This window comes from Gigantopelta aegis, chromosome 11 (genome assembly GCF_016097555.1).
Source record: "Gigantopelta aegis isolate Gae_Host chromosome 11, Gae_host_genome, whole genome shotgun sequence".
Classification (NCBI taxonomy): domain Eukaryota; kingdom Metazoa; phylum Mollusca; class Gastropoda; order Neomphalida; family Peltospiridae; genus Gigantopelta; species Gigantopelta aegis.
Genome location: NC_054709.1, coordinates 15728376 through 16016733, shown reverse-complemented (window position 1 = coordinate 16016733; position 288358 = coordinate 15728376). Strand labels below are relative to the sequence as shown.

The window sequence follows — 288358 nt, the reverse complement described above, 5'->3', positions numbered from 1 at the left end:
ATGTATGTATGTATGTATGTATATATGTATATATGTATATATGTATATATGTATATATGTATATATATATATATGTATATATGTATATATATATATATATATATATATATATATATATATATATATATATATATATATATATATATATATATATATATATCAATGGTCATGGTATGTGCTGCCTTGCCTAAAAAAGCGCAAATAAAAGATCCCTTGCTGCTATATGTTAGAATTATCAAATGTTTGACATTCAAAAGCCGATAATTAATAAATGAAGTCGACAAATGAACAGGTGAGGTACATGATATGCCTGTCAAAAGTAGATTGCGATGACCTCATTATGGTAAGCAACACAACACCATCCCAAGTTGTACATAAAGCAAGGTTTGAATTAATGATAAAGAAGATATTGCCCCGAATAAGGATTTCCTTTGATGTGCAGTAATGTGTGAAAAGTAGGTTGCAGTGACCTAGTTATGGTACGTGAATCACCACCATCCCAAGTTATACTAACATGCAAGGTTTGATGATCCTATATGAATTAATAAGGAAAATATGGTCGGGGAATGGATTTCCTTTAATGTGCAGTAATGTGTGAAAAGTAGGTCGCAGTGACCTAGTTATGGTAAACATCACACAGCCTTCCCAAGTTGAAATTAATACAAAATTTGAAGATCCTATATGAATTGACCAAAAAATATATGCTTCAGAAACATAAAAAATTATGTAAGGACGGACGCATGGATGTCATACCATAATATGACCATAATATGACCGGTCAAAAACCGGTGTATAAAAAGCCTAGCTAAAGCTGTTACTTGTTCAAAGGATGGGGTGGGACGTAGCCCACTGGTAAAGCGGTCGCCTGATGTGCAGCCGGTTTGGGATCGATCCCCGTCGGTGGGCCCAATGGTTTATTTCTGGTCCTAGCCAGTGCACCATGACAAAGGCCATGGTATGTGCTATCCTGTCTGTGGGATGGTGAATATATATAAAAGATCCATTGCTACTAATGAAAAAAATGTAGCGGGTTTCCTCTCTAACACTTTATGTCAAAATTACCAAATGTTTCACATCCAATCGCCGATGATTAATAAATCAATGTGCTCTAGTAGTTTCTTTAAACAAAACAAACTTTACTGTTTTTGAAAGGTGGTGATCGACGACATTAATTTTGTGTTTAGTTTAATTTCTCACAAAGCTAGACCAACGAAAGTTGGGTTATAGTTGCATCTATGGATGTCTCGTTCCAGCCAGTGCACCACAACTGGTATATCAAAGGCTGTGGTATGTGTTATCCTGTCTGTGGGATGGTGCATATAAAATAACCCTTGCTACTAATTAATGTACCTACCAGCATGTAGACCGATGGCCTAACCACGACGCCGGTACATGCTAATGGTGACAGATGTCATTAGTTTGTTCAACTAAAGAATCCTGGAGATGCGATTTAACACAGTAGTAGAGCATTTGTATGAAGCAAGCTAGCGAGTTGCACTCATGTTTTTTCCCCATCCCAACCAGTGCCGCATGACTGGCACATCAACGGTCATGGTAGCGTATTATTTCTAAGATTATGGCATGTGTTGTCCTGTGTGTAGTATATGATCGATTAAAGGGACGGTCCTGAGTTTGCGGCATTGTAAGATATTTTAAACTAGCACAGCCATTTTGGCTATTAAAATTACATATTAAATTTATTTTCTTCTTTAGAATACCAGTGTCTGTATATCCAATGTGTGTAGTCATATGCCAATGTTTGTAGCAGTTATTATTAATTTGATCAGGGACTGACGAGTAGGGGGACTGGGGGGACCTCTAGTCCCCAAATAATTCTGAATCAAAAATATGATTGGTAGTAAATCTTAAAGCAGAGATGAATTTTACTTGTAGAATGCAGGAAATTGCATTTCAGGACATCTAGTTTTCAAAGGTTTACAGGGGAGTATACACCCGAATCCCCCTAGAAACTTTGTTTTACGCCCTCGATCTGTCAGCCCTCCCCCAATGTCTACTTGGTTCCACTGTGCCCGTTTCTTCATAATGAATATTTGTTCGTATGTATGAAATTACTGGAAGGAAAAATCTGGTTTGGGCTACTAAAAACAATTGGATAACAAACCGTAAAATATGGCCCATGTTATTGTCATTTTAAAATACATGTTTTGGGTTTTTGTTTTTGTGTATTGTTGGTCCTTTCTTTGATGTTAATGTCCATTTGTGCTAGGTTTGATAAAATGTTCATTCATGCATTGTAAGTAAAACAAGCAGACAATTTTTATTGATAACATTTAAATAATAAAAACAAAAAATACATTTTAAACATTATAAATACCAGACCAATGATTTACTGAAGAAACAGACAAAACAGTAATTAAATACAACTTAATAAGTTTATTTTAAATCTAAAAGATAAATAAGTAAAAGTTAAACTGATATATCTTAGATACAGACATGACACAATTGTATTATTTAACAAAATATGTGACAATTTGTTATTTACCTTCCTATTTTCAGTCTCGGAGAGGCAGACCTGGGCCCGTGCTTATATAACTTTTAGAATCCGGATCTCTAATGACGTCACACACGTACAATTTGTATGGCGTTGTCATGATATTAGTGTCACAGACTCTTAGAGTCTCAAGTCTACACTCTAGACTCTAATCTAAAAGTTTTATAAACACCAGGTCAGGTGTCTTGAGTCTAGACTTTAAAAGTTTTATAAACACCAGGCCAGGTGTCTTGAGTCTAGACTTTAAAAAGTTTTATAAACACCAGGCCAGGTGTCTTGAGTCTAGACTTTAAAAAGTTTTATAAACACCAGGCCAGGTGTCTTGAGTCTAGACTTTAAAAAGTTTTATAAACACCAGGCCAGGTGTCTTGAGTCTAGACTTTAAAAGTTTTATAAACACCAGGCCAGGTGTCTTGAGTCTAGACTTTAAAAAGTTTTATAAACACCAGGCCAGGTGTCTTGAGTCTAGACTTTAAAAGTTTTATAAACGCCAGGCCAAGTTTCTGGACTGCATTCCTAGGATAGCGTGCTTGAACCATCAGTGAATTTACATACTACATACTGTAAATCCTGGAACAGAAGCCTAGGCTTTTATTTGTGAGACCCGGCCTCTATTCAAGGCAGGAATGAGAAATAACCCACAGGACATAAAAAGTGGAGAGATAGTTGTCCTATAGTACCAGTAGTTATGGTATAGTAATGGACACTTTCGCCTATGAGAAATAACCCACAGGAAAGTGCAAAGTATAAGACTCCATCATATGTGATCATGTGGGATAGAAAAAGTACACCCGAGGTGGTGAAAATTTTGACCCGAGACGAGGCTTGCCTCATGTGATGGAGTCTTTTTCTCTCATTCATTTGGTAAATAAACCATTAATTTACACGGAACAGACAAAGATGGCTGAACAAGTAACTGCTTCATTTTACCATTTTATCATAAATAAACTACACTATCGTATTTGCCTTGTTTGTTTCATGTGTTAAATAAAATCTAACATTACAAATTAACTAGATATCTTTTAAAATGAAGGTTTTAATAACAAAATATTAATTTAAAACTGTGTCTAATGACCTCATATCATCACCTCGCACTAATATGACGTCATATATGACCAACGACGTCATGTTAAACAAGTGTGCGTTGTATCCCATGTAAGATAGAAATTTCCTACATAGCTTTCTTTCATGGGATAGCTCTGTCCCATATACCTGAAGATGAGAGAAAAAGTTTTCCTATAGTACTAGTAGTCATGGTATTTTAACGGAAACTTTCACCTACATCTCAGTTTACAGTTACGTTTCTTCAGAACCAATTTAATATAGCAGGCATGGTCAAGATCACATCAGTACATTTCTCATCAATATTATCACACATTTTGTTGAAATAAATTTATAGTTATATACATATTTAACTTACTTCATGACTACTTGCATCAGCCAGCATAAAGATGTCTTTTGTACTGTAAATCTGTTATTATTCAGAATGAACAATATTTATTTTTTAACAAAATATCAATTAGTACAGCTTTTTTTTCTTCATCAAATTAAAATAAAATTCACCAAGTGTTTCCAATACATGTACAGTCACACTTCGATAGCTCGATCTTGAAGGGAATGAGAAAATAGTTCGAGTTTCAGGGAGTTCGAGTTTTCGAAATTAATATATAACAGTTCAAATTTGAAACTGCATTGCAACTGGTTGCAGCATTGCAGTTGGTTAATTTCGCTTAATATTGTAAGAAGCGTGCGCTTCGCTGCCTATCTCTGAACTCTTAAAAACTATGCATCTCCAGTTTTCCATCAAATTAAAATAAAATTCACCAAGTGTTTCCAATACATGTATTTGCAAATAGTGAATCTGACAATAGCTATAGCTAGCCCTGTAATGTATTTGAATGGTATTTGCTTTGAAATGTATATCCATGCATATTTAGGCCTACAATGTACAAAATACTCCAAGTTTCTGGCACATGTCAACCATCACAGTATTGATAATCACAATATTGTAATGTTTTATATCACAGACAAAAATATCTGGCTCGAACATAAACATTTTTGTTACCTACAGCAATTGTGAAATCTTTTTGCCGTAGACAAAATATTCACCAACAGCAATTTTGAGCCTGTCTATGGTAATTATAAGCTAGTAACTTTGGAAACAAATATAAAAACAAAAAATAGTCTCTTGAACTGACGGCAATAATTTTTATCCATCGGCAAAAATGTTTTTAAAATGTCATCGGTCAACTGCTACTGATGGTATTTCATATCACAACTACGGCAATAGCTGTCAGTGCCATCGTTAAGTTCGAGCCCTGAGAATTTGACAGCATGTTCAGCTTCTTCACACACGCAGACTTAATCGGGCCTTTTCCAGAATGTCTTTTCTTATTTTAGGATAGTTTGGGTGGCTTGATAAAACCTGGAGAAAAAAAAAAGACAGAAAAACTCTTTATATCCAAACTACTGAAAACAGATATATTTAAACAAAACATATGGCTATAAAATATATAAGTTTGGTTTGTTTAACAACATCACTAGAGCACATTGATTTATTAATCATCGGCTATTGGATGCCAAACATATGGTCATTTTGACACAGTGATAAAGAGGAAACCTGCAACATTTTTCAATTAGTAGCAAAGGATCTTTTATATGCACCATCCCACAGACAGGACTGCACATACCATGGCCTTTCATATACCAGTTGTGGTGCACTGGCTGGAACAAGGACTATAAAATATGTGCCCACATGTAAATATTTTAAAACTGACACATAGAATTCAGTTGTTAGACAAGCTGGTACAATACATATCATTACCGTAAATTACATCACCTGGTTCCTATAACGCACGTATGGGTTTGATTTCTTGATATTTGTAAGATATTTCTTTTAAACCATGTTGGACATTATTGTTTTATGAAGGATATATATTACCTGAAAATAACTGATGACACAAACTTTAAAAAAAAGTATTACGGTAAATAAATTAAGTTTTTCTTTAAATTTTATTTGGGTAATTAGACTCAATAAGATGTCCCCTAAAATATTACACACATCAAGAAAGTGTTACGTTGGGTGTTTTCTTACAATCTGAGGTTGAAAAATGTAGGTTCAAAATGACACATTTCACATTGGAAACTTGGATCAAAGAAAGAAATGTTTTATTTAACGACCCATTCAACACATTATATTTACAGTTATATGGCGTCAGACATATGGTCAAAGACCACACAGATATTGAGAGAGGAAACCCACTGTCGCCACTTCATGTGCTACTCTTTTCGATTAGCAGAAGGGATCTTTTATATGCACCCTCCTACAGAGTAGTACATACCACAGCCTTTGATATACCAGTCGTGGTGCACTGGCTGGAACGAGAAATAGCCCAATGGGCCCACCGACGGGGATTGATCGCGCATCAGGCAAGTGCTGTACCACTGAGCTATGTCCTGCCCCCAAACTTGGATCAGTGACAACTTATTCTGATTTTAAAGCTGGATGCACAAGAGTTAAGGACACATAAGCATATTTGGTGTTTATCATACAGTTGGCACCATATAGTCAATATCAATGTTTCCCTATAGCCGTATCTGTGTAGATTATTTAGTTGATGTCTGAGTATATGAATGACATTAGTTACCTACATGGTGACATATATCAACTGCATCCACAAATCTCTTTGCCTTCACGTAGTTAAAAGCCAGCTTATATCCTATTAAAAATGCATTAATATATAAATAATATTGGAAAGCTTAAAGTGGCAAGGGGAAAAACACAAATGGAGAAAACTTGAGGTGTTTTCTCTTTTATAGATACATCACCTGTCCTCATAACTAGTGCATATTCCCTATGGTTAGTAGACTGTCCGAACATCCCAACAGCCAATGGGATGGCCTAAATTCTTCTACTGCGCACCACTTCCTGTTCCTGCCACGTGACTGTAACTTCCTTCTTTTCCCTGAGCGAATCGCATGGAGAACTGGAAGCGGGGAGGTCAGGTGGGAATCATCCCATGAGGACAGGTGATGTAGATATAAAAGAGAAAACACCTCAAGTTTTCTCCATTTCTTTTCAACATCACCTGTCCTCATAACTAGTGCAGCATTCAACAGATGGTGGTGGGTTTTGTACTCCTAAGATGCACAAGTCTTCTCCACGCGGACCGGTAGGAATCTGACAGTGGAAGAATAAGGCCAGCCAGAGTTAGCCCATCCCCCAAGAGATGCATGGAACAAACCAATACCCGTGCTGTTAGTATTGACAGTGGGAAAGGTGGCATCCGTCAGTGATGTGGATGAACGAAGTCGTGAATTACGTAAAGGGTCACAAATTCGTCCTCGAACAAATGGGTTCTGAATGGTGGGTAAGCATCGCCACCGCGGATGCAGGTGTTACATAATCATCCAACCCATGATTGTATACTGAACGCAAACAATATGGTGGAAGCATCCATCAGAACATTAAACCAACAAAACCCCGATTTTTTCTTACTAGTAAAACAGTAGAGAAATTAGTTCAATTAGTAGGAAACAGGTTGTTAGTGTGCAGTGCATTAACTAACTAGTGTTATCCAGACAAAAAGTCCTGGCACCAACCAGTGCAAAACTTCGGAAAGGTGTCCAAAAAAACAATTTGTCAAGTCCATTCCTCACCTGTCAATTCATTGGACATCTCCAGGTGCAGTCCTGAATCTTGACAGACATCAGTGGTGACGAGGACGACCAGAATTCACCAGAGTTTGAGCTGCAACCACCGGACCCAGATGATGGAATTCCTCAACATCTTTGGTAGACACATCCCTCAGGTAGTAGTTTGCGAAGATACAATCGGTGGCCCAATAACACCCTGTTAACATGCTGGTAATCGGTGTATTACAATGCAGCGACATGGCGGCGGCTAAGGCATGCAGTTATGTGGATTAAGACGCCAGCGGTGGAGGTAAACCCTCTGCCTGGTAAGCATACAGAATCATGGACCTTATCCAAGTGGACACTGTGTTCTTAGTGATGTCTTTCAAATGTCTCTGGTTGCAAGAGAGGAACAACCGCTTTTGATCTTTGCGAAAAGTTTTAGTTCTCTCCAGGTACAGCTTAAGGGCTCGAACAGGACACAATGGAAGAAAGTGCTTTAACATCATAGGTGCGAGGAGATTGATCCGACAGCTGATTCTTAGCAACAAAGTTCATCAAAAGGCCAGTGAAACTGAAGAGTTGTCTTGATGAAAACGCACCATGTCGACATCCAAAGCATGTATCTCTGACACTCTTGCCACCATAGCAAACCCCAGCAGGAATGCCGTCTTCCTTGTCAAAACCTCTAAAGATGCCTCAGCAGCAGGCTCATAACGTGCTTTAGATAAGGCCCTCAGAACCAGAGATACAGCAGGAAGTCTGCTAGCCTCTCAACACGAATAGTCTGAGGTTTCAGTTTCTTACTGAGACACCATCGATGAAAACATAACCACCGGACATGCAGCAGCTGTGGATGCCCAATGAGCTTTCAAAATCGTCGATGTGGTCTGTGAAGAGAACCCCTTCTTCCTTAAACCCTCGGAGATAATGTCCATGCGTGTAGTTGGTAAAAGCTTGGATTTGGATAGTGCTATCTCGATGTGGGACGAAGCAAGAGGTGATCACAATCTGGTAGCGGTAGAGGGTTTGGTGCCGCCAGACGAAGGAGGTCTGGATATCAGAATCAGCTTGGCCAGTTTGGAGCGATGAGAAGTATCCGACAATGGAACTCCTGAAACTGCTGGAGGACTCTTGGTTGGCAGTAATACTGGTGGCGGGAACGCATACGCGTCCAGACTGTCCCAGCTAATGGCCAATGTGTCTCAATCCAGAACAGGTGACACGTACAATCTCAGCTGACAATTGAAGCGTGTCGCAAAAAGATCGACATTTGGTGTCCACAGTCTGTGACACACAACATGTTTGCCTTCACATTTGACACACCTGGTATGTGACGTGCTCTGAGTTGCAACGGGATTGCATCTGTCAGCTTGAACAGGCGATATGTGAGATCCAGTGGGCTGCTGGAATGAGTTCCGCCCTGACGATTGCTGTAGGCCGCTGCTGTCACATTGTCGGTAGCTACCATTAGAGTTGCATGGATCAAGTGCCGACGCCAACGACGTATCGCATTGAACACTGCCAGAAGCTCTAACACGTTGATGTGGTAACTTGCTTCGATGGAAGACCACAGCCCAAATGTTGTCTGACTGTTCAGATGTGCTCCCAAACCTTCTTGAGAGGCGTCCATGAACAAATGGTCGGTCGCTTGGAATGGCCTCAAAGAGACTAAGACATTTGATGGAATCAGCCACCATTGAAAACTGGGCCAAAGGTTGTCAGGAAGGCTGATCATCAGTCCAACGTGATGAACGGATTTGGGAAGACTTGTAAGCGATGTAACTGCAGGCGACCCCGTAGAGTCAAGTCTTGGGCTGAGTTCAAAAGACCCAGTAGGCTCTGCCATGCATGGGAAGTCACAGGTTCGGCCAGAACTTTGGATACCGCAGATTGAATCTTGGTCCATCGGTTGGCAGGAACCTGAAGGAGTCCCAGATCGGTCTGCAGCTGAATCCCAATGAACTGGAGATGCTGTGTTGGTAGCAATAGCGACTTGTCCTGGTTGACAATCCATCCGTGGCGGTTCAAGAACTGAAGTAAGTAGCTGACTTGTCCTGCTAACTTCGTCTTGCTCTGGCACTTTAAAAGACAGTCGTCCAGATATGGGTAAAATGATATACCCTGCTGATGGAGAACCCGGGACATCCGGACTGTTATTCTTGTGAACAGGCAAGGAGCTACCGAAATGCCAAATGGCAGAACCATCCACTCGTAGTGCACTCCCTGTAGCACGAACCTGAGATACTTGTGGTAGGCTGGATGGACAGGCATGTGGAGGTAGGCATCCTTGATGTCAAGTGATGCTAGCCAGTCGTTTGGTTGAATGACAGTTATCACATCGCGGACTGTGAACATCTTGAACTGCGGTGGAGGTTCGAGAAGATGTAAGTTGAAGTACGCCAGGATGTGGATCATTCTGAGGTTTGTAGAATCTTTCTTGGGAACCAGAAAGATTTCTAAGTAAAACCCCGGAGTGATGTGCTGCATAGGTATCTTCTGTACTGCTCCCTTGTCTAACAGTTTGTTGACTGTGTCTTGCAAGACCAGCAAGTGAGAATCCGAGTGGCAGGCTTCCCTTGGAGATCTGGTCAAAGGTGGTGGGGAAGATAATTATTGCAGCCGATAACCATGTCGTAATATCCCTGTTACAAACACGTCATCGCAGAGGTGTTCCCAATTTCTCCTAATACCTCTGCAGTCAACCTCCGACAGTGGATGTTTCAACCAGTGTTGGACACATCGGAAGTTTGAGTTGAAAGTCGTTGTTCAAGGTAAAGTCGAGGGGTGCGCAAAGGTTGTGATAATCTAAGGAGTCCTGGGTGTGATGGCTGGCATCAAAGTCGGAGAGGCTTCCCTTGGGATCGATTCCCCGATCTGGCAGACTTTCTAGGTGGAGGTTGTCCCTGAAAGGCTGCCGTTTAAAAGGCGTGTTCTTCCATTTTTTCAACGAAGCTGACAGTGTTTTCACGGTTGCAGTTGATTGCTGTGCCGTTTCATTATCTGTCACCACATCAGCAAACAGTTTAGGCGACGACCACGGTTGAGACAACAGTTTCTTTTTATATTATGAGCATCATCTAATGTGGACTGCTTTAAACAAGATGTCTGCCGCTGGTGTGTTAAGATGGTGGAAGTAGATGTGATCATCGACATCATAACTGCAACCATCTTAGCTGACTGTTGAAGGAGAGCATAACCCTTACCATCCTTCACTTGCAAAGCTATGGCAGCTAAAAACACATCTAGATACGACAAGACGTAAAGCAACTGCCGCTGAGTAGTATCGATAGCTGTCACAGTCCGTTCCGGAATTTCCACCATCGAGGGAGGCTTGCTAAGTCGAGATGCGTCAAAATCCAAGTCAGGAACCCGATCCTTGAAAGGCATGTTAAAGACAGGATAGGAATAACTATGCCACGGAGGTAATGCCAACGGTGAAGCCGTCTCCACAAAAAATGCATCTAACTCTGAGTTGACCCTGGCGATCATCATGCCCACAGCGAGTGATTTAATAACGACATCCTCTGGGGCTACATCGGTCGCAATCATGGGTATTGGTCCCTTCCGGGCAGGCGGTAGTAGTTCATAGACGATGGATAAGCAATCTTTCATAGTCATACTATCAGCAGCATCCGTATCGTCCACCACCAAGACATGTGACTCATCGTCCGGAAAGTCCCGTAAGAGCCGAGCACACGCATGTCGATCACCCATACTGGAAGGCCGTGGAGACCGCGAACGGCCAGAACAGGAACCGGAACCGGAAGCTGTCCGTGAAGCATGATTCTCGATATTCCTAGACCGATCCCGGCGACTGGAACGACCCGTCACTGTAGCACGGACCATCGCTGATACTGGCGTAGCGACTGGTACTATCACATCAGCCGAACCCGAAGACACTGGTCCCAGTGAGGAAACCGTAGCCGCTGGACCTGGAACCGATGAACTAGTAGCTAGATGCAATAGTTTCCTGGACCATGCTCGGTAACAGCGATTTCAACACCTCAGCGACAGACTCCAGGATGGATACAGCCGGAGGAGTAGCAGCCGAGACAGTCTCCACCTTCTTTGCCTGCTGGGCAATCACCTTCAAGTAGTTGTCAAACTCCACAGAACCTAGAGGCAGACATAGAAGGCAACGCAATTCCACATCGCAAGGCGGGCGACATCCAGGGCAAACATCATGCAGGTCTCCACCCACCAAAAACTTCCTGCACTTAGAGCAGAAACGTATAACCCTTGTAGAACTCGTATCAGACATTCTCAATCAAACTGTAATGAGAAAGCAAACACATAAAATTGTACAATTCCAGTAAACAAGAAGCCGCCATTTTAAAAATGGCAACTGACAACTTGAACCGGCACATGTGAAAAAAATAAAATTTCACATAACACTTTAAATAAAGTGATTACAACCAAAATAATGGTATAGTAAAAAGGTAACAACATTATAGAATGTGTCACAACAATAAATCGAAACATAAACCATAGTAATTAAAACAGATGGCTCAGATTACGACAGAGCGAAAATAAGAACATCCGAACCATAGAAGCAAAGGAAAAAGAAGGAAGTTACAGTCATGTGACCGGAACAGGAAGGGGTACACAGTAGAAGAATTTAGGCCATCCCATTGGCTGTTGGGATGTTCGGACCAGTCTACTAACCGTAAGGAATATGCACTAGTTATGAGGACAGGTGATGTTGAAAAGAAATAATATGGATAATGTGGATAATAAATATCTATCTTTTTCTCTCTCTATACATACATACATACATACATACATATATATATATATATATATATATATACACACACACACACACACACACACACACACACACACACACACACACAATGTGAATAATTTCATTATAATCATAATATAAGGTCAAGATGGAATTATAAATTAAATGTCCGACACCATATAACTGTAATAAAAATGTGTCGAGTGAGTTGTTAACTAAAACATTTCTTCTTCTTCTTTCTTTTTAATTTCATAATCATATGCAACGTCACTAATATGGATAATGTGGATAATAAAGATCTCTCTTTTTCTCTCTCTATACATACATACATATATACATATGCGACGTGTTTTCACTTTTTCATAAAATTCAATCACGTCATTAAGCAATTGTTTAGAATATTTTTATAATAACGACATAATAATATAAAATTCAACTACTTCATCAAGCAATTATTTGTAATTATTTTTTCCATAATGACCACACGATAATGTTCTTGCTTGACCTTGACATAGCTGCTCTTGCCAAAGCACGACAGAATGATAACGAAAAAGCTAAACAAAATTGGTTCTAGTGTGATCCAAGTTCACTTTTCCATAAAATTGAATCCACTTCATCAAACAATTGTTTATAATTAAGTTTTCCATAATGACCACCCGATGATGTTCTTGCTTGACCTGAAATTAGCTGCTCTTGCCAAAGCAGGACAGGATGATGAGGAAAAGTAAGACAACGTCCATGTACAGCTGGAGAGCTCCGGAGATGTACTCCTCGGGAGACAGTTCAATCTTCCGGCCTCCCACAATCATCTGGGTGTCGTACACCAGAAACTGTCAACAGAGAAAAACAACCATTCTGAGAGTAATGCTAATGCTAGTCTCAGACTACCAACTGTCAACAGAGAAAAACAACCATTCTGAGAGTAATGCTAATGTTAGTGTCAGACTACCAACTGTCAACAGAGAAAAAAAATATATTCTGTGAGTAATGCTAATGCTAGTGTCAGACTACCTACTGTCAACAGAGAAAACTCCTTGCAATGAGACCAACAACGGCTAAGACTCAATAAGAATCAACACAAAAAAACCCAACATGTTTATGTAACATTATCTAAATTTGATGGAAAAAATGTGGACCTTTGCGTACATGCTTGAATAAGGCCACCACACCCATCAAACTTTGTCGCTTGAAGTTTGGGTTACATCTAGTATGGGTAATAATGTCAGTAGTAGGGGTGTATAGTAGGTGGTTACAAGTGCCTCTTAACAATGCCAGAAGTAACTACTGAACACTCCCCGAAGTAGTCAAAACTAAGCGCACAGCTAAAAGCTGATGGGGAATGGCAGGTGTGTGGCATGAATAGCCACAAAAGACAAGCACATGTCACGGTTAGAGAGACAAGGACTGAGATGTGGAGTTGGAGAGTAAAAGAAGTTAAAAGATAGGAGGAGTTGCCAGATCAGGAAGAAATGAGATGGAATTCAAAGGAGAGAAAGGATAGGGGGCAGTGGGATAAAATTTTTTTAATAATAATCAAATAGTAAGGGTATTAATAACCAGGAACTCACCAGACCGAAAAGAAGGGCTGCTAGTCCACCATACACTGCATCAAGAATCTTAAAAAACAAAAGAAATCAATAATGATACAAAAAGTTAAAAGTTTTGTTTTGTTTAACAACACCACTAGAGCACATTGATTTATTTATCATCAGCTGTTGGATGTCAAACATTTGGTAATTTTGACATCTAGTCTTAAGAGAGGAAACCCGCTAAAATGTTTCCATTAGTAGCAAGGGATCTTTTATAGGCACCATCCCACAGACAGGATAGCACATACCACAGCCTTTTATATACTAATCATGGTGCGCTGGCTGCAACGAGAAATAGACCCCATCGACAGGGATCGATCCTAGACTGACCGTGCATCAAGCGTGCACTTTACAACTGGGCTATGTCCTGCCTATAATAATATAAATGAAATACAGTGAAACTCCTAAAAACCAGACCCTCTGTAAACTGGACATGATTCACATTCCCTTTTTAAAGACGCACGCCCTAGTTCCATCCAGCGAAAATTAATTATAATTTGGTTAATCTACAAACATGTAACACACTTGGATCACGTTTTAATCAAATGGAGTGAAAAAGCAGGTTTTATATCGATAAATACCATGGGAATCCCCATGTCCCAATTGCTTGAAATAATTTTGAAAGTTAGTATTCTGATGTCACCGGTAGACGTCGCTTGAAGCACAACAATGCCTATGTCACGACAAATTTCACAGAGTGCGCACAGACTTGGGGTGCGTTCCTTTCACCTCTCCTGGACATGTTCCAACTGTTCTGTCCTGGTTGTATCCCCTCTCCAGATATCATAAGACTTAGCAAAATTATTGGTTTTAAGGGTTTGTAACGTTTTGTACTGAGACACTTACTTGTCTGAACTTTATTGATACTGAAAATGTTCACGAACTGTTAAGAAAAATCTCACAAATGAACAACAAGCAAACGACAACAAATCGGATGTTGATTGCGCGAACCGTACACGAGAAAACAAACCGAACCAAAATGATAACGGTCACGTGGTATACCAACGTCTGTGATGTTTACACAGGAAGATTCCCTCTAAAAATAGATTGGACCTCGCTTGCTTAACGTTTTTTTCTCGAGTGCACGCGGCTTTTTAAGAAATACAAAAAATGCATTTCGTGGTTTTACAAACATCAGGATTACCAGGATTACCAAAAAGCATTTCAGGTGAATGGAAATGTGTATTCTAAATAATAAAATGTAAGTAAAGTGCAATTTTATTTGTGAAAAAAATGGGTTTAATAGCGAAAAACAACGCCGTAATGGTTAACAACTAGCCGTAACTAGGGCGTGTCCCTTTAAAGATCAGGGCAGAACAGAACCCCTCTAAACCAGATACCCTCTTTAAAGCAGATTTTTTTTTACTGAGTTCTGTGGGCGCTACTTATTTCTCTTTCTTTATATATTTATAAAATAATTTAAAATGTCTTTGTCTTTGTAATATAAATATGTCTTACCTATAAAAAACATAGCACAAACATAACAAAATAAAGATATATTAGTTTTAAAATAATCCAGAACATTTTAAACTATGGTTATTTGTAACTTCAACATTTGGCCAATAGAAAGAGAGGAAACCCATTGCCGCCATATATATATATATATATATTTATCTAATAATATCTTAATTTTTCAGTGCAATCAAAGTATGTGATATTTTTCAGATCACATACTTTAAGAATTTGATAACTTTGCAAATTAGATGTAAATTAGTCGAGGTCTCGGCACTAGGTTTATTGACATTTAAGCAAACGTAATTGGGTGACACTCCATGACTGACGTCTGCATTCATAGTCATCAAATAAAAACATTTCAATGGCAATTTGACACTGAAAGCTGTCCAGCGTTCAGAAAACAAAAAACGTTAGGCATAACTTTATTTTGATGTAAGGACATCCAAAATGACGTCATTCGAGTTTGACGTCATTTCCAGTCAAAAATACACCGCGCCACATATTCTTACATCATTTGAATATCTAGTAATAGCGGACTGGAATTAAAGTTGCGTGTACAGTTTACAAAAACATGTTGTATTAAGCTTGAGCTTATATGATAAAGAGATTATTACCCTCGTGTATTTCGGTATCGTCAATATCATATATTAGGAATAAAAATAATGTATTATACTCGCCAGAGGCTCGCATAATACAATTTTTATTCCTAATATATGATATTGACGATACCGAAAAACACTCTGGTAATAACCTATATATATATATATATATATATATATATATATGTGTAAGTATTCCGAGTTCTAGTCTGTGACCATATGGTACCCCATATGCATTTTTGGGTACAATCTTAGTAATATTCATGAAATACTGTCAAAATCACTTGTTACCAATTTTTCTGGGACCCCTAGCTAAGAGCAGCTATTTTGGATTTTAAAATGGCCGGCACATATAACATACTGAACCACTATTTTGATATGATAGTCTTTTTATTTATCTTTTTTATTACAATTCGCACGTGTCTCGCATATTTAAATATAATGATGATGATGATTATATATTGTCGCCATACTGAATTACAAAATGGCTGCCATTTACAAGAAAAATGGCCGCTTTAGTCATATGAAAATAGTTTATACAAGTACAAGGATTAAATTACACAGCTGTGTTTAATGTGTTTGTGTTTTTAAGAACTTTGTGTGTGTGTGTGTGTGTATGTGTGTGTGTGTGGACAAGAAGGACAAGAGCCTGCTCCCACACAGCCGATTGACAATGAGCTCTCATGATATGTTGCATCCATGCTCCAGATGTTGGTGGTAGCAATTTGACTCCTTTGTCAATGGACTGTTGCTTGAATAAGGTCCATCTAAGCTTGTGCGGTTCTGTGATGTTGACACGCTTCTTACAGAGAATGATGCACAGATGTGACATGCATCCCTTTATGGTATCATTACAAGGCTCAATTCCAATTCCGAGGCCAGATATCGCAGTTACAATACTCATATGTCTGCTTTCAAGAATGCTTCCAGGCAGGATTGCTTTGATTTACCTCTAATGTGAGTACGTGCCATTTACACAAAGCTCTTGCTCTATTTTCTTGCATTATATATTGGTTGCAGCATAACAAGTTGACGTTGATCACCAGTGCCCATCAACATTGCTACTTTTTTGCCAAGAATAGGAACACGCCTTAAGGCAGCAAGCAACACACCTGTGTCTTGACTGTATTTTTTATATGAATGGTATACCCAGCCCTTGCTGCTTCTACAGCATGCAAAATCATCAATTATCAATCATCTTCTTGTGAACTTTCACCAGGAATGATGTCACCAGGTCTATTTGACATTACACTCTTACGGGTTGCAGTAATGACGAATCCTTGGATTTCATCTACAAGCTTCTGTGCTAGGTAAAGGGTGAGAGAATCCTGTTGTAGTGCTTGCAAGAAATGATTTTGCATCTTTAATTTTGATAGTGTCGTATACTTGGTATCCAATCACTGGTACCGTACTGCCTCTACACCGTTCTTGTGTTGTTCCCTTCTATGATTCCTCAATGGAATAATTATCAAAGACCACACAGGTAACATGGTAGGTACGAGCTTTAACATTTATAAGTTGAACATAGTCATTGCTGAGGGCATTGCAGTTCTCAAAAGATACAGCCATCAACTCTTACACAACAGCCATACAATCAACTATAAGACACTTATTAGAAGTTGTACCATGATCACATTCGTATGTCGGATAATAGGGTGAGTCCAGTATTGAAGTTTTGTTTGGAAGGTTCTCGAGAACTGTGATCACTTTAATCTTATCTAATGTTGGATGAACACAGCCAGCCAAATGGTGTCATTAGTGTACGGTTGGTAGTTGAAAACTCATACTTCCCATTTACCTCTTCCATGTTCACTTCACGAGATGAGCGTGCAACAATAAGCAATATGGACATGAAACCCGTGGTTTCTCGAAGAGTTAGAACTTCAGACTTTGCTTGCAGTTTAATTTATTTTGTTGAGAAGTTCCATAACAGGGGCTTACACTTTGTCTCAGAGGTTGCCATCTCCACATACCCGTTCTTCGACAAATATCTTCATCGCTGAGGATCCTCGTGTTTCTGTGGCAAGGATGCTTTCATCTATATGTTTGGGAAGTATCTCCTTAGTCATATGCTTGAACAGTTGGTTTTCTTGTGATGTGAAGATTTTCCATGGTTTTAGTACATGACAAAGGTTTTTAATAGCCCGTTCTTGTCTCAGTAACACAGAAGAATTAAGGCACTGGTGTGCAGATCTATTCATGCTTGGCATCCCAACCATAGTTTCAGTCTCACTGGCAATTCATGCCAATTCAGCAGCACACATGCGGAATTTAAGAAGCGTAGCAGGAGATTGTGTGATGTCATTGATGGCACCATGACCCTTCAGGGTTTTATTACCCTGCTCCTGGGCTTGGTCGATCCCAAGACGTGTGAATGGAAGTATGTTAGAACTATTCACTGTGAACTCTTGCGAAAGAGACCGTTGCTATATTTCAGGATCCACTGTCTGGAGTTGGAACATTCGTGCAATATATTCGGGGATATTTTTTGTATAGTCAAGTCTATCACATGAAAAGAAATATATAAACAATTTCTCAAGAGATGACAGAAGTAGATACCAGTCGCCCTGGCGTGTGGCACATTGGAATTGCAGTAGGGTCATCGCTTGCCGCATGTACATGTGTGCCCATTGAAACATGGGTTCTGCAGAGTGTCTGGCATCAAAGTCAGCCAGCTGTTGGTTAAGATTGAGAGACTTCCTATGTAACAAGCAATGCTTTGTGTGCTTCATTAATACCTTGTTTGGATCCACATGAAGTTGACAATAACTCAACACTATCCTCTAGCTGTGTGCGTACTGCAGGTTTTTCTGACAAGAATGCTTCTAACAAAAGATCGAACAGTGCTTGGAGTGTTACCTCGTGGGCTTTTATAGCTCTGCTGTAGTGATTCATCATTGCCATTGATAATTTGGTTTACAATAACAGAACTATACAAATCTGCTTCGACCCAAGCACCGTCTAAGCCACTGCATTCTATGGTCCTTCCTAAGCATCTCAGAGCACAGTGATGTGTGATAAGCTCCTGGGCATAAAACTAACTTATCTTTGTAATGGGAGTCTAGATGCGTCAACTTTAAAACTCGCTTGTACAGATCCATATCAAATGTTACCACAAGTTTTTTGTCACCACCTGAAACTAATATAGTAGACTTGTACCTTTTTTTAAAATTATAAACATGATCTATTTTACTTTTAAAAGTAAGTTTATAGAGGGTCTAGAAGTCGAGATATATCAGAAAATATATCTAAATGGTGGCCATTTTGAAATACAAAATGGCGGCCATTAGGATGATGGGGAAAATTGGTAACAAGTGGTTTTTAATTCAGTGGTGTTATAATAGTTCCTCCTGAAAGTTACTAAGATTGTACCCGAAATTGCATATGAGCCTCAATTTTGCTACACAAGGCAACAGACTTCAGTGAAAAACAGCGAAGTGTGATTCTTATTTGTTGGTTTATATCTTTGAAGATGATAGCCGTAGCCGTATTCCAATGTAAATGAACAATGAATGATAATGTGTAAGTAACAAAACATGTATTTGTAATTATCGTTAACTGGTTATTTTCATTGGACTTTTAACACGTTTTGTTTAGAAGTTAGAACCAAGTACAAGTATAACCGACCTATCACTTTGTATGCCAACAAGTAAGCCAACTACGCTTGATGTTATATTTCCTGTCATCACCAATTAATAAAATGATGTGGTTTTTGTTTGTTTGTTTGTTTGCCTATTTCAAGTCAAATCAGATATAAGGAAAAAAAATAGCGTGTAAAAATCGCGATATGCAAAACTGTACTGCGGTTCGTATCGAGCTGATCAATTATCGCGGTATACCTGTTTATCGTTGCAGCACTAGTGCCTTGCGATGGGGCACCGATTGGGATGGGACAATAATTGGGATGAAACACTGATTGATGTGGGGAAAAAACACAAGTCCATAGAGGTAGATTGATCCTGCAACCTACACATGTATCACACCTCAAGCAAAGATTTTACAATCATACGTACCGCGTTGTACCCAGCCGTGTGGTAGACAATCAGAGACGACCAGCCGAAAAAGAAGAGGACCATCACTAGAACGAAGAGAAGTCCACTGCACATCGTGAAATCAATCTGAAATAACCAGGTGTACACAGTTACAGGATATTATGTTGTGAAGTCAATCTGAAATAACCAGGTGCACACAGTTACAGGATATTATGTCGGTAAGTCAATCTGAAATAACTAGGTGTACACAGTTACAGTTATTTTGTTGTGAAGTCAATCTGAAATAACCAGGTGCACACAGTTACAGGATATTATGTCGTGAAGTCAATCTGAAATAACCAGGTGCACACAGTTACAGGATATTATGTCGTGAAGTCAATCTGAAATAACCAGGTGCACACAGTTACAGGATATTATGTCGTGAAGTCAATCTGAAATAACTAGGTGTACACAGTTACAGGATATTATGTCGTGAAGTCAATCTGAAATAACCAGGTGTACACAGTTACAGGATATTATGTCGGTAAGTCAATCTGAAATAACTAGGTGTACACAGTTACAGTTATTTTGTTGTGAAGTCAATCTGAAATAACCAGGTGCACACAGTTACAGGATATTATGTCGTGAAGTCAATCTGAAATAACCAGGTGCACACAGTTACAGGATATTATGTCGTGAAGTCAATCTGAAATAACTAGGTGTACACAGTTACAGGATATTATGTCGTGAAGTCAATCTGAAATAACCAGGTGTACAGTTAGTTATTTTGTTGTGAAGTCAATCTGAAATAACAGGTGTACAGTTACAATTATTTTGTTGTGAAGACAATCTGAAATAACCAGGTGTAGTTAGTTATTTTGTTGTGAAACTCAATCTGAAATAACCAGGTATACAGTTACAATTATTTTGTTGTGAAGACAATCTGAAATAACCACGTGTACACAGTTACAGTTATTCTGTTGTGAAATCAATATGAAATAACCAGGTGTACACAGTTACAGTTATTTTGTTGTGAAGTCAATCTGAAATAACCACGTGTATACAGTTACAGTTATTTTGTCGTGAAGTCAATCTGAAATAACAGGTGTATAGTTACAGTTATTTTGTCGTGAAGACAATCTGAAATAAACAGGTGTACAGTTACAGTTATTTTGTGGTGAAGTCAATCTGAAATTACCAGGTGTACAGTTACAGTTATTTTGTCGTGAAGTCAATCTGAAATAACCAGGTGTACAGTTACAGTTATTTTGTCGTGAAGTCAATCTGAAATAACAGGTGTATAGTTACAGTTATTTTGTCGTGAAGACAATCTGAAATAAACAGGTGTACAGTTACAGTTATTTTGTCGTGAAGACAATCTGAAATAACCAGGTGTACAGTTACAGTTATTTTGTCATGAAGACAATCTGAAATAACCAGGTGTACAGTTACAGTTATTTTGTCGTGAAGTCAATCTGAAATAACCAGGTGTACAGTTACAGTTATTTTGTTGTGAAGACAATCTGAAATAACCAGGTGTACAGTTACAGGATATTATGTTGTGAAGACAATCTGAAATAACCAGGTGTACACAGTTACAGTTATTTTGTTGTGAAGACAATCTGAAATAACCAGGTGTACAGTTACAGGATATTATGTCGTGAAGACAATCTGAAATAAACACGTGTACACAGTTACAGTTATTTTGTTGTGAAGTCAATCTGAAATAACCAGGTGTACACAGTTAGTTATTTTGTTATAAATTGTAAACTGATGGCGAGTGTTAATTATATTCTTTTTCCGGGATCAAATGAAAATAACACCCGGAAAGCTTATGATGTCATTAGAAAGTGACGTCATTAGCAACTGGAACAGGCCAATTTGATGGTTCAAGGGTCTATAGTTAGATTGTAGCCACGTATTTTTTCAAGAAATACCAAATATACAGTTAGTTCTTTAGAAAAACAATTCAGTTTACAATGGACATAACCATATGGAGTTTTTAGATTTGTGGGTGTTATTGTCTATTTGATGCCCACAGATCTTTCATTTTTAACCTCAAGCTAATGCCTTCAGTCAAAAATGAGATTTGCGGGATCAAATAGACAATAACACTTGCAAATCTAAAACCTCCATATGGTTATCTCCTAAGTCAATCTGAAATAACCTGGTGTACACAAGTACAGTTATTTTTTGTTTCGTTAAAATTTTAGTTTCACACACTGTGAAGTCAACGAAATAACCAGGTAGTAACTGTTATTTTGTTTTGTTACGAAGCAGGGGTGGGAATTGGCGAACTGTAAAAAAGAGTAAATCTAGAGGGGTGCCGAAAATTCTTGAAATCCTAGGTTAAAATCTGTGTCCTCTGACACATTTTGGAGGAAAGGACGATTAAAATGCGACGAAAGGAAATGTTCCATGAGAGGAAAACAGTTGATCCGATGAGAATTCTCACCCCTGATGAAGTCAATCTGAAATAACCAGCCCCAAGTTAAGCCAGCAAACATTTCGCTAACGTTCGCAAACTATTTGATTGGTTCTCGATGTAATTTGGTTTCGTGTGTAAAAATCAGCCTAGCGAATGTTAGCGACAAGCGGTTGGTGGCTGAACTCACATCAGAGCTGGTGCTTATAAAACTTTTAGACTCCAGACTCGATCTCTAATGACGTCACACGCATACAATTTGTATGGCGTTGTCATGACATTACTGTCTCAGACTCTATTAAAGTCTCGAGTCTCAGACCAGCGCCAGGGTCCCGTTCCACAAAGTGATCTTAGCCCTAAGATCACCATAAGTGTATAGCTACCTATGCACTAAGGTGATTTTAGTGCTAAGATCGCTTCGTGGAACGGGGCCCTGGTCTACATACATGTAGTAGCAGTTATTTTCTGTTTTGTTCAAATCTCAGCTAAGAGTCCAGTACACATTGTGAAGTCAATCTGAAGTAACAATGTTTACATGGTAACAGGTTATTTTTTTTCAACCAGGACTCGAAATTAAAGGGTCTGTCCTGAGTTTGCTGCAATTGTAAAATAATTACAACAGCCTTATTAACAACTTAAATAACATGTTAAATACATTTTATTGTTTAGAATATCAGTGTTATCCAGGTCATCCAGAGGTTCTAGAATCCAGTGGACTGAGGCCACTGGTTTTTAGAGTCGGGCCACTAAAACACTACTTTGTGTGAGCCCGATGGCAAGTGAAAAACAAAAACCCTAACCCTACAATTGTATGAAAAGAAATATCTACAAGTCATGTCTTTTGAATTGCTTTCACATTCAACATTTCACTAACAAAGAGTAATGTTTCAAGAAAGTGTTGTTGGTTTTTTTTTTTTTTCTTCTTCTTTCACTTTGTTTCTATTTCTAGTACTCTTCTTCCTAGTCTCCTGAATATTTCCCCTTCAATTATGTAAGGCTTTTGCATTGCATATATCCCGTTTTACAGTATCATGTTAAGCCTATCTGTTTCATCTTAATATTGAATACTATGTATGTGTACATACGGCTCGCGCCGTTTGTGTTCCCTTTCGTCTATCTTCGGCTTCATCCCTGTTACTCCACACGTCCGTGTCTGTCTTTCTGTCTGTCTCCCCCTCCTCTCTCTCTCTCTCTCTCTCTCATACACGCACATGCATATGTATACACATATTGTTTAATAAGTGCTTTATATACGAGTGTATAGCTTTAATTATGTATCGTTTATGTATATACAATAATACCATATACAGCAATGATTCAAGGCCCCAACCTTGACCTTGCTTATGTTTCTGGGGACAATAAAAAAAAGAAGAAAAAAAAGAAAAAAAGAAGAGTAATGTTTTACACATCCTTGACATCAATATACCTACCCATGTAATTTTCTTCAAGTAAGTGTAAACACAAAACGTACCTTGTATTTTGCTGCCAGTTAAAATTGGGCATGTTTATTTTTAATCATGTCCAGTAAATTTTCAAATTCACTGGTCCCATGGCATGTGATTTTTTTGTTTTTTAATCTAGAACCCCTGGATCATCAGACATTTAAAAGTCCAGAATTCCAAATAATCCTGAAATGTTCATCTCTATAGACAAAATAGTTAATGCTGTAAAACTTACTTTGGTCTGAATGGCAAACAAGGAGATGGAGAGACAAACAAGGGCCGTAACTCCAGCTGCAACCAGCACACTATTCGTCGTGTAGAAACTGGAACAACAACATTTACACGCTATTTTACGTTATATAAATATCAGAATCAAGGTTACGGTTTAATTTGTTTAACGACACTACTATCTTTATTCATATAGAATAAAAAGAAAGGAAGAAATGTTTTATTTAATGTTGCACTCAAAACATTTTAAATATGGTTATTTGGCATCCATTATATAGTTAAAAGTTTGTTTTGTTTTTTGTTTTTTTCTCCCACTACCCCATTTCCTTTTTCTCCTTTTGAATTCCATCTCATTTCTTCCCGATCTGGCAACTCCTCCTATCTTTCAACTTCTTTCGCTGTCCACCTCCACATCCCAGTCCTTGTCTCTCCAACCGCGACAGGTGCTTGTCTCTTGTGGCTATCTGTGCCACACACCTGCCATTCCCCATCAGCTTTTAGCTGTGGGCTTAGTCTGACCACTTCGGTGAGTGTTCAGTAGTTACTTCTGGCACTGTTAAGAGGTGCTTGTAACCACCTACTATGCACCCCTACTACCGGCGGTCGTTAGTGCCGTGGGTCAGACCAGCTTTATTAGCGGCAGAGGACGAGGATGCACCCGTGGAGGAAGTTGAGACATGTAGGCGATGGTGTGGACAGCTCAGAAGACAGAGTCGGAGGAAACTGATAGAAAGGGTCGAAACAGATTGAAATCGTGGGAGAAATTGGAAAGTTTTTTATATTAAGATAATGAGAATGATAGGCAGAGGGTGATAGATGAGAAAGATGAATGAATGTGTGAGCCAGCTTTGACGGGATTTGAACCACTGTCGTCAGCTTGATTGTCCAGCAGCTTATCCACTAGACCACGGAGCTCACTGTATATAGTTAAAAGTTTGTTTTGTTTAACAACACCACTAGAGCACATTGATTTATTAATCATCTGCTATTGAATGTCAACTATTCAGTAATTTTTGACATGTAGTCTTAGAGAGAAAATCCACTACAATTTTCAATTAGTAGCAAGGAATCGTTTATATGCACCATCCCACAGACACAGGGCTTCTAGATTGTGGTAGCCACACTCCCATGGCTAGTAATATTCAGTGTTGGGCTAGTAAATAACTACTATTGCCATGCCCGACGGCTAGTGAATTTTTTGGGTCAACTGTTGGAGTTAAGTGTATTTTGTAAATATGAATATCCTGCCCACACCCAACCATCCCCCCATTGTTAGTCTTTCTAAGCTCTATCTATCTCCCTCTTCAGGTAACATATTTGATTATTCCTAGTATTTAGTAAAATTGTATTAACCTTAAGTAAAGTAGGGCTAGTGAATTTTTAATCGTGGCTAGTAAATTTCTAAAATCATTGATCCCATGGCTAGTGGATTTTATAAAAATTCTAGAAGCCCTGAGACAGGATAGTATATAGCACAGCCTTTGATACACCAGTCATGGAGCACTGGCTGGAAGGAAGGAAGGAAATGTTTTATTTAACAATGCACTCAACACATTTTATTTATGATGTCAGACCACACAGATAATGAGAGAGGAAACCCACTGTCGCCACTTCATGGGCTACTCTGTTTTCGATTAGCAACAGAGGATCCTTTATATGCACCATCCCATAGACAGGATAACACATACCATGGCCTTTGATGTGCACTGGCTGGAAAGAGAAATAAAACAATGGGTCCACTCTTGGCGATCGATCCTAGACGGACCGCGCATCAAGCAAACGCTTTACCACTGGGCTACGTCCTCCCCAATCTAACTAAAATTAGCTCCCACAATTTACATGTGGATCTAACAGCAGCCCGTTGGAGCTCATGTCCAGTTGACCAATCAAAACCTTACTTGCAAAATCATGCCTGTGATTTGAAAAGAATTTCAAAACATTCAGGATTATGCCGATGGTATACGACATGATTCAGGTGAATTACGAAGTATGCCGGAAACTAATTGCAATATAAAATTTTATAGTTTAGTTTCAAGATGAAAAAAAACCGTGATGGTATAGCCATAAAATATGTTTATACTAGTACACAATCCAGAGTTTAATACTGCACCTTTCCCCCTGACCAACAAGTTCGCTTATTGCATAAATAGTCTCGCCCGATATAGTCCACACAATGCTGTTAGATCTACTAGTAGACCAGTAGAGCTAATTTTAATCAGATTGCGTCCCGCCCTACCATTATATGGAGTAGGACAAAAAAAGCCCATGCACTTTCATCCTCAGGCTCCTGGCCTGATACCAGTTCCTAGGCGCCTGTTTAATTCCTTTTAATTTTAATATAGGGGAAAGGGTTAAGAAATAAATTACAATAGGTTAGTTATGATTACTTACCTGGCAATGTTCCCAGTCACGAAGGAGAAGGCAAGAGTCTAGAATTAAAATTAAACAAAACTGTAGTCATGTTACTAAATGAGTTCCCATTAAAAACCAAGTTTAACCGTCTACTGAACAAACAAAACTGTAGTCATGTTACTAAACGAGTTCCCATTAAAAACCAAGTTTAACCGTCTAATGAACAAACAAAACTGTAGTCATGTTACTAAAGGAGTTCCCATTAAAAACCAAGTTTAACAGTCTAATGAACAAACAAAACTGTAGTCATGTTACTAAACGAGTTCCCATTAAAATCCAAGTTTAACCGTCTAATGAACAAACAAAACTGTAGTCATGTTACTAAATGAGTTCCCATTAAAATCCAAGTTTAACCATCTAATGAACTAACAAACCGTAATATATGATGTTCACTGTGCTTGAACTAACAAAACGTAATATGATGTTCACTGTGCTTGAACGAACAAGACGTAATATGATGTTCACTGTGCTTGAACGAACAAAACGTAATATGATGTTCACTGTGCTTGAACTAACAAAACGTAATATGATGTTCACTGTGCTTGAACTAACAAAACGTAATATGTTCACTGTGCTTGAACGAACAAAACGTAATATGATGTTCACTGTGCTTGAACGAACAAAACGTAATATGATGTTCACTGTGCTTGAACGAACAAAACGTAATATCATGTTCACCGTGCTTGAACGAACAAAACGTAATATATGATGTTCACTGTGCTTGAACTAAGAAAACGTAATATATGATGTTCACCGTGCTTGAACTAAGAAAACGTAATATATGATGTTCACCGTGCTTGAACTAAGAAAACGTAATATATGATGTTCACCGTGCTTGAACAAACAAGACGTAATATGATGTTCACTGTGCTTGAACGAACAAGACGTAATATGGTGTTCACTGTGTTTGAACGAACAAGACGTAATATGATGTTCACTGTGCTTGAACGAACAAGACGTAATATGATGTTCACTGTGCTTGAACGAACAAAACGTAATATGATGTTCACTGTGCTTGAACGAACAAAACGTAATATGATGTTCACTGTGCTTGAACGAACAAAACGTAATATGATGTTCACCGTGCTTGAACGAACAAAACGTAATATGATGTTCACTGCTTGAACTAACAAAACTAATAGTAAACTATAAGGTCAATATTTATGATATAACTTAAAAACAAATCCAGTGCGTAAAATAAACTGTCACTTTTACTTACAAAAACTGCAAGGCAGATGTAATTTCCAGGCGTCTTTCGGCTTTAAAACAAAAAACAAATATTTAAATAAATTAATTCTCTTTGGCAGACTCTAAAACCATCTACAACAATCTTAAACATTGCTCTATTTGCTAAAATGTTTACTCTGAATATCGAGTCCATGTTAAAACATTAAGCTGTTTCACCTATCTTAAGAAAAACATATATCACTTGTTCTCTGATTTTGTCCATCTAGTTATTTCTTACCAACTGAGACTTGACTTAAATGCTATTTATGTGTCTACATGTAGATCTTTTGAAGGTTCAGATACATCCATCCTAAACTAAATCTCTTGCAAGGCTAGCAGGTGGTTAGGTTTGGGACAGAAGACTTAGGCTTAAACTTAAGCTGTAGTTACATGTCTATATCATTTCAAGGTTCAGGCAAGTCCATCATCGCAAACCAAATCTCTGGCAAGGCCAGTGGCTGGACTTGGGACCAACTAAGAAAGGTAGATGATAAAGTACATGTATACTTAGAGCCCAAAGGTCATCCTAGATTGACAACGCATCAAGCGAGTGCTTTACCACTGGGCTACATCCCGTCCTGCACCGTCAACAAACTGGCGGGCAAGAAGATATCGTATTTTCAACGAACTGACACTAAAATGTGTACATGTACATATCCTCCAAAAACACCAACAATACATGTAGCTCCCTGGTGGAGAAAATTTAACACAGAAACTCCACTGTAAAATTTTCATCTGAACAAAATTAATTACGAAATATGAACATTATGGTCTCCTACAAAATCTAACCCTAAAATTAAACCAGAATTTACTGTGTGTGTGTGTATGTGTGTGTGTGTATATATATATAGTAGAGATCTGACTGTGTATGTGTGTGTATATATATATATAGTAGAGATCTGACTGTGTATGTGTGTGTATATATATATAGTAGAGATCTGACTGTGTATGTGTGTGTATATATATATAGTAGAGATCTGACTGTGTATGTGTGTGTATATATATATAGTAGAGATCTGACTGTGTATGTGTGTGTATATATATATAGTAGAGATCTGACTGTGTATGTGTGTGTATATATATATAGTAGAGATCTGACTGTGTATGTATGTGTATATATATATAGTAGAGATCTGACTGTGTATGTATGTGTATATATATATAGTAGAGATCTGACTGTGTATGTATGTGTATATATATATATATAGTAGAGATCTGACTGTGTATGTATGTGTATATATATATAGTAGAGATCTGACTGTGTATGTATGTGTATATATATATAGTAGAGATCTGACTGTGTATGTATGTGTATATATATATAGTAGAGATCTGACTGTGTATGTATGTGTATATATATATATAGTAGAGATCTGACTGTGTATGTATGTGTGTATATATATATATATATACACACATACATACACAGTCAGATCTCGTTGCAACGACCATGTTTATCCCTCGGTCACTTTGTCGTTATATCGAAATTGCCGGTGTATCAAATTGTTATGAATTATCTCTATTGCCAAAATAACGCAACAAAAAATACTAATTAATATTAACCGATGACTGAATAGCATTTAAATAATTAATGCATTGCAATTATTATTTAAAAACAACAAATACACATACATACAATAAATATGTTTTTAAAAAACATCATTAAATATATTAAACAAGGTGCATTCACCATCAGTCTAAGCATTGCTTGGTTAAAGACATTTGCGATTGGTACCTGTTTCGTTAATTGGTTAACAAAAGGCTTATTTGCAAAAGCAATACATGTCTACAGATTTCGCAGACACCGGTAGCTCAGACAGCATGTGACACAGTCGGCTCACTACAAGATCAAGGAATCTAAGTGGTTGTGTGTGTACTGCCAACGTGCTATGGTATCTGTGATTAAGTAATGTCGTCGTAAAGAGGTGGTTTTTGAAGTCGGATGCACATTTGTTCCTATTTTGCTCGGTCAGTGTCGGAAGGTGTGAATTCTGGTGTAATGAACAGAATAACACTGATGTACGTTTGTTCCCGACAATTTGTGTTGGATGGTGTAAATGTCATAGTAACGACGGTCGTTGTAATGAGGTCTGACTGTATATATATACATGTAGATTATTACCTGAGTGTTTTTCAGTATCGTCAATATCGTATATTAGGAATAAAAATTGTATTATGCGAGCCTCTGGCGAGCATAATACATTATTTTTATTCCTAATATATGATATTGACGATACTGAAAAACGTGAGTGTAATAATCTCTTTATCATATAATCTCAAGCTTAATATAATGTGTTTTTGTAAACTGTACACTCAACTTTAATTCCAGTCAGCCATTACGTGATATTCAAATGACGTAAGAATATGTGGCGCGGTGTATTTTTGAATGGAAATGACGTCATTTTGGATGTCCTTACATCAAAATAAACTAGGGCCTAACGGGTTTTTTTTTTTCTGAACGCTGGACAGCTTTCAGTGTAAAATTGCTATTGAAATCAGGGGTTCAAAAATCCCATCGCCCGACGCCCGTGCCAAGTGGAATTTCTATGCTGGGCAAGTAATTATGTTAACTGCATATGCCCGATGCCAAGTGACTAATGTAACACCTAAAACATTTTTAAAATTTTGTTACAAATCTTGGTAAAACCTTTGGAAAGAGTTCCGATCGTACAAGTATTTATATAGCTCTGAAGAGAACTAACCCTAACCCTAAATGCTGGAACGATTGGAACTCTTGCCAATGTGTTGACACACCAAAACGGAAAACAATGTGTTGAAAAGTTCGATAACAACTTTAGAGTTATTCCCGTTCTACTATCGACTAAGATCGGTAATTTCAGCAACTGAACGTTCGACTGAATTCATACAAATAATCGGTTTGATGATCTTCAGAGAAATAGCGTTCAATACGCTTTACAGCTTATATAAAAATAAAGTATACATGCCTTGTGTGTACAATCATAATGTTTAATCCTTGCAAACATGGTAAATGAGGTGGGATACAGTTTAAAATTGTCATATTCAAATTAAATTAGACATTAACGTGGTTCCAGAATCTGCTCTTTGCAAAAGAACGGGGACGTAAAGCAAGTTTATAATTTCCGAGTTCGCTTGAACAGAGCTGTGACGGAACATGCTCTTATCTTTTCACCTGTGGCGATGTTAATTGTTTTAGAGGGCCGTGTGCACTTGGTTACGTAATACATCCGCGCGACCGTACCCTCTAATACACACTTAGACCAGATGTGGAGGCCATGTGGCCAGTAGTTACGTAATAACTCAGGTAGTGCAGTTTTACGACCGTGGTTTCTGGCGAACTAGGCGACAGTAAGTCTGACCATCTAAGAAAAAATACCGTCTCTGGGAGTTGTGGGAATATGACATGATAGGTGAGGTACCGCGTTGTGCCCCCAGGCGATATTCGCTGTCGCTGAGATTTTTGAATAAATAGATAGGATTTTAGATATATCGGGGAGAAACACTGGAAGTATCCAGGGGAAACGGACGTCGTCCACTGAACGATCTATATAAGTTCAGTCCGGACGTGGTAAATATATTTTTCTGCTCTGTTGTATAACCTTGATGTGATTGATGTGACTTTAAATATTTTAATACTGTATTATACCAATATTATTTAGACAGTGTCTCCGGTAATCTGACGAAGTAAATTGTAGGCTTCACTGTTCTAAAATTATTAAAGCTTAGCCAGTCATCCTAGAGGACCTACATGTAGGTAAACTGTAGGTTATTGTCTTTATTGTGATAGGTACCAGTATTAATTCTGTATTACAAGGTTACTGAATGAGTAGTTAAAGGTTAATTAAAAATTAACCAGTTAGGAATAGAGTTGTAATTCCTTTATTAATTAAGTTTCCCTGGCAGCGTTTCTCAATTATAATACGTGTGGGTGTTTGTGTCACAGTGAAGTGATTATAATATTGTGTAAACTAGACACCTAGTGATTAACTAATTAAGTGATTAGTTCTGGGTTGTTATTATATTGTTGTTGTTAATTAACTACTGCGGCAAGTACATTTGTCAGTGTAGTGTTAATACAGATTCCAAAGTGTATTGTGTTTTGTTGTGTTTTCTAGTGAACTAAACGTGCTATATACATATATATTTATATAAGATCTTATCTCTGATTATACCTAGAGCCGAGCCACTCGGGTATTGGACTGCCCGATACAGAGAGATCTAATAGATATACAGTTAGAAGAGATATTTGGATAATCGTGTTTTATTCAGTTACGGGTATTATAGGATCCCTGTGACAAGAGCATACATATTATGAACTGTATTCTTATAAAAGTTGCAAGACATTTTAGTTTAGATATAATAAACCTTGTAGCAGAACATACTTAATGTTTTTTTCAGTAGTTTATAAATTTAAATCTACATTCGTGTAGGTGAAGTTATTTTTCATTAGCCCTACGTAATAATCGTGACAAGTTAGATTTCATTACTCCTACGTCATAATCGTGATGGTGCGATGCCCTCTAAGCATACATGAATATATTCATTGTTTCTGCTTTATTAATAGTTAAGTTAAAAATACAAGGCTGCAATCGATGTACATCCCCTCTCCGGCTGTTGTTTACCAAGCCTGCACTATTTAAAAACATTTCCAAAGTAAGAGCTCATGTTTACTTTGAGCCCAGCTACGACTGTTTGTGAGAGACTTTTCTCAGCTATGAACAGGGTAAAAACACCTCAGAGAAGTGTTTTGGAGCAAAAAATAAATAAATAATATATACACAATAATGACACATGGGCCAAAATCCCTGAACATTTTTGAACTAATGCCAGCCATAAAAGAATGGCTCACGAGTGGAAAGGGATTTCATAACATCTACGCCCATACAAGTGGTCACTAAGGCATACATCAACACAATAATTATATTTAGATGAACAAGTGGACACTACCAAACAAATAACAAACTTTAAATCAACAAATGGACACTATTTAAAAAAATAAAGTTTAAATCAACAAATAAAGAAGACAGTTGATATTACTGGACAGACATATACATTTAGTACTTCCTGGGTAAGTGTTGTAACCTAATGGCAAAATTCTTTATTTGTGCAAATGAACCAATTACTTTCAAATTACACTATTAAGCACTGTATTAAATTAAATTGGAGTAACACAATTGGTTACCTTAAGAAGTATGGGCAAGTGGAAAAATATATAGGGCAAGTGAATAGCTGACTGGCACTTGCCCTATGGCAAGTAATTTTTTTGAAATTTTTTGAACCCCTGTGAAATGTTTTTATTTGATGACTGAATGCATGCAACAATTATTGAGTGTCGCCCATGTGCGTTTGCTTAAATGTCAATAAACCTAGTGCTGTGAACTCCATTAATTTACATCTAATTTGCAAAGTTATCAAATTGTTAAAGTATGTGATCTGAAAAATATCACATACTTTGATTGCACTGAAAATGTAAGATATTATATGATAAATATATATATATATATATATATATATATATATATATATATATATATATATATACACACACACACACACACACGGGTATATATATACGAAAAATACTGCTCAATACCAGTACAGATATAGGTATTGTGTCAATACCGAATACCATACCAATACCAAGCTAAATTATCCCAAATGCTGATACCAAAACCCGAAAATTTCAATAGCACCCAGCTCAATTAAATAACACTTGTACTATTTACAAAAGTGTGTGCACACATTTTAAACCCCACTTCTCATGGAGCTAAACTTCCTTACAGTACCGGCCTCAGTGGCGCAGTGGTTAAGCCATAGGACTACAGGCTGGTAGGTACAGGGTTCACAGCTCAGTACCGGCTCCAACCCAGAGCGAGTTCTTGAGGGCTCAATGGGTACGTGTAAGACCACTACACTCTCTTCTCTCTCACTAACCACTAACCAACTAACAACTAACCGACTGTCCTGGGCAGACAGCCCAGATAGCTGAAATGTGTGCCCAGGACAGCGTGCTTGAACCTTAATCGGATACAAACACGAACATAAGTTAAAATGAAAATCTTTATAGTGTTATGCGGCCTCAGTTAGGAGTGTGGTCAGTCCAGACTATTTAATGTCAATCAAATCATCAAAAGTGTGCAAATATCCATGCATATCACACTTATGTTTATGCGGCAACTTTAACTTAAATATTCCCACATAAAAAAAAAACCCCAGAGAAATAAACCTTCAACTTACCGAACACTTGGAATGCAGACAAGGACAAAGTAGGTCACAAAAAATGTGCCACTGAAATAAAACAACACTGGTAATAATAACACAGACTGAAGCATTAACATTACAATATAATTAAATTTCCATTACATTCATTACAATAAAAACAATTCGCCAAATTAAAATACAATTTGCTCAATTGTTGAGTGCCACTGGCTGGGACAGACTCCCTCCCCCTCCCAACCCCCCGATTAAGTTGTTTCATTAATTACTGTAAATCATAAAATATTAGCCATTTTAAAATTTAGTGAAATCCAAATACGTGACATATCAGAAACTAAAAAAAGAATAAGCTTAAATTGTAGGATCAGCTGAAATAAAGTTTTCGACGAATCGTGATGTTACGCAGCTTACAGACATCTTGAATTTAGTAGAAAACTGCAGTAATGCTAACTAACTATTGTTGTTTGCTATCCTTTGGTTTAATCAATAGCAGGTATCCATTGTTGTGCCTTCAGTTAATCACAGACAAAATAATCGCACAAACGTTTTTCAGAACAGTCTGTTGTATGTCTCATTTAAATTTAGCATCATGAAATATTAGCTTCTTGTATGACATCGCTAAATTCACTTACATTTTAGTCTAAAAAAACCCAAAAGAAACAAAACACATTTTAGTCTAGTCCAAATTTCTCAAAATGTTAATACTGTAGGCATTTTGTGTTAAAAGTAATCAAACAAACTTTTTAGCACAATTCAAGGGCGCTGATTACAATACCGTTTTAAAGCACATTTTGAGAAATTTGGACTCAACTATTTTCTGATTTACAGTATTACATGTTATGAAATTGAATCAGTTGTAATCAACACGATACATACAGCGACACATAGTAGAGCCAGGAGCCATCTCGCTGTATCCAGTGTTTCAGCGGTTTTCTACAAAACAAAACACAAATCTTAATTCTTAAATAATAACATAATACAATGAATAAAATTATATAGTTAAAGTTTATTTTGGCCTTCTACAAAACAAAAGCAGAAATCTTAATTCTTAAAATTATATAACATAATACACTGAATAAAACTATATAGTTAAAGTTTGCTTTGGCCTTCTACAAACCGGCCCCGGTGACACAGTGGTGCAGTGGTTAAGCCATCATACTACAGGCTGGTAGGTATTGGGTTCGCAGATCGGTACCGGCTCCAACCCAGAGCAAGATCTTACGGGCTCAATGGGTAGGTGTAAGGCCACTACACCCTCTTCTCTCTCACTAATCACTAACCAACTAACGACTAACCCACTGTCCTGGACAGACAGCCAAGATAGCTGAGGTATATGCCCAAGACAACATGCTTGAACCGTAATTGGATATAAGCACGAATATAAGTTGAAATGAAATAATAATATAATACAATGAACATAAAGTTAAAGTTTGCTTTGGCCTTCTACAAAACAAAGCACAAATCTTAATTCTTAAACAATAACATAATACATTGAACATAAAGGTAAAGTTTGTTTTATGACACCATTAGAACACATTCATTCATTTATTAATTAATCTTAAAGAGGAAACCAGCTATATTTTCCCCATTAGTAACATTCATTCATTTATTAATAATTAAAGCCGCACACCCTAGTTCCATCCAGCGAAAATAAATTATAATTTGGTTAATCTACAAACCTGTAACACACTTAGATCACGTTTTTATCAAATGGAGTGAAAAAGCAGGTTTTATATCGATAAATACCATGGGAATCCCCATGTCCCAATTGCTTGAAATAATTTTGAAAGTTAGTATTCTGATGTCACCGGTAGATGTCGCTCGAAGCACAACAATGCACAACAATGCCTACGTCACAACAAATTTCACAGACTTGGGGTGCATTTCTTTCACCTCTCCTGGACATGTTCCAACTGTTCTGTCCTGGTTGTATCCCCTATCCAGATATCGTAAAGGTTTGTAACGTTTTGTATTGAGACACTTACTTGTCTGAACTTTATTGTTACTGAAAATGTTCACGAACTGTGAAGAAAAATCTCACAAATGACCAACAACAAATCGGATGTTGATTGCGCGAACCGTGCACGAGAAAACAAACTGAACCAAAATGATAACGGTCACGTGATATACCAACGTCTGTGACACTGAAATGGAAATATCCCCTCTAAAAATAGATTAGACCTTGTCTGCTCAACGGTTTTTTCTCAGACGTGCATGCGATTTATGAAATACGAAAAATGCATTTTGTGGTATTACAAAAACAAGGATTACCAAAACACACTTCAGGTGAATGGAAATGTATATTCTAAATAATAAACGGTAAGTAAAGTGCAATTTTATTTGTGAAAAAATGGGTTTAATAGCGAAAAACAACGCCGTAATGGTTAACAACTAGCCGTAACTAGGGTGTGTTCCTTTAATCGGATGTCAAATATATGGTAATTTTTACATATCTTAAAGAGGAAACCAGCTATATTTTCCCCATTAGTAACAAGGGATCTTTTTCAAGCACCATCCCACGGATAGGATAGCACATACCATGGCTTTTAATATACAAATCATGCAGAAGGCAGAGAAGAAATGTACAGTAAAACCCTTTTAAACCAGACACTCATGGGATCAAAAAAACGTTTGTTTTGTTTAATGACACCACTAGAGCATAGTGATGTATTAATCATCGGCTATTAGTAACATAATCTAAGAGAGGAAAGCCGCTACATTTTTCCATTAGTAACAAGGGATCTTTTTGATATAAGCACCATCCCACACCCAGGATAGCACATACCACGACCTTTAATATACCAATTATGCTGAAGGCAGAGAAAAAATGTACAGTGAAACCTTTCTAAACCGGACACCCTTGGAATCAAGTAAAACGTCCAGTTTTAAGGGGTATCAGGTATAAAGAGGTTCAGTTCTTTGCTATGTTTAAAACAGCACAGTGAAAAATGTCCAGTTTTGAGGGAATTCCATTTGACTGAGGGTCCAGTTTCTGGAGGTTTCACTGTATTCTATTTACTGCTCTGTTCATTCATTAAAACAATAAGACAAACATTTGGCTTCAGATTCTATGCTTTCATATACCTATACTACAGGGCTCGAAATTCAGAATTTATCACCGACTGTGAAAGAAAGAAAGAAGTGTTTTATTTAACAACGCACTCAACACATTTTATTTACGGTTATATGGCGTCAGACATATGGTTAAGGACCACACAGATTTTGAGAGGAAACCCGCTGTCGCCACTACATGGGCTACTCTTCCAATTAGCAGCAAGGGATCTTTTATTTGCGCAGGATAGCACAAACCATGGCCTTTGTTGAACCAGTTATGGATCCCGACTGTGAAATGACCCACCAACATCAATTTTTAGCCCCCCAATGGCAATGTTTGTTTTCCTAAACGACTCCTGCTGCAAATAAACATGACTAAAAATTTATTTTACTGTTTGAAAAAGTTTTGTTTTGGTTAACAAGTTCATTTGAACACATTGATTTATTGGATGGGGGGTGGGGGGGGGGGGAGCTTAACCCCTGAAATGGCTGGAATGAAAAATAGCCCACTGGGCCCACCAATGGGAATCGATCCTAGCCCAACTGCGCATCAAGCAAGTGCTTTACCACTGGGCCCAACAAATGTTTAAGAAAGACAAAATGCTCACATTTCCATTCATACTTATTTTCCATGCTTATATCCAATTAAGGTTCAAGCACGCTGTCCTGGGCACACACCTCAGCTACTTGGGCTGTCTGTTCAGGACAGAGGGTTAGTTGTTAGTTGTTAATGAGAGAGAAGTCATGACACCACCGAGACTGGTTTATACATTGATGGACTGTCTGGGCTGTGTGTCCAGGACAGTGAGTTAGTGGTTAGTGGTTAGTTGTGATTGAGAGAGAAATCATGACACCACCGAGACCGGTTTATACATTGATGGACTGTCTGGGCTGTGTGTCCAGGACAGTGAGTTAGTGGTCAGTGGTTAGTTCTTAGTTGTGATTGAGAGAGAAATCATGACACCACCGAGACTGGTTTATACATTGATGGACTGTCTGGGCTGTCTGTCCAGGACAGTGAGTTAGTGGTCAGTGGTTAGTTCTTAGTTGTGATTGAGAGAGAAATCGGTGTAGTGAACCGGGCTGCGAACCCAGTACCTATTAGCCTTATGTCGATGGCTCAACCATGACACCACCGAGACTGGTTTATACATTGATGGACTGTCTGGGCTGTCTGTCCAGGACAGTGAGTTAGTGGTCAGTGGTTAGTTCTTAGTTGTGATTGAGAGAGAAATCGGTGTAGTGAACCGGGCTGCGAACCCAGTACCTATTAGCCTTATGTCGATGGCTCAACCATGACACCACCGAGACTGGTTTATACATTGATGGACCGTCTAGGCTGTCTGCCCAGAACAGTGAGTTAGCGGTTAGTTGTGATTGAGAGAGAAATCGGTTTAGTGGTCTTACACCAACTCATTGAGTCATTAAAACCACGACACCACCGAGGCCAATGAAAATACTTACATGAACATGAAGAGACAAATGAAGCCGACCGTGACAAGAAGCTGCAGCATAAGGATCAAGTAGACCTGGAAGGCAAAGACAGAACTTGAAAGTTGGTTTTGTTTAACGACACCACTAGAGCACATACTAATGGAGAAAACCTTTGCTGTTGGGATGTTTGGACCAGAGTAATATCCCTATGGGATAATTCCACTCTTTGAAGTCAGGTTAAGTAGAAAAGAAATTGATTATAATCATTATAATAATAATAATAATAATAATAATAAATTCTTTATTTAGTTGGAGTAACTCAGTTAGCAAAAGCTATCTTCTCAGAGGCCCTCATTGGCTACGGGGGAGGGGAGGGGTGTAGACGTAGCCCAGTGGCAAAGCGCTCGCTCGATGTGCGGTCGGTCTGGGATCAATACCCATCAATGGGCCCATTGGGCTATTTCTCGTTCCAGCCAGTGCACCACGACTGGTATATCAAAGGCTGTGGTATGTACTACCCTGTCTGTGGATGGTGCATATAAGAGAACCCTTGCTGCTAATTGAAAAGAGTAGCCCTTGAAGTGACGACAGCGAGTTTCCTCTCAATATGTGTGTGGTCCTTAACCATATGTCTGACACCATATAACTGTAAATAAAATGTGCTGAGTGCATCATTAAATAAAACATCTTTCTTTCATTGAGTACTGGATGTCAAACATTTGGTAATTCCATTCCCATCTTTCTGAATAAAGACTGCCTATAACACTTTATTGGAAAATGAAAATATTAACTTTGTGAATAAAGACTGCCTATAACACTTTATTGGAAAATGAAAATATTAACATTGTGAATAAAGACTGCCTATAACGCTTTATTGGAAAATGAAAATATTAACATTGTGAATAAAGACTGCCTATAACACTTTACTGGAAAATGAAAATATTAAGTTTGTGAATAAAGACTGCCTATAACACTTTATTGGAAAATGAAAATATTAACTTTGTGAATAAAGACAGCCTATAACACTTCATTGGAAAATGAAAATATTAACTTTGTGAATAATTTAAAGACTGCCTATAACACTTTATTGGAAAATGAAAATATTAACTTTGTGAATAAAGACAGCCTAACACTTTATTGGAAAATGAAAATATTAACTTTGTGAAAAAAAACTGCCTAACACTTTATTGGAAAATGAAAAAATTACCTTTTTGATAAAATTTGACCCCTCAGCTTAATCGGAAAATGAAAAAATACTTTTTTGATAAACGATCATCTCTCAGCTTTAACGGAATGTTAATAAAAAAATTTGTTATAAAAGATAGCCTCCCAGCTTTAACAGATAAGTTAAATATTTTTTTTTAGAAAAGTAGACAATCTAACAGCTTTAGTGGAAAACAAAAAAAAATCTTTTTAATAAATGATCACCTGACAGCTTTAGCGGAAAACAAAAAAATACCTTTTTAATAAATGATCGCCTGACAGCTTTAGCGGAAAACAAAAAAATACCTTTTTAATAAATGATCGCCTGACAGCTTTAGCGGAAAACAAAAAAATACCTTTTTAATAAATGATCGCCTGACAGCTTTAGCGGAAAACAAAAAAATACCTTTTTAATAAATGATCGCCTGACAGCTTTAGCGGAAAACAAAAAAATACCTTTTTAATAAATGATCGCCTGACAGCTTTAGCGGAAAACAAAAAAATACCTTTTTAATAAATGATCACCTGACAGCTTTAGCGGAAAACAAAAAAATACCTTTTTAATAAATGATCACCTGACAGCTTTAACACAAAATTAAAAAATAAATGTTTGATAAAAGTAGACAACCTAACAGCTATATCGGAAAATGAAAAAATACCTTTTTGATAAATGATCGCCTGAAAGCTTTAACGGAATATTAAAAAAAAAAACTTGATATAAGTAGACAACCTACCAGCTTTATCGGAAAACAAAAAATACCTTTTTGATAAATGATCGCCTGACAGCTTTATCGGAAAATGAATTGCTTTTGAAGGCCGGCTCTTGCACTCCTGGCTCTTCCATTGGCACTTGAGCAGGAGGGGCAGCGCCCGCTACAAAAGGTGGGGCGTAACCTTGGGTGTATGGTTGTGGCATTGCTGGCTGTGGGGGTGGATAAGCTGAAATGACACGTGTAAAATTCAAATCATAAATCCACATCATGAAAACCATGTTGTTGTTTGTGTTTTGCTGATGTTTTTGCAGAATATACATACATATTGACAAATACTAAATTAAATGAAAATTGTTATTACAAACTTGTATTAAAATGCATGACTATCTGAAGTGGCGAATAACGGACCTTTCAACAATTACATACAGCAAAATTTGGTATTAATATCCCCCACCCCTTCCCATGAAATGGTGGATCAAGGATAAAAGTTTAGTACCTGTAACTTGTAAAGTGGTATATATATATATATTTTGTATCTACACTGGTAGTAGTGACATATAAAGTATATACTTATAGGCCTTCATAGATATATATATATATTAAATAAATAATGTATAAAAATATTGGTAGGCTACAACTGAGCATTTTGCCGGCAGCAAACACATTTAAAAATTGCTGTAGATAACAAAATGCTTAATTTCAAGCCCTGAAATATTATATATTCATTAAACGGATCTGCATCCTGCTTGTAGCCATGTTTGCCAAACTGTCGAGTTATCTATTACGTGTATAGTATGTGTTATATACAGTGAAACCCCTCTAAACCATACACCCTCAGGACCAAGAAAAATGTCCGGTTTTAAGAGGTATGATCTGGTTTAGAGGTTAAATTATGTACCGATTATTAAAAAGGGACCGTAAAATGTTTTTGAGAGGTTATCTATTACGTGTATAGTATGTGTTATATACAGTGAAACCCCTCTAAACCATACACCCTCAGGACCAAGAAAAATGTCCGGTTTTAAGAGGTATGATCTGGTTTAGAGGTTAAATTATGTACCGATTATTAAAAAGGGACCGTAAAATGTTTTTGAGAGGTTATCTATTACGTGTATAGTATGTGTTATATACAGTGAAACCCCTCTAAACCATACACCCTCAGGACCAAGAAAAATGTCCGGTTTTAAGAGGTATGATCTGGTTTAGAGGTTAAATTATGTACCGATTTTTAAAAAGGGACCGTCAAAAAAAAAGAGAGTGGTTTTGAGAGGTTTCACACTGTATATACATTCATTAAACTGACCTGGATCTTGCTTGTAGCCCTGTTCGGCAAACGGTTGGTTTGCGTAAGCTGCTGCCTGTGGGTTTTTGTAACCGGCTTCCTGTGGGTTTGTGTAACCGACTGCTGCCTGGTCGTAGGACGGAGGAGGGGCACTTGGATAAGCTGCCATCTTAGCTGCACTCTACTCAAAGCACAAATCAGCTGAAAAAAAAGTTTTCCCATTAACAGAGAACACTGTGTTTAGCACTGCGTCGCAATTCACTACACAAGTTTCTGAGACAGCACTAGCTCTGGCACTCGCCAAATTCGCCAATTTTGAAAGCAGTTGGTGAATTTTATTTTAGTTTGGCAAAATAATTTCATTTAGCCTAATAATTGACATTTTTTTAGAAAATAACTGACAATTTCTGCAATTTTTTAAAAGTTTAATAGACAATTTGTAGTGATTTCCCTAAAAATTTGACAAAGCATGGTACTGGTAGACCAAACACTTTTGGGGCATTTTCACAATTTTCGGGGCACTTGTTTTTCATTAAAAATACACAAAAATTAATTGAAATAAACATTAATTTAATTTATGTGCTTGCTTTAATAAATGAATGGCAAAAGACATAAAAGGCATATTTTATTAATTAATAATACCTTTTTGGGTGTTTTATAAAGGCAATTTTAGAATTAATTAGTGAAAAAGGCTTGTTTAATCTCAGGGCTGCAGCATGGTGCTGATTAAGCCAAGATGGTGCTAGACTACTGAGGCATGGTGCTGCACCGTGCTAAAACAAGCTAGGGAAAACACTATTGGTATCTTGACACATGGTGCTGAACAGTCAAGATGGTGCTAGACTACTGAGGCATGGTGCTGCACCGTGCTAAAACAAGCTAGGGAAAACACTATTGGGCTGTCTTGACACATGTCCGGGGCGAGATTAGCCAAGATGGCGCTAGACTATTGAGGCATGGTGCTGCACCGTGCTAAAACAAGCTAGAAAAACACTCTATTGGTGTCTTGACACATGGTGCTGATTAAGCCAAGATGGCGCTAGACTATTGAGGCATGGTGCTGCACCATGCTAAAACAAGCTAGGGAAAACACTATTGGTGTCGGTTAGACATACAAATTTGCTAAAACTGATAATTTAAATTTTTGTTTTAAAAGAGCTACATATAGTGATACATCCAGTGACACATGACTACACACACACACACGTGCACACATATACACCAGGCACGGCAAAGTGTAAAAAATAATGGTATGGCTCGAGGTTTCCAGATTCTCCTTTCAAATTCACCTGTGAAGGACATTTTCAGAGATACAACAAATATAACCCACACCCACAAAAAAGTGGTACGGCCATGCCATACCTCTTTGAAAAGTGGTACGACCATTGCCATACCGGTTGTACCATCATGATCGTAACAGTAGCGACCGCAGCCGCCGCTAGGGGCGCAGCTGCGCCCATATTCCGAAATGCTACGAGTTTGGTTCACAACTGGTGGTGATGTTCGAGGCCAGAATACACTTGTTTTGATGACGATTTTGCACGTTTCTTTGGTTGTTATGACAAGTACACATCTTCCAATTGATGTATATCCTCTTTCCGAACTTGGACGACTACAAAAATACTTTTTTTGAGGCAAGTGAAACTGTGAATACTTTTTATTTTGTCCCAAAAAGGGCGATTTCACTGAGATATTGATAAATATCTATAGTATTATAATAAAACAGCATAAAAAAAAAAAAAAAAATTGTAATTTTAAAACCCCAACAAGTTAGTTTAATTTGACATCGAAAATATTTCAAGGGACGTAACTCTGACCCACTGACCTGCAAAAGCGAAAATACAGAACTTTACAGCAGGGACACATTTTGATAAAATTAAACGTATTTGATGCTTTGTCATTATTTATCCACCCATTATTAACTTTTTGGGTAGAATATATATCATACTGAAGCGTTATTTTTAGAAGAAATGCATACTGAATTCAAAATAACTTAAAATAATGTTTTGCTTATCATGACTCAGCAGTTTCTGATAACTGATGTTGATGTTAAAAAACATTTTGATAATATATAACTATTCAAATATAGATATGTAAATCTATTTTTATGTAAATCATTTGAATGAGTTTAGCATATGACTGGTTCAGTTTTATACAAAAGAATAGTATTAATGCAATGGAAATAAATTATTAAGTATAATACAGAGAAATTGTACTTTTTAAGTTTGTTATATTTGTAAATACATTTTTTAAAGAAAATGTTTCAGGTACCATAACTTCTCACATCGTGACACAACCTTAAATTTTTTGGTAACCAAGTAACATTAAATTCTAAGTATAATTATACTTTTTCATCACTTCATCAGTGAATATTACTGTTAAAAATGGTAAAGAATTAATTATTTGTAAAAGATACTAAACTGTAAAGTAGATGAGATTAGTATATTTAATACAGAGAACATTTGTATAGCATCAAATATATATACATTTGTATAGTTTCAAATATAGCTATACAATGCTAAAACATTAAATAGTAGTTGCTAATCAATTCTTAAATTGATAGCACTGCCACTAATCAAAATTTTAAAAACAAAATGTTCTCTGTAATAATATATATATTTTTTTCTTCTAATTAATATTACAGTTGAGAATACTTCCACATCAGCTAAGGACTAACAGATGATCCCACAATGACACGTTCTGATCTAAGAGATACACTTAATATTAAATTATGACAGTGTATGTTACTCTCACAGTTACCGTATCTAAGATATGCACCTCTACATTTATGTGCAAAATAGTTGTACACATTCCAATAAAATCCTCAATTGAAGTCTCAGTCTATTTATAAATAAGAAAAAAGATAATGTCTCACGATTTAATTCTATTAATGCTGGTAATCATATTTTTTTTATTGAAGAACTCTGCTGGACATTAAGTTTCTGCTTAAAATTGGCATATGTGAGGTGGCACTATTGGTAGCCTTTTGAACAGGTGAAAATAATTACATACAGAAAAAACATTTGAAGATGAAACATCTGATGTAATGAATATTTCTATTTACAAATATTATGTCAAACTAATTACAATATTTGAAACAAAAAGATAAATAGTCATGGTCATAATGGGTATTTTGTCTTTATTCCAGGAAATTCGTAGTCTCTGTGCGTCTATGGAGAAACCTGAAATGGAAACGAAGTGGGAGAGTACACTATGGTTATGAGACAACTTTCAATAGATTCAATTATACTTCAAGCTTGATGCTGTTATGTTTTCTGTTTCCAACTGTGATAGAACCTGGAACAGAAATGAAGTGTGTGACAATAATTCATCGTCAAATTTAGACTAATACTCTTTCATGGATGCTAAATTTGGTAGATCTAGCCATAATTTTTTTATTATAATTCAAAGTGGTATATACATGTAGTTATATTTATAATAATTCATTGTTTGAATTTGTCTTTATACAGCACTTTATTGAACCAAAATAATCATAGCTGCATTTAGTCAATTATTTAGCACACGTGTGACTGCTGTCTCATCCCTTCAGTGTTTCAGCTGCTAAAATATGTTTTAGGGATATTTTTCCTAAATAGAAATTTACCTTTCTGATATTTTGTGAGTGATAGGACATTCCTTTCAAAGGTGGAATATGGCTACTTACATTGCATTGTTTCTAATAATGACATTGAAGGTGTAAAGTATGTAAATATTTAAGTAAGAAATTGATTAAACATATTGGCCAAGCATTGGCATTCATTGTGCGATACATTTTTACTGGTTTGAGTTAAAAGACCGGTACAGATGATAAGTTCTATTGCATCTTTTATTGAAATCTTCAAGTATTCAATATTATTATGAGTCTAGGTAAATATATATATATTTTTTTTTTAAATATTTTGAAACGAAGCTTATTTTTTATGTAACATTTGCATCCACTTTCCATCTGCGATCTAAACCTTTACATTTTCCTTTTTATTATTGGTCTGGATGTACATTATTGTATAAGCATGAATAAATGTGAACTGAAATTGTTATTCTGATGTAACATCTGCATAAATTATTATGTCATTAAATTACGTATTCCAAGATTTTGTGTGTGTTTTGTCATTTTGGACGGTTTCGAACCTACCCCAAGGATGCTATGTTATCAGAAATAATAGTAACCCTTTATATTTTCACTTGAAATTTTCAGAGATGTAACATTAATAACTGCTTGTAACATCTATAAGCTTACAACGGAAATTTCTCTGTTATGTTTTGGTTTACAAAAGTGGACGTAAACGACAATTAAGATCGTCATGTCGGCCATATTTGGTCATAGAAGTACAAGGCTACTATGACCTTAATTTGCTTCATTTGGATAATATAGTGATGTTTTTTCAATAAGAGCAACAGTTTTAATGAAACTATGACCATGAAGAAAAAAAATGTTTTAAATTTTGTTTTGGTCTGCGGTACCTAGTAACGGTTGCTAGTCACTTCGTACCATGGTCATTTCGTACCATTGCAAAAAGTCATTTCGTACCCTAGTCATGTCGTAACTTGGTTATTTCGTACCATAACTGAAAGTCATATCGTACCATGGTATAACAATTTATAACAATCACCCCAGTAATGTCTTTTACAAAATAACATTAAATTACAAATTTGTGGTTAATTTAAGGGATATTTTATCAGCAAAAGACTAAAAATTATTGCCACTTTGTATAAACATTAGCAATTGGCTAATTTGGCAATCAGTAAGGTAGTTAATGTTTTAATGGTTGTTATTGTTTATTTCTTAAACAAATAAGATGCAAATAAGCAAGTTTGAAAAGAAGACCTTATAAATAAATAATATTTTGTTGGTCCATTATATTGTTTTGTTGTTTTTGACTAATTATCTGGAGCCATTTCACACAAAATCGAAGTTGGCAGTTAGTAGTAAATATCATATACGGCTCTTGTCAGGTAAAATGGAAATAACAGTTGACAGGTATTATGGGTATCAATAACGATATGCTGCACAATAACGTGTTCTGATTTTCAAACTGTGAAAGTAAAGTTTTAAAACAAAACCCACTGCTTTTATGCTATAGTCAATTCGTTTTCTATATACTGGAATGAAATGACTAGGGTACGAAATGACTAGGGTACGAAATAACTAGGGTACGAAATGACTTTTCAGAATGGTACGAAATGACTAGGGTACGAAATGACTTGGGTACGAAATGGACTTTTTGCAATGGTACGAAATGACCATGGTACGAAATGACTAGGGTACGAAATGACCAGGCAGCATAGTACGAAATGGATGGTACGATATGACTTGGGTACGAAGTGACTATGTTTCCTAGTAACAGTAACCATCTGCACCACACCTGCACACACACGGACATACAAAACACTCACAAACATAAACACACACATACATTTTCAATGTTATTTAAAACCTTGGCATGAGTTCCTTATTTTCCCCATAACGATTTTAAAGAAATATTTGTTAGAATTAGTTTAAGGTTAGGGTTAGCGATAGTTATATAATAATGTACAATATCTTTTAAAACAACTTGTTTTATAAAACGTCGTTTGTAGTGTTTAATGCAATACCCAGTTGATATGGCTAATTCAATACCCCAATAGTGGGGAAAATAAGGACTATCCTGTTTGACTTGGCTGAAGTAAAGTAATGTTATAACTGCGATGAAACAGACCTGTCACCTCGTCACATAGGATTGCGCAATTTGGGCCATTACGAAATTTCTTTTGAAATGAAATGAAAAATGAACCCGGAAATGAGGATTTTCCATCTCAAATAATGTACTTTTGATTTTGTGACCAGCTATACCAAACACAACCGTTTGTTAATGTATCACGAGTAGGCCTATGTACATACAACACATTGTCACATTGTAATAATAAAATTATAAACAAAATTGTGTCAAATCAAATCAATCATCGATTGTTTATAATGCGTATATTTACGTAGTCACGATTGTTATTCAGTTTGATCACTACACTTATACAAATAAGAAACATCGAGATTACAGATTTTTCAAAAATGAAGAACAAATCATCTAATTACCTTCTGTGAAAAGCGAAATAATATCTTCTAATACTAAAAACAACAAACTAGTTTCCTTTGACTAGCTAGCGAACTGCGTCACGAACAAGGTCACTGGTCAATTGGGTGCAGTGTACCAAATCATCGACTTCCGGGTCAACGTAGAGTTATAGTCCGTCCCATCATTCTATAAAAATTTATTTTGTAAATAATTTCAGTTTGGTTTGACATAAGAATAACAGGGTAAGTATTTTGGAAATAACAAACAAATACTATTTTTGTGTCCAATGTACAAATCAATCGGATCCGAAATAAGTTACTTGTAGTAAATTTCATAGTACGGATTATATAGTGTTAGTTTGTGTGTTTAATGTCATTACTAGAGCACATTTCTTTATTAATCATCGACTATTGGATGTCAAACATTTGATAATTTTGACAAATTGTTTTAGAGAGGAAACCCGCTTCATTTTTATGCACTATTCCCCAAACAGGACAACACATACCATGCACGTCCTTTGATCACGACCCTGATCACTTTGATTAATTAAACTTCGGCTACTCAATATTAAACGTGGTGTTTTTATTCTGACATTAGCAACAAAAATTCAAGGACTCTTATATATGCATGGGCGGGACGAAGTTCAGTGGTACATCGCTCGGCTGATGCGCGATCGATCCTAGAGGATCGATTCCCGTAGGTGGGCCCATTGGGCTATTTCTCGTCCCAGTCAGTGCTCCATAATTGATGTAACAAAGGCCGTGGTATATACTATCCTGTCTGTGTGATGGTGCATTGTTATGCATATAAAAGATCCCTTGCTGCTAATCGAAAAGAATAGCTCATTAAGTGGCGACAGCGGGTTTCCTCCATCAATATCTGTGTGGTCCTTAACCATAAGTTCGACGTCATATAACCGTAAATAAAATGTGTTGAGTGCATTTGACTACAGGTAGGCCAGCACATATCACGGCCTTTGATAGACCAGTTGTGGTGCACTAGCTGGAACGAGAAAAAGCTCACAGGACCTATGGACATGGACACTGGTTGGGATGGGGGTGGGGTGGGGTGGGGGGAGTGGAAACCCAGTGGTTCCGTATTTTGTTTACTCTGTCGAGTTGCTCAGTGATAAAGCGCTCGCCTGATGCGCGGTCGGTCTAGGATCGATCCCCGACGGTGGGCCCCAGGGGCTATTTCTCGCTCCAACCAGACCCAGATTTTCGAAGCTATCTTAGCGCTACGATATCGTAAGACCGTCGTAGGCTATGGCATGCGTCGTTGTGACGTCACAACGTACGACGGTTTTACGATATCGTAACGATTGATATATCAAAGGACGTGTTATGATCCCTTGCAACTAATGGAAAAATGTAATTGCCGGGTTTCTTCCCTAAGACTATATGTCAAAATTACCAAATGTTTAACATCCAATAACCGATGATTAATAAATCAATGTGTTCTAGTGGTGTTGTTAAACAAAACAAACTTTTCCATCATGCCTCAGTCACAAATGCACCGGTCGCCGTGCGGTGGGAGGGTAACCGTACGGCGTCCTGGCGTCTGCGACATCGTGAAAGAATCGTAGGGTTCTCCCAAAAATCTTTGCCATGGTCACATTAGATACGGTGTGTTTACGGGAACCCTACGGGCTGACACATTTTTTCGGACCATCAAATCGTAAGGACACCGTAAGGGCATCGTAAGTTGACCGTACGGCCACCGTACGATGCCCGTACGTTGTCACGACACCGTAGGGGCATCGTGTGGCCTCCCTGTGATGTCTCCAGATACCACAAGGTCACCTCAAGGCCACAAGGTGCCCCTGCGATATGTCTGCGGTGGGTTTCTGATTTTTAAAATTGTACGGTCTTCAAAAAATTATAATTGCGCATTAAGTTTCCGACGACCGTACGATGCCCCAAAATCGGCCAAAAACTCAACGATGTCCGTAGGATATTCGAAGGATATCGTCAAAAACACACATCGTACTGGCATCTTACCCACTTAAGATGCATTTGTGACAGGCATCAGCTAACCAAGCACAGTGAACATTATATTACGTTTTCGTAGTTCAATAGATCTTAAACTGGTTTTCAATGGGAACTCATTTAGTAACGTGCAACCGTATTCGTACGTAAATTTCCGCTTTTCGTGGAAATCCATCCCTTTTTATTTTTAGTAACCTACCTCAGAAAATGTTTCGCAAGGAATAACGTTATGAAAGTAAAATAAGTTAATATTAAAAACGTTGTATTCTACTGTTCGAATTTTTTTTTCCTTCGGATTTTACATCTAAAATTCCTTGTCCCCTAATAACCGGGATAACGTAACAAGAACGTCTGTCTGAGGTTCCATTTGCTTAAGGTTCGATCCTCCTCAGTGGACCTGTTTGATTATTTCCCGTCCCAACCAATGATCCATGACTGGTCCATCAAAGGACGTTGTGTGTGCTATTCTGTTTGTGGGATGTGGGAAGTGCACATAAAGATTCCTCGCTGTTACTTGGAAAGAGTAGCCATGTGGCGACAGCGGATTTCATCTGTGACCAAGTGTCGATATAACTGTGCGTTTGCCATCCAATAACCGCTGATTAGTAGTCAATGTGTTACAGTATAGGCTTAAATTTGTTACAATTTTTGCCATGTATAATTTATTATGAATGCATTGGTACGACTGAAAACATACGGTTTCTTGTCCTGGCTCTGTGACCAGGCTATTTTACATGCATACCACAACTTAATGCAACTTGTTAACGTATATTTCGCAACAAAAGTTAAGGCCGTTGCATACCAGACGCGATTTTCGCAACTATTTTCGCCAGGATATAAAAAAGAGTCACTCACATAGAGGCGTGCACACCAAACGCGATTGTCGCCACGATTTTTGGAAATAGGAACCGATCCTATTTTTGCAAAATCGCGTGCTATATATAATATATATATATATATATATATATATATATATATATATATTATATATATATAAATTCGACTTCACACCCATTCAATCGTGAGGTGATTGCTCTCGACCAGGTTGCAAGATGGTTAGGAAAGAAGACATTATTAGGCCTATTCATGTACAAAAACAAAGTATCGGAAAAACCATTCACAAACCAACCAAAGTTCACGAAATAAACTATATGGCATAATATGCCCTATTCACCATAGCGTTGGCGTTTAGTTAGTATTGGGTGAACTCAAAACCGGCGAGGATTATATTTCCTACGTGCATGCAGCACTGTCATTGACAACATGGTCTCTTCCTCGCAGTCGGAAGACCGGTCGTGTTGAAGAACCGGCAAAATACCACTTCCCTCCATGCTGGACTAGAGTGAACTGGCGCGAACCTGTACATGCATTCCCCGAATACACTACGTCAGATTCGAGTATGTATTCGTCAAATCGCAGCGAAAAACGCGATGAAAATCGCGTTCGGTGTGCAAGCAATGATGCACGGACAACGCAGCGAAAATCACCGCTATGAAACGTTTGCCTCTGGTATGCAACGGCCTTTAGTGTATTATTATCGAGTGTACCCAGCGTCATCACATTGTTTAATTGGCAAGGGGTTCTATATATATATATATACTACTCAAAAGAATTTAAGGGTCAAAAATGTATAACCAAATAAGTTTCAGAGTGTATTAGATTGATGATGTAAACTACACCAAAAATTTAATTTATTGTTCCATATTTACAAAAAAACACAAATAAACGTCACTGTATACAAGAAAGTCACATGACATGTTGTCAAAGTTGAAGGTTGTCAAACATGGATTTTACACATTAGAACATTCATTTAATAGTGTGTGAATCCACGCCTGGCGCGAATACACTCGACACATCGTTGCCTCATACGTTGATCAGACGTCTGAAGAACTCTTGGGGAATGGCCTGCCACTCTGCCATAAGAAGTTGACCCAGATCATGAAGGTTGGCCGGAGGGGCATGGTTATCCCGAACTCTCCTGCCTAATTCGTCCCAGGCGTTCTCTATTGGGGCCAAGTCAGGCGAATATGCTGGCCAATCCATCCTGGCGATACCTTGTTGTCTGAGAAAGTCCGTTACCACCCTGGCGCGGTGGGGTCTGGCATTGTCATCCTGCAGAACTGCCCCGCCGCCAATCTGCTGAAGGCCTGGGAGAACCAACGGCCGGATAATCTCATTCAGATAGCGGATTCCATTCAGATAGCGGATTCCATTCAGATTGCCATCCACCACATAGAGGGGGGTCCTGTGGTGAATAGAGATGCCGCCCCACACCATGACGCTGCCACCACCGAACCGGTGACGTTGTCTAACGTTAACGTCAGCGAAGCGCTCCCCAGGACGTCTGTAGACACGAACCCGACCGTCGTTGAACTGGAGACTAAACCTGGACTCATCAGTGAACATCACTCGACCCCACTGAACACGTTGCCACCGCAGATGAAGTGTGCACCAGTGACGTCTGGCCGTTCTGTGACGTGGTAGGAGTGGTAGTCGAACAGCCTGGCGACGGCAGCGTAGATTATTGGCTCTCAGACGATTGCGTATGGTTTGATCAGACACTCGAGTTCCAGTCGCAGTCAGCAGATTGTCACGTAATCGGCGTGCAGTGGTTGTGCGTTGACGTAGAGCAACATGTCAGCAGATTGTCACGTAATCGGCGTGCAGTGGTTGTGCGTTGACGTAGAGCAACATTTCTTTGCGTATTGCCATCCTGAAGCCAAGCAATAGCCCTTCCTCGATCTTCGATAGTCAGTTGACATCGTACCATTGTCGAATTTGGAGTGTGCACCGTACACGAACGCAAGCTCCAATTATACGGAAATTCAGCATTGGGAACATGGAATACACATGCAAAGCGTGCAAATGAAGCGCTTTGTGAAAAAGCAAGTTATGGGCACTTAGCAGACCTTTCGCTTTCGCCCTAATTTACGTGCAAATGTAAGCATGTTTTCGCCATTAGAACTAGTCGACAGTGTCAATGACAGTGGATTTTAATTCATTTATGGGTTGCTTAGACCCACTTTCGTCAAAATGGAACAATACCATGCGTGACATTATGGTCTAGCTAATATAATTGACATTCAGAAAATAATGTCGAAAATATCGTCTGACCCTTAAATTCTTTTGAGTAGTAATATATATAAATCTGGGGAACTCCATATGTGTATGCATGTATGCATGCATGTATGCATGTATATATATATATATATATATATATATATATATATATATATATACTGATGGAAAGAAATAAGGGAACACATCAAATTGTAGACCATATTTAATTCACTACTAGCGTAGTTATGTCTATATTTCATACCAAGTTGTAGTGTGGGACTGAATGTCTGTACTGTTGAATGTGCTGCCTATATGTTCCCAGTCAACTTCTGACAATATGAATTGATTTTTGATGCAGCCATTATTTCTTGTTGCTATCTGTGTGATCCTTTATTTCTTTCCATCAGTATATATATAAATCTCTGTCTATATATATATATACCCCCCCCCCCCCCGCCCCCAGTCTAGGGCTCCGCGCCTTTAGCGCTCACGTTTGATGAGTTCCATCTACATGAAATTTCGACACACACACCCCCCCCCCCCCCCCCCAATCATGCTGGTCTGCTGTTGTGTACCTTTGTGATGTTATATTTTATCTTGGCTTTATTATTCCAAAACAACAATGTGTTCAACACTGTAAAACACAGTATAAAATAGGCTAGTTACCTGTATTTAATTTAATATGTATACTCAAAGGTTGTTTGGAGTAATAAATTTGTGAATGTGCATGAAACAGCTCAAAGAAATGCAACCAAGCAGTTGGTGCAGCGATTGCATGCTTTGTGCAAGAAACATGGAATATTCGAGAGAAATGCTGTCTGGTTCACCATAAAAGGCCAGCCATTCCGTTGCAAATCATTGCCACTCTATGCAGCCTTCTGAAGTCAGAAAAACACCATTAGTGAACTGTTTGATGTAATTTCATCATGCCACGCCTCATTGAAAATGACAGATGGCGAGTCATAGGGATGCTTGAATCTGGGACCTCGCACATCAATTCATTGTCCACAGAAACACCATATGGCACTTATGGTAACAATATCAACAAAACAACCAGGTCACGGAATGTCCCCGTAGCGGCCGACCACCAGTGACAACCCCTCGCCAAGACACATGGATCCGAACCACGCATCTGCGAAACAGGTTCCAGCCAGCAACCCTCACAGCCCGTACCATCCATTTCTCCAGCGTTTAGTGGCCTCAATGAGACGACGGTGCTCAAGGTGGATACACTCGCTACTGACTGTGTGAACCTCGCTAAGGACCCCCTCAAGTGATGCGACTCATTTGCATATGGCAGGTGCGCCCTTTTCATGGACTATTGCTAGTTTCCATACCTTCGGACATTTCTCTTTCCATGTTATACCGTTTCATACACGGCAGTTAAAACTTGTCAAATATCTTTGTCTTTTGTGTGTCACATTAACTTTTGCTTTTAGTATATTACAGTACTGTAACTTGGTACAAAAGTAGCTCGAGAATAACAATGTTATATAATATTATTTTGTAATTTTACCAAAATGATTTTAACATGACAATAGTCTCCATGGCTAGTTCTTTAGGTAGAGCGCTCGGCTGAGGTACTTGGATCGAACCACCTCAGTTGACCCATTATCTGATTAGGTTTTCCCGTTCCAACCAAGGTCCCACGACTGATTTATCTATCTTCATATATATATATATATATATATATATATATATATATATATATATATACACACACACACACACACACACACACACACACACACATATATATATATATATATATACATGTATGTATATATGTATGTACCGTATATCTTCGCCTATAAGTCGAATTTTTTTCACCCAAAAATTATTTTATAACTTGGGGGGTCGACTTATAAGAGGGTAAAAAAAATTCACCAAAAAATATTAGTTTTGGGGATTATTTTACAAGTTTTATTGTTGAAGTATGCCATGTATTTATACTCAAATATGTTAATTTGACACATTTATTTTTTATAACCTATTTTTTGGGGCATTAGAACGGTTTTGGTTATGCGAAAAGGCGTAGATCTCACTCACATGCCAAGACAACAGTCCACTTAGTTAAATTAACAGTCATCACTAATAGTAAAAATGTAAACAATACTAACTACCTGTTGCCTGAGTTTATTTTGAAATCTGGTCACTGGCATTAATGGTTGTTCAAACAATGTTTTGGCGGTGATTAACTTCATGAATATTACTGAGCTTTCCCTTAAAATAGACTGATCTCTGCAGTTCACTATCTAGAGCAATAGGTTGGACTATATCAATTCAAATCCCATAGGCGACCATGTTAACGTTTGTGTTTAAAAACACTATATGCAATATATCAACCAAACTGTGACCCATAAATATCAGTACTACAACCCCTACCTCAAAGTATTAACTGCAGAAAATGGTACCTTTCATGGCTCATTTTCGGTATAACCAGATGTTTCTGCAACACCCCTAGTTTCGCACAAAATTTTAGTACTTTTTTTTTAGGTACCCCATACATGTTCCAAGCACAAGGCTACTTGACACGGTGGTACTACATCAAATAAAATTGCATACATTTTTAGCCCAGATGAAACTAATTTTTTTTTACAACCAACACACTCACATTTATAACCAATCACAGGACTTGTGGTGTTAACTTCTCTATCAAAAGTTCGGTGCACCTCGAACTTCGACCCAGCCGGAAATTAATTGGTATAGTGCAACCAATAGGGACACACATCATTTGGTACAAAAACCAGTGTACTTTCCAGAGTTATCCTCCTTACATGTATTAATATGGCGGCAAAACAAGATACTTTCAGTTTTATCGTAGTGATCTGTTGTCAGTGTTTATAAATAAAGTTGTTGTCTGTGCACAAAACCATCTGTACAATACTATACAGTAACAGTCAAACAGCTTTCACTCTCTACTAAGGGAATATTTCGTTTTGATGCTATGTAATAATGATAGTTTGATTGGAATAGTCTGATTATATTGCGATGTACAAAACGTGAAAACCGAAGTTTGTAAAATAATTTTCTTTTGTTCAAATATTATTGTTCTCATGTGCTGAAAATAAGAAATATTTTAATATTTATAAGTAGTTTTTCATGGGTCGACTTATAAACGGGTCAATAAAAAAATACGTTTTCAGGGCTTGAAATTAGGGACTCGACTTATAGCCGAGATCGACTTACAGGCGAAGATATATGGTATATGTATATGTATATGTATATGTATATATATATATATATATACATATATATATATAATCTATATCTATCTATCTATATATATATCAATGGTCATGGTATGTGCTGCCATGCCTAAAAAAAGCGCAAATAAAAGATCCCTTCCTACTATATGTTAGAATTATCAAATGTTTGACATTCAAAAGCCAATGATTTATAAATCAAGTTGACAAATGTACAGGTGAGGTACATGATACGCCTGTCAAAAATAGGTTGCAATGACCAAATTATGGTAAGCAGCAGACCGCCATCCCAAGTTGTACATAAAGCAAGGTTTGAATTAATAATAAGGAAAATATGGCCCAAATAAGGATTTCCTTTGATGTGCAGTAATGTGTGAAAAGTAGGTCGCAGTGACCTAGTTATGGTACGTGAATCACCACCATCCCAAGTTATACTAACATGCAAGGTTTGATGATCCTATATGAATTAATAAGGAAGATATGGCTGGGGAATGGATTTCCTTTAATATGCAGTAATGTGTGAAAAGTAGGTCGCAGTGACCTAGTTATGGTAAACATCAAACAGCTTTCTCAAGCTGAAATTAATAAAAAAAAATTAAGATCCTATATGAAATGACAAAAAAAATATACATGTATGCTTCAGAAACATAAAAATTTATGCAAGGATGGACGGATGAATGTCATACCATAATATGACCTGTCAAAGACCGGTGTATAAAACACCAGGTATAGCGTTCGCTTGATGTGCAGTCGGTTTGGGATCAATCCCCGTCGGTGGGTCCATTGGTTTATTTCTCATCCCACCACAAAGGCCATGGTATGTGTTATCCTGTCTGTGGGATGGTGAATATATATAAAAGATCCACTGCTACTAATGAAAAAAATGTAGTGGGTTTCCTCTCTAACACTATGTAAAAATTACCAAATGTTTCACATCAAATAGCCGATGATTAATAAATCAATGTGCTCTAGTGGTTTCTTTAAACAAAACAAACTTTACTGTTTTTGAAAGGTGGTGTTCGACGACATTAATTTTGTGTTTAGTTTGATTTCTCACAAACCTAGACCAACGAAAGTTGGGTTATAGTTGCATCTATGGATGTCTCGTTCCAGCCAGTACACCACTACTGGTATATCAAAGGCTGTGGTATGTGTTATCCTGTCTGTGGGATGGTGCATATAAAAGAACCCTTGCTACTAATTAATGTATCTGGTTTCCTTTCTAAAACTATAATCAGAATGACCAAATGTTTGACATCCAATAGCCAATGATCAATAAATCAATGTGCTCTAGTGGTGTCGTTAAACAAAACAAACTTACTCTACTGTGGAATTTCACAGTCTAATTCATGTTAAAACAAATATAAAATGTATTGAATTGAAACGTTTGAATAAAATACTTAGTGTTTAGTTCAGTGCAGACCCATAGGAATATCTGGAGATAGGGAGGGGCACAATCTCTACACGCCACAATTTTTATTTTCATATAAAGTACAGCAAAAAACCTCCACAACAACAACAAAACACAGTACATTATCATCCTAAAGTGTGGGCCTGCAATGTTAAATTTTACATTACAATTCATTTCTTTTATAAAATTAATTAAAAAACAATACCCCCAGCCCCCTCAAAAATATATATGTTATCCCCAACCCCAAGAAAAACAAAACTTAACTAACATTATTTTTAATAAACTAGATGAACTGTGAACACTATTACCAAGTTATGGCAGACGAGATGTTTAATTCTGTGGAATTCGTATGCCTATGCTTTACCTGTAACTGAGGGTGGGACGTAGCCCAATGGTAAAGCGCTCGCTTGATGCAAGGTCGGTTTAGGATCAATCCCCGTTGGTGGGGCCATTGGGCTATTTCTCGTTCCAGCCAGTGCACCACGACTGATATATCGAAGCCCGTAGTATGTGCAATCTTGTTTATGGAATGGTGCATAAAAAAATCTCTTGCTACCAATGGAAAAAATGTAACAGATTTCCTCTTTAAGACTATTAACGTAAAAATTACCAGATGCCTGACATCCAATAGCCGATGATCAATAAATTAATGAGCTCTAGTGGTGTTGTTAAACAAAAACAAACTTGTTAACTTTACATGTACAGCAACTGTTATGTTACATGCTAATGGTGACAGATGTCATTAGTTTCTTCAACTGAAGAATCCTGGAGATGCAATTTAACACAGTAGTAGAGCATTTGTATGAAACAAGCTAGCGAGTTGCACTAGTGTTTTTTCCCCATCCCAACCAGTGCCACATGACTGGCACATCAAAGGTCATGGTAGCGTATTATTTCTAAGATTATGGCATGTGTTGTCCTGTGTGTAGTATATGATTGATTAAAGGGATGGTCCTGAGTTTGCGGCATTGTAAGATATTTTTGACTAGCACAGCCATTTTGGCTATTAAAATTACATATTAAATTTATTTTCTTCTATAGAATACCGTGTCTGTATATCCAGTGTGTGTAGTCATATGTCAATGTTTGTAGCAGTTATTATTAATTTGATCAGGGACTGAAGAGTAGGGGGACTGGGGGGACCTCTAGTCCCCAAATAATTCTGAATCAAACATGTGATTGGTAGTAAATCTTAAAGCAGAGATGAATTTTACTTGTAGAATGCAGGAAATTGCATATCAGCACATCTAGTTTTCCAACGTTTACCCAAACCCCCTTAGAAACTTTGTTTTATGCCCTCGATCTGTCAGCCCTCCCCCCAATGTCTACTTGGTTCCGCCGTGCCCGTTTCTTCGTAATGAATAATTGTTCGGATGTATGAAATTATTGGAAGGAAAAATCTAGTTTGGGCTACTATAAACATTTGGATAACAAACCGTAAAATATGGCCCATGTTACTGTCATTTTAAAATACATGTTTGGGGTTTTTGTCTTTTTAATTGGTCCATTTTGTGTATTGTTGGTCCTTTCTTTGATGTTAATGTCCATTTGTGCTGGGTTTTATAAAACGTTCATTCATGCATTGTAAGTAAAACAAGCCGACTATTTTTATTGACGTTTAAATAAAAAAATAATAAAATACATTTTAAACGTTATAAATACCAGACCAATGATTTACTGAAGAAACAGACAAAAGAGTAATTAAATACAACTTAATAAGTTTATTTTAAATCTAAAAGATAAATAAGTAAAAGTTAAACTGATATATCTTAGATACAGACATGACACAATTGTATCATTTAACAAAATATGCGACAATTTGTTATTTACCTTCCTATTTTCAGTCTCGGAGAGGCAGACCTGGGTCCTTGCTTATAAAACTTTTAGAGTCTAGACTCAATCTCTAATGATGTGACACGCGTACAATTTGTATGGCATTGTCATGATATGACTGTCTCAGACTCTATTGAAGTCTTGAGTCTAGACTCAATCTCTAATGACGTCACACGCATACAATTTGTATGGCGTTGTCATGACATTAGTGTCTCAGACTCTATTAGAGTCTCGAGTCTAGACTTTAAAAGTTTTATAAACGCCAGGCCAGGTTTCTGGACTGCATTCCCAGGATAGCATGCTTGAACCATCAGTGAATTTATATACTACATACCGTAAATCCTGGAACAGAAGCCTAGCCTTTTATTTGTGAGACCCAGCCTCTATTGAAGGCAGGAATGAGAAATAACCCACAGGACATAAAAAGTGGAGAGATAGTTGTCCTATAGTACCAGTAGTTATGGTATAGTAATGGACACTTTCGCCTATGTCTGTTTACTGTTACAGGTTTTCAGAACCAAATTGAATTTAATATATAGCAGACACCTTCAAGATCACAATCGGCACGTTTCTCGTCAATATTATCACACATATTTTGTTGAAATATATTTATAATTATATACATAATATATAACTTACTTCATGACTACAATGCATCAGCCTCCAAAAAGATGTACGGTGAAACCTCTCAAAACGGGACTCTCTCTAAACCGGAATTCTCTCAAAACCAGATGTTTTCAAGGTCCCCTTTTAAATATTAGTACAAAGGAGAACCTCTCTAAACCGGATAGCCCTTAAAACCAGACATTTTACTTAGTCCCAAACGTGTCTGGTTTGGGGTGGGGGGTGTTCACTGTATTATGTGTTGTAAATCTCTTATTATTCAAAATGAACAGTATTTATTTTGACACAAAATATCAATTATTACTGTTACACATCCCCCCCCCCCCCCCCCCCCCCCCCCCCCCCAAATTAAAATAAAATTTATCAATTGTTTTCAATATTCACAAATGGCAAATCTGACGAAGGACGGAAATGTTTTATTTAATGATGCACTCAACACATTTTATTTACGGTTATATGGCGTCGGACATATGGTTAAGGACCACACATATATTGAGAGATGAAACTCGCTGCCGCCACGCAATAGGCTACTCTTTCTGATTAGCAGCAAGGGATCTTTTATATGCAGTATCCCACAGACAGGATAACACATACCACGGCCTTTGATGACCGCTTCAGCTAGCCCTGTAATGTATTTGAATGGTATTTGCTCTAAACTGTATATCTGTGCATATTTAGACCTAAAATTTAAAGATATTCCCAGTTTCTGGCACATGTCAACCGTCACAGTATTGATAATCACAATATTGTAATGTTTTATATCACAGACAAAAATATCGGGCTCGAACGTCAGAATCTGTTACCTATGGCAATTGTGAAATGTTTTTACCACCAGCAAAATGTTCACCGAAAGCTATTTTGAGCTTGCCTACGGTAATTATAAGCCAGAAACTTTGGCAACAAATATAAAAACTAAAAATAGTCTCTTGAACTGACGGCAATAATTTTTATCCATCGGCAAAAATGTTTTTAAAATGTCATCGGTCAACTGCTACTGATGGTATTTCATATCACAACTACAGCAATAGCTGTCGGTGCCATCGTTAAGTTCGAGCCCTGAGAATTTGACAGCATGTTCAGCTTCTTCACACACGCAGACTTGATCGGGCCTTTTCCAGAATGTCTTTTCTTATTTTAGGATAGTTCGGGTGGCTTGATAAAACCTGGAAAAATAAAGAGACAGAAAAACTCTTTTATGCAAAGTATTGAAACAAGATATATTTAAACAAAATATATGGCTATAAAATATATAAGTTTGTTTTGTTTAACAACATCACTAGAGCACATTGATTTATTAATCATCGGCTATTGGATGTCAAACATTTGGTAATTTTGACACAGTGATAAAGAGGTAACCTGCAACATTTTTCAATTAGTAGCAATGGATCTGTTATATGCACCATCCCACAGACAGGATAGCACATACCATGGCCTTTGATATACCAGTTGTGGTGCACTGGCTGGAACGAGGACTATAAAGTATGTGCCCACATTTAAATATTTTAAAACTGACACAGAATCCAGCAAAAAATATTATTAAATTATATCACTTGGTTCCTGTAACACACATATCTGTTTGATTTCATGATATTTGTAAAATATTTCTTTCAAACCATGTTGGACATTATTGTTTAATGAAGGATGAAGATTTTTAAAGGATATATTCACTGAAAATAACTGATGATACAAACTTTAAAAAAAAGTATTAAATAAATTAAGTTTTTCTTTAAATTTTATTTGAGTAATTAGACTGAATAAGATGTCCCCTAAAATATTACAAACATCAAGAAAGTGTTACGTTGGTTGTTTTCTTACAATTTGAGGTTGAAAAATGTAGGTTCAAAATGACACACTGGAAACTTGGATCAAAGAAAGAAATGTTTTATTTAACGACACACTCAACACATTTTATTTACAGTTATATGGCATCAGATATATAGTTGAGGCCCACACAGATATTGAGAGAGGAAACCCACTGGTGCCACTTCATGGGCTTCTCTTTTTGATTAGCAGCAAGGAATCTTTTATATGCACCATCCCACAGACAGGATAATACATACCACAGCCTTTGTTACACCAGTTGTGGAGCACTGGCTGGAATGAGAAATAGCCCAATGGGCCCACCGATGGGGACTGATCTTAGATCGATCGCGTATCAGGCGAGTGCTGTACCACTGAGCTACGTCCCACCCCCAAACTTGGATCAGTGACATATTCTGATTGTAAAGCTGGATGAATAAGAGGTGGCCGTTATATAGAGGTGCCCGTTAGACCAAGTTCGACTGTATATATATATAAATCTCTGTCTATATATATATATATATATATAACCCCCCCCCACCCCCCCAAATGTAAAAGTTTAAAGGGACATTCCTGAGTTTGCTGCATTTTAAGATGTTTCCGACTAATAAAATATTTCTACGATTGAACTTGCATGTTAAATATATTTTCTTGTTTAGAATATCAGTGTCTGTATATTCAATGTGTTTCTGGTCGTCTTAATATTTGTAAGAAGCCCAAACTGGATTTTGTCTTCAAATAATTTCGTATATATGAGAAAAAAGCTTATTTTAGGAAATAAAATGAAATATAACCTAGTACAAATATTAGAACGATCAGAAACACGTTTAATATACAGACACTAATATTTTATGCAGAAAATATATTTGATATGTAATTACAATCCTTAAAAAGTCTCTGTTAGTCGATAACATCTTAAAAATTGCAGCAAACTCAGGAATGTCCCTTTAAGGACACATAAGCATATTTGGTGTCTATCATACGGTTGCCACCACAAAGCCAATAACAATGATTCCCCTATAGCCATATTTGTGTAGACTATTTAGTTGATTTCTGAGGATATGAATGACATTAGTTACTTACATGGTGACATATATCAACTGCATCCACAAATCTCTTTGCCTTCATGTAATTAAAAGCCAGCTTATATCCTACAAAGACAAAAATTTAAAAATACATTAATATATAAATAATATTGGAAAGCTTAAAGTGGCAAGGGAAAACAAAAATATATTTTTTGAAAAGTGATAAAAGAAAAACACACTTGTTTAGGAATGTTTTTTCTCTCAAGAGTTTTCCATTCAGCCTGAATGGGATAATGGGATCCTATGGCATAAACTAGTTACTATTTTTATCTTACAATCCATCATAAATCATGGGGGATAAACTATAACTTCTGTTATTTCACCAGGTGAGGATCCAGGGGGAAGTGTCTAGGGGTGTGTACCCCCCTTTTTTGCTCATATCAAAAAACAAATAATAAAAAAAAGCCTGTTCAAACACCTCTTACTAGGGGCCCACCCCACCCTGACACCCCCACCCCACCCTGACACCCCCAGCCACTCTAACCCCTGGATCGACACATGTTCACCTATATTGTCAAATAAATGATTCTGTAATGTATCTATTCAAGTGACGTCACATGCTTGACATTAAAAGTCATAACCTGCTAGTATTCATTTATGACTTTGCTTTTATCAGTCATCATAATTGGCCAATAGAAATGGCGGTTGCAGTATAAATAACAATTTCATCCCATTGGCAATGTCACAAACTGCACCCGAGAAAGATGTGCCTGAACATTAATTCGATAAGACTCGTAAATGGAATGTCTATGTTGGTCTATAAATTACAACAATATATGACAGAGTTGCCAGAGCTGTAACATACAGTGAAACCTCTTAAAACCAGACCCTCTGTAAACTAAAATTCTCAAAAAAAATTGACATTTTTCAGTCCTTTAAAAAAAAATCGGTACAGAAATTAACTTCTCTAAACCAGACACCTCTTAAAACCAGACATTTTACTTGGTCCCGACGGTGTCTGGTTTAGAGGGGTTTCACTGTATATGTGAATTATAATTCAAATATATGTTACAGCTCTCAACAGTAAACAAAAAGTTAAATTACAGATACCTATAACTGGATTGTTCTTATTTCCGTATTTCCAAGCATTCTCATAGTTGTGGGCTGCATCTTTATATGACTGCTCCTTCTCCATGATAAACCCCATGTACTCATAAGCCTTGCAACATGACTACAAGAAAAACAAAATACTGTGAGACCAATTCTTCTTTATAATAAATATGTATTCATACATGTATACCTTGCAACACGACTAAAAGAAGAACAAAACACTCTCAGACCAATTCTTCTAGTCGCAGTATAAATCTAATTTTCAGACTACTTTCTAGATCAGCTTCTAAACTTTGCTTACAAGTTAAGAAGTAAAAATTGCTTCCCACTCCACATAATAATTTTGAATCTCGAAAGAAAGAAAGAAATGTTTTATTTAACGACACACTCAACACATTTTATTTATGGTTATATGGCATCAGTCATATGGTTAAGTACCACACAGATATTGAGAGAGGAAACCTGCTGTCACCACTTCATGAGCTACTCTTTTCGATTAGCAGCAAGGGATCTTTTATATGCACCATCCCACAGACAGGGTAGTACATACCACGGCCTTTGATATACCAGTCATGGTAAAATGGCTGGAACGAGAAATAGCCCAATGGGCCCACCGACGGGGATCGATCCCAGACCGACCGTGCATCAAGCGGGCGTTTTACCACTGGCCTACTTCCTGCCTCTGAGCCTTGAAAGAGATCTTTAAAATATTTTGATTGACCATTAACCTAGCCCATACAAATAGATCATTCTTCACTAACCTTGTTGTACTGCAGACATCGCTTCAGCAGATCTGTTGCCATGTCATATTTTCCAGACTAATAAAACACAAAAAATTAAAAATACATACAAGTACAATCAGTTGTGTAACGAGGGGAGGGGCCACGGGGGCTTTTTTTTTTAAAACTGTATTAAATTTTAAAAAATCATACATACATACATGTACATACACACATACATACATATATAGTGTAAGTTGTCCCCACCCCCCCAATAGTGTGTTGGCCCTCATCGATATAAATTCTTGGCTAGGGCAGTGAGTACAATGAAGACTAGTAAAGATACAGATATGTTAACAATGGAAGGAAAAAGGGTAAAGTTTGTTTTGTTTAATGACAATGCTCGAGTACACTGATTTATTAATCATCGGCTACTGGATGTCAAACATTCCGACATAATAATCTAAGAGATCTGCCTCATCTGACATCAGCAGCAAGTCTTTGACAGGGATCACACTGGAAAACATTTTGTTTTAGTCAATTCTCAGATACGTAGAGCACTTCTTTGAAAATTATTCAAAATCGGCTAATTTAAAGAAAACATTATTAGCAAAGCACTAAATATTGTATTCACTTTGCAACTGGCTAATTTGACAATGGACAAGGGGAGCTCTGCTTTCATATATCGGTTGTGGTGGAGCCAGAAAGAAACCCAATCACCGAACAGGTCCGCCGATGGACTATTTTCTACAACTAAAGCACCTCGGGCGTGCACTCTATCGATTGAGCTACAAAAACATGTAGATCCTGCACTGGCATAGAAAGTGGGGGGGGGGGGGGGGGGGGAGAGAGAGAGACGATACGGGGCGACAAGGGGAGCATGTGCCCCCCCCCCCACTTTGTGGGAGCAGCGATGTTTTTAAAAATATATTTATACATGTATTTATATATATATATATATATATATGTGTGTGTGTGGGGCCCCCCCCCCCCCCCCCCACTTTTTGGCACCTTCCTAAGCCCGTGTACATGCCTCGTGCTGAGGTGTTAAACATTGGTTTTGTTTCTTTAAAGAAAGATGATTAAAATACCTGAATATAAATATCTCCAAGCAGAAGCCAGCTCTTTTCCAAATCATCTGCATCCTACAAAGAAAAACAGATGTGAATATTAATTACCACAACAAAAAAATAGAAGAAAAAGAAAAAAAAAGAAGAAAAAAAAGAACAAATAAACAACTAAAAATAAGAGTTTGGACTAAATACCTTCTGTAAACAGAGGGAAAATATGTGCCTACTTAACATTTATATGCAATGCAATTCAATGCAAATACCAACATGTATATTTGCAAAACAACGCATATTCCAGTACTAATCTGGTTTACAGTATGTTTAAGTTCTAAATTTAATGTAGCTTATTTAATATACAAAATTATTGTTAGGACCGATTTTTAATGGCTTGTCATTTCTCAAATATCTATTGCAAGAAAATGTAATTAATTGTCTATATCAGACCTCGACATGAACAAAATTGAGGAAAGTGATTAATTGCTCCCCTAATTTGCATAATGGGGAGCCAATTAAAGTGAAAGTTAAAGTTTGTTTTGTTTAATAACACATTAGAGCACATTGATTTAATAATCATCGGCTATTGGATGTCAAACACATGGTCATTTTGACAGACATAGGGAGGAAACATTTTTACATTAGTAGCAAGGGATCTTTTATATGCACCATCCCACAAACAGGATAGCACATACCACAGCCTTTGATATACCAGTCGTGGTTCACTGGCTGTGACAAGAAACAGCCCAATGGGCCCACAGACGGGGATTGATCCCAGACCGACCACGTATCAAGCGAGCGCTTTACCATTGGGCTACGTCCCGTCCTGGGGAGCCAATTAAGATATTATATTTTAAGTATTAATATTTAATCCTTTAATCCTAGCATTTGCATTAGGCAGACCAAATCCAATTTGGGCTACTTGCAAATATTAGGACGATCAGAAATCACAACGAATGTTTAGACACTGATATTCTAAATCAAACATTTCTAGCAATTAAAATATTTTATTAGTCGGAAACATGTTATTCAGGATAGTTTCTTTAAACTGTATACTACATGTGTATGTTATGAGTCGGTTGTGGTGTAAAGTTTCAGTGTACCTGGATAGTCCATACATTCTTCTGCACACGTTTGAGTTGATTTCTTGCCCTCGGTGTCTGTTTGAGAACCATGTAGGCAGCTGCCATTCCATACAACGCCCCCACGTGATCTCGCTACAAGCAGAAAACAATGGACATTATTCACCAAAAAAACCCCAGTCAAAATATTAAATGCTGTCGAAATATTAAATGCTGAAGAGAAAAATATTTAGCATTAATCACCGATTCAGAAAAGGTGTTACTAACCACAATAAGTATATCTAGCTACACTACAGCAGGATTCTGGGCTTCTGTGAATTCCAGATTTTTTTTTGTCGGACGCGTATGATTAAGAGGTGGAATATCTATATTACATCATTTCATTTGTTCCCAATCTGGAATCTCCTATTTTTTTACCCCCAACTTCTTTTGCTGTCCACCTCCACACCCCAGTCCTTGCCCCTCCAGGCAAGACAGATTCTTTTTTCTTGTGCCCATGCAATAACCCAATCAGAGAATGAGTCCTCCGAATTGGTTCCATCCTACAATGCAAGCATCTCCGACGAGCACTCTATCAACCTTAAGGTGAATTAAAGTTAAAGTTTGTTGTGTTTAACAACACCACTAGAGCACAAAGATTTGGTGAATTTGACATATTGTCATAGAGGAAACCCGCTACATTTTTAATTAGTAGAAAGGGATCTTCTATATGCACCATCCCACAGACAGGATAGCATATACCACAGCCTTTGATATACCAGTCATGGTGAACTGGTTAGAATGAGAAATAACCAAATGGGCCCACTGACAGGGATCGATCCTAGATTGACCACACATCAAGCGAGTGCTTTACCACTGGGCTACATCCTGCATTTTAAGGTGAATTAAGACCTCAGGGGTACAATGTACCTCAGGGTGAGACAATGTACCTCAGAATGAGACAATGTACCTCAGGGTGAGACAATGCACCTCAGGGTGTGACAATGCACCTCAGGGTCAAACAATGTACCTCAGGGGGAGACAATGTACCTCAGGGGGAGACAATGTACCTCATGTGCAGCTATCTCCATGAAAGCCGAGAGAGCTTTCTCAACATTGCTTTTCTGCTTGGTTGCTATTAGCGCCATGTTTTCCAACAGTTTGGGGCGAATATCTCCAGGTTTAGGTTTCACCTCCTAAAAAAAAAAAACAAAAAAATAAAAAAGAACAACAAATTTAGGAAATGTAGAGTGGGTTTTTTTCTAATATGAATACTTAACCTGACCTCTGAGTAATAATATTTCCCCCACTATTCTAATAGACTGGTCCGAACAATGAAATCTCTAACATCTTCCAATAAGTCCGGGGCTACATGTACCTATTCTGTAACTTGTGATTCTTGTGTAAGGTTTCTGTATGTCAGAAATATTTCACAATAACAGCAAAGTCAGGAGAGTCCCTTTAAAAAGGCTTTGTTATATAATTACTAAAAAAAACCATTTCACAAATGGCAAAAACAAATCAGGATTGTCCCTTTAAAAAGCTCTGTTACCGTACCAAGAAACATTTCACAAATGGCAAAACAAATTCAAGAGAGTCCTTTTGAAAAGCTCTGTTATCGTACCAAGCAACATTTCACAAATGGAAAAAAAAAATCAGGAGAGTCCCTTTAAAAAGCTCTGTTACCGTACCAAGAAACATTTCACAAATGGCCAAAAAAAATCAGGAGAGTCCCTTTAAAAAGGCTTTGTTATATAATTACTAAAAAAACATTTCACAAATAGCAAAAAAAATCAGGAGAGTCCCTTTAAAAAGCTCTGTTATCGTACCAAGAAACATTTCACAAATGGCAAAAAAAAATCAGGAGAGTCCCTTTAAAAAGCTCTGTTACCGTACCAAATGGCAAAAAACCCATCAGGAGAGTCCCTTTGAAAAGCTCTGTTACCGTACTAAGAAACATTTCACAAATGGCAAAAAATCAGGACAGTTCCTGTTTTGTTTAATGACACCACTAGAGCACATTGATTTATTAATCATCAGCTAATGGACATCAAACATTTGATAATTTTGACATACGGTCTTAGATAGGAAACCCACTACATTTTTTTTATTAGTAGTAAGGGATCTTATATATGCACCATCCAACAGACAGGATAGCACATACCACAGTCTTTGATATACCATTCGTGATGCACTGGCAGGAATGAGAAGTTCCTTTAAAAAGTGCTCAGGGCCCCATTCCACAAAACGATCTTAGCCCTAAGATTACCTTAGGCGTATAGCTACCCTATGCACTTAAGTTGATCTTAGGGCTAAGATCACTTCGTGGAACAGGGCCCTGGTTACTTAAACATTTAACAAATCACAAAACATTCAGGACAATTCCTTTAAGCAAGCACTCTACCTCTAAACTACACCTACTCAATTTAAAATTATGGTTACGTACAGGCATGACAGAAGCAAGTAGACATTGGAGTGGCTGACTGAGATCGATGGCACAAAGCAAAGTTTTTAGTGGGGTTCATGGATATGCTACCCCGTAAAATTTTGAAAACAAGATGTCCTGAAATGCAATTTCCTGCATTCTACAAGTAAAATTCATCTGTGCCTTAAGATTTACTACCAATAACATTTTTTATTCAGAATTATTGGCAGGGGAGGGGGGGGGGGGGGGGGGGTCTCTCCTGCTCTGACATAGTAAATCTTTGATATATAGAGCTTATTACCAGAGTGTTTTTCGGTATCGTCAATATCATATATTAGGAATAAAACTTGTATTATGCGAGCCTCTGGTGAGCATAATACATTATTTTTATTCCTAATATATGATATTGACGATACCGAAATACACAAGGGTAATAATTTCTCTATCATATAATCTCAAGGTTAATACAATGCATTTTTGTAAACTGTACACGCAAATTTAATTCCAGTTCGCCATTACTAGATATTCAAATGACCTAAGAATATGTGGCGCGGTGTATTTTTGAATGGAAATGACGTCAAACTCGAATGACGTTATTTTGGATGTTCTTACATCAAAACATACTAGGGCTTAAAAAATTTTGTTTTCTGAACGCTGGACAGCTTTCGATGACTATGAATGCATACGTCAATTATGGAGTGTCACACAAGTACGTTTGCTTAAATGTCAATAAACCTAGTGCTGTGACCTCGATTAATTTACATCTAATTTGCAAAGTTATCAAATTCTTAAAGTATGTGATCTTAAAAATATTACATACTTTGATTGCACTGAAAATGTAAGATATTATACGATATAAAGTTGTTATCATGTGATTTCGTTGACAATGCTCACCCGTAGCAACTTCTCTGCAGTTCTCACTGCCATCTGTTCACTGTCGGCCTTCTCCGTCTCGGACGATATGCTAACAGTGAGAAATAAATAACAGGCTCAAATCAGTCACACTAAAACATATAAAACAACTTATTACAACGTGATCAGTGATCAGCAAAATAACATTTGCATTGAACACATAGTGATGAATGGGTAAATAAATGATGTGATTTTAAAGTGACAGAACCCAATTTTTAAACACTACGGCATATTTTCGCCATTATTGATAATTGAAATCAGCAGGGGTGGGAATTGGTGAACTGTAAAAAAAAAAGGAAATCTAGAGGGGTCCCAGAAATTCTTGAAATCCCAGATTAAAATCTGTGCCATCTGACACATTTTGGAGGAAAGGACGATTAAAATGCGAGGAAACGCAACGTTCCATGAGAGGAAAACAGCTGATCCAAGGAGAATTCCCACCCCAGAATCAGACATTATCCATTCCATACATCCAAAGTGTTTCTGGTATTTCTTATATCATAAAATACATTGTTCATATGTTTAAAAATGCATGTATATTTGTACCTCTGAGAAGTGACAGTTATAGAGATGAGCTCTACTTTAACAAGATATAATTAATATAGAGTGCTAGTACCTGAGATTTGTTTTTTTTGCAGTTATTACCAATTATTGCCAACAGTTGACACACCTGCCCTCTCCCCCCACCTGGTAAATGATTAAGCTATTCATAAAATTTCAGCTCAATATCTCTGCAAAATTATATGTGGGACAGGGACCTATCCTCTCAAAGTTTGTGCCAAGTTATGTATAAAAAGAAAACTATGATGCTAACAACTGTTTCAAGTTTCACATCAAAATTGACAGATGGATGGACAGACAGAAAGAAAAACAGACAGAAGGATGGAGATGAAACCTATAGTCCCCACTGGTTGGACCGGTAGGGGACTAATAAAAAAGGCAACCGATAGTTGACACACCTGGGCCCGGTAACATAAAGCACTCGAAACACGTACGTCAGACGTACACGATACATAATGTGTGTGGCGTATGTCCGACGTAAGTGTTATTATGAGTGCTTTGTGTTACCGGGCCCTGCCCTTGTCCTCGACAGACTCAAACACCTTCCCTCCTATCGTGTGGTTGTCTGGGTTCAGACAGATCTCTATCATGTTAAACAGACAGACAGACAGACAGACAGACAGAAGGATGGAGATGAGACTAATAAGAAAGTCGACCGATGGTTGACACACCTGCCCTCTCCCTCCACAGACTCAAACACCTCTCCTCCTATCGTGTCGTTGTCTGGGTTCAGACAGATCTCTATCATGTTAGACAGACAGACAGACAGACAGAAGGATGGAAATAAGACTAATAAGAAAGTCGACCGATGGTTGACACACCTGCCCTCTCCCTCCACAGACTCAAACACCTCTCCTCCTATCGTGTCGTTGTCTGAGTTCAGACAGATCTCTATCATGTTAGACAGACAGACAGACAGACAGACAGAAGGATGGAGATGAGACTAATAAGAAAGTCGACCGATGGTTGACACACCTGCCCTCTCCCTCCACAGACTCAAACACCTCTCCTCCTATCGTGTGGTTGTCTGGGTTCAGACAGATCTCTATCATGTGAAACAGACAGACAGACAGACAGACAGACAGAAGGACAGAGATGACACTAATAAGAAAGTCGACCAATAGTTGACACACCTGCCCTCGCCCTCCACCGACTCAAACACCTCTCCTCCTATCGTGTCGTTGTCTGGGTTCAGACAGATCTCTATCATGTTAGACAGACAGACAGACAGAGAGAAGGATGGAGATGAGACTAATAAGTTAGTCAAACAATAGTTCACACACCTGCCCTCTCCCTCCACCGACTCAAACACCTCTCCTCCTATCGTGTCGCTGTCTGGATTCAGACAGATCTCTATCATGTTATACACAGCCTGGTTTCCCCAGTCAGAATCCTTTCTCGACTTGTTGAACAGCTTGAGGGCCTGCGTCGGGTTTCCAGTGTACCTGCGACAAACAGACATATATATATATTTGCACAGAATAACCAGATACTGTCTTATGTTATGAGCTTTATCTGGGAAGGTTAGACCTCTCAAAGTTTGTGTTAAGTTATATCGGCTAACTGTTTCAAGTTTCTCATCAAAATCTTAATTTAAGATGCTTACAAATGCTTCAAGTTTCACATCAAAATCCTAACTTACACTGGTAACAAATGTTTCAAGTTTCATATCAAAATCCTAAATTAAGATGCTTACAAATGCTTTAAATTTCACATCAAAATCCTAACTTAAAATGCTTACAAATGCTTCAAGTTTCACATCAAACCTCAACTTACCACTCGTACAATGCTTTACAGTAGTTGAGGCCAGCTTCCATCGTTGGGCGCGAAGATGCATTTTCAGCTAGCTCTAGGAACTTTGGAACATCATCCAGTTTACCAGCACGCCTCATCAAATCAACCAGTCTTGACAAGGCTTCGTAATTGCCTACAAAACACACATCATAATCATATAATGGTGTTCTTCTCCAATCTAAATATTAGCATTTAATATTTCATTATGGACTGGTTTAGATACACTTGAGACAACATTGTACGTGTGATCAAATCAAAGAGGATTGACAGGGCTTCGTAATTGCCTACAAAACTGGAGAAAACTTGAAGTGTTTTCTCTTTTATAGATACATCACCTGTCCTTAACAAGTGCACCCCCCCCCCCCCCCCCCCAGAACTACAGGGAACATTGGCTGTTGGGATGTTTGGACCAGACCACTTGCATGGGGGGGGGGGGGGGGAGGTGCACTTGTTGAGGACAGGTAATGCTGAAAAGAAAACACATATAATCATAAGAGGGTTCGAAACAGCGGCCTGTGAAAAGCAAAAACTCAACCCCTGTACTTAAGAAAATGTCCATGGCAAAAAAAATATGCCATTGAAAATCTGTTACATTTTAATTCTATAATGCTCTAAAACTTGAAATATCAGCTTTTTCAGTGACAATAACTGCATATACAAATATTCAGGAAAATCAAAGTGGGAGGAGTTTAGCCCATTGCGGGATTTGACATGGAATGACCCCTTCCCAAAATAACGTCATTCATTGATCACATGAAATCGTTATGTCACATGTGGGTCATAGTGGTTATATCTACTTCGCTGTATATCTTGAACTACGTGGATAATAAACTCTTTAATACCTGGCTTGGACTGCAGAATTTGCTGGAAGTGATGAGCAGCAGAATCGTAGTCATTCTTTCTAAACATAAGATCAGCAAGCATCTGTTAAATAAAACAAGCTCATGTTTAACATAGAGAACATTACATGAGTGGTCATCAGAAGTTTGTTTTGTTTAACGACACCACTAGAGCACACTGATTTATTAATCATCACCTATTAGATGTCAAACATTTGGTAATTTTGACACCATAAGTTTTTTGGTTTTGTTTAACGACACAACTAGAGCACATTGTTTTATTAATCATTCGCTATTGAATGTCAAACATTTGGTAATTTTTACATATAGTCTTAGAAAGGAAACCCGCTACATTTTTACATTGGTAGCAAGGGATCTTTTATATGCACCATCCCAAAAACAGGATTGCATATACCAGGGCCTTTGCACAACCAGTCGTGGTGCACTGGCTGGGACAAGAAATAGTCCAATCAGCCAACAGATTGGGATCAATCCTAGAATGATTACGCTAGAAAACATGAACTCAAAACAGAATGAGTAAATTCAGCAAATAATCCCCTGACACTTTTCCAACAAGAATATATTTTCTTGTGTTCCAGATTCAGCAATATGACAAGAATAAGTAAATTCAGCAAAACATTCAATGACCAGGGCTGGGAATTGGTGAACTGTAAAAAAGAGGAAATCTAGAGGGGTCCAGGGTGGTGAACTGTAAAAAAGAGGAAATCTAGAGGGGTCCAGGGTGGTGAACTGTAAAAAAGAGAAATATAGAGGGGTCCAGGGTGGTGAACTGTAAAAAAAGAGGAAATCTTGAGGGGTCCAGGGTGGTGAACTGTAAAAAAGAAGAAATCTAGAGGGGTCCAGGGTGGTGAACTATAAAAAGAACTGTTGAAAAAAAAGAGGAAATCTAGAGGGGTCCTGTAGGGTGGGGGTGGGTGGTGAACTGTTAAAAAAGAAATCTAGAGGGGTCCAAACTGTAAAAAAAGAGGAAATCTTGAGGGGTCCAGGGTGGTGAACTGTAAAAAAGAAGAAATCTAGAGGGGTCCAGGGTGGTGAACTATAAAAAAGAGGAAATCTAGAGGGGTCCAGGGTGTTGAACTGTAAAAAAGAGGAAATCTAGAGGGGTCCAGGGTGGTGAACTGTACTGTAAAAAAAGAGGAAATCTAGAGGGGTCCGTGGGCAAGGACGATTAAAATGCGAGGAAACGCAATGTTCCATGAGAGGAAAACCACAGATCCGAGGAGAATTCCCACCCCTGATGAAACTTTTCTGACAAGTCAAGAAGAGATTTTCTTAGATTCCAGACTCAGTGATACCAAAAACCAGAGCTCAAAATAGCAGCCTTCGAAAATGGAAAATCTGTACTTTTTTACACATACATGTAGCAGGTAAAATAGAAATTCACCTGTGAAAAACCCCAAAATATTGCAGGTAATTAAAAAAAAAACCCCAGATGTATATAGTATTATGCTTATCCCAGGCTTCTGGAATTTTTATAAAATCCACTAGCCATGGGATCAGTGATTTAAACAATTTACTAGCCACGATTAAAAATTCACTGGCCCTACTTTACTTTAAGTTAATACAATTTTACTAAATAATAGTAATAATCAGATATGTCACATGAACAGAGAGATAGAGCTTAAAAACACTAATATTGGGGCTTTGGGGTGGGGTAGGATTATTTATATTTACAAAATAGAATTAACTGCAACATTTGACAAAAATGTTCCACTAGCCGTTGGGCATGGCAATAGTAGTTATTCACTAGCCCAACACTGAATATCACTAGCCATGGGAGTGGGGCTACCATAATCTAGAAGCCCTGGCTTATCTCACCTACTTTTTCACACACTATCCCAACCCTCTCCTCACACAGTGTTGTGTTATTTCCAGCAGGCCATATTTTGTTCTTAACAGGACTTATTTACGTTGGTCTGATATTGTACTAAAATAACAGCAGGCCATGTTTTTTTTCTTAGCAAGACATATATATTTTGGCTTGATATTTTACAAAAATAACAGCAGGCCATGTTTTACTTCCTATCTCAAGCCGTGAAAAAGATGTTTAGAAGAAACTCAACGTACGATGGTGGCAGCATCGTTCTCACTGTCATTCTTCAGTAGAGTCATACACTGGTGCTGACACGAATCCAGGTCCTCTGTCAACAGGTAGAGTCCCGCCAGCTCTAGCATCACCTGAAAAAAGGGTAAATCACCATGAAAATCTAAATTAATCTGTATACAGGTAGGACGCCCGCTAGCTTTAGCATCATCTGATGAACAGACAACACTTATCAACTAAAACAACCATAATCAGAGACTGCAAAAGCAATACATGTCTCCTACCAGGGGCCTTATTCACAAAGGTCTCTTAGGCTCTGCTAGACAACAAAGCATCCTCTTTGCAAGTCTTTTAACATTGCACTGCGAGATCGCAAAGTTGCGAGAGTTTAGTGAATAAGGCCCCAGGGCACTAAGTTCAAGGGCCATAACTCTGTCAAAAAAGGGTAAATCACCATGAAAATCTAAATTAATCTGTATACAGGTAGATGCCCGCTAGCTTTAGCATCACCTGATGAAAAGACAACACTTATCAACTAAAACAACCATAATCAGAGACTGCTAAAGCAATACATGTCTCCTACCAGGGTGCTAAGTTCAAGGGCCATAACTCTGTAAAAAAAAGGGTAAATCACCATGAAAATCTAAATTAATCTGTATACAGGTAGAGACCTGCTAGCTCTAGCACCATCTGATGAACAGACAACACTTATCAATTAAAACAGCCATAATCAGAGACTGCTAAAGCAATACATGTCTCCTATCAGGACGCTAAGTTCAAGGGCCATAACTGCAAAAAAGGGTAAATCACCATGAAAATCTAAATTAATCTGTATACAGGTAGATGCCCGCTATGATGAATAGACAACACTTATCAATTAAAACAGCCATAATCAGAGACTGCTAAAGCAATACATGTCTCCTACCAGGGCGCTAAGTTCAAGAGCCATAACTCTGTTAAAAAAGGGTAAATCACCATGAAAATCTAAATTAATCTGTATACAGGTAGATGTCCGCTAGCTCTAGCACCATCTGATGAATAGACAACACTTATCAATTAAAACAGCCATAATCAGAGACTGCTAAAGCAATGTATGTCTCCTACCAGGGCACTAAGTTAAAGGGCCATAACTCTGTCAAAAAAGGGTAAATCACCATGAAAATTTAAATTAATCTGTATACAGGTAGATGCCCGCTAGCTCTAGCACCATCTGATGAATAGACAACACTTATCAATTAAAACAGCCATAATCAGAGCAATACATGTCTCCCTAGCTCTAGCATCACCTGATACACAGACAGAATGAATGAATGAATTAATTAATTAACAACACAAAAATACACATCGGATATTGGGTGTCACAAAAGTTAAGTATATAGAAATATTTTGAAAAACAGATAGACAAAAACACTTCGGTTTTGTTTGTTTTTTCATGTTATATTATTATATATTTTTTAATTTACCATTCCCAGTTACAAAGGCCTACCCCAGGGTCAAAACAGGTGACAAGTGATTAACAACAACAAATAAGAATACCGGTGAGGTATATGATACGCCCGTCAGGAGTTTGATAGAAAACCATAGATATTAATGAATATGTTACGGGTATGATTCAATTCTAATTATGTGAAATTTTTGCAATGGGATGGATGAACAGTTTGTTTTTGACGAATTACTGATGATACTGTATCCATTGGAGAAGGTGCTGTCTGATTAATGAAGTTATTGTTCTTTATTAGAAAGGGAAATTTTGTTTAGTGACCTAGTAATTGTACGTGACACACCACAATTCCAAATTGTTCCTACATGTGAGGTTTGATGGTCTAGTATGCATCTGTATGCAAGATATGATCCGGACAAGAATTTGCTGTTATGTGCAGTAGACTGTGAAAAGTAGTTCACAGTGACCTAGTAATAGTACGCGACACACTGCCATCCCAAGTTGTTCCTACATGTGAGGTTTGATGGTCCTGTATGTAAGATATGGCCCGGACAAGAAAAAGTTAACGGACGGACGGATGGACGGACAATGCCATACCATAATACGACACCATCATAGACAAAAGTATAATAATATGACCTATCATAGACAAAAGTATAATAATATGACCCATCATAGACCAAAAATATAATATGACCCATCATAGACAAAAATATAATAATATGACCCATCATAGACAAAAGTATAATAATATGACCCATCATAGATAAAAATATAATAATATGACCCATCATAGACCAAAAGTATAATAATATGACTCATCAAAGACCAAAAGTATAATAATATGACCCATCAGACAAAAGTATAATAATATGACCCATCATAGATAAAAATATAATAATATGACCCATCATAAACAAAAGTATAATATGACCCATCATAGACCAAAAGTATAATAATATGACCCATCATAGACAAAAATATAATATGACCCATCAAAGACCAAAAATATAATAATATGACCCATCATAGACAAAAATATAATATGACCCATCATAGACAAAAGTATAATAATACGACCCATCATAGACAAAAGTATAATAATATGACCCATCATAGACAAAAGTATAATAATATGACCCATCATAGACAGGCATATAAAAACCATTTATTAATTAAAACACTAATTTCACACAATTAAACAAACTTTTGTTTTGCACTGTAATGAACATCCATCAATGGAACTATAACCCATGTTTCATTCAACTGGAACTTAAGGTTTGTGAAAAACAGATCTAAATGCAAACTGTCTTGAGTTTGCTGCTGTTGAAAGATATTTCCAATAGATCCTCTTTAACGTTCTGACTACTGCAGGCGAGATATCATGTCAGTTGACATATTGTACGCTGTATCTGGTCAAACATTTGGTAATTCAGACACATAGACTTAGAGAGAGGAAATCGGTTACATTTTACCATTAGTAGCAAGGGATCTTTTATATGCACCATCCCACAGATAGGGTAGCACATACCACGATGTAGCAGCCATGATGCACTGGCTGGAATGAGAAATAGCTAAATGGGCCCACCGACAGGGATCAATCCCAGACCGACTGCGCATCAAGTGAGGACTTTACCACTGATGCACTGGTTGGAACGAGAAATAGCCCAATGGGCCTACCAATGGGGATCGATCCTAGACCGACAGCATGTCAAGCAAGCGCTTTGCCACTGATGCACTGGCTGGAACGAGAAATAGCCCAATGGGTCCACCGACAGGGATCGATCCCAGACCGACCGCACATCAAGCAAGTGCTTTACCGCTGATGCACTAGCTGGAATGAGAAATAGCCCAACGGGTCCACAGACAGGGATCGATCCCAGAATGTCTGCGCATCAAGCAAGGGCTTTACCACTGATTCACTGGTTGGAATGAGAAATAGCCCAACGGGCCCACTGACAGGGATCGATCCCAGACCGACTGCGCATCAAGCGAGGGCTTTACCACTGGGGTTTCTGCACACAAATGAGTTAAATCTGTGAACATGTCCTCACCTTGCTGTCTTCTTCGTTATAGACGAGAGCGTCCTTGTAAAACTTGATGGCTTTCTCGTAGTCCCGCCCATTCTTCGCCTGCTGAGCTAACTGTCCACAGATGCTAACAAAACAAAAATACAAATCTGATTATCATTCAAACACAATGAATGAATGAATGAATGGTTTAACAACACCCCAGCACAAAAATACACACCGGCTATTTGGTGTCACAAAGCATTTTTGTTTCTATAGTCCATCCCAGCCTCCATGAAGAATGTTTGTTTTTTTGTAAATAATTTTAGTTTGATTTGATGTAAGAAGAAAAGTAAAAATATTTTGGAAATAATATAAAAAATAAATAATACCCCACTACTTTTGGGTACAATTAAGAAAACAAATCGGCTCAGAAATAAATAACTTGTAATACAAATACCATATTTATAGTAAAAACAATATGGTGCTCCCTGTTTTACTGGTAGAATACGAAAAAGTTAATGATATAACACAATTATATGCTGATTATTTAAAAAAAAAAAGAGAAATAGTTCAATTATAACGTTTTTGTGTTTGATCAACATGCATTAAACACCATCTAGTGGCCGGAATGTAGCCCAGTGGCAAAGCGCTCACTTGATGCGTGGTCGGTTTGGGATCGATCCCCGTCGGTGGGCCCACTGGGCTATTTCTCGTTCCAGCCAGTGCACCACTTGCGTATCTTGCTGTTCTAAAAGTTTGTAGTAGCACTAAGTGAATTTTGCCTCCCAATAATTTCATACATACATGTATGAAAAAATATATAATGACATTTTTTGCTTCTCCTACAAAACCTCATTCCAACCAGTGCACCTCGACTGGTATATCAAAGGCCGTGGTATGTACTATCATGTCTGTGAGATGATGCATATAAAAGATCCCTTGCTATTAATGAAAACATGTAGTGGGTTTCCTCTCTATGACTGTCAAAAATGACCATGTTTGACATCCAATAGCCGATGATTAATAAATCAATGTGCTCTAGTGGTGGTATTAAACAAAACAAAACCAAAATTAAAATAAATAAACACCAAACAAGAATTATGTGGAATTAGATTTCTCGCCTAGTACAAACTCATTATATTTCACCGACAGCTAAATCTATAGATGTTCATGTCAATGCAAGACGAAAAAAATAAATACTGTAGATCCTGAAAAAACATTAAATGAATATTTTAATTGAATAAAAAAAAAAACTATAAAGTTAACCAAGTTTCATCTAGAACTCATAATTTGTAAGAAATGCAGGTCAACACGAAACGTCAACATTAAAGGGACTGTCCAGAGATTGCAGCCATTGTAAGATGTTTGCGATAACAGAACCTTGTTGGCGACTACTATTTCATACAAAATACATTTTCTTGTTTAGAATACTAATATCCGTATATCAAATGTGTTTGCGGTTGTATACTAATGTTTGTAACACTCAGTTTTTATTTTTAATTCGTGATATATATTTTTTCGTACGTACAAAATTATTGGGAGGTAAAATCCGGTTTAAGCTACTACAAGCATTAGGACAACAACAAACATCTTGTAAATACAGACATAATTAATTTGTATGTTATGTCATCGAAAAGGCTCTATTGGTAGGAAACATTTTACAATGGTTCTCAACTCAGGATTGTCCCTTTAAGCAAAACATAAAAGTTGGTGCTGTCACCCGTTAGAAAAGTAATACCTTTAACTCAACTTTTAACTTCGTAAGGGCGAGACTATAAGCAGTTTTGGGATTGGCCAACAGGCTAAGCATTTTACAACAATAAATTATTCTGACTTACTCTGAAGCTAGCTGTTTCTGTGTTTAGTACGTGTCTCGTTGGCGAGACTATAAGCAGTTTTGGGATTGGCCAACAGACTAAGCATTTTACAACAATAAATTATCCCGACTTACTTTGAAGCTAGCTGTTTCTGTGTTTAGTACGTGTCTCATTGGCGAGACTATAAGCAGTTTTGGGATTGGCCAACAGACTAAGCATTTTACAACAATAATTTATCCTGACTTACTCTGAAGCTAGCTGTTTCTGTGTTTAGCACGTGTCTCGTTGGTGAGACTATAAGCAGTACTGGTATTGTCCATCAGACTAACTATTTTATAACAATACATTACTAATTTATCCCGACTTACTCCGAAGCTAGCTGTTTCTGTGTTTGGTACGTGTCTCGTTGGTGAGACTATAAGCAGTTTTGGGATTGGCCAACAGACTAAACATTTTACAACAATAATTTATCCTGACTTACTCTGAAGCTAGCTGTTTCTGTGTTTGGTACATGTCTGGTTGGTGAGACTATAAGCAGTTTTGGAATTGGCCAACAGGCTAAGCATTTTACAACAATAAATTATCCTGACTTACTCTGAAGCTAGCTGTTTCTGTGTTTAGCACGTGTCTCGTTGGTGAGACTATAAGCAGTACTGGTATTGTCCATCAGACTAACTATTTTATAACAATACATTACTAATTTATTCCGACTTACTCCGAAGCTAGCTGTTTCTGTGTTTGGTACGTGTCTGGCTGTTCCACTTGAACTCGCTTGAGGACCCTGAAAGCAAACATACACACAATCTCAGAATATATTATCTCTGAAACCAAAAATATTTCACCCTGGTGTAAACACCCACACTAAAATATTCAATTCTTTTAATGTTTTTTGGTTCATGTGTTCGAGTTGGTTCATGTGCCCTTTTTTCTTTAATCCTCACCCCGCAAAATGTTCCTGAATCTGCCCCTGTAAAGACTTAAAGGCATACTGTCACGGATTTAAGGACCTCATTTCTCTAAAAATGGATAATAAATAAAAATTACATTAATTGTTGGAAACCAAATCTAGCTATCGCATCACCTTAACTGAACCACGAAGGAGTGGAATCCATGCCAACCCTCTCGGTAATTTTAGTTTTTGAATTATGGACCATTGCCATAATTCAATTATTTTGACAAAATATCATTAAAGGTAGAGTCAATTCAAACAAGAGCCTTATGTGTTGCAAAGATGCATACCCGGACCACCAACACATACTGACACTTTAACAAATGAAAAACGCGTAATTTTAGAGTTAATAAAAAAACATGATTATTCCTGCTAACTGGGGGCAGCCGTTTTGTTTCGTTTTTGTGACGTCCGGTGGTATAGCTTGGGGCGAAGTGATGTCAGCTCTGTCCATCTCCTCTATACACAGTGTAAACAAACGCTCTAATTTACGACAAGGCGCTTCGCTTTCATGAACCTGACTTGTAAAACAACATAAATGACTTGATTGTATAATAAACTATTTAACTAAATATATTTAAATTTGGATCAATAGAACGAAATGAAGTTATAGTATTTTTCTTTTTCTAAAAATCCAAAGAAAAAAATGCATATTATTAGGCCTATTGGTAGGGTACTTTCGAGCAAAAATGACCACTCACGATACCCAAGTGATACTTTTCTTTTCTTTGGGACAACGTAATTGGTCAATTTTGTGATTTTAGATGGGAAAGTCTACTTATGCAAGGGTTTTACAGAATTATTTACAGTAATAACGCAGGGCATCTGGTAATGTCTATTACAAATAGAGGGGTATTCGTGCGGTTATAACACAATACCCTGTGATCTTAATAAAAGAGGCATGTCTTTTTAGTGTGTCTAGACACAGTGTCTGGGGACCGTCTAAATATAGACCTGCCAATCAGGAACCACAAGTACAGGCCATGGAAAGAAAAGACCAATTAACCAAGAAAACACTCTGATTATTATTTCAGTACATGGATTAATTTATGTACAAAACATAATGCAGTTATTTCAATACTTTGACAATGGTGGTTTATTTTGTATTGAAAAATAATATATAATTGTTACTGGCTTACTGGGATGGCTATTATTACAGAACATTGCGATGCATCCGCAAAAATCAGGTATGTTTTGTTTCTTCAGTTCTAAGACTAATTCCTGATGTGACGCGTTAGGTATTACGTAACCACCAGCTTGCCAGAGGGCGTATTCACTAGGATGATACAAAATGGCTGCGCCTATTATATATAATAGCCGTCACATTTCACCATTTTATTAATTAACTATAAGATTATACTTGTTGATATTAAGCAATAATGTACATTATATATTGTTGAATATGCATACCAGGCCAAATGCCTTAATTGTCCCTTCCTTTAATAAATGGAGTATGGTGGTTATGAAGATGGTTGAATAAAGTACATTTAGGAACAAATCAAATTATTTTTCTTCAGGTAATACTTTGTTAGACCATTAAATAAGTCAGTGGTCTGTGACAATATGCCTTAAAAGAGAAAGTAAATACAAGTACCCGGGATCGCTGAAGAAGAAGAAAAAATACAAGGACAACTTAAAAAGAGTTATTTCCCCCCATACCTTGACTGCATTTCTCTGGCCTTTGTTAGAAATTCCACAGCTTCTTCCATTCTACTTTGTTTGAGGTACACGTCGGACAACAACAGGAGATAGCGGGTGTGTTCAATCAGTGTCTCCAGATCTAGAAAGAGTAACATCATATTTTAGTACAGGATTATCGTCAATGTGTTTTAGGGGGTTTAAAACAGTGATACAGGGAGTATGTTCATGCTAGGCGATGCCTAGAGCAGCTACCCACCACTCCAAATTACTGCCTGATATTTTCAGCTAATTTAGACTTTTTGCCTGGCACTGATATTTAACCAATTACACAAAAATAGTTGGGTTTTTTAACGACACCACTAAAGCACACTGATTCATTAATCATCGGCTATTGAATGTCAAACTTATAATGGTAATTTAGACATAGTTTTAAAGAGAAAACCCACTACATTTTTCCAGGAGTAGCAAGGGATCTTTTATATGCACCACTGCACAGACAGGACAGCATATATTTCAGCCTTTGATATACCAGTCGTGGTGCACTGGATGGAACGAGAAATAGCCCAATGGACCACTGACAGGGATGGCACTAATATTTAACCAATTACACAAAAATCACTTGAAATAATAGGTAAACTAAATCATATTAATCCAGAATGTGCTTAAGAATACCTGCAATTAAAACCCATTTCATCAGGTAAGCATGTACAAAAACCACCAACCCTCCCCCCAAAACCCTCATGGCATTCAGCCTCTTACTTCAGGGGCGTAGGCTGGGGGTGTGTGTGTGTGTGTGTGTGTGTGTGTTCGGATGAAACCAAAACATTTGGGATTATGCCGAGGGTATACGAAATTATTTGGGTGAATTACGAAGTATGCTGGAAACTAATTTCAATATAAAATTTTATATAAAATTTGTTTCAAGACAAAAAAAAAAATGTGATGGTATAGCTTATTACTGCACTTTCACCCCTGTTTTTTTAATGTTGAAACAGACCCACAAGTTCACCTATTGCATAAATAGTCTCGCCCGATATTTTTAGAATTTGTATGTTCCTGAATAACGTTATAAAAGGCGAGTGTAATTGGTCGATATTTAAATTGCTGACTGACTGGCATTTAATTAATTTTGTTGAGTATTTTAAAAAGAAATCAATAAGCTACCATGTCCTTCATTTTCCAAAGCTGATCGAAGTATTTTTTCTGCTTTATCATACTGCCTCAGTTTCAACAACAGCTGAGCAAGGTCATATCTGCAAACAAAGAAACGTGTAAAACATTTGTGGATTTATTTATGGGGTTGAAATAAATTGTGACGGAAATATCACATAGCACACATTCTACTGTGAACAACTCAGCTATGTGGCATCAGTAAAGTAAAGTGTGTTTTATTTAACGACGCCACTAGAGCACATTGATTTTTTTTATCTTATCATCGGCTATTGGACATCAAACATATGGTCATTTTGACACTGTTTTTTAGAGAAACCCGCTGTCGCCCTATGTGGCCGCTGTCGCCCTATTTGGCATCAGGGTCCCATTCCACAAAGCAATCTTAGTCCTAAGATCACCTTAAATGCATAGCTACTTTATGCACTTAAGTTGATCTTAGTGCTAAGATCGCTTTGTGGAATGGGGCCCTGAACCCATATTCACAAAACATCGTAAGCCTAGTTTTACACGTAAACGTAACTTACGTGTAAAGTTGGACGTAAATATACGAGTGCCTCCGGTTACAACTAACGCTGCACGTAAGTCATGCACATATAATAAATCAAGCACGATTGCCGTTATTTACTATTATTTACGGAAACTAGCAGCATTTCCAATAATTGAAGCAGTTTGCGATAGCGAACGTACACGGATTGAACATTTTTGTTGGTGATTGAATGGATGTTTTCGACTCGGCCAATATCTCCTGAGTTATCTTTTTCTTTTTAAGAAATGTCCTCAAGTTCGTACCAAAATGCGGATCCTAACCAATACCAAAATGCTATGATTCGCCGTTTGCGATGTTATTGTTAGCAGACGACAAACAAAATTGCGTTTTGCGCATTTGTTATTATCCAGTAGCCATCGTTTCTAATGTTGTTGTTTTAATTATTTCCCGGTGAGAGTGTTAAATCGTAGATTTACGTCCAACTAAGTTACGTTTACATTTACGACCGTCTTTGAGAATAAGGTGCTTTTTGCATGTAAACGTAAATCTACGGCAGACGTAAGTGCTAGTCGTAGACGTATATTTACACCTTTTTGTGAATATGGGTCCAGGTCTTTAAAGGTTATTTCCATAGTTAAGTGACACTGTATCTTACAGCATTAGGCAAACTGTTTTTGTTTTTAATTTGATTCTGGTCTTTTGTATCATCTAGTTATTAAAAAATGAACAGAATTCCTTAATATATGATTGATATAAATCAGTGGTATATACAGTGAAACCCATCTAAACCCACGGGACCCAAAGAAAAGTCAAGTTTTAAGGGTTACCCTGTTTAGAGGTTGTTCTGTACTGATATTTAATAAGGTACATGTATGTGAAAAATGTTTGAGTTTTGAGAGAATTCCAGTTTACCAAGGGTCCAAATTTCGAGGGGTTTCACTGCACATGAAGATATAATTGTATGAAACATAAACCATCATTTTGGACATGCTTGGACTTAGAAATGATTTAACATGTATGTTCAGAGCAAGCCGTTGTAGCACGTCTGTCTTGGGCACCTGTTCTGGCATGTGCTAGTTCTTTGGGCCAAGAGGGGAGGAACGTTGGGAAGGAAAAAGACGGGGCTTGTACACTCAAACTGGCAAGCCCAAGGGAGCACAGGCAACCTAATCCAAGACCAGAAAAGCAAGCCGACATTTTACAGACTTCACAAGTTTTATAAAATCTCTCTTCAGTTAATCCCATAAAGTTAAAGTTTGTTTTGTTTAACAACATCACTAGAGCACACTGATTTATTAATCATCAGCTATTGATATCAGATATTTGGTAATTTTGAAATATAATCTTAAGATTTTTCCATTAGTAGCAAAGGATCTCTTATATGCACCATCCCACCGACAGAATAGAACATAACTTGGCTTCAATATACCAAAGGGCCCACCAACGGAGATCAATCTTAGACCAACTGCACATCATGTAAGCACTTTACCACTATTGTCCGAACCAAATTGTTAACAACTACGAAACATTACTCTCCTACCTTTAATTGCCGTTAGATTTCCTCCAAAGTTTGTCCAGACACAAATCTTGAAAAAACCATTACAATGACACAGATTCCACATACCAGATGATAACCATGTCACCTATATCGACTTCGCTGAGAGCGCATAGGGAAAAAAGCATGTAATTTTGTATCAGCTGCCATTTTGACTTTTTATGGAATATTCTTCAAGAGGGGTGAAAGGATAGGACTTAATCTAACAACGTCATAACATGTTATGATATAAAAGCAAACGTGATGATGTCATATTATTATTATTTTTTAAAATTATTATTATTATTATTTTAATGATACCACTAGAGATCATCGATTTCATATTAATTGTGTCACATACTTTGGAGGCTTTCACCCCTCTTGAATAGTATTCCATAAAGAAGCAAGATGGCAGATGGCAGAAAACTGCATGTATTTTTCCCTATGCAATCTCAGCAAAGACAATATCGGCGACATCGTTGCAGTCCCGTGTGTGGAATCTGTATATTTGTAGTGTTTTGTTTGCGATTTGTGTCTGGACAAACTTTGGAGGAAATCTAACGGCAATTAAAGGTAGGAGAGTAATTTTTCGTAGTTGTTAACAATTTGGTTCGGACAATAGACTATGTTCGGCCCTTTACTTCAATAAACGACATAGCTAACTGTCCATCATTCTCACCTTAGAAACGCCTGCCCTCCAGACTTGAGTGCTGCTTCATAGTAATTTATTGCCTACAATAAAATAAATTTATGTACAACTCATATCACACTTCTGACACCAAAAGTTATCAGAAACCATCATTTTGTATCCATAGGTCCTGTATATTCTAATAACAATCATTATAATTAAATTATTTTCGGGAGCAGATGACATTCTGAAACTAATGAACATAGCACGTTACTGACAGAAACCATCATTTTGTATCCATAGGTCCTGTATATTCTAATAACAATCATTATAATTAAATTATTTTCTGGAGCAGATGACATTCTGAAACTAATGAACATAGCACGTTACTGACAGAAGCCATTATTTAAAAAAATAGGTCATATATATTGTAACATTAAATTATTAGGTCAACTATATATCATTTTGTAACATTAAGCATTATTAGACTATTTTCTGGAGGAGACAGCATTCTCCAACTAAAAAAACACCAAAATCTATCCAAAACCATCATTTTGTAGCTATAGGTCCTGTATATTCTAATGTGAAGCATTATTAGACCATTTTCTGGAGGAGACAGCATTCTGAAACTAAACAACACGAATATCTATCCAAAACCATCGTTTTGTAGCTATAGGTCCTGTATATTCTCATTATTAGACTATTTTCTGGAGCAGATGACATTCTGAAACTAATGAGCATACCACACTACTATCACAAAAAGTTATCCAAAACCATAATTTTTTGCATAAACAGGTCCTACAAATTCTAATGTTAAACATTATTTAGTATATTTTCTGTCGCAGATGGCATTCTGAAACTAATGAATATCTTAATAATCAGATTGGTTTCCTTATCATTGACCTTAAGTTCAACAGCACGATTTTATTATTGAAAGTTTATAGAGAAATAAAACATGGGTAGGCACAACAAGAACTTTGGCTTCAATGTCTACAAGAATAGTCTACAAAGGAAGCAAATACTTCTTTAAACTTATTTTAACCTATAAATATTTGATGGCTAATATACAATTATTTTTACACTTGGTCAAAAAAGTAAACCAACTGCAACCACAAAGATTATTTTTATTTAAAAAAAAGATGCCATTTTTATATGCCATGCTGCCAATTTAACAGTATTATGCACTTAGGAGGCAGAGTCCCAAAATATCTAGGGGCTCAGTGGTACAGTGCTCGCTTGATGCGTGGTCGATCTGGGATCGATCCCCATCGGTGGGCCCATTGGGCTATTTCTCGTTTCAGCCAGTGCACCACAACTGGTATATCAAAGGCTGTGGTATGTGTTACCCTTTCTGTAGGATGGTGCATATAAAAGATCCCTTGTTGCTAATCGAAAAAGAGTAGCCCATGAAGTGGCGACAGTGTGTTTCCTCTCTCAATATCTGTGTGGTCCTTAACCATATGTCCGACGCCATATAATCGTAAATAAAATGTGTTGAGTGTGTCGTTAAATAAAACATTGCCTTCCCAAAATAACTAGATTACATTTTAAAGATTCTGATGGCACCCTTAAACAAATTTCCCTAAGTCAATGTCTGTATGCACTTTTCCAAAGACGGGATTTATTTTCACAAATTGTTCTACTAAATATTCAAGTTGAGGGCATCATCTTCACTAGCTTCAGAAACGGATTAATTGTACTGTAAGTAAAACTGAAGTCCTAACTATCTGTTACCTTTCCAAAGTGATGCGTCTTGACAAGTGCCTGGCCTATCTTACTGGCAAGGGTGGCATCGCGTGGGTTCTTTTTCAGGGCAGTTTCATACACCTCTATTGCCTTCTCTGGCTGCAAGTGGAAAGAAGGAATAGTTTGCTTAACAACACATCAGAATATTGTAAGCTATGGATTTTTGGTGTTTAACGTTTAACATATTCAGTTTGTACTCAACATAAGAGAGAGAGACAGAGACAGAGACAGAGACAGAGAGAGAGAGAGAGAGAGAGAGAGAGAGAGAGAGAGAGAGAGAGAAAGAGGAAGGGAGGGATGGAAAATGGGAGGGAGGCATTTAGAGGAAGGGAGAGAAAGAGAGAGAAGGAAACAAATGCTATAAATTGATAATTCAAAGCCGTTCTCAACCACTAGCAGATATAAACTTTATTATGTGTAAAATTGAGATATATAGATTCTAATTGTGACAAAGCTGGCACTGATTTCTTAACCTCAACAGTTGTACAACACTTTGAGATGGAAAGAAAAAGTTGCTTATGGAACTGATTATCAGAAAGCATATTGTGTATTTTGAGTGACAATTACTTCTAGTCCATTGTCAATATCAGGCCATGCTTTTGTGTAGCAACAAGACACATGTATGTATAGTACAGGTAAACCCCATTTACCTCTTGGATGCTCATGTAGGCGTCACCTAGCAACAGACAGGTGTGTGGACTTGGATATTTATCCATCAGCTCTCTGAAAGGAAAGATTACAGTATAAATGTATAAACAAGCATTCTGAGAGGACTGCTAAAGCAATACAAGTCCCTTACCGGACCCAACAAATTTTTGTATCTCCCAAGTTCAAGGGCCATGACTCTGTGCAAAAAGGGTCAAACTTGATCTGTAACAGTACATGCTAAAGCTATATACAAAATTTCATCTTAATATCGGAGTCATTGCAGAAAGAACCCCCGAAGTCCTACAGACAAATTTTCACGAGAGTAAATTGTCATGGAAAAGAAAGAAAGAAATGTTTTATTTAACGACGCACTCAACACATTTTATTTACGGTTATATGGCGTCAGACATATGGTTAAGGACCACACAGATTCTAAGAGGAAACCTGCTGTCGCCACTACATGGGCTACTCTTCCGATTAGCAGCAAGGGATCTTTTATTTGCACTTCCCACAGGCAGGATAGCACAAACCATGGCCTTTGTTGAACCAGTTATGGATCACTGGTCGGTGCAAGTGGTTTACACCTACCCATTGAGCCTTGCGGAGCACTCACTCAGGGTTTGGAGTCGGTATCTGGATTAAAAATCCCATGCCTCGACTGGGATCCGAACCCAGTACCTACCAGCCTGTAGACCGATGGCCTAACCACGACGCCACCGAGGCCGGTAAATTGTCATGGAAGTCAAACTTGATCTGTAACTGTTACTGTAGTGAACATTTTCTGAAGTGGCAAGACTATTACCACATTTAAAGCTGATCGGAAATGGTAGATGTGTGGTATGAATGGCCACAAGAGACCAGCGCCTATTGCAGTTGGAGATATAAGGACTGGGATGTGGAGATAGACAGCAAAAGAAGTTGAAAGATAGGAGGAGTTGCCAGATCGGGAAGAAATAAGATAGATTTCAAAGGAGAGAAAGGAAAGGGGGCAGAGGGGTAAAAAAAAACACCCAACAATATTTTATATAAGCTTTTTTTTGCATGGCTACAATGTCAGGATAGCCTCTTTAACCCTTTAACCACTTAAGACTGGTTTCAAAATCTATAGACCATCCCACTGCGAACGCCTTTTTTCATACTTTGGAATTTACTACAATTATTTTTTTCTGAGCAGTTTGTTTTCTAAATTTCACACAATTTTTTTTACTTTTTTTTTATTTTTTCCAAAACACATTTTCCTTCTTAAATCAAACAAAACTGAAATTATTTATAAAAAATATTTTTACTTTTCTTATGAAAAAACAAAACTGAATTTTTTTACCAAAAACATTTCAGTAGGATGATGGGACTATAGATGATATATATTTTTTGGGATGATATTCTTAGTAAGTGTTATACCTGTAACAGCTGGCATACAGACGCTTGTCCTTCCTGTGGTTGAGGTAAATATCGGCCATCTTTTCCCGAGCTTGGACGAAGTAGTTCTGATCAGGCGTGATGTTTCTGAGCATGCTCAGTGCGTGGTCGGCGTCTCCGCGTGACAGAGATAGATCAGCGTTCGCGATCATCACTCGAACTTCCTCCGCTGTGCCCTGGAACTCATTGATGGCGTCCTGCATCACCCGGGCAGCTTCATGCTGTACAACAAAAACAGAATAAACAGTAAACTATATTTTAAAACTTTGTTCTGTTAGAGCATGACTGGAGAACACTTTTCATCATTTTGATTAGCTATAAAACAATGAAAGTTATAAGGCTTAAAAATTCTAGGTGGGTCAAAAAATGTTTTAGGTAGGTTTCTCGGCTGTTTTGTTTTTACTACATTCACTCTTTGATACAATCTCACATAATATACCTGTATACCCTTAAAAAGTTTTATTTAGGCTTAAATAGAAAAAGTTGTGTGTTTACAAGAACCCAATCCTACATGTACCTTTAAAAAGATGCCGATTTTGTTTTTCATTTTTCGTTTTAATTTTTTTTTTTTAATATTAGTAAGTAGGTGAAAAATTTTCTTAAATCAAATACAATTTAAATCACATCGCTAAAAGTTTGCAATTTCATATCACACTTGTCAAACAAGCGTGACTGCATAATTGACGAAATATCATTAATATTTGACAGAAAAACAAAAAATGTCTTCTCTTTAACCTGCTCTCCCTGGAGACGATGAGCTTCCGCAAGTTCCAAGAAGACGGACACTCGGTCATTGATGCTGATCTGCTCAACCTTCGTCTTCTTTGCTGAAGCATGGTGGCCTGTAAATAAAGAAAACACTTTAAAGGCATATTGTCACAGATCACTGACCTATTTAATGGTCTAACAAAGTATTACCTGAACAAAAATAATTTGATTTGTCCCTAAATGTACTTTATTCAACCATCTTCATAAGCACCATACTCCATTTATTAATGACGTTTTGTAAAAAGAATTGAATTATGGCAATGGTCCATAATTCAAAAACTAAAATTGCTGAGAGGCATGACATGGATTTCACTCCATCAAGGTTCAGTTAAGGTGATGCGATAGCTAGATTTGGTTTCCAACAATTAATGTAATTTTTATTTATTATCCATTTTTAGAGAAATAAGGTCTTTAAATCCGTGACAGTATGCCTTGAAACAAGAATTCTAAAGAATTAAATGTCTCAATTAACATAAAACATTCTAAACACGAATTCTATAGAATTAAATGTCTCAACTAATATAAAACATTTTAAAGACAAATTCTATAGAATTAAATGTCTCAGCTAATATAAAACATTTTAAAGACAAATTCTATAGAATTAAATGTCTCAGCTAATATAAAACATTTTAAACACGAATTCTATAGAATTAAATGTCTCAACTAATATAAAACATTTTAAACACGAATTCTATAGAATTAAATGTCTCAACTAATATAAAACACTTTAAACACGAATTCTATAGAATTAAATGTCTCAGCTATCATAAAACACTTTAAACACGAATTCTATAGAATTAAATGTCTCAACTACCATAAAACATTTTAAACACGAATTCTATAGAATTAAATGTCTCAGCTACCATAAAACACTTTAAACACGAATTCTATAGAATTAAATGTCTCAGCTACCATAAAACACTTTAAACACGAAATTCTATAGAATTAAATGTCTCAGCTACCATAAAACACTTTAAACACGAATTCTATAGAATTAAATGTCTCAGCTACCATAAAACACTTTAAACACGAATTCTATAGAATTAAATGTCTCAACTAACATAAAACATTTTAAACATGAATTCTATAGAATTAAATGTCTCAGCTACCATAAAACACTTTAAACACAAATTCTATAGTGTACTGTAATGAACATACATAGAATGAATGAACAAATGTTTAACGACACCCCAGCACGAAAAATACATCGGCTATTGGGTGTCAAACTATGGTAATGCAAACAAATAAGGTGATGATTCAAGATGTAAAGAACTGTGCAAAAATACAAATACAAATATCACAGATAGATACTGACTTTTATTCAAAATTTCAATTTGTGCTGTATTGGCCATTCTCAAAAAGAATGTTACACCCCTGTACCATGGTGAGGTTACAGCACGCGCAGGTGCAAATATAAACCAAGTTTCGTTGACCAAGGACTTAAAGCTTGTGATAAACAGATCTAAATGCGAAACTAACATCATCGCAAATGTTAACGCCGTCACTAAAATTAATACTTATATCTCACCTTTAACTTTGTATGGTTGAGATAAAAATGTATTTTACAGTCTACACAATGAAACAAGCATGCTGAGAGTACTGCTAAAGCAATATATATCCCCTACCTAGCCTAACAATTTTTCATAACTCCCAAGTTCAAAGGCCGAGACTTTGTGACAAACGGGTAAATCGTCACTAGACTAATTTAAAGTCAAACTTGATCTTTAACAGTACATAATAAAGCTATTCACAAAATTTCAGCTCAATATTTTGAGGCATTATGAAAAAAAGAGAAGTCCAGAAAACATTATGTGGGACAGACTGATGGACAGACAGACAGACAGACAGGCGACGAAACCTATAGTCTCCTCGGGTTGTGTAAACAAGTGCAGGGAACATTTTGTTTTAAACAAAATTTGATTAATGATAGTTGGTGATCAGTTGAAAATTGAGTAGCAACTAATGTTTTTACAGTTATATAGTTATCTCTGAAATTTGCATAGCAAACACAAATGTTCCTTGAAGAGATAACGTACCAGTCCGTTTTACTCCTGGCAACAGCATGGCTAACTGTAGAGTCTTCACAGCTTCCGCCATGTCCCCCTGCTTCTTCAGAATCCTGGCTTTGATCAGGTGATACACAGGGTGATCACGAACCTGTGGGCAAATAAAATAACACAACACTACAATTCCTGGCTTTTATCAGATGGTACACAGGGTGATCATGAACCTGTAGGCAAATAAAACAACAAATAACACAATGTACAATTCCTGGCTTGTGTTAGATGATAGACCTATAGGTAATAAAATAATAAATAACTCAACACGAATGAATGAATGGATGTTTAACGACATCCCATTTCAAAAATATACATCAGCTATTAGGTGTCAAACAAAGGTAAGTACATCAATATTTCCATCACAAATAAAAACTCTATAAAGATGTAAAACACATAGTGTAAAGAGCTGTGGGAAATGTATATAGAGATTATTACACAAGCTTGTGTGTCGTACTGATTTTACGAAATGAGTGTCAGGATTTTTGTATTAGCCGAGCGAGAGCGAGGGTAATACATGAATCCTAACACGAGTTTCGCAAAATCAGTACAATTCACACGCAAAGTGTAATAATTTCTTTATTATCCACATAATCCAAATTTTAATTTGTATGAATAACAAGCTAGGACCATGTCAAAATGTTTCAAACGTAAATAAAAAGAGACGATGAAACAAAGTCATTTTCCGAAATGATGTCATTTTGATACACATTTACACAGATCTAAGAATGGGGAAGCTGCATTAAGTTATGACTTCGCTTCCCAAAATTACGTCATTCGTTGTGCACATGAAAACATTATGACACTGGTTATATTTTCTAGAATATCTTGAACTATGTGGATAATAAAATAGAATACAATACAGATATTTTAAAACTTTGTATAGAAATCAAAATATTTTAAAAACTTCAAAATTAATTCTGTGTGGAATTTAAAAGATTCAAAAACATTTCGGATGATTACACTCAATCAAAAGGTGGTGCATAGTCAGTGTACACTGACAGTGTTCACACTGAGGAGGGTCCTTCTTTATATTAATGAATGCATCAATTGGTTTTTGGCCGATGCCAGCACACCACAAGCCGATTTCATCCTTCCTGCACCACCTGTAGGAGGACTGCCACTCTCCCAGAACTGGCTAGACAGCATGAAGCTTGTTTGCAAGCGCACCGTTCCAATCATCTTGCCAAGTCGAAAGGATATATTGGTTAATATGATTAATATATATAAAAATCTACAAACTAACAAGTTTGTGACATCAAAATCATATTAAATCATTATAATTCTGTTTCTAAAGATAGAATAAAAAATATAACATACTATGCACACAAATGTTTATCTATGTGCAACTTACTTCAAAGTTGTAACTGAGCCCAACTTCGAGAGACTGATTGGCCTGTTTGAAGTTATTCTGATGAAGATGAATCTGGAATGAGAAAAAACAAAGTAAATGAAAGTCAAAAGATTTGTTTTGTTTAACAACACCACTAGAGTACATTCATTAATTAATCATCAGCTATTGGATGTCAAATATTTGGTAATTTTGACCTGTAGTCTTAGAGGGGAAACCTGCAACATTTTTCTATTAGTAGCAAAAAGTCTTTTATATGCACCATCCCAGATAGGATAGCACATATCACAGCCTTTGATATTCAAGTCGTGGTGCACTGGCTGGAACGAGAAATAGCCCATTGGGCTCAGTGACGGGGATCGATCCTAGACCGATTGTGCATCAAGCGAGTGCTTTACCACTGGGCTATGCCCCCCCCCCCCGACTCTAATAAAGAGTTTTGAGTCTAGACTAAAAGTTTTGTAAGCACAGAGCCTGAACCTATAATGAAGAAACGTATACGCAGACTAGTTTTCTGTAATATTAAAACTCACCTGCGCCATAAGAATGTGAGCATCGGAGAATGTTGCATCCTGGTCCAAACAGTGCTGAAGTGTCGTCTGAGCTGCATCAATGTCACCTGGAAACAGACACGACAAAACACGTACACAAGAGAAGAAACTTGTCCATCTGTGGTTCAATATCAAAGGACATGCAGACCAATGGCAATAAAATCAAACAGAGATGAAAATTATCTTTGACAAAAAATCTGAAAACTTTACAGGTTCTTAAAAAGAAAGGCATTTTGTGAGTTTTTTTATTATATATTATCAAAGAACAAGGACAGGGCCATTATAAATATTGCACAAAAGAAATTTGAAACAGAAAGTTATAATTTAAAAAAATTGCAATTATTTATAATATATTTAAGGAAATATGACAACATGCTTGAATCTTTTCAAATAAATAAATGTACATGTACATAGAAATAATTTAAAATATTTAACATCAGATTGTTTGGAAACAAATAGAAACTCCCCCCATATTTTTGTATACACTGGTGTGACCGTAAACAATCAATCTGATAAATTAATGCAATGCTTAATTCAAGAAATATAACAGTAAATATAAACCAACCAGCGAGAAATTTGACTTTTCCAATAAGATAGACCGATTCCATTAAGCCTGGAACTGCGCGGGTCAGTGGATCTAGAACCTGATGACATCGCTTGAGGACCACGTCAATGGCTTGACCTGATGTTACAGGCTAAAAAATATTACACAAAACATCATTTAATAATGAGGTCAATGGCTGTTCTGGTGTAACAGGCTACAAAACATTAAACAAAACATCTAAGAATGAGGTCAATAGCTTGACCTGATGTTACAGGTTGAAAAATATTAAAACATCTTTTAAGAATGAGGTCAATATCTGGACCCGATGTAACAGGCTGAAAAACATTTAACAAAACATCATTTGAGAATGAGGTCAATAGCTTGACCTGATGTTACAGGCTGCAAAACATTTAACAAAACATCATTTAAGAATGAGGTCAACAGCTTGTTCTAACGTTAAAAACTAAAAAACATTTAACACATCTCTTGGGGCTCATTCACACTGGATGCAGGGTGGTGCACGCTGTGCAGCTACAAAAATTAATACACACTATTTCCAATGACAGCATAAGAGGTGGATTGCATGCATCCATGCTCTCATTCAAAATAATGTATTCTAATTTTTATAGCCGCACTGCATCGCATCCAGTAAATGATCCCTTAAAGTTGGATTATTAGTTGCAAGTGATATATTTCTCAATATTTATGTTTAACAGAAAGTAAACAGCCAAATCTATACTGCACAATTATCAAAACAGCAGTCAGTTCTATGCCACCAAAGATGTACCTAGTAACTGCAAACTAATAATTCAAACACGCTCAGACTATATACTAAATTAAATAATGAAATTGTTCTCAAAGTATTCTACTCACTGTCTGAGGTGCAAACTGGAGGTAATCCTTGATTAACTGAATCAAGAAGTCTGGGTTCAACAGCAGGTAGTAATGGACTCCAAGAGGATAGCCCTGAAACAAGCAGTGTTCATCATTAACCTTCTCAATATTTTCACTTATCCTAACAGTCTGAAAGTAATTCTAATACAGAATCTACGTAACCTTTTATATCCTTAATTTTCATGAAAAATAGGTTATGCAAAATTAGATGAGGGAATGAAACCAGGGGCGTAGCATGATCTGGACCTGGGTGTGTGTGTGTGTGTGTGTGTTCGAATATGAACCTAGTGGACCTTTTTCTATTTTGTTTTTGCACCACCAGAAACTCCATATGTATAAACCTGTATGTTTTAGTTCTGAAAGCAGACCATTTGCTTCAGCAAGGGGGTTCGTCCCTCCTAGCCCTTGGAAACAATCTTTGTAACAATTTTATGAGGTCTGCGAATTTCAGGTTACCACATGTCAAGTTGAGAACGGTACTTAAAAAACAAAAAAACTACAGCAACAAAAATTTGACCCTTCATACCTCAGGCGAGTGCTCTACCACTGAGCTACATCTCAACCTGATATGAATAAATAACAAAGTCTCTATTTTATAGTAAAATTAATGAGTTTGGTAAACTTAATAAATAAGATGTACACCTATAGGTTACCTGGTCCAAAGTATTGAAGATATTGGAGCGCTTTGATATCATACAACTGTTGGGGAACAATGACATGTGTCGTAGTGATGTCATAGTCTATGACGCTTCTATAATATCATAGTACGATTAAAAAATATGGGACCAGGACAGTAATTTAAGGTAATCTCTACAGGAGTCACAACACTTCATGCTCATACTAATGCCAAAAAATTCAGAAATTATAGCAGGTAAAGAAGAATGTTTCATTGTGATAAACAGAACTATACTGGCAGACATTGTCTAACAAACTCTAGCAATTGCGTAGCCAGCATGAGGCAGACGAGGCGCTTGTCTCATCTGGAATTTCTCCAGATTTATTTTAGTTTTCCCATGACACTGATATTTATTTTACATGTCTTGGTTTGTCTCGGCGTTTTTTCCTCTCTGGCTACGCCCCAGTCTACATTAACTTTTTCTTATGAACCTTGTAAGGAGACTCAACAAAGTATAATAACATGTCACAGAACATTACACTGCATAACACTAGTTAGTCTATTGATAAAATCGAAATTCTAACCATACCTTCAGTGTAGCAAAGTGAATCTCGATTGCTTCGTTTAGCAGCTGCATGACCTTGTCACGACCTTGAAGCTTTTTAACTGCCAACATTGCACTGAGATAAGAAAGTTCCTGGAAAAAAATTGACATTTTTTTGTATCTATTTCATTAAAAAAACAATTAAATAATAATTGTTTAAAATCTTTCTACCCCATCTTCCACTTGCATTATTAAAGTATAATCCATACAGTTTCTTTATATGCTAAGGATAAGTAAAAAAAATTATGGTTGATAATTAGCTTTGTCATTTACACGTTAATGCAATTGTTGACATGTGTTGAGTTTATATGAACATTTACTAATAAACAATTTACAATGCCAGGCAAAACTACAAGTTAAAGTTTGTTTTGTTTAATGACACCACTAGAGCACATTGATTTATTAATCATCGGCTATTGGATGTCAAACATTTGGTAATTCTAAAATAATCTTACAGAGAAAACCTGCTACATTTTCCCATTAATAGCAAGGGATCTTTTATATGCACCATCCCACAGACAGGATAGCACATACCACAGCCTTTGATATATCAATCGTGGTGCACTGGCTGGAATGAGAAAATAGTCCAATGGGCCCACCGATGGGGATCGATCCCAGACCGACCACGCATCAGATGATCACTTTACCACTGGACTACATCCCACCCTAGAGAGTTGAGGTGAATGCATGACAAGAAACGTGTAATACTCACTGCCGATTTGCCGATACTCTGCTGTACTTCACGGAGAAATTCCAACTGTTGGGCCGCCTCGTCCACCTGGTTTTCCATCAGCTGGCACCGAATTATTCCTGAAACAAAACTTCTAAAAATAACATCCAAACACAGTAAATGCCAATGAAATTAATGCTATGAAAAGAAAAAGGAAACTAAGGGAAAGATTGTCTGTACTACTTTAGGGTATGGACTTAATATTAAAACCTCATGTCTTTTTTTTCAATATATCTTTTACTTGTAGAATGTCTTTTAGGACTTTGGTCTATTAAAAATGCCCCATCGATGGGCCCATTAGGCTATTTCTCGCTCTAGCCAGTGCACCACGACTGGTATATCAAAGGCTGTGGTATGTGCTATCCCGTCTGTGGGATCGTGCATATAAAAGAGCCCTTGTTACTAATGGAAAAATGTAGCGGATTTCCTTTCTATGACTATATCTCAAAATTACCAAATGTTTGACATCCAATAGCCAATGATTAATAAATCAATGTGCTCTAGTGCAGGGGTTTCCCTAGAGCGATAAGCCGACACGGCCCGTGCTCCCTTAGCCAGCCAAGTAAGCGCCTTCATGTCTAGTAAGCGCCTTAACTGCAGGACCGTGTCGGCTTAATTTGTAACATGTATACAAAACAATGGAGCTGTGATCCGTAACGTCATTCACCACACATTATCACACTTCCATTTGGTATCTCTGCAATTCTTTAGATGTTCACTTTGAGGTCCATTGATCGCACCATTTTAATTGTCGGTGGGCTTGTGCTGGTCACGTGGTACAGGTGATCGGCTACTACTAATCCGCCAGATAACTGCTTGTTGTAATAATGTCTGTATGCTTGGGATTCCCGTGCCGAGCACTTTTTAATAGTACAGTTAAGTTGGCAATCAGTTATTTCTATCCTAACACCCCCTTCCCAAAACACACTGAAAACATCCAGGGCTCGTGCTGTCGGTAACCAATTTAGCCATCGGCTAATTAAAAATAATTTTTACAAAAAAATGGCTAATAAAATTTGCAAGTGGCTAACATTTTGGCTGAGCCATTTTCTATCTTCTGATGTGAACAAACGGTTACATAATCTATTCGACACCTCAATGTCATACATAATAATAGTGTTATCCAGAATACAGCGTATGCCTTATGATGTTTGCTAATTTTAATAATCAAGGTTATTAATTTTAACGGCATGCATTCGACATGTATGACAGCAATGTGACGGCGACTCAATGTCTGGAAGATATGTAACTTGCTATTTTAATTTTGTAAAGTCTTTGAACCATAGTAATAAAAACAAACCGACGGTGCATGTCAATTTGAATACACATGCCAGTTCAGGGCCGAAAGACATGTCGGCTATCCCAAGGGCTGAGTTCAGCCAGACCGAGCGGAAACAAAACGTTTGCTACACTGGTTTGTGCGCTTCACATTAAACCAAATGGACACGACGGACACCAAATCAGATAGTTCGCGAACGTTAGGAAGAACGTTCATTGGCCGAACTGAGGAAAGCACTCGGCGTAATATACGTCACGCTTCAGAGTCAGCTGACACCCACGTGTCAAGAGATAGTGTGGCGGATATGAACAATACGATTACACAGGAGTAAATCTTGATGTAAATGTGTAGAAAAACAATAGTTGTTTGCATCAATGAATACCTAACTGCAGTTTCGTTATTTCCTTTGTCTTTGTTAATTTTGTACCTATGGTCGAGAGCACGCACTGAGATCGCGATCATGGGAAATGAACATGCAGTATTTATACAAATTGCAGTTAAAACGTACACTGAATTAGTTTACAATAATCATATTTGTTAGATAATGCTAGATATATATTTGTTAAACTGTGAGGTGACATTTAATAAGTTAGCTGGATTTAAAAAAAAAAAATTTTTTTTTTATTTTATTAATGTTTTGGGGTGTTTTTGGTTGTTTTTTTATAAATGGAATATACTGTGAAGTCAGCATTCTTAGCTTAGGTATTTTATAAGCAGAAATCACAACAAGCATTTAACACGACGCTGAAATCAACAGCAACAACATGGCGCAAATTATGAAATTGTTGGGGGTGGGGAATTGGTTTTTTTTTTTTTTTAAAGTTTTAACCCCCCCCCCCACAAAAAAAAAAAAAAAACCCACCCCACAAAAACAACCCCAATATGATTTGATGGATTGAAGGCAAACACTTAATTGTTTTCAACCCACTACCCCACTTCTTTTGGCTTGATTTTTGTGTTATAATGATGCTAAATATGTAAGCGCCTTAAAAAAATCCTGGGGAAAGGCCTGCTAGTGGAGTCGTTAAACAAAACAAAACAATTTTTTTGTGTTTAAAATGGGCAGATTTGGGTCTTTTTTATTTTCAATTTTATTAGCTGTCTTTAGAAAACCATGTGTCATTGTGAATGAACTTTTTTTTGCTGTTTTGTAAGTTTGAGGCTCATTTTTATTTTCCAGGGTTTAACAAAAATAGATTTTCGTTTATTAACACGGAATTTCTTTTACAAAGGACAGTTTTAAAAAACATAATATAATAATTTTATAAAAACTTCCAGAATTGAAAAAATATTACCAGAACTCTATATTAACTCTGAACTCTTATCCTGTAGGACAAATACATCTTTATTTTTATTTTTCCCATCTAAAATGTGTTTTTCCCAATCAGATATTTTTGTTGAAAGAATCAAACAATATTCAAGTGGTCTCTTTGTTAAGCAACAAAACATCCATTTGATAAAAATCAAAAGTGTTGAACACACCACTCACTAAAGTCAGGAATAAATTATTGTCTTGTCAGTATACTGTAATATTCAGTTGACATGTCCAGTTGGTCAATTTGTTACAACAATTTTTTATCCATGGACTGCCTTTTTAAGTTTAAAAGTAGCTTTTTTGTCTAACTAATTAATAAAGATCCTACTGTATATCTTCACCTATTTGTCAATCTTGACTATATGCTGAGTCCCTAATTTTAAGACCTGACAATTTTTGAATTTATGATCTTATAAGTAAAAAGCCTAGAAACATAAAAGAAGTTTATTTTGTTTAACGACACCACTTAAGCACATTGATTTATTAATCATCGGCTAATGGATGTCAAACATTTGGGAATTCTGACATATACTGTTAAGTACACTTATAATGAACATGCTTAGAATGAACTACTGCATAGAATGAACTGATCATAAAGTCCTGTTTTATCTCCCTATATATTAATAACCAAGTTATGCAAATGTGTACAACGAACTTCTGCTATAGCGAACTATCATGGTCCCTTCTAGTTTGTTATAAAAGTACTTTACTGTAGTCTTAGAGAGGATACATGCTACATATTTTCCACTAGTAGCAAGGGATCTTTTATATGCACTATTCCACTGACAGGATAGCACATACCATATCCTTTGATATACCAGTTGTGGTGCATTGGCTGGAACGAGGAATAGCCCAATGGGTCTACCAACAGAGACTGATCCCAGACTGACCACGCATCAAGCAGACGCTTTACATCTGGGCTAGTTCCCACCCCACACCTTTAATATAGAGCCCTGACTTTAATATTAAATTTCAAAAGTTGTTAACTGTAGATGTTGTGTTTTAAAAACCTGTCAACGCTGGAACACTGGTTTCATCCAACTTCATGGCATTTCTGTAGCAGCGCATGGCATCCTTGGATTTGCCCTGTAGGAGCAACTGAAAGCCCAGCTCATTGACATACTCCGAGTTCGTTCTTTCCACACTGACCGCTCTCTCTGTCATGGTGTAGGTCTGCTGACACACCAGGGAGTTTCGACCACACTGTAAGCCAATAAATAAACAGAATACAAACTGTAAGCCAATCAATAAACAGAATACAAACTGTAAACCAATCAATAAATGAAATGCAAACTGTAAGCCAATCAATAAACAGAATACAAATTGTAAACCAATCAATAAATGGAATACAAACAATAAACAGAATACAAACTGTAAGCCAATCAACAAACAGATTACAGACTGTAAACCAATCAATAAACAGAATACAAACTGTAAGCCAATCAATAAACACAATACAAACTGTAAACCAATCATTAATTACAATATAAACTGCAAACCAATCATTAAACAGAATACACACTGTAAATATATGAACAAACAGAATATAAACAATACATGTTTTTGTGCTTATATCCAATTACGGTTCATGCATGATGTCCTGGGCACAGACTTCAGCTATCTGGTTGTCTGTCCAGAACAGTGGGTTACTCATAAGTTGTTTGTGGTTAGTCAGAGAGAAGTCGGTGTAGTGAGCTCACACTATCAACTCATTAAAACTCGCGCTGGATGGGAGTCAGTACTGGAATGCAAACAGAGTACCTACCATCCTTAAATTTGGTGGCTTAACCACAACACCACCAAGGCTGGTGATCTATCAATAAAGTATATCCTCCGTAATAGGTTAAGGAAATGTTTTATTTAACGATGCACTTAACACATTTTAATTACGGTAATATGGCATCGGACATATGGTTAAGGACAACACAGATATAGCGAGAGGAAACCTGCTGTCGCCACTTCATGGGCTACTCTTTTCGATTAGCAGCAAGGGATCTTTTATATGCACCATCCCACAGACAGGATAACACATACCACGGCCTTTGATATACCAGTTGTGGTGCACTGGCTGGAGCGAGAAATAGCTCAATGGGCCCAATGACGGGGATCGATCCCAAATCGACCTTGCATCAAGCAAATGCTTTACCACTGGGCTACATCCCGCCTCCCCATAATAGGTTAAATAGAAGTTGTAATTACTGGTACCGGCTTTCACTTCCGGCAAATTAATGACTCAATGGTTAGGTGTAAAACCACTACACCGACTTCTCTATCACGAACTCACTGTCCTCAACAGAAAGCCCAAATAGGCGATGTGTGTGCCTAGGACAGCGTGCTTGATCCTTAATTGAATATAAGCACGACAATAACTATAATTTAAAGTAAAACCATGAAAGAAAAGGGTTGATATTAACTCACAAGTCTGCTGAACACCTGAGCCATGTTACAGTAGAGCCAGGCATTGCGAGGTTCAAACCGGTCCAACAAGCTAATCAGATCTCCGATCTTACTGGCTGCCTGCAAAATAACATAGAGATAAGTCAGCGTAAAAACAAACATAATCTTTGTCCAAACAAGCATTCTGACAGTGCCCAACAAATTTTCATATTTCCTAACTTCAATGGATAAATTGCCCTGAAACTTGATCTGTAACAGTACATGATAAAGCAATATACAAAATGTGATCTTGATATCTTCTGGCATTGACAAAAAGACCGGAAAACTAATTTTCATATCTCCCAAGTTCAAGGACCATAACTCTGTGAAAAATGTGTACATTGCCATGAAAGCTAAACTTGATCTGTAACAGAACATGATAAAGCTATACAAAACATTTTAGCTTCATATCTCATGACATTGTGAAGAAAAACCCCATCCAGAAAACTATATCTAGGACAGACTGACGGACGGACAGACATAAGGATAGAGATTAAACTTATAGTCCTCACTGGTTGTATAGGTTGAGGACTCAAAATATTGCGTGCTGGAAATAAGACACCACGGACTGAGCGGAGGGGTCGAGACAGTGTGTGGAAAATTAGGATCTCTGAGATGTATTTTAGTGCATTATGGAATTAAAATGTACCAGAATTATGGGATAAACAGCAGATGAGAAAATTGTACATGCATATCTCTTGAAAAATTACCTGCAATTTTTGTGTGGTTTTAGCTGGTGAATTTCTATTTCACATGCTTGGTAAAAAAAAAAAAAAAGAGAATTCTGTTGAATAAAATGTCTCACCTAGCACAAAATATTTTGGAGCATTGTGATGAAAAAACATAGGTGCAACTATAAACCAATTTTCAATGACAAAGGACCAGGGTGTGCATATTATGGTCGCCCGGTCATCCCAGGCTAGTGAAAACAACATCAGGCTAGTCAAAACCTTATCGTCAGTGGCCTGCCTGGTAAAAAAAATTTCGCACATTCATTAGAGTGTGTTATTTTAGAATATCCAAAATGTAATGTTTGTCACAACCAAAACATTAGTTTTCATAATAATTCAATTGACTGGTTCTCCAGTATGTATAATATGCAGATAAACCAATACATGCTTCCTGGGAAAATCTGAGGACCAGTCTATTAAAATAAAAAGTATTCTGATTATTTCGACCAATTTCGTTTACCAGCATGCAGCTATATTGGGAGTGCTCAATTGAGAGATTAGAATTCAGTGGGAACCATTAATAAAATCAAACCAATCGAGCAATATTGAAACAAAAGCCCTATGTGGTTGTTGAAAATAGCTCCATCGTTGTTTTTAGAGCATTGCATAAATTGCGTTCAACAGTGTATGCGACGACTGCACAACCGTACATACATTGGCAATGCAGATTTCCGACACCGTTGAAATGTGTCTGTTAAATTCATCAGGACAATACTTCAATAAGTCTATTTTAGGTCCATATAAACGATATCTGGGGGTTTTCAGGGTTATTTCAGGGTGTTTTTTTATCTTTATTTAAATAAAATTTGAGCAAATTAAATATTGCATGGGCAAGTCAAAGTGTTGACATGACTTGCCCGAATGGAAAAAAATAAAAAAATAAATCCCAAGTGCACACTCTGAAGGACTAAGATCTAAATGCAAAACTTTAATGTAAAAGTTGACATGCCATCGTTGGGAAAAGTAATACCTATATCTTGCCTTTTGACCTCGTAAAAGAAAGACAAAAATGGACTGATTTTAACTGGCTGCTATTTCAAGCGCTGTGAATATAGAGGATACTCCCTGAGTGTCTTGTGATATCATAATTTATCAGCAAGCATTTTTATACTTTTATCAACGATTACTGATAAATTATGATATCACAAAACACGAGAGAGGTATTCTTTTTATAATCGCAGGAGATACCACAAATTATAGTGCCAGTGATAATCTCCTAGAAAAGCCTTTAATGGATGACAAAGACACTTACCTCTGCGTAGCTCCCTTCTCGACATAACATGAACATGATGTTGTACCTCAGTGCCTCGATGCAGTGCAGATCTTGACCTAAAGCCCTGCATGAAAACAAATTCTTTGTTACCAAGTACAACAATGGAAGCATCGTTAATTCCTTTGAAACAACTAGAAGTCGTATACTGAAAGAAGATGATGGTACCAGTCAAAATGTTTGAGAGCAGTTGGCTTCCTGAAGATGCCACTAGTTTAAAAAAAAATCATATAACCCCTTTAAAATGTAAATAAATTTAAAGTTTAGGGATCGATCCAAGACCGACTGCGCATCAAGTGCTCAAATGTCAATAGTTAAAGTTTGTTTTGTTTAACAACACCACTAGAGCACAATGATTTATTAATCATTGGTTACTGGATGTCAAACATGTGGTAATTTTGACATATAGTTTTAGAGAGGAAACCTGCTACATTTTTCCAAAAGTAGCAAGGGATCTTTTATATACAACATCCCACAGACAGGAAAGCACATACCACAGCATTTGATATACCAGACATGGTGCACAGGCTGGAATGAGAAATAGCCCAATGGGCCCATCGATGGGGATCGATCCTAGACCAAATGCACATCAAGTGAGTGCTTTTCCACTGAGCTACATCCCACCCATAAAATGTTAATCATACACTCTTGAAAAATTTACCTCTGAGCAGTTTCTAGTGTTTGGTCCCAGTCCTGCAATGCAAGCTGTAACTTCATCTTTTCAATATAGGCCGGGAGAAAGGTGGGGTACCCAACAACTATCTGGTTAATCACCTCCAACGACACACTGAAGTTTCGACGCAGTTCCCAGAACTTGGCTTTTCCAAGTAACACGTCTATATCTCTCGCACCCTGATTCCTAAGAAAATTGTGTTACAAAAGATAAAGTTTGTACAAAGAACAGAGTTTTGAATATTTCGAACAGGTATTTTGTAAGATGCTTTGAAGCGCTCATGTGAAAGCACAAAAGTAGGAAAATACCTTTTACTCACTATTGAGCATAGAGTAAAATAGATTGAAACTGCACAGATCATAGTTAACAATTTTGTTATAACATTAACCTTTAACTAAAGTTAATTAATGTATATAAATTCAGATTTCATTAAGTGTGACACAGTTAGCACTAGATTCAGCACATATTCACCAACTTACTCAATTGCCTCCTCAAAGAACTTGACACTCTTTTTGTTATCTCGGCCACTCATCATCTCAATCCAACCTTTCATCATCAGGCCCTATAGAACACAACATGAGAATAGAATTAACTGTTTACAGAACACAACATGAGAATAGAATTAACTGTTTACAGAAGACATCATGAGAATAGAATTAACTGTTTATAGAAGACATCATGAGAATAGAATTAACTGTTTACAGAATACAACATGAGAATAGAATTAACTGTTTATAGAAGACAACATGATAATAGAATTAACTGTTCATAGAAGACATCATGAGAATAGAATTAACTGCTTCCAAAACAACATGAGAATAGAATTAACTGTTTCATCATCAGACCTCATAGAACACAACATGAGAATAGAATTAATTGTTTCATCATCAGACCTCATAGAACACAACATGAGAATAGAATTAACTGTTTCATCATCAGACCTCATAGAACACAACATGAGAATAGAATTAACTGTTTATAGAATACAACATGATAATAGAATTAACTGTTTCATCATCAGACCTCATAGAACACAACATGAGAATAGAATTAACTGTTTCATCATCAGGCCCTACAAAAGACAACATGAGAATAGAATTAACTGTTTCATCATCAGACCTCATAGAACACAACATGAGAATAGTATTAACTGTTTCATCATCAGGCCTCATAGAACACAACATGAGAATAGTATTAACTGTTTCATCATCAGAACTCATAGAACACAACATGAGAATAGAATTAACTGTTTCATCATCAGGCCTCACAGAACACAACATGAGAATAGAATTAACTGTTTCATCATCAGGCCCTACAAAAGACAACATGAGAATAGAATTAACTGTTTCATCACCAGTCCCTAGAGGAAAACGCAAAATGGTAAGACACATTCTAGTATGTGGAATTTGTATCACTGTAATGGTTCTGGGAGATTTTAAATCCACACAATATACACCTATGGAGAAAATCTATCTCATCTGACAACCACCAAGGCCTGTCCCATTGCTAATGTCATTACTCATAATAAAATCTTCTGGGGTTTTTTGAAATCCATATAATATAAACCTATAGGGAAAGACTGTCTCATTTGACCACCACCAGGGCCTGTCCCTTACCTCCTTTGATGTTGGGTTCAATTTGAGCATCCTGTCAATATACTCCCTTGCCTTGTCGTACTTTCCTGTGTGGAACAAAAACTGGCCAGCAAAAAACAAACCCTGCAAAAAACAAACGCAACAGTGTTAGTTGGCCGTTCTTAAATTTGTGTTTGAAGTAGTAAAAAGTATTAGCTAAACATGAATATTCCTGGGGAGGGACATAGCACAGTGGTAAAGCGCTCGCCTGATGTGCAGTCAGTTTAGCATAGATCCCCGTCGGTGGGCCCACTGAGCTATTTCTCATTCCAGCCAATGCACCACGACTGGTATATCAATGGCTACATGCTTCCATCAGCAGTAATGGATCTTTTCCATGCATATCAATCCTCTACATTGCGACCGATTTGAAAATCGGTCGCATATACAACAGTTTTTCTTACTTGGTGACCAAAACATTTCATACCATCTATATAAAAATACAAGTAGGCGCCATTTGGCTCCTAGATGGAAAAGTTAACATAGACGGCTGCATATTCCTTCAGATAAGACACCACACACCACAGCCATTAATATACATGGATCACTGATTAGGACATGAAAAAAACCTATCAGAGAATGGGTCCAGTGAGTGGATTTGTTCCTTCGACCCCAAGCACCTCAGCCACTGTGCTAGCTCTGGCACTAGCCAAATTCGAACTTTAAGAACAAGTGGTGAATTTTATTCTTATTTGCCAAAAAAATATGTAATATTTAATATTTTGTGCAAAATAACTGTGGGTTTTGCATCCTTGGAGATAATTTGGCGAAATATTGTACTCACTCAGAGCTATAACAGGCCAAAATAAATATTTTATGCTAAGAAAAAATCTGTCCTACTGGAAATAACACAGCACTCGGTGGTATGGGACAGGGTTTGGGATAGCATGTAAAATAATTAGGACTTCTGAAAACATTATGGAATTAAAATGTAACAGAATCACAAACTAAATAGCAGCTTTAATAATTGTACACACATCTGTCTTATAAAATGACCTGTGATTTTTATGGGTAGTTTTACCAGGTAAATTTTTTATAAAATCCACTAGCCATAGGATCAGTGATTTAAATTTTTTACTAGCCACAATTAAAAATTAACTAGCCCTGCTTTATGTTAAATTAATACAATTTTACTAAATAATAGTAATAATCAGATATGTCACCTAAACAGCTAGATAGAGCTTAAAAACACTAAAATTGGGTGGTGGAGAGGGGTGGGGCAGGATATTCATATACTTTTTTTTTTACTAGCTGTCGTGCATGGCATTAGTAGTTATTTACTAGCCCAACATTGAATATCACTAGCCATGTGAGTGGGGCTACAATAATCTAGAAGCCCTATAACTTCAATCACTGCTTTTAAGTAGCACTGGTGGCCACCATGATTTTCAAGTGAAGTTTTAACATCAAAAAATATCAAATGTAATGTGATATAAAGCTTATAAATGCAAGATTGTAAAAAGCACACCAGTTCCCCAGCCTGCTTGCGCTCTTCCTTTAACTTGGCATCAAGTTTCTGCATAGCTTCTCGGTCTGAAAATAAATATAAAGAAAAGGGATTATGGTAACATACCAAACTGAAATCATCTCATGCTCGGGTCACACTATCAACTATCACGACAAAGTGCGTCAACTCGATGATTGTGTTATAATTTTTCCCAACTCCAGACTTACAGTGCTGCGCTCAGATTAACAACTAGGAAGTAAATGTTTTATTTAACAACGCACTCAACACATTTTAATATATATGGTTATATGGCGTCGGAAAAAATAGCAATTAGCAACTAGGAGTTGTATATGACGAGAATCGAGTTGTAAGAGTGCTCACACAAGCAAATGGACATGTGTAGAAGTCGTGAGAGCAGAAAGTTTGTCAACTTTAAAAAGCTTTCTATGGCAAACACAAATTGCATGTGCATGTGCCCTGTGAATGGCAGTGGGTATGTTCACATTATTACATATCTGGTTACCTTCAAAAATGTTTATAAGGTTGTGGTATGTGCCATCCTGCCTATGGGAAAGTACATATAAATAGTTGGAAATTTTAAGTGTGTTAGTTGAGCCCAATTAGAACCGACCACTTTGGCTGGAACCTTGCTAATATTTGTGGTGTTCACTCTCATCAGTCCATATGAACCCCAGGGGTATATATGTTTTGTGATCTTATCTGATCAGTGAGTTATTTTATTTCTGTCGTTTTAAAGTTGTCACCTCCACACATGCCATCACAAGGACCAAAGATTGTTTCATTTGGTATATCCATAGGATCAGTATACACAATTTTCGATTGAACCAGTTATGGATCACTGGTCGGTGCAAGTAGTTTACACCTATCCATTCAGCCTTGCGGAGCACTCATTCAGGGTTTGGAATCAGTATCTGGATTAAAAATCCCATGCCTCGACTGGGATCCGAACCCAGTACCTACCAGCCTGTAGACCGATGGCCCAACCACGACGCCGGTTTGCTGAAATCTAACCCACAGTGTTACTTTGTTTATGAGCAAGTCATTGTCAATAAGAGGTTTATGTTTTTATTTCTTGTTATCTCCCTTTGCTGAAATCTTACCCACAGTGTTACTTGGTTTATGAGCAAACATTAAAACCAGTTGATAAGATGTTTACTTTTTTCTTTCTTGTTATCTCCCTTTGCTGAAATCTTACCCAGTGTTACTTTGTTTATGAGCAAACATTAAGGTTTACATGTCTTTCTTGTTATCTCCCTTTGTTGAAATCTTACCCAGTGTTACTTCGTTTATGAGCAAACATTAAAACCACTGTCAATAAGATGTTTACATTTTTTTTCTTGTTATCTCCCTTTGCTGAAATGTTACCCACAGCGTTACTTCGTTTAAGAGCAAACATTAAAACCACTGTCGATAAGATGTTTACATTTTTTTTCTTGTTATCTCCCTTTGCTGAAATCTTACCCACAGCGTTACTTCGTTTAAGAGCAAACATTAAAACCACTGTCGATAAGATGTTTACATTTTTTTTCTTGTTATCTCCCTTTGCTGAAATCTTACCCACAGTGTTACTTCGTTTATGAGCAAACATTAAAGCCAGTCAATAAGAGGTTTACATTTTGATTTCTTGTTAAATCTCCTTTAGCTGAAGAAATCTTACCCACAATGTTACTTTGTTTATGAGCAAACATTAAGGTTTACATTTGTATTTCTTGTTATCTCCCTTTGTTGAAATCTTACCCACAGTGTCACTTCGTTTATGAGCAAACATTAACGCCATTGTGGAGCAGAGGTTCACATCTCTCTTGTCTTTCAACACATCAAGTTCTCGCATTGCTTCACCTGGGTGGTCTATAAAGAAAAAACATAAAATATACTATTCAGTAATCATTCAATTACAGTACCGTATTTGACCGGAAATAAGCCCATGTCTTTGAATAAGTCCCCCTCCGTTTTGATAGCATTTAAGAAATTAGGCCCTCATTCGTAAATAAGCCCACCCCCAGCTTTGTCACCTTATAAATAACACGAAATTGCAAGTTTGCTCAAAGTTCATTTAAAAAGTCATACCTCCTGCAGATAATTAAACTCAAATGTAACACAATATTTTACCACCAGTGAGATTTAGCAGTCTAACAATAACAGTGTGTAACATTGTTTTCAATTTCATGCCTGCAGTATTTCTTTGAAGTATCCAAGCCCAAGTATGAACTAAAAACCAATGTCTATTTTTACCACCACACTGGGTCTGCAGTTAATGCTAATTAAGGAAGTACCATATTCTGATTCGCTAAGAACAATGACCTTAGATTGACAATTTTTTGTAGTGTAAGCCTGTGTCAGAAACGTGTGTATACGCTATTGAATTTGTTGTTAATTGCTGTTGTTTTAAGTCTTCTCAGCATTAAATTTTGGATGTAAATAAACAGCACTGGTAAGTAATTGTAACATAGAAGGTGTGTTTCTGATAATTAGATACTAGTAAAAAACCCACAATTTAATTAATAAACAATTATTATTTATTAATAACAAATGGAACACTAATTAATAGATATGCTACTGAACGTTTTTTGTTTTCTTCCTAGTTCATTTAATTATTATTATTTATTTTAATTATTATCTTCTTTTTTTTCTCAACAAAACTGGCCCCTTGTCTGGGAATAAGCCCACCTCATGCTAAACTCACAATGAGTTGTCTTGGCCCCCTGGGCTTATTTCCGGTCAAATACGGTAATCCTAAATGTTCAACTTCTTTTTGTATTTTAAGTATTATTACAGTACACCGACAATGGGAAACCAAAATTAAAACAACCATGCAATCACAAAGTTACTTTTGTTGTTAGCAGCAGTATTCTAAATATCATTTGTTTCTTCTGATAAGTAAAAATTTACGCAAGTTTCAGAGATTGCTAATCAATTTTCAACTAACTAGAAATATCACTAATCAAGATTTCGAAGACAAAAAAAAATCCCTAATTATCCCTATTCTAATTTTAACTGAATAATGTTAATGTTTGGTTTTTTAAAATACAAATGACCCAGTTTTCAACAAGAATTTAATCTTTACAAATGTCATCAGCTGATGATGTCATTAAAAGGACATACCCTAGTTTTTAAACACTACCGGTAAGTTTTAGTATATTTTTAAAGGGTATTTCACCCTTTCAAAGTTACAGACTCATGTTTCACGCAACTGTAACTTTATCCAAATGTGTTACAGGTTTGTAGATTAACTAAACTTAGTGTTAATTTTCACAGGTTGAAACTAGGGACTGCTTCTTTAAAGGGACATTCCTGAGTTTGCTGCATTGTAAGATGTTTCCGACTAATAAAATATTTCTATGATTAAACTTACATATTAAATAATATTTTCTTGTTTAGAATATCAGTGTTTGTATATTCAATGTGTTTCTGGTCATCTTAATATTTGTAAGAAGCCCAAACTGGATTTTGTCTTCAAATAATTTGGTACGTACGAAAAAATCTTTTTTTTAGGAAATAAAATTAAATATAACCCAGTACAAATACTAGAACGATCAAAAACATGTTTAATATACAACCACTATTATTTTATGCAGAAAAATATATTTGATATGTACTTACAGTCGTCAAAAAGTCTCTGTTAATAGATAACATCCTAAAAATTGCAGCAAACTCAGGAATGTCCCTTTAAGGAATCCAATAACAATAGCTGGATGGCAGAACCATCAATGAGATTTCATCAACTCTTGTGTAAAGTTTAATTACAGAATATATTCATTTTTGACTTTAAACCGGCCTCGGTGGCGTCGTGGTAGGCCATCGGTCTACAGGCTGGTAGGTACTGGGTTCGGATCCCAGTCGAGGCATGGGATATTTAATCCAGATACCGACTCCAAACCCTGAGTGAGTGCTCCGTAAACCACTTGCACCGACCAGTGATCCATAACTGGTTCAACAAAGGCCATGGTTTGTGCTATCCTGCCTGTGGGAAGCGCAAATAAAAGATCCCTTGCTGCTAATCGGAAAGAGTAGCCCATGTAGTGGCGACAGCTGGTTTCCTCTAAAATTCTGTGTGGTCCTTAACCATATGTCTGACGCCATATAATGTGTTGAGTGCGTCGTTAAATAAAACATTTCTTTCTTTCTTTCTGACTTTAAATTGGTTGTCATTATTATAAAATTCTATATATTTTGAGTTGAGACTATAACTATCTTTCTCCACCATTACTCATTCAACTTATTATTAATATTATGATTTTAAGATTACTGTGTACTTGGGGAATATACACAAAACCTGTTTCATTTTACTAACAACAATAGTTGCAGTGTGGCAGCTGCAGTAAAAAGAACAAAACAAACCTTGCAGTATTTTAGCATATGCTGCAAAAAATTTAAGGACTGGGTCATTTCCATATTTCTGTAATCCTTCTGTGGCGGCACTTTCCATATGAGCATAATATTTCTCACGGCAGTAGTAATTAATCTTGGCCTGAAAATAAAAAACCCCAAACAAAAACATATGCATTCACGTTCATCCAGCAAACATTTGTTGCCATGTGTATGTATTAAAGTTGGTTAAATGCCATTACATGCATCTAAATATGTTGAGAATAGTCATTCAGGTTACCAGGAGATTACTTAGAAAGAGGGGCGGGAAGTAGCCCAGTGGTAAAGCATTTGCTTGATGCGCGGTCGGTATAGGATTGATCCCCGTTGGTGGACCCATTGGGCTATTTCTTGTTCCAGTCAGTGCTCCACAATTGGTGTAACAAAGGCCTTGGTATGTACTCTCCTGACAGTTTGTGGGATAGTGCATATAAAAGATCCGTTGCTGCTAATTGAAAAGAGTAGCCCATGAAGTGGCAACAGCAGGTTTCCTCTCTCAATATCTGTGTGGTCTATAACCATGTTTAATGCCATATAAACATAAATAAAATGTGTTGAGTGTGTCATTAAATAAAAACATTTCAATGGCGTAGGAAGGGGGGGGGGGGCAGCAGCAATGTTTTTTATATATTCATACATGTATTTATATATATATATGTGTGTGTTTTTGCCCCCCCCCCCCCCCCCACTTTTTGGCATCTTCCTATGCCCATGCTGATTTTCTTCCTTACCTAGTAAGGTTGTTTGGAAAGTAAAGAACGATACTTCTTTCTCCACAAAATTTCTTTTTTAAAAATTACACCACCTAAATTTGGATCATTTGTGCATTATTTGAACATAAAATACATTATATATTTTTAAAATCAGTAGGCCTACAAGAAGAGTGATGCAAATGAATAAAAATGTTAACTGTCTGTGAAGGGTTTCATGGTACCGGTATTAAACAATCGGAATTGTAAACTTGATAAATGTTTTGATAGCCCGTAATTACCAAGCCCCGTAATTTATGGTAACCTGTACATGAGTTACCATACTGTTTATTTTTATTTCTGTTTCAGTAGTAATTTCTACATGTGGAAGTTGCATGTAAACTTTGGAAAAGAATATTATTTAACAGCACCCCAGCACATTTTAAATGATTAATTATTAGGTCTATTTTCTGTCTCACATTATTAATTATTTTGACACTTAGTAAATTTAAATTGAGAGAGAGAGAGAGAGAGAGAGAGAGAGAGAGAGAGAGAGAGAGAGAGAGAGAGAGAGAGAGAGAGAGAGAGAGAGAGAGAGAGAGAGAGGGGAGGGAGGGGAGAGACAGAGGGGAGGGGGGAGACATACAGAGATCAGAGAGCGAGAGGGGGGAGAGGGAGAGGGAGGGGAGAGAGAGAGAGAGAGAGAGAGAGAGAGAGAGAGAGAGAGAGAGAGAGAGAGAGAGAGACTCGGTGACAGTCGGTCAAAAGAACTGTCTTTAGCTACAAATTACAATCAATCAAACTAAAAGCAAAACCGTGTATAGTCATTATTTCTAAAGACCGACACTCACAAGGGTGACTGGATCCGACTCAGCCATCGTGGGTATGATGTTAATTTAATGACATAAACTATAAATTTCAGTAAACTTCTATTTATCTGCAGCAGGTATTTTCACTATTTGAAGATTGCGCACGCGTAAATGCACTAGCACTTCCGGTGGCGTACGACAGAGCTAAGAGCAAGCATGTCTTCCTTGTTATATTTTATCATCTGTTAGTAACTAAATTATAAAAAAAATTCAACTCATTACAATGTTACATTTAAATCGCCAAATAAAAATGCTGATTCTTTATTTGCGAGCATGAAGTTTCATACAACATTCAATTTCTCTGCATAATAACCTTAATATTTGCATATGACCTAATACCATGACAACGGTGATCACAATACAAAAGGTCACGTCCGGTTGCATGTCGCTATGTACAAACATGTTCAGTGACTGTCAAAGCTACTGCATAATAGGGTGGATAAATTGTATTCCTAGGAAATGACAGAAACTCGCTATTTTGAAAACAGTGGACCACTGAGTCTGGAACATGACTGTAAGTTTTTGTTTACTTATTTTTTAGTGAACCAAAGGCTTACATAATGTTGATAAAATGTTAATTAAATTCTTGAAAAAGTTACTTTAAAAACTTTTTACTTTTTCATCATTCACTCAAATTGTCAAATCACTGTCAACATCTTTGCTGTTAGCCAGTATGGTATTAATACCAGCTCTTTATTATTTTAATACATTTATTATATTATGATGGCTGTAGCATATATTTTATTTAATAATTTAAATTAAAATTATTATAATATAAATGTTTTATTATTTATTTATTTTTTAAACATTTACTTAACAATGATTAATTAATTAATTAATTAATTATTATTATCTTATTAATATTATTATTATTATTATTATTATTATTATTATTTTATGCATTATAAAGAAAAGGCAAAGCTTCCTTTGAAGTCCTTTGGTTTATTTTTAAATTTTCATTTAATCAGGCTTCTTCTTGAAATCAATAACTAATCTTAATACATAAGAATATATTATATAATTATATTAAAACATTTTTTAAGTAGCAATAGCCCCAACAGAAGATTCTTTGCTAAATGTTTCTTCCATACTGCCCCACCCACCTTCTAGGATAAAAGTACATGTTGTATATTCACATATTGTTTCACCCACCCCAGTGGCATAACGAGGAGGGGCACAGGGTCCATGCCCCCCTCACCCCCAATCAAACTTTTAATAAATTTTTTTACTGTATTAAATTTTTATAAAATCATATATACATAGTGTGGGTTGGTCCCCCCCCCCCCCCCCCCCCCCCCCCCCCCCCCCCCCTTGAATATAAAATCCTGGCTATGCCAGTACCACTTCCAACCCCCACCACAACAAAAATAAATTGTTTTATTATTTTCTCAATACCATTTAATATTTAATTTAACAAATATAATGAGGTCATTAACATGGTTGATGGATTTTTTTATTGTTGCATTTTGTTTGTCAAAGTTTTCATAGTTTGCTATATCACTAACAATATTTTGTTTTTAGCTTAAGTTATCTCTTCCTTTCCTTGTTCAAGATTAAAAGTGAATTGATATAACATGTATTAACTTGTTCTCTCTAAACAAATGATGATTGTCAGTAATAGTAATAGTATTAGGAAGCGTGCTGGAGGTGCACCCCACCACTCACATACACACACACACACACACACACACACACACGTGCGCACGTACACATGCATGCACACACACACACATGTTTTTAAAAAATAAAAATGTTTTAAAAATGGATACAGTGCATTTATTGGTTGTTAATAGACATGCAATAGTGTGGTAAGCTTGAGTTGCAGACAGGGAACATTTTGTTTTCAAAACTGTGATTAGAGATATATTTCTAGTGAATTGAAAATTGATTATCAACTACTGTTTAATGTTTTAAAATTGTGTAGCAATCTCTGAAACTTGTGTAGCTAATGGTAACACAATCCTGAACAAAATGTTCTCTGGTAGTGTAGTAGTAGTAGTAGTAGTAGCAGCAGCAGTAAATATATTACAGTGAAACCTCTCAAAACTGAACCCTCTGTAAACTGGAATTCCCTCAAAACTGTCCCTTTTTAAAACCCTGGACAGAACTTAACCTCTGTAAACCGGACCCCTCTTTAAACTGGACATTTGTCTTGGCCCCAAGAGTGTCCAGTTTAGAAGGGTTTCACTGTATTAACTATATACATTGTAAGTTTTTTGCTTAACAATAGGTGATTAGATTATTATGAAACATGTACGTCTTATCATACTGCCGTATTTATTGAAGGAAATCAAGTTTACAGATGATGGAAAAGTGAAATGAAATATATTTCAGAATATTTAAATGCACATGTAGTTGCATTGCCTGACATTGGCAAAAGCAACTCTAGTTAATGAATGAATGAATGAATGAATGAATGAATGAATGAATGAATGAATGAATGAATGAATGTTTAACAACACCACAGCCCAAAAATAGAGATGGGCTATTAGGTGTCATCAATTTGATTATTTCCATTAAAAATAAAAGTTGTGTAATTATGTTTATTATCCATATGGTTCAATATAACTGAATTAATAATCATACGAAGCACATGTGTAATAATGAGTGTAATGATGTAATTTTGGGAAGCGACGTCATAATAAGGTTGCTTCTCTAGTCCTAGCTTAGACTGTGCATTTGAAATATGACGTCATTTCGTCGTCTCCTAGTTGTAGCTGAAACATTTTGATTTGGGTCTTGTTATTCATAAAGAAAACAACAATAATAATATGGATAATAGAGAAATTATTATACTCATGTGTGAGTTGTTACTGATTTTACGAAACTCATATCAGGATTCATGTATTACCCTCGCTATCACTCGGGCAATACAAAAATGCTGACACTCGTTTCGTAAAATCAGTACGACACACAAGCTCGTATAATAATCTCTATATAACGGTTAAAGAGCTGTGGGAAACGTAGACTAGAAAACAATACAAATATCAACGTAGGTATCTTTTAAAATTTTGTACAACACAAAAACCTCCAGTTAATGTTTTCATGTTCTCATTCCAACTGAAGAAACGTCCATTATGACTTTTTGAACTCAGATGGCAAACAAATGAATGTATTTGAAGTGATCCTTGTCTAAAGAATATAATAACAGGGCTTAGGACCTACTGGGGCATGTTTATATAATATATTAAAAAAAAGATGTTTGTTTTGTTTAACGACACCACTAGAGCACATTGATTTATTAATCATCGGCTGTTGGATGTCAAACATTTGGTAATTTAGACATATAGTCTCGGAGAGGAAACCATCTACATTTTTTCATTAGGTCAGGTCAGAGTGTTTAATGTGCCCTTTCGACCAAGCTGTTGTAGCGCATGCCTGTCCTGGGCGTGGGTGCCAGTCTTGTCCGGCTCCTCCATCCAGGACAGGATTTGTTTTCTTCATTAGTAGCAAGGGATCTTTTATATGCACCATCCCACAGACAGGGTAGCACATACCACGGTCTGATATAGTAGTTGTGGTGCAGTACTGGCTGGAATGAGAAATAGCCCAATGGGCCCATCGATGGGGATTGATAACTCAAAGTTCTCTAGTGGTGTTGTTAAACAAAACAAACTTTTAACACATGCCATTGCACACTCTTCAGAGTCTGGAGGTGCGTCTGTTTCATTGGCCTTCCACTTCTGACACCAATAATTTAGAAAAAAAACCCTTGAACTTTAAACGTATTTGTCATTTGTGTATTTGTACATGTCAGTTGGCCAATATCTGAAACAGTTATTACTGCTCTATCGAGTGGACCATTATCGTGGTATTGATTTCCAGTAAAACTGCTCACAGTTCTGTCGTTGAACTAAAGATTAGGCGAGCGTCGGAGATAAAAATCCAGAGAACAAAGTGGTTGGTAATTCAGTGCAATACAGTGATCCTGATATGAACTGAAGCAAATCTTAGCTTATCAGCAACAGTTGACTAGACGCTAGTACCAGCATATAGACCTGTCATTTACCATGAGAATTTGATCCTATAAGGATATTTTAGATTTTGTTTTCATTATATACAATGTTATGTACTTATGAGCACAGATGTACTTCCACCAGCACCAGCACCATCACAACTACAACCATCACCATCATCACAACTAATCTACAGTTTGTCCCATCCCCCTACAAAACTGGGTTTTTTTGGTAAATAATTTCTGTTTGGTATGACATAAGAAGAAAAGTAAAAGTGTTTTGGAAATAACACAAATTTACTATTTTTGTGTGCCATTTAGAAAACAATTGGCTCAATACACTTATCCTGATATGAACTGAAGCAAATCGTAGCTTATCAGCAACAGTTGAATAGATGCTAGTATCAGCAGTGACCTGTCATATTTATCATGAGAATTTGATCCTATAAGGATATTTTATTTTTAAAAATTGTTATATACATGTACTTATGAGCATAGATGTACTCCCACGAGCACCATCAACACCACCATCACCATTACACCTACAACAACCACCATACAACCACCATACAACCACCATACAACCACTACTCTAGTAACATGGTCATAAGGGCTTCCATGTTTGTAAGGGAAGGGGGCAGGTTGAATTTTGTCTGAATTAAATAAAAATGCTCTAATTTGGATAACAACATTTATTCATATTGGACTGAAGCACCGGCCTCGGTGGCGTCGTGGTTAGGCCATCGGTCTACAGGCTGGTAGGTACTGGGTTCGGATCCCAGTCGAGGCATGGGATTTTTAATTCATATACCGACTCCAAACCCTGAGTGAGTGCTCCGCAAGGCTCAATGGGTAGGTGTAAACCACTTGCACCGACCAGTGATCCATAACTGGTTCAACAAAGGCCATGGTTTGTGCTATCCTGCCTGTGGGAAGCGCAAATAAAAGATCCCTTGCTGCCTGTTGTAAAAGAGTAGCCTATGTGGCGACAGCGGGTTTCCTCTCCAAATCTGTGTGGTCCTTAACCATATGTCTGACGCCATATAACCGTAAATAAAATGTGTTGAGTGCGTCGTTAAATAAAACATTTCTTTCTTTCTTTCTTTCTTTCTTGGACTGAAGCAAATTGTAGCTTATCAGCAGCAGTTGACTAGAGGTTTGTATTAGTGTAAACCTGTCATTTACCATGAGAATTTGATCCTATAAGAATATTTTAGACTTTGTTTATACATGTATATGTGTACTTATGAGCATAGATATACACCCACCACCATCACAACCACAGTCACTACAAAGTTCTACAGCTATCACCATCACAAATATGACCACCATCTCCACAGCCACTACTCTAATAACAGTCGTACTTCCAGTTTTGTAGGAGTAATATAATGTATCCATATTAACTCAGCTGAGTTTTGTTTTACTTTAAAGTTATGAAACACAAACTTCTACATTGTGAGGTACAGTGAAGCCTTTCTAAATCAGACACCCACATTCCAAGGAAAAATCCGGTTTTAAGGGATATTCGGTTTTAAGGGATATCCAGTTTTAAGGGATATCTTGTTTTAAGGGATATCAAGTTTTAAGGGATATCCAGTTTTAAGATATATCTGTTTTTAATGGATATCCGGTTTTAATGGATATCCGGTTTTAAGGGGTATCTGGTTTGGAGAGATTCTGTTTTGTACTGATATTTTAAAAATGGACCATAAAATATGTCTGGTATTGAGGGAATTCCAGTTTACCGAGGGTCTGGTTTTCAAGGATTCCACGTTTATATCCAATTGAGGTTCAAGCACGCTGTCCTGGGCATCCACCTCAGCTATCTGGGCTGTCTCACCAGGACAGTGGGTTAGTTAATGGTTCATTGTTAGTGAGAGAGAAGTCAGTGTAGCGTCCTTATACCACCATCTTCCTTCCATCCCCATAGATTGTTTTAAACTCACCCCTATAGCTGGGTGACAGTACCTGGGTATGAACCCAGTATCCACCAGCTTTAGAGATTTACAGTTGATGACTTATACACTAGGAAGGAAGGAATTTTAATTTTATTTTATGATGTACTCAACACATTGTAGCTACATGTATGTCTTCGGACATGGTTAAGGACCACACAGATATTGAGAGAGAAAACCCACTGTTGCCACTTCATGGGCTACTCTTTTCGATTAGCATCAAGGGATCTTTTATATGCACCAACACACAGACAGGACAATATATACCATGGTCTTTGTTACACCAGTGGTGATGCGTTGGCTTGAATGAGAAATAACTAGTCCAATGGGCCTACCGATGGCGGTGGCGGCGGGGGCGGGGGAATTTTATCATGCTCATATACCATGAAGGTTTCAAGCATGATTGTCCCGGGTCCCGGGTCCCGTCTCTGGATAGCCAGGGGCCCGATCCGGGACAGAGCCCCACACCCCCACGGACGGGGATTGATCCTAGACCGACTGTGCATCAATCGAGTGCTTTACTACTGGTCTACGTCCGACCCTCCTATACACTAGGACAGACATGACGGACGGACAAGTTTTATTTAATGACGCGCTCACACATTTTATTTATGGTTATATGGCATCAGACTTATAGTTAAGGACCAAACAGATATTGAGAGAGGAAACCTGCTGTCGCCACTTCATGGGCTACTCTTTTCAGTTAGCAGCAAGGGATCTTTTATATGCACCATCCCAGACAGGGTAGTACATACCACGGCCTTTGCTACACCAGTCGTGGTGCATTGGTTGGAACGAGAAATAGCTCAAGGGCCCACTGACAGGGATCGATCCCAGACCGACCGTGCATCAATCGAGCGCTTTACTACTGGTTTACATCCGACCCTCCCATACACTAGGCTGCCCAATAAGCAAGGCTGGTTATAAATACCACATAAATGTATCCTCAGGTGTGTCAGTGTTTACTAGCCACCTTGAATACAACTGTTTTATAACCTTGAATATAAAGACGCGAGTGCTATAATTGCATGTGCTTTTTTCTTTGTCCCCTACCATCCTAGCTATATAAAGGCCTTCTGTATTTAATATTTGATCAGGCAGTAAATTAGTCATGGATATATTCCATACCAAACAACACTGCCAAACAGCGTGAACAAATAGCTCTACTTTAACTAATATACTGGACTGGCCTCAGTGGTATCGTGGTTAAGTCATTGGACATAAGGCTGGTGTAAGTACAGGGTTCGCAGCCCGGTACCAGCTCCCACCCAGAGCGAGTTTGAATGACTCAGTGGGTAGGTGTAAGAACACTACATCCTCTTCTCTCTCACTATCCACTACAACTAACAACTAACCCACCATCCTGAGGTGTGTGCCCAGGACAGCGTGCTTGAATCTTAATTGGATATTAGCACAAAAATAAGTAGAAATGAAATTAATAATATACTGGGAGGTTAAAAATTGAGGCACTACACCATAGGATCAGCTACTGGCTTTAAAGTAGCTACCAGTTTAAAGTTTGTTTTATTTAACGGCACCACTAGAGCACATTGATTAATTAATCATTAATTTTTGGATGTCAGACAAAAATACGAGACATTCAGTTGCTTCCATGAAAAAAAAATGCTTCAGTTTAGGTCTCACTACACAGTTCACTTCCGGGTGAGAGTTCATTCATCACACTCCACTATAGTTCCTAATTGTGACACATGTTATGATTCACATATTCACTTCTAGGAAATGGTGAAGAATTAAAACAATATGTATGTTTAATAGTAAGCCTTCTGGCTGTATTTTGCCCATGTTAATTTGTAATATTGTGCATTGACCTTTTGGGACATGGGTGTATAGCGCATGAGACAGCCGGAGTTAATCGGTTAATGAACCACCTGTTCGGACCGGTACTACAGCCAGATGCAGTCATATAGCAAAAAACTGAGATGGAAATGTTCTCAATTTTGGAGTGAAAATAAATGCTTATATAATGTATGCTCGCAATGGTGTATGTTGTTAGTGCCAACGAAAACCAGTTCGATTGGCAATCTTCATTTGAAGTTGGGCAATTTAACATGGATTACAATGGCAGATGACATCTGTGTAGTGAGACCTTACAATGGACATATTACCACAGTATGGAGTTGTTAGAATGGCAGGTGTTATTGTCTAGTGGATGCCACAAATGTTTCATCTTTTTACCTGTGTCTATGGACTTGAGTTAAAAATAACATTTGTCGGTATCAAATAGACATTAACATACCAGGGCCCGGTAACATAAAGTACATATAACACTAATATCAGACATACACCATACATTGTGTATGGTTTATGTCTGACGTAAGTGTTACGAGTGCTTTGTGTTATCGGGCCCTGGTATGCAAATCTCCAAAGTGTTCTACTATTTTGTGTTGACCCCCACCTTCTGTTTTTAACACTTTATTAGGAAAAGATTATTTCTGAGCAACCATTAATAACAGCAAATGTCTTTGATGACTACTGGTAATTCATACCAATGGCATCTGAGAGTGTTCCCTATGCCAGAACTGCGGCAAAAGTTCCAAATACCCTGCAGAAGCAGATCTAATGGCCCTGTCACACTGTAGCGTATCATACTAGCGTATGTCAGCGTATGAAAAATATCACTCATACGCTGGTATACGCTGACATACGCTAGGGGTACGTTAGGCATAGGTTGTATACGTTTGAAGCACGGTGGCATACGCTGGCATACGGCGAGGTAGAAAATAATTTTTAAGCATGTTTAAAAAAATTGTGCGTACTCAGACGTATGGTTTATATGCTAAGCATATGTTAGGCAGACGCTGAATATGCTAGAGGTACGCTAGAGGTACGTGACTCCTAGGTCGAGTACGCATGAAGGTGTACCGTAGCGTGACGTCTACTGCAATAATGCTGCAATCTGGAAAGACTGCCGTTGATATAGGCACTTTGTCACGTGATCGAGATACGCTGGACATAAGCAGTTCGTACACTGACATAACGCTGGTCATACGCTATCATACGCTAGCCATACGCAGAGTACGCTGGCCATAGGCTAACATTTCCTGACATTCGCTGCCATATGCTACGCATAGGTTAAATACGGTAAGTATACGCACAATTCTGCATTTTCAAGGGCTTCTTAAACGTTTCTCTCATACGCTATAGTGTGACAGGGCCATAAGGGGGGCCCAGGCCCCCTAAATGTTGTGATAGTTATAATTTTATTATATATTAATTTTCATTTTTTTATGATCCCCCTCGATCAAACCTCCCCCAAAGTTCCCTTATCATTCCACCTCATGTCTCTGCCCCCCCCCCCCCCCCCCCAATGGATTTTCTGGATTTGCCACTTCCCTGTAATAGCAACCATTGATAAAAACTGATTTCTTTGATTAACTAACTTACTAAATGACATTTAAGTATTTTCACTGGGTCAAAACTACAAAAAAAAGTTTATAATACCCATGTTGTACGATTAAATAACCCTGGCTATTGTAGGATTTATTTGCTTTTTATATTAAATACTCATGAAGCCCTTTTAATCCACTGTGGCTTTCCCAAAACACTGATAATATCTTTTAAGCCGACTAATTTATTGTATGTCGACCCATTGTTATTCTGATACCTGTTGAACACGTATACAGAACTTATCGGCATATCACATCTCGGCAATCATTCAATGGAACGTTGTCTGTTGATAGCTTCGATAAAAAAAAAAAAATTTTACATATCAATCACAGACCCTCATGTCATGATCTGCTGAGATTTTGTTTGACAAATTTTGTGGATTTAAATTTCTAAATCCATTTTGTCATGGAAATTTGGAGCAAGTAGATGTATGGTAAACGGGTATTTAGTATATTTGCTTATCAGTATTTGACATGACGTCTGAAGAACCTTCTATGTTACCATACTTGAGAATTTCTCCCCCAGAGATATTTAATGAGTGTTGGGAGTGTATGGTTCATACCAATATTGATGGTTCCCAAGTAACTTTGTTTTGTTTTTTTTATCTCCAAATTGAAGAGTGTTTCTTTTTCTTCAAAACTTGTTGAGTCCAAAATTAGAAGAAAACAAAAACGTAGTGATAACTATACATAAAATGCATGTTTTATATACTGTGCAAAATTACATGAACAGATGCTATCATAAAATTTATTAAATCTCCTTGTATAAATTTCAACTTTATTTCCGTGCTTACGGTATATCTAATTAAGGTTCAAGCATGCTGTCCTGGGCACACACCTCAGCTATCTGGGCTGTCTGTCCAGGACAGTGGATTAGTTGTTGATTGTTAGTGGTTAGTAAGAGAAAAGAGGGTATAGTGGCCTTACACCTACCCACTGAGTCATTAAAACTTACTCCCCTTGTATAAATGAGATAAACCAGTGATATGCAGGGTTCATGCAACGTTGCTGACGTAGGCGAAATAATCGCCCTTTCGTACTGAACTTCGCCTTACTTTTTCATCCATGGCAAAGTTCTAAGTTGCCTTCTTTTAAAAAAAGAAAAATCACAATGGTTTTGGGGGCTTTTTACCCCCTGGATGTATCTACATTTTGCCTCCATTTTGTCCAAAGATCACGTACCACATTTTGCGATCGCCCAGTGGACTTCGATAATTTCCATCTAATTATATTTATTAATGATACATTGGGGAACAACAAGATATTTTATTGTTATTCTTCATTTGTTACGTACAGGGGTGAGACGTAGCCCAGTGGTATAGTGCTCGCTCGATGCGCAGTCAGTTTAGGATCGATCCCCGTCGGTGGCCCCATTTGGCTATTTCTCATTCTAGCTAATGCTCCACAACTGGTGTAACAAAGGCCATGGTATGTACTATCCTGTCTGTGGAATGGTGCATATAAAAGATTCCTTGCTGCTAATCGAAAAGAGTAGCCCATGAAGTGGCGACAGTGGGATTACCTCTCTGTATATCTGTGTGGTCCTTAACCATATGTCTGACGCCATATAACCGAAATTAAATGTGTTGAGTGTGTCGTTAAATAAAACATTTCCTTCCTTCCTTTTCTTCATTTGTTACGTACAGTTTTATAAACGCAAGGGACAAACCACCTCTCTCTGTTTATCTAGCCTAGCTTGAACCCTGTGTTATGTCTGTAAGGTTATGCTTGTTTGAAACTTAGATCACTTTTCGTTTTGCTGTTGTTGTTTTTTGTTATTTTATTGTTGTTGTTTTACAAATTGACATACTGGTATCATGAAATTAACAAGAACTGTCAGGTTGATTGTACAGAGAAATTAATCAATATTAGGCCCATTATCTGAGTTTTCCCCAATCTCAAGCATTGCTCTGTGACTGCTTTGTCAAGAAAGAAATGTTTTATTTAACGATGCACTCAACACATTTTATTTACAGTTATATGGCATTATATGATTAAGGACCACACAGATATTGAGGGAGGAAACCCGCTGTCGCCACTTCATGGGCTACTCTTTTCGATTAACAGCAAGGGATCTTATATGCACCATCCCACAGACAGGATAGTACATACCACAGCCTTTGTTACACCAATTGTGGAGCACTGGCTGGATAGAGAAATAGCCAAATGGGTCCACCGACGAGGATCGATCCAAGACCACTGGGCTACGTCCCGCCCCAGTGTTTGAGATTAACAGTATCCCGATATCCTGGGGATACCAGAATTTAATTTTGAATACCAAACTTCAAGAACCCAGTATCCCACCAGGATACCATATAATGTTGTTGGTTTTTCAATCCTGCGTTTTTATTTTTCACTAAACAATGAAAGTCGTCATTTACTGATGAAGTTAAGTAACAGTATTTTCGAGCTTGTACCCAGTCTAATGCTATGCCGTAACAATATCTCCTCCAACTCATACCCAGTCTAATGCTACACTGGGAACTGTTAAGTCGCTATTGTTTGTGTTGGATGTTTCCTCCCTTCAAATTTTATTTGAGATATTGATTCCACATCTGCAGAAAATTGGTAGGATTATCATTAATAATGTCAGAATCACTTATAAATTACTGCTAAATATTAATTTATGTTAGTATTATTCAAAAATAAATTCCGAATTCACAAATTCCGCGATTTCGATTGCAGCATAGCAATAGACTCGGAACGAGAACAGTGTCATCCAAGTTTGTTACCATGTTATTTATGAATTTCATTTAAGTGGATACTGAATTCTCAGGTGGGATACCAGATTTTGAAATGTTAGTACCGGGTATCTAACTGGGATACTGCCCCAAATATTTAATCTCAAACACTGCACCCCTGCTTTATCAAAAGCTGTGGTATTTGGTGTCCTGTCTGTGAGAAAGCAGTATTATTATATAAAAGATATCTTTCTATTAATGGAAGAACGTAGCTGGTTTTCTCTGACCACAGTATGTTACAGTTGCTAAATGTTTCAAATCAATAGCTGATGATTAATGAATTGGTGTGTTAAACAAAACCAAAAAAAACTTTTGCTGTGTATGCACTGATCAATCACTGCAGTAGTGCCAATATACACATCTACTAAATAGACTGAGTCTGTTCATCATTGTATTAAAAATATCTTAATCTAAAACTATTGGAAGTCGACAGTTATAAGAAATGTTTGAAATAATATGTAATTATTACATTAGGTTAGGGTTAGTTTTAGGGTTAGGGTTAGAATTAGAGTCAGTTTTAGTGCTAGTTTTTGGGTTAGAGTGAAGTTTCCTCTTTATACATGTATCAGTATAATATGAGGTAACAGATGGAAATCATGCCATTATTTCAACACTTACTTGGGAGGCAGGGGAGGGAGAGAGAGAGACAAGTAAAGAGAAAGAGGGAGGGAGAGAGAGACAGGGAGACAGAGACCAAGAGCAGACAGAGAGTGAAGCAAGAGAGATCCAGACAAAGAGGGTGGAAGGGAGAGAGATGAGAGAAACAGAAAGAGAGAGAGAGGGGATGTGAGAAAAAGAGAGTGACAGAGAAAGAGAGAGAGAGACAGAGAGAGAGGGCGGGAGAGATAGGGAGTGAAATGGAGAGGTTGGGTGAGATAGGGAGAGGGAAGAGAAAGACAGGAGTGAGATAGAGAAGGTAAGAGGGAGTGGAAAGGTTGGGTTAAAGATAGGGAGGAAGGGAGAGAGAGGGAAGGAGAGAGAGAGAGAGTGGGGGAGAGGGAGAGATAGGGAGTGAAATGGAGAGGTCGGGTGAGATAGGGAGAGGAAAGAGAAAGACGGGAGAGAAATAGAGAAGGTAAGAGGTCGTGGAAAGGTTGGGTAACAGATAAGGAGGGAGGGAAAAAGAGAGGGAGGGAGTGAGTTCATAGAGTGAAGGTGGGAGAGAGGATAGAGGGAATGAGGTAAGAAAGAGAGAGAGAGAGAGATGTAAGAGATAGAGAGAGGGAGGTGAGAGAGAGAAGGTGGGAGGGAGGAGAGGGAATGAGGAGAGAGGTGAGAAAGAAGGAGTGACGAATGAGAGAGGAAATGACACTGGAAACCACTATTAGAGATCTTTTAAACGAACCATAGTTACACCACATTACACTTGTCTGAGTCTGAGAAAGAAATGATTTATTTAATGACACACTCAGCACATATTTATTTATATTTGCTTATATGGCATCGGATATACCGTATAACTGGAAATTTTCGTGGTCTTAATTTTTCGTGGTTTGGGGTATAAAAACATTTCAAGGTTTCTTATTTTCGTCGTTTGCAAAATCTAAATTGAAAGTGATTTTATTTTCGACTTTTAGCAAGTCTAGTTACGAGAATACTTGTTATTGTTGATTAAAGTTTCACTTCGGCTTCCAGTTGTTCAATACCACCGACACCACCAACGTGTAAAGTTAAACAATAGAACACTCAGCTGTCCCTTAATTGGCCACTGTGATACCCGGTATGCTGTTCGCCAGACAATTGATCACAGTCTTTGATTTTGTGTAAAGCCAATTACGATGTATGTGTGAACAAACCACTTAAGGACGCCATGAAGGTTTCCCTGGCTATGAAAGACGGCGAAGGTGTAACAGACATCAAGATCGAAATGCGTATTTCGTGGGTAAAACCAATGCATGCAAGGCTGATTATGAAAGTTATGGCAAAATTGACCACACACCAGGAAATGTTGAAATCTGCATTCATCCACCCCAGAATCACTGATGCAGTGCGGGCGGACATTGACAAAAACAATATATGACATTTAAAAATATTTCATTATATTCTACAAACCGTGAGATTTACACAATAACTTTTTTTAAATTCTAACTTGTTGTCTTGACTATACTATTCTCTTGTTTTATCCGGTGGACCGCACATGACAGGAAATAAAATGTTCCTGTAAATTCGATGCTGACTACTTACCCTCGAAACCCACAAAAATAAAAATCCTCGAAAATTTCCGGTTATATGGTATGATTTATAATTGGACCACATGGATTATAAGAGAGAACACCTACTGCTGCCACTCTTTTCAGTTAGCAGCATCCAACAGACAGGATGGTACATACCACAGCCCTTGTTATACCAGTTGTGGAGCACTGGCTTGTATACAAAATAAAATTTGTTTCATTTAACGACACCATTAGAGCAAATTGATCTATTAATCATCGGCTATTGGATGTCAAACATATTGGTAATTTTGACATAGTCATAGAAAAGAAACCCACTACATTTTACCATTAGTAGCAAGGGATCTGTTATATGCACCATCCCACAGACAGTGGTGCACTGGCTGGAGCGAGAAATAGCCCAATGTGCCCACCAACGGGGATCGATCCTAGACCAACTGCGCATCAGGCGAGCGCTTTTACCACTGGGCTACATCCTGCCTCCCGACTGGAATACAAAACTCATTGGGCCCACCAATTTGATTGATGTATGAAGCTACGCTGACCCCGCCCCCATGTCGACCCCGCCCCCGTGTCGGTCTAGTTCTTACAAATTAATTATAACTATAGATTTTGTAATGCATCCTTAAAAACCCCAACTTTTCACTGAATACTCTTCATAGTGACCGTAGTAACCTGTATATGATTATTTATTATTTAAATGAGTTATCAGTGGGATACTCCAGACAATACAATTATGAATTGAAATGAATATTTCCATGGCGCTTATTGTGTGTGGTTGCGGTTGATGCGTGACAATCTTGTTAAGTTGAGCCTTCTCAGCAGGGGGTCCACTTATTTGAAAAGCATCATCACGTTATTTGTTTGTCTGACAGTTTGAAAATAAAAGATTATTTTTTTCTTCTTGTTGTTTTGTATTGGAATTAACTGGACCAGAACGACCTAACTGGTAGTTTGTATAAATCATGTTTTTCATTTCTTAATTGTAATCATTGTGTTATATATTATTAAATTGTTTTTGTTTGATTGTCTTTTTTTCCATTTTGTTTTGGTTTTGGTTGTATGTTGGAATTAACTGTATTAAAATGGCTTGTCACCTACTGGAAGTTTCTACAAATCATGTTTTTCATTTCTAGATTGCATTAATGTCATTATATATATATATATATATTTTTTTTTTTTTTTGTATATTGATTTAATATGTATTATTAAATTGTTGCGGGTCTTTTTTAATCATTACGTGTTTGGGGGGGGGGGGTTTGGGGGGTTCCAGTTTGCTTTTTATTCTTAAATGACTCAAATTATGAAACTATTTTTTTTAAGAGTGAAAACCATTTGATTTGGGATGTTTTAACTTTGGCTTAAAACTTATGAGTGAAAACGTGATTAATTGTGTTGCCTCTATTATGGTTTAATAAGAGTTGCTTCCCTTTTGGACCCCTTGAAATAAATATTGGTAATATTTCAAACTTGTTATTTTTTTCAAATAAAATAATGTCACAGGTGTTACTCTCTTTGTCTAAGGTTTTGATAATCTTTATTAGACATACATTACTTAGATTTTATAGTTATGATTATCTATTTCCATATATTCCAAAGTGTTTCCAGGGATCACTTTTTAAAATTTCGATTAGCGACAGTTGGTGATCAGTTGAAAATTGAGTAGCAACCACTATTTAATGTTTTAGAATTGTGTTACGATTTTTACAATTTGCATACCGAACAAAATGTTCACAGGTTTCTGGTCATCCTGGTGTTTCTAATACCACAAAATGTATGTTTTGTATTTTTTGTAAATGCATTTACTGCTGAGAAATTATGGTAATGGCCCGGAGACGAGCATTTCCCCACTTCAACGTCATTGACTCTTGTTTCACTCTGTTGTAACTTTATCCAAATATGTTACAAGTTTGTAGATTAACCAAACTTAAGTCTCAATTTTCTGCGACTTTAATGGAACATTCCTGAGTTTGCTGCATGTTTTAAGATGTCATCAACTAACAGAAACTTTTTAACGATTGTAATTACATATGAAATATATTTTTCTGCATAAAATATTAATGTCTGTATATTAAATGTGTTTTTGATCATTCTAATATTTGTATTAGGTTCAATTTCATTTTAATTCCTAAAATATGTTTTTTTTACAAAATTATTTGAAGACAAAATCCAATTTGGGCTTCTTAAAAATGTTAAGATGACCAGAAACACATTGAATATACAGACACTGCTATTCTAAGCAAGAAAATACATTTAATATGTAAGTTTAATTGTAGAAATATTTTATTAGTCGGAAACATCTTACAATGCAGCAAACTCAGGAATGTCCCATTAAGTCAAATTCCCTGGCTATTTGTAAGTACATTTCTGTCTTGTGGGTTGGGTCTTTCAGTGGTTATAATGATTTGTTTGTTATCCCTGTCTTGATAGTGCTTGTTTTTGTGCACCATGCTACATGTCAAAATAATATTGATTAACAAAAATAACTGAAGAGATTAAGCTTACATTAAAATTTAGCCTTAATTGATTCAGTGAAAAATATATCTGTCATTTTTTTACTGACCTCGATGGTGGTTAAGTGGTTAAGCCATAGGAGTTATGGCTGGTAGGTTCATATCATGGTACTGGCTGCCACCTAGAGCAAACTTTAATTGCTCAGTGGGAAGGTGTAAAAAACGTTTGTTTTGTTTAACGACACCACTAGAGAATATTGATTAATTAATCACCGGCTATTGGATGTTGAACATTTGGCAATTCTGACATGTAGTCATCAGAGGAGGGGTCGAGACGTAGCCCAGTGGTAAATCGCTCGCTTGATGCGCAGTTAGTTTGGGATTGATCCCCATCAGTGGGCTCATTGGGCTATTTCTCGCTCCAGCCAGTGCACCACAACTGGTACATCAAAGGCAGTGGTATGTGCTATCCTGTCTATGGGATGGTGCATATAAAAGATCCCTTGCTGCTAATCAAAAAGAGTAGCCCATGAAGTGGCGACAGTGGGTTTTCTTCCTCAATATCTGTGTGGTCCTTAACCATGTGTCCGAAGCCATATAACCGTAAATAAAATGTGTTAAGTGTGTCGTTAAACAAACCATTTCCGTCCTTCCTTCATCAGAGGAAACCCCGCTATATTTTCCTAATGCAGCAAAGGATCTTTTATATGCACCATCCCACAGACAGGATAGCACATACTACAATCTTTGATACACCAGTTGTGGTGCACTGGCTGGAATGAGAAATAGCCCAATGGGCCCACCGATGGGAATCGATCCCAAACTGACTGCGTATCAAGTGAGCGCTTTGCCACTGGGCTACGTCCCACCCCTCTGGGAAGGTGTAAGGCCACCATATCGACTTCTCTCTCACCAAGAACTAATCATTAATCCACTGGTGACCAGCCTCGGTGGCGTCATGGCAGGCCATCGGTCTACAGGCTGGTAGGTACTGGGTTCGGATCCCAGTCGAGGCATGGGATTTTTAATCCAGATACCGACTCCAAACCCTGAGTGAGTGCTCCGCAAGGCTCAATGGGTAGGTGTAAACCACTTGCACCGACCAGTGATCCATAACTGGTTCAACAAAGGCCATGGTTTGTGCTATCCTACCTGTGGGAAGCGCAAATAAAAGATCCCTTGCTGCTAATCGGAAGAGTAGCCCATGTAGTGGCGACAGCGGGTTTCCTCTCAAAATCTGTGTGGTCCTTAACCATATGTCTGATGCCATATAACCGTAAATAAAATGTGTTGAGTGCGTCGTTAAATAAAACATTTCTTTCTTTCTTTAATCCACTGGTATGTGTCCAGAACAGCATGCTTGAACCTTATTGACTATAAAAGCACAGAAATAAATTGAAATTAATGAAAGATATGTCATTATTGTATGTACATTTTTATTTCATGATATGCAACAAAACTCATAATAAAATTATGTTATTCATTCAACTTATTTTCGTGCTTATATCCAGTTAAGTTTCAAGCACGCTGTCCTGGGCACACACCTCAGCTATCTGGGCTCTGTGTTCAGAACAGTGAGTTAATTGTGGCTAGTTTGTTAGGGTTAGAGAGACAAAAATCGGTGTAGTGACCTTACACCTACCCACTGAGTCGCTAAACTCGCTCTGGGTGGGAGCTGATACCGGGCTGCGAACTCAGTACCTACCAGCCTCATAAGTCCAAACGTGTAACCACTCCACCACCAAGGCTGGTATAAACGTATGTTGCAGTTTTACCATTTTAAACTAATGTTTCCCATTGTTTCTTACCCGCTATCGACTACAGACGTATGGTGATTTTCTTGTCAGGCGACTTTGGGAGGAACACAAATCACCCCGCAATCAGCGTTTTGGATATTTAGGTAACAGTAGATGTAGTTAGTAAATATAAAATAGGCCCTATATGCAAAACCTACAAAACCTTTTTTCTTGAATTTTGTTAATTTAAATGTTTTTTTATTTTTTTATTATTATTACTGGTACTGGTATTAGTATTTTTTATTTACATTTTGTTTTACATATGATTAAAGAAAACCCTACATGTATGAACTGAGTTTACATTATTATTATCTACTGCTACATAAAAGCAAAGTTGTGCCATAATTTTTTTTTATAAAAGTGTCTCTTAAAGATAAAACCTGTATTATGTTTTTAAATATACATTGTCTATTACAGATAGGACTAGTAGATTAACACATTTTATCTTTGGTTTTCTTGGGGGTAAATAACTTCCTTATGTGGGCAAAGTGCCTTTAAAATTTGGACATGATGATTCTTACCTATAATGAGCATTACCGTTAAAATTATTTCATTAAAGGGACATTTCTGAATTTTCTGCATTGTAAGATGTTTTAGACAATAAAATATTTCTACAATTAAACTTACATATTAAATATATTTTCTGGTTTAGAATATCAGTGAGTATATTCAATGTGTTTCTGGTCATCTTAATATTTGTAAGAAACCCAAACTAGATTTTGTCTCCAAATAATTTTGTACATATGAAAACCCCCACATTTTTTTGGAAATAAAATGAAATTTAACCTAGTACAAATATTAGAACGATCAGAAACATGTTTAATATACAGCCACAAATATTTTATGCGGAAAAATATATTTGATATGTAATCACAGTCATTAAAAAGTCTTTGTTAGTTCATAACATTTTAAAAAGTGCAGCAAACTCAGGAATGTCCCTTTAATCATTAATTGTAACATGAAATATTTTTAGTTTTATTGACACATACAATGTGAATTTTCTCTTTTTAATAAATAACATGTAGCAATATATATATATTTCATAGCAGTTTAGTTTGTAAATTAAAATATTTTGAAAAAATTTAATATTTTTTCAGATTCATTGACTTCCAGAGGTAAAACGTTCTTTAGATGCTTTCAGTGTACTGTATACAGTTTTGTTTCTGTAGATCAGTAATACTATTTAGTTAATTATAATCTGTATTTATTGGTCTTTGTGGTTGTATTACGTGTAGAATATATATTGTGGCTAAAATAGTTTATATGCAGATTTATAGTCTGTCCCATCATTCTGTAAAAATTGTTTCTTGTAAATAATTTCAGTTTGGTTTGATGACTTAACAAGAAAAGTAAAAGTGTTTTGGAAAACAAAAAAATACTATTTTTGTGTGCAATTTACAAATCAATAATAAATTGGTTCATAAATAAATAACTTGTAGTAAATTCCATAGTATGAAAAAAAATGCGTTCCCTGTGGGATGGACTATAGACAAAATGTCAGTTTATAGAGTATTTAATTTAGAATAGTAAATTTAGTCTTGTTTAATTAGATTTTAATGTAAAGATGAAGTTTCCACTAAAAGTGTTGTAAAGTTTTGGAGGTTTGTTGGGGTTTTGTTTTTGTTATTTCAAGAATTTCAGTTTACCTTGAGGCTAAGATGACATACATGTATGTATAAGAAAACGTTGATTTAAATAAAGAGTTTTTAAAACAATAAACAGAGAGTACACTGTATTGCATGCAGTTTAATTCTTTATTGAAATATAGAAAACGTTGATTTAAATAAAGAGTTTTTAAAACATTAACTTCAAAGAGAGTACACTGTATTGCATGCAATTTAATTCTTTATTGAAATGTAGAAAACGTTTTAAATAAAGAGTTTTTAAAACAGTAAACAGAGAGTACACTGTATTGCATGCAATTTAATTCTTTATTGAAATATAGAATTTTTTTATTTAAATAAAGAGTTTTTAAAACAGTAAACAGAGAGTACACTGTATTGCATGCAGTTTAATTCTTTATTGAAATATAGAAAACGTTAATTTAAATAAAGTTTCTAAAACATAAACCTCAAAGAGAGTACACTGTATTGCATGCAATTTAATTCTTTATTGAAATGTAGAAAACGTTCATTTAAATAAAGAGTTTCTAAAACATTAACCTCACAGAGAGTACACTGTAATGCATGCAATTTAATTCTTTATTGAAATGTAGAAAACGTTGATTTAAATAAAGAGTTTTTAAAACAATAACCTCACAGAGAATACACTGTATTGCATGCAATTTAATTCTTTATTGAAATATAGAATTTTTTTATTTAAATAAAGAGTTTTTAAAACAGTAAACAGAGAGTACACTGTATTGCATGCAGTTTAATACTTTATTGAAATATAGAAAACGTTGATTTAAATAAAGTTTCTAAAACATTAACCTCAAAGAGTACACTATATTGCATGCAATTTAATTCTTTATTGAAATGTAGAAAACGTTGATTTAAATAAAGAGTTTCTAAAACATTAACCTCACAGAGAGTACACTGTAATGCATGCAATTTAATTCTTTATTGAAATATAGAAAACGTTGTTTTAAATAAAGAGTTTTTAAAACATTAACTTCAAAGAGAGTACACTGTAATGCATGCAGTTTAATTCTTGATTGAAATATAGAAAATGTTGATTTAAATAAAGAGTTTTTAAAACAGTAAACAGATCGTACACTGTAATGCATGCAGTTTAATTCTTTATTGAAATATAGAAAACGTTGATTTAAATAAAGAGTTTTTAAAACAGTAACCTCACAGATCGTACACTATCATGCATGCAGTTTAATTCTTTATTGAAATATAGAAAATGTTGATTTAAATAAAGAGTTTCAAAAACATTAACCTCACTGTATTGCATGCAGTTTAATTCTTTATTGAAATATAGAAAACGTTGTTTTAAATAAAGAGTTTTTAAAACAGTAACTTCAAAGAGAGTACACTGTAATGCATGCAGTTTAATTCTTTATTGAAATATAGAAAATGTTGATTTAAATAAAGAGTTTTTAAAACAGTAAACAGAGAGTACACTGTATTGCATGCAATTTAATTCTTTATTGAAATATAGAATTTTTTTATTTAAATAAAGAGTTTTTAAAACAGTAAACAGAGAGTACACTGTATTGCATGCAGTTTAATTCTTTATTGAAATATAGAAAACATTAATTTAAATAAAGTTTCTAAAACATAAACCTCAAAGAGAGTACACTGTATTGCATGCAATTTAATTCTTTATTGAAATGTAGAAAACGTTCATTTAAATAAAGAGTTTCTAAAACATTAACCTCACAGAGAGTACACTGTAATGCATGCAATTTAGTCTTGTTTAATTAGATTTTAATGTAAAGATGAAGTTTCCACTAAAAGTGTTGTAAAGTTTTGGAGGTTTGTTGGGGTTTTGTTTTTGTTATTTCAAGAATTTCAGTTTACCTTGAGGCTAAGATGACATACATGTATGTATAAGAAAACGTTGATTTAAATAAAGAGTTTTTAAAACAATAAACAGAGAGTACACTGTATTGCATGCAGTTTAATTCTTTATTGAAATATAGAAAACGTTGATTTAAATAAAGAGTTTTTAAAACATTAACTTCAAAGAGAGTACACTGTATTGCATGCAATTTAATTCTTTATTGAAATGTAGAAAACGTTGTTTTAAATAAAGAGTTTTTAAAACAGTAAACAGAGAGTACACTGTATTGCATGCAGTTTAATTCTTTATTGAAATATAGAAAACGTTAATTTAAATAAAGTTTCTAAAACATAAACCTCAAAGAGAGTACACTGTATTGCATGCAATTTAATTCTTTATTGAAATGTAGAAAACGTTCATTTAAATAAAGAGTTTCTAAAACATTAACCTCACAGAGAGTACACTGTAATGCATGCAATTTAATTCTTTATTGAAATATAGAAAACGTTGATTTAAATAAAGAGTTTTTAAAACAATAACTTCACAGAGAATACACTGTACTGCATGCAATTTAATTCTTTATTGAAATATAGAATTTTTTTATTTAAATAAAGAGTTTTTAAAACAGTAAACAGAGAGTACACTGTATTGCATGCAGTTTAATTCTTTATTGAAATATAGAAAACGTTGATTTAAATAAAGTTTCTAAAACATTAACCTCAAAGAGTACACTATATTGCATGCAATTTAATTCTTTATTGAAATGTAGAAAACGTTGATTTAAATAAAGAGTTTCTAAAACATTAACCTCACAGAGAGTACACTGTAATGCATGCAATTTAATTCTTTATTGAAATATAGAAAACGTTGTTTTAAATAAAGAGTTTTTAAAACATTAACTTCAAAGAGAGTACACTGTAATGCATGCAGTTTAATTCTTTATTGAAATATAGAAAATGTTGATTTAAATAAAGAGTTTTTAAAACAGTAAACAGATCGTACACTGTAATGCATGCAGTTTAATTCTTTATTGAAATATAGAAAACGTTGATTTAAATAAAGAGTTTTTAAAACAGTAACCTCACAGATCGTACACTGTCATGCATGCAGTTTAATTCTTTATTGAAATATAGAAAACATTGATTTAAATAAAGAGTTTCAAAAACATTAACCACACTGTATTGCATGCAGTTTAATTCTTTATTGAAATATAGAAAACGTTGTTTTAAATAAAGAGTTTTTAAAACAGTAACTTCAAAGAGAGTACACTGTAATGCATGCAGTTTAATTCTTTATTGAAATATAGAAAATGTTGATTTAAATAAAGAGTTTTTAAAACAGTACACAGATCGTACACTGTAATGCATGCAGTTTAATTCTTTATTGAAATATAGAAAACGTTGATTTAAATAAAGACTTTTTAAAACATTAACCTCAAAGAGTACACTGTATTGCATCCAGTTTAATTCTTTATTCAAATATAGAAAATGTTGATTTAAATAAAGAGTTTCTAAAACAGTAACCTCACAGAGAGTACACTGTATTGCATGCAGTTTAATTCTTTATTAAAATATAGAAAACGTTGAGTTAAATAAAGAGTTTTTAAAACAGTAACTTCAAAGAGAGTACACTGTATTGCATGCAGTTTAATTCTTTATTGAAATATTTAAAATTCCCCCAAAATTCAAATGATAAATAGTTCAAATCATATAAAATTCAGAGGTTCATAATTCCCATATTGCCCTACTTTCATGGCATTGGAAATTTACATGTTGGAAAATGTAGCCTACTTAGTTTATTACCAATTAATAATTATACCCACTGATATTATTTACACAACTTTTGAGGACTGTTAATAAATAAATAAATAAATAAATAAATAAAACTAAGGTTGGACAAATGGAAAAAATATGGAACAAGTACATATGTAGAAAACTAGGTACTTGCACAGTGGCTGTTGAAGTGAAATAAAAAAAAAAGTTGCCCAGTGGTAAAACGCCTGCTCAATGCGCGGTCAGTCTGGGATCAATCCCCATCAGTGGGCCCATTGGGCTATTTGTCATTCCAGCAAGTGCACCACGACTGGTATATCAAAGGCTGTGGTATGTACTACCCTGTCTGTGGGATGGTGCATATAAAAGATCCCTTGCTGCTAATCGAAAAGAGTAGCCCATGAAGTGGCGACAGCGGGTTTCCTCACTCAATATCTATGTGGTCCTTAACCATATGTCTGACGCCATATAACCGTAAATAAAATGTGCTGAGTACATCGTTAAATAAAATATTCCCTTCCATTAATTATAGATTTGGAAACTGATTTAACTATGATGTTAATGAGAAAAATACTGGACAAGAGCATATATAGAAAACTGGGTACTTTCTAACTGGCAGTTAAGTGAAATTTAAAAAAAAGTTGATCTGCTACAAAGAGATTTAATTATAGGTTTGAAAACTGATTTAACTACATGTGATGATGGTAATTAATGAGAAAAATATGGGACAAGAGCATATATAGTTGATAGGCTACAAAGAGACTTAATTATAGGTTTGAAAACTGATTTAACTACATGTGATGATGGTAATTAATGAGAAAAATATGGGACAAGTATATATAATGTAGAAAACTGAGGACTTGCCCTGCATGTGGCAGTTATGTAAATGAAATTCTTGAAGAATAAAAGTTGAATTGCTACAAGGAGACTTAATTATAGGTTTGAAAACTGTTTTAACTGGTTTAAACAATATTTATTCCCATTTGTAGTACTGGTTGGGGATTTAACTATAATGCTAATGAGAAAAATATGGGAAAAGGACATAAGTAAAACACTGTGGACTTGCTCATTGGTGAAATGTTTAAAGATAAAAACAATTTGATCCTCTTAAGAAGTGTCATAATTATTGGGTTGGAAACTGATTTAACTATGATGCTAATGAAAAGAATATGGGACAATTAGTACATATGAAGATTTCAAACACAAAACGCGATATAAACCATTTTCTTTCTAGTTTTTAGTTAAAGCCATTATTGTATGTCAGTAAAGGCTAATTGTAGGCCCACTGATTTGCTGCAAAACGTGATTGATCCTTATGAAATTGTATTGGGTAAATCCCATTTTTTTATTATTAAAACATGATATACGCCAATTAAAAAACCCATTTTTACTGAAAATTAAAAATGGATATATCGCGTTTTGCACCTAAACTCTTCATATGTTGAACACTGGGTACATGCTCAATAGCAGTTAAGTGAAATGTTGATCCGCTACAGAGTGACATGATTACATGTATAGATATTTTTATAAACTGATTTAACTACAAAGTTAATGAGAGAAACACTGGATTCAATGAGGCTCGGGGATGATCCAAATCTGTTGATTTATTGATGTCGTTGATGATCCGAATCTTTTTATTTATTGATGTCGCGGATTGTGACTTAGATTCTGATTCTCTCCAGACCTCCAAGTGTTGTTTTGTTATCGACTGACAGAACAAAAAGCTTGTCCTTTCATTGATCAACCATAACGGTGCTTCCCATTCCATTGATTTGTACCTGATTCAACGGTTCACTACGTGGAGGATTAGTTTTCATCCTAATTATCTTGACAACTGTAAATATGAACGTGGGACTAAACGTGAAATCTCGGTCTTAAACTGACAGCTGTAAATATTTATCTACACGGAGATGGAGATGAATAATATGTCATTGAATAGGTTCAAGTCTGAACTGATTTTACGAAATGATTTAATGCCTATATAGCCTGTCCACCGGCCTCGGTGGCATTGTGGTTAGGCCATCGGTCTACAGGCTGGTAGGTAATGGGTTCGGATCCCAGTCGAGGCATGGGATTTTTAATCCAGATACCGACTCCAAACCCTGAGTGAGTGCTCCGCAAGGCTCATAGGGTAGGTGTAAACCACTTGCTGCACCGACCAATGCTCCATAACTGGTTCAACAAAGGCCATGGTTTGTGCTATCCTGCCTGTGGGAAGCGCAAATAAAAGATCCCTTGCTGCTAATCGGAAAGAGTAGCCCATGTAGTGGCGACAGCGGGTTTCCTCTCAAAATCTGTGTGGTCCTTAACCGTATAACTGTAAATAAAATGTGTTGCGTGCGTCGTTAAATAAAACATTTCTTTATATAGCCTGTCCTGTTCATTAAATGTGGGGTTTTGTTTGTGACTAATTTCAGTTTAGTTTGATGTCCAAAGGACATGGAGAAGTGTCTCAGAATTAAAAATGTTTTATTATTTTTATGTGCAGTAATTTAAAAAAAAATTAATATCTAAGACCCATCCCAGCCTTCACTAAATGTGGATTTTTTTTTGGTCAGTAATTTCAGTTCAGTTTGATGTGAAAAGGAATGGAGAAGTGTTTCAGAAATACAGTAACAAAAATGTTTTATTTTTATGTGCAGTTTTTTTTATTAAATTTTATACCTGTAACTCATCCCAGCCTTCACTTAATTTGTAGCTTTTTTGTCAATAATTTCAGTTCAGTTTGATGTAAAAAGAAATAGAAAAGGTTTTTTAGAAATAACAAAAATGTTTTATTTTTAGGTGCAGTAATTTAATTTAATTATAATACCTATAACCGGTATCAACCTTCAGTAAACATGCTTTTGTTCAATAATTTTAGTTCGGCTTGATGTAAAAACCAATGGCAAAGTGTGTTATTTTTATGTGCAAAACATTTGTTAAATATAATACCTAAAACCCGTACCAGACTACACTAAATGTGCTTTTTTTTGGTCAATAATTTCAGTTTGGCTTGATATAAAAAGAAATGGAAAAGTGTTCATTGATTTATCAATAATCTGTTATTAGATGTCAAACATCTTGTCACTTTTGACATGTCATGTTTGAGAAAACCTGCTACATTTTTCCATTAGTAGCAAGGGATCTTTTATATGCACCATCCAACAAACAGGATAACACATGCTATGGCCTTTGATAGACCAGTCGTGGTGCACTGGCTGTGACGAGAAATACATGTAGCCCACCGACAAGGATGATCTGAGATCGACCACGCAAACACATCCGAAAATTTAAATCTTCCAACTAGTATCTTCAGACTGATTAAAAAATGATAAACTATATACTTACATTGTTTTGTTTGTTTTGTTTAATGAAATCACTAGAGCACATTGATTTGTTAATCATCGGCTATTGGATGTCAAATATTTGGTAATTTTTACATATAGTCTTAGAGAAGAAACCCGCTACTGACATGGGGGCGGGATGTAGCTTCACACATTCGCCTGATGTGCATCTGAGCTAGTACTGACCCAATCAGTGGGCCCACAACTTACTGGTATAACAAAGGCTGTGGTATGTACTATCCTGTTTGTGGGAAGGTGCTGAAGTTTATTTTGTTTAACGACACCATTAGAGAACATTGATTTATTAATCATTGGCTATTGGATGTCAAACATTTGGTAATTTTGATATAGTCTTAGAGAGAGGAAACCCGCTACATTTTTCCATTAGTAGCAAGGGATCTTTTATATGCACCATCCCACAGACAGGATAGCACATACCACGGCCTTTGATATATCAATCGTGGTGCACTGGCTGGAATGAGAAAATAGTCCAAGACCGACCACGCATTAAGTGCTCAAATGTCAATAGTTAATTTGTTTTGTTTAACAACACCACTAGAGCACAATAATTTATTAATCATTGGTTACTGGATGTCAAATATGTGGTAATTTTGACATATAGTCTTAGAGAGGAAACCCGCTACATTTTTCCATTAGTAGCAAGGGATCTTTTATATGCACCATTCCACAGACAGGATAGCACATACCACGGCCTTTAATATACCAATGATGGTGCATTGGCTTGAATGAGAAATAGTCCAAATGGGCCTACTGCTGGGGATCGATCCCTAACCGACCGCACATCAAGCGAGTGCTTTACCATTGGGCTATATCGTGCCCTTATTATATAAACTTACATTGTAAGTAGGATAAAACAGTTGTGAAAATGTAATTCTAAAGTACAGAATATTAATTGACAAAAACCACTTTCAGTGGAGGTTGGAATATACATGTATAAGACCAGGTCTATCTGGTTACGTTAAAACAGAGTTAAAGTTTGTTCAGTTCAATGAACCCTTAGAGCATATTGATTAATTAATTTAATCATCAACCGCTAATGGATGGCAAACATTTGGTAATTCTCTAGAGGAAACCCGTTACATTTTTCTGTCAGCACTAGACAATATTTTATGTGCATGTTTTTCACAAAAAGGACAGCACAACAAGCCATGGTCTTTGATATACCTGTTGTATGGGTGGAGCACTATGTGGGATGAAGGAAGGAAGGAAATGTTTTATTTAATGACGCACTCAACACATTTTATTTACGGTTATATGGCGTCGGACATATGGTTAAGGACCACACAGATATTGAGAGAGGAAACCCGCTGTCACCACTTCATGGGCTACGCTTTTCGATTAGCAGCAAGGGATCTTTTATATACACCATTCCACAGACAGGATAGTACATACACCAGTTTTGAAGTACTGGCTGGAATGAGAAATAGCTCAATGGGTCCACCGACGGGGATCGATCCTAGACCGAATGTGGGATGAAGAAGAAAAAAAGCCCATTTAAAAATTGAAAAACAAAATGTTCTCTGTTTTCCCCCACCAACAAAGTTAAAGTTTGTTTTGTTTAACGACACCACTAGAGCACATTGATTAATTAATCACTGGCTATTGGATGACTGGTATACCAAAGGCTGTGGTATGTGCTATCCTGTCTGTGGGATGGTGCATGTAAAAGATTCCTAATGGAAGAATGTAATGTGTTTCCTCTTTATCACTGTGTCAAACTTACCATATGTTTGACATCCAATAGCCGATGATTAATAAATCAATGTGCTCTAGTGGTGTCATTAAACAAAAACAAACTTTATCCTCTCTCACTCTAAAGTGTCAAATGAAAACCATATCTTAGATACCAAGCTGCATCCTGGGCATGATGTAGCCTAGTGGTAAAGCATTTGCTTGATGCACGGTCGGTCTAGGATTGATCACCGTCGGTGGACCCATTGGGCTATTTCTCATTCCAATCAGTGCTCCACAACTGGCGAAACAAAGGTCATGGTATGTACTATCCTGTCTATGGGATGGTGCATATAAAAGATCCCTTGCTGCTAATTGAAAAGAGTAGCCCATGAAGTGGCGATTGCGGGTTTCCTCTCTCAATATCTGTGTGGTCCTTAACCATATGTCTGACGCCATATAACCGTAAATAAAATGTGTTGAGCGTGTCGTTAAATAAAACATTTCCTTCTTCTTAACATGGACACTAAATTAATAGCCATTATATGATGATAGTAATTAAACAACTATTCCTTACTTTGTAAACATGTTTTTGTTGTATAGCAGCAAAGTGTTTCGGAATCAATGAAAACCGTAAGTTAAATTATTAAACTGCCAAAAAAAGGTGAAAATCAATCAATGCGCTCTAATGGTATCATCAGAAACAAAACAAACTATAACATAGACACCAAATACCCATAATAATTAAACAACTATTCCATTCTTTGTAAACATGTTTGTGTGGTCTCACAGCAGCATAGCATTTCAAAATCAATGAAAACCGTAAGTTATTTAATTTGTTCCCTATTTCGGCTGTTTAATCATTTAAATCCCCTGTAGTTAAGCTGAGGATTACCACGAGGTCAAGCCTTTGAAGCAATTGTTTTGACCAGCAGATCGATGTACATGCTCCTACATGGTGTGCCGGTGAACTATTAAAGAGAGATCCCATGAAGGTTGTCCATCAAACATTTATGATCTCAAATTCACACACCTGGTTTTAATTTCTAAATAATACCACAGCCTAGTGGGCTGGCGTTGGTATTAATTACAGAAATAAATATTGCATGTGTCGGAAACACCTCTGTGTTTACTTCTTTGAATTGATTTGTGACTAGCTCTCTATAGAGTATAGACCTGTAAAATTCAGTGTATGGTTTGTATGCAAAATATGCATGGATTGTTTCATTTGATTTGTGACTATAGCTGTCTAGAATATACCTGTAAAATTCAGTGTATGGTTTGTATGCAAAATATGCATGGATTGTTTCATTTGATTTGTGACTATAGCTGTCTAGAATATACCTGTAAAATTCAGTGTAAGGTTTGTATGCAAAATATGCATGGATTGTTTCAATTGATTTGTGACTAGAAAATTCAGTGTACGGTTTGTATGCAAAATATGCATGGATTGTTTCAGTTGATTTTTGACTACAGCTGTCTAGAATAGACCTGTAAAATTCAGTGTAAGGTTTGTGTGCAAAATATGCATGGATTGTTTCAACTGATTTGTGACTAGAAAATTTAGTAAAAGGTTTGTATGCAAAATATGGATGGCTTGTTTGAATTGATTTGTAACTGTAGTACATGTATATATGCCTATAAAATTCATTGTAAGGTTTGTACTCAAAATATGAATGGATTGTTTGAATTGATTTGTAACTGTAGTATATATGCCTATAAAATTCATTGTAAGGTTTGTACTCAAAAATATGATTGGCTTCTTTGAACTGATTTGTAACAAGAATAGAGCTATAAAATTCAGCATAATTATTACGGGTTGTACACAAAATATATGGATGGATTTTTAAATTGCTTTTTAGCTGTAGTATACATCAGTGATAGAAATAAGCAGAATGTTTCACGGGTCCACCATACAAATACATCTAGAAATCAACTTGTCCGACAATATTTTCACTTGTCCAAATAAGCAGTTTGTTTTAATCAAGTACAACGACAATGTTTTTCATTGCTCAAAGGGAAACTTCTTTGAACAGTTTTACTTGTCCACTGGACAATCACCAGGGTTCATTTTGTTTGTCCAAGCAGATTTTCACTTGTCAGGACAAATGGACAAGTGCCTATTTTGAACACTGTATACATGTACATTGTACATGTATATGTCTATAAAATTATATTTACAATTTATATGCAACATATGGATGTATTGTTTCAATTGACTTGTCTAGAATAGACATATAAAATGTGGCATAAGGGTTGTACACAAAACATATGGTTGGAGTTTTAAAATTGTGTTTTGACTGTCTTTAAAATTTCAGTATATTCAAAATAAGGATGGATTTTTTTACCTATAAAATTCATTATACTCCACTTCCAGTCTCGTTGTCTTGGTTTCTTTTGTTAAAAGTGTAGGTGTATTCACCGATACCCCTACACTTTTCAGTCAGTTATACCCACACTTACTCGGTGTATCAGTGAATATCCCAACAGTTATGGTCGTGAGAACATCCTCGGCTTTGCCTTGGAGACCCCATGACCAAAACTGTAGGGATATTCACTGATACACTGTACACCTCATAAAGTGGGGGTATAACTATTACATATATAGTTTGTATACAGAATTTTTATAGATTGTTTGAATAGATTTTTGACTAGAGAAGGCCTATAAAATTCAGTGTAAGGTTTGTACTATATGCAAAATATGGATGGATTGTTTGAATTCATTTGTGACTAGAGTATGCATGCATTAATTTGCTTAAATAGATTTTTGGCTAGAGTTTGTAAGCAAACAATTATTTAAGCTGTTTGATTATAATGGAGTAGGCCTATACAATTCAGTTTAAAGTTTAAGAGTAAAATATTTATATAATGCAGCATTGTGCATGAATTGTTTATTATATATTGTAATAATTATATGTGTTCTCACTTAATTATTATTTATTTTTCTGTTTCTTTCTTTGTAAGCAAATGATTTGTAAAGATCTCTTTTATTTATTTAAATATAGATATCATTTTAATTAAACCAAATCTATAGAGAATATAATAAATGAGTTACACTGGTGTAGGAAGCAGGGTGAGTGGTAACAGGGCAAGAGGGCATGTGCCCCCACTTTTCTTGATTCAGCAGCAACAATGGTGTATACAAATGTATACTCGTGGAAAAAAGTTCCTGTGCACCAAATAATTGCATATAGAATATAATTTACTTGAAAGCTGGTCATAAAAGTTTCAGTAAATGAACATGTAACCACTCCCATCGATATTCTGCGGTGTCCTGTCAACTGCATGAACTATTCATGCTTTGTGACCACAAGTTGCTTTACTAGCATTCTTTGTCACGTGCTCCTGTCTGACGTCATTTTTCTTATCATTGGACTTTAAAACTATTGTATGGATTCTCATCACTCGGAAAAACTTTTTTGTTGATATCTGATCACCGTCAGTGTGATGCCATGCCTCCCAGAAAATGGACTCCTTCGAACGATGGGTATGATTGAGGTTAGAATGGCACAAACGCTGTTGCGATGTTCTCGACAGTTTAGGAGTACTAGGGATCTTCCATGTTTAGGGAGTCGACACGTGACACCACATCAGCAAATCGTGAGCATTAAGCGGGTGCACATATGGAAAATCATTTGGAAATGATACGTTTAACATCCTAATGCATCTCTAAGTTAAGGCCAATCAGTGGAAGAACTGAACGCAACCGATTAGGTGATAACAAAGTACGACCATGACCGTACATCAGTACGTTGTTCTGTTACATCGTCACCAAACATTGTGTAAACAGTACTTCAGGTTCAGAAGGCAGGAGAGGATCACCATACTTTTAACAGATAAATAATACATCTATATAAATTACAATATTTTTAAATTTTAAAAATATAAGTCCTACTGAAATTTGAATGATGCACAGGAACTTTTTTCCATGAGTATATATATATATGTGTGTATGTGTGTGTGTGTATGTGTGTGTGTGTGTGTGTGTGTGTGACCCCCTCCCCACTTTTTTGCACCTTTCTACACCACTGAGTTACCAGTTATTATTATGTTCATATGTCCTGAGTGAAAAATAATTTCACAAGAACTTGACAGTAACTGATATTGAGTGTATTATTCTTTTTATTATCCCAGTAATTTTTGTTGTCAAAACTGCTATTGGTATATGTTTTTTAGTGATGCATAAAAACTACATGTATGTAAACCACTGTTGTACAGGTATAGCAGGCAAGGCAGAAGCAAGTAGGTATGGTGGGGGGGGGGGGGGGGAGGGGGATAACTGAGATCGATGGCACAAAGCAAAGTTTCTAAGGGGTTCGGGGGTATGCTCCCCCATAAAATTTTAAAAACTAGATGTCCTGAAATGCAATTTCCTACATTCTACAAATAAAATTCATCTCTGCCTTAAGATTTACATGTACTACAAATAATATACTGATGGAAAGAAATAAGGGAACACATCGAATTGTAGACCAAAGTTAATTCACAACTAGCGTAGTAATGTCTGTATTTCATAACAAGTTGTAATGTGGGATTGAATGTCTGTAGTGTTGAATGTGCTGCCTATATGTTCTCAGTCAACGTCTAACAATATCAATTGATATTTGATGCAGTCATTGTTTCTTGTTGCTATCTGTGTGATCCTTTATTTCTTTCCATCAGTATATTTTTGATGTCTGTATAATACTGTATTGCACTATGACCTTTTTATAGTGATGCATAGAAGCTATGTAAACCATCATTGTTGTACTGTGTTGCTATAGAAAGCTGTTATAAACCATTACACAATACTCGAGGGGGTGTGACGTAATGGTATCTACGGTATTACAAAATGTTATGGGTAAGGGAAGTGAGTCATTGTTAAGAGTTACTTAACAATTTCAAAATGGTGCGGTTTTTAGTAGTCCCCTAATAGTCTCACTAGAGGGAGCTATGGGATTCATATTTGTCCTTCTGTCTGTCGTAAGGAATCATAAACTGTACATGTACAGTGCATTAATAGCCAGGAATCACCTACTGTATGAATAGCAAGGAATCATTTACTGTATATGTACAATGAGTAGCAAGGATTCATTTACTGTATATGTACAGTGAGTAGCAAGGAATCATTTACTGTATATGTACAGTGAGTAGCAAGGAATCATTTACTGTATATGTACAGTGAGTAGCAAGGAATCATTTACTGTACATATACAGCGAGTAGTCAGGAATCACCTACTGTACATGTACAGTGAGTATCTAGAAATCATTTACTGTACATGTACAGTGAGTAACATATACAGTAAGTAGCCAGAAATCATTTACTGTACATGTACAGCAAGTAGCATTTACAGCGAGTAGCCAGGAACCACATACTGTACATGTACAGCGAGTAGCCAGAAATCATTTACTGTACATGTACAGCAAGTAGCAGCGAGTATACAGCGAGTAGCCAGAAATCATTTACTGTACATGTACAGCGAGTAGCATATACAGTGAGTAGCCAGAAATCATTTACTGTACATGTACAGCGAGTAGCATATACAGCAAGTAGTCAGGAAGCACCTACTCTACATGACCAGCGAATAGCCATGCATCTCCTAATGTACATTAACAGTGAGTAACCAAGAATCATTTACTTGTCATGTATATATTAAGTAGAGTGGATAATTCTTTTGTTTGTACCCGCTCCCATTTTTGTTCCATTGAAATTAAGGTTTTGTTTATTTATCATGCCCATAGGACGGATTTTCGAAGTGGGGGGGGGGGGGGGGTGGGGGGGGCTAATTTTTATGGTTGTTCTATCGTCAGGTTTCTGTATTAGCATTATAAGACATTTTAAAGTCCCGAAATAAAAACTGGCGAAAAAGGGGGGGGGGGGCTGTTTATTTTTGTTTGTATATATTGTAAACTGTAACAGTATCTATGGTTACATTTAATATTCAGTATTCTTGTAGTTCAATAATAAATATTATAATTACTTGAGTAACTTCTTTGAAAGTTTTTAGTCACTTCAAATAACTAAGCAATAATTAACTGTTCCTTTTATTAAGTTTGCTTACAGTTAATATTTAGTACTATTGTAGTTCAATAAATATTACAATTACTTGAGTAACTTCTTTGAAAGTATTCAGTCACTTCAAATAACTAAGCAATCATTAACTGTTCATTTTATTGAAGTTACATATATTATGTAGCTCTAGCAATAGAAGGATTAACAAACATCCTAAAATGACAGTTATTATGAATTTTTTTATTAATTTCTTCGCATGCAATTCTCAAAAATTGGAGAAAACATATACATTTACTTTTAACATACTATATACTACTCTCTAAACAGAACTCTTGTTTATGCTGTTGTCATGGCTAAGCATTAATGTTAAATGAAAACATCGGTGACTGGGTGTTGTTTCTCAACATAAGTGTAAGAAACAAAATCGCCAAGGTGTACACAATAAAACAATCAATATATTTTCATGTAAAAGTGATGATTTGTGTGTGTTCAAGCTGAACTGTATCCTAGGCATCACAGTGTTGCCTACCAGTAACTGACTGAGTTAGAACAACTGTTGTCAGTCATTACATAGGTCAGATATACCACAGCTGGTAAGTACATACGCCCAAGTATTACATGTACTTAAATATAATATTATATATATATATAATGGCTTAATTAATGTTAATTTTTAAATTGTTAAAAGAATTATTTTTACAAAACTTTCTAAGTTGCAGTTTGTTTTCGTTTGTTATTAAATCAGTATAATTAATGTTATTTATTGTTTAATAAAAACATTAATAAAATGACAAAAATTCTGATTTTAAAAAGAAACATTGTTAAATTTTTTTTATCAAATGCTTTCTTTGTGGTGTACTTGTTCAGTCAATAAACTTAGTGTTTGTAGTTTGACTTATTTTTAAACCTTATGTTAAATTACTGGCAAACATTGTGTGAGGATATATTTAAACATATTCACACTTATTTCGTTTCCATAAAATGCTCATACATGTTTGGGGTGGGTTGGTTTGTTTGTTTGGGTTTGTGTTTGTTTGTTGTTGTTGGGTTTTTTTTTGTTGCGGGGGGGGGGGAGTAGGGGTGATGAGAAGATGCTATTCATTTAAAATTTTGTGTGGACATTAATATTACTCTTTCAAAATCTGCTGTTAATTTGTCTAAGACACACACATACACATCCCTCTCACTATCTCTCTCTCTCTCCTCTCTCTCTCTCTCTCTCTCTCTGTTTCTCTGTTTCTCTCTCTCTCTCTCTCTCTCTCTCTCTCTCTCTCTCTCTCTCTCTCTCTCTCTCTCTCTCTCTTTCACAAACATTCTCTCACACACACACACACTCTCTGTCTTTCTGTCTCTCTGACACACATGTATATGCACACTCTCCTTATATCTCTCTTTCCCTGTGACATACACACACACACCCCGCACACCCCACACACACACTTATAACATCACTGAAACAATAAAATAATAAAAAACCAGCAAAGATCAGATTTTATCGTTAATTACTTAGGCCAATGTTTAAGAATCTGTTGGGTGAAGGTTAACAAAGTATCTGTGCTTTGGTTTAAATCTGTTGAAATCTGTATCATTTGTAAAATATTATATATATATATATATATATATATATATATATATATATATATATATAAATTTGAAAACAATCTTAGATTTTACTTGTCACTCTGTATAGCTAAACACCACCATTTTTTGAAAACAATCTTAGAAACTTTTACGTTTTACATTTGTCCCTCAACACTACAAAAAAAGTTTGGAAACTACCCTATGTAAAACCACCATTTTCTTAAATTTTACATTTGTCCCTCAATACTAAAAAAAAAAGTTTGGAAACTATTTATAACCACGATTTTCTTAGATTTTACATTTGTCCCTCGACACTACAAAAAAAGTTTGGAAACTACCGTATCTAAAACCACCATTTTCTTAGATTTTACATTTGTCCCTCAACACTACAAAAAAAGTTTGGAAACTACCGTATCTAAAACCAACATTTTCTTAGATTTTACATTTGTCCCTCAATACTACAAAAAAAAGTTTGGAAACTATCTAAAACCACCATTTTCTTAGATTTTAAATTTGTCCCTCAATACTAAAAAAAAAAGTTTGGAAACTATCTAAAACCACCATTTTCTTAGATTTTACATTTGTCCCTCAATACTAAAAAAAAAAGTTTGGAAACTATCTAAAACCACCATTTTCTTTGGAAACTATCTCTAAAACCACCATTTTCTTAGATTTTACATTTGTCCCTCAATACTACAAAATTAAGTTTGGAAACTACCGTATCTAAAACCACCATTTTCTTAGATTTTACATTTGTCCCTCAATACTACAAAATTAAGTTTGGAAACTATTTATAACCACCATTTTCTTAGATTATTCTAAAACCACCATTTTCTTAGAATTTACATTTGTCCCTCAATATACAAAATTGTCCCACCATTTGTTATTTATATGCTTGTCCTTTGTACATGTATATACTAGAAAACAGTTTGGAAACTACTGTATCTTCTTCTTCGTTCTTCGTTGTATGCTCAGACAGGGACCCCAGTGCATGGCTCAAACAAAAGCTGCTGTATTCCGTAGGCTCTCCAAGGAGTTTCTCCTTCAGGGGTTCATCTGAAGGCCATACTGCTTTTCTCTGGTTCTGGTAGGTGGGACAGTGTTACAGGAAATGTTCCACAGTCATGGATGCTGTACCACATTGGCTGGTTCCACGGTTTCCCACTCGGAATTTGGTATACATGTGGTAGTTGAGTCTACAGTGGCCTATTCTCAGTCGCATCATTATCACCTGGTCTTCTCCTGAAAGTAGGGGCGAGATGTAGCCCAATGATAAAGCACTCGATCCCCGTCAGTGGGTCCATTGGGCTATTTTTCGCTCCAGCCAGTACACCACGACTGGTACATCAAAGGCTGTGGTATGTGCTATCCTGTCTATAGGATGGTGCATATAAAAGATCCCTTGCTGCTAATCGAAAAGAGAAGAGCCCATGAAGTAGCGACAGCGGGTTTCCTCTCTCAATATCTGTGTGGTCCTTAACCATATGTCTGACGCCATATAACTGTAAATAAAATGTGTTGAGTGCATTGTTAAATAAAACATTTCCTTCCTTCTCACGAAAGTTGGTAGTAACTGTCTCTGCTGTTATCATCTAAAAACACTATTTTCTTAGATTATACACTTGTCTCTCTGTATGTAGTAGAATAGTAGTTTTTTGGCATGAATCCTTTTGTAGATATTTTTTTCTGACATTAGTCTCAAGAAAATCAGTCCTTGGGGAGAACTTTAGCGAGCTGCAAAGATTGATTTTCTTAAGACAGTGTCAGAAAAACCACTTTTAAATAAAATCACTTGTTTATAGTGAACAAATAATTATAAATTATTTACTTCTGTATATTATAGCAGTATTATTAGTACACATTTGTTAGTCCCGTACCGAATGGATTTTTTTTTTTTTTTACAATGCCGTGAAAGATTTTGTATAAAGCTTTATCATGTACAAACCAAGTTTGATTTTCATGGTGATTTACTAATTTCTGACAGAGTTATGGTCCTTGAACTTAGAAGATATAAAAACTTGTTTTCCGGACTCTTTTTTTTTTTTTTTTTTTAGCAGTGCCTGAGTATATTGATCAGAAATTTTGTATAGCTTTATTGTGTTCTTTTTCAGATCAGGTTTAACTTCCAGGGCAATTTACCCATTTTTCATAGAGTTATTGCCCTTGAAGTTATGAGATACGAAAAAAATTTGAGCCTGGTAACTATAGGGCACATGTATTGCTTTAACTATAGTTTCGTAATGCTTCTTTTGTTTGCAATACAAAAACTCTTTGACTTTTCACTCAGCTTCTGTGCGAGATTTCCGTCACCGCCAGGTATTAGTCAATCCATCTTCGTACAGCCAAGACTTCCGCTACCGAGGCTATCCTGGTAATAGTTTCCTTAAGCCTCGCCTTCATCCAGGACAGCAAGTGATAGAAGCGCAGACAAATAGTTCAAATTCGAGAAAACCGCCTCTCTTTAATCCAGGTAATAATGGGAATATATTCTTTCGAAAAAAATTTATTGATACAATGTAAAAAAAACCCATGGTATTATAGAACAGTTAAGCAATAATAAAAAATTAAATAAAAAATATTTGTAAAAACAGGTCTCTAAGATAAAAAAAAGAAGAAGCTTAACACCTTAATAGTCTTATTCAACTTTATTCAAGTGGAGATAATTCTGCAGTGGAGGTTACGACTCGTTCGGTTAGGGTCGTATAGCATTGTTGTTGTGCTAGTACTAGGCAGGTATGAATAATAATGAAAATTAGAAACGAATTTTCTAAATATGGATTACACTCCAGGAAATGGTCAAATGATCAATTTCATGATGTGTAACCCATTTTGACCTTGCAAATACATTCCTTCAAAATATTTTCACTGATACAAAGTGTGGCATTATAGAACAATTAAACAGAAGCAAATCATTTTCAGAAAAACCTGGCCTGGTGCTTATAAAACATTTTGAGACTCTAATAGAGTCTGAGACGTGAATGTCATGGCAACGCCATACAAACTGTATGCATGTGATGTCATTGGAGATTGAGTCTGGACTCAATACGTTTTATAAGCACAGGCCCAGGTCTTTGAGGATTAAAAAACACTTGCTTAACCCATTAATGTGTTATAAGTATATACAAAAAACCCCACCTCTTCAACTGATGTTGCTGCTTGTTTATGAGTTAGGTAAAAAAAAAAAGGATTGAAATAACTCATTTTATTATGCATAACCTGATATGACCATATAAATTATATTCTAAATTTAATGCATGGCTTAAAAATACTCTTACAAATGTAGCTAGCTAGGTTATGCAACAGTAAAATGATAGGCAAATACAGCAATGAATCATTTGCTCGGTTTTTCAACGGCCTGAATACAGCATATATTAAAAGCAAGTACCAGTAAAATAATTTTGGAATGGTCAACACAATTAATTAGTCAAGATGATTCATATAATCTCTATAACTTTTTTAAAGGAACTAAGTGCTCTGTAAATATTTTCTTGCCTGTAATGCTGGTGAGTTAATTGGTTAAAACACTGGCATCAAATTATCATCAAAATTAAGTTGACTGTCAACTGACGTTCCATTTTTGGAATATATTTGACAAGGGTTGTTTTTTGTTTGTTTATTTAACACAGGGTTTTTACTAATAAGAACATGTACAGCATGAATTGTGATTATTGAAATTAATGTAGATGTCAAAACTAAAGTTCCAGAAATATTGTTTGATTGACTTGTAAATATACCCAGAAGAAAAATGTGATATAAACTTAACTATAATTAAACCAAAAAAAAGGTACAATGTATATAGTGAAACCTACTAATATTAAAGGCACATACTTACATGTAAAGTTGCAAAATGACCAAAAATATTTGTTCACTTTTCTTGTGAATTGTAAAGATTACATCTTGAATTACAGGCTCACGAAAAAATTACATCCAAATAATTTTGATTAGCCCAGTAGTAAAGCGCTCGCTTGATGTGCGGTCGGTTTGCTGTGGACTATTTTGAGTTTTTATTTCATGGCATGTTTTTTTGCCATAGATTATTTCTTAATTGCAGGTGTTGTTTAACTAGAATGTATGATAAAATTACTAATATCTTTAAAGGTGACCCAGCTTTCAATTTGATTGAAACCAGATCTGGGTAAAACCTTTGATATCTTGTCCAGATGACCTTCCATTGCAAAGAGTCGTTCGGCTTATGTGGCTATATAATTATACTGGCATGCATGGTTTTGCTAGTTAGTTTTGATAGAAGAGACAAATGATAGATTGTTTGGACATGCCGTAAAACTGGTTTTGGTTTCGTCTACTAATAAAAACCTAAGCTAAGAATGACCATGCAGTAAGCAGAGTTTTGCCTAGACATTTATCGGTGGTGGAAATAACATCAAAGTTTATTTTGTTTAGCAACACAACTAGAGCATATTGATTTATTAATCATCGACACTTGGATGTCATATATTTGGTAATGTTTACATATAATCTTAGAGAGGGAACCGGCTACATTTTTCCATTAAATGCAATTAAGAGATCTTTTACACACATCATCCCACAGACAGAATAGCACATACCATGGCCTTTGGTATACCAGTTGTGTTGCATTGGCTGGAATGGAAATAACATCAAAGACATGTTGGTGAGACACAGAATGTGAAATCCAAGACATTTTGTGAAGCATTCTCTGATTGGGTTTTCTCATCCCAACCAGAGCCCCACAACTGGTATTATCAAAAGGTCATATATCATATGTGCAGTTTCCTGTCCTGGACGGAGGAGCCGGCCAAGGCCAGCACCTGTGCCCATGACAGCCGTGTGCTACAAATACTTCTGAATGTGCATGTTAATCCCTATAACATGACATGACATGACATGACATATGTGCTGTCCTGTTTGTGGGAAAGTGCACATCAAACACCTCTTGCTGCTAATTATGGAAAAAATGTATCTGGTTTTCTCTAAAGACTACATGTATATGTCACACTAAGTTGTCCATGGTTAAATAATTAATGTGATCTTGTTGTGTTGTCAAACAAATCAAACGTTAACCGTTCTAAAAGACGTGATTTTAGTTAGAGTGGGTGGCCTTTGTATCCAGATTTGGTTATATCTATACTCAGTACTAGCTCTGGCACTCGCCAAATTCACCAACTGCAAATTTTAAAAACCACTGGCGAATTTTATTTTAATTTGGCGAAATAATTTCGTGTAATAATTGATATTTTGTTAATAAATAACTGTGTTTCAGCAATTTTTAAAACAGTGTAATAGACAATTTGGCGAAATTTTCTGGTAACCACAGCTAGCCGATTCTATACTGATATACGAAATGTACATGGAACAAACTGTTGTGGGTTTGATGGTTTATATTATGCTCCTGTTTTCAAGCTGAGTTTCAAGGGAGGCGGAGTGTTGCCAATGATTTTCATGACCATCAAGGTAGGATCAAATAACGTGTGATCTTTGTGTGTATATACATGTATACCGCTTTCCTAACATATATATATATACATATATATATTTATACTTAATTTTTTTATATAAACATTTTCCAATCACTAATGACATATTGACATTTTAAAAATGATATACCAGACCTCTACATTAACTTTTCTGTCTAGGAGCCTTTGGGATCGATTGCCGTCAGTGGGCCCATTGGGTTATTTCTCGCTCCAGCCAGTGCACCATGACTGGTACATCAAAGGTCGTGGTATGTGGTATCCTGTCTATGGAATGGTGCATATGATAGATCCCTTGCTGCTAATCAAAAAGAGTAGCCCATGAAGTGGCAACAGCGAGTGTCCTCCCACAATATCTGTGTGGTCCTTAAACATATGTCCGATGCCATATAACTGTAAATAAAATGTGTTGAGTGCGTCGTTAAATAAAACATTTCCTTTCTTCCTTCCTGTCTAGGAGCCAGATGGCACCTATACTTTTAGTTTTTTATATAGATGGTACAAAATGTTTGAGTTGCCAAATGCCAAAAATGGTTGCATATTCGACCAAATTGGTTGTACCCTAGAGGACTGTATAAAAAAAAATCACTAATGAGTATTAATTGAGTTTTCTTCTGCTTAAGGTATTATATTCTAATTATATATATACATATTCTTCTTCATATACATATTATTCTTTACTAATGAAGTATTAACTGACTACTTTGATTTTTGTTTCATATATATATATATATGATATATTATACAGGGTTTTATCCCCTATGTTTCTAGACTCCGATAATGGGCACCATTCCCCACCATTCTACAGAGGCTATGTCGTTTTTTATTCCCAATTTTGGAGTAAAACATTCCCAATCTGAATGTATAGCATTAGTTTTTTAATTCTAACTTGGCTTAGTAAGGTGTTTTTGAAATGAAACTGAAAATTCCCAATTTCTGATAAAACAACATTAAAATTCCCAATTTCAAAGCCATGGGTGTCAAGTCAAATTTTAGAAATAAAACCCTGTTATATAGTCACACCTGTATATAACAGCCTTTCATGGAACCTGGCAAAAGTGGTTGTAGTGGGCAGGTTGCTGTTATATACAGGTAAACAAACATAGACAGATGGACACCTGTTTTAATTAGCCAACATACATAAAAGTAACAACAGTCATTATTATATTGCCAACGGACATTACAGTATAAATATATGTATTGTTCACCTTTTGAATCTTTATTTGACATGTACATTTAAGTAACTCAGTTATTATTTAAAAGGACTATTCTGATTTTTCAGGCCTTAGCTATAGACAGACTTCTGTTTCTCCCTCCCCCCCCCCTCCCAAATAATAACATATCCTACTTTTTTTTCTGTTTTTTAAAACACTATCTATCTTAACATGTTTTAAATATAAAGCATTATGCAAATAAATACATTTGCAATGACCTTTGGCCAAATTATTTCAATTTTTTTTTGACCTTTGGAAAAAATAATCAATTTGTACAAAATTATTTTAAACAGAAATTGATACTCGAGATACTACAAAACATTATGATGACCAGGACCCCATTCCACGAAGCAATCTTAGTGTTAAGATCAACTTAAGTGCATAGAGTAGCTATGTGCTTACGGTAATCTTAGGGCTAAGATTGTTTCATGGAAGGAGGCCCATGCAGAGGCCTAATTCAAAAGCTCTCTTAGGCTCTGCTAGACAACAAAGCATCCTCTTTGCAAGTCTTTTAGCATTGCACTGCGATATCGCAAAGTTGCGAGAGTTTAGTGAATTAGGCCCCAGAAATGCATTGATTGTAGAGATATTCATGTTCTTAGCAAGCAAACGTAAGTAAATTGTAGTTTTAATAATGTAAAAATATATCTTTTGCCAAAAACATTTTGAAATACTTGTGTATAGCTTCCAACTCAGGAGAGTCCTGTTAAAGAAAAAGACCCTAGTTTTTAAACACTACAGCATGTTTTTCACTATTAGAGCCGTTTATTACCCATATGGGCAGTGAGATGTGGGTGAATATATTTTCTATCTTTATCTAGGGAAAGATAGCTTTTCTAGGAAAAGATAGAAGCTATCTCTCCCCGCTGACGTCATGACGTTAGTTTCGTGACGTCATCGGTTTCCTCGACTGTCAAGTCTCTCGTTGATGAGACATTTGATTTGTGTGCCTAAAGATAGCTTTTGATGTCATTGCTTTTCTTTCGTGATGTCATCAGTTTTCTCAGACTTTCACGTCATGTATATTATATAGTTTGTGTCATGTAGGAAGTTTAAAGTTTAAGTTTCTAAACTATTTACACTATTGGTAATAAATACAATAACCCACTCGATGCTCGGAATTACTCATTATCTGTCCTTCTGGAAATTAATGTTGTCAGTCACAAGCTTAAGCTAAAGCATTATGCAAATAAATACATTTGCAATGATCTTTGGCCAAATTATTTCAAAATTGGTTTGACCTTCGAAAAAAACAAATAATCGGGACAAATAATCTGTAATTCCTCGTAAATCATAAGTTATTGTCTATTTATGATCACTGAAATCAAACATTACTTATATTTTATTGTTTAGATGATCTATTTCAGTACAACCAAAGTCATTCTGGTATTTCTAATACCACAAAATGCATTTTTCATATTTTTAAAAACACACGTGCGTCTGAGAAGTAACAGTTATGGAGTCGAGTTTTAATCTATTTTTAATGACATTTCATCATTTTAACTTCACAGACTCTTGTTTCACTCTTGTGTAATGTTATTCAAATGTGTTACATTTTTGTAACTTAACCAAACTTAGTGTCCATTTTTACGGGTTGAAACTAGGATCTGCGCCTTTAAGGGAAATAGTAAACTGATTTTTGTGTTTCAATATGTGGTATTGGTACACGCGTAATACTACTGTATGTAGTTTGTGTTATGCAATGGTTGAATTAACAAACATCATTGATTGTTGCCACAACCTGCTGACATAACCTCATGGGTATTGGCTAACTGCCACCTTGGATAACAGTGCTGTGTCATTTAGGTCTAAATGACCCACCATACTTCGAAAAAGAAAAGAAAAAAAGAAAAAAAAAGTCAGATCAAACAATGGTTTCAAGACAGTTTAGTTACCTTCATATAAGTACTGAGGGCTGAAGTTGATAGAATGCCTAGCATAAGCTAAAAAAAAGGAAAGGAATGTTTGATTAACGAAACCTCAGCACATTTTTAATTATAGCTATTTGCAGAGCTGGTGTTGTTTGTGGTTAAGACATCGGACATAAGGCTGGTAGGTACAGGGTTCACAGCCCAGTACCGACTCCCACCCAGAGCGAGTTTTAATGACTCAATGGGTAGGTGGGGGTGGGACGTAGCCCAGTGGTAAGGCACTTGCTTGATGCACGGTTGGTCTGGGATCGATCCCCGTCAGTGGGCCCATTGGGCTATATCTCACTCCAGCCAGTGCACCACGACTGGTACATTAAAGGCCATGGTATGTGCTATCCTGTCTATGGGATGGTGCATATAAAATTGAAAAAAGTAGCCCATGAAGTGGCGACAGCGTTTCCTCTCTCAATATCTGTGTGATCCTTAACCATAAGTCCGACGCCATATAACCATAAATAAGATGTGTTGAGTGCGTCGCTAAATAAACCATGTCCTTCAGTGGCTAGGTGTAAGGCCACTACACCCTCTTCTCTCTCACTAACCACTAACAACTAACCCGCTGTCCTGGACAGACAGTCCAGATAGCTGAGGTGTGTGTCCAGGACAGTGTACTTGAACCTTAGTTGGTTATAAGTGCAAAAATAAGTTGAAATGAAATTAAATCATTCCCCTGATGTATATTTGTTTATTTAAGTCGAGATCTACTGTTGCATGCAATAAGTAGGTCTTGTGAGTCCGTGTGTGGGATAATATACAGACCTGACAAACATGTTAAATCTTGAGATTAACTACAGTGAAACCCCTCTAAACCGGACACCCTTGGGACCAAGTAAAAAATCTAGTTTTAAGAGGTATCCTGTTTAGAGAGGTTCTCTTCTGCACAGATATTTAAAAAGGGACCATGAAAAATGTCCGGTTTTGAGGGAATTCCCGTTTACCAAGGGTCCGGTCTTGAGAAGTTTCACTGTATTTCAAACTGCATGATGACCCTAGTTTACGAGACATTTATCTTTGTTTGAATAAAATTAATTTTTAATTACTAGAGAACAACAACCATACAGAAACACCATTGATTTATGTAATTAAAACGTTGTAACCATGCACATGTAAGTAATGTGGATTTTACTTGTAACAAAGTGTAATTAAAAATTATTATACGAGCTATTGTGTCGTACTGATTTTACAAAAAATGAGTGTTAGGATTTTTGTATTGCCCGAGCGAGAGCAATGATTATACATGAATCCTAGCTGACACAAGTTTCGTAAAATTAGTATAACCCACACGTGTGTGTAATAATTTCTTTATTTTATATCCATATTATTATTGTTATTTTCTTATGAATAAGAATTAAGGGCCGATGTTATGACATTGCTTATTACCATAGGCACTTGATGACAGGATAATTTTATTATTCTCAATATACTCTTTTTTTACTTATTATACACAAAAACTTACAGGCGATTCAAATTGAATATAACGCCATCCCATTGGTCCAGCCATAGCAATGGGAGTTTGTTCAAATCCTCGATAAATGTAAAAATTACGTCGTCAGGGAACGTCATATCTGATGACGTCATTTTATATTGGTAATTTGTCTTATTCAGCGTTATTGTTTTTAACCCCCAAAAATAATTCAAAATAAAATATGACCTTTTAGTCTTATTATTAGTAAGTATGTTTCAAATTTAATTATAAGTATTGTCTGTTATTTTTTTACATTCATCTGGGTATATATAAAAAAAATCATCCGTAAACCCTGATGAACATAAACAAAATAACAGACAATCCTTAAATATATTTTTAAAAAGTAAATTTTAACTTACAGGAAAAAACTGAATGCTTTTAAATATATGTGCATTTCTTTTGTTGCACAGTATATAATACGGGTCAACAGCTTTAACAATGGCTGTCATCTCTGCATGGGAGAATCTGTTAAACTGCTATAACCTTCGAACAACACCAGCCATGCCTATAGATTTCTGTATTCTCAAACAGTCCACCCTCCACTGGTCACATTCAGTCAGTATATACACTACATTTTACTTGTGTGGACAACGTGCTATCAATATTTAGAAAGAATTTCCAAATAGCAGAAATTATAATGACCAGTTGTTTAGAATATAGACCCACCTGAATATGACTCCCAACTTCTTTTGAATTAATTAAGTTATTCGAGATTATCAAAAGAACTGATTAATATGTTCTGTTGTATGTTAGAAGTTGTTAAATAGTAATCAAGCGGTAGTTTTATAAAGTTATTCTTTTAAATATGTTATTCTTATGAATAATTCTCTATTAATGAAAGGGGCCAGTGGTAAAGCATTCACTTGATGCGCGGTCGGTCTAGGATCGATCCCCATTGATGGACCCATTGGGCTATTTCTCGTTCCAGCCAGTGCTCCACAACTGGTGTAACAAAGGCCATGGTATGTACTATCCTGTCTGTGGGATAGTGCATATAAAAGATCCCTTGCTGCTAATCAAAAAGAGTAGCTCATGAAGTGGCGACAGCAGGTTTCCTCTCTCAATATCTGTGATGTACTTAACCATATGTCTGACGCCATATAACTGTAAATAAAATGTGTTGAGTACGTCGTTAAATAAAACATTTCCTTCCTTCCTTCATACAACTCAATTGCAGTCATGTACAACTCCTATACAACAGTAGTTTTAGCTGATTAAAAAAACTAAATCTGGTCCTAATATTTGTTGCTAGTCTAGCACTAGTTACAACTCTACCTAACTTCCAGTTGTCCAACTGTCATATGTGTTGATAGTATAGGAACCTGATTTGTCTTAGACACATATGACTACATATTTGGCTGGATTTACAAAACCTGTAAAAATCTGGTCCTAATATTTGTTGCTAGTCTAGCACTAGTTACAACTCTACCTAACTTTCAATTGTCCAACTGTCATATGTGTTGATAGTATTGGAACCTGTTTTGTCTCAGACACATATAACTACATACTGGGTCAGATTTACAAAACCTGTAAAAATCTGGTCCTAATATCTGTTGCTAGTCTAGCACTAGTTACAACTCTACCTAACTCCCAGTTGTCAAACTGTCATATGTGTTGATAGTATTGGAGCCTGTTTTGTCTTAGACACATATAACTATATACTGGGTCGGATTTACAAAACCTGTAAAAATCTGGTCCTAATATTTGTTGCTAGTCTAGCACTAGTTACAACTCTACCTAACTCCCAGTTGTCCAACTGTCATATGTGTTGATAGTATTGGAACCTGATTTGTCTTACACACATATAACTACATATTTGGCTGGATTTACAAAACCTGTAAAAATCTGGTCATAATATTTGTTGCTAGTCTAGCACTAGTTACAACTCTACCTAACTCCCAGTTGTCCAACTGTCATATGTGTTGATAGTATAGGAACCTGATTTGTCTTAGTCACATATGACTACATATTTGGCTGGATTTACAAAACCTGTAAAAATCTGGTCCTAATATTTGTTGCTAGTCTAGCACTAGTTACAACTCTACCTAACTCCCAGTTGTCCAACTGTCATATGTGTTGATAGTATAGGAACCTGATTTGTCTTAGACACATATGACTACATATTTGGCTGGATTTACAAAACCTGTAAAAATCTGGTCCTAATATTTGTTGCTAGTCTAGCACTAGTTACAACTCTACCTAACTTCCAGTTGTCCAACTGTCATATGTGTTGATAGTATAGGAACCTGATTTGTCTTAGACACATATGACTACATATTTGGCTGGATTTACAAAACCTGTAAAAATCTGGTCCTAATATTTGTTGCTAGTCTAGCACTAGTTACAACTCTACCTAACTCCCAGTTGTCCAACTGTCATATGTGTTGATAGTATAGGAACCTGATTTGTCTTAGACACATATGACTACATATTTGGCTGGATTTACAAAACCTGTAAAAATCTGGTCCTAATATTTGTTGCTAGTCTAGCACTAGTTACAACTCTACCTAACTCCCAGTTGTCCATCTGTCATATGTGTTGATAGTATAGGAACCTGATTTGTCTTAGACACATATGACTACATATTTGGCTGGATTTACAAAACCTGTAAAAATCTGGTCCTAATATTTGTTGCTAGTCTAGCACTAGTTACAACTCTACCTAACTCCCAGTTGTCCAACTGTCATATGTGTTGATAGTATAGGAACCTGATTTGTCTTAGACACATATGACTACATATTTGGCTGGATTTACAAAACTTGTAAAAATCTGGTCCTAATATTTGTTGCTAGTCTAGCACTAGTTACAACTCTACCTAACTTCCAGTTGTCCAACTGTCATATGTGTTGATAGTATAGGAACCTGATTTGTCTTAGACACATATGACTACATATTTGGCTGGATTTACAAAACCTGTAAAAATCTGGTCCTAATATTTGTTGCTAGTCTAGCACTAGTTACAACTCTACCTAACTTCCAGTTGTCCAACTGTCATATGTGTTGATAGTATAGGAACCTGATTTGTCTTAGACACATATGACTACATATTTGGCTGGATTTACAAAACCTGTAAAAATCTGGTCCTAATATTTGTTGCTAGTCTAGCACTAGTTACAACTCTACCTAACTTCCAGTTGTCCAACTGTCATATGTGTTGATAGTATAGGAACCTGATTTGTCTTAGACACATATGACTACATATTTGGCTGGATTTACAAAACCTGTAAAAATCTGGTCCTAATATTTGTTGCTAGTCTAGCACTAGTTACAACTCTACCTAACTCCCAGTTGTCCAACTGTCATATGTGTTGATAGTATAGGAACCTGATTTGTCTTAGACACATATGACTACATATTTGGCTGGATTTACAAAACCTGTAAAAATCTGGTCCTAATATTTGTTGCTAGTCTAGCACTAGTTACAACTCTACCTAACTCCCAGTTGTCCAACTGTCATATGTGTTGATAGTATAGGAACCTGATTTGTCTTAGACACATATGACTACATACTGGGTCGGATTTACAAAACCTGTAAAAATCTGGTCCTAATATTTGTTGCTAGTCTAGCACTAGTTACAACTCTACCTAACTCCCAGTTGTCCAACTGTCATATGTGTTGATAGTATAGGAACCTGATTTGTCTTAGACACATATGACTACATACTGGGTCGGATTTACAAAACCTGTAAAAATCTGGTCCTAATATTTGTTGCTAGTCTAGCACTAGTTACAACTCTACCTAACTCCCAGTTGTCCAACTGTCATATAATCGACCCATGAAAAACTACTTATAAATATTGCAATATTTGTGTTGATAGTATAGGAACCTGATTTGTCTCAGACACATATGACTACATACTGGGTTGGAATTACAAAACCTGTAAAAATCTGGTCCTAATATTTGTTGCTAGTCTAGCACTAGTTACAACTCTACCTAACTTCCAGTTGTCCAACTGTCATATGTGTTGATAGTATAGGAACCTGATTTGTCTCAGACACATATGACTACATATAAAAAATGGGTTGGAATTACAAAACCTGTAAAAATCTGGTCCTAATATTTGTTGCTAGTCTAGCACTAGTTACAACTCTACCTAACTCCCAGTTGTCCAACTGTCATATGTGTTGATAGTATAGGAACCTGATTTGTCTTAGACACATATGACTACATACTGGGTCGGATTTACAAAACCTGTAAAATTCTGGTCCTAATATTTGTTGCTAGTCTAGCACTAGTTACAACTCTACCTAACTCCCAGTTGTCCAACTGTCATATGTGTTGATAGTATAGGAACCTGATTTGTCTCAGACACATATGACTACATACTGGGTCGGAATTACAAAACCTGTAAAAATCTGGTCCTAATATTTGTTGCTAGTCTAGCACTAGTTACAACTCTACCTAACTCCCAGTTGTCCAACTGTCATATGTGTTGATAGTATAGGAACCTGATTTGTCTTAGACACATATAACTATATACTGGGTCGGATTTACAAAACCTGTTTTTCTTAAACGCAGGTGTTTAAGCATTGTCTGGGCTTCTAGAATTTTTATAAAATCCACTAGCCACGGGATCAGTGATTTAAAACATTTACTAGCCACGATTAAAAATTCACTAGCCCTACTTTACTATAAGTTCATACAATTTTACTAAATAATAGTAATAATCAACTATGTCACCGAAAGAGGGAGATAGAGCTTAAAAACACTAACATTGGGGGCTTGGAATGGAGGCAGAATATTCATATTTACAAAATTGACTTAGCTGCAATATTTGATCTTTGCTGTTTTCACTAGCCGTCGGGCACGGCAACAGTAGTTATTTACTAGCCCAACATTGAATATCACTAGCCATGGGACTGGGGCTACCATAATCTAGAAGCCCTGATTGTAAATGAATGTAGTTACACACGTGTAAGACATAAACAGGCTTTGTAAATTTAATTGGCCCATTATGTTTACAATTCTTAAACACCTCGGGTCAGTTGTTCAAACATTGTTAACTTATATATAACCAGTTGTTAACAGAAATTCTCAAAACCAAGGATTCAATCAATACAAATAGTAATTGAAGACGTAATGCGGAAACTTTATTTGGGACAACCAAAGATATCCATACATAATGAAATCTGAAGTTTATTTTGTATTTGTGCAATAATAAAATAATTAAAAGAAAAATATTAGACTAACCCAGGGTTAGCCGTGTATTTAGGAAAAACAGGCTTTATATAAATGTAGCCCTGAATGTGTTTAATGTAAATCTACTGTATTGTGATTTTCATATATGTGCAGTGACAATTTAATACAGATGGATAAACTATTTAATATTTAATACCCTTGGTTTTCAAATATATCCTTCATATTAAATCATTTGGCTAAATCCATATTGACCATTTACCCAGAAGACTATAGTCCGTCCCATCCTCGTATAAAAATGTTTCTGGTAAATAATTTCAGTTTTGTTTGACGTAAGAAGAAAAGTAAAAGTGTTTTGGAAATAACCAAAAAATACTATTTTTGTGTGCAATTTAGTAAACAAACAGCTCAGAAATAAATAATTTGTAGTATATTCCATAGTATGAAAAAGGCATTCCCAGTGGGATGGACTATGGTTTGATATATTGTAAATTTGAACTGCAAACTCTTATAGTTTCACTGGCATATATATATACTCTTCCAAAAAAGAAACGCAAAAGAGTACAAATGGGTTATAACTCCGATTTTATGTTTCCTACCGGTTCATGCTTTGTGAATATAAGGTCATTGCATGTCCCAAACACATTCCCACGGTTACATTCGATAAAACGCAGCTACTGTACAATAAAGTTCCAAAATGTGAATATTCGCAAAAACGCAGCCACGTGCAAACCATGTCACCACTGCACGTGCGTTGTCTGCACGTGCAACATGAACACCGACAGTATAAAAGTGCAGGGTGTTCGCTTGCCTGGCCTCTGTATCTGGCCGACAGTTGACAATCCAGGACATGCCACGTCTCAGTGAACCGCAGAGAAACAATTCCATCGGCCAACTAGACGCAGGCGAATCCAGAACGGCCGTTGCCAGGGTATTCCATGTGTCCTCAAGCACCATCTCCAGACTGTGGGACCGTTACCAGCAACATGGATCAACACGTGACCTCCCTAGATCCGGTCGACCACGGGTCACTACCCCCGGGCAGGACCGCTACATCCGGGTACGCCACCTTCGGGAACGATTGACTACTGCCACCTCCAGAGCCGCAGCAATACCAGGTTTGCGCAGGATATCCGACCAGACCAGACCGTCGGAACCGCCTACGTGAGGTAGGAATTCGTGCCAGACGTCCAGTTCGAGGTGTCATCTTAACACCACAACACCGTCGACTCCGACTGCAGTGGTGCCAGATTCATCGACAATGGCCTCAACTGCGATGGAGACCGGTGTGGTTCAGTGACGAGTCCCGATTTCTGCTCCGACGTCATGATGGAAGATGTCGCGTGTATAGGCGTCGTGGTGAACGTTATGCGGCAAACTGCGTGCAGGAAGTGGACAGATTCGGCGGGGGTAGTGTCATGGTGTGGGCAGCCATCTCACACACTGGCAGAACTGACCTGGTCCACGTGCAGGGCAACCTGAATGCACAGGGCTACATTGACCAGATCCTCCGGCCACACATCGTTCCAGTTATGGCCAACGCCAACGCAGTGTTCCAACATGACAACGCCAGGCCTCACACAGCACGTCTCACAACGGCTTTCCTACAGAACAACAACATTAATGTCCTTCCTTGGCCATCGATATCACCGGATTTAAACCCAATTGAGCATTTATGGGACGAGTTGGACCGACGCCTCCGACAGCGACAACCACAGCCCCAGACCCTGCCCGAGCTGGCAGCAGCCTTGCAGGCCGAGTGGGCCACCATCCCCCGGGACGTCATCCGTACTCTGGTTGCTTCAATGGGCAGGCGGTGCCAGGCAGTTGTCAACACACGCGGAGGCCACACCCGGTATTGACTCCAGATGACCTTGACCTTGGTGGTGTGTCCTATCACTTACTCACAATGGACTAGAGTGAATTGTGAACAATCCTGCAACATTTGGTAATTATCGGACTCACCATTCAATAATTAAATCAATTCTCCAAATGTTACGACAATGTGGTTTTGCGTTTCTTCTTTTGAAGAGTATATATATATATTCAGAGAAAGTTCCTTGAGGGCCATGCATTGTTCTCCAAATCGCACCTTTTCCCCATCAGCATCTTTTATATTTTCATGTCACCCCATAATACAACACCTAGACAGTGTGGTTGGCCCCAATGTCAGTGTCCCCCTCCCCCACACACCCATCCACTCATCCCCCAATATAAAATCCTGGCTACATGGATGCCAATGCTATACCGTAGTTCATTCTTAAAATGTATGATTATGGAATTATTATGAATACATTATATTTACTGATTTTTCCACTCTCACTTTTATATGGTAATTAAGTTTAGTTTTACTGGTTGCTATACTTTGTAGTTTTAATACCATAGATGTGTACTGTTTTGGCTTAGTAACTAGGCTTAGTAAATACACGGTCAATAGCCTTGCTGTTCAGTGTACAATGAATGCCTTAACTAGTCACTAATAACCACTTGTGGGCTTATATTTATATATATATATATATATTAACAAATGTTTATACAGGACTCTGCAGTGTTTGTTTTGATCTGTTTTCTTAATAGGAATGAAGTTCCATGGAGATGGAACACCCTACAGATGAAAGTTAAAGTTAAAGTTTAACAACACCACTAGAGCACATTGAGTTTTTAATCATTGGCAATTGGATGTCAGACATTTGATAATCTATATAGATGAAGTTTGACAAGTCCATTACAAAAGCAGTCTTTTTTTATGTTGAAATAGAGAAGGAAGTTTTTTTTTTATTGAAGATAAATTAATCTGCATATAGATTAACCCCCCCCCCCCACCCACCCATCACCTTATATGCAAACATTTCATTTTACAAACCTGATAGATATAAAGTAAAGTTTGTTTTATTTAACGACGCCGCTAGAGCACATTGATTTTTTATCTTATCATCGGCTATTGGACGTCAAACATATGGTCATTCTGACACTGTTTTTAGAGGAAACCCGCTGTCGCCACATAGGCTACTCTTTTTATGACAGGCAGCAAGGGATCTTTTATTTGCGCTTCCCACAGGCAGGATAGCACAAACCATGGCCTTTGTTGAACCAGTTATGGATCACTGGTCAGTGCAAGTGGTTTACACCTACCCATTGAGCCTTGCGGTGCACTCACTCAGGGTTTGGAGTCGGTATCTCGATTAAAAATCCCATGTCTCGACTGGGATCCGAACCCAGTACCTACCAGCCTGTAGACCGATGGCCTGCCACGACGCCACTGAGGCCGGTTGATAGATATAGAATTTTTTTATATGTATTCATAAATATGGGTGTGTTTATATATTCTTTCAATTTTATTTTATTACATGTATATTTTTAAGGTTTTCATCTTGATTCTTTTTTTTCAGTTAACTGTATTGTACAAATATTTCACTAAACTAAACATGCCTTTGTTTATATATCCATCCAGTTATATATATATGGATATATAATATTTATAATATATTTTTATTATTATTTATTTTTTTAGCTCTTTATGATTAATCTTTGTATTATACACAGAAACATTTCAGTAAACTATAAATATGGGTATCTTTATATATTTATACAATGTATGTGAAGTTCTGTATTTATTACATACCTTCTTTTATGTTTTACAGAAACGGTTTTTAATTTAACGTCATAACCACTTTGTTAAATCTATGATCAAAACTCCTTTCATGGATTTACTTAATGTTAAGAATCATGCTCTGCAGCAGCCTTGTGTAATGTTTCAAATACGATGTGACATCGTTTGTAAATCTCATATGACGTCAGTAAATAAAAGGTGCTAACTGCAGTAAAAAGAAAAAGGGAATTCCCCATTTAAAAGTTCCAGTCCAGATTGCACATACATGTATGTGCAAAACAAAATAAATTTATCACACGGTTTCAAAATGTCTTTATCACTATAGTAAGATTGAATAGGTATGTAATATACATGTGTGTGTGTGTGTGTGTATATATATATATATATATATATATATATATATATATATATATATATATATATATATATATATGAAGAGTTAGATGCAAAACCCAATAAATCCATTTTAGTAATTTTTGCCAAAAGAGGGTTTTTTGTTACATGTGTATGCTTTCTAAGTAAAACATATTAAGTCCACAATGGGTGATTTTAGCTTTCTAAGTAAAACATACTAAGTCCACATTGGGTGATTTTAAGTTGAAATAAGTAGAGTAAATAAATAACATAATTTTTAAAAACGAATATGAAAATCACAACATAATGCGTTGAACTGACTAATGATAGTAGAAGTCAGTTTTTGGATAAAATGGCATTTGTCGGTTTTGCGCCTGAACTCGTCATATATATATTTTTGCAGTTATGAGTCTTTTTCAGTTAATTGTATTATACAGATACATATTTCAGTAATTTAAATGTACTGTAAATATTTACAGTCAAAAGCTTGTAGCATCTTGAAGCTGTATTAATATATTAGGAGAGTTTCTGTTTAAAATATTCTGTTGAGATAAAATATTTAAATTTCATAAAAATTCCAATCAGAAATGTGTGAAGGGCAAGTAGTACATTATTCCGTGCTTATCAATGAGTTATAATCATATCTCACTTTACATTTTTAATATTATTATGAAACTGTATATTTCGCATTCAACACAAAAGATAATTCAACACCAATCTATTCAGCGTCACATTCAAATAAATGAGCTCCGTGGTGAAAAATAACAAACACTGTATCCCATACATGAGATACACTCCGTCGTTTAAGTGTGAGTATATTGAATTCTGTGTATTCTCTTATTCCAATGACTTGTGTTATTGTTACCTTCGCACAGCCCTACCTGGTGACATTGAATTTGACAGGTGAGGCAAGTAATGCATAAATACGTGTATCCGTTATGAATTACAGCTTTACTGGGATTAGATACGGAGTCAATTAACAAAGGCTGGGACAGAATGTAATATTTCTTGTATGTGTATGTGTAGTGTTATTAAAGCTGATAGGTTACAGGTTACCTGCATGGGGTCACACCTTTAATGAAAGAGGTATGACCTGAATTAAAGAAACCGTGTAGATTAATACGTCTTTCATTCTTACTGATGTTACTAAGTTACTTAAGGATTGTCTGTTATTTCTTTTAAAGCTGATAGGTTACAGGTTACCTGCATGGGGTATCACCTTTAATTAAAGAGCCATGGTTTGAATTAAAGAAACTGTGTAGATTCATTCGTGTTTCATTCTTACTAATGTTACCAAGTTATTTAAAGATTGTCTGTTATTTCTTTTATGTGTAGTGTTATTAAAACTGACAGGATATAGGTTACCTGCATGGGGTATCACCTTTAATTAAAGAGGTATGATCTGAATTAAAGAAACTAGATTTATTCATGTGTTATTCTTACTAATGTTACTAAGTTATTTAAAGATTGTCTGTTATTTCTTTTATGTGTAGTGTTATTAAAACTGATAGGTTACAGGTTACCTACATGGGGTATCACCTTTAATTAAATAGCCATATGGCTTGAATTAAAGAAACCATGTAGATTTATTCATGTTTCGTTCTTACTAATGTTAATAAGCTATTTAAAGATTGCCTGTTATTTCTGTTACATTCGTTAGGGCATGAAAAAAAAAATCATTTGCCAACTGTGTGAATCGGCAAAGCTGTTTACATATAAGTTTGCAGATGTTTTTTTTTTTATTCATACCCAGTTGAACATAAAAGAAATAACAGACAATCCTTGTTATAATTAAATCTGAAACAAACTTACTAACAGTTAATGACACTAAAAGTTTTTTACATGTACTTTATTCTTCTTCTTATTATTATTATTCTAAACAATAACGCTCAATGAGACAAATTACCAATATAAAGTGATGTAATGAGATATGACATTCTCTGCATGATTACATTCTTCGAGCAATTAATTAACAAACTTGCATTGCTATGGCTGCACCAATTGGATGATGTTAAATTGTGATGAATGTAATGGAAATTTAAATTATTAACTCTCATTGTGACAAAGTACCAACATAAAGTGATTTCATGAGATATGACATTCCCTGGCAAATGGGAGTGGTACTTAGCCCTGTGGTAAAGCGTTCGCTTGATGTGCAGTTGGTCTAAGATCAGTCCACATTGGTGGGCCCATATTTCTCATTCCAGCCAGTGCACCATGACTGGTATATCAAAGGCTGTGGTGTGTGTGCTATCCTGTCTGTGTGATGGTGCATATAAAAGATCCCTTGCTACTAATGGAAAAACAAATATCCGTTTTCCTCTTTAAGACTATATATAAAAATTACCAAATGTTTGACATTCAATAGCCGATGATGAATAAATGAATGTGCCCTATAGTGGTGTCATTAAACAAAACAAACTTTAACTTTATCTCACAAACTGTAAGCCATAGATCAGTGAAACTTGGTTTATAGTTGCACATATGGATGTTCATCATGATGCACCATGACCATAGCTAGCAGGCAGTTGCCCCCCCCTCCCCCCCCCCCCCCCCCCCCCGAATTTTTACTTCTTATTGATTTGAAGGTTTTAAGTATGTAACGTCCCTGGACATCCAATAGCCGCTGATTAATTAATCAATGTTCTCTAGTGGTGTCGTTAAACAAATAAACTTTAACTTTGTAACTGAAATGGCTGCAAAATGGTACATGTATTTTGGAGCCTCTAGATTCAAAATTTCCCAGCAGTCTCATTTGTTCCAAAAATTCATCTGCCCTTCACCCCTAACTAAAACAAATCCTAGCTATGACCCTATGCACTGAAAAGGTTAGTGGTAGTTGAGATAATTAATTCCACAGAATTCTTGGGTTTTTTTCGTTCCATCCAATGCACCATGACTGGTACATCATAGGTCGTGGTATGTGCTATCCTGTCTATGGGATGGTACATATAAAAGATCCCTTGCTGCCAATCGAAAAGAGTAGCCCATGAAGTGGCGACAGTGGGTTTCCTCCTTCAATATATGTGTGGTCCTTAACCATATGTCTGACACCATACAACCGTAAATAAAATGTGTTGAGTGCGTCGTTAAATAAAACATTTCCTTCCTTCATTCTGACGAGTGTGAAAAACAGCGCATGTTACACTCAACAAACGGTGCATGTAAAATAGATGGGTATATTTATTTCCACTGTTTACAAAAATCAACAGTTTTCATAGCTCATTTAGCTGATAGGAAGGTCCTTTTATTAAAACAATAAAAATTTAAAACATGGCAGTTGCTTACATGCAGTCGTTAAACTGGTATTTCTTTTTGTTGAACAAATCAGGAAATACTGGTTTAATAGACAATTTTGTAGACGTACCAGTCAAAATCCAATCGGATCTACACTGCCTATTTTATTTATTTTGGAGAGGTGTGCGATTTTCCACTCACCTATAATTTTCAAAAACCAAGGACTGTGAGAGTTAAGGCCAGCTGATGTAATAACTCGTGTGTTCATGTATATTTTGTTGTTTTCAGTGAACCCACCGGAGAGTTACCCAGTCCCACAGTACAGACAAGACATGGAGAAGCCACAGACACCGTCCACGGTCTACGTCCACCAGACGAGAGGGATGCCTCTAGGAGAACGCAGGACGTAAGAACTTTTATTACCCATATGGTTAAAAATATCTTGGTACTGGCATAGGAAGCAGTGGTGGTGGGAAAGGGCATCATGTTCCCCCCCCCTTTTCAGATATTTTGCTTTATATTTGCTTTATAATAGTGTAAAAGTGTGTAAATATAAAAGTGTGCCCCCCCCCCCCCCCATCTTTTTGGCACCTTCCTATGCCACTGGTACATATCAAGTGATACGTCCCACTAGAACGCCATGAGAGATATAAGACTTCAACATCACATCATAGCATCATCGATTGGTGCACTACAGGAACGTCAGCCAAACAAGCTGAGTGATATAAATTAAGGTTGATTATGGGTAATAAATAGAATATTAAATGAGCTTTCATGTTGTATCATGTTTATGTCCCTCTTGAAATAATTTTCATTGTCACTCGAGTGCTAAAGCTTGTAACAATTGAAAATTATTTCATTTGGAACATAAACATGATATGAACTGGAAGCTTGTTTAATATTCTATAATTATTGTGTTCAGTGGATGATAAATCTAACTGTAGTCGTGCATTACGGTAATTTATTACATACTATTCAATCTTACTATAGTGATAAAGACATTTTCAAACTGTGTAATAAATTTATTTTGTATTACACATATGTGCAATCTGGACCGAATCTTTTAAATGGGGAATTCCCTTTTTATTTTTACTGCAGTTAGTGCCTTTTATTTACTGACGTCATATAGGATTTACAAATTACATCACATCGTATTTGAAACATTACACAAAGCTGCTGCAGTGTATGATTATTAATGTTAAGCAAATCCATGGAAGGAGTTTTGATCATAGATTTAACAAAGTGTTGTATAAGAAACCATTTTTGTAAAACATAAAAGAAGGTATATAATAAATACAGAACTTCACATACGTTATTTTCGCTTCCTATTTATTGCACTCGTTTATTTTGCGAAAGAACATACCACTCGACCGCTACGTGGTCTTGTGGTATATATTCTTGCACAAAATAAACTTGTGCAATAAATAGGAAGTGAAAACAACATATGTGAAGTTCTGTATATGTATGAAACACTCCAAACTCTCATATGAAATATAAAATGGAAGCTTGTTTAATATCCTATATTTATTATCCACATAGTTCAAGATATTCAGGGAAATATAACCAGTATGACCCACGTGTGTCATAATGATTTCACGTGACCAATGAATGATATCATAACATAATGATATCATAACATAATGTGGCTTTCCAGTCATAGCTCTGTGTAATATCTCTTACCAAAATAACATTATTTCATCATCTCCTTCTGGGTACGTTTGAAATATTTCTACACTGTCCTTGTTAGCCTATAAAAAATAATATTATGGATAATGTAGATAATAAAGAAATTATTACACTCACGTGTGAATTGTACTGATGTTATGAAACTCGTGTCAGGATTCATGTATTACCCTCACTCTGACTCGTGCAATACAAGAATCCTGACACGCGTTACGTGAAATCAGTACGACACACAAGCTCGTATAATAATTTTTATATATACATGTACCTTCTCGTGTTGACTCATAATTTACTTCCACTGACTCACACTTTAAAAAAAAATTATGGTGTCACAGCTGACTTGCATTTTTAACATTCTAGTACATGCAGTGAAAATTGCCAATACATTGTATTTATAAGAAAAACACCAGTGTTCGACAAATGTTTCAGAAAGTCACTAGCCCTCACAGATGCTTTGGCTAGTGACTGATGTTTTATAGTAATATAGTTGATAATTTTCACTAGCCTAGACAAGAAATTCACTAGCCGAGACCAAGTGCTAGTAGATTTGTCAAACCTAATATTAATATACATGTATGTGCTATCCTGTCTGTGGGATGGTGCATATAAAAGACCCTTTGCTACTAATGGAAATATGTATCCAGTTTCCACTCAAAGACACTGTCAGAATTATTTAGACCGGCCTCGGTGGTGTCGTGGTAGGCCATCTGTCTACAGGCTGGTAGGTACTGGGTTCGGATCCCAGTCGAGGCATGGGATTTTTAATCCAGATATTGACTCCAAACCCTGAGTGAGTTCTCCGCAAGGCTCAATGGGTAGGTGTAAACCACTTGCACCGACCAGTGATCCATAACTGGTTCAACAAAGGCCATGGTTTGTGCTATCCTGCCTGTGGGAAGCGCAAATAAAAGATCCCTTGCTGCTAATCGGAAGAGTAGCCCATGTAGTGGCGACAGCGGGTTCCCTCTCAATATCTGTGTGGTCCTTAACCATATGTCTGACGCCATATAACCGTAAATAAAATGTGTTGAGTGCGTCGTTAAATAAAACATTTCTTTCTTTCTTTCTGTCAGAATGACTTAATGTTTGATTTTGATCAGTAACTGATGATTAATAAATCAATGTATGCTAATGGTGTGGCCAAACAAAACAAACTTTTTAACTGTTACTATGGCAACAAATGCAGGACATTCTCTTTGATGTTTGACCTGTGTTTAACACTTTTTGTTCCACACCTGGTGCAAGTTCATAAGCATATAGGCTTCGATTTTTGAAGCGGGGTAGACCGTTTTTTTGCCAGAATTAAACAAAAATGCCAGAATCTGGATATCAGCGTGCTTCAACCGTAATTGGATATAAGTATGAAAATAAATTGAAATGAAATGAAATGTTCAGTAGTGATATGTCAACAACATTTATTCATATATGCATTAGTACCAAACAGCTATATAGGATTAACATTTTTACATCGATTACAGCTAAGTTTGCAGGTATCAGGTTATTACATTTTGTCCAAATATCTCTATAAATGTTTGCCTGAATTTGAGATTTTGCTCCAGCACTAGGGACTCCAATGCAGGGCTTCTAGATTATGGTAGCCCCACTCCCATGGCTTGTGATATTCAATGTTGGGCTAGTAAATAACTACTATTACCATGCCTGACAGGGCTTCTAGATTATGGTAGCCCTACTCCCATGGCTAGTGATATTCAATGTTGGGCTAGTAAATAACTACTATTGCCATGCCCGATGGCTTGTGAAATTTTTTTTAGTCTAATGTTGCAGTTGTTTTATTTTGTAAATGTAAATATCCTGACCCAACCCCAACCCTCAATGTTAGTGTAAGCTCTTTCTCTCTCTTTAATATAACAGATCTGATTATTATTATTATTTAGTAAAATTGTATTAACTTAAAGTAATGTAGGGCTAGTTAATTTTTAATCATGGCTAGTACATTTTCAAAATCACTGATCCCATGGCTAGTGGATTTTTAAAAAAGCCTAGAAGTCCTGGCTCTGGCACTCGCCAAATTTGCCAATTTCAAAGACAATTGGCGAATTGTATTTTAATTTGGTGAAATAATTTTATGAAATAATTGATATTTTGTTAGAAAATATCTACGTTTCTGCCATTTTTCAAGTTTAGTAGATAATTTGGCGAAATTTTCTGCTGACCCAGAACTAGCCCTGAGGTCTATGTTCGGGGGTTACATGGCACAGTATTTCACGAGAACCGTTGTTCTGTTTGCGTGTCGGTTATGCAACTTTAAAATCACGAGAACCGCCAATCGGTTACGTGGTGAACAATTACATTCTAAAATTAAAAGAACCATATATCAGTAATGGAAGTGAAAATCAGTTTATGTTTTTAAATACATTTGAACCACCAATGTAGCACAGAACCGTAGTTCAAGTGCTTTAGGATTAGGTTGGCCTAACTCATCAGCTATGAGAACTATATTCATGTAACCGAACTGGTTACCTAAGATTTTGAAATATTGTCCCCTAGGTTAGGGTTAAGAGTTAGTCGAGGGAACATAGAGCTGAGACAACATAGACATCACTCTGCTAAAGCAATATATCAACATGAAAGTCATACCTGATCTGTAATAGTCTAATATACATGATATGGCTATACGTAATATTTTAGTTCAACATCTTGAAAAAAATTTCTTCTTTCTTATAAGTTTATGGGCTAAAACTCTGTCAAAAATGGATAAATCGATATGAAAGTCACACCTGATCTGTAATAGTCTAATATACATGATATGGCTATACGCAATATTTTAGCTCAACATCTTGAAACAATTTTCTTCTTTCTTATAAGTTTATGGGCTAAAACTCTGTCAAAAATGGATAAATCGATATGAAAGTCACACCTGATCTGTAATAGTCTAATATACATGATATGGCTATACGCAATATTTTAGCTCAACATCTTGAAACAATTTTCTTCTTTCTTATAAGTTTATGGGCTAAAACTCTGTCAAAAATGGATAAATCGATATGAAAGTCACACCTGATCTGTAATTGTACATAATAAAACTATATGAAAATTTCAGCTCAATATCTTGAGGTATTGTGAAAAAGTGAAGAAAAAAACCCTATGAGAGACAGATGGACAGACGAAAAGTATAGTCACCTGAAGAATTCCATACTTTGCCTCCATTAAATGTGTATTAAATAAACATAATAACTCAATATTGTATCAAGCACAACAAATGAGGTAGAACTTGCCAAAGTACGTACACGTACATACATTATTAGATCTATAACTTTGACGGGACGTTATCCAACTCCCTGGTGGTGCATTTTCTGTGGATCCAAAATGGCAGACATTTGTATGTATTTACAAACAAAATGTAAAGTAAAGTTTGTTTTATTTAATGACACCACTAGAGCACATTGATTTTTAATCTTATCGGCTATTGGACGTCAAACATATGGTCATTCTGACGCTGTTTTTTAGAGGAAACCCGCTGTCGCCACATAGGCTACTCTTTTACGACAGGCAGCAAGGGATCTTTTATTTGCGCTTCCCACAGGCAGGATAGCACAAACCACGGCCTTTGTTGAACCAGTTATGGATCACTGGTCGGTGCAAGTGGTTTACACCTACCCATTGAGCCTTGCGGAGCACTCGCTCAGGGTTTGGAGTCGGTATCTGGATTAAAAATCCCATGCCTCGACTGGGATCCGAACCCAGTACCTACCAGCCTGTAGACCGATGGCCTGCCACGACGCCACCGAGGCCGGTCCATTGGACATAAGGCTGGTATATGTATAGGGTTTGCAACCTGGTACCAGCTTCAACCCAGAGCGAGTTTTAACTACTCAGTGGGTAGGTGTAAGACCACTACACCCTCTTCTCTCTCACTAGCCACTAACCACTAACAAAACCCATTGTCCTGGACAGACAGCCCAGATAGCTGAGGTGTGTTCCCAGGACAACGTGCTTGAACCTTAATTGGATATGGTCACGAAAATAAGTTGAAATGAAATGGCTAATTATTACATTCATCAAATATTCTGATTACCATAAGCAAATTGACTTTCATTATGTATTATAGTTGGTAGCAGATAGAACATGTATCTGATGCTGTGAGAGAGAAAAAAGTTGTTACATTTTAGTGTTTTCCCTATCATTTGTTAACATGGTGCGGCACCATGCCTTAATAGTCTAGCGCCATCTTGCCATGAGATTAAACAAGCCTTTTTCTTTAATTAACTACATGTGCATTTGTTTTGAAATGTTATTTATTTGGCTCATTTTTCAAAGTACCGGTAAAACAATAATATAAATAAAATAATATTTAATGTATTAAATTACATAATTAATTATAATTATTTAATTTCAAAGGGTGATGAAAATTAAATTATATAATTAATTATGGTTATTTAATTTCAAAGGGTGAGGGGATTAAATTATGTAATTAATTATGGTTATTTAATTTCAAATGATGATGGGGATTAAATTATACAATTATGGATATTTAATATCAAACGATGATGGGTGTTAAATTATATCATTAATTGTGGTTAATTTCAAAGGGTGATGGGGATTAAATTGTACAATTAATTATTGTTAATTATATGAATATTTAAATGCATAGGGTGATGGGGATAACCGAAAACGCAAGTTCACGGAGCAGGATGTGACCCCACGTGGAGAACTGAAATACAGGGACCCAATGGTAAGTGGTTTTATAATTAATTACTGAACTGTCTCAAATGACAGAGGTAGAGCTCCTACGACCATATATCACTGTATATTAGCCGACTGTTAAAGTATCTAAATACTACAGATGTATTTACGTATACATAATATATGCATTGCATGCCTCTGAAAATTGCGAGAGCAATCATTTTGTTCGCGCATTGCTCGCACAAATCTAATTTGCGTAACCTATTTTTTGTTCGCGCAAAATTTGAAACACCTTTTATTTGGATATAACGGGTTAAGTAAAAAGAATATGGGTTACCTGGATTTATTTCTGCGTAACCGATAAATGGGTCACGCATATTTTCAATACTCGGAAGCCTGTATTGTAATGTATTTATGTGTGGGACATGCTATGAAATGATCGGCAGTCCAAATAAACATACTCGTATTCGTAAATACAATGTACCATCCTGGAAGGGGGTTGGGGGGGGGTGGGGGGGTTCCAGTCAGTACATGAAGGCAACCAAAAAATGTCTTTAAAAATAATTGTGGCAGTACGGATACATAACACTGATGAAAATCTGCCTTCCATACCAATTAGATTTGAAAGATTAATATATATGTAATTTAACTGGTATTTTAAATACTACGGGGTATTTTTCACTATTAGAGACGTTTTTGATAATTGAAATCCAACATTACTTAGATTTTATTGTTTAGATTGTCCATTTCCATAGAACCGAAGTGTTTCTGGTCATCCTGGTGTTCGTAAAACCAAGAAATGCATTTTTCACATTTTTGAAAATGCATGTATCTCAGATAAGTAATGGCTATTGAGACGAGCTCTAATCTATTTTAAAGGTGCTGGTATATCATAGTTACAATAGCCATATTTCACTATTCTCACATATATTTGTAACGATTAACAAGAAATTAATCTATCCCAGGCACATCAGTAACTCAGATATCGAAATTGTAATTTGCTTATATGTAGTGTAAACAGTAGCATTCATCTACTTGAATGTGTAAAGTTAACATTTCAAAACAAGCCACCATTATCATAATAATTATGCAACATTAAGGTAGTACTTTTAAGATTATTTCTGCATTTCAACCTCACAGACTCTTGTTTCACATTATTGTAACTTTATCCAGATGTGCTATAGTTTTATAGGTTAACCTAACTTGGTGTGCATTTTCACGGGTTGAACCTAGGATTTGTGACTTTCACAGCCTATGTATATAGCAATGTTCTTTTTGTTTTCTACTTCACCTGACCTCAAACAAATGCATATTCGCCTAGGGATAGTAGTCTGGTCCGAACATCCCAACAGCCAATGGGATGGTCTAAAAATCTTCCAATAACTTCCTCCTTTTTCTTTTGCTCTTGTGGTCCATTTTCATTGTGTCAGCCTCTTTATACCAGATATTCAGGGTCATTCTAAGGGATTGGCTTGTTCAGAGAGTTGGCTAATACACAGTGATAGACATTAATTAATAACAAATGTAAACCTGTTTACGTCAAATTCAGGGCTATCTCTTGTCACTTGCCAGATTCATCAAAATAGGCAAATTTTATTTTAATTTGGCAAAACATTTTTCATATAATAATTGATATTTTGTTGGGAAATTACTAGTTTTTTCCAAAAATTTGATGTTCAATAGATAATTTTGCGAACTGTTTTGCTCACCCAGAGATAGCCAAGATAACTCTAAAAAAAATTTGATTAAATAGTTGTCTGCATGAATACAATATTTACATTGAAATTTTAAATGTTTAGATAGCATTTTTAGTTCAGAGATAGCCTTGAAATATTTTTATTAAATAGTCGTCTGCATGAACACAATATGTACAGTGAAATTTTAAATATTTAGATAGCATTTTTAGTTGAGATAGCCCTAAAAGAAATTGATTAAATAGTCATCTGCATGAACATAATATTTTCATTGAAATTTTAAATATTTAGATAGTATTTTTAGTCCAGAGATAGCGCTAAAAATATTTTATTTAATAGTCGTCTGCATGAACATGATATTTGCATTGAAATTTAAAATATTTAGATAGTAGTTTTAGTCATTCCAGTTATTAATTTAGAAAGTTCAAATGAAAATAATTCTGATATTTATTACCCATTAATGTTTGGTTGTTTATTGTGTATATAGCTTCCTGTTAGGCTGTTAAGTGCCTCAAAATGGGAAAAGGTACAGTTTATCTGTGAGAATTTCATATTGAAATAGCTTTACTTTATATATACAGGTGATTTAAACGAGTTTATGAAAATAGTCATTCACCCTTTAAACAAATTTGGATTTCCACTACAATATATGCAACTTACGAAGTTATATGTTTTGTAACAGGCCCAGTATTTAATGGCCATTAAATATGAAAATATATGACATGATTTAAAATTTAAAACCCCCATGTGAAGTGAATTCTGAGTTGCAATAATTTGTTTACCGCGACTATTTCCGTTATCTTGTTATTTCTTTATGATGAATTAAATAAATTTAATAATTATATTGCCTACAACAAGAGGCTTATATAATAAATAATATTAGTATTGCTATTTCAATATTAGCAGTCCTACTTTGATTGAACCTTTTCTATTTTGTTGTGTTTCATGTTGTATACTCAAAGCTCATCAAGTGTATTAAAAACAGACCAGCATGCTTTAATATTAGAATTTTTCCGTCACTTTGTTTTCTTAATAACATAGTACAGCAAATTTGTGTTTGCTTTTGTAACATGTTAGCACATGTTAACCACTTGTTGGATAATCTAACTAGCTACATATTTTCAAAGTTATCTTAGCACTACGATGTCGTAAAACATTCGTAAGCTGTAAAACTGTTAAATTTTTGTATTGATGTTGTTCGATCATCACGTCATTTTTGAATTTACCTTAGTTTAACATCCAATCGTTCGTTCGTTCATCCATTCATACCTCACTCCCTTCCTCCCTCACTCCATCCATGCATTCATCCATCCATCCATTCATCACTCCATCCATCCATCCATCCATCCATCCATTCATCCAACCCTCCATCCATCTATCCATCCATCCATCCATCAGCTATGACGTCGCTTCAACACTTGCTATAGCCTACAACAGTTTTAGTGCTAAAATAGCTTCGAAGATCTGAGCCCTGTTTCTTTAGAATGTTTTGTTTTCTCTTACAGTAACTGTCCTGTGTTTCTATTGTGACGTATTTCTGACTAATCAAACTTTCTCTAAAGCGACAGATTTTAGTTTTTAAACACTACAACATATTTAAATTAGAAGTACACAATGTGTACTTTTTATTAAATTTAGAATATTAATTTTCATTCTCTTATTTAAAGTGGTTCATCATGAACATTGAGGTTTTTGCAATCCTCCAAAATGCATTTTTCATAATTCTAAAACCACACATTCGTGTGTAATCGTTATTGAGACAAGTTCTAGTTATTTTTAGATGATATTTCCCTGTTTATAAACATCACAGACTTTAGCATGTCTCTGTTATAACCTTATTCAAATGTGTGTTGCAGGTTTGTAGATTAACTAAACGTACTGTCCATTTTCAGGGGCTGAAATTAGCTGGGGTTTGCACACTTAACTGACTAAAATGTTATATTAGTGGTAAAAACAGTATTGTGTCTTTATATAACATACATGTGTTTCTTGCTGTCTATTTCTCGCTCCAGCCAGTGCACCACGACTGGTACCTCAAAGGTTGTGGTATGTGCTATCCTGTCTATGGGATGGTACATATAAAAGATCCCTTGCTACTGAGTGAAAAGAGTAGTCCATGAAATGATGACAGCAGGTTTCCTCTCTCAATATCTGTGTGGTCCTTAAGCATATGTCCGACCCCATATAACCGTAAATAAAATGTGTTGACACAGGGAGGAAACCCACTGCATTTTACCATTAGTAGCAAGCGATCTTCTTTATGCACTGGCTAGAATGAGAAATAGCCCAAATAGCCCAACTGCACATCAGGCGAGCGCTTTACTACTGGGCTACATCGACCCCACCCCTTGCTGCTACTAATCACATATACCTTTGTGAAGATATATTATATCTGCATTTATTTTCACCAAAAAATTAGAAAATTTACATCTCAATTTTTTTTTTAATGCTATACATGCAACCCCATTTAGCTGTAGTATCTGTCCATATGAGTAGTATAAGAACCAGTTTACACTAGCCACATGTTCTGCTTGGTACTAATGTCCCAAAAGGTCAATGCTCAATAAAATAACATGGTCAAACTCCAGATAGATGGCTTAATTATTATTGCAATATACAATTTAAGAAATGTTTTAATTACGAGAAGTTAATATGTAAACCACAAGATGTGTCACAACTTTTGTGGGCCGTGATGAATGAACTCTCACCCAAAAAATCTTCTGTGTAGTGAGACCTTAAAATACATGTTGGTGATCCATATTATTTTTCTTCTTCTAACACAACCATTCTTCAGTATCCTTTACATATGACTGGCCTCGGTGGTGTCGTGGTTAGGCCATCGGTCTACAGGCTGGTAGGTACTGGGTTCGGATCCCAGTCGAGGCATGGGATTTTTAATCCAGATACCGACTCCAAACCCTGAGTGAGTGCTCCGCAAGGCTCAATGGGTAGGTGTAAACCACTTGCACCGACCAGTGATCCATAACTGGTTCAACAAAGGCCATGGTTTGTGCTATCCTGCCTGTGGGAAGCGCAAATAAAAGATCCCTTGCTGCTAATCGGAAGAGTAGCCCATGTAATGGCGACAGCGGGTTTCCTCGCAAAATCTGTGTGGTCCTTAACCATATGTCTGACGCCATATAACTGTAAATAAAAATGTGTTGAGTGCGTCATTAAATAAAACATTTCTTTCTTTTTTTTCCTTTACATATGCTGTTATCCTTTACTAATCTACCCGTAAGTCAGAGTTATAAACATTTATTGATTTACCATTACTGTCAAAATACAGGAGTCATTTCCACTTTTCACTTTAAAAATGCATTAAAAAACATGGTGACAGGTCTACATATTTGTTCCATCAATACAGTGGACCGCATAAGACAGTGAAACCCATCTAAATCAGACCCTCTGTAAACCAGAATTAATTCCCTCAAAATTGCATGTTTGTCACAGTCCCTTAATTTATACCATAAATAACAGTAAAGAACGGATGTTATAAATAAACTGAGTACCCCATAATATCAAACTTTTTACCTGGTTCCATGCATGTCCAGTTTAGAGGGGTTTCACAGTACAATGATAGCAAAACCCCATATGCATTTTATGTGTTCAAAACCGCAGCTTTAAACTCATTACATGGTGTATGTTTCATGGATCGATTTCCTTGTCCATTTCATACCATAGTCATTTCATGCCTATAGTTCTTCCCACAGGGAGCGCCATTTTGTTACTATGGTATTTTGTACTACAAGTTTTTTTTATTTCTGAGCCGATTGTTTTCTAAATTGTACACAAAAATAATATTTTTTGGTTATTTCCAAAACACTTTTTCTTTTCTTCTTACTTCAAATTAAACTGAAATTATTTACAAAAAAAACCCCGTTGTTTATGGAGGCTGGGAAGGACTATAGTGTGGTCTCACCAATTTATGTTAATTTTGATGTTACATTGCTTATTTGTGTTGCAGTGATTTGTTTTGTGTCTCACAGAATTGAGTCATTTCAGTGTAGCATGATGGGGCATTAACTCTTCAGCTGTGTATCTTTAATGATGTTGATTGTTTTGTAGAATATATTATTTCTATGATTTTATCTTTATTAAAGGGACATTCCTGAGTTTGCTGCATTGTAAGATGTGTCCGACTAATAAAATATTTCTACGATTAAACTTACAAATTAAATATATTTTCTTGCTTAAAATATCAGTGTCTGTATATTCAATGTGTTTTTGGTTGTCTTAATATTTGTAAGAAGCCCAAACTGGAATTTGTGTTCTAATAATTTCGTACATACCAAAAAAATTTTTTGTTACAAAATAAAATGAAATTTAACCTTGTACAAATATTAGAATGACCAGAAACACATTTAATATACAGCCAATAATATTTTATGCAGAAAAATATATTTGAGATGTAATTACAACCGTTAAAAAGTCTCTGTTAGTCGATAACATCTTAAAACTTGCAGCAGACTCAGGAATGTCCCTTTAAACAGTTTTGTTGTTTGACACACATATCTTGTGTAGATGAAATGAAATCTTATCCTGGTAGATTGCTGGACACCCATTGGCCAGCAATTTCTGACTAGAATTAGTTATGATATTAAAGTGGACATACGCAAGAGTATAAAATCTTTAAGTGGTCATTCACAAAATGGCCTATTAAAGTTAAATATGGAGAATATATATATATATATAGAGGATTTGTCACTCAAACAAAGATATATGTATGCTGCACAATAAAAGAAAAACAAATATTTTTAATATATTATTTTTTAACTTCATTCACATTTTTTTAGCTTCATTTATTTTTTAGCTTTATTCACTAAACAGACTATCAAAATGGGTCTAAACTGTTTCCAAGGCATTGATCATTTTAACAGACACAAAATACAATATGATTCAAAGCGAATAATTAAAATCTTGTTTTGTTTAGTATCCAGTCACACAGGTGTAGGAAGGTGCCAAACGGGGGGCACACACACATATATATATATATATATATACAGTAGAATCTCATTGGCTCGAACGCCCAACGGTCGAACCTACCGGTATTCTCGAACCAAGAACAATGTCCCGATTTTTTCTCTCTATTAAACCCTTTTATTTTGGTGCTGATTGGTCGAATACCCCTAGGGTCGAACAGAAGCTTTCTCTCGAACCAGTTTATTGGTCCGAACTGTAAAATTAAACATATTTAGCTCGAACGACTAAGTCTATCCAAAGAAATACAAGAAATATTTATGTACGAATTTTTTATCGACCCTTTTACGTCAGTCTCAAAGTAAGTTATTATAAATTCGGAAGTGGAACGAATTCATCCTAGATTATATGCCGGCTTATCATGTTGTTTATTTAGCACCTTTCGGTAATTATCTTTCTAGTACAGACAGTTGTACTACGACAGTCGTTAGCTGATTGAACCTTGCCTGTAACACCAATCAATTTGTGAGCCTAGCCAGGCCTCGCCGGTTTACTTTTATCATTTTAATCGCTACTCTATGACTGAGCGTCGGCATATTCTGTTTTTAACTTGAAATACAGGAGATATCATTGTAATGTAGTGATTGCAACAATAATAGGTAAAGTGCTTCATGCATTCATTTTTTTTCTCAACGTTGTCAATATGTCGCTAACGATTCTACAACAGCATAGTAAAGAACGATTTTTTTAAAGAAATAAATATTTATAAATACAGACTACCAATGTGTTTGTTATTTGTTTATTTAACGGTGATAAATAATAGTTACAAATATGTATCTCATCCGACATTTGATGATGATTTCGTTACTCACGAGTCAATCGGACCATCTCACCCAAGCCAGTTTTACAGAAATATGCGAGGTGTTTCAATTGGTTTTTGTGTTACAGAAGCACCCGATAACGGCCGAATGCATGGTTCGAACTACCCGATGGGTCGAACAGACTTTGATGCACCGACAGTGTTCGAGCCAATGAGATTCTACTGTATATATATATATATATATATATATATATATATAAATATATAAAACATCGCTGCTCCCCCCCTTGCCGGTCCTCCCCCCCCCCCCCGCTTCCTACACAAGTGCCTGAGTGTCATTTACGTCTGTGGGTTAATTTTGTTTTGTTTGACTAATTGAAATCCGAATTTGGCTGCAGATTTTGTTACCAGTTTGACTAGATTTCTAATATACATTGTATAGTTTTGAGGCCTCCACTTAACCTGTTTATAATTTTTGTTACATGCATGCATGTTTACCGTATATTTTCAGGCTATTTTTGATTTACTCATACATTCATATCAGAACAGTTATTCTAATTTATTTTTAGAGTAACGTAATAAAGATAATAAAATTATGTTTAATTTTAGAAATAACACATAAGATGTTGGATAATATGCAGAACGGTAATCTTGTGCATGTACATGTATTGAAGTAAAATGTTTAATTAAGGCTCAAACTGTCTGTTTTTCTATATAGATCTGGAGTAGCAGTCTTTTAGTTTTCAGTATTTATTGTTGTACATGCACTATTTCCTTTAATTGATTTCATTTCCACTTATAGTCATACTTATATCCAGTCAAGGTTCAAGCAAGCTGTCATGGACACACAGGGCTGTCTGTGCATGACAGTGGGTTAGTGGTTAGTTGTTAGAGGTTAATGAGAAAGAAAAAAAAAAGGTTAAAGTTTGTTTTGTTTAACAACACGATTAGAGCACATTGATTTATTAATCATAGACTATTGGATGTCAAGCATTTGGTAATTTTGACTTATACCAACATTTTTTTCCATTAGTAACAAGGGATCTTTTATATGCACCATCTCGTAGGCAGGATAGCACATACCTTTTATATACAAGTCATATAGTCCATTAGCTGGAACAAGAATTAGCCCAATATATAGGCCCACTGATGAGGATCGATCCCAGAGTGATAAAAATAATGAGAGAGGAAACCTGCTGACACCACACAATGGGCTACTCTTTTTGATTAGCGGCAAGCAAGTACATACCACAGCCTTTGATACATCAGTTGTGGAGCACTGGTTGGAATGAGAAATAGCCCAATGGGGTAACCGATGGAAATTGATCTTTGATCGATCACCCATCAGGTGAGCACTGTATCACTGGACTACATGTACATCTCACCCCCTTTTATTCTTGAATGTGTATCACTGGAACATCCCTGTGTATAAATTAAATGCAGTTCATAATCTGAATGACAAAACCATTGACACATATTCAAAATAGTATTTGTACACAAGACAGAGTGTAAAAGATGTTTTAACAAGGAAGGAAGGAAGGAAATGTTTTATTTAATGACGCACTCAACACATTTTATTTACAGTTATATGGTGTCATACATATGGTTAAGGACCACACACATACTGAGAGAGGAAATCTGCTGTCATCATTTCATGGGCTACTCTTTTCAATTAGCAGCAAGGGATCTTTCATATGCACCATCCCACTGACAGGGTAGTACATACCACAGCCTTTGATATACCAGTCGTGGTGCACTGGTTGGAGCGAGAACTTTGATTAGTGACACCACTAGGGCATATTGAATTATTTATCATTGGCTATTGGATATCAAACATTTGATCATTTTGGCATATAGATTGAAAACCCACTACAGCACAAAAGTAGTACATACCACGGCCTTTGATATACCAGTTGTGGAGCACTGGCTGGAACAAGAAATAGCCCAATGGGTCCACCGGCGGGGATCGATCCTAGACTGACTGCACATCAGTTGAGCTCTTTACTTTGAAAATTTATTACTGGTACATTCCTGTTTATCAATTAAATACATCTGAATGACAAAATCATTGACATATTATTCAAAATAGTATTTGTACACAAGACAGAGTGTAAAAGATGTTTTAACAAGGTCATTACTATAATTACTCCCATGGGTAACTTTTATCCCTCAACTCTCCTAGAAAATGAGTTTGTGGTTTTTACATAAATTCCAGACAAAGTATATTTAACAGAATGTTTTTATTCAACTTAGAACAAAGACGGCAACTTTATTCTTGACCACCTTGGCCGACCTGGCAATGGGGCGCCCCTGGTGACGGAAACCGGGGAGATAAAAGCCGACCTGCAAGGCGATCCATCTATCAGATACAACGAAGGGGGCCGAGCGTCCATTGAGAATCGACTGCGGTACCGGCCGGTTCCGCCACAAATCAAGACGTCAGTGCGTAAGTAGACGTGTATTTTTTTTAATAGACTCTTATTACATACCTATTCAATCTTACTATAGTGATAAAGACATTTTGAAACCACGTGATAAATGTATTTTGTATCTCACAGAAGTGCAATATGGACCGGAACTTTTTTAAATGGGGAATTCCGTTTTTAGTTTTATTGCAGTTAGCGCCTTTTATGTACTGACATCATTATATGATTTACAAATTAAGTCATGTCGTGTTTCGTTCTTTCTGGCAGGAGTGGCCCCAAATTAAGTCATGTCGTGTTTGAAACATTACACAAGACTGCCACAGAGTATGATTCTTAACGTTAAGTAAATCCATGAAAGGAGTATTAATCCTAGATTTAAGAAAGAGTTGTTATGACGTTAAATTAAAAAACGTTTCTGTAAAACATAAAAAAGGGTATGTAATAAATACAGAACTTTACATATGTTGTTTTCACTTCCTATTTATTGCACAAGTTTATTTTGCAAAAGAACATACCACTTGACCACTACGCTGTCTCGTGGTATATATTCTTGCGCAAAATGAGCACATCTATGGCCCTCGATCTACAGCTATGTTGAAAGGAGGTTCAACTCCCATAATTATTGTGTACATTTTACTAAAAACAGGGTTGATTCCTTCGTCTAGAACTGCATACCTTTTTCACTATTCCAAGTGCTGGTGAGACTTACAAAGGAAGAATACTGTAAGGTGATGATTCAGGACTCCCCGACCCTGACATGACCCATTTTCTGAGGATAATAAATAATTGGGGGTGGGAAAATAAAAAATTATTTTTTTCGGTAATTGCTATTTCAAAATTCTACCCATTGTCAGTTCACTCTCTCTCTCCCCCCCCCCCCCCCCCCCCCCTTCTGTCTCGGACTTGGTCACTAGTGAAGTCAGATGTTGTGCTCGGGAGAGGCGTTCTTGAATGTTAATTAGAATAACATTTAAAAAAAAGAATTTTTGTTTAATAACATTTAATCAGCTATTGGATGTCAAACATTTGCTGATTCTGACATATAGTCATCAGAGGAAACCATTAGCAGCAAGGGATATTTTATATGCACTTTCCCACAGACAGGAAAGCACATACCATGGACTTTGACCAGCTGTGGTGCACTGGTTGAAACGAGAAAAAATCCAATCAGTTGAATGGATCCACCGAGGTGGTTTGATCCTATGACGAGCAAAAAAATTACTGAACTAAATCCCGCCCCACTAACTGGATATAGGCACGTTAATATGTTATCCATCCATCCATCCATCCATCCATCCATCCATCTATCCATCTATCTATCCAATCATCCATCCATCTATATCCATCCATCCACCCACCAATCCACCCACCCACCCATCCATCCATCCATCCATCCAATCATCCATCCATCCATCCATCCATCCATCCATCCATCCTTCCACCCACCAACCCATCCATCCATCCATCCATCCATCCATCCATCCATCCATCCATCCATCCATCCATCCATCCTTCCACCCACCAACCCATCCATCCATCCATCCATCCATCCATCCATCCATCCATCCATCCTTCCAAAGCCCATCCACCCACCCACCCATCCACCCATCCATCCATCCATCCATCCATCTATCCAATCATCCAATCATCCATCCATCCATCTATCCATCTATCCATCTATCCAATCATCCAATCATCCATCTATCCATCTATCCATCCATCTATCCATCCATCCATCCATCCATCCTTCCACCCACCCACCCATCCATCCATCCATCCAAAGCCCACCCACCCACCCACCCATCTAACCATCCACTGGATCATGTTTTGTGTTATCCGTATACTGAGCTTTGAAATGAGAGAGCTGGCTGTTTTCATTTTCAGTGAAGTAAAGAATGGTAATATTTCAAACTCCAGGTGGCGAACTTGTTATTTAAAAACAAAAGTAGAATGATGTCACACGACCAAATCTCTTTGATAGATAGAAAGTTAAACATTGTTGTTGTTTCAGTTTATTTGCTGTCCTACTCTACAGGTTAATCTTTGAATGTTAATTCAGCTAATATGTAAAACAATAGTGTGATGTGTGATGTGTGAATGAATGTTTAACGACACCCCAGCAAAAAAATACACATCGGCTATTGGGTGTCACAAATGGTAATTATATGAAAATATTATTTGTTTGTGGTTGAGAAGACAATTATGTAACATCCCATAATCCTTATTGTATATAAATACAGAACTTCACATATGTTGTTTTAGCTTCCTATTTATTGCACTCGTTTATTTTGCGCAAGCATATATACCATGAGACTGCGTAGCGGTCGAGTGGTATGTTCTTTCACAAAATAAACGAGTGCAATAAATAGGAAGTGAAAACAACGTATGTGAAGTTCTGTATTTATTACATACCTTCTTTTATGTTTTACAAAAACGGTTTTAATTTAACGTCATAACACTTTGTTAAATCTATGATCAAAACTCCTTTCATGGATTTACTTAACGCCAAGAATCATACTCTGCAGCAGCCTTGTGTAATGTTTCAAATATGATGTGACATCGTTTGTAAATCATATATGACGTCAGTAAATAAAAGGCGCTAACTGCAGTTAAAAGAAAAAGGGAATTCCCCATTTAAAAGTTCCAGTCCAAATTGCACATACATGTATATGCGATACAAAATAAATTTATCACACAGTTTCAAAATGTCTTTATCACTATAGTAAAATTGAATAGGTATGTAATAAAATGCTGTAAGAATTAACAACCTAAATATATTATTTAAGAATTTTTTAAGTTCTATGTGTAGTGAGGAGGTAAATTTCCATGGTGGGTGGTATTTTTCCTCGGAAATTCCCCTCCCTCAGAGGGTAAACATGTTCATGTATATCCTATGAAACACTGAACGCGATCCTTAAGTGGATATTGTTTCTAGGATCTATTCTGGTGCTCCTCAGAGAACAATTTCCTTAGGGGATTTCCTGTGACACCTATTTCCATTGACAAGCAAGTGTGTTCATGCATATACATGCATGAATGAATGAATGAATGAATGAATGAATGTTTAACGACACCCCAGCACGAAAAATACATCAGCTGTTGGGTGTCAAAGCATATATACGTGCATGCCTGGGTACATTCCTGGCTAAAACATGTATGTTTAATAAAATGGTAGTTGTGTTTGCATTTTGTATTAATTAGGAAAACAATGTTATGTAATAAATTGGTTCTATACGGTTTGAACTACTCTGAAGTAAGTGACTATGTCACAGAAATGAAGTTTTTGTTGTTGCACTCCAGGGGTCTACTTCACAAAACTGTATTAAACTCTCTTAAAATCAACACATACAGCATAATCCTTGCAAGTTTTTTTTGCATTGCACTGCAATAATAATGACATCACTAGAGCACATTGATTTATTAATCATCAACTATTGGATGTCAAACATTACATAATTTTGACATATGGTTTTAGAGAGGAAACCCACAACATTTTTCACATTAGTAACAAGAGATCTTTTATATGCACCATCCAATAGACAGGATAGCACATACCTTTGATATATCATTCGTGGTGCATTGGCTTGAATGAGAAATATAGCACAATGGGTCCACTGACAGGGATCGATCCCAAACCAACTGTGCATCAGGCGAGGATTTTATGTCCCACCCCTGTGATAATGACAAAGTTGTGAGAGTTTTGTGAATTAGGCCCCTGCTCACTGTTAATTAACACTGCATGTCTCTCACTGCACATCTGTGTTGTTTTGTATAGAGTCTCAAAATGAACAAAAGCAACTAGAGATTCAGACTGCCAGGATTAAAGAACTCCGCCAGGAGTTGGACATGGTGAGATGTCTATATGACCTTTCCAGACTTCATACATATTCATATGACCATTCCAGACATCATTCATATTCATATGACCATTCGAAACATCAGTCATATTCATATGACCTTCCCAGACATCATACATATTGATATAACAATTTCAGACATCATGCATATTCATATGACTATTCCAGACATCATAGATATTCATATACAAATTTTTGACATCATACATATTCATGATCATTCTAGACTTCATGCATATTCATATGACCCTTCCAGACATCATACATACATGTATTTGTATTATGAGTCCAAATATATACATATTCATATGACCATTCTATTCATCATACATTTTCATATGATGCTTACAGACATTTCACATATTCATATATGATCATTCCAGAGTTCATACATATTCGTATGGCATTCCAGACCTCATACTTATTCATATAATAATTTCAGACATCATACTCTTTCAGACAGCTACATATTCATATGACCCTTTCAGACTTTATAGTTATTCATATGACCATTCTAGACTTCATACATATTCATATGACCATTCTAGACTTCATGCATATTCATATGACCATTCCAGACTTTATGTTTATTTATATTACCCTTTCAGACTTCATATAATTACATGTATATTCATATGACAATATTACAAACATCATACATAATCATATTCACAACTTAATATATTTTCATATAAACATTCCAGACATCATCCATACCATTCCAGAGATCAAACATATTCATGTCACCATTCTAGATATCATACATATTCATATGACCATTCTAGATATCATACATATTCATATGACCATTCTAGACTTCAAGAATATTCATACTTTCACATGACTATTACACACATTATAATATTTTTACATGACTATTCCACGTGTCAAATAATATAATTTAATGTGTTCAATTCAGATATCCAGACACATGTATAACATTATTCTACGGATAATTTTTATTAAAATTTTAGTTATTTATATGGTGTCCAGATATTATAATCTTCGTGAAACAAAAAGTCTTTATTTTATTGATTGAAAATTTTCTTTGGTGCTTTTTAATACATTAAATTTTTAAATATACATAATTCTTATAATTTAACTAATGCATGTAAAAATTGAGGATTTATAAATATTTTTACTATAGCTTTAATAGCTAGTTAGAATGATGGTATTAATTTATTTCTGAAAAAAAGATCAGAAAGAGTGAAGATTTTGGAAAGCAGGGAGGAGGAGCCTCGCATAATCCTCAACCTCAATCAGGTGAATTTTAAATCAATGTCTGGCAGCAAGTGAAAGAGAGAATGTGAAACAATGAATGAATAATGAATGAATGATGAATGAATGAATGTTTAACGGAAACCCAGCACACAAAAACACATTGAGTGACAACAAGGGTAAGAACATGAATATTATTAGAGAGAGAGAGAGAGAGAGAGAGAGAGAGAGAGAGAGAGAGAGAGAGAGAGAGAGAGAGAGAGAGAGAGAGAGAGAGAGAGAGATTCAGAGAGAGAGAGAGAGATAGATTCAGAGAGATAGAGAAAGAGTGAGAGAGAGAAAAAGATAGAGAGTGACAGTGACGGAGAGAGAAAGATAGAGAGAGTGACAGAGAAAGAGTGAGAGATAGAGAGAGAGAGAGAGTGAGAGAGATAGAGGGAGGGAGAAAGAAAGAAAGAGTGAGTGAGAGAGAGAGAGAGAGAAAGACAGAGAGAGAGAGTGACAGAGAGAGAAAGATAGAGAGAGAGTGACAGAGAAAGAGTGAGAGAGAGAGAGAGAGTGAGAGAGATAGAGGGAGAGAGATAGAGGGAGGGAGAAAGAGAATGTGAGGTGAGAGAGAGAGAGAGAGAGAGAGAAAGAGAGAGAGAGAGAGAGTGACAGAGAGAGAAAGAAAGAGAGAGAGTGACAGAGAAAGAGTGAGAGATAGAGAGAGAGATAGAGAGAGGGAGGGAGAAAGAGGGAGAGAGAATGACAGAGAGAGAGGGGGTGAGAGAGAGAGAGAGAGATAGATAGGTAGAGAGAGAGAAAGAGAGTGAGAGAGAGACAGAGACAGAGACAGAGAGAGACAGAGAGAGAGAGAGAGAGAGAGAGAGAGAGAGAGAGAGAGAGAGAGAGAGAGAGAGATCTGTGTCTTATATGTAATTATATACACTAGTTCAGTGTATTATTAAAGTACATTAGTTATTTTATATATACACTACTAACCAATGTATTTTAATTGTCTGCACAATTTGAGGTTTTTTTTGTGAATTTTTAATTTTTTTATTGTTGTTGTATGTTCTTTTTAAAATAACATATTTGTCAGCACTTCACTGCTTCACAATATGTCACACTACAAGTAACATAGTCAAATATCACTTATTACAAAGGTGGGGTAGGTTGGGGAATGTTGTATTTCTAATGATCCTCTCAAATGACTTTCTGTCCCGGATCAAGCTTCTGGTTAACCAGAGACGGGATCAGGGACAGACATGCTCGAAACTTAGTGATATAGGAGCATGTTAAAATATATTGCACTCGCACTCAAATGACAAAGAAGAAACAACTACAGGCATGTAGGAATGGGGGTGGGTGGTTGGTGTGGATGGTCTGTGCCCCTTCCCCTATGCATGGACACCTAAACTATATACTTTTTCTGTCTTGCTATAAATAAACAACAAATGAGTGTATCAGTATTGTATGTGCCCCAACCCCTCATGTATGTTCGCAGGGCCTATAAACTAACATTGTGGTGGGGTTTGTGTTTATTCTTAATAACAAGGCAAAACAATTTAATACAATTAAGTGTAGTGTTATGCATGTACAGTCCAACCTGTGTTAAGCATCCACCAAAGTGTCCTTTTAAGACAAGTGGTTGCTTAATGCAGGTGGACACTAAAGGAGGTTTGACTGTACTTCAGGTATCCAAGTAACTGACCTGACTTGATGTGGTCAATATTGACTGAAAAACAAAAATGTGTTTTGTTTAACAACACCACTAGAGCACATTGATTTGTGACAGTATAACAAATACAACCATAGCAAAAACAGAAGTGTGTTTTGTTCAACTACACCACTGGAGCACATTGATTAATTAACCATTGGCTATTGGATGTCAAATATATGGTAATTCTGGGAGTCATAAGAGGAAGCCTGCTACATGTTGCCTAATGCAGCAAGGGATCTTTTATATGCACTTTTCCATAGACAGGAAAGCACATACCACAACCTTTGTCCAGTTGTGGTGCACTGGTTGGAATGAGAAAAACAATAATTGCAAATGCTTGTTAATAGTTTAAATATGTTTGTGTACAGCTTGTGGGTAATAATCAATTAATTATCACACTTGCGTGACCGCCATAAGAAATTTATGGAGCTCATGTTTGAACAATTCCCTAAACCGTGTTATTGCCCTTGGACTTGAGAGATACAAAACTTTTTTTCCCTGACGTTCATTTTTGTTCGCAGTGCCTCAAGATATTGACCTGAAATTTTATGTATACCTTTATCATAACATTCATGGTGATTTACTTATTTTTCACAGAGTTATGGCCCTTGAACTTAGGAGATATGAAAATTTGTTTACCAGACTTTTTTCATAATACCTCAAGATACTGAGCTGAACTTTTATGTATAACCATACTGTTACAGATCAAGTTTTACTTTCATGGTGATTTAGTCATTTTCCACAGAGTTATGGCCCTTGAATGGAGGAGATATGAAAATTTGTTGTGCCTAGTAGGGAACATGTGTTGCTTTAGCACTACTCTGAGGATGTTTGTTCTTATAAGAAAGCAGAACATTTTACTACAAGTACACATCAGTCAGTGCATCACTACTGGTATATCAAAGGCTGTGGTATGTGCTATCCTGTCTGTGGGATGATGCATATAAAACATCCCTTACTACTAATGGAAAAATTGTAGTGGGTTTCCTCTCTAAGACTATATGTCAAAATTACCAAATGTTTCATATCCAATAGCCGATGATTAATAAATCAAATGTGCTCTAGTGGTGTTGTTAAACAAAACACACTTTTAACTTATATTACATGTACAAGTATACTAGGGTTATGAATGTACTTCAACAACCTAATATGTAACTGACCTCACTGGATATGATCAATACTATCTATATTATACATGTAATACGGCAATATAGTTAATGCTCGACTAATAGTTTGTGTACAGTTGGTGGATCATATAATCAATGAATTATCACACTCACACGAGTGCCATATGAAATTTATGGCGCTCGTGTTTGAACAATTCCCCAAACCAAGCTGTTCCATAAATTTTGTATGACCGTCATGCTCATGTAATAATCTTGTATATTTGTTATATCAATAATAAGCAATAAAACTTGACATGAAGGAATGAAGGAATGATTGATTTAAAGACGCACTCGAAACATAAATTATGGTTATACAGTGTCGGACATATGGTTAAGGACCATATACAGATAATGAGAGAGGAAACCCACTGCCGCTACTCCATGGCCTACTCTTTCTGATTAGCTGAGATAGAAAACCTGTTTCCACCACATAAATAAAGATTATTATACAACTTGTGTGTCATATTGATTTTACGAAACAAGTGTCGGGATTTTTATAATAAAAAAATTCTGACATGACACACACGCAAATGTAATAATTTCTTTATTATCCATATTATTATTGTTCTTTTTTTATGAATAACAAGGACTGTCTCAAATTGTTTTAACCACAACAAGAAGGAGACGACGAAATGTCGTCATATTTCACATGCAAAGTCTTAGCTAGGACTAGGGAAAAACAACGTGTTATGATGTCGCTTCCCAAAATTACATCATTACATTTGTTATTACATGTGTGCTTCGCATGATTATTATTAACTCGGTTGTGTTGAACCATATGGATAATAATCTCATATATTTGTTATATCAGTAATAAGCAATAAAACTTGAAATGAAGTTATGAACTTTAAAGGAATGAAGGAATGATTTATTTAAAGACGCACTCAACACATAAATTATGGTTATACAGTGTCGGACATATGGTTAAGGACCATATACAGATAATGAGAGAGGAAACCCACTGCCGCTACTCCATGGCCTACACTTTCTGATTAGCTGAGAGAGGAATCCTGTTTCCACCACATACATATAAAGATTATTATATGAGCTTGTGTGTCATACTGATTTTATGAAACAGGTGTCAGGATTTTCCGTGGAATGGTGCATATAAAAGATTTCCTTTCTAAGGCTATATGTCAAAATTACCAAATGTTTGACATCTAATAGCTGATGATTAATAATTCAATGTGCTCTAGTGGTGTCGTTAAACAAAACAAACGTTATTAATTTGATTGAGTATACATATGTAGTACATGTATATACAGCCAACCCTCTCTAAACTGAACCCTCTCTAAACTAGACCCTCGGTAAACCGGAATTCACCCAAAACTTAAAGTTTTTTACGGTCCCTTTTTAAATATCAGTACAAAACAGAACCAGTATAAGCCGGATATTACTTAACTATGTCATATGTGATAAAAAGAAGATAATAAATGAGTCACCAGCTATTATCAAATTTATGTCCCGAGTAAAATAATTTTCACTTGTCACAAGCTTTATTTCATGAGGGACATAAATTTGATAATAACTGGTACCAAATTTGTTATTCTATTTATTACTCAGCTATTGGGTTTTTTAAAAAGCTTTTATTTTCGATATATTCTACATCGGCTACACGTCAGTGTGTATAGAAACGACTTAAAATACTTTACTGTTCTGGGTATTGCTTTAACTTTGTATTTTATTCACGGTTCACAGATAATTTTCAAAACCCAAAGTTCTATATATTCTGTAAAAAAAAAATCTATAATGAATTGCATTAAATACCATTTTATTACAAGTTTAACACTGAAACCAGAAAGATGTAAATGCAGATGCTTTAAACTACGTGACGTCATTGTGTGTGCATTGCCAAATCGTGATGACATAATATTTAGTACCGACAAGGTGATTGGTTTGTTGGCGTCAAATCGTCCAATAGTAGTGTACGTTAAACCAATGCATGATAATTTCTCAGTAAGAAATTATAATTTTTATTTTCCCCGTTATGAGTGCCTGCTGGGGTAATAAAATATCACAAGACATGGGGGGGGGGGGGGGGGGGGGTGGGTATTCCTTTTACCATCCATAAAAAACCCAAAAACAATACACAATATATAATCATATTACTTTTTATTTATTTATTTTTCAGATTCATTTGCAGCAAGAACCGAGGTAGGTATTTTTATAATCTGTACACTATTTTGTGTTATTAGTTCTTTCATCGTGGCCAACAGTTTGTGGGCAGATTGGTATATTTTAACTTGCATCACAGGGATCGAACTTAACGGCGGCAGCGACAGCAATTGCTGTTGTTGAGATATAAATTGCCATAGGTAGAGAGCATCACTAATGGCACTTTTCTACCATCGGTAAAGCTCCTCAACAATGGCAAAATGTATACATACACCTGGTGTACATAGTCTGCCAATATTTAACATTTGCACATTTAAAAGATGTCTACATATACCGTATTTGACCGGAAATTAGCCCATGTCTTTGAATAAGCCCCCCTCCGTTTTGATAGCATTTAAGAAATTAGGCCCTCATTCGTAAATAAGCCCACCCCCAACTTCGTCACCTTATAAATAACACAAAACTGCAAGTTTGCTCAAAGTTCATTTAAAAGGTCATACCTCCTGCAGATAATTAAACACAAATGTAACACAATATTTTACCACCAGTGAGATTTAGTAGTCTAACAGTAACAGTGTGTAACATTGTTTTCAATTTCATGCCTGCAGCATTTCTTTGAAGTACCCAAACCCAAGTCTGAACTAAAAACCAATGTCTATTTTTACCACCACACTGGGTCCGCAGTTAATGCTAATTAGGCAAATACCTTATTCTGATTGGCTAAGAACAATGGCCTAGATTGACAATTCTTTGTAGTGTAAGCTGGCTGCCTGTCAGAAACGTGTGTATACGCTATTGAGTTTGTTGTTTTAAGTCTTCTCAGCATTAAATTTTGGATGTAAATAAACAGCACTGGTAAGTAATTGTAACATAGAAGGTGTGTTTCTGATAATTAGATACTAGTAAAAAAACCAATTTAATTAATAAACAATTATTATTTATTAATAACAAATGGAACACTAATTAATAGATGTGCTACTGGATGTTTTTTGTTTTCTTCCTAGTTCATTTAATTATTATTTATTTTAATTATTTGGGTTTTTTTGTTGTTTTTTTCAACAAAACTGGCCCCTTGTCTGGGAATAAGCCCACCCCATGCTAAGCTTACAATGAGTTGTCTTGGGCCCCTGGGCTTATTTCCGGTCAAATACGGTAACAAGATAGCCTTTCAGTCAGGTTTATTTTCTGCCAATGTCACTTTTAAAAAATTTACCATAGGCAGGCTCAAAATTGCCGTCGGTGGGCTGTTTAACCCTTTGCAGTTCTTTTAAAAATTGCCGTGGGAGACAAATTGTTAAGTTCGAGCCCTGCATCATTCAGCAAACAGTGAGGATCTGCTATAACAGTAGAAACATAGATGTGATGATTTGCCATATGCTGTCTTAATTGCTTTGAACTGTTATGGTAGGCTCAGACTACCAACTGCCAGCAGAAAGTTGGCCAAGTCGACGGTTGTGTTATAATGTCTCCAACTCCTGACTTATGATGGGTGCACTCAGATTAACAACTAATGGGATATACGATGAGAATCGAGTTGTAAGAGCACTCAGACTAGCAACTGGACAGTCGTAGATGTCGTGACAGCAGAAAGTTGACCAACTTTGTGCTGGCAGTTGGTAGTCATACCTTAGCATAATGGGTTATACGACGAGAACAGAGTTGTAAGACCACTCAGACTAGCAACTGGACAGTCGTAGATGTCGTGACAGCAGAAAGTTGACCAACTTTGTGCTGGCAGTTGGTAGTCATACCTTAGCATAATGGGTTATACGACGAGAACAGAGTTGTAAGAGCACTCAGACTAGCAACTGGACAGTCGTAGATGTCGTGACAGCAGAAAGTTGACCAACTTTGTGCTAGCAGTTGGTAGTCATACCTTAGCATAATGGGTTATATGACGAGAACAGAGTTGTAAGAGCACTCAGACTAGCAACTGGACAGTCGTAGATGTCGTGACAGCAGAAAGTTGACCAACTTTGTGCTGGCAGTTGGTAGTCATACCTTAGCATAATGGGTTATACGACGAGAACAGAGTTGTAAGATCACTCAGACTAGCAACTGGACAGCCGTAGAAGTCATGACAGCAGAAAGTTGACCAACTTTGTGCTGGCAGTTGGTAGTCATACCTTAGCATAATGGGTTATACGATGAGAACAGAGTTGTAAAAGCACTCAGACTAGCAACTGGACAGCCGTAGAAGTCATGACAGCAGAAAGTTGACCAACTTTGTGCTGGCAGTTGGTAGTCATACCTTAGCATAATGGGTTATACGATGAGAACCGAGTTGTAAGAGCACTCAGACTAGCAACTGGACAGTCATAGAAGTCGTGACAGCAGAAAGTTGACCAACTTTGTGCTGGCAGTTGGTAGTCTGAGCCTAGCATTATACAACGAGTATCAAGTTGTAAGAACGCTCAGACTTGCAACTGGACAGTCGTAGAAGTCGTAACAGCAAAAAGTTGGCCAACATTCCTCTGGCAGTTGGTAGTCTAACCCTAGCATTATAGGTGTAAACAGTTGTCTTGTATGGTCTTTATTTGTAATATTAGATGCAACTGTATGTACAGTCAAACTTCATTCGACTGACCTCTGTAAACTCGAGTACCCAATATATCTCGAGGTCCAATGCCGGTCCAGACAATTTTCCTATGTACCGGTAATGTTACGAAACTAAATACTGTTATCTCGAGCATGCTTATCTCTAGCATATTTTGGTATTCCTAGGTACACTTTCCTGGGGGTTTTCTCGAAGTATATACACAATTTACACGTAAAATGACTCCTTTTAAACTTATGTTTAGGGTATTAATTTGATATGCCATTTCCTTCTTCTAACTACATGTATGTCAGCATGAAGAAATCCACACACAAATAAGGTTAATTTAATAATACAAAAATGACTATACTGTTTAGTGTTGTTACGTTAACAAACATAAATTTATGTTTGGGATAATTTACAGCAGCAACTATTATGTTTATCTCGAGCTTGTTGGACCGGTCCCGTCAACATTGAGATAACGAAGTTTGACTGTAGTTAAGTGAGGTGTTACCGTGCTTAGAAACGTTAGATATAACCATTTGTGATGCAATAACAGAAATGCTAGATATAACCACTTTTAATGTGATACAATGCTCAGAAATATTAGATGTAACCAGTTTTGATGTGTTACAATTCTCAGAAATATAAGATTTAACCATTTGTAATGCAGTACAATGCTTTGAAACACTAGATATAACCAGTTATGATGCAATAGCAGTGCTAAGAAACATTAGATGTAATTTATGTTGAGTTGTTATCTTAATTTAAACTTATTATGTTGTACCATGCAGTTGTGGTGTGTTGCTTTGCTTTTGAAACACTGGATGTGATCCGTTGTCTATGTGTTATCTAGCTTGGAAACATTACTAAATGGATTTACCATTTTGTGGTGTACTTGTCATATGAAAAATTCCCATCAGCTTTTAGCTGTGGGCTTAGTCTGACAAAACTTCGGAGAGTGTTCAGTAGTTGCTTCTGGCATTGCTAAAAGGCACTTGTAACCACCTACTACGCTCCCCTACTACTGATGGTTCATGGTCAACTTGTTATGTGATATAAAGTTGAATCATTATAGGGGCTAATAGATCCACCATTTCATGGTCAACTTATGTGAAATGATGTTGAATAGCTATAGGCGCTAAGAGATCCACCAATTCATGGTCAACTTATGTGAAATGATGTTGAATAGCTACAGACGCTTGTTGTGATATATGAAATTACATATAATAATTATAGGCGCTAATAGATCTACCATTCTGTGGTAAACTTGTTGTGATATGTGAAATTACATTTAATAATTATAGGCACTAATAAATCCACCATTTCATGGTAAACTTGTTGTGATATGTGAAATTACATTTAATAAGTATAGGCACTAATAGATCCACCATTTCGTGGTAAACTTGTTGTGATAGGTGAAATTACATTTAATAATTATAGGCACTAATAGATCCACCATTTCGTGGTAAACTTGTTGTGATATGTGAAATTACATTTAATAATTATAGGCACTAATAGATCCACCATTTCGTGGTTGGGCTGGAACATCTCCCGATCTGTTTTTACCACATCAGGTTGGAATGAGGCTAAACTCTAAGCTTACTTATTGCTTATAGCCATGCTTATAATTATGCTAGTTCTTTTTTTTTCAAGTTAAATAATCTAAACAACAAAACCATTAACATTTTCCAAATCATATCTCTGTACAAAGTAGAGTAAAAATATTAATAATTAACTAGATGATATATTATATATATACCGGTATATATATATATATATATATATATATATATATATATATGTTCATACTAATCATTTTCAACTTAATCATGATTATATTTCTCCAATGTATTATCAGGGCTATTTTCCATGACAATGGGGTTTTTAACAGGGTGCAGGCGTGATGTATGCATTATTACCCAAAACCACACTGTGCATTTAGAAAAACTACAGAATTGATTTTTTTTATGCATTCGTTTTCTGTATTTTATATCTGCACCATGCCTGCACCAAAAACTGATGGAAAATGGCCCTAAATAGTTTTGCTATCATCTTCTTATACATTTTGCAATTTTATTTGAAAACTAAACCTCCAACTAAAATTTTATGCAAATATTATGTTTCTTTTGGACAAATATATTTTTTCATTAAACAAGCCATTTGAAATTTAAGTTGTAGGACAATATACACATCATGTTAATTGGAAAAAAAAAATTGTTGTAAAAATTATAATGGTCAAACATAGGAATAGGAAATGCATGGGTGGGTAGATGGGTAGTGACTGGGTGCCCCATATTTTAATATTATGTATTGCTCCCCACCACCACAATCAATTGAAAGAAAAATTAATTTATTCCTAGCCTCTCCAATTATAGGCATATTCTGACAATCTTAGGGGAAGGCAGAGAGACTTAGTCCAGTAGTAAAGCACTTGCCTGATGTGCGGTCAGACTGGGATCAAACCCTGTCGGTGCACTCATTAGGCTATTTCTTGTTCCAGCCAATACACCATGACTGGTATCTTGTCTGTGGGATGGTGCATATACAAGATCCCTTGTTACTAATGGCAAACTGTAGCAGGTTTCCTCTCTAAGACGGCAAACTGTAGCAGGTTTCCTCTCTAAGACTATAAGTCAAAATGACCAAATGTTTAACATTCAAAAGTTGATGATTAATAAATCAATGTACTCTACTGGTGTTAATAAACAAAACAAACAAACTTGTCAACCAAGTTGTAAATAAGTATTCGGGTTGGCACTGAGGTTGAGATCAAAAGTTTGTTTTGTTTAACAACACCAGTAGAGCACATTGATTTTTTTTCAATTATCATCTATTGGATGTCAAACATTTGTTAATTTTGACATAATAGTCTTAGAGAGGAAACCTGCACATTTTTCCATTCATAGCAATTTATGGGATCTTTTATATGCACCTTCCCACAGACAGGGTAGCACATACCACAACCTTTGATAACCAGTCATGGTGCACTGGCTGGAACAAGAAATAGCCCAATGAGTGCACTGACAGGGTTTGATCCCAGTCTGACCGTGTATCAGGTAAGCGTTTTACTACTGGACTAAGTCTCTCGCCCCCCCCCCCCCCCCCCCCCAGATTGTCAGAAGATGCCTATAATTGGAGAGGCTAATAATAAATTTAAAAAAATGTCAACTGATTGTGGGGGCTGGAACGAGAAATGGCCCAATGGGCCCACCGACGGGATTCTATCCTAGACTATTGGACTATGTCCCCCCCCCCCCCCCCCCCCCCCCCCGAGGTGGAGATCAAATGCCATGATGTGAATTGATGGTTCAGATGCTGTCAATTAACACTTTGTTATATAATGTAATTGTACATTAATTCCGGCACATTTATTATTCATATGTCATGACCTACCAAGCAGTGCGGAGGAATAAATACACAGAACCACACACCATGCCCCGTGCTTATAAACCTTAAAGTCTAGACTTTAAGGTTTATAAGCACGGGCTCAGAAATGGATTTTTTTTTGACTGTACAAGTTATATATATTTTTATGTTTTTGTTTTTTCTGTCCAATAATACGGTAATAAAACGTGCACTACGACATATCCATGCATACAGTTTTAAAAGATAACCAACGATTTTGTTTCTGTCAGTGGGAATAAAACTGTTAACAATTTAACAAAACATTATTACGGTGAGATTTTAGTTGATTATAATTAAACAAAGTATAACAGCTTTCCGTTCTGGGGATTACATTAGCATGTGCATGCAGAGCCAAATGCATTAACTGTGCATGAAATTCCAGTGCATTATGTGTGCATGAAATTCCAATGTGTATGGAATGTGTATGGAATTTTAATTCAGAATCATTAACTGCATGCAAATTTGCAAAACCATATTCATTATTTAACTATGCATGCAAAACCAAATACTTATGCATGCAAAGCCAAATACATTAAGTATGTGTGCTAAGCCAAATATATATAAACTTGCATGCAAAATACCAGTATACCAGATTGAATTACAGTGTATCCCATTAGTAAGCAATTTAGACTGGTAGTATTTCTCCCCATTCAGATAGACCACTAGACACTTGCACTTTAATTATGGTTATCAAATATACTCATAAAAAAAAGTAGAGGAACTCTAATAAGAATTTACAATTGCCAAAATTGTAAGGTATGTTAGCTGTGGGGAATGGTTATATGATAATAGTGAATTAATTGGGCAAACATTACAACCAGTAGTTCAGTATTACAGTAGGATTTATGACCACCAACGGTCTTGAAGGACGATGGGATCAGAAGTGAAATTTGAAAGTTGACGGGGTTTTTTATCAGTAAATCGCAAATTCAAACAATAAACATGACTAAAAACAAAACAATAACAACTGTATGATCAACAAAATGAAAAAGATTGACAGAAATAATGTTTCACAGTGATTAATCAACCTTCCTGGAAATTGTCAAAATCGAGAATGACACCCCATGCACGTGTATGGGGCAACTGCATGATGCACGTGCAAACTATGGAATGTGTTTCAGTGTGTTGATAAACAGACCTGAATGTTCTTTATTAGGATGTATGTGGTCAAAACGTATGTTCGGTCTAATAGTTGATATTAACATTAATATTTCAGGTTCCCCTACATTTTTTGAAGAGTATATATGTCACCTGTAGAATACACAAAATATATCACACATATTTCAAGATCACTGCTTATAAAACTCTGAAGTCCATACTCAAGACTTTGGCCAAGTTTTAATTCAGACATCACCGAACTCGGTTGTGTTTTTGGTTAAGCCATCGGACATAAGGCTGGTAGGTGCAGGGTTCGCAGCCTGTTACTGGCTCCCACCCAAAACGAGTTTTAACGACTCAGTTGGTAGGTGTAAGACCATTACACCCTCTTCTCTCTCACTAACCAGTAACAATTAACCCACTGTCCTAGACAGAAAGCTGAGGTATGTGCCCAGGACAGCGTGCTTGAACCTTAATTGGATATAAGCACGAAAATAAGTTAAAATGAAATGAAATGACTAATTCAGACTTCATTTCATTGGTATTGACATGAGTATGTGAGTGGGGAGGTAACTCAGTGGTAGAGGTGTCTACATGTATGTTCCTATGAAAAGTGTCAATGGACTGACAATCGTGAAATAGTCCAATGGGCCCACCAAACGGGGATCAATCCTAGACTGACTGCGAATCAAGCGAGTGCTTTACCCCTGGGCTACGTCTTGTCTCCCCCCCCCCCATCGGTCTATAGGCTGGTAGATACTGGGTTCGGATCCCAGTCGAGGCATGGGATTTTTAATCCAGATACCGACTCCAAACCCTGAGTGAGTGCTCCGCAAGGCTCAATGGGTAGGTGTAAACCACTTGCACCGACCAGTGATCCATAACTGGTTCAACAAAGGCCATGGTTTGTGCTATCCTGCCTGTGGGAAGCGCAAATAAAAGACCCCTTTCTGCCTGTTGTAAAAGAGTGGCGACAGTGGGTTTCCTCTAAAAAACAGTGTCAGAATGACCATATGTTTGACGTCCAATAGCCGATGATAAGATAAAAAATCAATGTGCTCTAGTGGCGTCGTTAAATAAAACAAACTTTACTTTATTAATGTCATGAATATAGACTTAAAAATTTGTATAAGCTCAGACCCTTGTCAATTATTACTAACCTGTCAATGATTACATAATAGGATTCATCAAGACACATAAACTTAATTGCTCACATCTATAATTACATGTACCTGTCGAGAATATTTTTAAGCAGATATTTTCCCAATAATATATTTTTTTTAAAGTGAAAATAATTACGTAACAGAATGCCTAACATGTGATATACTACAGAGCTTCTAGATTATGGTTGCCCCACTCCCATGGCTAATGGTATTCAATATTCGGGTAGCAAATAATTACTAGCCTGATGGCTAGTGGAAAAAAAGTTGTCGGATGTTGTATTTAAGTGTATTTTGTAAATATGAATATCCTGCCCACCCCACAATCTAAAGATTTTTATGCTTTATGTATGTGACATATCCGATTATTTCTATTAGTAAAATTATATTTACTTAAAGTAGGGCTAGTGAATTTTTTATTGTGGCTAGTAAATGTTTAAAATCACTGATCCCATGGTTAGTGGGGTTTTATAAAAGTTATAGAAGCCCTGTACTATCACAGAACTATATGCATGACATATCAGTAGTGTTTTAATTCTGATTGAAAAAAAGCGAAATAGATAAATAAAGCACAATAAATCATAATGTATTTCACTCTAATAATAAATATACAATCTGTTTATCTTGATATTTCAAACACTTAAAATAATGTAGCAATGGGAGATAACTGTTATAATTGTGATAACTGTTAAAATTGTGATAATTAACTGTTATAATTGTGATAACTGTTATAATATAATTAAGTATAATGGTGAATTTGAAGTCTCATTTAAAGATGTTGTCATTTATAATTATTTATAACACCTCTTTATTACATACTTATTCAATCTTACTTTCGTGATAAAGGCATTTTGAAACCATGTGATAAATTTATTTTGTATCGCACATATGTGTGATACAGACCGGAACTTTTAAATGGGGAATTCCCTTTTTATTTTTACTGCAGTTAGCACCTTATTGCTACTGACGTCATATATGATTTACATTTTACGTCACGTCATATTTGAAACATTACACAAAGCTGCCGCAGAGTATGATTTTTAACGTGAAATGAATCCATGAAATGAGTTTTGATCATGGATTTAACAAAGTGTTGTTATGACGTTAAATTAAAAACCGTTTTTGTAAAACATAAACGAAGGTATGTAATAAATACAGAACTTCATATATGTTGTTTTCACTTCCTATTTATTGCACTCGTTTATTTGCGAAATAACATACCACTTGACTGCTGCGCGGTCTCATGGTATATATTCTTGCGCAAAATAAACTGCAAAATAAACTTGTGCAATAAATAGGAAGTGAAATCAATGCATGTGAAGTTCTGTATTTATACTAGACACCCAGTTGTATAGCTCTGTTTATAGGATATTACACAAGCTTCCATTTCATATCATGTTTATGTCCCAAGTGAAATAATTTTCAAATGTTACAAGCTTTAGCGCTCGAGTGACATTGAAAATTATTTCATGAGGGACATAAACATGATATGAAATGGTAGCAAGTTTAATATCCTATTTATTACCCATAATCGATCTTAGTTTATTATTATAGGATACTGAATGAGCTTCCATTTCATATCATGTTTATGTTCCAAGTGAAATCATTTTCAATTGTTACAAGCCTTAGTGCTCGAGTGACAATGAAAATTATTTCACAAGGGACATAAACATGATACGAAATGGTAGCGAGTTTAATATCGTGTTTAATACCCATAATAAAACTTAATTTATATCACTCAACTCATTGAAGTTACTGTAAGGTTCTAGTGTGCCAGTTGATGACATCATCGAGTGACATCGAAGTGTTACGTCCCACTTGGCGTTCTAGTGGGACGTATCACTTTGATATGTAGCAAGATATTGTTAACCATATGGGTAATAATATATTTTATTATACTAATTTTGTGAAGGATTCCAAGAGTCTAGACCTGGAGCGAACCCGTGGAGGTGCAGGGGCTCCACAGCTGGATGACACTGGCAGACCGAAAACCAAGTTCCCCATCACCATGCACCGCAACGACTACGGAGGTAATTTCAGTTCAAACAGATCCATTGTGTTGGCTTAAATGTGGTTTTCCATGACCATGCATTGTAATGACAGGAGGTGGATGAGACATGTCTGGGTGGGTGAGACACATGCCAGGGTGGGTGAGATGTCTATCAGGGTGGGTGAGACACCTTTCATGGTGGGTAAGATATATGTTAGGGTGGGTGAGATGTCTATCAGGGTGGGTGAGATGTCTGTCAGGGTGGGTGAGACATATGTCAGGGTGGGTGAGATGTCTATCAGGGTGGGTGAGACACCTTTCATGGTGGGTAAGACATATGTTAGGGTGGGTGAGACATGCCAGGGTGGGTGAGACACCTTTCATGGTGGGTAAGATATATGTTAGGGTGGGTGAGATGTCTATCAGGGTGGGTGAGATGTCTATCAGGGTGGGTAAGACATATGCCAGGGTGGGTGAGATGTCTATCAGGGTGGGTGAGACACATGCCAGGGTGGGTGAGACACCTGTCAGGGTGGGTGAGACATATGCCAGGATGGGTGAGATGTCTGTCAGGGTGGGTGAGACACATGCCAGGGTGGGTGAGATGTCTGTCAGGATGGGTGAGACACATGCCAGGGTGGGTGAGATGTCTATCAGGGTGGGTGAGATGTCTGTCAGGGTGGGTGAGACATATGCCAGGGTGGGTGAGATGTCTGTCAGGGTGGGTGAGACACCTTTCATGGTGGGTAAGACATATGTTAGGGTGGGTGAGATGTCTGTCAGGGTGGGTGAGACACCTGTCATGGTGGGCGAGACATATGCCAGGGAGGATGTGATGTCTGTCAGGGTGGGTGAGACACATGCCAGGGTGGGTGAGATGTCTATCAGGGTGGGTGAGACACCTTTCATGGTGGGTAAGACATATGTTAGGGTGGGTGAGATGTCTATCAGGGTGGGTGAGATGTCTATCAGGGTGGGTGAGACACCTGTCATGGTGGGTGAGACACCTGTCATGGTGGGTGAGACACCTTTCATGGTGGGTGAGACCCATGAAGGTGGGTGAGACACCTGTCATGGTGAGTGAGACACCTGTCATGGTGGGTGAAACCCATGAGGGTCGGTGAGACACCTGTTGGTGTGAGTAAGATGCCTGTCTGCATGGGTGAGACACCTGCCAGGGTGGGTGAGATGCCTGTCTTGGTGGGTGACACATGTCAGGGTGGGTGAGCTGTCTGTCAGGGTGGGTGAGATACATGCCAGGGTAGGTGAGACACCTGTCGGGGTGGGTGAGACACTTGTTGGGGTGAGTGAGACACATGCCAGGGTGGGTAATACATATGTTGGGGTGGTTAAGGCACCTGTTGGGGTGGGTGAGATGCCTGTCGGGGTGGGTGAGACACATGCCGGTATGGGTTATACGCATGTCGGAATGGGTGATACACATGTTGGGGTGGGTGATACACATGTCAGGGTGGGTGAGGCACCTGTCAGGGTGGGTGAGATGCCTGTTGGAGTAGGTGAGACACCTGTCGTTGTGAGTGAGACATCATGTCAGGGTGGGTGAGATGCCTGCCATGGTTGGTGAGATGCCTGCTAGGGTGGGTTATACATCTATCGGGGTTGGTGTGATATCTGTTAGGGTGGGTGATACACCTGTAGGGGTAGGTGATACACCTGTAGGGGTAGATGAGACACCTGTAGGGGTAGGTGAGACACCTGTCGGGGTAGGTGATACACCTGTAGGGGTAGGTGAGACACCTGTAGGGGTAGGTGAGACACCTGTCGGGGTAGGTGAGACACCTGTCGCCGTCTGAAACAGCAACCAGTGGTGGTGAGATCTATTTTAATAGATTTTCATTTTTGTTTATAAATTGAAAAAATACTTACAGCTTATAAGTGCATTTTATTCTGCCCACATGTTTTTAATAGTGCCAAATTATGTATATAATAATATATATTATATTATAAAAGAGATTGAATAACGTATTTGTAGGGGAATAATTCCATCCATTTCATTTAAGTTCTTTGAATGTTTTAACTACACTGGTAACATAATATGTTTCTTTTGAAAGCAAGCAAGTCAGGTATGGGTACTTTGAAATATTTACTGTTTGTGCTGAATTCACTCTCCACTCTTTTTGGTGTATCTTGCTTCCATACCTGGATTAAAATTGGGGGATAATTTGTTGTATTTGAGCTATTTGTTGTTGTGTTTTATGTCACCAATTTTTTTCGGGCATGCACTTTTTGCTTTAGAAATGGAAATTTTCCAAATTTTTAAACAAAGATTATTAAATTCCTGTACCAAAAGGTAGAATAGGAATATATAAATAAGTCCTTGGGGATTCTCCCATAAAACTCTGACATGTTAATGCTGTTTTATATGTAATGTATGTCACAATTTGTTTTTGTTTTTTTTAACATAAAATTTTTCATTAGATTCAACTTAAATTATTATTCCTTTTTAGTGAACAGTGTTTTAGGCATTTCCTCCAAGAAACTTGAAAATATCACCGATTTGCTCCTATGATAATAGATACTGTAGTTTTTGTTATGGATTCATTTATAAATTGAACGTGATAATTGTTTGACGTTCATGCAAGTATGAGGCTCAGGTCTATGTGTATGAATATGAACAGAAGCGTGTTTACAGATTGGAATTGGACCTATAGTTAATTATGCTGTGTAAAGACAGGTATACACATTAACACATATAAAATAAAATAAAAATCAATCAAATTCCAAAAATAATATTTTGTGCTGTGTTATATATTAAAAAAGATAAAACGAAAAACCCTATATACATGTATTTTGGTAAGTAATAAATATCTATTAAACCTTACTGCTCCAAGTTGTTAAAAACTAGAAAAAGATTTTCCCACCTCCAGTTTATATTTCTGTTATCTGTTGCACTATCACAAATACATTTTTTCAAAACAATGATTTCAAACGTTTATGGTTACCAGTATTTTGATCTATATATCGACATTGTATCACAGCACATGCATTCACGTTTTACTTTCAGCCAACCTGACTCCACTTGAGGGTAAAACAATATTGTATAACTTTCTCTTTGTTTGAGGCATGGATTTATTTAACAATATTGTATAACTTTCTCTTTGTTTGAGGCATGGATTTATTTAACAATATTGTATAACTTTCTCTTTGTTTGAGGCATGGATTTATTTAACAATATTGTATAACTTTCTCTTTGTTTGAGGCATGGATTTATTTAACAATATTGTAAAACTTTCTCTATGAGGAGTGGATTTATTTAACAATATTGTAAAACTTTCTCTATGAGGAGTGGATTTATTTAACAATATTGTAAAACTTTCTCTATGAGGAGTGGATTTATTTAAAGGGACATTCCTGCATTTGCTGCATTGTAAGATGTTTCAGACTAATACAATATTTCTACGATTAAACTTACATATTAAGTATATTTTCTTGTTTAGAATATCAGTGTCTGTATATATGCAATGTGTTTCTGGTCATCTTAATATTTGTAAGAAGCCCAAACTAGAAGTTGTCTTCAAATAATTTTGTATGTACGAAAAAATATATTTTAGGAACTAAAATGAAAGTTAACCTAGTACAAATATTAGAACGATCAGAAACAGGTTTAATATACAGCCACTAATATTTTATGCAGGAAAATATATTTGATATGTAATTACAGTCGTTAAAATGTCTCTGTCAGTGGATAACATCTTAAAAATTGCAGCAAATTCAGGAATATCCCTTTAACAATACTGTAAACTTTAGTGAGCTCCGTGGTCTAGTGGATAAGCTGCTGGACAATCAAGCTGACTACAGTGGTTCAAATTCTGTCAAAGCTGGCTCACACATTCATTCATCTTTCTCATCTATCACCCCCTGCCTATCATTCTCATTATCTTAATAAAAAAAACTTTCCAATTTCTCCCACGATTTCAGTCTGTTTCGACCCTTTCTGTCAGTTTCCTCTGACTCTGTCTTCTGAGCTGTCCACACCATCACCTACCTGTCTCCACGGGTGCAGTCTCTGTGTATTTCCCTGCACCCACCTGGCATCCTCGTCCTCTGCAGCTAATAAAGCTGGTCTGACCCACGGCACTAGCTAACGACTGCTGGTAGTAGGGGTGCATAGTAGGTGGTTACAAGTGCCTCTTAACAATGCCAGAAGTAACTACTGAACACTCCCCGAAGTGGTCAGACTAAGCCCACAGCTAAAAGCTGCTGGGGAATGGCAGGTGTGTGGCACAGATAGCCACAAGAGACAAGCACTTGTCACTGTTGGAGAGACAAGGACTGGGATGTGGAGGTGGACAGCGAAAGAAGTTGAAAGATAGGAGGAGTTGCCAGATCGGGAAGACATGAGATGGGATTCAGAGGAGAGAAAGGAAAGGGGGCAGTGGGATAAAAAAAAAAAATACTGTAAACTTTCTCTCTGTTTGAGAGTTGTAAGATGGGTGGGTGGGTGAATTATATCACTGCTTGTACTAAACTGCATGGTGTGTAATTGTTATTGTTGTGGGTGCTTGTATATATATCATGTTAAACTCAATGATACTATGTTGGTTTTTGTGTTTTGTTTCTGCCTTACAAAGCACTTCACACACAAAATTCACTTTGAACACTGCATCACATTTCTGCCAACAACTTAAATGTCCTATATCATAGTTATGAGTGACATATTTTGCTGATTTTACATTTATTTGTTATAAATAACTACAAATTAATCAATCTCACACATAATCTCTGCATAAATAACTAAAAGATGTGTTTGCTTATGCCTCAGTCACAAATGCACTGGTTGCTGCGCGGTTGGGGGGGGGGGGGGGGGGGGGGGTAACCGTATGGCATCCTGGCCTCCATAACATTGGGGAAAGAATTGTAGGGTTATCCCCAAAATATTTTCCATGGTGACATTAGATATGGTGTGTTTACATGGACCCTACGGGCTGACACATTTTTTCGGGCCATCAAACCTTAAGGACATCATAAGGGCATTGTAAGTTGACCGTATGTCCATAGTACGATGCCCGTACATTGTCCCGACATCGTGAGGGATCGTGTGGCCTCCCTGAAATGTCTCCAGATACCACAAGGTCACCTCAAGGCCGCAAGGTGCCCCAACGATATGTCTGCGGTGGGTTTCTGATTTTAAAAATCGTACGGTCTTCAAGAAATTATAATTCCACATTAAATGACCCTACGATGCCAAAAATCGGCCAAAAACTCAACGATGTCTGTAGGATGTCACCGATGCTCGTAGAATATTCATAGAATATCGTCAAAAACGCACATTATACGGGCATCTTACCCACTTACGATGCATTTGTGACTAGATTCCTGTCTTATCAAAGAGTAACAAATCTTATGAAATTAATGAATCCACTAAATCTGACAATCTGACTGAATAGTGCCATCAAACAGATGAGTTGCACAAAGACAGCAAACTTATCAGCAACACTTGAAGTGTTTGCCTCAACTATTCCATCTGTTGATCATTAAAGATTATTCAATTCTATTTTCTACTAGTAAATTAAGTTATATATACAGATGTAGTTGTAATTTTTATGGGTATTAAGTTGAAGGTGTATTACATTTCAAAGCAAAGGTTAAACTCTTCCATCTGTTGACCATTAAAGAGTACAATTTTATGTTCTACTGGTAAATTAAGTTATATTTAGTTATATATGGGTATAATACATTTCAAAGCAATGGTTAAATTATTTTGTGGGAAGCCGCCATCTTGCAACTTTGAAATAATGTCTTTAAAGGCTTGTTCTTATTGTTATGTAGCAGTTTAAACTATTTTTATTTTTATTCAGTTTTTATTTTCCATTATATTACACATTACTTATAACCATGCACATCTTGCTTAAATAATAATTGTTTTTGGCAAATGTAATGTGTTTTTTGTCATCCTGGTGTTTGTAGTAGTTCCAAATACATTTTATGATTTTATGTGAAACAGAAGTTTGACATGATCTAAACAGAATGAGAGAGAGAGAGAGAGAGAGAGAGAGAGAGAGAGAGAGAGAGAGAGAGAGAGAGAGAGAGAGAGAGAGAGAGAGATACAGGGGAGGGAACACACTGCCAGAACACCTGATATTCCTAAGAAGCAGCAAGGGATCTTTTATCCACAGTGTTCAATAGATAAATATACCACAGCCTTTGAACTACCTGTCATGGGGCACTAAATGAGATACAAAAACCACTAAGTCTATCAATGGTGATTGATCCTGTGACCATTGGCACCTCAGGCAATTGTGATACCATTGAGCCGCATCCTTTACTGTAGGTTTTATATTGTATTAAGTAACCGGACATTTATCAATGTAATTTTTACCTTGTAGGTAATTGATTGTTTGATTACTATTTCAGCCAGTGCACCACGACTGGTATATCAAAGGCTGTGGTATGTACTGTCCTGTCTATGAGATAGTGCCTATAAAAGATCCCTTGCTGTTAATCGAAAAGTGTAGCCCATTGATTGGGGCCAGTGGGTTTTCCCTCTTATTATCTGTGTGGTCCTTAACCATATGTCTGATGCCATGTAACAGTAGATAAAAACAATTTCAGTGTATCATTGAATAAAACCATTCTTTCTTTCTTTGGTTTAAAATACATGACATGTATTTTATAACTTGATCAATTAACTGTAACTTGCATTCAAATTAGTTATCTTCTGAAATTTTGGGGATGGGGGGTAGCCCAGTGGTAAAGTGCTTGCTTGGTGCGCAGTTGGTCTGGGATCAGTCCCTGTCGTCGGTGGACCCATTGGGCTATTTCTCATCCCAGCCAGTGCACCATGGCTACCGTAGTATATCAAAGGCCATGGTATGTGCTATCCTGTCTATGGGATGGTGCATATAAAAGATCCCTTACTATTAATGGAAAAATATACTGGGTTTCCTTTCTAAGACTATATGTCAAAATTACAAAATGTTTGACATCCAATAGCCGATGATTAATAAATCAATGTGCTCTAGTGGTGTCGTTAAAAAACAAAAACAAAAATCCTGTTCCTAAGATTTACTATAAAATCACTAAGCTACACAAATGTAAACTATGTGATTTTATACAATCTGTGACTTAATTATTATTTTTTTTAACGACACCACTAGAGCACATCAATTTATTAATCTCCAGCTATTGGATGTCAAACATTTGGTAATTCTGACTTAATCTTAGATAATCAACCTGCTACACATTTCCATTAATAGTAAGGAATCTTTTATATGCACCATTCCATAGACAGGACAGCACGTACCACAACCTTTAATATACCAGTCATGGTGCACTGGAAATACATTGTAGCCCAATGGGCCCACTGACGGGGATCGATCTTAAGCTGACCATGCATCAAGTAAGGGCTTTACCACTGGGCTATGTCCTGCTCCCAATCTGTGACTTTACACATTGATTAATTCACAAAAGATTTCCAAACAATTCTTAATTTTATATACCGGTATGTGTAGTACGGTTGTGTAGGTATAAAGTGCTCCTACTGGCAGTATCTATGTGGAATTTCCCTATTAGCTCAGTTGGTAGAGCGCTGGACTGTCGTATTGAGTTTGTTTTGTTTAACAACACCACTAGAGCACATTGATTAATCAATCATCGGCTACTGGATGTCTAAAATTTGGTAATTCTGACTCGTGGTCATTAGAGGAAACCCGCTACAGCTTTCCTAATGCAGCAAGGGATCTTTTTTATGAACAGTCCCATAGACAGGATAGTACATACCACAGACTTTGTTACACCAGTTGTGGATCACTGGTTCGAATGAGAATTAGCCCAATGGTCCCACCGACGGGGAGCGATCCCACATCGACTGTGCATCAAGCAAGTGCTTTACCACTGGGCTACGTCCCCCCCCCCCCCTATACTGAGAGTCTGTGGTTCGAATCCCTTCAGTGGATATTGATTTTTCTGTTATTTATATGTATGTATATTTGTTTTGCTCAGTGTCGCACATAGACGAAGTGTTGCCGAGTCACCGTCGGAGGATGAAGGCAGACAAGGAAGACGAAGATTACTACCCGTTTGGTCGGCCCGGGGCCGGGGCGCCGGTGCTTGACAGCCAAGGCAAACCCAGAGCATCGCTGAATGGATCATTAACAAAACAGGTAGGGCTGAATTTATTATATTGTTTTCTCATTTGGTCGACAGCCAGGGCAAACCCAGGGCATCGTTGAATGGATCATTAACAAAGCAGGTAGGGCTGAATTTATTATATTGTTCTCTCATTTGGTCGACAGCCAGGGCAAACCCAGGGCATCGCTGAATGGATCATTAACAAAACAGGTAGGGCTGAATTTATTATATTGTTCTCTCATTTGGTCGACAGCCAGGGCAAACCCAGGGCATCGCTGAATGGATCATTAACAAAACAGATCTTTATTTCTTGCATGTTTTGTGGCCATGTTTTTCAGGCCCATAGAAACTGGGAGGGTTGAGGGGCTATATACTCCCCTAATTGAAGACAGAAATGTACTTTTTTTGTCCTACTTTTTATAAATAAAGAAAAAAATCTGGCTTGTACCCGCCCTTAAAAACCTCCCCACCCCTACCCCTACCAGATATCATTCCTATGGCAAACCCAGGGCATCGCTGAAAGGATCATTAACAAAACAGATCTTTATTTCTTGCATGTTTTGTGGCCATGTTTTTCAGGCCCATAGAAACTGGGAGGGTTGAGGGGCTATATACTCCCCAAATTGAAGACAGAAATGTACTTTTTTTGTCCTACTTTTTATAAATATAGAAAAAAATCTGGCTTGTACCCGCCCTTAAAAACCTCCCCACCCCTACCCCTACCAGATATCATTCCTATGGCAAACCCAGGGCATCGCTGAATGGATCATTAACAAAACTAAAGAAGCCTGTTTTTCCTATGCCAATCCGTGACTTGACACATTGATAAATTCTTACAAAAAAATAACAAACAATTCTTATATAATTTTTAGTATATATATTGTTCTCTCATTTGGTCGACTCTGCCTTGTACAGAGATATTACTTGGATAATGATAATGGTTTTAGCATTCAGATTGAGATGACAAAGTTGTAGGAATTGCAAATATTTATATGTATATGACTTGTATTTATAAAAGATATTTGTTTTATAGAAAATATCAGTCAATATCAGGAGATGAATATTAATATACTTGTAGGAGTTGTGTACAATTAAATGACTTGTATTTATAAAATAATATTATATTTGTTGTATAGAAAACATTAGCAGACATCAGGAGATAAATGTTAATTAAATATACTCTCAGAAGTTGTGTACATTTAAATGACTTATATTTATAAAATATATTTGTTGTATAAAAAAACATCAGCAAACATCAGAAGATAAATATAACATAGTTATAGGAGTTATGTGTATTTAAATGTCTTGTATTTATAAAAGATATTTGTTGTATAGAAAACATTAGCAGACATCAGGAGATAAATATTAGTATAGTCATAGGAGTTGTGTTTAATAAGATGACTTGCATTTGTAAAAGATATTTGTTGTGTAGAAAATATGAGTAGACATCAGGAGATAAATATAATATGATTGTAGGAGTTGTGTATATTTAAATGATTTGTATTTATAAAATTAAGATATTTGTTGTAGAGAAAACATCATGAGATAAATATTAATATGGTGTTAGGAGTTGTGTATATTTAAATGACTTGTATTTATAAAATTAAGATATTTGTTGTAGAGAAAACATCATGAGATAAATATTAATATGTGTAGGAGTTGTGTATATTTAAATTACTTTTATTTGTTGTATAGAAAACGTCAGCAGACATTAGGAGGAAACAATTGGCTGCTCGAGAACTACTCAAGGAACTCAGTGAGTCTCAGTTTTTATTACCTAGTCGAATAATCATTATATACAGAAATATGTGTTGAGCGTCTTTTTAAAAAATTGAATTATTTTATTTTGATGATGGTAGAATAGTATGTGTACGGTCAATGACAATTTTTGCCTCATCATTTTTGCTTCATAAACAATAAATATAGTGCATCCAACGGTAATCTGGGACAGGATGTAGCCCAGTGGTAAAGCACTCACTTGATGCACAGTCAGTTTAGGATCGATCCCCATCGGTGGACCCATTGGGCTATTGCTTGTTCCAGCCAGTGCTCCACAACTGGTGTAACAATGGCCATAGTATATATTATCCTGTCTGTGGGATGGTGCATATAAAAGATCCCTTGCTGCTAATCGAAAAAGAGTAGCCCATGAAGTGGCAACAGTGGGTTGTGGGTTTCTTCTCTCTATATCTCTCAATTTTCACCCTTACCCTGAATCCCTTGGCATCAACAGTGTACAGTATAACTGGAAAATCAACTCTTTAGGCTAAGCATGCACCTTCTACCTTAATGCTGGAAAGTATTAGGTTCACATTCCGTTACCAGATTCTACCCAAAGTGGCCTTTAAACAGCTTAAAGGGACAGATCCTAGTTTCAACCGGTGAAAATTAGAACTAAGTTCAGTTAATCTACAGACCTGTAACACATTTGGATAAAGTTACAATTGAGTGAAATATGAGTCTGTGACTTTGAAATGGTGAAATACCCTCTAAAATAGACAAAAAATAGACTCCTTAACTGTTACTTCTCAGACGCACGTGCATTTTTTAAAATATGAGAAATGTATTTTGTGATATTAAAAACACCAGGATGACCAAACACACTTCGAATGTGTGGAAATGGATAATCTAAACAATAAAATCTAAGTAGTAAAGTATTATTTCAGTTAACAAAAACGGCTCTAATAGTAAAAAATATGCCTTAGTGTTTAAAAACTAGGTTATGTCCCTTTAATTAATGGAGCAAGGTATAGGTCTCTACACTGACATATTTATCACAAACACACATCTGTAACAACTAACTACTAACCCACTGACCTGGACACAGAGCTCAGATAGCTGAGGTATGGGTGCCAAGGACAGCGTGCTTGAACTTTAACTAGACATACATGTAAGCATGAAAAACCTATAGTCCTTCCCACAGGGAATGCATTTTTTCATATTATGGAATTTACTACAAGTTATTTATTTCTGAGCACACTGATTTCATTTCTAAATTTCAGACAAAAATACATGTAATATTTAGGTTATTTTCAAGCTATTTATTTCTGAGCACACTGATTTCTAAATTTCAGACAAAAATACATGTAATATTTAGTTTATTTTCAAGTTATTTATTTTTGAGCAGACTGCTTTCTAAATTTCAGACAAAAATACATGTAGTACATGTATTTCTTGTTATTTCCAAAACAATTTGACTTTTCTGTTATGTCAGACTAAAATGAAATTATTTACCAAAAAATGTTTTTGTAGGAGGATGGGATGGTATGGAAGAGTAGAAAGGCAACTGAAAGAAAAAACATTCTTCAGTTTTCCGACTTAAAACTTGACAATATCGACTTATAACTTGATAATATTGACTTATAACTCAATAATATTGACTTATAACTCAATAATATCGACTTATAACTCAATAATATTGAGATATAACTTGATACTATCGACTTATAACTCAATGATATCAACTTATAACTTGATAATATCGACATATATCTCAATAATATTGACTTATATCTCGGTAATATCAACTTATATCATTATATATCTCAACAATATTGTCTTATATCTCAATAATATCGACTTATAACTGGGCTATTTTTCATTCCAGCCAGTGTACCACAACTGGTGTAACAAAGGCCATGGTATGTACTATCCTGTCTGTGGGATGGTGTATATAAAAGATCCCTTGCTGCTTATTGAAAAGAGTAGCCCATGAAGTGGCGACAGTGGGTTTTCTCTCTCAATATCTGTGTGGTCCTTAACCATATGTCTGATGCCATATAACCGTAAATAAAATGTGTTGAGTGTGTCGTTAAATAAAACATTTCCTTCTTTTTTTTATGTTCAGTTTAATTTTGCCAGTCTACATGTAGCTTCATTCATCTCTGAATACATGTGCTTGTCAAAAGTGGTTTTCTTTAATTGTTTTTTGCAATCTTGATGACAACACAGATGAAAAAAAGAGTGGTATGAATTATGTCTTAATTTTGTTTCATCGGACAATAGCCCACTGGTCAGTAGCCCACTGGACAAAAGCCTAGCACTTTTTGTTTTTTGTTTTTTTGTTTTTGAGAAAGTAGGTAATCAACCCGAATTCAAACACAAAATACATTATTTTTAAAATCATTATTTAATGTACGAAAACAATTTTAATTAACTCTTATTCTGCTACATTTGTTTTGCAAAATTCAAAGAATTTTCACAATGTTATACATTTCTGGTAATATTATTAAAATCTGTTGATATTTTAACATGAAATTAAATACACATACCGGTCTACCATAAAGACAACCTCTGCAATTAAAAAAATGTCCATGGAAAGAAAAACCTGAATGTAGTGCAAGACAAAAATGTGCCGTGGAGGATTAAAAACTCCACAGCATTCTCCAGCATTCTCCAGCATTCCACAGCATTCTCCAGCATTCCACAGCATTCTCCAGCATTCCACAGCATTCTCCAGGGGTTGTAATGATCCACCTACGTCATAGCAGCATTTGTTAGTCACGTCACCAGACTGGAACAGGAAGCAGATAGCTAATTGGAAGATTTTAGCCATCCCATTGACTGTTGGGATGTTGGGACCAGACTGCTATCTCTAGGAGAATATGCATTTTGTTTGAGGTCAGGTTAAGTATTCTTAAAAGAGAAAGCACTCCCACATTTTCTCCATTTGTGTGTTTTATTTGATGGTGGGCTTTTGTCCACTTTCTTAAAAAAAAGTAGTGACCATTTGTCCATGTGGCTATTGTCAAGTACAGTATTGTCTGGTGAAGTCTTGTGCACACACTGGCTGGAACAATGTTGTTTGTGAGTGTGGCATGTGTGGTTAACTTTGTAAATGCACGTACTTGGTATAGTACTATTATAATAACTCAATAGTTTATACTTACATGTACAATATTAGAGGTAGCTGCCAGCACACCATCACCTGAATATTGGGGCAGGGTACAGACTAAATAATTGGGTGAACACTGTAGATATAGTGGCATGGTCAAACTAAATAACTGGGAAAAAAATATTAGAAGGTGTATGCACCAAATCAAATCCAATAGACGACAATAGTAACATATGTGGCTAAAAATGCCTACCTGCAGCATATCAATCAACAAAAAACACCACAGATATAAATACTACCACCCATCACTCTTAAAGTGAATCAGAAAATTTTGGGGGTCAAGCTGCTCATTTCAGAGATAACGGGTAGCGTCTATGACTACCCTAGTTCTGCACAAAATTTGAGTACTTTTTTTTAACAGGTACCCAATACATGTTCCAATCACAAGGTTACTTGACACAGTGGTACTAGATGAAATAAAAGTAAAGTTTGTTTTACTTAACGACACCACTAGAGCACATTGATTTTTTTTATCTTATCATCGGCTATTGGACGTCAAACATATGGTCATTCTGACACTGTTTTTTAGAGGAAACCCGCTGTCGCCATATAGGCTACTCTTTTATGACAGGCAGCAATGGATCTTTTATTTGCGCTTCCCACAGGCAGGATAGCACACACCATAGCCTTTGTTGAACCAGTTATGGATCACTGGCCAGTGCAAGTGGTTTACACCTACCCACTGAGCCTTGTGGAGCACTTACTCAGGGTTTGGAGTTGGTATCTGGATTAAAAATCCCATGCCTCGACTGGGATCTGAACCCAGTACCTACCAGCCTGTAGACCGATGGCCTAACCACGACGCCACCGAGGCCTGTCCTAGATAAAATAAAAATGCATAAATTTGTTTTGCCCAGATGAAACTAATTTTTTTTTTACAACTAACACACTCAAATTTATCAGCATCACCGGACTTATATTAACTGCTCTATCAAAAGATGGATGCACCTTGAACTTTGACCCAGCTGGAAGTTATTCGATTCAGTACTACCTATCTGCCAGCACACCATTACCTAAATAATATTGGGTCAGGGTTAAACTAAATAACTGGAAGGACACAGAGATAGAAGTGAACACATTTATCGTTCTCTAAACGGGCAACAGGCAACTCTATTAACGTGCCCCTATCCACAAGGGTTCAGGCACGCCCGCCCCGGATCTAGCCTCTGACTTCGCCAGTGACCACCTCCGGGGCGGGTCGTTCTCTAAATACTAGGGCTTACTCCAATCCATATATTTATGGCATGGTTGCACGAAGTGTCAATTTCACTAAAACTCTGTTTGTGTGTAACCTCAACTGTGAATAACACTTAAAGGAAATAAAACAATGACATGTTCCCCCACCTACTACTGACCCTGGTCGGGCTGCTCATGCTCTCTTGCACTTGTCAGCACGAGCGGTACCTCCTCCCACCCACCCCAAACCCTTTCCTGTCCTGGACGGAGGAGCAGGTGGATGTCGACACCTGCGCCCATGACAGGCATGCACTACAACAGCTTGTTCTGAATGTGCATGTTAAGCCCTATGACCTGACCTGACCTGACCTGACCTGACCTGACCTGACCTGATGACATGTCTTGGCAAGAAAATGAAAGTTGATGAGCTATATACACTATAAATATATGCTTAAATAATTAAAAAAATAAAAACCTTGGCATTCTTGCTTTAAAATAATAAATGGTGTACAGGGTATTCTGAATATGATAATGAAACGACTGCTATTGGTACTCAAACAATATATTATGTTGAACAATTTTGTTCAGTTCATTCATTCTGTGTCAGTATAGATTGGCTAAAATGTACTACTCAACCTTTGCTAGGGATATACCAAATATCTATCATGATAAACAATTTACATACATCTTAAACTTGTACAACGTGATCAATGAGACTTATATGCAGTTTGCATGTTCCATACATAGACAATAACTTACGAGTTACGAGGAATTATGGATTATCTGTCCCAAGTGAAATTAATGTTGTCAGTCACATGCTTTAGCAAGGGACCGATAATCCGTAATTCCGAGTATCGAGTGGGTTATTGTATTTATTACCCATAGTGTAAATAGTTTAGAAACTTAAACTTTAAACTTCTTACATGACACAAACTATATAATATACAAGATGTGAAAGTCTGAGGAAACTGATGACGTTGCTAAAAAAAAGTAATGATGTCAAAAGTTATCTTTAGGTACACAAATCAAATGTAAGCAAGAGAGGTCACATTCGTAATGAACTGATGTTTCTAGTGGGAAGTAAATGAACTATAAATAAATTAGTTTAGAGCATGTTTAATTGTTAACAAGAACAAATTACTTAAACAATTTCAACAAAAACTGAACACCGGTGGAGCTAAATGTTTTGTAAAATCTCATCAACGAGAGACGACAGTCAAGGAAACTGATAATGAAACTGATAATGTCACCAAACTAACGTCATGACGTCAGCAGGGAAAGATAGAAAATATATTCACCTGCATCTGACTGCCCTTATGGGTAATAAATTACAGTAATGCATGACTGCAGTTATACGTGTCATCCATTGAACACAATAATTATAGGATATTAATTAAACGAGCTTCCATTTCGTATCATGTTTATGTCCCGAGTTAAATATGTTTCAATTGTCACTAGCATTAGCACTCAAGGGACAACGAAAATGATTTCATGAGGGACATAAACATGATATGAAATGGAAGCTTGTTTAATATCCTATTTATTACCCATAATGGATCTTAATTTATATCACTCAACTCATTTGGTTGACGTTCCTGTAAGGTTGTAGTGCTCCAATCAATGACACTATTGTGTGATGTCAAAGTGTTTTGTCTCACTTGGCATTCTAGTGGGACGTATCACTTGGCGTTCTAGTGGGACGTATCACTTGGCATTCTAGTGGGACGTATCACTTGGCATTCTAGTGGGACGTATCACTTGGCGTTCTAGTGGGACGTATCACTTGGCATTCTAGTGGGACATATCACTTGGCGTTCTAGTGGGACGTATCACTTGGCGTTCTAGTGGGACATATCACTTTGATATTATACCAAGATATTCTTAACCATATGGGTAATAAATTCAGTCACTTTACTTGTTTTTCCAAATATCCTTGACGAAAGTTGAACAGTATATTTGCATTTTTTACTAGTTGTTGAGCTATATATAGAACCTTCTCCTGTTTTATCTTTGAAAGTCCCCAGTCATCTGATAAAGGTGGGGGCGGGATTTAGCTCAGTCGGTTGAGTGCTCGTTTGATGTGCTTGTGTCGCAGGATCGAACCACCTCGGTGGATCCATTCAACTGATTGCGTTTTTTCTCGTTCCAACCAGTGCACCACAACTGTTCAAAGGCCATGGTATGTGTTTTCCTGTCTGTGGGAAAGTGCATATAAAATATCCCTTGCTGCATTAGGAAAGATGTAGTGGGTTTCCTCTGATGACTACGAGTCAGAATTACCAAATGTTTCACATCCAATAGCCGATGAGTAATTAATCTGTGTGCTCTAGTGATGTCGTTAAACAAAACAAATTTTAACTGATAAAGGTTTTCGTATGTTTTTCATGTGCTATTATCTTCCTATATAAGTACAGAATTACACTTAAACATTGTCAAGTAATAATTTTTACAATACAGAAAATGGGCTTAAAAAAGACCTTTCAGTACGGTAGCTGCATTAGGCCAAAAAAAAAAAAAAAAAGAGTTGGTGATAGTCCTTTTGATCACACAAATCAGGGTAGGGGGAGGAGGTTTTTATTTTTAAAAACATTTCTGTGAAAAACTTTATAAAACCCTGGAGATCATTTTGTTTGCGAGAGTAGCAGCCAAAAGCGCATGCGCCTGGATGTTGTAGTTCCTTCACTGGCCGCCAGATGGACCTGGTGATGGTTTAATTAACCCGTTACGGTGCTTATGAAAGTTGAATTGCTGCTATCTCAACGCATTTTTAACAGTTTTTAACCAAATAAAAAATATAATAAATTCAGGGGCGGGCGCATTTTTCAGGTACGGGCGGGGACGATCACCAACTTTTTTTTAATTTGGCCTTATACAGTAAAAAGTGATCATGTGTTTTCTCTGTTACATTTACAGATCAGGAGATGGTCGAACAGAAAAAGAATAAAGAAGACATGAACAACTATATGAAACAGCCTGTAAGTAACTTATCTCATTTCAACTTATTTCTGTGCTTATATCCAATTCAGGTTCAAACAAGCTGTCCTGGGCACACACACCTCAGCTATCTGGGTTTTTTGTCCAGGACAGTGAGTTAGTTGTTTGTAGTTATTGAGAGAGAGACCGGCCTCCGTGGCGTCGTGGTTAGCCATCGGTCTACAGGCTGGTAGGTACTGGGTTCGGATCCCAGTCGAGGCATGGGTTTTTAATCCAGATACCGACTCCAAACCCTGAGTGAGTGCTCCGCAAGGCTCAATGGGTAGGTGTAAACCACTTGCACCGACCAGTGATCCATAACTGGTTAAACAAAGGCCATGGTTTGTGCTATCCTGCCTGTGGGAAGCGCAAATAAAAGATCCCTTGCTGCCTGTCATAAAAGAGTAGCCTATGTGGCGACAGCGGGTTTCCTCTTAAAATCTGTGTGGTCCTTAACCATATGTCTGATGCCATATAACCGTAAATAAAATGTGTTGAGTGCGTCGTTAAATAAAACATTTTTTTTTTTTTTCTTTATTGAGAGAGAAGAGGGTGTAATGGTCTTAGACCTACCCATTAAGTCATCAAAAATCGCTCTGGGTGGGAGCCAGTACTGGGTGGGAGCTGGTACCGGGTTGTGAACCATGTATCTACCAGCCTGATGGCATAACCACGACGCCACCGAGGCTGATAGACTTCATTTCATTGGTATTGACATGGGTAAACTTGCTCTGGGTAGGACCCGGTACTGGGCTGCAAACCCTGTACCTATCAGCCTTATGTCCGATGGCTTAACCACGATATAATTGAGGCTGGTTGCAAGTACTAAAAACACACAAACATTGACACTACCTGGAACCCTGTAGAGACGTAGTCATAGACATGAACAAATATGTGAATCAGTGTAGCTGTAAACAAACACACATGTAGGTTAAGTATTGTCTGTTATTTCTTTTACATTCATTGCGTGGAATAAACAAAATAAATCATCCGCAAACTGTGAATTGGCGAAGCCATTCTGACATAAATTTACAAATTATTTTTGTTTTGTTCATACCCAGATGAACATGAAAGAAATAACAGACAATTCTTATAATTAAATTTAAAACATACTTACTAATAATAACACTAAAAGTTTATATTTTATTTTGAATTATATTTTGGTTCTTAAACAATAACACTCAGTAAGCCAAACTACCAATATAAAATCAGACCTGTCAACCCTCCCGGATTCCGCGGGAGTCTCCCGGTATTTGATCAAATCTCCCCCCGCCTGCGCAGGAGACAATTTCTCCTGTTAAATGACATTTTTGTAAGCATAAACAAAAATCGATCCCGTTTTGCCAAAATAACATAAGGGAAGTAACTCATTCTCATTCGGAAAATGTCGACTACTTTCGGTTTCCGAGAAGGTAACAGGCCGAATTGTCCCGACTGTTTAACCTTTACCGAAGTAGGACTTGTGGGATATTTATATTGTTAAAAAAGCACATGGAGTTTATAAAATGACGTTTTATTATAATGTTTGTTGTCATCGTAATGGCTACAAAGCGTGTTGCCGATAATTCAACAGGCTGTGTATTGCCATTCAGTGTTGCCATATATATAACTATCCAATTTTGTTCTAATAACACCTCTGAATTGTAAAATGTCTTCCCACTAGATTACATAATGAAACTATGACGAATCTGAAGTGCCAGACACTGGCCCAGAGTTGACAGCAATGATACACACGATGCATGTTAAAATCACAAGTCACAGCAAGACAACGAAAAGACCAATTAGCTATATAAACATACTTGTGTCAGTTAAATTTTGTATGTTTGCGCAGTAAAATGTTGGTAACAAGGGTACACTTCAAGAGATTATTTTTGTACAATTAATAAATGTTGTGTTTGACATAAAGTTACTAACGGAAATGGGTATAATTCCGGTAAATTTCACACGATGTCCATAATGAGGTTTTACTTATGATTAATGTATTTTTACTATTATGAGGAACAGTGGCGTGGTACTTATATTGTAATATATATATATTTTAAATCTTGCGATTTTGGGTTAAATTGTGTTAATTTAAAAAATCTCCTGCTTTTTTACAAAATCTCCTGCTTTTTCAACACACACCTCCTGTTTTCTCTTGACTAAAGGTTGACAGGTCTGTATAAAATGACATCATCAGGTATAACGTTTCCTGACGTTATTTTTACATTCATCAAGAAATGAACAAACTCACGTTGCTAATGCTGGACCAGTGGGATGATGTTAAATTGTAATGAATGTACCAGAATAGCACCTGAATAGCCTGTAACATATAGACATGGACAAACACCTGAATAGCCTGTAACATATAGACATGGTCAAACACCCGAATAGCCTGTAACATATAGACATGGTCAAACACCTGAATAGCCTGTAACATATAGACATGGTCAAACACCTGAATAGCCTGTAACATATAGACATGGACAAACACCTGAATAGCCTGTAACATATAGACATGGTCAAACACCTGAATAGCCTGTAACATATAGACATGGTCAAACACCCGAATAGCCTGTAACATATAGACATGGTCAAACACCCGAATAGCCTGTAACATATAGACATGGACAAACACCCGAGTAGCCTGTAACATATAGACATGGACAAACACCCGAGTAGCCTGTAACATATAGACATGGACAAACACCTGAGTAGCCTGTAACATATAGACATGGACAAACACCTGAGTAGCCTGTAACATATAGACATGGACAAACACCTGAGTAGCCTGTAACATATAGACATGGTCAAACACCTGAGTAGCCTGTAACATATAGACATGGTCAAACACCTGAGTAGCCTGTAACATATAGACATGGACAAACACCTGAGTAGCCTGTAACATATCGACATGGACAAACACCTGAATAGCCTGTAACATATCGACATGGACAAACACCTGAATAGCCTGTAACATATAGACATGGACAAACACCTGAATAGCCTGTAACATATAGACATGGACAAACACCCGAATAGCCTGTAACACATGGTCAAACACCCGAATAGCCTGTAACATATAGACATGGACAAACACCTGAATAGCCTGTAACATATAGACATGGACAAACACCCGAATAGCCTGTAACATATAGACATGGACAAACACCTGAATAGCCTGTAACATATAGACATGGACAAACACCTGAATAGCCTGTAACATATAGACATGGACAAACACCCGAATAGCCTGTAACATATAGACATGGACAAACACCCGAATAGCCTGTAACATATAGACATGGACAAACACCCGAATAGCCTGTAACATATAGACATGGACAAACACCCGAATAGCCTGTAACATATAGACATGGACAAACACCTGAATAGCCTGTAACATATAGACATGGACAAACACCTGAATAGCCTGTAACATATAGACATGGACAAACACCCGAATAACCTGTAACATATAGACATGGACAAACACCCGAATAGCCTGTAACATATAGACATGGACAAACACCCGAATAGCCTGTAACATATAGACATGGACAAACACCCGAATAGCCTGTAACATATAGACATGGACAAACACCCGAATAGCCTGTAACATATAGACATGGACAAACACCCGAATAGCCTGTAACATATAGACATGGTCAAACACCCGAATAGCCTGTAACATATAGACATGGTCAAACACCCGAATAGCCTGTAACATATAGACATGGACAAACACCCGAGTAGCCTGTAACATATAGACATGGACAAACACCCGAGTAGCCTGTAACATATAGACATGGACAAACACCTGAGTAGCCTGTAACATATAGACATGGACAAACACCTGAGTAGCCTGTAACATATAGACATGGACAAACACCTGAGTAGCCTGTAACATATAGACATGGTCAAACACCTGAGTAGCCTGTAACATATAGACATGGTCAAACACCTGAGTAGCCTGTAACATATAGACATGGACAAACACCTGAGTAGCCTGTAACATATCGACATGGACAAACACCTGAATAGCCTGTAACATATCGACATGGACAAACACCTGAATAGCCTGTAACATATAGACATGGACAAACACCTGAATAGCCTGTAACATATAGACATGGACAAACACCCGAATAGCCTGTAACACATGGTCAAACACCCGAATAGCCTGTAACATATAGACATGGACAAACACCTGAATAGCCTGTAACATATAGACATGGACAAACACCTGAGTAGCCTGTAACATATAGACATGGACAAACACCTGAATAGCCTGTAACATATAGACATGGACAAACACCCGAATAGCCTGTAACATATAGACATGGACAAACACCCGAATAGCCTGTAACATATAGACATGGACAAACACCCGAATAGCCTGTAACATATAGACATGGACAAACACCTGAATAGCCTGTAACATATAGACATGGACAAACACCTGAATAGCCTGTAACATATAGACATGGACAAACACCCGAATAGCCTGTAACATATAGACATGGACAAACACCCGAATAGCCTGTAACATATAGACATGGACAAACACCCGAATAGCCTGTAACATATAGACATGGACAAACACCCGAATAGCCTGTAACATATAGACATGGACAAACACCTGAATAGCCTGTAACATATAGACATGGACAAACACCTGAATAGCCTGTAACATATAGACATGGACAAACACCCGAATAACCTGTAACATATAGACATGGACAAACACCCGAATAGCCTGTAACATATAGACATGGACAAACACCCGAATAGCCTGTAACATATAGACATGGACAAACACCCGAATAGCCTGTAACATATAGACATGGACAAACACCCGAATAGCCTGTAACATATAGACATGGTCAAACACCCGAATAGCCTGTAACATATAGACATGGTCAAACACCCGAATAGCCTGTAACATATAGACATGGACAAACACCCGAATAGCCTGTAACATATAGACATGGACAAACACCCGAATAGCCTGTAACATATAGACATGGACAAACACCCGAATAGCCTGTAACATATAGACATGGACAAACACCCGAATAGCCTGTAACATATAGACATGGTCAAACACCCGAATAGCCTGTAACATATAGACATGGACAAACACCCGAATAGCCTGTAACATATAGACATGGACAAACACCTGAGTAGCCTGTAACATATAGACATGGTCAAACACCCGAATAGCCTGTAACATATAGACATGGTCAAACACCCGAATAGCCTGTAACATATAGACATGGTCAAACACCCGAATAGCCTGTAACATATAGACATGGTCAAACACCTGAATAGCCTGTAACTTATAGACATGGACAAACATAACTTATAGACATGGACAAACACCTGAATAGCCTGTAACATATAGACATGGTCAAACACCCGAATAGCCTGTAACATATAGACATGGACAAACACCCGAATAGCCTGTAACATATAGACATGGACAAACACCCAAATAGCCTGTAACATATAGACATGGACAAACACCCGAATAGCCTGTAACATATAGACATGGACAAACACCCGAATAGCCTGTAACATATAGACATGGTCAAACACCCGAATAGCCTGTAACATATAGACATGGACAAACACCCGAATAGCCTGTAACATATAGACATGGACAAACACCCGAATAGCCTGTAACATATAGACATGGTCAAACACCCGAATAGCCTGTAACATATAGACATGGACAAACACCCGAATAGCCTGTAACATATAGACATGGACAAACACCTGAGTAGCCTGTAACATATAGACATGGTCAAACACCCGAATAGCCTGTAACATATAGACATGGTCAAACACCCGAATAGCCTGTAACATATAGACATGGTCAAACACCCGAATAGCCTGTAACATATAGACATGGTCAAACACCTGAATAGCCTGTAACTTATAGACATGGACAAACATAACTTATAGACATGGACAAACACCTGAATAGCCTGTAACATATAGACATGGTCAAACACCCGAATAGCCTGTAACATATAGACATGGACAAACACCCGAATAGCCTGTAACATATAGACATGGACAAACACCCGAATAGCCTGTAACATATAGACATGGACAAACACCCGAATAGCCTGTAACATATAGACATGGTCAAACACCCGAATAGCCTGTAACATATAGACATGGACAAACACCCGAATAGCCTGTAACATATAGACATGGACAAACACCTGAGTAGCCTGTAACATATAGACATGGTCAAACACCCGAATAGCCTGTAACATATAGACATGGTCAAACACCCGAATAGCCTGTAACATATAGACATGGTCAAACACCCGAATAGCCTGTAACATATAGACATGGTCAAACACCTGAATAGCCTGTAACTTATAGACATGGACAAACATAACTTATAGACATGGACAAACACCTGAATAGCCTGTAACATATAGACATGGTCAAACACCCGAATAGCCTGTAACATATAGACATGGTCAAACACCCGAATAGCCTGTAACATATAGACATGGACAAACACCCGAATAGCCTGTAACATATAGACATGGACAAACACCTGAGTAGCCTGTAACATATAGACATGGTCAAACACCCGAATAGCCTGTAACATATAGACATGGTCAAACACCCGAATAGCCTGTAACATATAGACATGGACAAACACCCGAATAGCCTGTAACATATAGACATGGACAAACACCCGAATAGCCTGTAACATATAGACATGGTCAAACACCCGAATAGCCTGTAACATATAGACATGGACAAACACCCGAATAGCCTGTAACATATAGACATGGACAAACACCCGAATAGCCTGTAACATATAGACATGGACAAACACCCGAATAGCCTGTAACATATAGACATGGTCAAACACCCGAATAGCCTGTAACATATAGACATGGTCAAACACCCGAATAGCCTGTAACATATAGACATGGACAAACACCCGAATAGCCTGTAACATATAGACATGGTCAAACACCCGAATAGCCTGTAACATATAGACATGGACAAACACCCGAATAGCCTGTAACATATAGACATGGACAAACACCCGAATAGCCTGTAACATATAGACATGGTCAAACACCCGAATAGCCTGTAACATATAGACATGGACAAACACCCGAATAGCCTGTAACATATAGACATGGTCAAACACCCGAATAGCCTGTAACATATAGACATGGTCAAACACCTGAATAGCCTGTAACATATAGACATGGTCAAACACCTGAGTAGCCTGTAACATATAGACATGGACAAACACCTGAATAGCCTGTAACATATAGACATGGTCAAACACCCGAATAGCCTGTAACATATAGACATGGACAAACACCCGAATAGCCTGTAACATATAGACATGGACAAACACCCGAATAGCCTGTAACATATAGACATGGACAAACACCCGAATAGCCTGTAACATATAGACATGGTCAAACACCCGAATAGCCTGTAACATATAGACATGGACAAACACCCGAATAGCCTGTAACATATAGACATGGACAAACACCTGAGTAGCCTGTAACATATAGACATGGTCAAACACCCGAATAGCCTGTAACATATAGACATGGTCAAACACCCGAATAGCCTGTAACATATAGACATGGTCAAACACCCGAATAGCCTGTAACATATAGACATGGTCAAACACCTGAATAGCCTGTAACTTATAGACATGGACAAACATAACTTATAGACATGGACAAACACCTGAATAGCCTGTAACATATAGACATGGTCAAACACCCGAATAGCCTGTAACATATAGACATGGTCAAACACCCGAATAGCCTGTAACATATAGACATGGACAAACACCCGAATAGCCTGTAACATATAGACATGGACAAACACCTGAGTAGCCTGTAACATATAGACATGGTCAAACACCCGAATAGCCTGTAACATATAGACATGGTCAAACACCCGAATAGCCTGTAACATATAGACATGGACAAACACCCGAATAGCCTGTAACATATAGACATGGACAAACACCCGAATAGCCTGTAACATATAGACATGGTCAAACACCCGAATAGCCTGTAACATATAGACATGGACAAACACCCGAATAGCCTGTAACATATAGACATGGACAAACACCCGAATAGCCTGTAACATATAGACATGGACAAACACCCGAATAGCCTGTAACATATAGACATGGTCAAACACCCGAATAGCCTGTAACATATAGACATGGTCAAACACCCGAATAGCCTGTAACATATAGACATGGACAAACACCCGAATAGCCTGTAACATATAGACATGGTCAAACACCCGAATAGCCTGTAACATATAGACATGGACAAACACCCGAATAGCCTGTAACATATAGACATGGACAAACACCCGAATAGCCTGTAACATATAGACATGGTCAAACACCCGAATAGCCTGTAACATATAGACATGGACAAACACCCGAATAGCCTGTAACATATAGACATGGTCAAACACCCGAATAGCCTGTAACATATAGACATGGTCAAACACCTGAATAGCCTGTAACATATAGACATGGTCAAACACCTGAGTAGCCTGTAACATATAGACATGGTCAAACACCTGAATAGCCTGTAACATATAGACATGGTCAAACACCCGAATAGCCTGTAACATATAGACATGGACAAACACCCGAATAGCCTGTAACATATAGACATGGACAAACACCCGAATAGCCTGTAACATATAGACATGGACAAACACCCGAATAGCCTGTAACATATAGACATGGTCAAACACCCGAATAGCCTGTAACATATAGACATGGTCAAACACCCGAATAGCCTGTAACATATAGACATGGACAAACACCTGAATAGCCTGTAACATATAGACATGGACAAACACCTGAATAGCCTGTAACATATAGACATGGACAAACACCTGAATAGCCTGTAACATATAGACATGGACAAACACCTGAATAGCCTGTAACATATAGACATGGTCAAACACCTGAATAGCCTGTAACTTATAGACATGGACAAACATAACTTATAGACATGGACAAACACCTGAATAGCCCATAACTTATAGACATGGACAAACACCTGAATAGCCCGTAACTTATAGACATGGACAAACACCTGGATAGCCCATTACTTACAGATATGAACAAACACCTGAATAGCCCATAACAAACACCTGAATAGCCCGTAACTTATAGACATGGACAAACACCTGAATAGCCCATTACTTATAGATATGAACAAACACCTGAATAGCCCATAACTTATAGACATGGACAAACACCTTTATAGCTCGTAACTTATAGACATGGACAAACACCTGAATAGCCCGTAACTTATAGACATGGAGAAACACCTGAATATCCCATAACTTATAGACATGGACAAACACCTGAATATCCCATAACTTATAGCCTGTGCCATGTTGTTGGTGTTAACTGAATGCCATATTTTGGTGTTAACTGAATGCCATGCTAACTGAATGCTGTGTTTTTAGTGTTAACTGAATGTCATGCTAACTGTATGCCATGTTTTTGGTGTTAACTGAATGTCATGCTAACTGAATGCCATGTTTTTAGTGTTAACTGAATGCCATGTTTTTGGTGTTAACTGAATGTCATGCTAACTGAATGCCATGTTTTTAGTGTTAACTGAATGCCATGTTTCTGGTGTTAACTGAATGTCATGCTAACTGAATACTATGTTTTTAGTGTTAACTGAATGTCATGCTAACTGAATGCCATGTTTTTGGTGTTAACTGAATGTCATGCTAACTGAATGCCATGTTTTTGGTGTTAACTGAATGCCATGTTTTTGGTGTTAACTGAATGCCGTGTTTTTGGTGTTAACTGAATGCCGTGTTTTGGGTGTTAACTGAATGCCGTGTTTTTGGTCTTAACTGAATGCCATGTTTTTGGTGTTAACTGAATGCCATGTTTTTGGTGTTAACTGAATGCCGTGTTATTGGTGTTAACTGAATACCATGTTTTTGGTGTCAAATGAATGCCTTGTTAACTGAATGCCATGTTAACTAGATGCCATGTTAACTGGATGCCATGTTAATTGAATGTCATGTTAACTGGGTGCCATGTTAACTGTATACCATGTTTTTGGTGTTAAATGAATGCCTTGTTAACTGAATGCCATATTAACTAGATGCCATGTTAACTAAATGCCATGTTAACTGAATGCAATGTTTTTGCAGGATAAAGATCTGGCTGAGTTGATAACTCAGGGGCGGGTTGGCTACCCGAGACGAGACCCAGAAACAGGTGCCCTCCTGCCTCAACATCTTGCCAGTTCTGATGTCTCCAAACAGGTGAGTCATTCACAGCCCACACAGTGTATTTTAAAATGAGAGGGACCACTGTTGGTATGATGGTCTTGGGTGTTGAAGATACATGTATCCGAGGGCCTGAAACTGTTATGAGTGGGGGTATGAACGGTTAGGAGCATATGCTCCTCCAAGAATGTTTTTGAATTTCAGGTGTTAGAATATGGCATTTTTAACCTACTGAGTACATTATGAGGAAAAAAGTATATGGCCACTTGGGGCATGGCCTCTGTGACCACCCACCCACCCACCCCATCTGTTGTGGCAGGGGGTTGGGGGAGCATGCTTCCCCATGAACATTTTGAATTTCAGGTATTAAACTACAGGTGTTAAAATACGGCATTTTCAACATTCTGAGCACAGAAACATTGAAATGTGGTGGGGGGGGGGGGGGAGGGGGGTAATGACCACTGACCAACCCCCTCTTCTTCAGCGTTATGCCGGATTGACAGCTCAGTAATAGAGTGCTTGTTTCAAGCATAATTGGTTGCAGAATCAATAACTCTATATAGACTCAGGCTTTTTTGGACTGGTACCTCAAAGATTGTGGTATGTACTGTCTTGTCTGTGGGAAAGTGCATGTAAAATATCCCTTGCTTCTTTATTAGCAGGGGTGCAGGATTTAGTTCAGTTAATAGAACTCTTGCCTGAGGTGCTTGGGTCATATAGGATGAAACCTCGGCAAACCTATTGAGGTATATCAACGGTCATGGTAGGTGCTGTTCTGTCTATGGTGAAGTGCATATAAAAGATCCCTTGCTACTAATTGAGAAACTGTAGCAGGTTTCCTCTGAAGACTACATGTATATATGTCAGAATTACCAAATGTTTGACAACCATTAGTCATTAATTAAAAAATTAATGTGCTCTAGTGGTATTGATAAACAAAACAAACTTTAACTTTAATTTGGTAGGAATATTTCCTATGAGACAGCAGTGGGTTTCTTCTCTATTTTTCTTGACCCAGCAGAGAGGAATTCCCAAGAAAGTCTGGGGCACATAAGCTTATAATATTATAGAAATATAACAATCAGTCTTTTGCATTTAATTACATTTATTCATTTTGCTTTCAGTTGCTTTTCTAAAAAAAAAAAACCCCACCCCAAAAAGATCCAAATTGAGCAGGGTTCTGCCTATACCAGTTCTGACCAGAACTTTTAACGCTATTTGTGCTCCCAACCAACACTCATAATACTATGCAACATCTCAGCATAATAAAAATCAAGAATTTCAAACATTCTTACCGAAAAATATTTGGTGTTTCAACCACTCATAATCTTTTTTGGCAGAACTCTCAATAAGTTTATAGTTTAGTGTGCAGTGTAGATTTATAGACTAGAACTTACAATAACTGAACTGCATGTTTGTTGTTATGTGAAAAACTACATTGCATAATTATAGGTGCTAATAGATTACATTTAATAATTATAGGCACTAATAGATCCACCATTTTGTGGTAAACTTGTTGTGATATGAGAAATTACATTTAATAATTATAGGTGCTAATAGATCCACCATTTCGTGGTTAACTTGTGATAGATGAAATTACATTTAATAATTATAGGCACCAATAGATTCAGCATTTATGGTAAACTTGTTATGTGAAATAATGTTTAATAATTATAGGCGCTAATAGATCCACCATTTAGTGGTAAATTTGTTGTGATATGTGAAATTACATTTAATAATTATAGGTGCTAATAGATCCACCATTTCGTGGTAAACTTGTTGTGATATGTGAAATTACATTTAATAATTATAGGCACTAATAGATCCACCATTTCGTGGTAAACTTGTCATATATGAAATTACATTTAATAATTACAGGTGCTAATAGATCCACCATTCCGTAATAAACTTATGATATGTGAAATTACATTTAATAATTATAGGTGCTAATAGATCCACCATTTCGTGGTAAACTTGTTGTGATATGTGAAATTACATTTAATAATTATAGGCGCTAATAGATCCACCATTCCGTGGTTGGGCTGGAACATCTCCTGATCTGTTTTTATCAAACCAGGTTGGAATGAGGCATATTTCTGTGCTTATAATATAATTAGGCTAGTTCATATCTTGCATGTGACAAAACTTACAACAGGTGAGATATATCTATACATATATACCTGTATATATAACCATTATTTGTCTGGCACCAATGATATCTGCATTCTTGTGCATTTAGTTCTGTATTAAAGGAACATACCCTAGTTTTTAAACACTAAGGCATATTGTTCACTATTAGAGCCATTTATTATCACTGAAATCAAACATTACTTATATCTTATTGTTTAGATTATCCATTTCCATAGAACCGAAATGTTTCTGGGTATCAGGGTGTTTCTAATACCACAAAATGCATTTTTTTTATATTTTTAAAAACGTCTGAAAAGTAACTGTTACGGAGTCGCGTTTTAGTTTAATTTTAAGGGTATTTCAACATCACAGACTCTTGTTTAACTCAGTTGTATCCAAATTTGTTACATGTTTGTAAATTAACCAAACTTATAAAGTATCCATTTTTTTCGGGTTGGAACTCGAGTCTAATTGAAAGTTATGCCTTAGTGTTTAAAAACTAGGGTCTGTCCCTTTAATTTTGTGTTAGAACTATTTCACAAAACTGTCATTAATAAGTCTACCAACTTTTATAGATACATTCACTATGAACAGAAGAATGTTACTTCCTTGAACATATGTCAAAGGTCAAGGTTATGTGACAGAACACTGCAAAACTCTTACTTTCTTTAATGATCTTTAAATCAATTAACACTTCCCTTAGATTTAACATGTAAATGTAGAGAATATAGTTCATTAATGATGTAGGTTCAGGGCTCGAAACTCGCCAAAACGTATGGTGGCCAAAAAAATAATAATGGATGTTGGCAAATTAAGGTAAGCGAACCATGAACCACGAGCAAGATTTTAATGTGAAATAAATATATGCAATACAAATATTAATAGTGGCTCATATGTTATAGCTCTAAAGAAGATCGCCAAACTAATATTAGTTGGGCAAGTAACGCCTTTATTTTTTAATATTTAAGTCGCCCAAACAGGACATTGGTCACATTTGGCGACCTGACCACAGGACGTTTTGAACCCTGAGGTTATCAGCTTTATCCTGTAACATTAACAATGAGGAACTCCACAAGATTTGCCAAGCAGAATTCCCCATTTGTCTTGAACAGGATATTTAAGCTGTTGACCAACGTCATTAACTTGTTATAATTTTTACCCTGCAATCTGTACAAAAATAATGAAGAAGTCATATTTATTCCTAATTTTTCATACCCAAGTGATGTGTATGATCAATCTAAGCCGTACGTGTACATGTAAGTATGATTTCTATGAAAATATATATACATGTACAACAATGGAAGTAAGGGTTTCTCCCAGAGGGTAAAACAGGTATGGTACCATACCCAAAACAGTTTGCAGATATTTTTTTTTTTAAAGTTAACCGTTTGACAAAATTAATTACTCTTATCATTACTGTATGATTTTCTTAACTGTAACCCTAAACTTAACCCATTTTCTTTCTGTGGGAGGCCCCCCTGATGCCCCAAGTTGACTGGTTGCATTCAATTCCATAGCACCATACTCAAACATTTATTTCTGGTAGAAACACTGAAAGTATTTGATCTATATGATGTCAAACATTAAGATTCATGACGTCATTCTTTGTTAGATTTTAAATTTCTTGTGTTGAAACCTAGTTTTTAACTATATCTATATATCACTATAATCAAGATTTTGAAAACAAAATGTTCCTTGCACGTGACAAGTGATATTTTTCTGCTGATAGTGGTTTATGACTGCTGAAATCAGTGACTATATAGTTGGTCAATATACCACCAGTGGTTGCAGGATAAGTACCATTAAGCCTAGATCACACTATACCACTCAACACAACTTAGCTGTTGATTTGAGTCATGTCATGATGTAGTGTGTATTGAAAAACCAGTCATCTGTAACTGATTGTTAGTCAGCCAAACAGTGTTTGACACAACCGGACATGTTTGGTGACAGATGATGGCTGTTGTATATAGTCGTGGCTGACAACGCAACACGTCGGTCCAATTGAGTCGTGTCATATAATGTGAACTAGGCTTTATAGTCTGCATTTCTAACCACATGACTAATAAAACATTTTACCAAATTCATGAAATATACTTTGTCCTTTTAGAATATTAATTGAATGTTATTTTTGTTTAAAACTTGAAACAAATTCTTCTCTTGTTTCAGATAATAATTCTGTGACATCTAGTTATGTAATATTTATTTCATGCTATGAAATTCACTACAACTTATTTATATCTGAGCCAATTGATCTGTAAATTAGCCACAAAAATGGTGTTTTTATGTTATTTCCAAAACATTTTTACTTTTCGTCTTAAGTCAAACCAAACTGAAATTATTTACAAAAGTCATTTTCATTGAATGATGGGACGGACTATACATGATCAATCAGTGCATTCTGAATTGTCATACGAATTAACCTGACAATTTCTACAGAACCTGGCAATTCTCTAGATATGCATGTGTTTCTTAAAGGCACTTAATTAATAAAAAAAAAACCCCAAAAAACCCCTGTATCTGAATTTTGACATGTGCTAAAAAATAAAAAATTCTTAAAAGGACTATGTTCCTTTAATATATAGTGATGAAAACCCACATCCATGGTGTCAGGAAGTTAATTAACTGTGTGATTGTACATGCCTCTGTCCTGGCTGATTTGTGTTTTGGCTAGTCAATTTTAAATTAGTGTTAACTACTATAGCTCATGTTGTTTGAGGTTTTGCCTCTTAGCTTCAAATCAAACTGCTTAAGATTGCTCTGCCAGAATGCAATATTACATTACTGCAGCGAGTATGTGTGTATTTATGTGCCATATGCATTATTGCAGTGTGTGTGTGTGTGTGTGTGTGTGTGTGTTTATGTGCCATTTATATGCATGCATACATGTACATAATATATATGTAATGTTGCCTGCTTGTGTGAGAGAGAGAGAGAGAGAGAGAGAGAGAGAGAGAGAGAGAGAGAGAGAGAGAGAGAGAGAGAGAGAGAGAGAGAGAGAGAGAGAGAAAGAGAGGGTAACAGAGATGAAGAGACAAAAAGGAAAATAGTTCCCATTGTCTGGTGTCAAAGTATATAATTATTTAACAGGCTTCTAACCTTATAAAGCAAACATACTTATGATTGTGTTGGGGGGGGGGGGGGGGGGTAGGGGTTCACACAGATGAACATCAGTGTTATTACAATAGAGATTTATAAACTGAGTGGTGTTTATATTACATTTGCTGAGGTATATATTAAATATTGTATTTATTTCTAACTTAATATATGTATAGTATCTAATAACAATAGTGCTAGAATAACATATAATAACAATAATCAAATATTGTACATATTAATATAATACACATTAGCATAATAATTTCATACTAGACTGTTATGAACTATGTATGTATATGGATTTAGACTATTCTGTATGTATATTTTATTTAAATTTATATATCTTTGTGGCGATCAAAAGCAATAATATTAGGAAATTTATCTACTATTTTATCATTGATATTTGTTAAATTCTCCCTCTATAGATTAAATGGATTTTAAAAATAAATTCAGTTTATTAGTATATTGGAATAACATTATAAAAGCTGATTTCTGTTATCCTTCATTACTACATGTATGTATTGTATAAATGTGATTTTGTAATAAACTCTACGACATGTAAACCGGAATTCCCCCAAAACCAGACATTTTTCACAGTCCTTTTTAAAAATCAGCACAGAAAATAACCTCTTTAAACTGGTTACCTCTTAAAACCAGACATTTTAATTGGCTTCTAGGGTGTCCGGTTTGGAAGGGTTTCACTGTATACTGTAGATCATAAAATATTAGTGATCTTAACATTTAGCGAAATCCAAATAAGTAGCATATTAGTGACATAGAACTTTAGCGATGTCATCATATCAAAAACTAAAAAAGGAATAAGCTTAAGCTAAAATGTTATGTAGCTTACAGATATTTTGAATTTAGTAGAAAATTGCAGTAATGTGCATGGTAACTAACTATAGTGTTATTTGTTATCCTTTTGGTTTAATCAATAGTATGTAACCATTGTTGTGCCTTCAGTTAATCACAGAAAAAACAATCGCACAAAAGCTTTTTAGAACAGTCTGTTGTACGTCTCTTTAAATATACATGTAGCATCTTGCATGACCTCGCTAAATTCGCTAACATTTTATGCTCGCTACCATTTCCTGATTTACAGTATATATTTTTATTATATATTTTAATATTAAAAATATGCTCAGAATTGCAGCTAATTAAAGAATATTTTGTTCTGACCAAACTTGAACAATTGACCATAACCATGCATACGTACCTTGGGTTTACAAACACTTTCTCTTTATTAAAATACTCTATGATATCTGAAAACAGTTAGATATTTTATGTCATTAAAGAAACTAACTGTAATTTTTGCTAGTTTACTTGCTATTAATGCTTCAGACCTAATATATATTTAAAATATTATGTTGTCTGCTCCAAAGAATCTGAATATTTTTTCAAATGTTTTTTAAGCCTACAAATGTGGATATATAATATACTCATTCTACGAAATGGTTCTCCAAAAATTGGAGACAGATTAACAAAAAAATAATCAAATATAGAGTTTAGTAGGATAAAACACTTTTCATGAAATTTGAGGTGGCCAAACTGTAGATGGCAGACTGGTTACCAAGTGTCCTTATTCTCTCTGTTTGCAATACATGAATGCATGTGGGATGGTGCATATAAAAGATCCCTGGCTGCATTAGGAAAAATGTAGTGGGTTTCCTCTGATGACTATATGTCAGAATAACCAAATGTTTGACATCCAATAGCTGATGATTAATTAATCAATGTGCTCTAGTGGTGTCGTTAAACAAAAACAAACTACAATGGTGAGGTCGCCTGATGCGTGGTCGGTATATGGGATTGATCCCCATCTGTGGACCCATTGGGTTATTTCTTGTTCCAGCCAGTGCACCACGACTGGTATATCAAAGGCCGTTGTATATGTTATCCTTTCTGTAGGATGGTGCATACAAAGGATCCTGTGCTACTCATGGAGAAATGTAGCGGGTTTCCTCTCTAAAACTACAAGTCAAAATTACCAAAATGTTTGACATCCAACAGCTGATGATTAATAAATCATTGTACTCTAGTAGTATCATTAAATGAATGAATGAATGAATGAATGTTTAACGACACCCCAGCACGAAAAATACATCGGCTATTTGGTGTCAAACTATGAGTATTGTTAAACAAAACAAACTTTGACTTCTGTTATCCAAAAATACACTGTGCATATGGAAACACTGCTATTAATAACTAAAGAATGGATTTTTTGATGCATCCATTTCTGCCTTTCATGTCTGCACCACACCTGCACAAATGGAAAATATCCCTAAAGGTGTTGTTTTTTTTACTATGATCTGCTTATTAATTGCTCATTTTTACTGCAATGTTTATGTTGTTTTCAGATGACGAGCAAGGTGGACCAGACAAAGATGGCCCAGAAGAAGTACCACGACGAGCTGGAGATTCAGGCTAATGAGAGAAAGAGAATGCGCGAACTCGAAAAGCTTAAACAGAAACAAGAAGAAGTTCTTGTAAGATATCAGTCCATTGGGCTACTTCTCATTCCAGCCAATGCACCACGACTGGTGTATAAAAGGCTGTGGTGTGTGCTGCCCTGTCTGTGGGATGGTGCATATAAAAGATCCCTTGCTACTAATGAAAAAATAATGTAGTGGGTTTCTTGTCTAAAACTATACGTCAAAATTACAGGCCCATAGCTAATGGGGGGTCGGGGGAGTCGGTTGACCCCCACTACCGGATTTTTTTTTTCAATATGCCCCCGGACCCCTTAAGCAACTTGGGTGCTTTGCACCCTCGTGTGAGCCTATACGCCCCCCCCCCCTCCCCCCTCAAAATCTTGGCTACGGTCCTAAATTACCAAATGTTTGACATCCAATAGAAGGAAATGTAAAACGCACTCAGCACATTTTATTTACAGTTATATGGCGTCGGGACATCCAATAGCTGATGATTAATAAATCAATGTGCTCTAGTGGTGTCGTTAAACAAAACAAACATCATTGTAAGATACATGTATCAAGACAAGGTGTGAATCCAGAGCAGGGTCGCCCCAACTCACAGAGATTACAATTTTCTTCTGGGTTTTTTTAAAGTGCATTCTCAGCTAATATACAACTTCCATTTAAGTTGTTGCATGTGTATCGACACCCCCACCCTGCAAAAAATCCTGGATCCATGCTTAAAAATACCAAAAATTCAGTCAATAAGAGGCCATTTTAATTTCAAAACTTTTATAGTGACAGTACGTTGCTTATTAATTTCAAAAATTGATTAACAATTACTCATTCTTTTTAATTAGTAATTTTCTTTAAACGTTTTCACAGTTAGGCATTTTCTGACAGCAGTATAAAAATTATAAGTGTCCATAACAGAATATTTGGTTGTGAAGAACAACTTTTAAAATTTCATACTGTCAAAAATATGAATAGGATTGTTATGCAGTATGTTTTAGAACTGTCATGTATTTTCAGCACTGTGACGTGTTTGGAGGCCAGTTCCGGAGGTATGGAGGGGGAGCTCCTAAAGGTCCGTACACACAGAAGAAAGAAAACCTCTCTCAGATGCTCTACTCACCCAGGAAAGAGGTGAGAGCTCAATATAGACGCTCTGGGCTTCACAATACTAATAGAAACTAATAGGTTCGAGTCCCAGCAACGGCACGGGAAATTTGTGAGGCCAGAAAGGATTTAATTATCCCCTACACCTAATATCTGTGTATGTAACAGTCAACCTCGACATACATACAATATATATAGATATTCATACATCAATACATATTAGCCAGTGCCAGGTCTGCCCACTGTTTCATACACGTAAGCGGGATTGACCGCGTAACTTGTAAACCCCATGCATATAGTTGAGTTAAAGAGCATCCATTTTATGGATGCCTCAATAGCTCATAAGGTATCGTGGCAAGTCTATAAAAGTTGCAGGTGATTCGGTGCCATAGGTTCGAGTCCCAGCAACTGCACGGGACAATTTGTGAGGCCAGAAAGGATTTAATTATCCCCTGTGCCAGTGCGTTAATATCTATGTATGTAACAGTCAACCTTGATATACATACAGTATATAGATATTCATACATCAGTACTAATAGAAACAGTTCCTGTAGTAATAAGAAATTATTAAACCATTAGGGGTTGCTAAAGTGAGAAGAGATGAAAGACACTTTGATTTTTAATGAATATACAATTGTTTCACTGTTTTGTAGATTTAAAGTCACAGATGCAAGTTTTTAAACTGAACAGTGCATTTTCCCTATTAGAACCGTTTTTGATAACTGAAATCACAGATTACTTTAGTCTGATTAAAGGGACATACCCTAGTTTTTAAACACTAAGGCATATGTTTGCCTATTAGAGCCATTTATGATCACTGAAACCAAACATTACTTAGATTTTATTGTTTAGATTATCCATTTCCGTACATCTTAACTGTTTCTGGTCATCCTGGTGTTTTTTCTAATTACACAATGTATTAAATACCACAAGATGCATTTTTTACATTTTTAAAAATGTATTTAACTCTGAGAAGTAACAGTTATGCAGTCTATTTTTAAGACCGGCCTCGGTGGCGTAGTGGTTAGGCCATCGGTCTACAGGCTGGTAGGTACTGGGTTCGGATCCCAGTCGAGGCATGGCATTTTTAATCCAGATATCGACTCCAAACCCTGAGTGAGTGCTTCGCAAGGCTCAATGGGTAGGTGTAAACCACTTGCACCGACCAGTGATCCATAACTGGTTCAACAAAGGCCATGGTTTGTGCTATCCTGCCTGTGGGAAGCGCAAATAAAAGATCCCTTGCTGCTAATCGGAAAGAGTAGCCCATGTAGTGGCGACAGCGGGCTTCCTCTTAAAATCTGTGTGGTCCTTAACCATATGTCTGACGCCATATAACCATAAATAAAATGTGTTGAGTGCATCGTTTATATAAAACATTTCTTTCATTTCTTTCAATTTTTAAGGTTATTTCTCCATTTCAGTGACACAGACTCGTGTTTCACTCTGTTGTAACTTTATCCAAATGTGACACAGGTTTGTAGATTAAAGGGACAAACCCTAGTTTCAACCTGTAAAAATGCACACTAAGTTTAGTTAATCTACAAACCTGTAACACATTCGGAAAAAGTTACAATTGAGTGAAACATGAGTCTGTGACTTTGAAATGGCGCAATACCCTCTAAAAATAGACTAAAACTCGACTCCATGACTGTTACTTCTCAGACGCACGTGCATTTTTAAAAATATGAAAAATGCAATTTGTGATATTAAAAACACCATGCAGGATGACCAAAAAATCCCTAAAATGTACAGAAATGGATAATCTAAACAATAAAATATAAGTAGAGTATGATTTCAGTTATCAAAAATGGCTCTAATTGTCAAAAATATGCCTTAGTGTTTAAAAACTAGGGTATATCCCTTTAACCAGACTTATATGTCTATTTTCACATGTTGAAACAAGGAACTGTGACTTTAATGCACATTGTACACTCATTACCATCATTAAGATATCATTGATTTGTTTATTTTATGTTACAGGATCGAGTTGTAGCAAAACCGCCGTGGGATTCTTCAGAGGTTTGTATTTGTTAGCTTAAAGGGACAGTCCTGAGTTTACGACCATTGTAAACTGTTTCCGTGTCCAATAGAGCCTTTTTGATGACGTAACATGCAAATTAAATACATTTTCATATTTAAAATATCAGTGTCTGTATTTACAAGGTGTTTGTTGTTGTCTTAATGATTGTAGTAGCCCAAACAGGATTTACTTCCCAATAATTTCATACGTACGGAAACATATATATCACAAATTAAAGTAAAGTAAAGAATACTACAAACATTAGTATATGACCGCAAACATATTTGATATACAGACACTGATATTCTAAACAAGAAAATGTATTTAGTATTAAATAGCAGTTGCCATCAAGGCTCTGTTATCGCAAACATCTTACAATGGCTGCAAACTGAGGGCAGTCTCTTTAAAGAGTTTATCATTGTCAAAGTTAACACATCATGTTTGTTGGGGAAAATACTGAACATAATGACTACACCATTTCTCACTGTCTTTTGTATTTGAGTGGTAGGCAGTTGTTTAGTGTCACACAATATTTTATTTATTTATTTTTATCTCACTGCCCCCCACCCCTCCCCACTTTTGTCCCCTCTCCTTTGAATTCACTCTAACAGTTATTTCTTCCTGACCTGGCAGTTTGTATCTTTTCAACTTTTGCTATCGATCTTCACATCACACCCCATTTTTTTTTGTCCTTTGAATTCACTCTTTATTTCTTCCTAAACTGGCAGTGCGTATCTTTTCAACTTTTGCTGTCCAACTTCACATTCTAGTCCTTGTCTCTCCAGCCACAGCAGTTAATTGTTTGTCTTTTTTTTTACCATTCGTGCCACATACGTGTACCAGCCATTTTCATCAACTTTTTTCTGTCCATTTGGGAGAAATGCTCAAGAAGATACTTGTGTCAGAATTACCAAATGTTTGACATCCAATAGCCAATGATTAATAAATCAATGTGCTCTAGTGGTATCATTAAACTTTTAACTGAAAACTACACATCAGAATTACCAAATGTTTGACATCCAATAGCCGTCGATTAATTAATCAATGTGCTCTAGTGGAGTCTTTATACAAAAACAAACTTCAGCTTTACAAGTGTATGGTTGAAAATCCAAACCTTACTGTTGCCAACTTGCACTTTTCAAGTGATTTCTTTAAGTACCCAGTGGGTGGGACTGGGGATGGGTGGTGGTAGGGAATACTAACCTACAAACACGGCTTTGTTTTACTGTTAGTGATCTCAGATCAACCTGTAAAGTGTATTTTAATGAGCCATGGCGTTTTTTTTTTTTTTTATCTCTGTGTAAAATGTTTATGGGTGTTTTAGGAACTCCTCCCCCTCAAAAAAAAAAAACACCCAAAAAACCCCCCCAACCTCTTTCTAGTGAATGAATGCCATCGTTTGCCCTACTGAACATGCCCTGATCAGTTCCTGTGTTTATGTTTCTCTCTCACTCACTGTCTCACCTGCATGCTCACTGTTTGTAGAATCAGCAGTATAGAAAGGTGTACGAGGAGGACAGACTGTACCCAGTGGGCCACTACGCCAAGAGCACGATTCGCAGCACGCACGCAAACCAGTTTGAGATCCCTGCACAAACAACCAAGGGGGTGAGTCTCTGATATGACAGTCACATTATGCTCATTCTGAGTCTGTGACATGACAGTCACAGGATACTGATGCTGAGTTTGTGACATGACAGTTACAGGATACTGATTCCGAGTGTGACATGACAGCTAATTATACTGTTTCCGCGTCTATGACATGACAGTCACATTATACTTATTCTGAATCTGTGACATGGCAGTCACATTATACTTATTCTGAATCTGTGACATGGCAGTCACATTATACTTATTCTGAATCTGTGACATGGCTGTCACATTATACTTATTCTGAATCTGTGACATGGCAGATATAGGATGCCAATTATGAGTTTATGACATGACAGTCACATTATACTGATTCTGAGTCTGTGACATGACAGTCACATTATACTTATTCTGAATCTGTGACATGACTTTCACAGGATACTGATTCTGTGTATGACATGACAGTCACATTATATTGATTCTGAACCTGTGACATGACAGTCACATTATACTTATTCTGAATCTATGACATGACAGTCACAGGATGCTGATTCTGAATCTGTGACATGACAGTCACATTATATTGATTCTGAATCTGTGACATGACAGTCACAGGATACTAATTCTGAATCTGTGACATGACAGTCACATTATACTTATTCTGAATATGTGACATGACAGTCACAGGATACCAATTCTGAGTATGACATGACAGTCACAGGATGCTGATTCTGAATCTGTGACATGACAGTCACATTATATTGATTCTGAATCTGTGACATGACAGTCACAGGATACTAATTCTGAATCTGTGACATGACAGTCACATTATACTTATTCTGAATATGTGACATGACAGTCACAGGATACCAATTCTGAGTATGACATGACAGTCACAGAATACCAATTCTAAGTCTTTGACATGACAGTAACATACATGTAATACTAATTCTGAGTCTGACATGACAGTCACAGAATACTAATTCTGAGTCTGTGACATGAATGTGACAGAACACTAATTCTGAATATGTAACATAACAGTCAAAGAATACTAATTCTGAGTCTGTGATGTGACAGTCACAGGATACTAATTATGAGTATGACATGACAGTCACATTATACTTATTCTGAATCTATGACATGACAGTCACAGGATACTGATTTTGAGTCTGTGACATGACAGTGAAAGAATACTAATTCTCAGTATGACATGACCATCACAGAATACTTGTTTTGAGTCTCTGAGATGACATTCACGGGATACTGCTCACTCCAGCTAAGGTTCTACTCTTAATTGTGTGTGGTTGTTGAAAGGATGGTGAGTGATCTGTGGAGGAAACACTCATATGTGGTGTACAAGTAAAGCATTAGTTTGTGTAAGTCTTTCAATAAAGGGGTGGGACGTAGCCCAGTGGTAGAGCGCTCGCTTGATGTGTGGTCGGTTTGGGATCGATCTCCGTCAGTGGGCCCATTGGGCTATTTCTCGTTCCAGCCAGTGCACCATGACTGGTATATCAAAGGCCATGGTATGTGCTATCCTGTCTGTGGGATGGTGCATATAAAAGATCCCTTGCCACTAAAACAAAAATATAGCAGGTTTTATCTCCAAGACTATATGAAAAATTACCAAATGTTTGACATCCAATAGCAGATGATTAATAAATCAGTCTGCTCTAGTGGTGTCATTAAACAAAACAAACTTTTTCTTTCAATAAGTGGTTATGCATGTATGTTAGGGTCACTGTGTGACTATGTTTGTCTATGTAGTGATGCCACATTATACATTTAAAAAAATATATTATACCGGTACTTTTTTCTTGGAAATACTACTTTTTATCCTTTTTTAATACCTTTTTTCACATGAAAATACATTTTTTTATCCTTTTTTTTCTGCAAAAAATAACTTAAGAAATCATAAGATTTCAAATTTGACCATCGTAAGATTTGTGCTTTGGTAGTCTTTTTTTTCGGGAGTGGTTTGTTCTTTGTTGCGTGGAGTGTTTGTAGAGCTCTCTGATCCTGCTGCTCTCAGTGACCAAGTGACAGGGTACTAAAATATGCAGAACAGAGTGTTCAACAATCACAAATCCTCACAACATGGTACACACCATTCCTTGAGGTTGGTCATAAGCAGCAAATATTAGTAGGACAAAGGTAGCGAATGTCATATGTAAATTTATCTATCGGGGTAAGTTGATGAAAAATTATACTTATTTTAATACTTTTTTAAAGACCATTTTGATAATTTTTGGGGGGCAAGATTCCACACTTTTTTTTTCAAATGCAGAGTGGCAGCACTGTTATGCTTTGTGTTTGTATGTGTGTGTTTTGGTATATATGTGCAGAAGTAGTAAGTTATATAGAGAATACTAAATGAGTTCCCGTTTGAGACCGTTTATATTACAATGAGTGTATTTTTAATCGTACATCACGAGCGAAAGCGAGTGATTTACAATTAAAAACATACGAGGGGCGGGACGTAGCCCAGTGGTATAGCGCTCGCTTGATGCGCGGTTGGTTTGGGATCAATCCCCATCAGTGGGTCCATTGGGCTATTTCTCGCTCCAGCCAGTGCACCACGACTGGTATATCAAAGGCCGTGGTATGTGCTATCCTGTCTGTGGGATGGTGCATATAAAAGATCCCTTGCTGCTAATCGAAAAGAGTAGCCCATAAAGTGGCCACAGCAGGTTTCCTCCCTCAATATCTGTGTGGTCCTTAACCATATGACCTACGCCATATAACTGTAAATGAAATGTGTTGAGTATGTCGGTAAATAAAACATTTCATTCCTTCCTTCATTATAAATGCCCTACTATATAGTGGGGAACATGTTACAACACAGCAGCAAAGTCAGAACAGACTATAAAAGACTATTTAAATGAAAATGTTTTTTCTTTATTGCAGAATTATCACCCACCAGCACCATATGCCACCATCTGAACAGTGACATCAGTTTGTTGAAGTACATGTACCAGATTTGTTGAAGTACATTATACCAGATTTGTTGAAGTACATGTACCAGATTAATTGAAGTACATGATACCACATTTGTTGAAGTACATTATACCAGATTTGTTGAAGTACATGTACCAGATTAATTGAAGTACATGATACCACATTTGTTGAAGTACATTATACCAGATTTGTTACAATACAGTTTAAATGTTGCACTGTAGTTTAAAGTGCTTACATTACAAAGTACCTAGGGAGGGTGGGATGTAGCCCAGTGGTAAAGTGCTCATCTGATACACTATCAATCTGGGATCAAGTACATTATACCAGATTTATTCAAGTACATGTACCAGATAAATTGTTCAAGTACATGTACTGGATAAATTAAGTACATGTACCAGATTTGTTGAAGTACATGTACCAGATAAATTGAAGTACATGTACCAGATAAATAGAGTACATGTACCAGATTTGTTGAAGTACATGTACCAGATAAATAGAGTACATGTACCAGATTGATTGAAGTACATTATTTATTGAAGTACATGTACCGGATAAATTGAAGTACATGTACCAGATTTGTTGAAGTACATGTTTCAGATTTGTTGAAGTACATGTATCAGATTTGCCCATTCTAGATTAATGAAATCAATATGGACTATATCATACTAACACTGACAATCCACACACCCGTATAGTATCTAGATTAGAACACCTGCATTTGTCTCATATTTCACAGTTACAATGTACTTCATTTTTAATCTTTCTATTTGTAATCTGGAAAAAAATTTGGTTTAGCCAATATTTCAGATATGTAACATTGTATTTCCTTGAAAATTATTAAAATATGTTTAATTTTAAGAATATGTTATTATCAAAGAATAAATGTTGTAGACACTTTGTATAAAAATTAGCAGTTGGCTAATTTTGCAGTGGACAGTGTGAGCCCTGAATCTGTGAAGATTTATATATTGTGTAAATGTATTGCCTTTCTACATGTAACCATGACAACATTTTTATTATACTTTAATTGTCTAAATGTAAAAAAATTTGGCATAAATGTGTGCTGTTATATTTATGCAGTTCTTTTATGAATGATTAATCTATACTAACCAAATTCAGTATTCATCAATATTATATCAAATTAAAGTTTAGTTTTAAGAATAACAAAAGACTAATTAAAAACACTGAAAATTAAAAGAAATGGTTGCGAAAAACCCAACCTAAATACATGTAACTGCCTGTAAGCATTAATTTGTAACTGTTAATTGGAACCGAAATATGTTTTTGTCTGGTATTTTATATATAATGGGTGATCTGATGAGTATAAATTGTAATCAACCCACTGTTTAGTATTATTGTAACCATCTGTGATAAACCTTTTACATGTTGTTAGGTCAATCTATTTATTCTAGCTGTTTCTCAGATAGTGAAATGGAGACATTTCAAATAGGAAAATTGATGCATTTACAGTACACAATTATAGACTTGAAGTCTTAAATATTGATTTTATATAGGGATTTAGACATTGTTTTTAAATCCTCCTTTTAACTTTGTATTGTTTTCTACTTGATATGTAGCTATTCCCTAGCATTTTTTTCTGGGGGTTTTCCCCAAGTTTTAAGACCTGGCTTCTGCAGTTGACAATAATAAAAATGCATATTAAGTCAGACATCTTTACGACATTTGCAATGAAACTATACTAATGTCCAAATTTGTTTGTTTTACAAGGTTTTAAATTGTATTATAGAAAACCAACAAATAGTATGGTGCGAATTAAAGTCAGGGCCGTAGCAGTTGCCCATCTCCCCCCCCCCCCCTAAATTTTTTTATAGAAACTTAAAGAAAATGCTCTTCTTAACTGTTTACAAAGTTTTAGACTAATAACTACTCAGTTGCCCCCCCCCCCCCCCCCCCCCCCCCAACAAAAAATCCTAGCTACGGCCTTAAAAGTATCAACAATATTTATCAAATTATTCAGATTTTATGTGTGTAGTTTCTTTTGGATATCAGTATATTTAATTATACACATTTTCCTTCTTTGATGATATAAATGCAATAATTGTATCAGTTATACTTTTAGTTTTTTGGGTTTTTTTTTACAAGAAAGAGCATTACCTGAGCAAATTTAATATTATGACGAGTGATGACAAGACAAATGCAAAATTGTAATAATGTCTGACTGTATGAATGTTTGCCTTTGTCTCCTTCACAATTCTTTTTTTTTTTTTTGCATTCATTGTGCATCAATTAGTTGACTAATTCCATGAATAATTTTTTTTCTAAACTTGGCATATTCCTAAGAACTAGAGTCATTGATGCTTGAATTTCCTTGATGATTTTTGGCAATTACCATAGTTGTTTAGTTTTATTTGTTTTTTGTTTTTTAATATGATATACATACATTTTAAAATAGTTTTTTTCCCCTTGGTTTTCGGAGAGATATTTTTCAAACTTGTTATTAGCCTTATGTGCTTCTTAGCATGAAGGGGATTAAGTACTAGTGATACTTCATGTACTACTTCAATATGTGATTTTAATCGTACCTAGCTAACCTCGTATTTCTCTGTGTATCGATCAGTATACCGTGTATTTGACTTTTACTAGTTTGTTATTCATGATAATTAATCTTCTAACGTTTTTAACATTTTGTTTAAAAACTAGTCCTTAACATTTACATGTATATTTATTTTATGTTTCAACAAATGTTTTGTTTTTTCTCTATTTCATTATCTATAAATTGTTTTGTAATACCTTTTTTTTTAGATGATACATGTAAATAAGAATCCATGACAATATTTCGACATTTGACAGTTATCTCCCATTTGACAGTTATCTCCCATTTGACTATGAATTGTTTTCTGCATAGGTTTCCATGTTCCTAATTTTCAATGATGTTTGTTTTTGTTATAATTTCTTTTTACCAGTTATTATCCTATTATAACTTTTGACACATTTTTGACATCTGGTTTTTTTTTTGGTGTTTTTTTACTCTCTTTTTTTTTTATCAGAGAGACTTTTGTGCAAATAATTTTATACAAAACCTTTTTTTTAAATTAATACATTTTTCAATGTATACTGACTACTAAAACAATTGCCAACTCAGTATTTCAAACTTAGCAATCTGCATAAAACCCACTCTGGTAGCATACATGTATGTGTATTTTTCGTCATTTCGTACATCAGAGTGGTGTTTGATGGTTGCAAAATGTTTGGCACATTGCATGAAACTGAAATACTAAATCAATAGGAAGTGATTATAAAAGACCTTCTCAAATATATATCGGCTCCCGCCTGCTACCGATTCCGGTCGGGCTGCTGGTGCTTCCTGCAACCAGGACAGGCATGTGCTACAACAACTTATTCTGAATGTGCACAGTAAAACCCTATGACCTGACCTAAATATATCAGTCAACAAGTCTCAAACTTGACAGGAGGTAGAAAGCAAACACAACTGAAACTGCACAATAGACTTTTTGCGATCAGCTTCATAAGCAACTTTAGCTTTCCATCTTATTTCTGACAGTATTTCAGATATATCCAAAATTCCTCATTTTTAGGAATGATAATATAAATCATAAGCTTATATATATCCACGTTTGTCTGAAGTTTTCTACAATGCTGTTTAAAAAATTCACACTATAAGTCTTAATAAGTTTGTAGAACTGCTTCTCAGTTTTGTCACATTTGCTTCCAAATTAACATTGGAGAAGCAAAGATTGCTTTCGGTTAGACAAAATGACTTTCGAATCTTAGAAACATTCAGTGTTCTTTTTAAATATTTAGGTAACATTTAAAACAAATCTACTTTCACTTAGAATGGTCATTGTGGTCACAAACATCTAAACTGAAACAGCATTAATTTCCAAACGAATAATTTTATGAGGTTTTGTAACACGTTTCATATTGATGGATTCATTGATTGGAGTTTTCCAATTTTGGGAACTGTAGTGGAAACTGGGGGAATGTAGCCTTTTATATGTGAAGAATCTATTTACCTTTGCTTGACACCCATCAGCTGATGTATTTTTCATGATGTGTCATTGCCATTCATGTTTCATTCATTCATTCTATGAGAAGTTAATGAAGAAAGTCAGTGGGTTGGGGTTCCCCAAATTTGGTCATTAAACTAAAAATTGGGCAGACTTTATATAAAGATATTGGTGATGGGGGGAGAAAAGATGGCATAATCTCAACCCCTACCCCCCATAAAACTTTAAAAAAATAAATCTTTTGAAAATCCATATTATGTATTTACCGGTATGTAATGTGGAGATGATTTGGGAATAACTAATTGCATTGATTGAATGGCGACATGAAACAAGCTAGTTAGTTTTCCTTCTAGTTGTAAGTTAATGTTACTATACACAGGGCTAGCTCTGAGTGAGCAAAATATTTCGCCAAATTGTTTCTAAAAAAAATTCTAAAATTACATAAAATTATTTTGCCAAATTAAAATAAAATTTGCCAACTGCTTTCAAAATTTGCAATTGGCAAATTTTGCAAGTATCAGAGCTAACCCTGCTATAGATTGTAAACACAGCATTACTATTGATATAATCATGTATACCGCGTATTACAGGGTAAGCTGGCCAGTGTACTTCATCTCTGACTGTGATATAACTCGACCTATTGGAGCCGAAAGGTGCTCTGTCATGACTGCATCAATTTATCCCCATTTTCAGTCCTTTACCAGTCCAATTGGAGGTGTCTACATAGGCAGGGCTTCTAAATTATGGTAGCCCCACTCCCATGGCTAGTGATATTCAATGTTGGGCTAGTAAATAACTACTATTGCCATGCCCGACAGGGCTTCTAGATTATGGTAGCCCCACTCCCATGGCTAGTGATATTCAATGTTGGGCTAGTAAATAACTACTATTGCCATGCCCGACAGAGCTTCTAGATTATGGTAGTCCCACTCCCATGGCTAGTGATATTCAATGTTGGGCTAGTAAATAACTACTATTGCCATGCCCGACAGAGCTTCTAGATTATGGTAGTCCCACTCCCATGGCTAATGATATTCAATGTTGGGCTAGTAAATAACTACTATCGCCATGCCAGACAGGGCTTCTAGATTATGGTAGCCCCACTCCCATGGCTAGTGATATTCAATGTTGGGCTAGTAAATAACTACTATTGCCCTGCCTGACAGCTAATGAAAAAAATAAATCAAATGTTGCAGTTAAATTTATTTTTTAAATAAGTATATCCTGTCCTCACCTCAACCCCCCAATGTTAGTGTTTTTAAGCTCTATCTCCGTCTTTAGGTGACGTATCTGATTATTACTATTATTTAGTAAAGTAGGCCTAGTGAATTTTTAATTGTGGCTCATAAACTTTTAAAATCTCTGATCTAAAAATTCTAGAAGCCTGTCTTTCTGTACGTCTTTCCCACATATAGTTTGCAGGACAGCCCCCCCCCCCTCCTTTTCAGCCCCCACCCCCTCCTTTTCCTTTAAAATAATTGAGGGGCATTCCCTCAGACAGTTTTTGAATATCGGCTCAATTTTATTTTTACGCTATATATACCTCTGATAATGAATCAATCTGTGGATGTTCCCCAGGGCCAGTGCCTATAAAAAGTTTAGAGTCTAGACTCAATTTCAAACGACGTCGGATGCAATTTGTATGGCATTATCATGACATTAAAGTCTCAGATTCTATTAGAGTCTCGAGTATAGATCGACTCTTTAAGTTTTATAAGCACCAGGCCTGGGCACTTTTCAGCTCTACTAGGTCGATACAGTGACAGGAATTTACTAGTTGTAGCTAGTTTAAAGGGACAGATCCTAATAAATTAACACTATGTTTAGTTAATCTACAAACCTGAAACACATTTGGATAAAGTTTCAACCCGTGAAAATTAACACTATGTTTAGTTAATCAACAAACCTGTAACACATTTGGATAAAGTTTCAACCCGTGAAAATTAACACTATGTTTAGTTAATCAACAAACCTGTAACACATTTGGATAAAGTTACAACTGAGTGAAACGGGAGTCTGTGACTTTGAAGTGGTGAAATACCCTCTGAAAATAGACTAAAACTAGACTCCATAACTGTTACTTCTCAGACGCACATGCGTTTTTTAAACATACGAGAAATGAATTTTGTGATATTAAAAACACCATGCTGATCAAACACTTCGAATGTACGGAAATTGATAATCTAAACCATAGAATCTAAGTAAAGTATGATTTCAGTTATCAAATACGGCTATAATAGTACAAAATATGCCTTAGTGTTTAAAAACTAGGGTATGTCCCTTTAATTCCTCTTCATACTTATAGTATTATGTAACTGTCTCATAGTTGTACGAGTTTGGTTTTGTTTTCAGTATTTATTACATTCACCATATATTATGAAATTATTCTTCTATCTTTATAAAAATTAATTTCATTTTCAACGTTTATCGTCTGTGTATATGTTTGTGCATATTTTTGACATTTTACTATTTATTTATTATTTCTTAAAATTGTTTTTAATAATATATACATATACATATATAAGGTTCTAATTCAGTAGAAATGTAACCTCTAAATGCATTATTTATTTTTAAAAAAAAATCTATTTGAATGTGAAACACCATTTTATATTTTAAGAAATATAGTCTGTAATTTCAATGTTTCATTATTTACTGGTATTTAGAAAACAAATTAATTTGAATGTAAAACACCGTTTCATCTTTTTTAATGTAATGCATTATGGGTTTGATCAATGAAATGATTGTAAATCTACACAATATTTTTGTTTCTTTCATTGTGTTATTCATCAGTGTTTACATTTTGTAGAAATTAAAGGCACGGTTTCTTGCCAGTTTTGCCCACTAAATGGCCTGACTCGATCTTATCTGAAAATATACACACTAAGCAAAAGAAATGCAAATATTATATATATATATATTAGTTTTGTCTTCGGGTTTTTTGTTTTATTTGTTCATGATGCAATTGATTTGGAATATAGACTGCCTAACATGTTCACAAGACATTTTTAATTTTAGCAGACACAAAAACAAAAAGAATTCAAACAGAATAATTTTAATTAAATTAAAACAAAAACTAAATTTAATATTTACATTTCTTTTATTGTTCAGTATATATAATTTGCTTTTTGAAAATTCAACCAAAAACATCATCATCATATCCCACATGGCATAAATATTTTGTGTCTGTTGAAATAATCACTGTCTTATGAGGAATCTGAGGCCCATGTTGACTCTCTATGTAAAAAATTATTTTTTATCTTGAAAAAACATTTTGGTATATGACTGAGAAAAAACAAACAAATATTTGAAAATTTATAGCCAATATTAATTATGCTAGCTGCTTAAAATTACATTATCCACATAACTCGGCTTTTAATAGGTCAAAAGAGCACAAAACCTGCCTTTAAATCATGACAAAAAAATTACTATTTTAAATAAATAAATGTTTTGTCACGCATTTTCTTAAAATGAACCAATGCAGCACTTTATCATTTCTGTGATAAATAAACAAAAGAAAGAAAAGTCTTCTAGTTTTTTGTTTTATTGTGATGTCAAAGTAAATGGAGAACTTAATAATTATACTCCCACAAGGCAGGACGTATAGCTCAGTGGTGGAGCTCTTGTATACGGTGTGATGGGTCACATTATCCCGAGATGTGATGGGTCACAAGATCCTGAGGTGTGATAGGTAACAGGATCTCTGATGTCATGGGTCACATGTTCCTGAGGTGTGATGGGTCACAAAATCCTGAGGTGTGATAGGTCACAGGATCTCTGTCATGGGTCACATGTTCCTGAGGTGTGATGGGTCACAAAATCCTGAGGTGTGATAGGTCACAGGATCTCTATGTCATGGGTCACATGTTCCTGAGGTGTGATGGGTCACAAGATCCTGAGGTGTCATGGGTCACGTTCCTGAGATGTGATGGGCCACAAAATTCTTAGGTGTGATAGGTCACAGGATCTCTGATGTCATGGATCACATGTTCCTGAGGTGTGATGGGTCACAAAATCCTGTCATTACTGTTATGTCATTACAAACATTCCTATTCACCGTATAACATTCTTGCAAAGTGATCATCTGCTGTAAATCAGGTAGGTACTGGGTTCGTACCTTGGTACCAGCTCCTACCCAGAGCCAGGTTCAACAACTCGGTAGGTAGGTTTAAGTGCAATACACAAACTTCAGATCTCCCTCATTAACCACTAAATCAGTCATTGAAAGAGCTCAGATAGCTGTTTTACCAAGTAAAAGGTGCTTGAACCATAAATTGGATATACATGTAAGTCTTAGTATGAAAATAAATTGATTACTGGCTTCAGTGGCATCATGGTTAAGCCATCAGACATACGGCTGGTAGGTAGTGTGTTGGCACACCGGTATCGGTTCCCACTCGATGAGTAGGTGTAAGACATAAGGCTGGTAGGTAGTGTGTTGGCACACCGGTATCGGTTCCCACTCGATGAGTAGGTGTAAGACCACTACACCCACTTCTCTCTCACTAACAACTAACTCTGTCCTGGACAGACAGCCTAGATAGCTGAGGTGTGTGCCCAAGACAGCCTGCTTGAAATTTAACTGGATATAAGCATGGAAATATGTTGAAATGAAATTAATATAGTATCTTAAGTGACTTCCCATAATCAATTTAGGGGAGAAATTAACCACTCGTCAACATTAGCAATTAACCACTCTTATCAATTGTGTTTACAGCATAAGAAAGAGAAGAAAACATTAATTTATTTAACAACGCACTCAACGTATTTTAATTTCAGTTATGTGGCGTTTTTTATAGCAAAGTCTGTGCCTTCATATTTACTCACCAAAATGAAACGGACAAACACATGAAAACAGAAATATATCACTTTACTGTGTAACAGAAACTCCAGTCTGATACAGTAAATATATAAGAAATAAATCTTTAAAAAATATATTTAATAAATACAACATGCTCTTTTATATTTAGAGAATAACTAAAGAGCCATTTTATATTTTTAAAAAACCCAGTTAAAAGTGACAATGGAAGGAAGGAAATGGTTTATTTAACAATGCACTAAGTGACAATGGATATTATTATTATTATTAATAACAATAAAGATAAGCATTTAAAAGCAATACATGTCCCATATCCCCGCCCAACATATTTTCTTATATCTCGTAAGTTTATGGGTCATAACTGTGAAAATGGATAAATGACAGACAGAAGGACGGAGATGAAACGTATAGTCCCCATCCCCCGGGTTGGACCGGTAGAGAACTAATAGCCAATTCGCTCTGAGAAATTATAAATGATCTGTCCTGAACGACTGAATGTTGTAAATTTTCGCTTGAGGCGATAAACAGAATGCCCAAAATACACGCCCAAATTAAGTACGAACATGCTGGCCTCAAAATATTTCACCTCAAAATCAGTAAAATGTTAATTAAGTTTAATTAATTTAAAATAACTTGAAACGCATTTCTGAATATTGATCACTCTCCAGCAGCTGTTAATGACCGTACTGAACTAAAACGACCTTCTTGCACTCAGAAAAGACAAAAGTTCCCATTGTGCCCAAATTAGTGAGATTTAATCAATGAAACCCTGAGCCTTTGGTGAATGTTTCACAACATTAATTCAACACAAATGATAATCTTTAACTCCTCGAGACTAATAAAGCTGGTCTGACCCATGGCACTAACTAACGACCACCGGCAGCAGGGGAGCATAGTAGGTGGTTACAAGTGCCTCTTAACAATGCCAGAAGTAACTACTGAACACTCCCCGAAATGGTCAGACTAAGCCCTCAGCTAAAAGCTGATGGGGAATGTCAGGTGTGTGGCACAGATAGCCACAAGAGACAAGCACCTGTCGCAGTTGGAGAGACAAGGACTGGGATGTGGAAGTAGACAGTGAAAAAAGTTGAAAGCTAGGAGGAGTTGCCAGATTGGGAAGAAATGAGATGGAAGTCAACAGAGAGAAAGGAAAGGGGGCAGTGGGATTAAAAAAACCCAAAACCCCAACCCCTCATCATTGCAAAAGGTTATTCGCTTTATTATCCACTGTCACTTTTAACTCTTTCTCTTTTTTTTAAATATAAAAATCCTCTGCTATCTAAAAGCAATCCCAGAAGCCATTACACTACACAACCCCAAGCACAGCACACAACATGATAAAAAAGATGTCATGGAATAACGGTATCTTTTTAAATACACATACAGCCAAATTTTCAGCGATAGAAATAAGCAAAATATTTTACTAATCCACCGGACAAATACATCTAGAAATCTATTTGTCCACCAATATTTTCACTTGTCCAAATAAATATATTGTTTTATTCAAGTGCCAGGATGATGGTTGTGATTGCTCGAAATGAAACTGCACTGACAATTTTTACTTGTCACTGGACAACTAACGAGGCACATTTTACTTGTCCGAATAAATGTTCACTTGTCAGGACAAACAGACAAGTGTTTATTTTGAACAATGATATTTACAATACAAAATAATATGGCAGTGACTGCATTGGAAAATAATTATTTTTCAAGATTTTTAAAGCCACTGCTTAATATACAAAATTATATACCATTTCATATTTATGAAAGAAATGTGTCAAAATTTCCTGTAAATCTCCGTAGATCAAATAACATGTGTTATCTGACCTATAAATAAAACATTGTTAAAATGATTGAAACTAAAGTTTCGGTTGCAGCACAAACAACCAATCAAACAGGGGTTTCTTAAAGCCTGCCCATCAGTGGCTAAATAAGCAATTTGCATACTGTGTAATAAGCAAAAACATATTACCACAGATGTTTTAGCCTATATACATGTAGGTCATACAAATATTTTAATGTTTAATTGTTCTAAATATTTATTTCCATTAAAAAAAATAAAAAATAAAAATGATGTTTACAAGTTTGTTTTGTTTAACCACACCACTAGAGCACACTGATCAGGGCCGTACCTTGATCAAAATCCGGGGGGAGGGGGGGGCACTACTTTTTATATATAAAAAAGAAACTATATAAATTAAACCCTGAGATGTGTATGCTATTTTCTGGAGTAAAACAAAAAAGTGAGATTCTCGTGGGGCAACTGCACCCCACCCACCCCACCCCCAGTATGACCCTGCTGATGTATTAATCATTGATAACTAAATATCAAACATTTGGCAATTCTGACATATAATCTTAAGAGTGGAAACCTGCCACATTTTTCCATTGGTAGCAATTAAGGGATCTTTTATATGCACCATACAATAGGCAAAATAGCACATACTATGGCTTTTGATATACCAGTCGTGGTACACTGGCTGGAACAAGAAATAGCCCAATAGTTGGGGATTCGACCCTAGACCAACCGCACATAAAGCGACTGCTTTACCACTGGGCTACGTCCCGCCCCTGGATGTTTACAGTTCAAATTTACAGTTTACAATTGCATTCATCCCAACAACACCAAAAAGGTCTCAACACTGATCTTTATATTAAATGTAAATGTTTACATTTTTCATGATTTTATTTTAACCATGAAATAAGACTAACACAAGAAGTACCTTTACTAACTAGCTTTACAATCATCGGCTATTGGATGTCAAACATTTAGTAACTACAACACATGGTCTTCAGTTAAATGTTTAACAACACCACTAGAGCACTGATCAATTCAAAAAAGTAAAGTTTGTTTTGCTTAACGACACCACTAGAGCACATTGATTAAGATAACTGAATGTCAAACATTTTATAATTTTGACACATCTCCATTACTAAGGGATTTTTGTTTTATATCCCACAGACAGGACAGGACATACCATTGATATACACCAGAGCACTTGTTGGAATGAGGAAAAACTCCAATCAGCAAACAGGTCCACTGAGGGGGATCGATCCTGTGACGCAAGCACCTCAGGCGAGCACTCAACCGACTGAGCTAAATCCCACCCCATCACAGCACTCTAGTGGTTGAGCTAGATCCCACCCCATCACGGCACTCTAGTGGTTGAGCTAGATCCCACCCCATCACGGCACTCTAGTTGTTGAGCTAGATCCCACCCCATCACGGCACTCTAGTGGTTGAGCTAGATCCCACCCCATCACGGCACTCTAGTGGTTGAGCTAGATCCCACCCCATCACGGCACTCTAGTGGTTGAGCTAGATCCCACCCCATCACGGCACTCTAGTGGTTGAGCTAGATCACACCCCATCACGGCACTCTAGTGGTTGAGCTAGATCACACCCCATCACGGCACTCTAGTGGTTGAGCTAGATCACACCCCATCACAGCACTCTAGTGGTTGAGCTAGATCACACCCCATCACAGCACTCTAGTGATTGAGCTAGATCACACCCCTAGCATAGTACACTGCAGATATTATATAACTGGTCAGGCATTATAGTCATACTGCATGGTCCACAACACAGGTGTGTCTGTCTGAATGGTGACCTCAGCTGATCCAAGAAAGGTGTTAGATGTACTGATCAACTCCCCAAACTGGAGACGCTGATTATCTGAAACAAAGGAAGGAAGGAATGTTTTATTTAACAACGCACTCAACACATTTTATTTAATATATTTTATTTACGGTTATATGTCGTCAGACATATGGTTAAGGACCACACAGATATTGAGAGACGAAACCCACTGTCGCCACTTCATGGGCTACTCTTTTCGATTAGCAGCAAGGGATCTTTTATATGCACCATCCCACAGACAGGATAGTACATATCATGGCCTTTGTTACATCAGTTGTGGAGTACTGGCTGAAATTAGAAATAGCCCAATGGGGCCACCAACGGGGATCGATCTAAACTGACCGCACATCAAGCGAACGCTTTACCACTGGGCTATGTCCCCCACCCCTTATCTGAAACATGAAAAATATATAAACTTCAGCAAAACGTTAAAGTTTTTTTTGTTTAACGATACAACTAGAGCATTTTTATATATTAATCATAGGCCATTGGATGTCAAACATTTGGTAATTATGTCATGAAGTCTTGGAGAAATTATGCTACATTTTTTCATTAGCAGCAAGGGATCTTTTATATGCACCATCCCACAGACATGAAAAATAAACTTCATCAAAAAAGTTTAAAGTTTCTTTTGTTTAACGACACCACTAGAGCACATTGATATATTAATCTTCTGCTATTGGATGTCATACATTTGGTAACTTTGACCTGATGTCTCAGAGGAAACCCATTGTATTTTTCCAGCAAGGGATCTTTTACACTCACTTTAAAGTTATATGACATAAGAAACCCGCTGCCACCACTCCATGGGCTACTCTTTTAATTAGCAACAAGGGATCTTTTACACTCACTTTAAAGTTATATGACATAAGAAACCCGCTGCCACCACTCCATGGGCTACTCTTTTAATTAGCAACAAGGGATCTTTTACACTCACTTTAAAGTTATATGACATAAGAAACCCGCTGCCACCACTCCATGGGCTACTCTTTTAATTAGCAACAAGGGATCTTTTACACTCACTTTAAAGTTATATGACATAAGAAACCCGCTGCCACCACTCCATGGGCTACTCTTTTAATTAGCAACAAGGGATCTTTTATATGCACCATGATCCCAGTCAGAACAGTACATACCATGATCTTTGCCTGGAACAACTGGGTTTTAGTTGTACAGTAATGCTGCTTACAACAGATAGAGAATAACTAGTTAATGGTGTCGGATATCTGCTTTATCCTGTGAAGGTAAGAATGGGAAATTCTACGAGGCTCTGCAGATATCTGACGCCATTAACTAGTTATTATCTTTATCCTGCAGACCATAAAAATTAAGGAGCAAAGCTATTATTTCTGTTATTTCAGCCACATTGTACGATGACCTAGAGGTCAAATGAGCGATTTTGTAATGGAGCTACATGTATGCGTGTTACGTCACATGAGTGGTTGCAGGATAAAATAGAATAGATGTTTAATGACACCCCAGCACAAAAAATGCATCGGCTGTTGGGTGCTGCTTACAAACACTACATGAGTATACAAACCATATGCTAGTCCTATGCTTTTAAAGTGGAAAAATAAAATTTGATTAAAATATCCCTAGCAAATTGTTTTCCACAGAACAAAATTGCCATAACCCAAGAAGAATTCCACAGAAATTAAATGTCTCGCCTACCATAATCAGTGCTGGGGAAACCACCCACTAGATCCCTAATTCCGCCCCTTATACAAACAATACACAGGGGACATAATAACGGTAATCATTAAAGTAATGGGGCCTAATTCACAAAGGTCTCTTAGGCTCTGCTAGACAACAAAGCATCCTCTTTGCAAGTCTTTTAGCATGGCACTGCGAGATTGCAAAGTTGTGAGAGTTTAGTGAATTAGGCCCATACTTTTAGCAGCATGTTTGTAATCATGACAGACTTTAGAAAGTTTTAGGAACCCTCACCTAAATTCCATTTAAGACCTGTTGTAGTCACATGATCACATGGACCACCAATCGGAATAAGCCCGCACGCTGCACCTTCAAATCCTGTGTCAACTTTTATTGTGGTGTGGCCCTGAAAAAAAGAAAGAAGTGCAAACCTAAACTGAAGATTACAAAGTTTGTTTTTGTCTAATAACGATTATAAGTAAACCTTAGTTCAACTGACTATTAAATATCACTATTATACAACCCAACACATTTTCTACAGCAGAGGATATCAGTGGACAATATTTCAAAATCTAAGGTAACCAGAGGTCAGTTCAGGCGAGTTCTACTTAGATAACTCATTGTTCGGTTATGTGAATATAGTTCTAGTAACCGATGAGTTAAACCTACCTAATTGTAAAACACCTGAACTACGGTTCTTTGCTACATTGGTGCTTACTTCAAATGTATTGAAAAACATAAACTGATTTTCAATTTGACTTCTGATAGAGTACTTTTAATTTTAGTAATTAATTGTTCACCATGTAACAAATTGGCGGTTCTCATGATTTTAAACTTGCGTAACTGACATGTAAACAGAACAACGGTTCTCGTGAAATATTGTGCCCTGAGATATTCAACAAGCCCAGTCCCCGGGGGATGGGGGTGGGGGTGGGGGTGGATAATGATAAAAATCTAGCATTTATTTTATAATGGCCTACAAGGTTTGTTTTTGTCTAATAATGGATAAAACTTAAAATTACATTCAATGGACTACATGTATTAACAGGGCTGCTCTCACATTCTCCTAAGTTCAAGGGACACAACTCTGTGAAAAAATTATCAATCACCATGAAAGTTAAACTTGATCTGTAACAGTACATGATAAAGCTATATACAAAATTCCACTTCAAGATCTTTAGGCATTGCATTGTAAAAAAAAATTAAAATCCGGAAAACAAATGCTCGTATCATCTAAGTTCAAGGGTCATAACTCACAGTGAAAAGTGGGTAAATTGCAATAAAGTTACACTTAATTAATCTGTAATATAACATGATAAAGCTAGACACAAGCTTTCAGCTCAATATCTCAAAGCAATGGGAACAAACATCCGGAATATACTATATGTAGGACTGATGGATGGACGGATAGACAAACAGACAGACAGACAGACAGAAGGACAGAGATGAAATCTATAGTCCCATCCAGTTTGACTGGCAGGGAACCATAAAACAAGAATTTCATGTGATAAATATATCCAAACGTGCAACGATAAACCAAGTTTCATCGACCTAGGACTTATAGTTTGTGAGAAACTGTCTAAACGCAAAAGTTTAATACAAAAGTAGACACTGTCGATGCTGAAAAAGTAATACTTGTACTTATATCTCACCTTTTACTTCGTAAAGGTAAAAAAAAAAAAAAAAAATTTAAGAATAGACCGCAATTCTTTTTTGATTCATGCAAGTATGAACCAAAAAAGAATTACAGTCAAATCTTATAATTAAATTTATATGCATAATTTACCAATAAATGTCTCAATTTGTTTTGTTTAGTTTTAAATACGCCTGTAGTATTGTTTGTGTAAACTTCATTGATACTTATGTCACGGAAGACTGCAAATGTTCATTCACTATCATTTGAATCAGGTGATTGCCAGATGACGTCATTTGATAAATGACGTAATTTTTATAAGCGACGCCATTTCCGCTAGTTTTAGCTGTGTGAATTTTGATGGATTGTTAAGTTATGTTGGAAGGATTTGTCCGATTTGTGTTTAGTTTATATTTCATGAATGTGAATGAAGGGGACGCATGATACATCAATTTTCGTCAACAGCTGTAGAACAAAGCGTACAGGTAAGTTTCAGGCGTATTTAAACATTCCTACATTTCTTTGGCCACCGACTGTGTCTCATTACATTAGCAATCTATGCGTATATCTACTCTGCTATAGCATTTTCCATTAATTCATTGTATAAACAGGGCTTCTAGATTATGGTAGCCCAACTTCCATGGCTAGTGATATTCAATGTTGGGCTAGTAAATAACTACTATTGCCATGTCCGATGCCAACTGAAAGTTTTTGGTCTATTTTGTAAATATAAATATCCTGCCCCCATCCCAACACCCAATGTTAGTATTTTTAAGCTCAATCTCCCTGTTTAGGTGACAAATCTGATTATTACTATTATTTAGTAAAATTTTATTAACTTAAAGAGAAGTAGGGCTAGTGAATTTTTAATAGTGGCTAGTAAATTTTAAAACTCACTGATCCCATGGCTAGTGGATTTTATAAAAATTCTAGAAGCCCTGATAAAAAAAAAGTGCACTATTATGTGGTATCTGTGTCACAACTGTATTGCTTTTTGTATCTTTCACATGTGTTTTCTTCAAAATATCTAAATATAGTTGTTTGAATAATCCGGCTAGTTACAGAAAAATAGTACGAGTTTGTGTGTGTGTGTATGGGGGGGAGTAGGCTTGGCTTAAATTTGTTCTGTTCATCAAGATATGAATGAATAAAAGTAAGCACCTCTCGACCAATCAGATTGCCGTAAAGTGTATAAACGCCAAAAAAATTTAATTACATAAATAAATAAAAAAATTAAATAACTAAATTAGTTTAAAAACTCCAAAATGAAATTTAAAAAAAAAAAAAAAGTATTAAAAAAAATAAATAATAAAAATTAATTTGTGTAAGACCATACCTCATTCACGAGACATATGAGACAGCCGCCTGAAGCAAGGTAGACTGGTTTGTCAATGAGTTGCCGCGTCTCAAACAGAGTGTTGATGTTGCCAAATAGATGGTCAGCACGCCCCTCCATGCTGCCCCCAATACCTCCGAACGTGACAATACTGCCACACTGAAAAACATGAACACACTGTCATAATGAAAACTAATACCACCGAACGTTAAGATACTGTTACACTGAAAAACATCAACACATTGTCATAATGAAAACCAATACCACCGAACGTTAAGATACTGCTACACTGAAAAACATCAACACACTGTCATAATGAAAGCCAATACCACCGAACATTAAGATAGTGCTACACTGAAAAACATCAACACACTGTCATAGTGAAAACTAATACCACCGAACGTTAAGATACTGCCACACTGAAAAACATCAACACACTGTCATAATAAAAACCAATACCACCGAACGTTAAGATACTGTTACACTGAAAAACATCCACACATTGTCATAATGAAAACCAATACCACCAAACGTTAAGATACTGTTACACTGAAAAACATCAACACATTGACATAATGAAAACCAATACCAGCAAACGTTAAGATACTGCTACACTGAAAAACATCAACACATTGTCATAATGAAAACCAATACCACCGAATGTTAAGATACTGTCACATTGAAAAACATCAACACATTGTCATAATGAAAACCAATACCACCGAACGTTACGATACTGTTACACTGAAAAACATCAACACATTCTCATAATGAAAACCAATACCACCGAACGTTAAGATACTGCTACACTGAAAAATGTCAACACACTGTCATAATGAAAACCAATACCACCAAACGCTAAGATCCTGATACACTGAAAAACATCAACACATTGTCAGAATAAAAACCAATGGGGGAGGGGGCATAGCCCTCCAATCACACTTCTCCCCCCCCCCCCCCCCCGCCCCAGCCATCATGTTTTACATTTTCCTGTCGACCCATAGATCAGTAACATGACTTACAGACAGTGTGGCTACCCCTCAACCACCACCACCACCAATATAAAATCATAGCTATAACAATGTTTGCTGCTGATTGTTGTTAATGTTGGTTTTTTGGGGGGGGTTTTAAATCTCCTTTTGGAGAGAGAATTAAAGGATATTAAACGAGCTTCCATTTCGTATCAAGTTTATGTCCTGAGTGAAATAATTTTCAAATGTCACGAGCTTTAGTGAAAAAGTAAACGTTAAAGTTTGTTTTGTTTAACGACACCACTAGAGCACATTGATTTATTAATCATCGGCTAATGAATGTCAAACATTTGGTAATTTTGACATATAGTCCTTGTGAGGATCGAAACCCGCTACATATATCCATTAGTAGCAAGAGATATGTTAAAACATTTATATGCACTATCCCACAGACAGGACAGCACATACCATAGCCTTTGATGCAATATACCACTGACTCGTGGGGCACTGACTGGGATGGAAAAAAGAAGTAAAAAGTTTGTTTTGTTTAACGACACCACTAGAGCACATTGATTTATTAACCATCGGCAATTGTACATGTATGTAAAATATTTGGTCATTTTAACTTTATATACTCTTTAGAGAGGAAACCCGCTACATTTTTCCATTAGTAGGAAGGGATCTTTTATATTATACCATCCCACAGACAGAATACCTTATATATGACAGCCTTTGATATACCAGTCATGGTGCACTGGCTGGAACGAGAAAAAACCCAATGTGTCTACCGATGGGAATTGATCCTAAGACCGACTGCGCATTTAGCGAGCGCTTTACCACTAGGCTCGTCCCACCTGGGATGGAAAAAATAAACAAAATGGGTCAAATGTCTCAAATGAGTACCTCAAGAAAGAAAGAAAGAAATGTTTTATTTAACGACGCACTCAACACATTTTATTTATGGTTATATGGCGTCAGACATATGGTTGAGGACCACACAGATTTTGAGAGGAAACCCGCTGTCACCACTACATGGGCTACTCTTTCCAATTAGCAGCAAGGGATCTTTTATTTGCACTTCCCACAGGCAGGATAGCACAAACCATGGCCTTTGTTGAACCAGTCATGGATCACTGGTCAGTGCAAGTGGTTTACACCTACCCATTGAGCCTTGCGGAGCACTCACTCAGGGTTTGGAGTCGGTATCTGGATTAAAAATCCCATGCCTCGACTGGGATCCGAACCCAGTACCTACCAGCCCGTAGACCGATGGCCTAACCACGGCGCCTGTACCTCAGAAAAGTGCCCTTCTGATTGAGCTAATACCTCTATCTCACTTTTTGACTTCGTCAAGGTGATTATAACAGGCGCAGCACAGTGTAAAAAAATAGTGGTATGGCTCGAAGTTGCCAGACTCTCCTTACAAATTAACCTGTGAAGAACATTTTCACAGATACAACATATATACCACACAAACACACACAAAATGGTGGTAAAGCCCCCCCCCCCCCCCCCCCCCCCCCCCCCACACACACACACACACACAAAAAGGAGGTACAGCGTGTCTTTGAAAACTGTGGCTGTACTGGCCGTACCGTCTGCGCCGCCCCTGTGATACAAAAATAAACTTGCCGGAACACTACTTACCTCAAGAGACTTGATTCTAGATAACACTAACTGCAGGTTTTTAGTAAAATCACAGAGGTCCTGGTCAGCAGTTTCAACAACTTCAGTACCCTGAATTAGAAAAAGTTTACAAATAAAGTGAAATAATAATCATAAAAATAATAAAATCAACATGCTCAACACCACATATTACCAGTTATTATAATTGCTATTTTTTGTTATTGTAAATTAGGCATTGAAACAACTTTATACACACTTACAGAACTATAAACTGTGTAACTTCATCCTGGAGAAGTCTTGCACCGCTCATTACTAACTGTACACTGTACCTTTTAGTAGAAGTGTGTGTGTGTTTGTCTGCGTGTGTGTCTCTGTGTGTGTGTCTATCTCTGGGTGTGTGTGTGTGTGCCTGTGTGTGTGTGTGTGTCTCTCTCTCTGTGTGTGTGTCTGTATGTGTGTGTGTGTGTGTGTCTGTGTGTGAGAGTACATTATTAAAACTAATTTTCAATGTGTGTGTGTCTGTGTGTGTGTCTGTATGTGTGTGTCTGTGTGTGTGTGTGTGTGTGTGACAGAGAGAGTACATTATTAAAACTAATTTTCAATATGTACCAGATATTTAAAAATGACACCTCCCCCAAAGAAAACAAAAACATTCAGCATAGCAATATTGTAAATGTATTATACCATTAAGCCATAAATCTAGGCTTTACAGGCCTCCAGTCCAATTCCTTCAGACCTGGACCCATATTCACAAAACATCGTAAGCCTAGTTTTACACGTAAATGTAAATCTACGACTGAAGAGCTATTCATGAAACAACGAAAACGTAAGTTACGTGTAAAGTTGGATGTAAATATAACAGTGCCTCAGGTTGCAACTAACGCTGCACGTAAGTTGTGTACATATAATAAATCAAGCACGATCACCGTTATTTACTATTACTTACAGAAACTAGCAGCATTTCCAATAAATAAAGCAGTTTACGATGGCGAATGCCCACGGATTGAACATATTTTTGTTGGTGATCGAACAGATGTTTTCGACTCGGCCAATTTCTCCTGAGTTATCTTTTCCTTTTTAAGAAATGTCCTGAAGTTTGTACCAAAACGCGGATCCCCACCAATACCAAAATGCCATGGTTCACTGTTCACGATGTTATTGTTACCAGACGACAAACAAAATTGTGTTTTGTGCATTTATTATTTACCCGGTATCCATCGTTTCTAATGTGTTTTTATTAATTACTCCATTGAGTGTTAAATCGTAGATTTACATCCAACTAAGTTACGTTTACATTTACGGCCGTCTTTGAGAATAAGGTGCTTCTTGCACGTAAACGTAAATCTACGGCAGACATAAGTGCTAGTCGTAAATGTACATTTACACCTTATTGTGAATATGGGTCCTGGAGCTTACTTCACCAAACTCTTGCAACTTGCTATCTCGCAGTGCAATGCAAAAAAAACCTTTGCAATGAAAGAGCTTAAGAGTCCTTATAACATTTCGTTTACAGAAGACCTTGGCCCGTGCTTATAAAACTTTTATAGAGTTCAGACTCGATCTCATATGATGTCACACGCATAAAATTTGTATGGCATTGTCATGACGTTATTGTCTCAGACTCTATAGGAGTCTCCAGTCTAAAAGTTTTATAAGCACCAGGACTTGTCGAAGTCGGCATCCGACTATAGTTATCCTATGGACATGCCTTGTAACAGCACCTTGTTTTTATAGAACTCTAGTACTTCCGGTCTGGCCGAATCGAAGTCTCCTGAGATTAAGTGTGGTATAAATTCATCTCTGTCATCACCGAGTGAGTCGAACAGACGGTTAACAGCACCGTCTACACATGACACGAAAAGAGCTGAAACACAAATATAAAAAACAGTTGAAAATTGTTTTGTTTAACAACATCACTATAAAACATTGATACATTAAAGGGACATTCCTGAGTTTGCTGCATTGTAAGATGCTTCCGACTAATAAAATATTTCTACGATTAAACTTAATAATAAATATATTTTCTTGTTTAGAATATCAGTGTCTGTGTGTTCAATGTGTTTCTGGTCGTCCTAATATTTGTAAGAAGCCCAAACTGGATTTTGCCTTCAAATAATTTCATTCGTATGAAAAATATATTTTAGAAAATAAAATTAAATTTAACCTGGTACAAATATTAGAATGATCAAAAACACGTTTAATATAAAGCCACAAATATTTTATGCAGAAAAATATATTTGATATGTAATTACAATCGTTAAAAAGTCTTTGTTAGTCGATAACATCTTAAAAATTGCAGCAAACTCAGGAATGTCCCTTTAATAATTGGCAAATAGATGACAAATATTTGGTAATTCTGACAGTCTTCAGAGAAAATTTGCTATGTTTTTCCATTAGTAGCACAGGATCTTTTATATGCACTTCCCATACAGGACAGCACATACCACAACCTTTGATGTACCAGCCATGAGGCATTGGCTGCGATTGGAAAAAAACAAGTCAGAGAAAGGGTTCACTAAGAGGATTCTCTATATCAACTAACCGGCCTCGGTGGCGTCGTGGTTAGGCCATCGGTCTACAGGCTAGTAGGTACTGGGTTCGGATCCCAGTCAAGGCATGGGATTTTTAATCCAGATACCGACTCCAAACCCTGAGTGAGTGCTCCGCAAGTCTCAATGGGTAGGTGTAAACCACTTGCACCGACCAGTGATCCATAACTGGTTCAACAAAGGCCATGGTTTGTGCTATCCTGTCTGTGGGAAGCGCAAATAAAAGATCCCTTGCTGCTAATTGGAAAGAGTAGCCCATGTAGTGGCGACAGCGGGTTTCCTCTCAAAATCTGTGTGGTCCTTAACCATATGTCTGACGCCATATAACCGTAAATAAAATGTGTTGAGTGCGTCGTTAAATAAAACATTTCTTTCTTTCTTTATCAACCAAGCTTAATACATTATATGCAGTTTAATCTTACTTTGTCTTACCTTTTCTCCATAACTGTTTCAACAACTTGATTTCCCTGTCTATCTGATTATTCAAGAGCACCAAACATATATCTTTGTCTACAAAGAAAAAACATTCAACTATTAGGTATGAATATATTTTATAAACCTAAACTGTCGCTAATCATCATTTTTTAAACGAAATGTTCTGAGAATTGAAAATTTGCATAACTTGAGACATTTTATTTCACAACTTTACCGTTTTACATAGTACCGTAATAGCTACATGTATATGTAGGTCCACACATAATGACTGCCTTAAATGTCACAACTGACCTCGGTGAAATCATCGGACTACATGCTGCTAGGTACAGGGTTCGCAGCCCGGTATCGGCTTCAACCCAGAGCGAGTTCTTAAGGGCTGAATGGGTAGGTGTAAGGCCACTACATTCTCTTCTCTTTCACTAACCACTGACCAACTAACCCACTGTCCTGGACAGACAGCCCAGATAGTTGAGGTGTGTGCCCAGGACAGCGTGCTTGAACCTTAATTGTATATAAGCACGAAAATAAGTTCAAATGAAACAAATGTCACATATAATTTTATCGCCTAGAATATCTATACACCAAAGCAAAATACATACATGTGGTTCTTATTGAAATAATATATTTTATAATACTAAATATCTAAGATTCTTGTTATTATTATTATTTATTTATTTATTATTATCTTTAATATTTCTTCATTTGTTTACATTGTAGGATCAAAGATCAACATTCTTTTGCTGATCATAACTGGTGTAAAAATACTTGTCTCCAAATTTAAGCTATATTTTTGTCAGTGACTGAAAATATATAAATTTATCTAATCATATATCTTTGCTAATTTATGTATTAATTTCAGCAATATAGAAATAAGCTGAATTTTTTATTAGTCCACGAGACAAGTATATTTAGAAATCTACTTGTCCACCAATATTCTCACTTGTCCAAATAAGCTGTTAGTTGTATTCAAGTGCAAGAACAATGTTTTGGTTTCTCAAAATAAAACAGCATTATACATTTGTACTTGTCTACTGGACAATTAACCATCAAGATACATTGTGCTTGTCTGAGCAGTTTATCACTTGCCACCTGCAGGGTTTCTAGATAATGGTAGCCCCACTCCCATGGCTAGTGATATTCAATTTTGGGCTAGTAAATAACTACTATTGCCATGCCAGACAGGGCTTCTAGATTATGGTAGCCCCACTCCCATGGCTAGTGATATTCAATGTTGGGCTAGTTAATAACTACTATTGCCATGCCTGACAGGGCTTCTAGATTATGGTAGCCCCACTCCCACGGCTAGTGATATTCAATGTTGAGCTAGTAAATAACTACTATTGCCATGCCAGACAGGGTTTCTAGATTATGGTAGCCCCACTCCCATGGCTAGTGATATTCAATGTTGGGCTAGTAAATAACTACTATTACCATGCCAGACAGGGCTTCTAGATTATGGTAGTCCCACTCCCAAGGCTAGTGATATTCAATGTTGGGCTAGTAAATAACTACTATTACCATGCCAGACAGGGCTTCTAGATTATGGTAGCCCCACTCCCATGGCTAGTGATATTCTATGTTGGGCTAGTAAATAACAACTATTACCATGCCAGACAGGGCTTCTAGATTATGGTAGCCCCACTCCCAGTGGCTAGTGATATTCATCCCTGTTGGGCTAGTAAATAACAACTATTACCATGCCAGACAGGGCTTCTAGATTATGGTAGTCCCACTCCCAAGGCTAGTGATATTCAATGTTGGGCTAGTAAATAACTACTATTACCATGCCAGACAGGGCTTCTAGATTATGGTAGTCCCACTCCCATGGCTAGTGATATTCAATGTTGGGCTAGTAAATAACTACTATTACCATGCCAGACAGGGCTTCTAGATTATGGTAGTCCCACTCCCAAGGCTAGTGATATTCTATGTTGGGCTAGTAAATAACAACTATTACCATGCCAGACAGGGCTTCTAGATTATGGTAGTCCCACTCCCTTGGCTAGTGATATTCTATGTTGGGCTAGTAAATAACAACTATTACCATGCCAGACAGGGCTTCTAGATTATGGTAGTCCCACTCCCCATGGCTAGTGATATTCTATGTTGGGCTAGTAAATAACAACTATTACCATGCCAGACAGGGCTTCTAGATTATGGTAGTCCCACTCCCTTGGCTAGTGATATTCTATGTTGGGCTAGTAAATAACAACTATTACCATGCCAGACAGGGCTTCTAGATTATGGTAGCCCCTCACTCCCGTGGCTAGTGATATTCTATGTTGGGCTAGTAAATAACAACTATTACCATGCCAGACAGGGCTTCTAGATTATGGTAGCCTCCACACTCCCCCTAGTGATGGCTAGTGATATTCAATGTTGGGCTAGTAAATAACAACTATTACCATGCCAGACAGGGCTTCTAGATTATGGTAGCCTCCTCACTCCCGTGGCTAGTGATATTCTATGTTGGGCTAGTAAATAACAACTATTACCATGCCAGACAGGGCTTCTAGATTATGGTAGTCCCACTCCCTTGGCTAGTGATATTCTATGTTGGGCTAGTAAATAACAACTATTACCATGCCAGACAGGGCTTCTAGATTATGGTAGTCCCACTCCCTTGGCTAGTGATATTCTATGTTGGGCTAGTAAATAACAACTATTACCATGCCAGACAGGGCTTCTAGATTATGGTAGTCCCACTCCCTTGGCTAGTGATATTCTATGTTGGGCTAGTAAATAACAACTATTACCATGCCAGACAGGGCTTCTAGATTATGGTAGTCCCACTCCCAAGGCTAGTGATATTCAATGTTGGGCTAGTAAATAACAACTATTACCATGCCAGACAGGGCTTCTAGATTATGGTAGTCCCACTCCCATGGCTAGTGATATTCTATGTTGGGCTAGTAAATAACTACTATTACCATGCCAGACAGGGCTTCTAGATTATGGTAGTCCCACTCCCTTGGCTAGTGATATTCTATGTTGGGCTAGTAAATAACAACTATTACCATGCCAGACAGGGCTTCTAGATTATGGTAGTCCCACTCCCTTGGCTAGTGATATTCTATGTTGGGCTAGTAAATAACAACTATTACCATGCCAGACAGGGCTTCTAGATTATGGTAGTCCCACTCCCTTGGCTAGTGATATTCTATGTTGGGCTAGTAAATAACAACTATTACCATGCCAGACAGGGCTTCTAGATTATGGTAGTCCCACTCCCTTGGCTAGTGATATTCTATGTTGGGCTAGTAAATAACTACTATTGCCATGCCAGACAGGGCTTCTAGATTATGGTAGTCCCACTCCCATGGCTAGTGATATTCAATGTTGGGCTAGTAAATAACTAATATTGCCATGCCAGATGGCGAGTAAAAACAAAACAAAAAGTAAAATGTTGCAGTTAAGTTGATTTTGTAAATATGAATATCCTGTCTACCCCCCTCCCCCCCACACCCCTGCAGTGTTACTGTTTTTAAGCTCTATCTCCCCCTTCAGGTGATATATTTGATTATTACTATTGTTTAGTAAAATTGTATTAACTTAAAGTAGGGCTAGTGAATTTTTAATCGTGCTAGTAATTTTTAAAAATCATTGATCCCATGGCTAGTGGATTTTATAAAAAAATTTAGAAGCCCTGCACCTGGGTCAAACAGTTAAGTGCTTATTTCGAACACTAATAGTTATCGCAGAATAAAAACGTTACATGCACGTACATGTAATTATTCTAAAGGTTGTGTCGTGGTCAGGCTATCAAACATAAGGCTGGTACACGTAGGTACTAGGTTCGCAGCCCGGTACCGGCTCCCACCCATGACCAAGTTTTAACGACTCAATGGGTAGGTGTAAGATCACTACATTCTCTTCTTTCTCACTAACCACTAACCCATGCACAGCCCAGATAGCCGAGGAGTGTGTTCCTAGGACAGCATGCTTGAACCTTTATTGGATATAAGCACGAAAATAAAAACTGAAATGAAATAGAAATAAAACAGCTAATTAACAGGACTTAGAGAATTTTTATAAAATCCACTAGCCATGGGATCAGTAATTTTTAAAATTCACTAGCCATCATTAAAAATTCACTAGCCCTACCGGTAATTTAATTTTTAAGTAAATACAATTTTACTAATAGTAATAATCGGATAGGTCACCTAAAGATTGAGATGAGCTTAAAAACAAATTGGGGGTAGGGGTGGGGGCAGGATATTCATATTTACAAAACAGACTTAAATGCATCATAAATGCAGTAATTTGACTAATTTTTTCACTAGCCATCGGGCATAGCAATAGTAGTTATTTACTAGCCCATCATGGAATATCATTATAGCCATGGGAGTGGGGCTACCATAATCTAGAAATCCTGTAATCAATAAATATGAACAGGGCCCGTGCTTATAAAACCTTTTAGAGTCCAGACTCTAATGAGATCATACACATACAATTTGTATGGTGTTGTCATGACATTAGTGTCTCAGACTATAAGCACCAACCCAGTATTAATTTTAATTAGCTTTCAGTACAAACCTTTGTCAGGCAATAACCAAGACAGTGGGTGCAGTACTCTTGATTCTCGAGTAGCCATATCTATAACACAAATTTTGCAGAATTAAACGTCTCGTCTAGCTTCCATAAACCAGTTCAGTGAATAAATATATAATATATGTGATTTAACATTCAGGATTAATATAATGACTGTTATAGACCAAACATGACTTGCTGTGATGAGTTAAAAGTTTGTTTTGTTTAACAACACCACTAGAGCACATTGATAAATTTATTAATCAGCTCTTATTTGCACTATCCCACAGACCAGACAGGACAGCACATAGCACGGCCTTTGATATACCAATCAGTGGTGCATTGGCTGGAATGACAAACTGCCCAATGGGCCAACCAATGCGGATCGATCCCAGACTGACCGTGCTATGTCCAGCCCCTACTGTGATGAAATTATCAACAGCCAATATATATATATATATATATATATATATATATATATATATATATATATATATATATATATATATCGAATAAATAAATAAATAAATATATATACACTAGAGGAAAAAAGTAACAGTGTAACCTAAAAAATCGGATAAAATTAACACCGCTCAATATTTTAGCATGATGTTTTGCACAGTTGACCAGTGAACGTACTGCCACACAATCACTGGGTCAATGCCGTATTGGCACGTGCCGTTTCACTTCTTGGACATGGGTCTGTTTTTCACGCTTTTTCTGCCCAACATTTTACTGCTCCAGCCTTTGTCAACTTTGCTACTGTCAGGTCATTGTTTGGCAACCGGGAGAACAGAAAAGCATGTTTTTTCGGTTGAAAGTGGTCGTAGAGCAATGCCCAGGCTAAATGAAAATGACCGCCTTTGCGCAATTGGCATGATCCAGGCTGGTATGCTCCATCGCGCTGTTGCTACTCAATTTGGTGTCCACATAAACACTATTCAGGCTTTGTGGAGACGTTTTCAACAATTTGGTAATGTCAGAGACCGACCACATGCAGGTCGTCCACGCGTGATGTCACAACAGCAGGACAATCATATCAGACTCATGCACCTCAGGAATCGCTTCCAAACAGCAAGTCTAACAGCGCGGACCATTCCTGGATTGCGTTCCATCAGCCCCAGAACTGTACGGAATCGATTACGTGAATGGCGTATCCATCTATGACGTCCGTCTGTCTGTCCAGTTTTGCTAAGACGCCATCGTGTAGCCCGTCTGGCTTGGTGTAGAAGACACTTGCGCTTTAAACGCCGAGACTGGGCGAGTGTTCTGTTTACGGATGAGTCCAGGTTTCACTTAGACAACAGCGACGGCCGTTTAAGAACCTATCGTTGTGTTGGAGAACGTTTTAGTGACGCCTATGTTGTGGAGCGACGTGCATATGGCGGAGGCAGTGTCATGGTTTGGGGTGGCATCATGTCAACTGGATAAACACCTCTTGTGGTCATCGATGGCAATTTGAACACTGTATGCTACCGTGACGACATTATCCAGGCTCACGTCATCCCATTTGTGCAAGGACAGCAACGTCACATCACGCTTCAGCAAGACAACGCTAGACCTCACGTTGCCCGGGTGGTAAGGGATTTCTAGCGCAGCAGAACATCGATGTGTTGCAGTGGCCTGCAGTCTCACCTGATCTTGCACCAATCGAGCACATTGGGGATGAGATGCAATGTCGTGTACGTGCACTGCCTAACATGACATTGGCAGCGCTGGGTCATACATTAGTCCAGATCTGGAATGGCATTCCCCAGGCATTCTTCAACAATTTGGTAGGCTCTATGAGGCGATGGTGCCAGGCCTGCATCGACGCAAACGGTGGCCATACGCGCTATTAACTTTGTGAACTGGTTTTTGACCCCCGTGTCTTTCATCCCCAATACCAATGAAATGACGGATGCTGTGACATTTTAAATGAATTGAAGTTTTGCAGAATTGCCTAATAAACAATGCTATCTGATCATTTTATCGTTTTATGTCTTGAAATTATGTTTTTATCAACATGATAACCATACACAGTTACTTTTTTCCGTTAGTATATATATATATATATATAGCCACCAAGTGCTCATTTGTTACCAAGATTTTGTCTAAAAAAAATTGAGATTATTAATATTATTATGACAATTTTTTTTAAGTAACCCAAAATAAGGCATATTAAAAATAATTTCAAGATACCATTTTGAACATTTTTACTTTCCCTGAATAGAAAATATTAATTTTAATGAGGAGCAACATCAGGGTTACGTGCCCATGGTTCACACACCACTGGTATAGGGAAACCTGCTACATTTTTCCTTATGCAGCAAGGAATCTTTTATATGCACTTCCCCACAGACAGGAAAGCACATACCGCCTTTGACCAGTGGTTGGAAACAGAAAAAATCAATCAGTTGAATGGATCCACCGAGATAGTTGAATCCTGCGACAAAAGTACCTCAAGCGAGCACTCAACCGACTGGACTGGCCTCGGTGGTGTAGTGGTTAGGCCATCGGTCTACAGGCTGGTAGGTACTGGGTTCAGATCCCAGTCGAGGCATGGCATTTTTAATCCAGATACCGACTCCAAACCCTGAGTGAGTGCTCTGCAAGGCTCAATGGGTAGGTGTAAACCACTTGTACCGACCAGTGATCCATGACTGGTTCAACAAAGGCCATGGTTTGAGCTATTCTGCCTGTGGGAAGCGCAAATAAAAGATCCCTTGCTGCCAATCAGAAAGAGTAGCTCATGTAGTGGCGACAGCGGGTTTCCTCTCAAAATCTGTGTGGTCCTTAACCATATGTCTGACGCCATATAACCGTAAATAAAATGTGTTGAGTGCGTCGTTAAATAAAACATTTTTCTTTCTTTCAACTGACTGAGCTAAATCCCACCCCTTACAGTCTCGGAGGAAATCCACTACATTTTCCTACTAACAGCAAGGGATGTTTTATATGAACTTACCACAGACAGGACAGCACATGATATCATATGGCCTTGATATACCAGTCATCTGCACTGGTTGGCACAGGATGATAAACTAATGATTATTTGATGGGTTCTAAGGATCAAGATCTACATGAACATAATGTTATAATATTACTATAGTCCAGTGGTAAAGTGCTTTTATATGCATATGAAAAGTGCTCGCTTAATGTGCAGTCGGTCAGGGATCAATCTCCATTGGCAGGCCCATTGGGCTATTTCTCGGTCCGGCCAGTACACTACAACTGGTGTATATATATATAATATATATCAAAGGCACTGGTATATGAAGCAGGGGGGTGGGGAGCTAGTACTCACCACTTTTTATATATTTATACATGTATTTATATATATTTATATAAATTTATATTATATATATATATATATATATATATATATATATATATATATGTGTGTGTGTGTGTGTGTGCCCCCCACTTTTTGGCACTTTCCTATGCCTGTGAAAGGTCATGGTATGTGCTATCCTGTCTGTGGGATGGTACATATAATATATAAAAGATCCCTTCCTACTACTGGAAAACTGTAGCTGGGTTTTTCTCTGAGACTATGTCATAATTACCAAATGTCTGACATCCAATAGCCGATGATTAATAAAATCAGTATGCTCTAGTGATGTCGGTAAAAAAAACCCATTTAACTTTTTAGCCTGTGCTAGGCCAATGTCTTAGATAATAGAGAATGGGAATTATAGTAGTGCATGGGGCACGTTAAGTCAGTACTTTTCTTAATGTGCACGGCTTCCCTCTACTTAGCAAATTTAACATGGCGGGGATATTTTTTAAGGTTGTCGTTGAAGATTCATTTTGTTAATAATGACGCAATACTTCAATCGAGATTTTGTGAGTACCTAGGTTATACATTTTTGGTTTGTGTGTCCATTTGTTGCACTATTTCGGTTGAGAAACGGTTGAAACATGGTGCCATAAGTTTTGAATACATGCTATAAGTATAACTCATAATACTAAAAGATCCGGACGTAGTAAAAATCATACTGATACTTACTATGTCCCTCCGGACTAGGGCTAGGCCAGTGTCTTATGGGAATTATCAGCCGACGGAGGGGCACGGTACGATACCGTAGCACTGACTTAAACATAGTTCATCAAGATTAACTTTCACTTTCAGTGACTTTGTCTACAAGCACTTATTATAGACAAAGTTAATCTCGATGAACTAACTTCAACGTAGACGAATGCGGCAGTTTCTATTAAGACACTGTAAATAATCACACACACACACACACACACACACACACACACACCCACCCCCCGCGATTACACCAGTGTCAGGATCATGTCACATTGCCATGTGTCTATCCGGAGCATCACTTCTGCACTCACCTGTAATTTAATTTCGCTAGTCTGGTTGTTCCCCAAAGATTTCTCAGAAGGGGAGACCACTCACAACAGACCAAAAACGAAAGTTTCCTTGTCAAAGTTGTCTACGGAGTGACAACAGCTGAACCAGTCGCGTTTGCAGAATTTTATACAGCGTGTGTGTGTGTGTGTTTTGTCTAAAGTCCGAACGGCGAACCAAAATGTTAACTACGCTCTCCTACTTTTATTTTTCGTTAGATTTTACCGACATTTTGTTTCAGACAGAAATCTTGAAAATAAAACATTACAGTGACACAGATTCCACATACTAGATGATAACCATGTCACCTATATCGACTTCGCTGAGATCGCATAGGGCAAAAAGCATGTAATTTTGTGCCGGCTGCCATTTTAACTTTTTATGGAATATTCTCCAAGAGGGGTGAAAGTATGACTTATCTAACAACGTCATAACATGTTATTATATAAAAGAAAACGTGATGACTTCATATTTAAAAAAAAAAATTTTTTTTTTTGTTTGTTTAAATATACCACTAGAGCTCATTGATTTTATATTAATTATGTCACATACTTTGTAGGCTTTCACCCAATCTAATTAAAATTAGCTCCACTATTACATGTGGATCTAACACCAGCCAGTTGGAGCTCATGTCCACCAATCAAAACCTTACTTGCAGAATCCTGCCAGTGATTTAAAAATAATTTGAAAACATTCCGAATTATCCTGAGGGTATACGACATGTTTCGTGTGAATTACGAATGCCTTAAAATATGTTTTATTTTATAAAATAAATAATTTGTAATGTAAAACTGAAGACTGATTTAGTTGGGTTTTTTTTTTTTTTATAAATAAATAAATAATTTTTAATGTAAAATTGAAGACTGATAACCCATCCCGTACGTATTGGTATGGTTCGCTGTACTGCGGCCACTAAAATAGACTCGCCCGATATTTTTCGAATTTGTATGCTCCCAAATAAAAGGCGAAGTGTGATTGGTCAATATTTAAATTATTATCCCTCCCGCCCCGGAGTTGGTCACTGGCGAAGTCAGAGGCTAAATCCGGGGCGGGCGTGCCTGAACCCTTGTGGATAGGGGCACGTTAATTGAGTTGCCCGTTGCCCGTAAATTATTATTTACAGACGAACTGTTACCTGGACATTGGGGACTACGCAGTGTTGTTAGTTTTAAATCACTGGCAGGATTCTGCAAGTAAGGTTTTGATTGGTGGACATGAGCTCCAACTGGATGGTGTTAGATCCACATGTAATAGTGGAGCTAATTTTAATTAGATTGGCTTTCACCCCTCTTGAAGAGTATTCCATAAAAAAGCAAAATGGCAGACGACAGAAAACTGCATGTATTTTGCCCAATGCTATCTCAGCGAAGTCGATACTGGCGATATCGTTACAGTCTCATATGTGAAATCTGTGTCAATGTAATGTTTTTTTCACAACTTGTGTGTGGACACAATTTGGGGGAAATGTAACGGTAATTAAAGGTAGGAGAGTAATTTATCGTAGTTGTTAACGGACTTCAAATTGTAACGAGCGAAGTTTATCGAGGAAAGGGATCGAGTTATTCTCCCCCGGAAAATAGAAAAAAAAGAAAATTTACTTGATGACAACAAATAAATAAATAAATAATAATAATATTTTTTAAAAATAAATTGAAAAAACAAAAACAGCAACAGACCCGTTCTGTTAAACAAGAAAATCGTTGGCCGGAAATTAATTTCGTTTGATATTTTTCTTTAGTCCTTCCCACAGGGAACGCTTTTTTTCATAACATGGAAATTACTACAATTTATTTATTTATTTAGGAGAAGATTGTTTTCTATATCGCATACAAAAAACTCTTTTACTTTTCTTCTTATGTCAAACTTTTGTAGGAGGATGAAATTTAAAAACTCGAAACAAAACTTTAAATGCACTTCGATAGTTTCCGATATTTCGGACTTTGCCGAAAACAACTCTATTACGTCAACAATACGATGACGTTTCAATAATATGACCATGGACGTCAACGTTGCTATACCGTATACATTATAAGTTGTAGAAGCATCACGAGGGGTATATGGCTTTTTATGTACCCTCTGTGTGTTCTTTTACCCCGAGCCGAAGGCGAGGGGGTAAAAGAGCACACAGAGGGTACATAAAAAGCCATATACCCCGAGAGATGCTTCTACAACGAATTTATCTTGCCGACATGTTAAACCATATAGCCAAATAATCAAAAAATAACGCCAGAAAAATAATTGTTAACAATTTATTAACGGAGCCGTACCACGCGGACGCGAACGAAACCACTTGCCAGTGACGAAAAATAGTTCCGTCGTTTAAACGAGTTTTTAACTTCAAATGTTTGTAATACGAAATTGTCTGAAACAGATATTAATAAAAAAAATAAAAAACACTTTTTTAATTAGAAATGTATGTAGTAAAAAAATAAAAATATTAAAAACAACAAAAAACAACAACAACTGTTGCTAATCGCGCATTAATACAATAACACCACGACCGTAATTAGGTGGCCGAGTTCAACGTTGCAGCTTTTAAAAGTATTGAAATAGTGTATTTTATAGTAAAAATAAAATTAATTATGTATACTTGGTTGATTATCAATGTTATTTATAATCTAATTATTGCTTTAGCATTAACTGGGGCGGCTGGAAACTGTTGGAAATTACAGACGGGGTATAAGAGAATTTGGCTCCGCCCACAGGGGAATAAGGGATTTGTCCAACGGCAAACAACCAATGGGATTAAAGAATTTTACATGAAGGCGAGATAAACATTCTTATGAATTTAGCTTAATATGTGAACGATATTGCTATACTTGTAGTCTATGGGCATATTTAACGTATACAAGAAAATTACTTGGTGTGCATTTATAGCATATTAAAAATGACACAGCTGCCACAACCGTTAGCTGCTATTTCAATAATGTTCTACAGAAAGCCTATGGATATCAGGTCAGTCTATTTATTATATCTCTTAGTACAGGCACGGCGGAGCATGGGGGGGGGGGGGGGGGGGGCTGGGGTTAGCCCCTCAATAATTCTGAATCAAAATGATTATTTATAGTAAATCTTAAGGCAGAGATGAATTTTACTTGTAAAATGCAGGAAATTGCATTTCTAGTTTTCAAAATGTTACAGACAGGGGAGCATACCCCCGAACTCCCTAGAAACTTTTTTTTTTTCGCCCGCAATATCAGTCAGCTCCACCCAATCTCCATCAGCCCCCTCAATATCTACTTGCTTCCGCCGTGCCTGTAGTAAGATATCTTTATACTATTTACTAGTGAAATAATAGTCTTATCTGATACCAATGAAAATAATGTTTCAGGGGCGGATACAGCATTTTTCTAGAGAGGTGTAACTTTAAAAAACGGAAGGAAGGAAGGAAATGGTTTATTTAACGACGCACTCAACACATTTTATTTACGGTTATATGGCGTCGGTTAAAAAACGGCACTTACAGTATTTACTTAAGGAGATGAGGCGCAATGTCTATAAATGGCACAGGTCTTACCTACATCAGTGAAACAAGAATCTAATTTTAGAAGGGCACCTAGAGCATTCAAAACATTGGTTAATCAACAGGCATCCCGTGACCACCACCATCAGTTTGATGGGCCCTTTTTAATGAAAAATAAAAATCGTCCATTATGGATAAGATATCACACTAAATGCGTCTCTGGGCATTATTTCATCATTATTCAGGAAACATGTCCCCTAACCCCCTACAGATCCCACTCCTTTTGGGAACTTTACTTTGATAAAAACTCAAATTGCCCTTTTCATAGGCCTAATTTTGCGACACCCCTCTACAAAACCTTGGATTCGCCCTTGCAAAAGTACACTTATTTATTATGGAACTTTTCCCCAGAAACACCAATCTGACCAACACATGACATATCTCCCATTGGCACCTCCCCCCCCCCCCCCCACA

General features: G+C 36.6%; 4 protein-coding genes across 8 annotated transcripts; 1 reads left to right on the top strand and 3 right to left on the bottom strand.

The window, feature by feature from the left end:
* Positions 1 to 3599: 3599 nt before the first annotated feature.
* LOC121385174 (protein lifeguard 2-like) lies at positions 3600 to 47299 on the bottom strand. Of its 5 annotated transcripts, XR_005959499.1 has the most exons (14): positions 47194 to 47299; positions 41148 to 41327; positions 39892 to 40070; positions 37959 to 38023; positions 34317 to 34373; positions 33462 to 33512; positions 27238 to 27277; positions 25998 to 26035; positions 23614 to 23701; positions 19554 to 19658; positions 13466 to 13513; positions 12575 to 12727; positions 6164 to 6231; positions 3600 to 4937 (listed from the first exon to the last, which is right to left on the bottom strand). XR_005959499.1 is itself a non-coding variant. In XM_041515731.1 (13 exons), the coding sequence occupies exons 2-12, from the start codon at positions 41293 to 41295 to the stop codon at positions 12581 to 12583; spliced, it is 966 nt and encodes a 321-aa protein (XP_041371665.1). In that variant the 5' UTR covers positions 41296 to 41327; positions 47194 to 47299; the 3' UTR covers positions 3600 to 4937; positions 12575 to 12580. The 5 variants fall into 5 exon arrangements, 4 of the variants coding, with proteins under 4 accessions (XP_041371665.1, XP_041371669.1, XP_041371667.1 ...); XM_041515731.1 differs by lacking the exon at positions 6164 to 6231; XM_041515733.1 differs by lacking the exon at positions 3600 to 4937 and having other exon boundaries at positions 5857 to 6231.
* A 9589-nt stretch (positions 47300 to 56888) lies between these two features.
* Positions 56889 to 115114, bottom strand: LOC121385173 (tetratricopeptide repeat protein 21B-like). The gene is made up of 38 exons (XM_041515730.1): positions 114989 to 115114; positions 113422 to 113551; positions 110821 to 110931; positions 109084 to 109148; positions 107598 to 107699; positions 106461 to 106543; positions 105970 to 106167; positions 105291 to 105375; positions 103290 to 103388; positions 101882 to 102074; positions 98260 to 98357; positions 97533 to 97640; positions 96307 to 96399; positions 95455 to 95584; positions 94872 to 94957; positions 94342 to 94413; positions 92967 to 93087; positions 90898 to 91004; positions 90145 to 90383; positions 88749 to 88821; positions 88087 to 88197; positions 86404 to 86456; positions 83695 to 83783; positions 82549 to 82669; positions 80656 to 80721; positions 78166 to 78268; positions 74694 to 74804; positions 72609 to 72690; positions 71749 to 71899; positions 71256 to 71417; positions 69394 to 69463; positions 67145 to 67270; positions 66117 to 66230; positions 65041 to 65094; positions 63992 to 64048; positions 63231 to 63351; positions 62179 to 62246; positions 56889 to 60458 (listed from the first exon to the last, which is right to left on the bottom strand). Exons 1-38 carry the CDS (start codon positions 115013 to 115015, stop codon positions 60381 to 60383), a joined length of 3957 nt encoding a protein of 1318 aa, XP_041371664.1. The 5' UTR covers positions 115016 to 115114; the 3' UTR covers positions 56889 to 60380.
* Positions 115115 to 115175: 61 nt separating this feature from the next.
* Positions 115176 to 257742, top strand: LOC121385043. Its single transcript, XM_041515578.1, has 24 exons — positions 115176 to 115520; positions 133513 to 133588; positions 134582 to 134599; positions 153588 to 153770; positions 156680 to 156730; positions 173987 to 174104; positions 178594 to 178621; positions 179994 to 180074; positions 182207 to 182245; positions 189713 to 189905; positions 193661 to 193734; positions 194939 to 195005; positions 199963 to 199985; positions 210061 to 210178; positions 213164 to 213184; positions 218101 to 218261; positions 219925 to 219985; positions 227213 to 227274; positions 237488 to 237601; positions 245152 to 245280; positions 246241 to 246354; positions 248311 to 248349; positions 249836 to 249958; positions 252848 to 257742. Exons 1-24 carry the CDS (start codon positions 115515 to 115517, stop codon positions 252881 to 252883), a joined length of 1935 nt encoding a protein of 644 aa, XP_041371512.1. The 5' UTR covers positions 115176 to 115514; the 3' UTR covers positions 252884 to 257742.
* Positions 257743 to 264915: 7173 nt separating this feature from the next.
* On the bottom strand, positions 264916 to 284374 carry LOC121385482 (thiamin pyrophosphokinase 1-like). The gene is made up of 8 exons (XM_041516180.1): positions 284068 to 284374; positions 280083 to 280142; positions 275544 to 275621; positions 274284 to 274426; positions 272584 to 272673; positions 269966 to 270124; positions 267291 to 267402; positions 264916 to 265379 (listed from the first exon to the last, which is right to left on the bottom strand). The coding sequence occupies exons 1-8, from the start codon at positions 284159 to 284161 to the stop codon at positions 265255 to 265257; spliced, it is 861 nt and encodes a 286-aa protein (XP_041372114.1). The 5' UTR covers positions 284162 to 284374; the 3' UTR covers positions 264916 to 265254.
* Positions 284375 to 288358: the final 3984 nt, after the last annotated feature.

Bases quoted from the DNA above. Each gene is read 5' to 3' on its own strand.
- LOC121385174 (XM_041515731.1), bottom strand. From the start codon at position 41,295: ATGGCAGCTTATCCAAGTGCCCCTCCTCCGTCCTACGACCAGGCAGCA. The intron at 34,374-37,958 runs GTAAGTATTTTC...TTTGTTTTGTAG, and splicing joins ATTTGTCTCTTCATGTTCAT to AAAACCGCTGAAACACTGGA. The intron at 33,513-34,316 runs GTATGTATCGTG...GTTTTATTTCAG, and splicing joins TGGCTCTACTATGTGTCGCT to TGGCACATTTTTTGTGACCT.
- LOC121385173 (XM_041515730.1), bottom strand. From the start codon at position 115,015: ATGGCTGAGTCGGATCCAGTCACCCTT. The intron at 71,900-72,608 runs GTATTAAAGAGT...TGTGTTTTGTAG, and splicing joins AATTCTGCAGTCCAAGCCAG to GCAATTACGAAGCCTTGTCA. The intron at 63,352-63,991 runs GTTAGTGAAGAA...TTTTTCTTGTAG, and splicing joins GATGTCTGCAGTACAACAAG to TCATGTTGCAAGGCTTATGA.
- LOC121385043 (XM_041515578.1), top strand. The intron at 219,986-227,212 runs GTGAGTCTCAGT...TTACATTTACAG, and splicing joins AGAACTACTCAAGGAACTCA to ATCAGGAGATGGTCGAACAG. The intron at 245,281-246,240 runs GTAAGATATCAG...ATGTATTTTCAG, and splicing joins AGAAACAAGAAGAAGTTCTT to CACTGTGACGTGTTTGGAGG.
- LOC121385482 (XM_041516180.1), bottom strand. From the start codon at position 284,161: ATGTTTAAGTCAGTGCTACGGTATCGTACCGTGCCCCTCCGTCGGCTG. The intron at 275,622-280,082 runs GTTTGTACTGAA...TTTTCTTTGTAG, and splicing joins TTGGTTATTGCCTGACAAAG to ACAAAGATATATGTTTGGTG. The intron at 274,427-275,543 runs GTAAGACAAAGT...TTTGTGTTTCAG, and splicing joins GAAACAGTTATGGAGAAAAG to CTCTTTTCGTGTCATGTGTA.